Here is a 236,132-nt window from a genome sequence, read left to right on the forward strand (position 1 = left end):
AAGTGGTCTAGGTGTCATTCCATGAATCAGGGTGGATTGACCTAAAAAGATTTTAACAACGTTTTCAGAAGTTGATGATGTTTTCGAAAAAAAGATTCTTAAATAATAGAAAAGATTTAAAAATGTTGTCAACAATTTTAGATGTTTATAACTATGAATTCTAGATAAATAATAGATTTAAATTGCATGTATTTTCTCTCATTTGAAAATGCTACTGAATTTCATGAAATATTATACGTCATTAGAATATTTTTTAAGTTTCAGAAAACTCTTTAGATATAATCTGAAATAAATTACCTTTTCGTCTAATTTTTTTTAGTGTGTGTGTGTGTGTGTTTATTACGGATGGAAGGAACTCTGTTTGGAAGGAACCTTCTGAAAAGGAAACTACTCTTTAAGAATTTTACATTGAAATGATACTGAAAATAATGAAAATGATATCCTTTTATAAACAACTCTTAACTGAAATTTTATGCATATTATTTTACAATACTAATGATTTTGGTTTGTCATATGGTTTTAAACTAAACAATGGTTAAATAAGGAAAGATTGTTTTCGTTGCTATGCAAAAGAAGTATCTCAGGACGAGCAAAAACTCATTTCTTTGTAAGCTTAGAAAAACAATTATTAGTTATGCTTTTAATGTGTAAGTTACAGAAAAAAAACCGTGTTTTAGTTCAAACTTTTTTTTACTTGTAAATCGGTAAATCAAAAATTGAATTGAATCTGCTCAATCTCCATAGCTTCAATGCAACGTTAGCAAGAGACAGTTATAACTGAAGCTGAAATCTTTAAAAAACCTTTAAATGAAGTTAATATAAAAAATCTTTTTAATAATCTAATTGGCCCAACGATAATTAACAATACCGCGTTATGTAAATTATAGTAACAACTTATAATCAATATTTCGAAAATTTGTTTGCGTTTTAGTCTCTATGATCAATTAGTCTTAGATCAGAGCCTCAACTTATAAACGGGGAGCAAAACCGCAGGTTCACCAATGATAAAAACAGGAAACATGAAAAAGCTTTAAGTTAAACATGAACAGGTTCAAGAGAAATTTATTTGTAAAAAAAATTAAAAACAAACATTAACATTAATTTACGCATATTTTTTTAATTTTCTAAAAAAAAATCAGTTTTTTTTTGAAAGATATATTATTAAAAAAAAAAAAGATATATTTACAAAATTCAGAGTACATTTAAGTCATTAAAAAGTATACGAAATTTTCATCACTAGTTTCTCTTTAAAGGTTTTCTGCACACTGGAGAGCACTTCTTTTCTTAAAATAATAAACATTTCGTATGACATCGATCTTGCAATTTTAAACAAATGCAACTGCATGCTATGTGCATATTCATGTATATAATATGTGTATGTCCAGTAACAGATTTTTGCAACAGTTTTTTAGATTTTTTTTTTAAATCTGCGACGCAGATTAAAAAATCAAAAAATTGTTTGTAAGGAAAACCTTAGATTAAAACCTTAAAACGTATTTTAATCAGCACTAAGTATTGCTTTACAATACGTCGTTTAACTTAAAAATCGCATGTATAGTGTAGGATGATATGTTTGGGTTAAAGCACAGGAAAACTGTGGTACGCTTTAATACTGCTTTGTTTGAATCATGGTAAAATGTCATCTAAAATTTTTTCACCTTTTCTGTCTTTACCGCTCTAAATTTTACTTTCCCCACCTTGAATTTGACCTATTCATGAATCCATGCACCATGTATTTTCCAGAATTTAAACCCTCAAAGAAACGCAATTGAGATTTTTCAATTATGACGGTGCGTACTGCGTAATTGATTAAACGATACGATAAACTTTCTTATGAAGTAAAGATATTTAAAAATTAATTTTGTAAGAACCTGGATTAGAGACATCACTAATAATTTACAATGCCTTAAATACTACAATTATTAAGGTGCGTACTGCATTTTATGCACCGCAATTGATTAAGCAAAGCGATAAACTTCCTTAGGAAGTAAATTTATTTAAGAATTTATATTCTAAGAACATCGATTGATGGCATCGCTAGTATTTTACAATGCTTCAAATACTTGCTTTCATGCAAACGAAGACAGTTCATTTTAAATCGCACTTAAGAATTTAAGATCAACATTTTTTTTTCAAAACGGCAAAGGATTTTGAGCTGCCTTCTCATACAAATGGATTAAACTCTTAATTACATCGAATTAAAAAATGAGTCTTTATCGTTTATGGGTCATTCTCACAAAAAAGTGACTTTTACAGTCCCTTAGTAATAAATAATAAAAACTTCAGTATATTCCTTAATATTTTTTCATGTGTTTTAGTTAAGTTTTGATCTAATTAATTTTATGCATGACAATAAAATAAATTTAATATTTCAGTTTTATTTTTTAATAAATGTTGCTTTAAAATCCCCTCCGTGGACGTCCCTAAGTCAGTGAGACAAAGGAATTTATAATTGGTCTCAAACTGTTTAAATTGGTTTTAAATATCTTTGATTGTATTACCTAGCTAAGAGTTCTAAGATGTTTTTAAAATAAAATTTTTAAAAAAATAAATTTTATTTATAAAGAAAATGACTCATAAACTTTGTCCCTAAGATTGAAGTCTCCCTCCGTGGACACTTAAAATAACTTAATAAATACATAATAGAGGGTAGCAAAAGTCAAGTCCATATAAGGTAAATGGTAGGATACATAGCCATTTTGTTTTCTACACTGTAAAAAATCTCGGAAAACTCTGAATATACAAAAAAGCTTTCCGTAATACACAGATTTGTACGCCCTCAGCAGTTTTCTGCTCTTATCAAATACATTTCCCGTTTAACAAGAAAGTAAGAGTCGACGCATGCGCAGCTCACGCTTCAATTTTATAGTCCAGCAGAAAATCCAAACTGAAACTCGTGAAAACACGCAATGACTCATGTGCGAAGTAACACTCATCAAGGCCATTAGTAAAAGTTTTGTTCCTCGCATGAATTCACTGAAGATAATTTTAAAGTCTTTTATTTTCTTGCTAATGTATCGTCATGAGATTGAATTTGAAGCTATGGTCACTTATTTTTAAGTACGAAGTGCAACTTCTCGACGTATGCTCGCGGAAGGAATACAAACTGAAATTAAAAACCAAATAACTGCCGAGAGGACGCCATGAAATTCGTTGCGTTGCATAACTTGTGTAGGTAATTTACTTTTTTCTTGGATACTTTTCTTTCTACCAAATGGGTAATTTCTGTAGGCAGAATTTTATTCTGTCATAAAAATCACCTTTTTGGTGACCAAAGCCTGCAAAAGACCACCACCGACGAATAGGTAAGTCGCTTTGCAACTCTATTACTTTAAAGTGATTTAGTTCATATAAATCTCGTTAAAAAAAACTATTCCTCAGTATCATTTTTTCGTTGTGAACTATTGCAATTTGAAAATATTTTACATTACGTAGAACACATATTTAAAGTGCAAGTGTGTCTAGTTTTATTCTGTAAAATTTATGAATTGAAGATTATAAAAAACTTTAAATAAGTGTTATTGTGTACTTTGTTTTTATGTGTCAATCTCAGTTAATATTTGGCTGAACATTTATGTATCAAGCATTATGAATTAAATGTTATAATATGCAAATGGTCAGGTTTGATAGTTCGTCTTTAAGGTTGCATGTTTTCATTCTCTTGTAAACAGTGTAGCTAGATTGTATGAATTAAAAAAAAAAAAAACTATCTCTTGTAATTAGGAACATAGTGCTTCAGTATTATCTAAATGACGATATCTCTTTAAATATTTGCATTAGCGAAACGCTTTAAGTTAGTTAAATGTGTATTAATTTCTTTAACAAATAGATTCATATATGTATTTAAAAGTGTCTTCATTTTTTTCGTTTTATGAGCCTCAATTTTACCACAAGCAAAAAAAAAAAAAAAAAAAAAAAAGACTTAATAAAATAATTTTGTATTTTTACAACATATTAAAGTATTTGACTTATAATTTATATGATACTTTGATTTATAATGTATATGATACTTTGATTTATAATTTATACTATACATGAAATATTATTTATCTCAGCAGAGCTTCATTAGTACGATTTATTTTAGTTGCAATATACCTGCCCTTAAGGGAAAGAAGCTGCAAATATAACAAACAAGAATTATTTCTCAATAATATATTTTTGTATATATATGAAATACACAAGCAATGAATAGCAATGAGAAAAAGAAAATTAGAAGTAGCAATTATTAGAATAAAGTTGAAAGGTTGAATTCGGAGCTCATCAGCCGTGGAAGATTCGATAAATATGGTCAAAAGACCAAAAGATATTAAACTACTTACTAAATAGAGAGTGTTTAAGCTCTAATATATACATTACATTGGGCCAAACGCACCATATGCTAAACTATATGCAATAAACAAGAGCTTAAACCTAAAATTAAAAATGGGGGTTTTTTACCTCGGCTAAATTAAGAAGCAAGTCCCTATAATTTGTCTTTCTCAGGACAGTAGCTACTGCATGCATACTAGTTTAATGTAGGAGAGTCAGGAGGAATGAGTCAGTGGCAAAAATGGAACAGCTGCATTTACATGCCAAAATAAAAAGTAATATTATTTCATGTCATTGTTTTAAAAGTGATCATTTTAAAAAAACTATGTTATTAATATACAATGTACATATGGGGAGAAGACGAGGGGCGTTCACCACACAGACTGTGCCATTGACATTTTCAGGGGGTTGCTTTTTTAAGGGGGGGGGGTCGCTTTATAGCATTTTATGGGTGCACCATCACTCTTATGGTGGGGGGGGGGATTCTCGTATATATTAAATGGAATAATCATGTAATAGAGTTCAATGTTTTAATAAATAAAATATATATTGCATTTTGCGCACACTGTAAAAATAAAATCAGTAACCTATTTTGAATAAGTATTTATATTTGTGATGAGCTGGAAAAGGGCAAGAACAGAAGAATCAACCCGAATGGTTCCAGCAGGGGGACTTGGTGTCATATTTAAATTCATCAATTTCTCTGTTGGTACTTTTCGGTACACTTCGTTCGTCAAAGAAATTGACTTGAAGTGAACGAATTCCGGAACGCGAAGGGTAGGTAAGTCCTGTCAAATTTTATCCGAAGATAAAAGCTATCAAGTTTGATACAAGATATGTTTTTAAGTTCTGCATTAAAAATACAATATGTTGATAGTTTTGTCTTGAAAATATCGAGAGAAAAACTGAAGTTTAAGATTGTTTAACAAACATTCCCCATTTTTCAGAAGGTCCCCCCCCCCCCTCCAATTCCCCGACGATTTTGTGATTAGGAATGAAACTACTAGATTATTTCATAATTTTTCAAAAATTTATAACTGTGCATATGTTATGCTGTTAACCATGCTATTTGTCATTAGAAATTTAAAAAAAAAAAAAAAAAAAAAAAAAAAAATCCACGAATGATTCTAAAATTGCTTGTATTATTGCTCTTAGATATGAAAGAATTGAAACTGATATGGTATGCAATACTATAATAAAGAATTATATTTTAGAAAAAATCACGGAAAAAGAATTCCGACATTCTCGGAAACGTTTTTGAAAATTGTTTGGAGAATTCCGAAATACTCGGAAACATTTTCGAAACTTTCATGAACCACAGCTGCACAGAATACTCAGAAACATTTCTGGAAATTACGGAAAGAGGATTCCGAAATACTCAGAAACGTTTCTGAAAATTACTGAAAGAGGATTCTGAAATACTCAGACACGTTTCTGAACATTACAGAAAGAGGATTCCGAAATACTCAGACACGTTTCTGGACATTACAGAAAGAGGATTCCGAAATACTCAGAAACGTTTTTGAAACTTTCATGAACCACAGCTGCACGATATACTCAGAAACTTTTCCGGATTTTTTTTACAGTGTAGTGATCAACTTTAGTTCTCTTGTACACGTGTTGGATTGTTGTGTCTTAATCTGGTTTGGCAAAGTTCTTAGTGTATTCTCCGTGGTCATCATACAAAAGGTAAAATAAAACTGTTTTGTATTTGAAACATCATTTTTACATAGAAAAGTAGTATATTTGATAAAAAGAAGATTCCATTTTTTAAACTTTAAAATCAAAACTCTGAAAAATTCTAAAGCTTACTTTTATCTCCTCCATGGACTTCACCTCCGTGGACGTAGAATGTCCACGGAGGAGATGACGTGGTCCACGAAAGAGACAAAGTCTTAGAAAAAATCATAATAAATTTCAGTTTGCTAAACAAAATATAGGGCAATTTTTTTTTGTATTTTTTATAGAAAAAAAATTAAATTCGACTCTTAAAAAAGTTCATTTTGACAGTTTTTCTGTTAAATGATTTCTGCAATGTTTTATATATATATATATATATATATATATATATATATATATATATATATATATATATATATATATATATATATATATATATATATATATATATATATATATATATATATATATATATATATATATATATATATATACTATATATATATAAAGTATATATATATATATATATATATATATATATATATATTCTTTTAATAGTAGAAAAAAATTGCAAAACGAAAAAGTAAAAAGAAGTCAGACGTTCAAATCCAAAAGAGGAGGGAACAAAGGAAACTTAGCATGAGACGTGCTAGACAGAAATTAAAAAAAAATCCTCTTATGTTTGAAGAAAGTAAGAAAAAAGAGAGAGAACGTTACTACCAAAGAAGGGTTAGTGGAAAAATTAAATGTGTTCAAGAAATGAATGAACGAGAAAAAAGAAAAATAAGAAAACTTTGGAAAGAAAAAGCAAGGAAATATCGTAAACAAAGAAAGTTGGAAGGAACTGAAGAATTAATTATAGATACACCTCCAAGCACCTCTTCTCAATTGGATAATAGTAACAGTGCCAAGGATAACAAGAATTCTGGAATTTTTAGAGGAAAAAAAACAATAAGAAAAAACCGTTATAAACTAAAAAAGAAGATAGAGGAATTAGAAGAGAAAAACAAAAAATTAAATACTAGACTTGAAAAATATAAAAAAAGATTCAGCAGATCTCAGAAAAGTGAAGAAAAGAAAAATGAATCACCACGAGAAAAAGTTCGAAGAGAATTGAATAGTAAAGATAGAAAAAGCAAATCCAATGTGTTTAGAAAATTATTGTTTGCTGAAGCTATTGGCAGACAAATATAAACTAACTTTAAAAGCCAAAAATCTCACAAAGTGAAAAAGACAATGCTACAAGTTTTGTCTGGTAAAATTATGAAAAAGTATCGACTACTCAATAAGGTAAAAAAAATAACCTCAATCAAAATGCTTAGCACTTATGGTAATAAAACTTACAAAACTGTGTCAAAAAGAGATTTCACAGAAGAAACACAGCTAAATGTTCAGAAATTTCTAGAATCTGACAAAGCAAGTCGCTTGTGCCCAGGGAAAAAAGAAACGATTACAAGAAGAAAAGAAAAAAACCAAAAGCGTTATTTAAATGATACTATGTATAATTTGAATAAAATGTTTATAAAGGAACATCAAACTCTTAGTTATCAAACTTTTTATCGTCTCCGACCTTTTTGGATCTTATTTCCGAAAGTTTCCGATCGGGAGACATGTTTATGCAAAGTTCACGAAAACATAAAGCTTTTAATAGTAAAACTACAGTCTTGTTATTATAAATGAAAAAAATATATCTCAAGTTCTTAAAGCAACATGTTGCGATCCTCAGAGAGAACTTTGCCTAAATCGTAAATGTGATGCCTAAAAGAAATTAAAATAAATGACTTTCAAAATGAACCTGTGCTACTTTCAAAATGGGTTAACAAAAAAGTTACTATAAAGATTAAAGGTGAAACAAAAATTTGCCATTGAACCATGAAAGTGGATATTGAGAGTACGAAAAAAGAATTAGTGAAATTATTTTTTTCTGATATCATCAAATTTTTTAATCATACATCTAACATTGTACACCAATATCAAATGATTTCAGATATAAAAACAAATTTGAAAAGGAATGAAATCCTAATGCATATTGATTTTTCCGAAAATTACATATGTAAGTTTCACAGAGAAATTCAATCAGCCCACTTTGGTGGTTCAAAGCCACAGGTAACTATACATACTTGTGTTGTATATTGTCATAAAGATATTAAAGAAAGTCCTATTTCATATGGAACAAATAGTGCATGTAATAGGCATGATGCATCAGCTGTTACTGCTCATTTGCTTTCACTCAAAGATAATTGAAAGTCTCTTATACCTGATTTAAAAAAAATTCATTTTCTCAGTGATGGTCCCAGTGCTCAGTACAAAAACAAAACAATAGTTCAGTTAATAGGTGGATATTTATCCTCTCAGTTTATTGTGGAGGAAATTTACTGGCACTATATTGAAAGCTCTCACAGAAAAGGTGCTCCAGATGGAGTTGGAGCAGCAATAAAAAGAACAGTTGACAATTTAGTTGCCCAGAAAACAGATATCCCAGACTGTGAAACTTTAGTTTCTTTACTTCAAAAAACTGTAAGAATGTAATAATAAAAAATGTTGAAGAAAGTTTTATAAGTGATGTAGATAAACAAATTCCAAAGCATATTTCACCGTTTCCAGGAACAATGAAAATTCATGAACTTGTATTTAAAAAAGACCAAATAAATATGGAAGCAAGATACCTCACCTGTCTAAGTTGTGGTGATCAATGTAAACATTACCATTTGGAATTGATTCATCGAGAAAGGATAAGAAGCAAACCAAAAATCAATGATTATGTTGTTGTACAGCAGAGATGCACAACCTATAACCTGCGGGCCAGAAGGGGCCCTCGAAGCTTGTTAAATCGGTCTTTGGCAAGTTCTTCAAAGAAAAAGAATATGAATTTTTTTTTTGAATTAAAAAAAAAATATCTTTTGATTTATTAGGCTTTTTTTTACTCATCAATGAAACTAAGAACATATTTTCGATATTTTCTTTTCCAACTAAATTAGGTTGCACTTTATTTATTTTGTTACAAATGCTAGAATGTTGATTTTTTTCAATAAAATAGGATATTCATAAAGAGCGAAGTCCTGAGTTTTTATTTCAAAAACCTCCACATTTTAATTTGTTAATGTTAAGTAAGAGTCACATAATAGTTCATATAGCTTTAAAACGCATGTTTACTTTCATAACAACCTTTATTGACACTTTCTTACACAAAAAATATCCTCCGTTGACTATTGTATCCCCTCCGTGGACGAGGTGGGATTTAAAATATTTGAAATCTTTTTAAAAATAAAATAGAAAACTTAACCACTACTATAGGGACATAATTTATAAACAAACAAAAACATTTATGTAATTTTTATTATTTTTTTACTTAGTTTTGTTAAAAGAATTTTTTGGGCCTATTTGTACCTTTTCTGTGAGAATGACCCTTATAATAATAAAAACAAAATCTTCATACGTTATTTTAAGCATTTTTTTTATCTGAATACAATAGTTGTTTTGTCAGCTATGCATCACGATAAAGAAGGAAAAAATAAAAAGTTTCATTTAGCAAAAACTTCACCACGACATTTTTTGAAGTGATAACTTCTTATGGGAGGGCAAACCGATTTGTGACATAACGGGTGTAACGAGTTAAATTTAATGATAATAAAGAACGCTAGGAACGCAGGATATGCGTAGCGACGGTGGCTCGACCTGAAGACGCGGGCATCGCGAACCGCATCGCGATCCAGTGGGGGTAGGTTCGAGTAAGCCGTGAGTCAAATCTCGAGGGTACTTTTCGGAGAAAATCCTAAACGTTGCTAAAAATGATTTGTAAAATAACTATTTATATATGTATCATTGTCATATTTTTCTAATAAATTAACCAAAAACACAGGTCTACATTTTTTTCTTCATGAAAAAGTGTTTCAATTTTAATAGGTGCCATATAGTCGGGCGGACTGGCTGACTTTGGCCCAGTCGGCAAAAGAATATTTTGGCCCACTTCTGTAAATTAGTCGAGAAAAGACATTAAACTAGCACTAGTTCCTACTTTTCTTTAAGTTCCTAAATCAAGATTTAAAGTTCTAAAATAGAAAATTGTGAAACGCAAAATATTAGCTAACACTGACACATTTTTATGTGCCTTGAAAGGATACTTATGGTTATAAGCCAGAAAAGGCACATCTTTAGAAAGTTTTCAGGAAACAAAATGTGTCAAATTTTGCATTTTTTTTTTCTCTTTTAAAAATCTTCTCCGTCTTTTTCTGCTTAAAAGGACGTTTGAATCTTGTTTCTGTCTTAATCAGAACGAAAGATATAACTATTTTTGTTGCATTCTTTTAACTAATATTATATTTAACTTAAAAACTTGAAACTCGTTTCTCTCCATGATGCTATTTTTCCCGATATTCCGCATTCAAACTCTTATAAGTCAAGAACTAATAAAAATAAAGTAATGAAATTTGGAGCATATCTTTTTCAAACAGTTTACTTTGATTTTTATGCTGTGAATTTGAAAAAAAAAAAAAAAACCATTACTTCAAAGAATATGATTTTTTTAAAAAAAAAGCATCTTTGAATTTTTCGAAATTTTTCTTCAAATATATTCTATTTTTATTGAATTAATATTTTTTAAATCGTCGAATAAAAATTGAAACTTAGATATTTGTGCACAGTTTTTTGAAAAAAAATTGGAAATTGACCAAGAATATTTTGAGTTTTAGCAATTTAAAGCAACCCCATTTTTTAAGAAAACAGTAATTAAATTTAAATATATATATTTTTAAATATTTATGTTATGATTTTTCGAATCAAACTGATGGTGAATCAGTGCAAAAATTTCAAACCTCTAAATTGTTTAATACCATTTTACTCATGTTGCTCAAAAAAAAAAAAGAAAAAAAAAATCTTGCCCCCCCCCCCCCCCTACCTCCCCTGAAACTCAGGCCTAAATCCGCCTATGTTTAGGAACTCGCCCTGAGTTGAAATTTTGTCCTGTTTCAGGTTCAGTTTATAGTAGTCCAGACTTGCTTTCCCGATGCGATTCTGAGATGAAAATACTCGTATAGCGATAAATTACATTAGACTAATGAAATCGATTGCCGACTGACAGAATTTAGTTGAATCTGCCGCAACCAGTGAATACCAGGCCAGGGGCGTGTACAAAAATTTTTGAGGCCCGTCACAAATGACTTTTACGGGCCCCCCTTCATTTTGTTTACCACTACGTCCCTACTGTATATTTCACCCCCCATTTAAAAAATTTTGAGCCCCCATCAGGCTCGGAACCGGGCCAACAGATGTTCCTTCTCTCCCCCCCCCCCAGCCTTGTGCATGCCGCTGCTTTCGTATCAACACCCCAAAGCATGGCCGAGGCCGCTTTGTCTATTGGTGCACGCCAATTGTTGTTAATAGACGTACTAATATAAGATTTTGAAAGCTCTTTTTTCGTCCCGGGCCCGTTTTCAGGCCGCGTCGGACCCTAATTTCTCTGGCCCCCTCCCGTTTCCTCAATGTGGGAGCCATGGACCCCAGAGCTCTAAAAACTAGAGAGAAAGTCGACAAAGAGAGGAAAGCATTCGCACCTGTGGACTTCGGCTATTTACTTTGACCCCTGGGCTAAGGATGGGAGAAAAAAAAATCCTGCTTTCAAACACTTTTTTCCCATAGAGTGAACAAATTTCATTTTTTCTTCTATTATTACGCTTTAAAAAAATGTTAGATGTGAATTAAATGTATTAAGTTCAATAAAAAATTGCTTAAAGGGGCCCACTTGACGGTTGGCCCAGTCGGGGATCCGTGACTAGCCGACCTGGCCAGTCCGCCCCTGCATATGGTAAATGGGGTGTGCTGATCACAAATCTGAGCTTAGTTTTTTTCCAGCACGTCAGGTTTTCAAGAGAAGTGTGTTTGAAATTTTTCATAGAAAATACCAAAAATACTAAGAGAATATTTATTAAAACTATATTTAATAGAAAATTCCTACAAAATTGAATTTTTCATTAAAAAAGCAATGCAGTTTTATCAACGATAGAAAACCGTTGGGGTTCTTTTAAAAAATAAAATCGAATTTTTCGCGTTTTCTCCATCGGTTTTGCTGTTTGAACTTTCATCTGATGATTGCTGTTGGATGGTTGGAAAAGGTGGAAGAATAAGAATTCTTGGTCTATCAGGTACAGGTCGTGTAGCAGACGGTAAATCAGGATTCTGGGGGGCCAAGAAAACAAAAAATAATAATAGAAAAACCATTTAATTTGTGCATCACAGAATAAAATATAAACTGACTTTAACTTTAAAACAATCACTCGTTAAAAAGTTAGTTATTCGAGGGGGAGGGAAACCAATAAAGTGCGGTTAGGGTTCCTGGTGATTTTTGCAGGGGGGGGGGGGCAAAATTGATGATACTAAAATTATTCCATCTTTTAAACGTATTGTGCAATTAAAGCGTCAAAATATGAGAGGAGGAGGCGTAGCAATTTATCAGAATGATCTTGATTGCATAAATATTGTCACTCCAAGTATAGGATTACACGTTAATAATGATACAAGCTTTAATACGGCACCACAAAACGATATTGGTGAAATGTGTATAGTAGAAATGTCTCAATGAAGCCAAGAAACAAATTATTATTGCCAACATATATATATCTCCAAACAAAAGTATATTTCAAGTATTATTTAATTTATTCATAAACAGCTTTAAAATTATACACAAGAAACTTCTGCTTTAGTTAATGAAGATTATTATACAATTCCTTTAATTTCAACCGGAGATTTCAATATTAATTTTGCTTGTTTGAGCAAAAAATTTACTACCGTTTCTACAATCCAAATTAATTACAAATGATTAATAAGCCAGAAGAAACCACTACAAGTCACGGAACTGTACTTGATGCAGTCTTTGCAAGATTTGTAGATAACATACAATGCAAAAATTTCGTTGCATAATATAGCTACCATAAGCCAATTGTTACTTAAATAATGGGAGGATTAAATAATGATAATAATTTAATCCTATGAAAGCTATCACTTCTGCCGAGCGTCCCGTGACGCAGATTTTTTTAAAAAAATTTAATGCTCGAAAGTATCCACATTCGGATTTTATTTTTCGAAAACATTGTTATTCATCAGTAAAAACACATAGTGTATTCAGAAAAGCAGCAAGGTATCTGTTTTTATTAAATTGATTGGCAGGTCATAAAATGCGTAATAATAAGGCCCATCGTATAATTTGACGGCTTATTTAAAACATTTCGCAGTAGAACCCGTAGCTCTTACTCCTGGAAATGCTGTACAATCTGCATTTGCAGAAATCTACGCGTTTTCGTTTTTGGAGATTTTTAATTTTCTTCTACTTTGCTTTTCTTTCTCTCAGTTAAAACGTAAAGACTCTCTAAAGAACAATTTCTCTTGTATTTTTGACGTTTTAACACTACACCGTTTATCCTCTTTAATCGTGGTAACTTATACAATTTTGGTGAACAATCGCTTAAATGAAATTTTCTTTGAAAAATTTCTTTGATTTTGTTTTACTAAACTAATAGTTTTGTACTAAGTTTCAACAGCTCAGTCTGACGGCTAACAAATTAAATAAATGGGAGTAAGATATACAGATGTTAAGTTACTAGCTTAGGGTAGACCGACAAGTGAATGATAACCATCCCGTCTAATAGTAGATTTTGCACTCGTAAAAAAAATGGGTGCATTTTTCTACATTCAGTAAATTATCGCTGTTAAAAATAATGATAATTATAATAAATAAATTTTTTTGAAGAGACCTGCGGATAATCCGACGGCCGATAATCGGGAGTTTACTGTATTTCTTTCCCACTTTTCCCTATTTGTCCAAAGAGGTAACTGTCATTACCATGCTATAAAAGTTTTTTCTCACTCTTCCTACTGAACAGTGCTTTCACATTAATCGAAATATTAGCAGAACAGGAGCACATGCTCTTACAAGTAGACAAGTCTATTTTGATTAAAACTGTTTCATTTCGTTATTTTTATTCAAAAATTTCAGTCTGCGTACTTATTACGTGTCATTAAAAAATCATGATTGCTGAAATATGAATTGAATAAATTTAAATTTTCTTAATGGCTCATGAAGAGCTTTCAGATTACATTAAGGAGAAACATTTGTATTAGTTTTGAATTGCAGTAATTAAGTATTAAATACCTTTAACATTAAAAGTGTCATTACCATAGTTTTCTGAAAATACGACTATGAAGTCTAAGTACATAATAATGACTTTTAATCATTATTTAATCGTAAAATATCCTTAGTTGAACTGTTTATTGGTTTATAATACGGACGAATTTCAGACAATATTAAGATTTTGATTTGATTTGTTTTAAAACTGCAAACATTAGGAGACAGAGAAAGGCAGAAATCTCAGATTTCAATTACTTTTCTTCTGAGGAATTTTAATACATTATTTGAACATAATTACTCAGCTGTTTATCATTTACATGCTTCTAGACCTCATTACCACGTTCAAAAACATTATTACCACATTTTCTTTTTGTCCCAATTTTCCAACTGTGCCATAAACTGATGAAAACTTAATAAATTAATTAAAGTTATAATTAAAAATAATGATGTCCGCCAGGGGCGGACTGGCCACGTGTGAGATGTGGAAAATTCCACATGGGCCGTCCTTAACTCGGGCCGTTTTCTGTGCATTCAATGTGTTAATGTGTACGTGCCGTTTTCCTCAATTTTATTTAAAAAAAAAGTTCTTAGCTAGGCCGGCCGTTCTTGTGTCGAGGGCTGCAGCCAGAACTGCTCTTTTTTTGGGTGGGAGGGGGAGGGAGAGGAGGACGGCCCCTCCTTTTCCAACGGTCACTCTCAGGACGTTACTCTGTTCTTGCCTAACTATTACCGTATCTTGTTACGTAGGGAAAACGAAACAATGTCTTTGTTGGGTGGTCTTCGTCCGAAGAAGAATAGAATGAATAGGAGCAAAACGTCTGCTAAAAAGCTTTTTTTTTTTCCTTTTCATCCATCGTTTTTTTTAAATGTTTCCCAGCACTTTGCAATAGATAGATCCCCGACTTTCTCAAACAATTAGATAATTTTGAGAACTCCTCAATTTCGTCTCCGAGAAAAAAAAACGAGTCATTTGTTATACACCGTGTTGACTGCTCAATGGGATTGCATGTGTTTTAAATCCAACGGTGACAAGAATTTTTTTTAGGTTTAATATTTTTAATCATCATGTGTTTTTTAATTTTTTTTTCATCAGCACTTTAAATAATAAGAACTTGAACTATCCGTTATAATTATAACAAATTGACGGTGTTACACAAAAATGGGTCAACCCACCAAGCAAGTACTTTTGAGTAAATTGAGTTCTAAACTGAACTTCATAGATGGCATATTAAAATAGAATTTGGCTTAAATCGTCTTTGTATCCCCGTAATGTATCAGTTTATCTGCCAACCTATGTGAATAACTCATTATTTTCTTGAAAATTTTTGTTGGATAACTCATTTTTGTATAACACCGTCCAATTCATCTATTTTCGTTTAGCAAAGATAAAATTTATAAAAGTACAAGCAGTATAAATATTTAAAACAGTGATTTCTAACATTTTTTTTATCCCTCGCCCCCCTTACCTTTTTCCATGGAAAAAAGCAAATTTTAGGGCAACGTAAAATCGATATTAGGTATCTTTTGCATACAGTGAAACCTGTGTAAGTTGACCTCTCGCGGTGCAGTACTTTGGTGGTCAACTTATAAAGGGCAGTAATGATTTTTTGAAATATTTTTTGTCATTTCTCGTACCGTGTATTCATTTTTCGAGGAATTCACCTTTATTATTCTTTCTGTTCAACTAACTTTCATTGTTCAACATTATTGAAAGTGAAACCATAATTAAAAATACTATTCAAATAGTTTTATTATTTTTTCCTTGCTTTAAACTATATTAGACGCCGTAGTTTTAGAAATTCCATATGTGCCAGCTAATTTTCTCTGGCTTTCTCCTTTTTCAATTTATTTTAATATTTCATATTTTTTATTCATTTCAAGTTCAAAACTTTCTTTTTGAAGGCTCTTTATGTAACACTTACAGCCCAAAGAGCAACAAGTTCGACTCTCTCAGTTCATGAAGGCAAAATTAAAATGTCCTATATCTTAATCCCTTGCACCAGAAATAAGCCAGAAGGGCTCTTTAGCAAGCCCATATCTGCGTACCCGCAGTGCGGGGGGCTCACTTTCTCAAGGGGGCTGACGGCCCTAGAAATTGAAGAAAAAAAAAAAAGAAAAAAAAGAAATTTAATTTGAATTCTGAAATTTTGAATTCAAATTATGTATTTCGCAGTCACGAACTGCCACAGGACCCTACTCATTGGAGTTATTGTTTCTAGAAACGGCTCCTGTCCCCCCAAGCCTGCCCCTCCTCTTGGGCGGTTACGTGTGCATAGTTGTGTGTGTGTGTAGGTTTGTGTGTGTAAGTGTTGGCTTGTGTGTGTGTGCGTAGACCTGTGTGTATGCACGTAAGCGTGTGTGAGTGTATGTGTGTGAAGTCGTGTTTTTTGATGTGTGTGTGTGTAGGATATGGATGCCTACCGTGCCTGGACATGGACCAGGAGAAGCTGATAGCTCAGGACCGGGGGACAGCCGCGCCTGCGGAAATCGACGGGCGGTGGTGCTGGTGTCCCAAGCTGAAAAAGGAACTGGACGCCAAAAGAACGGTCAAATGAAAGCAATAAGCAATCGTGATTGCTCAAAAAAAAAAAAAAAAAAAAAAAAATAATAATAATTTCAATTCTGAAATTTTGAATCCAAATTATGTTTTTCGCAATCACGAACTGAGACAGGACCCTACTCATTGGAGTTATTGTTTCTAGAAACGGCTCCTGTCCCCCCCAAGCCTGCCTCTCCTCCTACGTGTGCATAGTTGTGTGTGCGCGTAGACCTGTGTGTATGCACGTAGGCGTGTGTGAATGTATGTGTGCGAAGTCGTGTGTGTGTATGTGTGTGAACGTGCGTGTGTGTAGGACATGGACGCCTCCGACCAGGAGATCGGATAGCTCAAAACCGGAGCAGCCGCGCCGCGCCGCCAGCAGAGGACGGTGGGCGGTGGTGCTGGTGTCCCTGGTCCAAGTTGAAAAAGGCACGGTCACCAAAAACGGTCAAATGAGAACAATAAGCAATCATGATTGCTCATTAAAAAAAAAAAAAACACTAGCATTAAGACTTATTAACTTTACAAAATAGACACTTAGCAACTAGGGAGATGCTCTACCCATTTTGTTGTAGAGGGCCCAAAATGTACAGATCCGGGCCTTAGCGCAATTCCAGTATTGCCACAACCTATTGCAACTGAAAGAAAACTTTTTGTACTTTTCTACTGACACCTATTTTTATTGAACAAAGTACAAAATACTATCTCAAATAGAACAACAAATGAAAAACAAGTTTGGAGAATAAAGAGCAGCATAAACTTTATGCTGCTGTTTAGTTAGTAAAATGCTAGTTCGTCATCAAAGCATTAAAAACATTCTTGGAAAGCTATCAAATAATAATAATAATACAGTAATAATAAATTAATAAATAATAAAATAAAATAATTTACTGAAGAAAGTTTTAAAAAATAAACCAAGTGATAAACTTACAAAGTTTTTTTTTACAATACTCCAAACCAAATTTGGCGTACATTAGTGGTCAAGATAGACAGGTGGTCAAGTTACAGAAGTTTTCCTTCATTATATAAGATAGGACTAATTCCGTTACTGACAAAAGAGGTCAACATAGACAGGTGGTCAACTTACAAGGGTGGTCATTACTGTACTTAATTTTACTGTACTTAATTTTAATTTAAAGCCTAAATACTGTACCAATTTTATCCACTTATTGTTACACACATTTTTTATGTTTTTTTTTTCAAGAGTAATAAATTTTTGAAGGGAGATAATAAACTAAGATTATTAATGTACTTCTCAAAGACAGCAGAGCATTTTTCTCCCCCCCCCCTTTTTTTGGTATAAAATTTAGGATTTGGAAGAATAAAAAACTTTGGCAGTTTAAACTTGAAGAAAAAAAAGAAGAAGAGAGATAAGAGTTTTATTTCGGTATCCAGAACCTGCCCTGAGTACAATTCGTATGCATGTCTAAGATATGAGGATGTGCATGGCCCTCCTGAACTTAATTCATTTCTTTTTTAAACTCATGATTTTTTGTCTAACCGATTCTCAAGAAAATTTAGAAGCTCTCATGTTGATGTCTGTAGAGAAGGACATTTTAAATCGAATAGATTCAAAAGATACCATTGATGTTGTTGCTCAACAAAGTAAACTTTTTGTAAGAAAGATTAATGTTGTAGAAATGTGTTTTTTTCTCCCGATTTCTTTTATTTTTATCTTTAGTACCAAGTAGTCTTTAACGGATATTCATAATATATTACTTTTAAGGAAAAAATTTAAGTTACATGCTTTGAAGGAAATGTTTTGATAAAATTAAAAAGGAATGTTGGAAAATTTAAGTAATTATTATGTCTTAAATACTGTAAAATTTTGTTTCCCTATCTTTTAAAGGGATACACTAAGTTATAGAAGAAAAAAAATATTAGGTTCTTTAAACATATTTTAAGTATTTAATAATATTTCATCAAAAAATCTTTATTTTTGAAGTTTTTTCCTGTTAACTGATTTGTAATGCTTGTTTACAGATTTTTCTTTCTTAGCTAGATTGATAAGTGTGATTGCTTTAAGTGTTTTTGCCCATTTTAATCATAAATATAATTAAAAATATAAGTAATAATATATCTATTTTTACTTATATTTTTAATGTTACAATCTTAAAGGCAAATCTAAACTTTCCGAATCTAAAATGCAGTATTCCCAGAAACATTATTTTTTAATTCATAAGTAGCACCACCATATTGCAACTAGTACGAAAATTACATTTTTAAAAATCTTATCATCATATACTTTTCAATTTTAATGTTATTATTCAGTGTCAAATTGATAAATGCAATGTTTAAATTCGTTAAAAAGCATACTTCCAAATTTCGGATAAAATTTTTCCGAATAAAATGATAAGATTTAGCACTAATTTGAAATTTACAAAGTTATTATTAGATTTTTCAGTTTGACGAAATTAGGGCCTGGTATGAAAACATTTTTACTGGTTCTTGAAGAGTAATATTATTTTTGTCATTTTTAGTTTATTACTCTTGAGTAACTTTTTTTCAAATATTATTTCGTTTTCATTAATTTCGTTTAATTATGTCATTAAAAAGGTTTAAGTCGGACCATTTCTGTGTTGTGCTTTCTTTCGTTACTCGATTATTATTTATTTTCAGCAAGCATGTAAACGCGTACAGTAGAAGTATAAATAGTTATATTTTTGGTTTAAGCGGTTGAGTTTCATTTTGTTGAACATCTTCGTAGGTTAAACTGTAGTTGAACATATTTACTTACGAAAAAGAATACGCACATCTTATTGCTTTTCCCAATACATTTCTTCGTTTTCACTTTAAATCTTGGAAGCTGATAAATAAATTGTTCTTACTTGAAAACGTTGTGAGTCAGTGGAATATTATTATTAAAGGCAAGTTAATATGTATCATAGGCCACACATATACCATAAAGCACAAGCGCTGCCAGAACTTGCCTTCTGTGGAGAGGGGAGATGAGTTTGGTCATAACCATCTTTACATGCATATAAACTACTGTATTAAAATTATTAGCAATCTAAATCTACGTTTCGATTTCGATTCCAAGTCACAACTGACTACAACTGTATTTATGTCGAGAAGGAGACCGCAATCCCCCCACCCCAAGTGTATATCCCATGATTTTCACTTTAGTTCTTAGAACCTGACAAATAAATTCACTAGATAACATTTTGAGAGATACCTTTGAAAATCAGTTTTCTCACTGAGACAAATGGCGACTTTTCGGGCGAAACTCTTTTTTTTTTTTTTTTGTAGATTAATTCGGGCTTATCCGATATTTCCGATCAGTTCTCACTGTCTCATGATCTGTGATGTATTCATTCTAAACGGATTTATTACGTTTGGTTTACATGAAATTTTTCATCAGTTTGAATACGTACAATACAATTTTAAGAAAAGACTTAAAAAAAAGAGTTTTTTCTAAAGGGTAAATAGTACCGCTCATGGCCATATGAGGTAGTGAAAAGCAAGGGATGCAAGAGGAAAAATTGAAAATTTGGAGATAACCAGTACAAATGGTAGGTGGACCCCTCCTCTGTCTTGGGGCAAGAGATAGTACCAGCAGCCCTGGTAGGTGCCGCTGTACAGCATGATTTAGAAAAAATTCAATGAAAGCCTACCTAGGATGTAATCTTTATACGAATTTTACTCAAAACTTGAAAATGTCTACTTACACCCCTTTGCTTCTCACTGCCTCAAATGTATTACGTTTTGTGTTTTAAATAAGATTTTTATTCATTTTTACATAAACGAAATACTCTTAAATGCGGATTTTCAAAGAAGCCACACAGTTTTCACAGTGGTTTTTTATTACGTAGAGAGCAATTTAAGCTTGCAAATATTTTTGAGAAAGTTAAATCCTTGAAATATCATCTGTATATTATGGGCGTTTGCTGTATGCTTAGTTTAAATCAATCTGCCGACTAGTTTGCTTGAAATGAAAAGTTAAATAAGGATTTCTGAAAAAAGAAAAAAAAAATCTTGGTATTTCAGCGGGGGGAGAGAGGTGAGGCTGCTGGAGGAACCTTTTTTTTTTTTTTTTGAAAAAACACACTAGAAACTTTTTAGGTTTGGAAAACTACAGCCAAACTTTTTTGGATGGGGCCGGCATGAATTTTTTTTTTCCACATTAAAAGTTTAGGGCCAGTCCGCCCCTGATGTCCGCTGGAATTTTTCCATAAATTTAGACATACAGGGTGTCCAGGAAAGGACTCCCTGATTTCAAAATTAAATATCTCTAAAACAAAGGCCGATATTAGAATAAAATAAACGGTACTTTTTTTGTGAAACCCATAAAAATCGTGTACAGAAACTTGGAAATTAGTAACAAAATTGCCAACAGGGGGCGCTGCACGCTGTAATTGCAATAGAAGTTCCCATAAATAGTGTTGTGAATGGGTTAGGCGCTTCAGCAGTAGTTTTGCCTCCCAGACGTACTAACATTTACGCTCGATATTATCGTCCCAGCCCTTCGCAGCACTATTTAAGATAACTTATATTGCAATTACAGCGTGCAGCGCCTCTGTTGACAAATTTTGTTACTAATTTCCACGTTTCTGTACATTATTTTTATGGGTTTCACAATAAAAGTACCGTTTATTTTATTCCAATCTTGGCCTTTGTTTTCGAGATATTTAATTTTGAAATCAGGGAATCCTTTCCTGGCACCTTGTAAATAATTTGCATCGGTATAAAAGAAATTGTGAACTAAAACAATATATTTTAAAACAAACATCAACCGTTTTATGGGAATGATCATTCATATTATGAGCGTTTCCATACGCTTCCAATTTAAATACAGTCATCTTCTAATTTTAACTGCAGATATCTTCTAATATTTACTTCTAAACGTGCCAGCATAAATTTCTCAAAACACAAAAACAATACCATAAGCGAAACGTATTGAAGGCACCTATTATGTACAGTGAATGAAAAGTCGGAAAATAAATTCAGTATTTTCTGTTTCAAATACTATATTCAGTATTATGTTTCAAATAATATGAATATAGGTCTAAATACCATCAATGGTAAGATTACTTCGAAAACTTTACTGCTTTTGTGAATACATCAGTGCACTTTTCGCTGCACGTAAAAAATCGTGACACTAGTTGCTATACGGAGTTTAGAATCAGTGAATCAGTGTATGTTCTAGCTACTTGAACAGAAGGCTTTGGATCAAGTTGGCTTTTGTTTATTGGATTGTCATTCTCACAAAAGTCTTTTTAGCTCAAAAGCTGGAATATATATATATATATATATATATATAGGGAACAATTTTTTTGCAGAGTGAAGTATCTTTCATTTTAAAAATTACAGCTACATTAGCTCATTAAGTCATAATCATGGTATAAAAATAGTGGAAACAATAAGAGTGATAATCAGAAGGAATACGGGGGAAAAAAAAGGATGGCACGATTGCTGCATGGACCTAAAGGGCTTGATCAAATACAGTCAGCATTCAGTAATTCCTACTTACACTAATTATGAAAGCAAGAGCAAATTAAGAAAATAATTTGCATAGAACATATAAAAATAAATAAATTTAAGAATAAAAGATTCTTTTTTAAATAGTTAATGCTTCATAATCACCCACTCACTTTGTGCATTAGTGAGGGAATGACAAATTTCCTACAATTTATTTTAGTAGATAAGGAATCGCGCAATATGGAAAAAGAATTCAGCAAGTAGGGTTACGGCCTCTACGGTAGCGGCGTTGAATCAGCTTCAAGACGTCTCGTTATTTCTACGAGCGGCGGTAAACTAAAAGCTTCAGATCGGTGGAGTATTAAGGGACTTTGAAATACAATTTCTATGGGACTGATATATTTCTATGTTTTATCACACACATCTTGAACGAGAAAGCAATTTATGACTATTCAGTTTTCCTACAGTATTGTTTTAATTTATTCAATTTTGAGAAAGAAGTGAGGGACAAATACAACAAATGACAAATATAAAATGCATTTTACCTATTTTAATGTATTCAAATACGATTTCAGAGCCAAATTTTGAGCAACTTGGAAGACAAAAATGTGTTGCAACGTTTTTCTGTGTCGGCAGCTGTACACTACTAAAGGACCATTCCACGAAGAAGTCAACCCTCTGTCCCGCACGTGACGGTTCATGTATTTCATTAAAAAGTAATTATTTTAAACAGTAGTGACGAAATTTTTCTTAAGAAATCACACATAAGTTTGTAATTTGTTAAGCAGTAAAAATTTGTTCATTGATATTTTAAAGTATTATTTTTGAAGAAATATACGAGGCGTCACGTGCGGGACAAAACGGCCGACCGTTTTCCGTGGAATGGCCCGAAACGTTTTTAAACATAGTATTTTTTTCTTTTTTTTAAAATTTCATTGCAACTCTGAAGGGAGAGTTTGCTGTTGTGAGGGAATAACGAAACTCACTGGGGTGGGGACAAACTTAAAAACAGTTGTCAGAAATTATTTTTTTTAATTGTAATTAAATTTAATAGGTGTTTTTAATATAATCATTTGATATTTTGAAATAGAAGCCCAAAAACGTGAACTCATTGTTTATTTTTATTTCTTTTTCTTTTTTTTACTAGCACAGGGGACATGTAAACAAATGACATTTTGGAAGTAGACTCAAATAAAACATAGGAATTTTACATTTATTATCTTGCTAAACTCTATTATGAAAAGTATTTAATCTCTTGTAGGTATAAGTAATATTCCTTCCATAATTATAATGAGGATATGAAAATGAAAGGTTTTTTTAATTGTGTGAGAATTATTCATAAACAGTTGAATGTTATGTATTCTTTGTCTCTCCACAGAAACGTATATGGCGAAATCGGCCAGTGTACGATTTGGCTTCGAGTACACTACGCAACATATTTTCTGTTTTCGACTGAAATTCTTGTTTCGATTAGTGAATGTTACTTTTTTTTTTTGCACAAATAATAATTTCATTTGTAATAATTTTAGTAGCAAAAGCATTCAATAATAAAAAAAACTTTTTTCGAGAAGTTAACAGTTCCATCTGTTGCTTTGGACCCAGAACACAAAGGCTTAACTTTAAGTGCCACGTGTTAGTTTTTTCCACTTTTTTTTCATTGGATGGAAATTATTTGATCCAAAAGAAGCCTCGATGCTATTCTTTTACATGATGAAAACGACTATGCTTCTGTAACTGTTACCCATTAAACCATGAAACTTATATTTACATGTTTTAAATACAACGATCTCAATTGAAGAAATTCTAGACACTTTAAAGTTTTGTGTGTGCTTCTTCGTCTGCAGGAAAGCTAAGCTTTATCATTTTTTAGTTTTAGATGGAGTAGTTGGCTAATGGAGGAATAGTGAGAGAAAGCGTACTCCGTCACAGAAAAATCTTTGAATCTGGAGACAAATAATTTAAAATAAAGGTCTCGTGCGTGGGGTTGGGGGAGACCTGCTACCACCTCTTTACGTAAAATGAGGCCTCAAGAAGCAATTCGTAAAAGCAATCTCCAAAATGTTGAATGTTTTAAAAATTTAATGCGAGACGTTTCCTCGCATATCAGAAGCTATTCTGCCGTGGACAGGTCAATGGCATTATCTACCAAAATGAGTGTTTAAAAATATCTGAAGAAAAGCGTTTTAGATTTCCCACAAACATCAATTACACATTGAAATTTGAAGTTAGGCCAATGGTTTAAAAATGTTTTATTTTCAGCTGAAAACAAATAAGCAAATCTTGCCTTCAGTATTAAAATACTGAAGTCCAGCAGTTGTGTAAAAATCACCATTGCCATCACATTGAATGATTTTCACTTATTTTCGAGTCAATCGTGCAACATTTAGATCTCATTTCTTCCCGTTTTTATGTCATTTTTCTTCAAAAGGTCTCTTTACAAACAGAATAACATTATAATTAATTATTCAAAGCCTCATCATTCTACCCATTTACAGAGAATTCTGGATTTATCAAAAGCTGCAACTCAAATTTGCTTTACATAACCGCGCATAACTTTCTGGGACAAGATTACAACGTTACTTTACATCAAAATACATACTTGCATTGAAATAGATAGAAATTAAAGTGTAAAGTTAAAATTCCTGGAAAAAAGAGCAAATATACATTCTCAAATGTCACACCCGTAAACATTAATTACGCAATAATGGATTACGCTGTATAGATATTAATAAGTGTTTAGCGCAATTATTAAAATCCAAACTATTGGACAATAATTCGAAATATGCTACAAAAATCAAACGCATTCGGATGTTCAATGAATATAAAAAACCATTTCTTACATTCACATCTAGAATGATCCTATTTTGGTGTAGTAACCGCGGATTAGTGAAAACGCTTCTAAAAAGGCATTTAAGAAGGTGAGGGGGGGGGAGAGAGAGAGTCGTTGGAATGTTGACATAATTTCAGATTACTGCTGTATGCCTTTCCAGGAAAATCCAGACGCATCATATAACAGAAAAAGCAACAAAGGCAGCTTAACTGGAAAACATAAAGTGTAATATAAAATTCTGGATTAATAAAAATGTGCGATATGCGCGCAAACAAGTAAAATTGATTGAAGGTGTACAGTCAAATAAAAACAAAAATGATATTTTGTACATTTTGATAATATCATATTGACTAAATGTGTTCTTTTCTTAAATTCATTAATTAAATTTTACATGATACAAATACTGAGATATTTTTTACGCACCTGCAAGCGTTATTCCATGCATTGAAAATCAGAAATATGCCTCAAAAATTTAGTCAAGCGTGTTTTCACGCTTTGAATTTTGAATAAAATGTTAGCACAGTGGGAGGTAAAAAGCCATTTGAGTTGTTTACATATTACAGTAGCGTGTTTTGTTATTTTTTTATATACAAAACGCCAGATACTAGGAATACTAAAGTCAAAACAGTACGCTTCATTCCTGCCATCTTTCATTTCATTCATAGAAGGTTAGGTTTTATGAAATTGATCATTATTATTATTTATATTGCACTCCTCCAAATTGAATTTTCCTCCACTAAAAGTATCAAGAAGTATTTTTAAGATCATAAAATAAAAACAATGGATCGCGGATCGCGTAACTTGCTATCTACTAATTACAAAGAATATAGAATGAGAAACGTCAAATCACTGAAAAGTGAAATCAATAAGAAATATTGATTGCTATACAAAAGAAAAAATTAAAAAAAAGTTATCATTAGGGAATTTTTGTTATTTAAAGGGTTAAAATTTAAAGTAGCAACACATAACATTTTCTTTAATAATTCATATCATACGATCAAACTAAAATATTTCTGATAAAATTTTATGATAATAGAAAATACTTTTAGAGTTTTAAGTGTGTGTGTGTGCGCGCAAGCGCACTTTTGTGGGTGTACAAGTTAAATACCTACAGTAGATCGGCCAGTAAATGAACACTAATGAGGAAATGAGGAATTTCATTTTTAAAATTCATACTATCACAAAAAAAAAAACTACCATTTGGCATGATGTATTGAATTATTTCTAAAAAAAGTGGGAGAACTTTTACCGTTCAATGTCAGATTTTTCTTTTTTTTCCTTTTTTTTTCTTTTTCTTATTCTCTTTTCTTTTTTTTTTTTGCAAGGGGGAAATGAAAAAAAGAAGAAAAAAAAGGACCAACCAAGTGATTGAACACTCCCAACCAGTGACCAACAGAACATTTCATAGTCGTTTTCTCTTTAAAAATATAAGTTACCATACATAATTCATCTAAGAAAATTCTTTCGAAACTCTTTTTTTTTAAAATTATGATTTGTTCATCTACTGGTCGGTTTAACTACACCGCATAAAAAAAAAGATCATATTCATCTTAATGTCGCAAAAAGAAATCGTCTGAATTGGCAGCTTACATTCCGAGAGAAGTATACATACATTGTTTTCTAATTCTTGAAACTCCTATTCTCTTTCTAAAACTCCTCCTCTTCCAATCTTGGCAAAGTTGGCGACGTGTTTGTGTTTGAGAGCCAAGCAACCCTATGACCACATACTGGATCAAATCCTACCGGCATGCCAATATATAAAGCGCGTGTTCCGTTTTCTCTACTTCTTATCGGGAGCCCAAATCACCAACTTTGTTGGATCTATCCCCTCTTCCCTTAGCTGCATATTCTTTCAGTCGCATCAGTTTTTGCAACTGGCTCTCTCTCTAATGACTGCGCTAACAAGTAGGTTATTTTTTTGTTGTTGTTGTTGTTTATTTCGTATTTATTTTTAATACAATTTTAGTAAATAAAAAATTTACACTTTTTTCATTGCACCGATTAGTATAAGTTAAAGTATGGATCTTATATGTAAATCTGTTATGAACTTTTAAAAAAATTGGAATTAAGTGCCAGTGTTTAACATTTTTTCTAGATAAATTAATAGTGACTTTTTATTCTCTACTGACATTTCTGACTTATCCATATTTTAAAATTTTGTGTTACTGCATTTGAATTGAATTTGTTCATATATTATTATTTTTTGATAAGTGACACATCTATGCATTTAAAGCATTAAATTTCTAATGTAAGTTTTTTCAAAACTGAAACTTAAAAAAAAGTTTTGACAGTTTGTTTAATTTGTATTAAATATTTCTTGAGTTCTAAATTAATCGAGTGCTTCCGGTAGTAAAATTTTTTAATTGAATTTTTTTTCTTACATATACACATCTTTTGTATTGATTAAAACTATTCTCTATTTCTTACTTTCACGTTTTAGTTGATAAAATTGAAATAGTTCTTTCTTCTATAAAGATGTATCAAAATTTTTTTGTCTATATTATTTTTGCTACACTCTTAACAATAGTTTTAAAAAAGTGGCATGAAACATTTATATAAAAAAAAAAAGCCATTTTGAGTTTAATGGGTACTTTTTGTAGTGTTATTGCTTTATGATTTAACAAGTTATAGGTTTAAAACATTTTTTTTATGTTTGAAAAGAAAAATACATTTGAAAAATACTTACTTAAGTGGAAAATATTTTTAAAGAAAATAAACGTTTTTGTGATAGTTCCTGTATATAGTATTTTTATCTTCCCTAATGTGTAGAGTAAAAATACATAGTTCATAGGAAATAGAAGTTAGTATAGAAATAAAAATAACACAGTTGCAGAAATACAATAAAATACTCATATACAAGAAAAATTTATTTTTAAAATGTCACTGAGTTCAAAGAAGTGCAAGAAAACGTGACAGGTTTCGAGTGCGAGTTTAAACGAACTTCATTTTAAAGTTTTATTATTTTTTTTAAATTTGAGCATTAATATTTGGTGTCTTATGATAAGATACAAACCGTTAGCAAAAGTGAAATATAAAACGTCTTTTTAAATTTTTGAAAAATAGTTAAAACGGAACAAAATAAAGGAGATGGAGAAGAGGAAAATAAAAGAAAAGTTACGAGGGGGGACACTTTTTTTTTTTTTTTTTGTTGAATATGTGACAATATATTTTTAATGATTTAGTTTTCATTTATTAATGATGTCTTGGTTTAATAAACTGTTACGGGAGTTCGAATTACTGTTATTATTTTATTTACTTCATATATTTTCTCGGTTGTTTTAATTAAATGGACTTCATGGATTTTATTACTTCCGCAAAGAGAGAGAGAAGGAAGGAGAGAGAAAGAGGGAGAGAGAGATAGAGTGAGGAAAACACACGAAGTATCATTTTATATTAACTAATTAAAAAAGTCTTTTTATCTCTTAGTGTGGGAAAGTTTCATGTGTCTAGCAGTTTTTTCTCACATCCTGAGCATGAACAGGGATAATACTTCAAAGTAAAGTATGCCTAATAAACACTATTTAGATTGTTTCAACATACACTACCAGACAAAAGTTTAGATTAAAAAAAAATTGAATCGTCTGAAATAAATATTAAGATTAAAAAAAACAATATCTAGTGACAAAACTGTTTCAAACAATTATGCATTGATATAGAGAAAACCAAAATATAAGGATTTCATACATAAGAATTGTATTTTTAATTCATGCTTTTTTTTAATCTTTAATTTTGAAAATGAAAAGAAACAAATTATTACTAATGGCAACATTAATTCAAGTTATGGCTTGATAGGGACTGATTTGAGTAAAATTTTACTGTAATACAGGGTTTTTTGCTTTTGAGTTTCTACCTTTGTTCAGGTTTTATGCAATGATAAAATATTAAACTTAAAAATTTTTTGAAATTACATCAGTCGTTTCATTTAACGTATAAGATATATTGAATTTAGAAAAACTTTTTCAATTATTCGCAAGTATTTTAACGAAGTGAAATTAAATTGAAATATGATTTAAAAAAAATTAAAATTCTTGAGTCTATAATTTTGTTTAGCAGTGTAGTTATAATTTTTTACAATAACCAAAAGGACAGACTTATGATTCAAAATTTTGTTTAATTTGTATCGTAATTAGTACTGACATTTAATTTTTTATGATGAACTTAACCAAGGGTTGATTAATTTTCATAAAATAGAGAAACATGCCTATATGCTGATTGCTCTCATTAACAAACCCAAAATTGTTTCTGGCACAGAAAATTGAATATGCGAGCTTTAGTTAGTTACGATCTTTAGTGCAAGAATATGGAATTATGCGAAAATCAAATCTGTAATTATCGGTTTATTCTATAATCGTGATATCTATAGATTGTTTTCTCAGCTGTTTGAATTTTAATCTTCTAGCTGCTTATCCCGCAATTTCTACGGGCAACGCAAATGTAGCAAAATCTGCTAATCTCGCAATTTTCACGTACATGAACTTTGTCACGTATGTTTGAAACCTTATCCCGTTATTTTATAGTTTAAATGTCAGTAATGCATTTCTGAAGTATTTTGACTGGTAGCTTGTTCTTTTTCAAGCCATGTAGCAGTGTGTTGTTTTTTGATTTAAAAAGAAAAAACTGAAACTAGCGGTGGGGGGGGGGGGGGATTGTAAAGAAGCTCGAATTTGTTGCGAAAATTTCGAAGAACGATTTTGCCTTTCACCTTGTTTTGAGATTTATCATACTAAGTGCAATCTATCACGCAATTTTGATTTAATTCAGTACATACACTTTACATTGGTTTTGCATTTAAAACATTCATGTTTTGTAACGACTTCGTTAAGAAAATTGATCAGAAAAAAAGGAGCCAAAGTAATGTTTCATTAAATATTTACTTTGGTTACTTTATGGTATTTTTTATTCACGCTTCTGACAAGGATAGTAATTAAAATATGTATATTTTAAATAAATTTTATAATATTTAATTGAAATAGTAACTCAAGTATTGTTTTTTCCTTTTTTTTTTTTTTTTTGAAGAAGAGGATTTTTTTTTGTTCAGTATATTTCTATTGATATCCCTATGTTCACTGTTCCATAATTGTTAAGTAGGAAAAATGCAAGAAAAAAAAATTATGAGCTTTAAACGCAGTTTCAAGTATCAGAAAAATAATTTCATGTTCCTGGCATTTTGCATGTACAATTTTTCTATATCCCCCCACACCCTTTTCTTGTTGCTTTTATTAATCATTAATTTGAATTATTTCAATGCATTGTCTAGATGTAAAAACTACGCTATTCGTTATGTTGCATGGAGTTATCTTATAATAATTCGTCACAAACCTATTAGTACTTTAATTGTGCATTTTAAAAATGCTTTTGAAAATGGTATACAATATCATGCGATATAGCGACGGATCTAATTTTCTATATGCTAAATAATCAGAAGAGCACATTTTTACATGAAGAAGATAAAACAATTTTGAACATAATTTACATTGATTTAGTTTGATTAACAAAATAATTTAAAATCTTATGGAAACTTCAGACTCCTCTGCAATAGATCTCCACTTATCTAGATGCAAAGCAAGTTTTTCCCCGCTCTTGATTTTCAGTTGTTTCAGGTTCTTGTCGACATTATCAATTGAGGAAGTGGGAAGCAAACGGATGTATAAGTGGCAAAATTAAAAATTTGGAGTAATGACATTTTTATCGTTCATAATATAAGAGCACCCTTGTTTATTTTCAGCCATAGTTGAAGTTGTGAGATTTTTGTCGAAAAACAAGAAGATAGATTTTGCTTTAAAAACTTATTGTGGTTATTCTGACTGCTCACCTCTGTGAACTTGAATTTCAGGGATGTAAATTAATGTGAAAAAAAGAAGTGAGTATGTTTTCATATGCTTAACATGTGCTGGTTGTATCAACGAAGAAGAAAAAATTTTCCCTCAAAAATGTATCTATTATACCTATATAAATAGAAAATTCCTCACCTCCGTGACAGTCCTTATCAATATCATTATTTCTCAGGTGAAAATAAATGATGAAGGGGGAATACATCAATAATAGGCATTCTACCAAAATTATAAATTGCCAGTATATCCTCAAATTTACTAAATACTATTTTTAACATACGTTTGACAATACTAATTAACCCGTATTTTAATTAAGAGAGCTGAATATTATGTTCCCACTAATCATTAAAATAGTTGATCGTTTGCACAATTAACAAAACTACTACTTTGATATTAAATTGGTCTCGGTTTTTAAATAATAAAGGATTTTTTCTTTTTTTTTATTTCCGTGAACAAGGCATTTTTTAATTTTTTTTATTTATGAGTAAAATGATTGAAACTTAAGTGGGCCATTGTTCATGGTTACTTCTAGTAGGTAACACTTGAATGTAAAAGTGAAAAAAAAAAAAAAAAAAAAAAAAAGAAAACAAAAGGTTTCGAAATTGAAAAATATTTGCGTTCGAAAGTTACGCTTTCTGGAGAATGTGATGTGTATACAGCTATTTAAAGAAAGTACAAATTTTACACGCTTGAGAGTCGAAAACTATAAAGCGAGGTATCATCCGTAATGTGCCTTAAAATATGAAAATTAAAATTTTAAATTACGCTGAGAGTCCAAGATCAAGAGTAGATACCTTGCGATGAGTCAATCGTTTGCACTAGCTGAAAATTTAAAAAAAAAAAAAAACACACACACACACACACACACACACATTGGGTGAATGATTTTACTTCTGAAAAAAAAACAGAACTTGCATGAAACCTTGATTTTTTGACAAGTCTCGAAGTATCCTGAAAAAATCTCGAATTATCCTAGATTCGTAAAGTAATGAGTAATAATCTAATCTTAATTTTAGAAATTTATTAAGTTTTAACTTCAGTATATTTGAGAAGGTTAAAAATTTATAAAACGCAACCTTAGATTTTCCCACCAATATTTGAGGTAGGCGAAGGAAAAATTAACTTGTAGTTTCAACTCTACAGCATTTATAGAAGGGGGAAAAAATCAAAACGTAAAAATGTAGTGTTTACTTTTTCTGCCAGTGTATTTGAGAATCGTACCAAAAAAAAAAAAAAAAAGAAAGAAAAAATCAAACAGGCCCTCTTAACTTTCTCCGCCGGTATCTTTCGTAACAGACATATACTGCCACGAGAAGGTTTAAGGGTGGTATCTGCAGAGATGAGTTTCTAGGATGCTTTAAGAAACGTGTTTTGGATTCTGTAACAACAACAGGGAAATGTTTTTAACTTGATGTTTTTTTCTTGCTTTATTTTCAGCAGAAACCAAGTAAGCAAGCTTAGTACAATAAAGCTAAAGTAGACAAAAATTCCAGAAAAAAAAATGTAAATGAAAAAAAAAAAAAAAAATGCACATTCAGTCGGATCCCGACTTATGCGAGGGATGCGTTCCAAGACTCTTCGCGTAATTTTCGCGTTGTGGAAAAAGACATTGTATATGATTCTTTATTAACATACCCAATTATTTTAGACATTTTTGAGCACCTTTCAAACTGTTTTAAACCATTTATAAATTATATATTACCTTTTTTTACATAAAGAGCTGAATTTTTACTGTATTTTTTAAAAAGCTGCGTTATTCAACATAGAATGTTGGTGCGATGCACAAAATCAATGCTCAATGGGACGACATAAAACAAAACGATACGGTTCGTACAGTATGTAGCAATAATAAACGCTGCACTATAGTAGTACTGTACAGTAGATACAATTATAGTTACATTTATAACTTAAAAATTTGAAGATGATTTTTTATGCTGCGCAATCAGATCGTTAGTCTAATAAATTTTTAAATAGAGTAGCTTCGCATTTACTTTTATAACGTTTCCGTTCTTTCGTTACACCCCTCTTTCAGGGTCTCTATAATCCACAATGTAAGAGCAGCTTCCCATTTCATACTGTTTGCATTTTGCTTAGACACTACTCTGCGAGTTTCATATTAAAACTAAATTCTGAACATATACGGATTGCCTTTTTCTTGAATTTTAATTGCACGTATGGAAGGTTCACTCATACCTAATTGTTGAGCTACTTTCGATTCACTTTTTAGTTGTTCAAGCGTATCAAAAATCTTTACCTTTTCTTGAATTGTCGCAACCTTTCGCTTCCCCCCCCCCATCTTCACTTACAAACCGATGTTTAGACTAGTGCGGTGTGTGGGAACTTGAGCAGTCAGTGATGCTAAAAGGATGAAAGTGCATTCACGAAGTCAATATTTAGTAATCAATAAGGAAGTAGACAGCACCACGATTACCTTTAAATATTTTCGTGTTGTGAGCGAGAAATTCGCTTTTGCTCTAAAATTCATTGCTCGTGAAAAATTCGCGTTATAGCCATTTCGCGTAAGTCGAATCGCGTTGTAGCGGGAGTCGATTGTACTGTCCTTTACCTTCCTACGGCAGTATAAAGCACAATTTAAAAATTTTCTCCTTTATAAAGAGACAAAGAGATTTGAGAGAGACAAAAAAATAAATAAATGAATAAAATAATATAAAAATAAATAAATAAACGCAAATTCCCCCTTCTATATTTTAGAACTGTAATTTGTTTATTAACTGCAATCCTTTCATCAGTGTCTACTAGTGATGGGCATAATCGAGTTCTCATAATCGAATCACTCGATTATTCAAGATCATTCGAGAACTCGATTATCACTTCTCGAGTTCTCGAGCGATGAACTTCTCGAGTACTCGATTATCACTTTTCGAGTTCTCGAGCGATGAACTTCTCGAGTTCTCGATTATCACTTTCCGAGAACTCGAGCGATCAACTGCTCGAGTTCTCGATTGTCACTTTCCGAGTGCTCGAGCGATCAACTGCTCGAGTTCTCGCTTTGAACTTCTCGAGATGTTGAGTTCTCGAGATGTCAATCACTCGAGCAGTGTTTGATAATCGAATGAACCTCTCAATATAGTTGACTTCTAACAAGGGTGCCCACCTATGGATGGGGGGGGGGGGTCATGGCGCAGATTGTGCTATTGACATTTTTAGGGGGGTGTTTTAAAGGGTATTTTTCTCATTTTTTTTTGGGGGGGGGAGGTCTCTGCGATATTGAGGGTGGGGGGGGGGGCTTGATCTCAGGGCGGGTGGGCACCCCTGCTTCTGAAATGTTTTAGTTGCAGGGGCGGATCCGTCATTTGGGGTTCAAAGGGCTGGCTTTGAAGAGTTAATGATTTTACTTATGAAGAATGAGCATGGTTTTTTTCTGTCTTCCGAATCAATTTGCATTGAAACCTTTTAACCCTTCCCCCAGAAAGACAGGCTGCGCTGAGGAGCCCACAGGGGAGGTGGGTCATTGCGCAGACTGCGCCATTGAAATTCCTAATGGACGTTAGTCTTTTTTATTGAGTGTCCTTCTGGAGGGGGAGAGAGGATCCCTAATTTTAAAAAGTGTGCCAGCACACTTGAGGAATAGATACCCTTGCGATCTAAATGGTATTACAATCAAATAATTGCCTTTCGAATGTTTCATTCGAATAGTGTTATAATTGAATGTATACTGTTGAATGCTTGATTATCAAATGATTGTTTGGGATGCCTTGGTAGTCTAATGATATGTTTTGAGCGAAAGGTGTTAATGAATGAACACATGGACGGGTCTGTGGGAGACATGTGTTGTGTGTCCCGGTGGTGGAAGTAAAGGTTGGAGGCGCTAATAAGGTTCTAACTTGAGAGGCATTGAAATTATAGTTCCGGTAAAAAAGGGGAATACTTAAGTTGAAAACCTGAGGGGACGTCTTCCCCCTTACGTTTACCTTCGACTATACTATTGGGTAATGATACAAGTGTAATGGGCAATAACAAACGTTTTAGAGCCCAAATATACAGATCACTGCAGACACGTGTTTCGGGGTTTCAAGGAACCCTTTTTTCAACGCAAAATAGTGAGATTCTGGATGTAAGGACATTACTGGATGTCTTTACGGACCATTCATCAATTACGTAAGGGTCCCGAGGGGGTGGGGTTGGAAAAATGTCTACATACTTTTTTTTGGGGGGGGGGGGAGGGGTTCAAACGCATTCTTACGCAGTATTTTCCAAGCCGACGTTTCATTTGCGTCTGGAAAATAAAAACGTATTAGGATGACTGTTTTTTATTTGTTTTACGAAGAATTAATAATGTAAAACATAATAAAAGAATTGCACTATTGTATAGCATGTTTTATTTTTAACTACTATCGCATCATATACAAAAAAAATGTCGAAAACACATTCAGTCTAGATTCCAACTTTTTAGTAAATATTTCATCACACAAAAAGGTTTAATTTAATAATAGTGAATGAAATTTCGATTCCAGTGATATTAGATTAGTCATTTCATTATTTCGAAAAACGAAATGGAATCTTACGTAAGAATAGGGGGAGGGGTTTGAAAAACCTTACGTACCCTTACATGGGGGGGGGGGGGTCAAAAATGGCCAAAATCTTCCATACGTAACAAAGGAATGGCACCTTATATGTAAAAGCTTAATATTTTGTTGAAAAAAATGTACCTTAAAACTCCAAAACACGTTTCTGCAGTACTCTGTATACATAAAAAGTAGTCGAAAACTTTGTACTGCATAGTGAATAAAATATGACAACGTATACTAAAATATGACAACGTCAATTTGTACTTTATATACGTTGTCATATTTTATTCAGTACTCTGTATATTTGGGATACAATACGTTTGTTATTTCATGTTACTTCTCGGCACAAAGGTACTTAGTTATTTCTTATAAAACAAGTGGTTAACTTCTCGTGTAATTCATTCCTATGGGTGAAATAAGAGGGGAGGGGAGGGGAAGTTTTGACGTTAACTGCGGGATTGTAATTTTTAGGGGATTTTGTCTCTTTTGGGGGTATTGCTCTTGGGGGAAGAGCTTCATAGGTGGTGCCCTTTGCTCTTGGAATGGATAGATTTGGAATGATTTTTAAAATCGAATGATTGCTTTTCTCTTGCTTTATTCGAATGGGGTAATAGTTGAATGTTTGGCTTCGAATTTTCGATAATTGAGAGATTCCTTAATAATCGAACGATATTTTTAGAATGAAAATTGTTAATTATCATATGAGCGAATATATGAAGGGGCATGTATTGTGTGAGTGGCGGATACAATGGAGGGTCGTGGGGGTCATGACCCCTCCCCCTAAACTCTCGACAATAGTATCCGTACACATTGTGTTCAAACAATTTATGCATAAAATGTAAACGATGACAGTATCTTATCTTTTCAATACATCAATTATTTTTCAAAGAAAATATTTGAACTACTACTTTGTTTTATTGCGTATGATATTAATATGCAACGTTTATCCCCAATTATGTGCCTTAATCCTGACCGATTTGGGGCTTTTTATTGGCCCCCAAAAAAGTTTCAGAATTTTTTCGTACCTAAAACGGGAATTTCGTTCATGGGGGAGGGCTTTCTTCAGCATGACCCCACCCCCCTTCAAATGGCTTTCTGTATCCGCCCCTGGTGTGATCCGGTGGTGAAATCTTGAAACAAAGGATAGAGAAACGCTTTCCATACTGTTTTGAACTTGACTAAGATTAAATACGTACGTATGTACAATTTTTATGAAAAAGTGAGGGATAATGATAATATGGGCAGGTCGTTGGGCGACACTAGCAGGTTTAAACTTGAGAGTTGTTAAACTTAAAAATATATTAAACCGGTATCAAGGGCTTCCATATGGGGGGGGGGGGCAAGTGGGGGCTCAAGCCCCCTCTCCCTTCTTTGAAATTAGTACATCCTTGCTTTTAGTACTTTTTTTTTTTTTGCAAAAATGAAAAATTATTTCTTTTCCAGCAATTAATCAATAAGTTATTAAAAATGTCAAATTTTAATAACTCTAATCTGTACTGAAATCGATTTCCATGGGGAAAATATCCTGCTAAACCATGTGGAAAATATCTGAGCCCCCCCCCCCCTTAAAATTTTGCATATGGGCGCCCTTGACCGGTATGGTACAAAACGTGTAATTGAAAATTTAAGGTAGTCTTAGCCCTTTTTCGGATTATCGTTTCTTTTGGCAGGGGGGATTGTCATAAGAAGCGCGCCATTGCTCACAGGGACGGACGGACACCCCTGTCATTCTATAAGGTTTTAGAATCAAATATTGCTTCTCGAGTGCTTTTTCTCGAATGGGGTTACTCAGAGAGCACACTTCGTTGAGTAAATGTTTTAAAGCGATTGTTAACGCTGTGGCAGCCATGTTAAAACGATTATGAAATGTTTAAACGCAAGGTGTTTACAATGCAGTGGTGTTTCCCCCCCCCCCCCCGGGCGATGACACTCATCCCTCAAATGTGACGTTGAACCTCCTAAAATAAATTAAAGCCGCTTAAGTTACCCTCTCCTCTTCAAAATTTCAATGGCGCCGTCTGCGCCATTTACCCCCTCCCCCGCGCTCTCTCTTGTATAATATATGGTTTGTTGTGGAGTGCTCGGTTATCGAGCATCTCGGATGATTTGAAAACCGAATACGTAATCTGCTTTTCAGAGAAACTTGATAATCAATTTTAACCTTTTTGAGGACCAACGCACGGAAAATGAAACGTAGCTACGGAATCTTAAATTCCGAAATGGACCGTTGCGAGCGTAAGCATTTTCAGCAGTTTTGCCTCAACTTTACAAAAAAAAAAATAATAATAATAAAATAAAATCAGCACATTATTTGACTGAAATTTTTTAAGTTGAGTAAATAATATGCTAATCAACATTTACGAAACTATAAGGAGTATGACATAAACAGAAGCGAGTAAAACAAGCAAAATACTTAAATTTAACTACCCGCGCGGAAATAAATGCTACGCACACAAGAAGTCACAAATATCTTGCGTATGGAATTTCAAAAAAAAAAAAACAATGTGTATAAAATGTAATTTTTATTTAAAAATTGGGCCGAAGTGTGGAAGCTAAAATAAATCCCACACGACAAACTTCAATATTTCTTTTTAATGCACTTAGAAACATTTCAACTTCACTCCCTGCACTTTTACTGTTATTGCATATTCCTAAAGTCGACGAATGAAAAAGAAAAATAAAAAAGAGCGGATGAAGAAAGAAAAAAAAAATCATGAAATTCAATGCACTTCAAGCCACACTTGTACACTTTTCATTGCGCCGGGAATCCCAATCCTCTGGAAAACGCAATCACAAATATTTTACCCTCCCTCCTCATATATTAGTCAGATAAATATACTTAACTACTCTCAACAAGAGCATCAAAAAAAAAAAAAAAAAAAAGCAAAGCTATAAACTAGAAAAGAATGAGTACTTTTGCGCAGAGCAACTATTGTGCGTTCATGAGGAGAAGAGACTTCAGAACGCCTTCCCGAAAGCAAAGCAAAGTTTAGCGCGGGGGTGATCGCTACCGCTTTCAATTGAGACAACCCTAAATTTGGCGGGCATTTAAATGTGTAAAAATGTCTTTGTGTTCCTTCCTTTCGTTTCTAGCTTCGCGTAATTGTCGTCTACGGGGAAATCTATACTTTTTAAACTGAAAATTTCAGAACAAAAATATTGTATTTACAAAAAAAGTAAGGTATTTTGTTTTCCGAATGAAACATTTCTATTAAGGATAGGTTTCTGAATTTTGAACGATATCCTTTTAAACACTAACGTCCTATATTCGAAATTGCAAGTGCGCTGATGAAAAAAAAGGGGGGGGGGACAGGAAAACTTCATTGCCACACAGACTGTGGCATTGAAATGCTTAAGGGTTGCGTTCGTTTTGAAGACTTAATATCTCTCTCCATCTCCCTCTCCCTTTTCTTAAAGGGGGGGGGGGGGGGGTGACTCAGTAGCTCTTACGGGTTGGGTCTTTTTGATGCATCTGTATGGATTGTACAAAATTTCAGATCATATAGAGCAGATATACAGTCAGTAGATCTACAGTAGCAGTTATTTTTGAAAAATGATGAAAACATTATTCGAACAAAAGTTTCCCCCCCTCCCCCCCCCCCAAAAAAAAACTTGGTTGAACCAAAGGCGGGGACTGCGCAATTGTTCCAGAAAGGATTTACATGTGAGAAATAAAAGTAAATGAGAAAACAATAAAAAATCAATCTGAAATATTTAAAGCAATTGACTATTAAAATCAAGGCAATTTCTCCAAGTATTGCATGAATATTAATGTTTAGAAATATGTAATAATTTGCGATGCGTTATAAAAAGTGTCTTTGGTTTGAATACTGTTTTAAAATTATAGGTTCATCGGTTGGGTCCGGCTTAAGAGATGACGACTACCCCCAGGGCGAGTATTTTCAAGGCGGGGGGGGGGGGGAGGTAACCAACTTCGTTTCTGGGGGGGGGGGAGGCAGAAACGAAGTTAGTTATAACACTTCAGTACACAGTAGCCTAACGTAAACACCATAAGGATTGTCCATAAAGGACGTTACACTTCACCTTAGCCTCTCGCCTCGTCACCTTAACCTCTCAGGCAATGTTCGATGAACATATTGCTATAACGAACGCTTTTATTTGGACCAAAATATGTGAAGTCATATTTCTTATAATCCCCTCCTTCCCCCTTGAGACTAACTATCCGAAGTTCATGAACCCCGAACCCTCTCTCCCTACCCCTTTCAAGCGTGACATCATTTGTGAACGACTCCTTAGGTTTGCTCTAAGTCACCAAAATCGCAGTAACAATTGTTTTAAGGGAAAAGACCGGCTCCCCCCCTCCTTCCTGGATAGCTCTAGTCGCAATTTGTTTATGATCATGTATGTTTTTAATAAAGAATCATATCGCACTCCGGCAAGGAAAGTGACACAATTCAAAATCTGGGAAAACCGTACCGGCTATTGATTTAAAATCTAAATTTAGTGCTTTTTCTCGACACAAAAACCGCAAAGTTAGCTCACTTAAATGGTGCGGGGGGGGGGGGGGGGCGTAGAAACGATTTCATCAATAATGACACATCATTAAAATTTCATAATTTGGAAGAATATTTTTCGAGCTTAAAGTATGCATTATGTATCTATACTTCAAAAACTAATTAATAAACATCACATAATAAGTTGACTGCTCATATTGTAATGTTTGAGACTAAATCACTTAAAATTACTATTGCGTCAAACCTTAATTTTCTCCATTGCTGTTTTTTTTTCTTCTGGTTGAGTCAGTTTCCTTGCCAGTGTGGGATATGTTGAACAACTGAATAGGTTGACTATAGCAACGTTTCTCGATAAAAATAACGCATTTTACATTCAGAGCCAAGGACGGATCCAGAAACTATTCAAGGAGGGGGCGATTGATTTCACACCCTTACCCTTTTATAAATTCGCAAACCTCCGCCCCCCCCCCCTTTCCAAACACCATGAAAGATCGTCTCATTTCAGTTATTTTGGGAAGGGGAGGGATTTCCTTTTCTACAAAATTGCGGAGGAGTGTACCAAACCCCAGCCCTTACCTTAACGCCGTCAAAGGTGCCCCATTAAAGTTCCTCTTTTTTTTGGGGGGGGGGAGGGGGGACTTCAATTTTCCAAACTTTCCTGAGAAGAGCCCTTGAATCCTATAACCCTATTTAATATCATCTAAAATCTTCTAAAATTGAGTTTTTGGAACTTTGAAATACTTCCTATACAAAGTTCAGATCTCTATCAGTAATGTGTTAAGAATAAGATATGTGCTACACTTTCATTTTCCAGACAGCAAGAGCTTCGTCAAACTATTGAAGATAGGCTAAAACAATTTTCAACTTCAGTATCAAAGACATGCCGTGGAAGAGTTCTGCATCTCGACTCAAGGAAGTGGGGATCGCCCCCTCCCCTTGTATCCGTCCTTGTTCGGAGCTGTATTAGAATACGGGCAACAAACTTTTGCTTATTTTATGATCCCCACACGTAACGCTCTTCCGTAAAAGTACTGGAAGAACTGAATTACTTTTAGAGTAATCGAAAAAACTTGGAAAAAAAAAACATATATTTTTTCGTATTTACAAAAATAAATAGGTTAAAACAGTAACATAAAACGTTGTGTCAGGCACTTATTCAATTATTCTGTAGATAACCATATTGGCATGTGAAAAGCTTTAATTTTTGTTTTGTTAGTTTTTTCATTTCTGAAGAATAAAAGCCATATTGAAAAAAAAATAGTACAAAAGTATTGAAATGTCTCACACAGAGTGCAACTTACCTACTGAGGCTTCCAAAATTGTTCGTAGGCTTTAAATGTGTATGGTTAAAAATGAAGTGCCTAGGAATCGAAATAGTAGTGCAATACTTTTTCATACTGTCTCTACATGATTACATCAAATTAACATTTTTTTTTACAAAATATTGACTGTTTGAAACGGGCCAAAAATGAGGTGACAGAGAAATATTTTCAGAGAAATTAGAAATTAAAGTTATCGTCTGTCGTTTTCTTTCTTTCTTTTTTTTTTTGTTATTTTTTCAATGCGGTGATAGTTAAAAAATCTTTTGGCATTAATTTTTGCTTGTTCACTTTACAAATCTACGTATTATTTTAAAAATGACGCGTATTCGCAAAGTTACAACAAACACAATTCGAAAACGCATTAATTCTTCATTATATTCGAAGTAAAACAGTTCGAAATATTGCAAAAGTAGTTCATTTATCCCTAAGCACTGTGTAATATTTAATAAACGCTTTAAAGAAGAAAATCGGATCGAAAATAAGGTGAGAAATGGTTGACCAGCAAAGTTAACAATATGCGATTAGAGTTTTATAATTAGAATACCTAAGAAAAACTCACGTTTGAGAGCTGTGAAAGTTTCAGCAGAATAGAAGGAAAAATTTTCCTTCCAATTTCACCTGCAACTGTTCACCGTGTTTTCAGAAAATGTTTACTTAGCGTGAAAGACGGAAAGTTTAGGATTTCCTTCGCAAAATCAATGATAAATTAACCCAAAACGTATAGAAATACACTGCAAATCTTAAAATACTTTTAAGTCGAACAATTGTCTTAGTAGCACACCTTTTTTTCGGGAAAGAAGGTGGGAGGTAATTTCTTAGAAAATTATAGAACACTCGTCTTCTTACAGCGCGATAACGATGACCAATTGCAACCTTTCTCAGTGTTGGTCTGAAGCCTCATCCCCAAAAGACGCATATAGAATCTTCCGATACCACGTGTTGGGGGCGTGGCCAAGTCTCAACTAGTGAAAAACGGACAATATTCCCCTACTTGTTTACATTATTAACTTCGTGTTTGAGAGCCCGAAACCATTCGAAATAATCACGTGATAACTGAAAATCATTAGCTTAAATGCATAACCGTTCGAATAAATTACTCAGTCGCCCAAATGCCGAGCTCCTAGTTTCTGACAAGCTAACAGGGAATCTAGTCGAACCTGCATCCCCCAAGGATTGTGACCCTAAAATGAAGACTAAAATCTATCGAATCGACCCCCTAAAACAAGCTTGCATTTAGAACTTTACCGTAAGGGTAAGGGGACAAAAGGTGTATCTGTTTATCGGAAAACAACAAAAAACTAGACCCAGACTTAAATGTAAAAACTAGAATTTTTCATGGAATTTGGGGGGAGTGGTATTGATTCCCCTTCTAAAAGGGGGGTGTCAATACCCCCCCAACTTAACCTAAAACTTCTAAAAGCCAGGAGGGTGCGCCCCTTATTATACCCCTAAATGGTAGCCTAAATGTCACATTCCTATCTCGAGCGCACCCCTGCCAAAACAACGCGGGAATTCAACTGAAGTCAAGGGAGTCCATCTCCCACCTTTCGCAAGGCGATGGCGCACCCTCTCAAATGTTACGGAGCATCCGTCTAGAAAGAGCCCTCCCCCCCTCCCGAAATGAGATGGAAAAAAAACAGCTTCTAAAAATTTCGGTTTCGCAGGCTGCGCCATGGACCCCCTCCCCCCTTCCGAAAATGAGATTAAAAAAAACCTCTCATAAAACCGGCTCTAAAAATTTTAGTTGCACAGGCTGCGCCATGCTCCACCCCCTTTTAGTGGGCACCCCCGTAGCAGTCAACTCAATTTTGGAAAAGCGCAGAAAATGAACTACTTGAGTACTCGATTCAAACGTCTCGAGATCTCGATTTGAAACATCTCGAGATCTCGATTTGAAACAGATCTCGAGAAGTCAATCGCTCGAGTACTCGATTCAAAAGATCTCGAGAAGGCAATCGCTCGAGTACTCGATTCAAAAGATCTCGAGAAGTCAATCGCTCGAGTACTCGATTCAAAAGATCTCGAGAAGTCAATCGCTCGAGTACTCGATTCGGAAGATCTCGAGAAGTCAATCGCTCGAGTTCTCGATTTCAAAAGATCTCGATTATCAATCACTCGAGTGATCGACTTAAAAAGATCTCGATTATCAATCACTCGATTATCAGAAGTACTCGATTCCCGAGATCTCGATTATCAAAAGATCTCGATTATGCCCATCACTAGTGTCTACCTCGTTTTCTTCAGTATATATCAAGGAGACCAAAAAAAAAAATTAGATCTCCCATTATATTTGAAGACAGAAAAAAACCTGTTGGCACAGTTTAAACTTTTTTTAGTATAGTCGGCGCTCGATATAACGACCATCTCCGTCCCAGAGGAAAAGGTCTTTATAATGAGTGGTCGTTATAAGAGGTAGAAGTTAAAAAACATATATAAATGCATCATGCATGTTACGTTGCTCCAATAAAGTTGGCACTTTTTCAAAGATTCCAGTTAAATGCCAAAAGTATTTTTTATCATAGAGATTTTTAAAAAAATAACGGGTGAAAAATATTATTACAGATTTTAAAGTAGAAAATATGGGAAAAAACTGATTACATACTTGAAAATCATTTACTTAAAAATCATACTTAAAAATCATTTATTTTCTGAAGATAAAATCAAAAACATTTGTTTGCCTTTTTAGCGCACGTGATTTTTGCTAAACACAATTTTCCATTTCAGTTATAGATGATAAGTAGTGTTTTTTTTTTTTTTTTTTGCCTTTGAAAGAACATTTAAAAGTCCCTTGAACATTCGAAACTTTTCACACTAGAAACCTTGGTCTCAATTTCTTCCTCTGATATGATACATCAATTTATTTTTGTGCACAGTATCGAGAAATAGTTCATCTTATGACAAATGCTCGACACATTCTAAATCAGAATCGATGTTAGCATAATTGTTTAAGTTTAACGCTTCATCCAGTTTTATTTTTTTAAAAACATTTTACAGCATTTCATCTTCTTCATCGAAATTTTCATCTTGGATTGCCTGACTTCAGCAAGTTTCATTTGCATTTCAGCAGTAGATTCCATTTTCTTTTGCTTTTCAAAATCAACATGATGAAAGCAATTCTTGATGGTCTTTTCTGAGGATTCATTCCATGCTGCTTCAAAGAGATGCAAAACTGGGAAGATCTTAAAAACCACGTGATCAAACACCAAACTAACATAAAATGTGTCAACCCCTTTTCTTCCGGAATCCGGAAATTTCACTTTATTCCCCCTTTATTTTTTCTGTGCTGTTTTGAGTAATAATCCCCCTCAACTCCCACCCCCTCTCAAAAATGGATTGAACACTGAAGACTACATGCAGCTGTCCGTAAACAATAATAAATGTCATTTCAAGTTACAAATTTGCTTTATTTGAAAAAACACCGGAAATAGTGTCCGCTGAATTCGGTCGTTGTATTGGATTAGAAGATACAGAACGGTCGTTATACCGAAAGCAAATTAACATTAAGTTCATAGGGACAAAGTTCGGGTTTTTACCACTGGTCGTTATAACGGAATGGTCTCTATAATGTGTGGTCGTTATAATGATCGTCGACATATTTTTTTTAAAACTGTAATGCAGTTTTAACTTTTTTTCCGTCAAAGTATTTCAGAAACTTCACGAAAAACTTAAAATACACCTATTACCTTGTTTGCCAATTTATTTGAACGCGTGGAATGAATTTAAATACCACTCCTAACTCCTACCGCCACTTAGTTAAAGAATAGCAAAATATTTAAAGGAAAATGACTGGTTAAAAAAAAAGTTTACTCTCCGTAACCTACTTACAACTTTTGATTCATAATTACCAACATTCATTAGCCATAATGTAGATGTAGAATAAGAAAATAATAGAAACAAATGCACATGTGATCGAATATGCAACACGAAAACACAAGTAAAAGCGAGCGTTAAAAATTGCCAGTACATCTCAACATAGAGCTGAAATACCCTGACAATCATTCAATTTAACTTTGTGCTGTATCGGTCAACTTAACTTTGCGCCACGTCAAATGTTTCAGTGTTTAACTTAAAAAAAAGTAAATTAATTTGAATTCTGAAATTTTGAATTCAAATTATGTGTTTCGCAATCATGAGTTGCGACAGGACCCTACCAAGGGCGCCCATATGCAAAATTTTAAGGGGGGGGGGAGCTCAAAAATCTTCCCCATTTTTTAGCAGAATATTTTCTCCGTGGAAACCGATTTCAGTACAATTTTAATCCTCCCCCCTTGCCATTGTCATGTACTTATGTTTTGTTTTCTAATTAAATAAACACGTACGTCGTTCAATGCAAACCAAACCGAGAAGATCTTGCAATCATTCGGGCCCTGAAGGATGGCGCTTAACCCACCTATATGGGCGCCCTTGGACCCTACTCATTGGAGTTATTGTTTCTAGAAACGGCTCCTGTCCCCCCAAGCCTGCCCCTGTTAGGCTACATGTGTATAGTTGTGTGTGTGCGTAGACCTATGTGTATGTGCGTAGACGTGTGTGTATGTGCGTGCGTGTGTGCAGGACATGAACGTCACCGACCAGAAGAAGCAGATTCAGGGGGACAGTCGGACCACAGGAGTCGCGCCGGCAGAGGACGGTGAACGGGAGTGCTGCAGAGGAAGGCGGGGGGGGGGGGGGGAAATAAAATCAGCGTACCATCAAGGACAGTCAAATGAGAACAATAAGCAATCGTTATTGCTCGAAAAAAGATCAGCGCTGCACTATCCCAAAAAGTTCATAAAATAAGTTAACTATCCCTTCATTTTGCAAAAAACAAAAGTCAATATTGTACACAGCTTAAATATTCAATGGCTCTGAGCTATTGTTTGGAAGCTGTTTTTGAAGGTGTTGAAATTGCAATATTCTGTGCAATATTATAGATAACGGGAATATTGGTGGGATGCTGCAAAGTTCAAAGGGAATGTTTTTAAGCAACTACTAGAAATTTGATTTTGCTGCATTAAAGTTTCACTACTTTTACTAAAATAATTATCTTATAGTCCGCTTCTAGCGTGGCTCGAAGTTACCCTAAGTGGCAGTATAGCTTTGAACCAGGCAAATGATTCATTTTAAATGGATTACATAATTATTATTTAGTAATTTTGGAAAGCTATACAATATTTAAGGAGTGTTTCTTCGGTTTTATACAGAAAAAATACAATAAACCAATTAAAATATGAGTGGAGCACTTTAAAATAGAAATTGCGGATCAAGTTTACCTGGAACAGTTACTATTGCAGCATCGGAAAGTTGAAACTTTATAATGACATTAGGGACTGTTTCTTACCACTTGAATTCATCTTATAGATCAGGGGTTCCTAAACTTTTTTGATATGCGGTATCCTTTGAAAAATTAGAATTTTTTACCCGGCACCATAGTCTATCTCTATTATAAACTTGTGTGTATATACACTCAAACTTGTTTTTGTGCGGTCTGTTTTTGTTCGGTATATGAAAATTTCAATCAAATTGGGACTCAATTGATGAAATTATAAATAAAACAGACGAAGTTATTTGTAAAACGAAGGATTCCTCCCCCCCCTATCCACCGTAGAAAAATACATTAGTGTGTATATATATATATATATATATGTGTGTGTGTGTGTGTGTGTGTATTGAAATCGTAGAAACTTATTGGTACCCCTGGTCTTTACCTGCGTCACTTCAGGGTGCCGTAGCACCCACTTTGGGAACCTCTGTCATAGATAGAAAATTGCAAACTTTTTACTTTTTTACTTCAGAACTAACCATTGACGCGTAGCGTAATGGAATTTTCTTAATAAAAGTCCCAAGAGAATAGAGAAAAAATCATAATGTGACGCCGATTTGGAGCTAAGTCATCTAATCCTGAAGGCAGCTTAGTGACTGAATGAACAAATATGATCCTTACTCACGCTATCGACAGCCTTAGTAAAAGATTCACGAAACTGTAATTTCAAATATTTATCTAGATGACTTTCAGAGATTTACTGTGTTTGGTATGCAGGCGTACATTCCTGCTCCTTTGCCTAATTAACTATAATGGACATTTTGTTCAATGACGAACGCAATGCATGATCAAAAGTAGAATATTATATCTAACACGGCAAGTAGATTGAAAATGAATTTGAGGTTACGTTATCTAGTATTAGAAATATTATAGCAAATGGAACTAGCAAGGAACTGTAAATTGTGAACCGAGCTATGATGACATTCTTAATGATATAACTATCAATAAGATACACCCGTGCCCCACGGGAACTCCTGGGCAAGTCATGAGAGGTGTTCTGCCATGGGCAGGTAAACGGCAGTATCTGCAGAAATGAGTTTTCGAGATTTTGAAGAAACGCGTTTTGAACTTAATACTAACAATATAAAAATGTGGAATTATACTTTTTGTTCTCTTTTTTTTTTTTTTTTTTTTTTTTTTAGTGGAAAGCAAATTAGCCAGCTCGTATAATACAGCAAACGTGCAATAGATGGCAAAAATGCAAAGAAATAAAAAGAGAAAAATTTGTTGTTACTGCCCGTTACCTGCCCACGGTAGTGTTGGTTTCCTCCTGTCCTTAGTACAATATGTTTTTTTTTAAATTTAATCTTGCATTTTAAATTAGAGAAAGATATTTCTGCAGCTAATATAGATCTCACTTGGAAACTGGGATTTGGGGAAACTGCATCTGCTTCATGGATACACTCAGTTGTTCAGTAGACAAACGCAGTACTAACACTTCCACGGGCTATCGCACAAAGTGCATTCGAAAATGTTTGTAAATTTTTCATTAACACTAAAAATCGAAACATTTGTAACCAAAGTTCAAGGAGATGTTCGAGTTCAAAATTCGAGCAGGTATCGTACAGAGAAACAGAAAAACACGGGAATGTTTCGACTTATCAGACGAACAACAGTGATTACGTGGTAGTGAAAAAAAAAAAAAAAATGTGCATTACGGGACGCTCGGCAGAAGTGATATCTTTCATTGGATTAAATTATTGTCATTATTTAATCCTATGAAAGTAACAATTGGCTTATGGTAGCTATGATAAGCAACGAAATTTTTGCATTGTATGTTATCTAAAAATCTTGCAAAGACTGCATCAAGTACAGTTCCGTGACTTGCAGTGTGGCTTCTTCTGGCTTATTAATCATTTGTAAATTGTAATTTGGATTGTAGAAACAATACTAAATTTTTAGCTCGATCAGAAGCAAAAGTAATATTAAAATCTCCGGTTAAAATTAAAGGAATTGTATAATGAATAGAACCGACTTCAAAATTGCTCTAAATGAAAAATAATTTTATTCTTTGATCACCATTCAGACTACTTCTAAACATACGTTTTGATGTCGGCGCAAAAACAAGAGATTAAATGACGAGTAGTTTCTAAATATTTTGTTTATCAGAAAAAACACTCAAACTTACGAAACATTTTAGATTTTACTCTGTGATGAACAAATAAAATGTTTATTTATTATTTTTGTTTTCTCTACCGCCCCCAACCTCGCGTTGCGGAGTCTGCGGGGAAGAAGTTCGTTTAAAATTCAGTTCAAAACCCTAAATAAAGCGAGATATTTTTAGTATAACTAATTGCAAAAATGTTTTTGTTCTGAAAATAAATTTAAAGATTAAATGCTGTTTTGAATATATATATTGTTTACAATATTATTGGTATTATATTGTATTATTTAACTCACCTTTCGTTAGGAGATTGCGTTATGTTGCGACGATCATCCATCTTCTGTTAGTTTCATTATTTTTCTACTATTACTTAACACTTAAAGCTGATCCAAAGAGTAAAGAAACAAAATTTCCCCAACCATAACGAAATTAATGCCAGACGAGAGTTGTGCCGTTACGCGCGTTATGTCACAAATCAGTTTACCCTCTTATAAGAAGTTATCACTTCAAAAACAGTTTATGTTTATCCTTTTAGCAATTTATGTTTTGTTTACTGTTAAAAAAATATATAAATGTTACACTAAGATACGTTAAAACACATGCACAAACTCGTACAATATGGAAAAATGCATTATCCGCACATGTAAATTACACCATTTTTACTCGCTATATGGCCCCGGAAGATATATAAATGACCTCGATTGTTAAATTGGTATATTTTGCAAAACGTAGCGTTTCACAACTTGATGGTGCTAATGAAATTTTTTTGTGCCCGTTTTTATTTTATACGCGTGATTTCCCAAAATACGAATGATGGGACCTTAGGACCGCATACAAATTATTTTGATGGTGCATTTTATATATATATATATATATATATATATATATATATATATATATATATATATATATATATATATATATATATATATATATATATATATATATATATATATATATATAATTTTTTTTTCTTTTTAAACTTCTAATATCGTCACTCTCCTTCTTTGAGCATTTTTGAAATTTTTAAGTATACATTTAAGACTAACTTCTGTGATAACAGAGGTCATTAAGGTTAAACATGTACGAGCGTCATATAAAAGTTTTAAAAAGTGGAATTTTAAACCGCACATTTTTATTTTAAAATTCCCTAAACTTTTTTTCTCAACTAGATTTAACAAAAACGGGTTTCTGCAATTCATTTAACTAAAAACGAATTTTATGCATAATTCTTGTTGAATTCTACCATTTTGACATCCACATTTACATTGCAATGCGTCATGCAAAATTTCATGTAGGCAAAAATTTCGTTTCTATTGACCGCAGAAAATTGTTGGTGAATTTTATTTGCCCTTACTGAGTTTGTCTTTTGATATTGATTTCCAGAGAAAATTCTTGAGTCTCATTGACAAATGTTTGCAAACGGTAAAAGTCAATCACCAACTTATAAACGTTTTCGTTGAATCAAGTTTTGTTCGTAGTAAGTAATTTCAACTCTTTACTGTCTGGTCGTTAGGGGGCATCATATTTTTTCTTCTATGGGTGAAATTTTTCGTTGCAACAGGGCTTGTAATAAAGAGTTTTTAGTGTCTTTGCATCGATTATCTATAAAAGCGCCGACATCGATGGATGTGAATAGGGGTCACTGGGACTATTGATTCCGCTTGAAAATATTAAAGGGTTATATTAGCAATGACAAATATTTAAGCGGTAGTTTTCGGTATTCTATAATTTCAATGAAAATTTCGTTAACTTGAAACATTTTGCAAAAAATGTGCTATATTCTTTATTCTCAGAGGTTCTTTTTAACCATAAATTGCGATGAAAAATACGATTATTATGTAGCAATAAGTTACCGCCCCTAAGCGAGGGCTAAGGAGGACTACATGCAATATACCAGCCAGTCCGGTTGTCACAGTCAGAGACTGCAGTTTCGTTTTTATTAGAACTCATCGGAACTTCAATGATATGACATCCACTTAAAACTCGGTTATTCTTTAATACAGACTGATGAGTTCTAATAAAAACGAAACAGCAGTCTCTGGATTTGATAACCGGGCTGTATGGTATATTGCGCGACTACTATGATTTTAAAAGTGTTTATATAGATACACTCCTGTTTGTAAAAATTGCAACACCATGAAGGAAGCATCATAGTTGAATAAAATTTAATACACAGTTGAGTGGTAATGGTGCAAATAAATGATTACATTTTCAAACCAAACAAACAATAAAAAGAGATAGAAATTAGTATTTTGTGTGGCCACCACGCGCCGCAATAAAAGCTGCTACACGACTCGGCAGGAACAAAGTTTGAATATCTGCCTGCGGAAGAGTATTCCATATTGTTTGTATGCGCAACCAAAGTTCGTCTGTCGAAGCAACAGGACGAGGATCACGAGCGAGACGGCGCCCAACGAAATCCCACACATGTTCAATCGGTGAAATATCCGGGGAATATGCAGGCCAAGGAAGAAGCTGTACCTGCTGCGAATCAAGGTAGGATTTGACAGTCCTGGCGACATGTGGACAGGCGTTATCCTACTGGAACACAGCCCTTGGCAATCCTTGCAAGAAAGGAATATCTTGAGTCAGTAAAACTTCGTTTATGTATCGGGTACTGTTCAAATTGCCCACAATTCGTAGCAATTGGGATCGTCCATGATATGCTATGGCACCTCAGACCATAACTCCGGGTGTTTGCCCACTGTGGTGTTCGATAATGTACTCTGGAATGTGCCGTTTACCGGCATAGCGCCTGACACGAATTTGGCCATCATGGTGCCACATATTGAAACGGGATTCGTCAGAAAAGACGACCTGCTGCCAATCAGCACGCCAACTCCTATGCACATTGGCCCATTGTAGCTGCAGGCGGCGATGGTTTCGCATGAGAGGAATCCTGTATAAAGGAATCCTTGCGCACTGCCCACGCTGCAGCAAATGTCTCCGAAATGATGAAGCACACAATGAAACACCTGTAACTGTTGACCACTTTGCTGCCAATTGTCTAGAAGAAGCTGTGCGGTCCGTCAGCGCCATACGCACCAGGCGTCTGTCATCGCGAACTGACGTCACATTTCGGGATCCACTCCCGGATTTCCAAGCTGTCCGTCCTTGGCTGTCCGTTCCCTCGTCCGTCCACTGCTTTTCCAACCACGCATGATTGTGCTGCTGTTATGCTGCACACGAACGGCTACTTCACGATAAGACAATCCAGCTTCACAAAGGCCGACGATTCTGCTCCGTTCAAACTCCGAAATTTGTTCAAATTTCGCTTTCTTTCGTCGAAGAGGCATAGTAAAGATTCAGTTAACGTTTACATTAGCATATAACCACTGCTAATCATACACGCCTCGCTACAGCCGTCTATTTATATTCGGTTCGATCCGCCGTTCAGAGGGCGCTGCGCAGCATAGGCATGCGCTACCGGTTTGCAATTTTAATCATTTGCACATCATGCCCTACTTTACATTTCCTGCAATTTTCAGCTGACTCGCGTAAGTCCTTCGTGGTGTTGCAATTTTCACAGACAGGAGTATATATATATATATATATTGCATTAACAGACGTGGTTAAGAGTGTGCAAAGAGTACTGAAGTGAGTACAGACCAAAAGCACAGCTCCCAATTTAAGGACAAGAGAAAGTCACATGGTCTACTCGCTTACATCAAATGTGCAAAACTAGTTGCGCCGGCATACAAATTTGACGGTATTCATGCAGGGGCACCCGTTTCACACTGACGATAGTGCACCTCCTCAAAATTCTACGGAGCAACCCTTAGGAACAAGTCCCCCCGAAAAAAGAGATCAAAATCCCTCAAGAATTACCACCTAACTATTTTGAAGGCGCAGTCTGCCTCCTCCTCCCCTGGTAAGCATCCGTGATTCATGTGTGTCAACAAGTGCATTTAGGCGCACGACACAAGATGAAAGAAAGTTCTCGGTACTTCTCCAACCAAGAGACATCTTTTGAACGATCGCGTTTGGGAACGGGGTTGGGCATCGAATTTTTTAGTTTTCTACGTCGCCTCGTGTCGAAGGTTCATATAATGAACTCTCTCTGTACAACACCCTACATTTTACGATAACCTCCCCAGACAACTGAAGTTCAGTTGCACGAAATCTTTCTACAAATTTAATACCAACTTTATTTCTGTTAATCAAAAAAGATCCCATTTCAATCGAACCAACGATTTGACATCTTGACACTTTCGCTTATAAATTAAATTCAAATTACGGTCAATCTCAGAAAATGTGGTTATGGAACTCATATAATTTTCTACGCATCACTTAATCTAAGTTTGCACTTCATCTATAATATGAAAGAGTTGAGTAGAATGCAGTTAATTTTGTGGATTTTCCTTTATTTGATAAATTAAAGAATAAATTTATTTTTAAAATGATAGAAGAATAAGGCGAAATACATGCAGAAAAATGAAAGACATGCTAATTTAGTAAGAAATTACTATAGTTACATTATTTATAAAAAATATTTGCTAAAAATACTAGATTTGTGCGGCAAGTTTGGTTTAGATTCGTGAATTTTTTTTTCTGGGGGGAGGGCGAGGGCAGTCATTTTGAGACATTAACAGGCATTGCATAATTTCCTGTCTCTTTAAGTGAAAAAATATGCATACGTATGAATTCGTAAAAAAACTTAAGCCATTTTTAATGCAATCAAACACATTTTTTACTCTTAATGATTTCTCTGCTGAGTCCCCTTTTTCTCATGTCATAATGCACTGCAAGCTCAAATTTTAGCGTTCCATGAATTAAGGATGTTTTTTATTGCATGTTTCAGAGAAAATGTTGGAAAAATTGATCTTGTCACGGAAAATACAATTCATGGCATTCAAGTGTTTAATGTAACATTAAAAACACTGATTAACGATTAAATTTCTAGATAAATATGTACAAACATTTTCTAGAGTAACAAAAATATACTCTCATTTCTGTTTCTACTAGGGATTACGTAGTAGTGAATGGAAATGCCGCAGCAAATGTAAAAGGTATTCAAATGCATTACCAAATAAAAGATTAGCTTTGTCTTCTCTTTTGATAATTTCTCTTTTCCCTCCCTTGTATATACTTCAAACTCTTTTGATGCTCCCAGAGTACAATTTTTTTTAGAGAATTATCGGTTCCGGATATGAATTATGCTACGAATTCAAACAAGTTTTAATTTTTGAAAAATAAAATTCATTTCACATACCCTCTGATGTTTCTTGAAAGTTTTGACGGCAATCCGTTTTGTTTGTAATCTTCAAAATCTGACTGTTCATTGGCTGGAAATTTCTAGTTTGAAAAGAACTTGAATTGAGTGTAAGATGCCTATAACTTCTGCACGAGTAAATCGAAAAAAAAAAAAAAAACAGTTGAACTACTTGAGGTAAAACCTTTACTATCAAAATAGTTTTAACTTAAATTATGAAAATGATTAATTGCTATTCTACATGTGTAAATAATAGCAATCGGTTTGTCTTTTTAGTGGTATTACAATTAGGTGGTATTAATTTATCGTTAATTCAATAACTACGTAAACGTAATATTTCAGTTCTTTATGAAAAATAGTTAACAGTTTTGTTGAGAACCATTCAAAAGACAGTTATCAAAAGAGTCTTTTGAATGAGTGGTCTTTTCAAAAATGATTTCAAACATTAATCGCGTTATTCTAACAAAGCAAGAGAAAACAGTATTTATCTCTATACGATGATATGCTAATACAGTCGGACCTCCATATATCGAAGTAGCAAATTGCCGGAAAAAAAATCGATATATAGAAAATTCGATGCAAAGAAACGATCTTATTTTATCATAAAAATCTACTAAAACATTAAAATTACAGCTAATTTATACGAGCATCGGATTAAATGAATGTTAATGATTAAAAATTAACAGAAATGACATTTTTGCGCCTACATATATTTTCATTCTTCAATAATTCAACTTTATCCGCAACATTAGGGAATTTTTGTTTTGACAATGTAATCGAGAGAAAAGTAAAAAATCAATCTACTTAACTTGAATGATTTTTACTGAATCTAAAAAAACTAGGAATGATTATCAACTGACAAAAGGGATAACTTGAAACCGATTTTACAGTGTTACTAGTTTCAACTAAGATTTGAAATAAACTTGTGGGAATTTAAGAACTCCAGAATGGAATAACGACCTATCTACACACCCTTCAACTCCAGATTCCTTATAAGTTTCGTAGCAACCTTTAGTGAACATAATTTTCTCCCCTAAATTTCATTTTTCATGAGTCTAAAATGGAAAAAAATATCTACGAATGTCTAGAAAAAAAATTCGATATATAGAAACAATTTTTCTATGTAATGAATATAGAGATTTGTTGGGATTTCGATATAAAGAAAATTTCGATATGTGGAAGTTCGATATATGGAGGTTCAACTGTATTTCATTTTTTTTTTCAAAACTAATTTTGATAATTGCATATTTTCATGCACCTATATGTCGTGTGCTTTATCACCCGGGTTTGGTATTCAGACTCATTCTGTGAGCAGATTTAACGGCTCACAAAATCTAATTTTTCTAATGTTTCAGACCCACTTTATCATTTTTAATAGTTTTCTGTTTTCAGGAAATACTTCGGTTAATGTGCATGATCTAATAAAACATACACTCAAACCTTTTTTTTAAATGTTTTATTATTACCGAGCAAAATAGACTTATTTATTTATTATGACTATTATTTACGGAAAATAGAATTTTTTACTATCCCACGGAATACGATTGGAGTTTTGGATAAATTATTTGTGAACATTTTACTTAAAAAAAAAAAAAAAAAAAAAAAAAAAAAAAAAAAAAAAAAAAAAAAAAAAAACAGCTCTTCTTTTTTGGCGTGAGGAAGAGGTTTTTGGTTTTTATTTTGTTCTAGTTTTCATGAAGGGTGTAAGGACAGTTGTCGTTATTCCAATATGAATTTCCTTAATTTGTGGCGAGAAACGTGGAGCTTTCGTTAAATTATTTGCGCTCACTTTAATAATTAAAGATCAATTACTTGTTCTTCGAAGTGGAAGGGATTTATTTTGATTAGGATTTGCGAGGTGGAATGATAAAGTTACCCTAATGATTTTTTTTTTTAAAAATAGATATATGTCTTTATTCAACTAGTGATTTTTATAAGGGTTTCATACGTTATTATTAAAACGTTATTCCAATTGTTATTGGAGGTTTTAGTTCCTATCTTCTTAACTGTAACATTCTACGAGACCGTTGCCGCTACTTAAGAGTCTATTTTCTCATACTTTTATTTTTTTTTAGGCACAGTTTTTTTTTAATCAATAAGGGTTTTTGAGAACTGTGGTCTTTATTCTAAAGGGGAATTTTCGAAACTGTTGCCAATTATTCTAAAATAGATTTTTAAAATCTTTTGTATTTTACTTTCACTGAGATTTTAGACAGTCATACTCCTAACATTTAGCAGTTTTTTTTTTCATTATGATTTTATTAATTATAGAAAGTATGATTTTTTCCTTACGGGTTCAAATTGTTTAAAAGAAACCTCAGTGATTTTTGCTTTAGATACATTTTTAATTCATGGTATGCTCAATTCATGTATATGAACGCATGATAGCAGATTTATGAAAAATTTCTACTCACTGCAGTAAAATTTATAGACATTAAATAGTTGTGAAATTTTTCATATCCTCAGCACCCCCTCTCTCCTAAATAAAACACTGTATCTATAAAAACACTGTATTCCTTGAATACACAGTGTTTTATAGGTGTAAACACCTATAAAACACTGTATTCTAAGGAATTCAATTTATTAAGCAGTGATTATATTTTGCTGTGATACATTACCAATAAAAAATAAATAAACGGGACAAACGTTTTCATGCAATTACGTCAGTACAAACACTGAAAAAAATTGTATGTGTATAATCCGTTTGCAATAATGAGAGATCCCTTTTTAGCCTACATGCATTTTTTACAAACACTGTTATTGTTGTTAGCAATAGTTTAAACTTATGTGAGTTTCATTGATTTTTTAAGTTTTTTCATACACTAGCATTGTTTTCTTAAAACCTATTTTGCGAATTATCCGCAGAATAAGATGGTACGGTAACCGCGAATAGTCCCAACTTTGCAGATAATTGGGAGTTGACCGTACTACCAAAGAAAATAGTAGACAATCTCTAGGAAACAGTGATTCTATAAATTCTTCTAGTAACTCATATAGCTTCTTTTTAAGTAACATTACAACTTTACTTAAGAAGTGGTATCGTATACTAGAAACATTTATGGAGTTTCTAGTAGCACTACGTTTTCTTTAATATAAACTAAAACTAAAAAATTTTTGAGTAACATTTCTAAACAAATCCCGAAGGAATGCAGTTCAATTTAACACACGGGTGCATTTGTTCAAAAATGTTGGTGAAAGTTTTGCAGATTATTACAGGGTTACCTTACAGCTAAATATACCGTGAAAACCTTGCACACATACATAAGGTGTAATTGAATGTACAGAAAATGTGAGAACTTTCGCGTAAAAATGATAACTTTCCAAGAAAGTGCGATGAAACTTGACTCTTACTAATGTGGAACATCACAGAAAAAAAACAATGTAAGCTTAGAGACAATTGTGGAGTAACTTTACACATAAATTAGTAAGACGTTACAATGTAGTGATATTCCTATGGTGTAAACTTACACAAATGATGTGTTACTTTACACCAGTTATATCAGTCAAATTACTTCAGAAGATTGGACGCAGCATTGCTGCAATTCAACAAAAGTTGAGTAAAGTCACACAAACTTTTAAAATATTCGTTACTTTACTCCATAAAATTGGTGAATGAACACTCAATGTTTGGTTTGTTTGAAGGGAAAAAAAAAAGGTGCAAGCTAGAAGAAAATGAATTTTAAGCAAAATGAAAATGTATCTTTTTTTTTTTTCCAAAACTAGGCAAGGATTGTTTTTTCATCTTATCAATTTTAACGTTTATAGTTGCGAAAACAAAATAAAATAGCGAGAAGAAATAAAACGGGAAAAATGTCGGTATTTTGTATAACTTAACGAAACTAGCATAAAAGTCAAAGGTTCATTTTTCGATTTGACTTAGAAATGAGAAGATGAAGGAATAACGACTTCCATTAGTTTAAACCAGAAAGCTTGAATTCCAGAAAAAAAGAAGGAAAAGAGAAAAAAAAAAATACGAGCGTTGTCGACCGGTTTTTAGCTATTACCAAACACAAATTGAACGAATTGCTGTCGGAAACAATTGTTTTCCCAAATTTGTGGTAAACAAGTCAAAAACACTTGCTGTATGTCTGATTTTTCTAGCTCTGAAAACGGTCCTAAGAGTAATCAAATATCGATTTGTACTATTGAAGATCATTTCTATGTGGAATTTGAAGTTAGAGACTGCGCAAAAGTGCTCGTTCCCCCTTTATCATAATGATGAAAATTCTTTTCGAAAATTACTAAAAGTTTAAAAAGAGTATGTTAATGTGAGCGTTTTTCGTTTCTTTAAATGCCATTACTTAGCTAGACACTTTCGATTCTTAGTCACAAAACGTTTCTCCAAGTCCTAAATGAGCATCCTTTCCCATACACCAACTACGATTTTTTAAGATCAATTAAATATTTCCTTCTGTATGCTTAGGCTGTAAACTTTTAAAACTATTAAAAAACATTAAAAGAAAGTTTAAAAATGCACAAATAGATGGAAAAATTGCTGCACAATTTAGTAGCCATTTTTGCACTTTAAACGTTATTTTTTTTGTTTTTACATTTTTAACACAAAGATTAAAATTTCAGCAAAGATAAACATTTCAGTTGTATTTCAAGCTAATAACATTTTTGAAATTAGAACAATTTTCTTTAAAAACAAAATATATTTTTTTTTACATAAAAGGCAGTTTTTAACCGATACAAATACGATTTGAAATTCATTCCTCAAGTCAACCAAACAGCAGAGAATAGGGTTGATTGAGGCACATTTACGAGGATTTTTTTCAATGAATTTTCTAATTTTTATGTTTGAACCTAGGAAATTTTTCAACACTATGGTTTTATGAAGCAGTTAATGAAGTCCAAATTTGTATATTCAGTTTTTGCTCAGCTTGTGTTTTTTAACTGTAAAAAAAAAATGTTTTGAGTCCAAGTTGGTTGAGTAAACGTGTCCCGAACACGGGGAAAGTTTACGCATCGAGCGGGGCAGGTTTACGCATATTAAAAATGATACCAAGGAGTAAGGGAATTAGATATTTAACCAAATTTAAATATTTTATTTCTCTTAAAACACTTTAAAAATACGAAAATCTCAAATAATTAATTAACGAACATTTTACAGTCCTAAAATCATAGGACTTATTGCTAAGTAAAAACAGAAACTATTTAGTCATCTTCTTCATCACTGTTTAGCTTTTACTAACAAAAATAAAGTATTTATTTTTCGCATACATGTCATGGGAACTGCGTTTTGACATCTAAGACATAGAACCCTGTCTTGTTCTTTTTTTCTTTTGGTTGTGTACTTTCAAACAATAGATGCAAGCAATTTTCCTTTTTTACAGAGTGTACTAACTTTTTTCCCTGTCGCAGGCTTTGGTTTCATACTTTTTTCTTTGATGTCTTCTATTTCTGCTTCAATAGAAATTTTAAAGTAATTTTTCCTTTTTGTTTTGTTCCTTTTTCTTTGAAACTTCTAACTGTTCTTGTCGGAGCGCTTCTTTAATCTGAGTATCAGTTAGGATTCTGAGCATGGTTTTTTTTCCTTTCCTGGTTCTTAAGATTTGGTCCTACTTTTCAAATGGTCTTCGTTGGGGTAGTACATATGTGACAATGTGGAAGGCCTACTGAGAAAAAATACTTTGATTATCGATAAGCCTTTTCATTATTTTGCTATCTAACGTGGTTCTGTTAGTGTTTTGAACTTAATGTCTTACGATTTTCAAAGTAAAGAAAATGTATTACAGGCTGAATAGTGTATAAAGTTAAAGCTGAACAATCATGAAGACAACACTATATGATTGTAAGCTATAAGATAAGAAAATTTAATAACTTTTCTGTCCATACAGATACAATTCTCAAAAAAGGATAAAATTCTGCTAATTTTTATATATTCATTTGTTCTTAACTGTGTATTATTTACTCACAATGAGCTTCAAAACGTTCAACACAAAAATTTACTCAACTTGGTAGAAAACAGATTTTTCTATCTGCATGCTAAACTGAATCTCGGCTGATGCTCAAAAACTTGTGAGAATATTTGCTAGGGAGCAGCATCAATCTGATATGACTGTTGGCTCTCAAGTTATAACTCGGTTTGGAAAAAGGGCACTGCGTAAATGTGCCCAATGCGTAAATGTACCCAAGTCTACCCTACATAAAAACGAATAGTGAATGAAAAAACTCATTTATTGTCAATGTATAACCAGGAGAGCCCCGATGGAGGTCACTTGAAGTCCCTGCGACCTCCGAAAAAATTTAGTTTTCGACAAATTTGTCTGACGATTTGGTTCGGCAAAGTTTTGGCACGATCTTGAATTTTTTAAGTACCAAATGTCTCTTCGCATTAGATGTACGCATGCGTGCATACTTGTATTTCATTGTCCGCGAACATACGGAGATCCAATGAAAAATTGATCTTTTCCCTCCGCCCAAAAATTCAGTTTGGGGGCTCTCCTGCGTATGACCTTCAACCATGCCAGTACAAGAATACGACTCTTATGATGAAATAAACATTCTACAAAAAAAAAAAAAAAAGATCCGTCCTTGTACCAGAAGCCAGGGCCGCTGAGAGCCAAAGCGACCTCTTGTCAGTTAGGTCTCGAGGACCCCCATAAAAACTTGCAAAACATAACTACTCCGATTCCGTGCCGGGCCCTCTCAAGGGACGGGACACGTAATTTCCGTTTAGGCAGACACGGTCTCTTGTCGTCCATTCCAGAAGTTTGAATTAATGCCATTCAGTGGAATTTCCGGTGCATTTTAAGTCGCAAATAGTCACAATTGTATAGTGTTTTTATAGCGTTTGCAAACTGCTGTATAGGTTCGCAACTTATGTGTTGACAAAAATATATATATATTATATATATATATATATATATATATATTTTACATTGCAACAAACATAGTACTGAATCTAGCACGAGAATACAACTTTTATCCAAGGTGCTACTCGTATGATTAAAATTTCAACTTTAACTGTTTGAATATGGTATTTAAAGTATTTTTAGATATATTAAATGTTAATTTTTAAAAATTACTTTTTTGAAGAAAAAATATTTTTGCACATATTAATTTCTATTTTTCAATAAATATTATAAACATTATTTTTACATAGGTGAACCATTCCCAGAATGTTAGCATTTAAACTATACAATGAGAAAAAATAAGGGGGTTCATCGATCGAAAAAAAGTCGATAGTCAAAAGGCTTCCACTTATCAAAGAAATTAAGAAACGCTGCATTATAATGATCATAGTTTAATGACTACAAACTAAATATGCACCATTCACAAACATTTATGCACTGAACATTCAAAGAACGACCATTAAAGGCTCAAAAAATCCTCTCAAACGAAATACAAGGCACAAGGTACTTACTCCTTTGCAGTGAAATTTTGACTATAGCAAGTTACAAAAAATCTTTTAGCAGAAAACCAAAAGTACATGAAACGAAAAAGCAATAAATTTTGCCTTAAAAAACTCACATATTTCTAAAGAGTGTCATAAATTTTGTATCTATAAAATCAAAGTAATTGAAAAAAATAGCACAAAAACGTGGCTCTTGTGAGAGTTGATTTATTTGAAGTATATTTTTATCTTATGAAAAAATGTGTAGCATGTAATCCTCAATATCAATATATATGTTTTTGAAATAAAAGGTTATTATCTCAATGCGGTTAATAATAATAATAATAATAATAATAAAACTGCAGAAAATCCTTCAAAAATAGTTATTGAAAAATACGTTGATGTAGCAAATTGTTTTGATTTTTTAAGATAAAAAATCACTATTTTTACCCATTAATAACTGCAGTTTTATGAAGCACTTGAAAATCACATAAAAAACATTTGGAAACATATCTGTGCATATGTTTTTGCCGATGGCATTATGCTACATAAGTTCTGTACGTGAGTTTCAATTTTTATTTATGCGTATGAAGAGGTCTTTTTGGTTACAATGAGTAAAATTAAAAAGCATTTTATATTTTAATTCTAATAAGGTGCAGCAAACACTAAAAGCTGCAAGTTTATGGGTTATTTTTTCAGAATACGCTGAAATTAAGCACAGGCAAAGTAAGAAAAAAAAATCAAACGTTGTTTTTTTAATTTGGTATTTACACCCTATACTGTAATCACAACAATTTATAAAGTGTACAGCTTTGGGAGAGAAAGAAAGAAACTTTTATACCATGGTATTAACAATAACCTCTTGGGTCCGATTTTGATGGAAAATAAGGAACTGATTTTTTTCTTCTATGTAAATTTCCAGGCATAGCAAAAAATATAGAAAAGAAATAAGCCTGATTAATTGTTGTCTTTGTTTTTAATATTGAAAAAATAACAATAAATCTGCAAATAATAAAGTATCCTGTTTTATAAAAATCATGCTAACGACATATACAACTTGTTATTTATTTGTTTATTTTTTAATATTGAAATAATTATGAGTATTGAAGAAAAAAAAATTATATCTAATTTAGTGCACTGGGTGTATGAGAAGTGTTAATAAAAAATTTTAGACATGCTTGGTTGACTAGCTTTATTAGAATTTTTTCATCCAATGACATAAATTTGGCCCTTCATAAAAGAATGAAATTATATACGTATACGTATATGCACAAGTGAAGAACCGTTTATACATTTCTCTTAAATATTTTAAAATTAGTCCCTACAGGAGTCTGAATACATATTAACATAACGCATACCTTTTAGATGTTTTTTTTTTTTTTTTCATTTTTTATGCTTTTTCATACAGTCCCTTTAAAAAACATATAAAACGGCACTTCACTGTGTATATATATTTATATTTATATATATTTCTCGCTATTGCTCTTTCAAGCAGGGCTTAATTTCGAACGATAGAAGGGGCATGAGCTGTATAGTCCTTCAAACGTATTTCAATGCATAAATAGTCAAATATCTATCAAAAGTGTGAAAAAATCACATGAAATTCAAAATAAGGGCAGGAGCTGAGCTCCCGCGAGCTCCCATGCAACTTAAACTTGGCCAGAAAGTAGCCAGTCTAGCTAAAAATAGCTTTGCATTTTGTGTTTTTATTTATCTTCAATTATTTTGAAAATATTTCCACAAATATGTTTTTTTAAATTACTTAAATCATCAAATTCTAAAATTAAAATGTGTATTGATGACGATTATTTGCATCTTAAAGCCATTATCAGGAATTAAATTTAGAATTTTTTTCTCCTGCCTGAGTGTAACAATAATTCAAATGTGCTAAGTTCTTTTAAATAAAATGACAAAATAAAAGAAAGAAGCTTTTTTAAGAAAACATTTGTAGTTTAAGGTAAGTTTAGTGTTACAAATGCTCTTTTATACTCTTTTACGTAGTTGTTGTACAAAAATCAAGTATTAAAACTATATTTTTTAGAAGAGAAAAGAAACCATCGGATTGGCACATTTCTATCTTTTAAAATAGAGATCAAAAGCATGATATTCACGTCTCCTCCCGTTTTGAATGACTCAGTGGTTTCATCAAGACGGGGAGGTGTTGCACCATTCATTTGTTACAAGATGTAACATGTTAGAATATAACTGCAAAAGCAAGTTTTCTTGGTTTTGCAGCGTTAAACAGACTTAAATGTAAGATTATTGCCAAATGATTGAGAAATGGTTTTATATTTTCATTTTTGCTCTCGTTATCGTTTCATTTTCTCCCTAGCTATTTGATAGTTACTTTGATTTGTTTAAAACTATGTTATTTTTTTCGTAACATACCCTTGGACGACAATGACAAATATAATTGGTCTATCTAAATGATAAGTGTGTTATAAGATGACATGCATAAAATATGCGAAGTTATTGACATTTTTTTTCACATTGTTATAGATTATCATTTTTACCAAATATCTCTCTGTCTTCACTTACTATAAAAATGCTCTTTAAATTTTGCTCCTGTAAAACTTCTCCACTCATCAAATTATTTTCTCTTCTATTTTTTTTTTTTTTTTTTTTGCCCTTAGGGGTTGTCCACAGAGACACGCCGATGGGAGATCACGGGATGTCACGGTGACCTTCCAAAAATGTCCTTATTCGGCAAAATTTTATGCTCCCTTCGGCCAAATTATCATCATTCGTCAACATTTGAGTTCGATTCGGAAAAATTGAGAACTTTTACTCTCCCAAAAATTTAATGTTTGCCCTCCCTCCCCCCCCCCCCCCCCACAAATTATATCGCACTTTGAGTTGAAAGGTATTCGTGAAATGGCGACAGTTTGGGATAAGATGAATGAAGTAATAAGATGGATTTTTAAACAGGATTTTTTACAACATTATGCTTATGTAATACAGGGTGTCTCAAAACGACCACATAAACTCTGCCCAAAGAAGCGTTCCTGTACGATGCACAGTTAACGAGAAAAATACGAAAAACAAAGTACGACTTCACAGCCGGTGCAAGGAAAAAACATTTTATTTGACATATCAACAACAGTATTTGCATATCTTTCCAGACGATAATGTTTAAAACGTCATTTCACGTCTTTTTGTTGTTGGTATGTTCAATAACGTGCATTTTCCATGCACCGGCAGTGACGTCATACTTTGTTTTTCGTATTTTTCTCGTAAACTATGGATCGTACAGGGAAGGTTCTTTGGGTAGTTTTTATGTACTCCCAACGAGAAATCTAGCTGTGCAAAGTTTATGCGGTTACGTTTTGGGGCACCCTGTATAGTGTGACATGTGACTCTTTAGGACAAAGCGAGCATGAGGGGTCAAATATGCTGAAAAGAAATCTTACATCACTTAAGGCCAACTCCCAATGTTAGCAATTCTGTTCCTCCAACAATTAGGCTGCCTTCTTTCTTGGTGGTCCAGGTGTATCTTAATATTGTTAACCCTTTGTTATATTTTCAACAGTTGATACCCTTTCTTGCATTTTTGTTTCTGATCCTATTATATAAATTGTTAATTCACATTTTCTTTAAATTCTGATTTTCTCCGTACTATAAGTCTGGAGGTATTAAAGTTTCGAATTCCTCTTCTGACCATCCTAGCATGCTTTTGAGCATGCCTTCCATTGCTTTTTCATATTTTTCTTTTCTCGCATTCTGTCATTTCAGCTATTGAATTTCTTGGAGCTCTTTTTATTTCTCGATTTTCCTTCTTTTCTTTTTCAAAATTTTCGAGATTGCATTTTAATTTTTTTCTATCGTGCATCTTGTTGTGTTTTAGCATTTGGTTTTCTTTTTTTTAAAGAGTCTTTTCTGTGGTCCATTTTCTTAGTTGAGCCTTACTTTAATAAACATGTCTAACTTTGAAATCAAATTAAAAAAAAGTTTTGCGAAAATAGTTTCTGGTTTTCAGCAAAGATGAAAACTTAAGTAAATTAGGAATTTCGTAGGAGAGCATTTTGGAAGGAATAAATTGATTTTCCAAGAAATTGAAATGCATGTGTCATAATTTAACTTTTCAGCCTACTTTCCTTCAAAATTGAAAAAAAAAGAAAGAGAGAGAGAGAGAGAGATAAGCTTAAATTTTCCTTAACTTCGCAAAAAGTTCTCAGGAAAAGTTTAAAAAAAAAAAGATAATTTAATATTGATGGAAGCTAAAAGCAGGGTTTTGAGATAGAGTAATGTGTGTCTATCTTGCCAATAACACTCTTTGAATGATTAGTCCGATTCGAACAAAATATTTATTCCTCGAAAGATCTTTCGGCCAGAGCATCTCATTCCCATATTACCTTTCTAAACTCAGAAAAAAAATCTATTTTGAACCGTTCAAAAAAGTTAACAGTAGCGCTTACGTAGAAATTTTAGGTATACATTTGCCCCGACGTTAAATGCGGATTCCCTGCGCCCAAACTTTGTTGGAAGAAGCTATGGATCAAGAACCTGAATTTAAAAAAAAATCTTTCGATTTGCTTAGTTTCAGGGTATTTTTGAACAACTTCAAAAATGCCTTGAGACCAAATTTTGAGCCTTACTTGGTCCAGTGGTTTGGGACGCGGTTTTTTCATCAAGATGATCCCAAAAAGATCCCCGGGGTAGATTATGGGAAGAACCTATTCTTTTCCGCGAGCTGTATGCCAATCCTAAGGTTGTGGGCTAAAAGATAGGGAGCTGTTGAAGAAAATAATACCATACTTCGTTTTTTGTTTGAACAAACTGTCTTTCGATTTCGAACAGTTCAAAACAACTCAACCTCCGCGGCAACGTCTAAATCACAGTCTGAAAGTCGGTTATGCATTAGGGTGTGTCGCAAAGAAAAAAACTTTTTTTTTAAATTCAAAAATTGCAAGTTGATACTCCCCCCCCCCCTCCGCCCACATACACCCATATGTCCCTTAACTTTTTTTTTATTCAAATAGAAAAATATTTAAGTATGCCATATGAGGACTAAAGTTAATAATTTTTTTGCAAAAAAAACCCCTTTTTCTATGTTTTTCTTTAAAATAAACAACATTTTTAAAAAAACAAATCAGAAGTTGACTGATGTGAACGATGAAGTCGAACATCATTGTTTAAAAAAATTGTTCTTATGCAATATTTATAGGTCTCAACATAGTATCATATCAATAATACTCAAAAATAAGGATTTTTTTAAAGTTTTCATTGCGAACAAATTAATTACATTGAAAGGAATAGAAAATGATTCTGACACTATTACTGCTCGTTGCTATGCAAAATTGCACCCTGAATCCAAATACTACTTTCGTTTTCCCAGATCACCCTTTGCATTTTGAAAATGGAGCCTCCCTATTTTTTTTTTTTTTTTAGTTTTCGACATTTTCATCGCCTTTATTTTGATTTGGAGGGGAACAGAGCATTCAATTAAATATTGACACTCCTCTGAAGGGATAGAGAAATAAAAAGTTTGAAAACCTAAGCATTAGTAGCAAGGAGGAAGACTTGAGGGGGTGAGTGGTTTCCCTAAAATATTTTTAAAATAATTGAAAACTCGTTTCTTCAGGTGTTTTTTCAATTTTTCTCACTTATTTTTTGGAGCAAAATTATAGCAGCGAAAAATAAACAAAATCACATTTTTGCCGTTATTCAAAAAATTAATTAAAAAACCGTGTTAATTATTTAAAAAAGCAGGATAAGTGATTTGAATTCATTTCCGTCAAGCACGAATGCTTCTTCGCATCGATCAGATGAGTATTCATATACCATTATAGAAAATTTTGGAATTAAATAAACATAAATAACTACCCAATTTAGGAATATGTGCTTAAAAAATAATTCTCTCTGTGCAGCGACATATGTTCACGAAACTTCACTTTCAAAAATGGAATATTTGAAACGAAGAAATATCTCTGCTTTTGGAAATTGAATCCCAGTATATCTAAAATATGCCATTCTAGTAATTAAAAAAAAAAATGTTGCTGACCTCAGCTTTGAGCTTTCAGTTAGTCTCCAGATGTCTTTTTTTTATCCCAGAAGATTTAAAAAATGTGCAAATTATTTTAGAAACTATAAAAACATGTTTATCTAGTGTCAGAAATCGAATGCAAAAATATTTTTCAATCTGAAAAAAAAACCAGATTTTCTCGGAAAACTATCAAGTAAAACTAGTATTGAAATATTTCAATTTAGGAACCTTTCATAATGGAGCGAAAAATAAAAAAACCACCGTGTTTGTGAGTAAAATTAACAAAAAAAAAAAGCGTAAATAGTGCACAAATTTTCAAGTAAATGCAGCAAATAGCTATTACAAGACTACCATTGAGCCATCTTATCATTTATTGTGTTTTTCTAGTAAATCAGTCAATGCTTTTTGGTGCTTAAAATATAGCATTGAATAAAAAGCAAAAGACAACTGCGTACAGTGCAGATTACAAAGTAATGATAAAGATAAACTTTATACATTTTTTCACAACTAAATTATTTTCTTAACGTAAAGGAAAATCTTCAAAATGGAAAGCGTAACTATGGAGAATTTAAAAGAAAAGCTCAGCAGAAGAATTTTAGAATTTCTTCATATATAAAAGTGACTTTTCATCAACAAGCGTTTAACTCCACAAACAACAATTGCGTGGGTGTTTTCAAGCGTGGGTGTTATTTATATGAAAAGTTTGGGCAGATTGCGAACTTTTTGTAGGAATGCATAATACGTTATTAGAAAGCGGCGTTTTGGATATTTGCCACTTACTTTTACTTAAATCTCTCTCTCTTTTTTTTCTTCAATTTTTTGCATTATCATGTTTTAATCGTCCATACCAAAACGCTCATTGATAAATGATTTATGTTTGATCGACTATTTTTCAGTCTTTTCTCTCTAACGCGTTTGTTTTTTAATTTAACACATAGTGTTTGCATATTTGTAAAAAAAAAAAGAAAAAAAAAGACATAAAGTAAATGTATGTATGCAGGAAAGAAATATGCATGGAAAAGCGAAAGCCAAGCAAAATCAGTCATTGAAAGTTGCACGCATGTGTGTGTGTTTTACTTGAAAATGAAAAAAAAAAAAAAAAAAATCCGTGTAAAGTTTCGTAATGTTCAAAATTAGAAGGAATAAGGGATTCTAGAAGCATTTTTAGTTTGAGAAAATAGAGTTATGTAAAAATATGCGATTCAAGTTTTAAATGAAGTGATTTTACTATGCCTTCTAAGTTTGATCGACAATTTTCAGGCTTTCTCTCTAACGTATTTTGTTTTTAATTCAAAACAAAGTAATTGCATAGTTCAAGGGGAGAAGGAAATACAGTAAATATCCTCACGCAAGAAAAATATGAATGAAAGAATCAAAAGACAAGCAAAAACAATGATTGAAAGTTGGGAATATGCGTATGAGTAGTTTGCTTCAAGTTTGAGAAAATAATCTGCGTCAAAAGTTTCATAATATTAAAAAATTAGGACTTTAGCACTCTAGAAGAATTTTTAGAGAGCTGAAAGCAATGTATCTTTTCTAAAACTTAAAATGGTGTAACACAAATAACGAAAAATGACTAGAACAAACAAGGTTGAAAGTATAAAAAAAAGATGGATACATCAGCAATTTGATGGTAGAAATCGGGAGCAATTTATTGCAATATTGGTGAAATTAAACTGGCACACTAAAAAAAACTTAATAAAACAGTAAATAATTTATTGACTTTATTTACATATTTTTCGAGAAGATAAAGAGTAGGGTCTGGTGGGGTAAAGTGGTCATAAAATCGTAGGTTTTCAACTTAGGTGGATAATAAATACAATTAATTCTATAAACACTTCAACTTTTTTTGTTGTTATTTTACATTGCATTGTTAAAGAACACGGTACATTGAATTTCAGGGAAAAAAAAGGGTTTAAGTAGTTTTATAACAATTTTATTTCCCTATGTATTTATGACCACTTTACCCCATGGGGTGGGGGAAAGTGGTCATAGCATGGGGTAAAGTGGTCATAGTTAAAAATGGATGCAAAACCATTATAAATAACCTTAATATTTGTATATTTCAGTGATTTTTATAGTTACCAGTGCATGCACAAGTATATGTGTGTATACACGAGTATATACGTGTCGTGTAAACATGAGTAAACACATTCATATATGAGGGGATACATGTTTTAGATACATATATGCGCGTGCCTACTCAAGTATATACGTGTATACATGAGTATATAAGCATGAATACGTGATTACCTACAGGAGTGTATACGTGTCTACACGAGTATATACGTGTCACGTGTATATATGAGTATATACGCATAAACGAACGTCATATGCGCGTATGCACTTGTATCTCGGGTATATACGTGCATACCTGAGTATATACGTGTATAGTAGACGTATATACGCAAATATAAGTATACATGCCTTCATTAACGGGTATACACGAGTTAATTCGTGGATGCATGCACTGCGTCTTTGTACGTGTCTACTCTCGCATATAAATATGGGAGCACGAGTACATACGTATGTATACGTGTAAACATGATTATATACCTGTATAGAAGTATATACGTACTATTACGAGCATACACCAGTAAATATATGTATACACGAGTATATGCCCTTACATACATGTATGCCTACAGAGTGCATTCAAGCTCTTGGGCAAAAATCTAAGGGCTGTGAAAGTGGAGGATAAGAAGCAAAGAATCATAAGGAACTTATGGTCGCTGACGCGCTACATGCACAAAAAGTCAAAAACCGATGGATGCAATACAGATCACACATTTGTTGCTCAAAAAAGATTTACCCAAAGTTTTATCTTTTAAGAAATATTTAGAGCTGTTGTTAAATGTTACGGTCTGTAGTAGCTCTAATACAAGCATCGCAACAAAGACGCAGAGACTGATGAAAGCTTTTCATAAGTATTATTATTGCAACAGAGAGTAATTTGTGATTGCGACGGATGTAAAAAACAGCTGGGGGCCGCAAATTTTCATCAATCGCTTTAAAACTTTCTTAAGACTTGAAATGTTGCGTAAAATTGTCTTTGCGTAGTAAATTTCTGACTTGTTTTGCATCCATCAGTTCCTGGCTTTGCGTGCATGTAGCGCGTCAGCATTGCGTTTGTGGCCATAGGTTCCTTACGATTCTTACTTCTTATCCTCCCCTCTAACACCTTTTAATAATTTGCTCAAGAATGTAATCTCATCCTGTATACTTTTATATCATATGCTTGTATGTAAGTGTCTACTCTAGTACGTACGCGTATATACGTGTCTTCCTGAGTATATAAGTGTTCGTGTGTAAGCGAGGATATACGTGTATATATGTATAGAATGTATAGATAAAAATACTTGCAGATGCTCTTCTAGGTATTTATTGGTGCATTTATGTGAATACGTTTATATACGCGCCTACACGAGTATATATACGTATGCATACACATATACTCGTATATTTAACCCTGTTTACTGTGAAAACAATGCACATTAAGTGAAATTAATTATTAATTTATATCTGCCTTATATATAAAGATTAAGTGACATTAGAAGAACAATATTCGTTAAGCCTAATATTATGACCACTTTACCCCATCTTACTTAAACTGGTCTAAAAAATTATCTAAAATGGATTCAGATAACTGCTAATGAGTAAGAGTTCTTGAGACATGTAGGAAGCGACCTGTGCAGTTAATCTGTTCTTAATTCCAGCAAACAAAATTTCCCAAGCAAGTTAAAAAAGGTGTTTAGATTTTTAAATTTTTCAAACTTACACATAATATTTTTTCTTACCAAATAAAGTTTTGCCAGCTGTAAAATTTTGTGTTCAAAATGTATTTTCTAACTGCCCTACTCTAAAATAAAATTTTCACATTCATTCGAACATTTATTTCCAAGCTATAGCCATTTATTTGACGAATGACCACTTTACCCCATTGAGCACTTTCCCCCACCAGACCCTATAATTTGAATAAAGAAGAACGTAAAGCAAACGTATAAACATTTTTTTAAGTTATTAATTTGGAAAAAAATGTACGCATATGTTTCGAGATTACAGGGATAATATATTTCAGCGCAAAAAATGTGCTTATGATGAAAATCAAGCTAATTTTCTTGCAGTGAAAAAAGGGTTCCTTCTAACTCTTAGACAAGTGTCTAATTTTTTTTTCTGCAAATTTTGCTCGTTCTACGTTTTTTTCGAATGCTAAAAATCCAGTCAATAGTTTCATTACTCTTGCAAGTTGAAATAAAAAAAGTGATGAATCTAATGACTGGATGTTTAAGTTACAATTTGTAGCTCATATAAGGCAATGCATAATCACATTGATTCTATTGCATTAACTTTCGACGCATGGAAATAAACTACTACTTATCTATTACTTTAGGAGAGACCAACACATAATCTCAGTTACAACGAATTATAAAATTTTATTTAACCTTACTCAAAAAATCTGCTGGTTATCTTTATCTCAACTTAATAGTTTTCAACCAATAAAAATAAATTTGGTTTACTGATTTATTGAATAAACCTTCTAAAATAGCGAAACAACGCAATAGTAAATGTAAAACTTTTTCAGAACTAAAAATATAGCAAAAAATAAGGCATCTGAAGTTAAACTTATTAAAAAAGTAACCCTAAGAGACTTCAATACAAAAGTTGTTTTATAAATCAGTTGGGAAATATACATAGTGAAATGTTTAGACATCATTTTTCCGACAAACTGTCAAAATTCTTTTTTACATTGTATTACATATTTTCTTACTTTAATCAGGTTAAAAAAAATTAAAGCCTAATTTCGAATCTGTCAATAGCATATTTTTGAAATGGCGTTAAATCGTTTTGATCGTTGCCCACGCTTTCAAAAAACAAATTATGACCCAAGGAATTATGTGTTGCCCCTAAAGGTGTTAGTTCTAAAAAATAACACAAAATAAAGCAAACGAACGACGAAGGAGATAAAACTGCCCGATTTAGGCAAAATTTCCCGAGTGTTGTGAAATTTTCTGCGAAATGTTCAGAAAATGTGAAACGTCGCTTACAAATGTTTCTATTTAGGGACTAAAGTATACTTACGCAATAAGATTAAAACAAAGATATCTCAACCAGCTGTCAAAGAAGTATTCTAAAATGTATTTCTTAAATTAATTCTTAAAACAAGTGTAATCTATAATCTCTTCACTAATTTTGTATTTGAAAGATATCAAGGAAAGTTAAAGCATAATCTTGGCAGATTGGAATGGTATTTTTAGTATTTCAATCAATTTTCAGTATTTTTAGTATTTTTAAGCAAATTTTCCTGATTAAATTTGTTTTCTTAACTTCTAAAATGACTCTTGCAATAAACAACCACGTAAATTTGCTGTCAAGTAATTTTAGCGAAATTAAATTATTGAAACAAAAAGATGAAGAACAATGACGAAGGTAATTGTGAAGTTTTTTGGTTTTCTCCCCCCCCCCCCCCCCTCCCTTTCCTTCTCCATTTGTTTCTTTCCTTCTTTTTCATCTCTATTTAATTTGCCATTTTCCATTTTTTGTCTTCAGCATATTTTTTTTTTTAATTTCCTTTATCTGTATATTTGGGAAAACTCTTAACTTTTTCTTTTTCTTTTCGGTACCATTTTATTCACGAAGAATAAGTCAGACATAGTTTGAGGTGTTGCAATTCTTCCTAATGCTTGAGTTTTATGAAACTCTCTCCCTTCTTTCGGCTTTAAAAATATAATTAAAATCTTTACTGTGCCTGCATATTCCAACATGTGATTAACTTTGTTTTAAAAACAAGTATCATTTTCAATTATAATTTCTACTATTTACAATTACTGTGTGATATTTCGCTAATAATCTGCAACTTATGTTTCTTTAAATCCATGTGATACATTCTTACCTCTGACTTCCATAAAAGCTTGGTTATATTCCAATTTGGTATCAAAAGTATTTAAAAAGTGAAATCAGAACCAAGCAATGCTCTGATTATAACTTATTTTACAGCCAGTGATTTATGAAGAATCTTTTGAGCGCTAAGAAAGAGAACTAATAAGAATGATATAAGCAATGATCAATTGCGTTTTTATTGTCATATTTTATTTATTTCGCTATAATAAATATAACAATATAAGTAGAATAAATATACAGATATAGGACAGAATTAAAATACAGTCAAGCCCGCTTATTAGAATATCGTTTAAAAGAATATCCCTTTTAATGTAATACATTGTCAATGAACCAAACCGTTGATCTGCATTATTTTAATCCCGTTTAATGGAATATTCCGCTTATTAGAAAAAAGTTTCGTGGAACATTGGCTATTCCATTAAGCGGGCTCGAGTATATGTTATTTGCAATAATGGTAATTTAAACGAACTTGTGAGAAAAATATACAACCCTTGTTGGGCATATTTGCTTGGCAAATCATTTGGCAAATCATCGCTTGGCGTCGGGGGTAATCCTTTGGCGATTTTCGCTTGCGCCCGGCTAGCGAAAAAGTACCAAAATATCTTAATCACAATTGATAAAAATGCTATCCACTTTACATAAAAATTATAGATGCTAAAAGCATAGGTGAAATGTAAACTGATATTTGTCAGTAAAAATCATCAGTATAATTAGTAATTTCTCATTACCTTTGTTCGATTAGACTACTCTGATCGTGATCATCCAAACTAATCTATTTCTAAAATATAAATGAGGGAAGTACTAATTACTTGCTGCACACCATTACACTATTTTCCGTAAAAGAAAAATGGTTTTTAAAGTATATAATTACGAAAGTATTAGGGAATGTTATTAGTATTTTCATATTCTTCAAACGCAAAATGATCGCCAGATCCTTCGTCACAGGGCCAAGGTTATTCTCTGAAATGTTGCTATAAAAAGGTCTTGTATGTCAATGCCGGTCAATGTAAATTCCGACTCCATTACCATCTTAACAATTTGAATAAGTTTAATAAAATAATTAGATCTAAACTCAGAAACAGCAATCAGAAAATAAAGCATCAATTAGTCTTTGACATTGTACAAGAGAGGCAGTCACTGACCTAGTATTTGACTAACAAACTTTGACTTAGCAAACGTAGAAAAAAAAAAAAGATGCAACGAGTAATCGATCAGAAAGAATTGTCACTACCTCCTTAGTTCCTTAACCCTACGCGGGGCTGAATAAATAGTTTTGTGGTCAACCGATAATACCAAGCGAATATTGGTTTATCCCGAAAGCATTATTGCATTTTTTAATATTTTTGCAGAGCTTTTTTTTTTCATCCTCTCTTCGAGGAGTTTTATGTCCGAAGAGCGGGCTCCGATTTCCTGGACGATAATACCTTAGTCCAGGACTGATTCTTTTCGGTTGTCTCCCCCTCTGTCGATCAAGTCTTCCTTTTGCAGGAAAGGAAAGCCATAATCGGGTAATGATTCTTGCGCTTTATGACGAGATGGATAGATGTTGCTTCGATTAGGAGATTGGGATATTTATATTACCACAATCATCTGAATCAAGCAAAATTAATAACTCCGCCTAATTGCTCTCTTAATGACTGTGCCAAGAATTGAAAGGATTTTTTGGGTTAACACTCCATTTGCAGAATTCATTGTACGTAAAATAACACGTAATCTCATGAATAAAATATGACTCAAGCCAAAGTGCCACGCACGAGAAATATTACCCTAGAAATACAAATATATATGCCCATGGAAGATATTGTAGATTTCTATATTAATGGCTTGAATCTTAAGAACCATTATTCACATAAATCAGTCATGGACGAAAGAACAAGGATTGCTCTTTTTTTCTTGAAGAAGGCTTTTCCTCACATCATCAATAATTATCCTATAATGGTAAAAGTTTGGAACATAATGCGAACAAAACGAACAAGAGAACTAACTACGTAAAGGAATTTATTGTAGTTGGTTGATTTTTTTGCTCAATTTTATTTGCTTTATTTTTCCCCTGAAATCATTTCAGTTAGTCTTCTGAGGCACACTTAATTTTAAATGGAGCAAAGAGATTTAAATTGTACTAATAGCACTGAAATGTTTTGAAAGATGGCAACGATTTCTAAATTGATATGCCCCATCATTCTTGTTTTTTATTCTATGCAGAACTTCGAGTACTTTCATTTTCTCTTAAACAAGATCTTAACAAATAAATTTGAAAAGATTAGAAAATGACTTATCTAAGCTGTTGTGATATTTTTCAGTCTTATAATTTTTTATGCAGTAATTCAAAAGAGCATGATTACTCTTTCCGTTCGTTTAAACAATTTTTAGATGCAAATAAAATGGATTTTAAGTTCTTAATTTTGAGATGATTTTTTTTAGTAGACATAGTATAGTTTTATTTTAAACTTTCACAAAAATCGTTTCAAACTCCGAACAGCTTGTATATTCGTTATTCAAACAATACTGACTAAAGAATTTTCATTGAACTTAATTAATAATGCTTGGTAAAAATGAGACTAACTTCAAGGGTTTGTTTGGAAAACTTATAATAATTGCAGCCGAATCCTATTTTAACGAAGACTAAGAGACCAGCGAAATTATTTAGCACTACCGATTTTTCATTATATGGATATTATACGAATGTTGACATTATTTCTATGTATATGAGTAGGTGGCTACCAAACTCTTCGCATAAACAGAATTTTTGCTGTAACGGACCTCGCTAAAACAGGATTTGACTGTACAGGCGTCCCTCGTATAACACGGTACTTCTACAACAAGGTTTCGATATTACTCGGTACTAAATTTACGATTATTATAACACGGTTTCGATATTACATGGTACAAAACTTTAATTCATAACAACACGATTTTGATGCAACACGAATTTTAAAAGAAAGAATTTGATTGTTGTTCAATACACTGTTAAAAAATGTATGATAACAACTGTAATAAGTTTTTACTTTGTTTTTATGAAATTTTTACGAAAAATTGTCTATCTTGAGCTCAAAAGTTTAGCTTCCTCGTATAACACTAACTTTCAACTTTTAAAAACATATACTTGATTTTTCTCATCAGTGCTCTAAAAGCAAAAAGGTGAATATTATTTTGTTTCCAATGTATTGTAAGAAAATAACAATAGGATTAAACATAAGCTAAATTTGGTAAACGATGAATGAAAAACGTAGTTGAAACAAAATATGAAACAAAATAAATGGAATGACTCTATTTATTTTATTTTAAATTTTGTTTTGTTGTTGTTGCTCAGACGAACTTTATTGCTACAGAAAAGCGCAGACATTTTTTTCTTATAGAATGCGTTTTGTCCTTAGTACAGAAAGAAAAGTTTCTTCTTGTTGTGCATAACAGTTTTAATTTAAGGTATGTAAAATGATTAAGGTCTATCGTTTATAACAACTCTTATTTTTAAATCAGAGGGTCTTAGTATGTTCTGGTTGCCAGTTTTCGTTTTTATGTTTTATTGAGCCGAAATTTCATCTATTATAAAATTTGCACCTTATGAATTGGTTTCGATATAACACGGTACACATTCCTTGATTTACATTATTTCAAGGTCTCGTATAACACGATTTCGATATAACACGGTAACATGGACATGATTTATGATATGTACGTGATTAATTAGGTTAAAAAATGACTAAATAAACCATTCATAAAAATGTCTCATATAACACGGTTTCGATGCTACACGGAGCGAATTAACCGTGTTATACGAGGAATACCTGTACTTGCTTCTATGAAGCAAATAAGCAAATGTGTAACACAAATTTGTTATCTAACGCATTAAGGTTGTTAACCTTAATTTTATATTATGACAATATTGTGTTTTCGTTTCTTTTCTTTTCTTTCTTTTTTTTTTCAATAGATAAATATATTTCGTCCCTATTCTCTAGATAACGCATAGAAAATAACGGAAAAGGAATCTATAAATACTAACAAAAGAAATAACGGAATGTGGGGCAAAGTGAAATGGCGAAATATTCGCTCTGCTTTTAGCGCCACCTATCTGGTAATATTTTAACTATGTAGTAACACACATAGTCGATTCCAGTTAAGAAACAACTGTGTCGGAAAATCAAAGAATATGATAATACAAGCAATTTTCAAAAATGGTTATTCATATTGTAATATTTTGTTCTAAGTAAAAAATTATTTTTGTTATTATTAAATGATAAAGTTATTGCACTTAACTTTTTAAATATTAATTGAGACCTACTAATATTCGGTGTAATATTTATTTCTTTTGTATTAAGCCTTTTTGTATTTTATATGATCTGTACCGTTAGTTAGGTGCATGCAGGGCAAGTGAAACACTTCATCTTATTTATCTATTCAATCTTTTATGAAATCACTTATTAGTTATTTCATTTACATTCCGTCATTCACTTATTTCCTTATTCATTCACTATTTCCTTAACTGATTTATTTTTTCTCATTCATTACCTTATTTATTTATTTATTCGTTTATTGTTTCATTTCCTTTTCATTACTTCATTCTTTCTTTTACTTATTATTTTATTTCGTCAAAAAAATCTTTAATAAATGAATGGAAAATATTTCATTAAAAAATATTTTATTTTCCCTTTGCCCCATGAAAAAAAGAAGTGAACATTTTCCACTCTTTTGGAGGTACAAATTTACTGCCACAAAAGATAAAAAATGTTTTAATGCGTTTTATCATAAAATATATTGTTCTTTCTTTATATACCGTAATTTGCAGAAGAAAATTCCAACTTGTTCATTTTGAAAAAAGTAACTTATTTTAACTACTTCACTTTGCCAAAAAATTCCCCTACTTAAATATATTAAAAAAAAAAAAACTACGCAGAAATCTTAGGCTGGGAATGATTTGGGTTCTCTAAGAAAAGAAATAATGAGCAAAACGTAATCAATTTTCCCGAAATTTGATTTTTTATGAATAAAATTAGGGGTTCTTAACAGCTCTGTGTTTTTGGGAACATATATAGGGTTAAGCATTAAGAAATATATGCTATCCACACATCTGCTTGACAGGAATACACATAAAGGTAAGATTAATTAGAACAAAAAAAAAAAACCTTTTTGTTTTATAACTGAGAGCTTTCATGATCAAACACCAGAAATAAGTCAAGTCGTCATTCAACTAATAATATTGGGTAATGTGTGTCTAATCGTAACAATTAAATTTTCTATTTTAGATTGCCTTTGAAACTTGAAGTATTAATTGAAATTTTCGACTTTCAAACATGACTGATATTTTTTTTTTTTTTTTTTTTTTTGAGCAATCACGATTGCTTATTGTTCTCATTTGACCGTTTTTGAGATCCGTGCCTTTTTCAGCTTGGACCAGAAGCCTCTGCAGCACCAACGCCCACCGTCTTTTGCAGGCGGCGCGGCGCGGCTGCTCCGGTCCTGAGCTATCCGCTTCTCCTGATCGGAGGTGTCCATGTCCTACACACACACGCACGCTCACACACATACACACACACACGCCTACGTGCATACACACAGGTCTACTCACACACACAAGCCTACACACTTACACACACAACTATGCACACGTAACCGCACAGGATGAGAGGCAGGCTTGGGGGGGAGGGGGTACAGGAGCCATTTCTAGAAACGATAACTCCAATAAGTAGGGTCCTGTCTCAGTTCGTGATTGCAAAAAACATAATTTGAATTCAAAATTTCAGAATTCAAATTAATTTTCTTTTTTTTTTTAAATTTTTTTTATTTGTTTTTTTTTTTTTTTTTTTGTGAAAGAAAAATAATACAATGTAACTTTACTGTCTGAAAATGAAAGCTATTGAGTTTTTATTTTTTCCAATCCAGTCTCAGACCAAATCAAAACTAAATTGGTGTTTCTTAAGCTGAACCAAAACTTAAACTACAGTTTCAATTTATTCATACAGCCGTGCTAAGCACAGTAGTAAAAGTAGTCATACCAGTACTTTTGAACAAATTTGAGTTATTATAACCAAGTTGTTCTCTGTTTCGTATTTTACTTAATAAATTAAATGGTTTTGGGTCATTTGATCAAGAACTATTGTTTTGAAAAATTCTTCAATGAAAATAAGACATCTGAATCAAATATATGGAAGAGAGCCACACTTTAAAATACAATCTCTCAGCATGAGCCCAGCTGCAAATTCCCCTTCTTTGCTTAGCACGGCAGTATACAGGGTGCGGCAAAAAAAAATATTGGACAAAAATTGTTATAGTCGAATGGAAGAAAAGTAATTTCATCTTAATGAGTGCCTAAATTATTTTTGTCTCTCACTTTATTAGAAAATAATTTACAATACTTACCTAGTTTATGTATTGTTTTTCGGTTTTCTTACAATTTTAAGCAAAATAGCTGCTATTTTAAGTTGTTTAACCAAGTAGAACGACAGTTCGTTTGCTTGTTGTTCCTCGACAAACAGTATTTGAAATGGCATGCCGTTTCAAGTGGCTTCTAAATGATAGTCGGGAATGTGTATGAAAACAAACAGTGAACATTTCAGTTAATCGTTAGGTCATCCAAAAGTGAGTTCAATGAAATCCTTGCGTTTTCACGAGAGCAGTCATTTGTGGGAATTTGTGACCGATAAGTGGGACTAAGGGAAAAAACAGCTCAAACAGAAGGTTTACGAGTTCCAAAATATTCAGGCATTCGTATGCCTCCAAAGATGCCAGAAACGTTTGAGACGTGCCGCAAGTCCACGCTGGACGAGGGCTCACATCCCCCAGAACCAAAGGATTTGGTCTGTAGACAGTCCAAGCACCTTAAAAAGTTAGATATCGCCAAAACCCGAAGTCAGGCTTGATCTGAGATGGAATCAGCACAAGCGACAAAAAATCTCTAATTTTTTGTGGATGAGGGCCGTTAAATGAATAAAAAGTGAACCAGAAGGACATTTTAGAAGTTATTGTACTTCTGCGGGCCTAAGAGCACTTCATCATTGTAAAAACTGGGCATTTTCCTTTAACTCCACACCGATTCATATGGCCAAAAAGACAAAGAGTGGTGCAAGGCGCATTGTTTTTGACATGATATCATCTTTAGAGTGGCAGTGGATGCTCTACTCGCTCGACCTCAATCCCATTTATTACAGTATGACCTGTTTCAGAGTCAAAGGTCTACCCTAAACTACACATAAGTTTGTAATTTCTAAACCAATTGCTTTATAGGGAATAGGATTGATTAAAGGACTTGCTGCCCTTGAATAAAAATTTCAATAAGCAGTTGCATCTCTGTATTACTGCAAAAGGCTGCTAGTTTGAAACCAATTAAATTTATTGATTGCTAAAAGTCTTCTCATATTATTATTTTTTGTGTTTGTTAATTTATTTGTTTTTAATAGAGTTTTTTGGGAAATTGCTTGCACGTTAATTTTTTTTTTTTTTTTTTTGCCACACCCTGTAGGGAAGCGATCGGCTTGTTGTAACAATTTTTACAAATGGTGTCATATCTTGAGATGTATTGGTTAAATTATCACTAACTAAATTTTGATTGGTACTCTGACTATTCTTCTATGAAGTCTAATTGAAAAAACATCACATCTACAGGTATATCTTTCAGGAAAAAAAATTTCTAAAAAAAGGGAAGTGTTACAACTTACCCCGTACTTGGGGTTTGTTGTAACATCTATTGGGGCATATAGTAACAGCAATAAAAAAACATGAATTTTACACCATTAATCATTTATTCTCTTCACATTTTGCTTTGTTTTCAACAAATAATTAGGTATTTAACGAAAATAATAAGAAACTTCTATTAAATGCATCTACTATTAAATAATTAACTGAAATACACATTTTTTTAAGTAATCAACAACTTAAATAGTTTAGTTTTAAACTATTAATCCTTTTTTGTATTAAAATTCTACCATAGGTACTTATATACAAAGTAGGTACTTCAAAATCACAGTAAGTTAAATTAAAAACCTCCAAATTAAGTATTTTACTTATATCTCAGTTCTTACATCTTATAATAATCAGTCTATTCATAAGTCTCTTTATCAATGAATTTAGTCTTCATCTGAGTTACAGTTAGTACAAACAAAAGAAATAGTATCTCCTCCGACACATCCTACATGTGTCCACATCTTACATACAATACATTCAACCCAATCACCTTTTGAATGACGGTACCCTTCGCTGCAAACTGCTTCCGAGATTCAACGATAAATTTTCAATCACATTTAGAGAATTTTCTGATTGTTCAGTGGGATCTGGACGATCAGTGACAAAAGAGGGCATAAAGTCACTGTCTTGGAAAATATTTACATTTAAAGGCCAAACACCGGAAACTTTAAATCCCTTATTACACTACAAATAACATACAGCAATATGGGGCAAGTTATAACATGTTACAACATACCCCGAGATTTTGTTACAATTAACCCCAAATCATACTTTTTCATATTTAGCATGTTAACTATTCAAACAACTTTGTAACCTTGAAAACTATGATAATACATCATACATAGATAAATGTTAATACGAAATAAAATATTGAAAGCTCTATTTCGTCAAAAATAATAAAGCTAACCAAAAATATACGTAGGTCAAAAAATACGTTACCTGCCAACAACGGAGGGCTCGCACACACCCACTCACTGCGTCGCCTGGCGGGACATTGGCGGTGATGACGTGACGTGGTACATTATAACAGTAAGAATGAGTCAAAAAAATAGTTTAATAAAGTTCAAATTCTTAGTGAAAAAGCACTGTTACTACTTACCCCTGTTACATCAAGCCCCTAGCTCCCCTACATTTGGTTCGCACAGTCAGCAGAAATATAGTTTTGTGATTAAAGTTATGCTTGTTTGTTTTATGAAGAAGAAAAATAAATTCTTCACTATGGTTATTGGTATAAGCTTTTTTGCAAAAAGTATTACTAAACATTTTTTGATCTATATGCAAATTATATTGTCGTACAACACTTGCATTAATGTTAGAAAATATTTTAACATAAAACGGGGGGGGGGGGGGAGGAAATTGCATCAGAATTTAAGCGTGAAAAATTTCTCATCACTTTTTGCTTAAAATTTCAATTAAAACCCTGAAATTTGAAAAAATTCTTTTTTTTTTTTTGTTTTTTCAATTTTTCCAAAGTGGAAATTTACTCCTTCGAAAAAAAACGGTTTTTTTCCGTTTTTTTCTGAAATTTTCCGGGTTTTTTTCCGACTGTTTTCATCTCTAGTTATGGAAGATCCTTTCCCAGCATTTTCAACATTAACTTTTGTTTTCTTTTTTAGGAATAGGTAGATAGATTAGATAATAGATAGAGTTTAACGCTTACTGTTTAGATAAAACTAATGACTAATTATTAGTGCTACATAAAAAACCTTTGTAGCAAATAAATTTTATTGAGATACTTAAAACAGGAAGTTCCGTCCAGAACTAAACGAGCCTATTTTCGCCTATACCAATACCGACTTTCTAGTACTAGTATCTGGTTCCAGTACCTAGTACTCTCAAAACTAACTAAAGTCACAAATCATTTTAAACATACCTTTTTAACATTTTAAGCTAATTTCTAGAAATAAAATATAATTTGCTTAGTTAAAGAAATGATGCGTAAAAAATAAATAAAGTAGTAGCACTTTTAAAACAAAGCAGCTATACATTTTTTCCATTAAAAAAATATTTAGTCTCATTCAAAAAGAAAAATCATAAAAAAATGATTATTATTATTTTGATATTAAAAAATCGTTTGTTTTTCCCCTGTTGCCCAAACATAATTTAAAAAATAAATAAATATACTTTCAAAAATTTATAAAACAATAAAATGTCAACTTAAAGAAACAATTTTTATTATTTAAAAAAAAAAAATGTCTGCGCATTTCTTTATGTAGAAACATAAGAGGCTCCGAATTTCTCCGCCAAAAACGGAATACATAAATTAAAACTTTAGAGTGAAAATAGAATAAGATCTTAACAACAATGATTATTTCACTGCAAAAAACGTAGCTGCGGAGTCAGAGTCGATCTCATTTCGTAGTAAAAGAGTCAAAGTCGGGAGTCGAAGGTTCAACAAAGGTTCAATTCAAAAACTCGGAGTCGGAATCGGCCATTTTCCCTCTAAGTCCTTAACTCTGCCAATACTTGCGGACTTGAATTGTACATATTTTGGGATAAAGGAGTCGCAGTTGAAGACTTTAAAATTCCATTCAGTCATTTTCCCTCTGTGTCTAAATTTTTGCCAAAGCTATGGGGCCAAAGTAGGAGTCGTGGAGTCGGAGTCCGATTAATTTTTGGGTACAGAAGTCGGAGCCAACTGCCCTAAACCCTAAACTTCTAAGAGTCAGAGTCATGAGGGTGTCATGAAGAGCTATTTCCAACAAAATGATTTCCTCGTAGACTCTAATGTCAAAGGATTTGAATTGTTCGAAATTGAAAGGAAAATTGTTCAAATCAAAAAATGAAATATCGGAATGAGGTGTTTTCGCCGAAATCTTTCGAACAAAGAAAAAAAAAAGTTCGAATTGGACAATTCACTCAAAAGTTATTACGGGGTGGGGAGACTGACAGCTCGGCAGATTGACCTACAGACCGGCAGACGGATTTTTTCCATCTCAATACCCTACTTTCCAGTTTTTAATTTTTCGATATTTATTTAATTATTTTACTTATTTTTGACTTTTTTTTGTTTTGTTTTTCGCGGTATTTTAAAGATGCATTAATCCTTCTTTCATGCTCTTTTCTTCTTTATCTGACTTTTACTGGGAAAGTAGGTTTTCAAGGGAAGTTATATTTGACAGCTTTTATTTTCTTTTTTCGCATCTTAAAACGTCATTAAGTTTGTAAACCCAATGTGATCGATCCACGTTTTTGTAATTTTCCAGGTACTGTAGTAAAACATTTGCAAAATCTGATACTTGCTGATTAGCACAAGAGATGGTAAAGATTCTTCTTTATTGTCTTCATCAGAATCTGCACATGCACTATCCGCCGACAATGTACACAATCGTTTCGCAGAACAAGGATTCACACGTAGTTACATTTTCCTCGTTATTCAAGTAATCTTCCATTTCCGCAAGGTCCACATTAAGAAAGATTTCAAAATTATCTCATTCTTCGGTCACTTTGGCATCGCTACCATTATTAGTCATGAAACCACATTTCTTAGCAATTTTTACTGCTGTTTCTGTCGTAAGCAAAATTTATTTTCTCTTGACTTCAGTTCGCTTTACTTTTTAACTGTTTTTGTCTTAAAAGCACGATTATTTGAGTCATCCAAAAAATAAAAGCTACTTTTTCCCAATTTTGACAACATTTTAGGTCTTTCAAAGACTAGCCAGCAATGAAATTTTAGGTCGTCAACCACGGCAAAAGTTAGCCCAATCGGCTACTTTTCTCACAATCTTTCAACACAGCGCATTATGAGCACTTTTGTAAATTAATTTTCTCTTTTATACAAGCTGATATGAAAATCCTTTTTTTTTCTTATTTTGAATGCATTTATATGCATGAATGAAAACAAAACTTTCGTAAAAAACTTCGACTGAAAAGGAGTACATTTGAGACATAGAGTCAACTTTGTATTGAAAAATTTAATTTATTTTGGGACCGCATGAAAACTTCGAGTTAAAAAATATTTGAGTTATAAGACTTCTAGATGTCAAGACTCGACTGTATTGCTAAATTTAAAATGCAAAGTAAAATGTGTCTCAGAATCACATGTATTCAGCATATTTCACGATCATAAGCTAATTTTTAAAAACCATCCTTGACTCGAGGTTATAGATAATCTGAAAGTTTCCAAATACGGATAATGATAACGTGTAGAAAATGGTCATAGAATATTTATCGTCATTTTAACTGCCTTATTTTTAAGACAAAGACTATGTCCTTTATTTTTCAAAAAAAAAAAATTCTTTGAGTTACTTTATCTTGTTAGAGTTCAAATATTTTACTTATCTCGTTTTTTCACAATTATTTGCAAATTTATTTTCAATACCGTTACTAGTTTGAAATTCTTTCCAAACGCGTATTGGAATCCAGGTTTAAACTTAGTGTGATCTTGAACTGGCTACTAGTGCTGATATATCGCTGCTACATCAGTCAATAACCTATTATTTGAGGTAGCTCATAACTTCAAACTGGCAGCAAAATCGTGCTTGGAACAAATTAGTTCTTATATCCTGCTTTAACCGAAAATTTCTTTCAACATTATAATTAAGTACACATTTAACAATTGAAGCACCTAGAAACAAAAGGGCGAAAGTGCCAAAATTAAAATTCGGTAAATTACCGGATATCTTTCCACCCAAAAGCTCACATTTTTGAAATAAAAAAAGGGTTTCTGGAAACCCTGAAACACGTGTTTTCAGTAATTTATATTTGTGTTACAAAACGTCGGTTTTTTCCTGTTACCAACATTATATATGTAAAAAAAAAATTGATTATATTTATAAATATATACTTTTTACTCCCAAAATTTAAAACTTTGGCTTTTACTTTGATTTGAACATAAGGAATTATTATGTATGTAAGTATTAACTGTTTAAAAAAAACTTTTTTTACTTGAAAAATAATTATACGTGTTGAGGTTCGGTCACACCACAGGGAATTTTTAAAGGAATTTTCACTTGGCGACACAATTTAACATGAAGGCTGTAACCTTCCCAAAAAATTTTCTCTTTTCTTAACAAATGTGTGCATATATTGTCGCCTCCAAGTGGTATTTCTGCAATCAGCACTGTTTGTTCTGAGGCCATTTCATAGAACTGCTGGTATAAGAGGACGCGGATATGAACCTAACCGTAAGTATAATATTAACTCCGAAGGTAAGAGGGTGGTTGGTTCTTCCCCCGTAAAATTTTCGAATTTGAAGTCTTAAAAACGCATTTTAGACTATCTTTGGCAATGTTACGGGAGAAGTGGTTTGGTGGCGCTCCCCTGTTTATTTTTCGAAAAAAAAAAAACAATCGTTCTTGCGTCTAAAAACAAGAATACCAATTTTGTATTAGTAGCCTACTTCCCTATTAAAATTGAAAGTAAAAAATAATAATTTAAGCTAAATAAAATGATAAAAATGAACCTAAAAAAGCATTATATCGAGTAAGACTAACAAATGTACCTCAATCTAAAATCTGCTTAAAAAATCAAATTAAAAATGAAACTAGGGTTTTGCGAAGAAGGCAGAGTCATCGTGAAATTTCCAAAACTGGAGTTGTCGGAATATCCGGATTTGACAAAAAATCTGAATATGACAGATAATTAGGACAGAATATTAGAGAAAGAAATTTAACTACAATGATTAAGTTGTGAGTGTAATGCACTTAAACATGTTGAGATGGGAGGGGGAGGTCTAGGGGGTCCACCCGCGGAAGATTTTCGGAATTGTATCTTTGAAAACGCAATTTTAGACGATATTCGGTGATTGTTACTGGGATAAGGGTTCGGGTGCTCACCCACAAAGAATGTTAAGAAACTAAAACCCTAAAAAAGAGAGTTTGGTCGATTGCTTATGGTACTTGGGAGAGGGGAGAGGTTCTGTGCGCTCTACCGGAGAAGTTTCAAAATCAAACCTTACAAACAGAAATGGTGTAAACCTTGTGAAAAGTATGCCAAAAAGACTTAAAATGCTCATCAAAAACAAGGGAATGCATACTAAATATTAGATAATTATTTCACTGTTCGTTAATGTGTCTATAGTTATGTAATCAAGAATGAATTTGCTTTTAAAACAGTCTTAGTCTAATAATTTGGCCAGCACTGTAATTCTGATGTGAAGGAGGGAAAAAAACAGAAAGAAAGTTTTTCAATGGTTTGAAATCCGTTTACAAAAACGAGGAGTGAACCAATGTTGAATTTTCCAATCTCGCCCAGGGGTTTGATTTTGCATCTTCGAGGCGACAAATTTTTTCACTACGCGACATTGGAGTCGTATAGTCCCTATGTTAAAAAATGCTCTGTCACACCGGTAATACAGGAAAAGATTAAAGAAAGTTGATGTTTCATATTATGATACGCAATGGTTCCTTATTTTCGGAAATACAAAAATTAAAATCCAATATTTAAAGTTCTAGGATCAAACGCCAAACATATGTACGGAAAAAGTCTCATTTGTGTAAATGTATTGAGCAATATACAAGAATTAATGATTGCACGATTGAAGGAAAGAAACTGAGACTAATCCAAAATATAAGACTGCTAAATCACTTTAAAAAGTAGTGTGAACATCTCAAAAGCGCTTATTTCTGACTTGCATAAGATATAGATAAAATAAAAGAAGCGATCGAAATTGACATCAACCTCTTTTCTAAGTTCATAGCAATCAATATCAATAGAAAAAAAAATGTAATGATGCTCACCGCTGGAGCTCAGGCTATCGTTATCCTACATTTTTAACTCTGCTTAAAAATTCAGGAGGCAAAAACGGCTAATTTACAAGAAAAAATGATTGTAGACTTCAAGTAAGAGTGCCAACATTTAGATCAATGAAAAATAATCAAAGGGAAAGAGAATGAATTGTCAGGAAACTTTGCCGTAGGTTTTAGTCGTTCTAATGGTTGAAATGACCTTCTTTAAGAAAGTATCTTATTTATAAACCTTTATAGATAATCGAAAAATCAGACATTACGTCTGCAGATAAGCCTGAGTGAAATACCGAAAGAGACATCTGAAAACCATTTTTCTAAATGATTTTGATTTTTGCATTAAAACTAGTCTGTAATTCCCGATTCAATTCATCTTTGGAGTGTCGCAAACATTTTATAGTCGTCGTTTAAGTAAACGTCTCTTAGTTTAGATAAAAGAAAAAGAGAGAAAATTGACGGACTGTTGCTGTGAGTTAGAATTTAGTCAGTCAAGTCCGCTTATTAGAATATCGGTTAAAAGAATATCCCGCTTATTGTAATACATTTACAAAGTACCAAACCGTTATAATTTGCTATTTTTATCCCGTATAATGGAAATCCCGATTTTTAGACTAATTTTTCATGGCAAATTGGTTATTCCATTTACCGGGTTCGACTGCATTTGTTTAGTGATGTAACCAATTTATAGAGGTTGAAAGGCACGTCAGCAAACTTACTGTAGGCGTTAAGAGGTCTAAAACTTTTTTACTCCTTTTTATAATGGTTTGAAAGTTTAAATTGACAATGTTTCAATTTTTTTCTCCCTTAATGCTGACGATATTGTTAAATAAATAAAGGCCAGGTACATATCATTGCCATTCAACTTAAAAAAAAAAAGTTTGTTACGTGACTTTTTGGCTCTTTGGTGAGGCAAAAAAAATTCTTTTCTCCCTTTTTTATTACTGATAGTGAAAAGGAGAAGTTTAAAAGTATTTTATAAATTCTGGGGCATTTTTTTTTCTCTTTTTCTTGCTTGGAAAAGTTGAACAGAAAAATTACCTTTGACCCTGACCTTCAAGCAAACCAATCACACATTCCTTCGTAAATTAGAAATTCTTCTAGAACTGAAGTAGCCAATTTTCTTGTAAACCAGCATTGATTTTGCGAGATTGGTTATTCCGAATCTGAGGCTCCATTTCACGCTATGTGTACTTCTCACTGAATTAAACAACAGAAAAATTGTGTAAAAAAATAACAATAAATTTATCCAGTGAAAACTATGGATCATTAAGTACTTTAATTTGCTCGTCTTTTTAGTATTTCCAACTATCAAGAGTATTTTGAATGGGATTTATGTTATTCAAAGAAAACTAAACACGCATGCACAAACGTGACGCTTACAAGCTTAAGAGCAGCATAAGTAAAACAAAGAAACATGCAATAAATAAATAAATAAAATAGAATAAAATAAAAACGTAACAAACATTTTGAATTACATCAAAAATCTCCCGTTACAAAAAGTCAAAATTAAAAAAATTCAATGGAAGAAAATAATACAATTAAGCATAACATGCCTTGAGTGAAGACAATTGTTAGCGAGGGGACTTCTGGGTGTCATGTCATGAAGACAACTGCTATGGTTTAAAGGTAGTAAATAAAAAGAAAAGTGTTATGCGATTGAAATGATTTTACCTTTGAATCATTTCATTGATAAATATAAAAGTATTAAGTATAATGTAAAAAGAAAAGAAAAAATATATAGTAAAGCTTCTTATCCCCATATTCATTCATATAGAAAAATGAAATCTATTGTTTGCTTATTTTTAGTACAAGTGTAGGTTGAATCAGACATTTAACTCAATGATCTAAAGTAAACGGAGTACTTCAATAAATACACAAAATTTCAGTTAAATAAACTTGCATTTAGTTAACAAAACTTGCACATAAAAACAGAAATTTTTCTAAGTACGTAATGTATCGACCTCCGTGATCGAAGGTGTGAAAAAAAGCTTTTACATCTCAAAGTGTAAAAGAAGATTAGCAACTTTGATTCGCCAGTATTCTAATAATTTGCTTCAGATTATAAGAAGCCTTTTATTTTTCTTTTGGAGCAGTGAGAAAATTAATAGAGGACAAATAAAATCATCTCCGGTCGGTGATCTCCAGAAATAGTTCACGATCATCGATTAGAAGAAATTGCATCGTTCTGTTATCGATAATGCATCTCGCTCTTCTGCAAATATTTTATTTTATTTGCTGGGATGTGTTGGTAAGCTTTTTGTTGGGTAGATGATGCATTTTAAAAAGTATTTTCATCGTTACATGGTGAATTCATTTTTCATATATATATATATATATATATATATATATATATATATATATATATATATATATATATATATATATATATATATATATATATATATATATAGGGAATGATTTCTTAACCCGAGAAATTTTAAATATGCCGGGAGTATTCCAGACCGTTCGGAGTTCCACGCGCTAAAGATGTGAGGTGTGCATTGTAGCCGGTGGGAAAAACATCGAGCGTTTACTTTGACACATGTACCTTTTACTTTTTGACATGTATTATTAAAAAGATTAATAAACAATAGATAAATAAAGAAACTTCAAAGAGCTATGAACTAAAAGAACTTTTTTAAAGAAAATAGTTCAATTTATTATTTCATTCTCCTTGCAGACTATGTTAAAAAATAAAGTTACAGACTTATAAAAATTACTCAGCATTGAAAAAAAAAGAAAAAAGAAAAAACTTGTTTCTGAAGTAAAATTTTGTTCAATATAACTGTACCACTTTTTTTAAAAAATAGGGTTTGTAGGACTATAGGGTTTTTTTTTTGGTCATAAATTAAAATAAAAAATATTAATAGCATTAAAATTATTGAGTCCGGTTAAACATGTCCCGCGGTCCAACAAGTCCAATCTCCTGCTAAATATCAAGATTAATGTATGCTTAATTCTGAAATATTAAGAGGGACCATATTAGCTCAAACAATGATACATCACGTGATTTAGATTGCCCGCATGAAAAGATCCTTTATTAATGTGGAATGCTTCTTATAACTCGAAAAAAGCGATATCTATCAGTTATTTAGTCGTTTTGATGCCATTGAACACAAAATTATTACTAATCCTGCTGTAAGTTAATTCATCGAAATGCTAAATAAGTAATCAGAAAATTCCAGAAGAATAAAAATAAGCTTAGTGAAAAAATTGAAGGAGAAATATGAGTTATAAAATTAAATAGAACGTTGATAAAAAGCCAATAGAAGTTGAAAGTAGAAATAGAAGTTCAGAAAGAAGTGCTTATTATGGGATTTATACTTTTAAGATACTTAGAATGCTTGCCCAGTAGACTAAGAGTGCTCTTTCTTTTTTATTTTATTGAAAGAAATTTTAGAAATTTCGAAATAGATAAATGTAACTATTTTATCCCCACCCCCACCAGCATTTTTTTTATTAATAATGCGAAATTTACTAACATTTGTTCTTTTTTTCAGCTCTGCCTGCAAGCCAAGGCACTAACCATAGCTTGACTGCCTTGCCACCTAATTCTGCACATGTGCAACAGATACTTCTTCTACTTCTTGTCGGAATTCTTGGTACGTCCATAACTGAGTCATAATTTCCGATTTCAAATATCGTCGCCTCAGAGCAACAGCAATATATCCTAGTGTTATTTCTGGGATTAGATAGCTTACTGTTGCTCTGAGGCGACGATATGGTGCACTAGTAGCTTCATTTTAACCCAAACGCAATTTTCAAAAACTATTTTTAAAAAAAATAAGTTTGATTTTTCGATGAAAATTTTTTTAAAGCTTATTTCAAGGCGAAATAACTAAGCTATAGTTTAACAGCATTTGCAATTTTAACAACATGGGGTATAAGGAAAAAACTCTGTTGCCAGACTTGTCGTAATTTTCGAAACTAAACTGCTGATGAGTGAAGACTAGGTAATATACAAGACAATCTGGGAACTCCGCGTGTTTCCAGACAATTTAACAGGTGTCATCATTGTTTGAAGATGAAACCGTGAGAAAAGTTGCCTTGTTGAGTTTAATGGTTTTACATTTTTATCAGTAATGGTTCTGCAAATGCGAAGTAACTTTTCAACTAGTTTTACTTGCTGGACGGTTATCAAACATGTTTGCTTATGAATTTCACCCTCTCAGCTATTTTGGATGTGCAATTTAGATGTGTCCATTTACCTCATAAACACTGTACTCTGGGGTAAACAGAACAAGTAAATTCTTCATTCTTGCTGTTTTTCAGAAGATTAAATTTTGATGTAAATTGCACGATTGTATGTATTTTACATAAATTTAGTGCATAATTTGATATTCTCTATGGCTTTGAATTCAAATGATTTCAGCTTACATTTGAAGTATTCAGCGGTCAACATGCGGACTGCTGGCCACAGATCTTTAGCTTCTAACTAGATTGACATTACGATTTTCTACCTGCATCAACCTCGTGGAGAAATTAATGGGATATTTAAATTTAGCACCTGGTCTCAAGGGTGAAAGTAAACATGATTTCATTTACCAATGAAGTCATAACGGCAGTTTTTCATATTCAGTTATTCTCGGAGTCTTGAACACAATGCATAAAATTTTATGTCTCAATATCAAAAAAGAAAGGGCAGGATCTAAAGTTAAAACATTTAAACTCCGTTTCCGTTTACCTGAACTGACATTACTTTATTTTCTCTGACTTCTCCATAATGCGATACGTATTTGTTCAAAGTAATATAAGTTTTTCAGAAAGAAAGGACAGGATCTAAAGTTGAAACATTTAAATTCTGTTTCCTTTTACCTCAATCAACCTCACTTTATTTTCTCTGACTTCTTCATAATGTGATAAGTATTGGTTGAGAGTGACGTAAATTGTTCGTCACATTGCAATAAGGTAAGTTGGGGTAAGTACGTCCGCCGATGTAAAAACGTCCCCTGAGCATTATATGAATGATGAAAGGAAGAAACTTTTGCCATACGTCGTGTTGGGTAAATTTCGAGTGATAATTTTTATAATTGGAGATCAGCACTATCTCACATTGATAAAACATGATAAATTATGTCTTGTAAAGAGCTCTCTTGTAATGCTTGATTATAGTTTTGTTTCTTTTTTTGTGGTATTAAGCAACTGAAGTCAGTTAAGGTCTCTATTTCGTAATACTCACTAATAACATAGGTTTTTTTTTTTTTTTGATTAAATATTGTAACCAGATTTCTTTTATACGAGGAGCCACACTTGTTCCGTCTTAAAAGTAAGATAAAGCAAGTACTTTCTATATTGCAAGCCAATTGCCAGTCATGTAATTTGTTAGTTTTGTTTGTAATTTGAACTTGCAGCTAACTTTTTATTTACTTTTTTTAAATAAACGTCAAATAAAATTTAGTAATGTATTTCTTACCGAAAACGGTGTGAGTCAATATGTTTTAAAGGGGTGGAACAATGGAAAGCGTATTTGGAAAATCGCCTGGAAGCAGCACTGATTTTTGCAACAAGGTGATTCAGCATTCTAATCTAAAAAGAATTATTGTAGACCATTTAAAAGCAGACGAGGTTAGAAATATTTTAGATTTGGTAGAATTACTGCGGTTCTTCATTTGTTGTAAAGAGCACAATAAGGAGAGTAAAAATATTTAGATGAAAGGGATGATGATATAATAGAAATTAACTTAATATATATTGAAGATACAGCTTTACTGGCTGAAGAGTTCAAAACAGATGAAAAATTAAGAATTTGGAAAATCAAGAAAGGAGATTTGGATTTTAGCTTCTGTGAAATAAAAAGAAATAATTAAAACGCATACAAACAAAGTAAAAGAAATGAATTCAATCTGTAATAGAGAGCTATAAATTTAAATGTTTGCAAATATAGTAGTGTACAATATTTCTGCTACTACTTTTATTCATAGAAAAAATTAGAGTAAATTAGAAAGGAATATTGAAATAGATATTTTTATAGTCCTCTACATTCTGCCATAACTCCCTGTGGGCCGAAGAAAACTCGCTCCTTTTTCTTTCACATTCGAAGTGTCAAAGTTTTCATCATATATTTTTTCTCTTTTTTAGCGCAACAACGCTTTCTTTTCTTTTTAAATTAATTAAGTGTTTTTCTTAACATTAGTGTTTTAGTCCATCTCCTTATTTTATTTGTTATTCTCATTAAAATTAAGTAATGCGAAATCCCAGTTTTTCGTTAAAAAGTATAGCTAATAGTTTCTAAATGAAAGCATAACTTAAAGTTCATTACTGTAGTGCACCATTCAATGCAAATATAAATGCTGGACGAAACCAAGGATGAATACGCACTAACCCTGCCAAGTGGGGCAAGTACAATCCTGAAGAGATTCCAAAAAAAAAAAAAAAAAAAAACACTATCAAACTTCTGTTTGTGTGTGTGTGTGTGTGTGTGTAAGTGTTTTTTTTTTTTTTTTTTTTGATAAATTAATTACTGTAAAACCTCGATAAAGGGCTGGAAAATTTAGTTAATGTGCAAGATTGTCTACATCCTTATAGGTATCTTTGAAGTTTGAAGATTCGGGTGCGTACTTGTCCTAACTTACCATTATACGAAAACGATAAAAAAAATACCTCGATTTAGTACTGATATTATCCAATATTGAAGCAAACGTAATGGTATTTTGATTGAAATTTTCGCGAACTATACTTAAGTAAACGACTATAAAGCCAATAAAGAAAGTTGTGGATGCTCCAATTTCTTTCCGTTGTTAAAGAAAACAAATACTGAAGAACATCAAATTGCATCGACGATTTATGAAAACACAAATTAAAGACGGCCAACCCTATGAGATAAGCATTTTGTGTGTGTGTGTGTGTGTCACTCCAACTTCTTCCTTCAATACTCTTTTGTGGCCACATATGGGGTGTTCTTATTTTGTGTTTAGTTGTGAACATTCATTTTATTGTATCTAGTATTATTGCATTCTCTTTGAAATTTAAATAATGTATTTCTCAAAAATGTGCATACAATAACTTATTAGCCTTATACATAAACGTGTAAAACTGCTCCTCATCGCAGACATATTACGTTTTTAATAAAATGAAAAAAGGATTTCCAAATGTATGAAAAAGATGACGTAATCAAGGATTGTTACATTTTATGATGGATGTACTGCTTATACTACCGTGCTGAGCACAAAAGTCGTATATGCAAAGCGATTAACATGAGAAATTACTTTTTCAAGTTTTAAGCTTCCATATGCTACGTGATTCAGATGTCACTTTAAAAAAAAATCCTTATTTCTAATTTATAAATGACTGTAAATCTTTATACTAAAACAACCGAATGGTGATTATAAATCAATTTCCAAAAATAAAGTGCAGATTCGACTGCTGTGCCAAGCATGGCAGTATTATTCAAAAATTATCGTTTCATCAACTGATACTGGTCACTATTTGCGGTTTTAGGTTTTTATGATAAAACGTACTACGGGCATACATGTGCTTTGGGGGGACAATTTGGAAAAAATCACCCAAAAACATTTTGTAGAATACCTATAGCATGAGACGCCAGCACTCAGAATACTTAACTTTTCCAGAGTGCTTGTGCAGTTATTAGGTAGAATGAGTAGGCACTATGTAAGTTCATATTTGCTGGTAAACACATTTCTGTTTTGGTGCTAAATATCAGAAAACTCCACGCGCTATACGAAAGGGTTAATCAGCTATAAGGTGAGATCGCCGAAAAGACAATGTAGATCAGTAAAGCCACCTGCCCCCTCCCTTTTTTTTTTAAATGAAGGATAGCAAAAACCTGCTAGATGGTGATTTTAGCGCCATCTGGAGGCCTAGCTGATGATAAATTGTTATATTGTTATGAACAAGCAATTTGTTATCAACCGGCAAAATTTTATCAAAAGTTATTACAGAAGAGTTTTGCAAAATGTCCTGTTCATATTTTACAGTAAACTTTGTTTCATCATGGTTAAATGTAATTAGAGTAAAAAATGTTGTTCATTGTTTCCGAAAGCCTAATTTATGTGGTTGACGAATTGAAGAAAAAAATATTTTTCCGTCCTTTCTCCCCTGATTTGATAGCCCTAGAAAAATAGACTGTAGTCCAGTAAAGCCATGATTAGTCTTATTTGAACTCCATTGTCTTTATTAAGACACTGATGGATCGGGTGAATGATATAATCTGTTGCTGCATATAGTGCATGAACTGTGGGTTGGAGTGACCAAAATAAGAGAAAAAAATCTCAAAACAACGACTTATCAGTGCTCCGAATGTGACATTAATCTTTCTATTTTCCATTAAATTAAATGAAAATTTTGATAATGATTTTGAGTATATCAAATGCAAATTAATATGTTTCTTAACAACAAAGATTTTTTCAATTTTTCGTAGTTTGATACGTTTTCGACGTTTTTTTTTTTTTTTTTTTTTCAGAGTGTGTGTTATTGGCGATTTGTCATCCTAATAAGACCAAATAGCTTTTTGTTTTGTCGTTAAAACTGCTTTAAAATATTTAAAACTTGAATTTTCACATGGAACTATTTCTTTTCATATTTTTTACGATTCCTGTGATGAATGCCCAACTTTGGATTCAATTGAATCATAAATGAGCGAGATACTAGACCATGAACTTTTCGGCGGCCTTACTTGGCGTACTTATGGTATAGATTGAGTATGGTATTGTGTGTGAAGGGGGATGGCAAGTAGAGGAAGAGTGTGAATGATTCCATTTGTTCTGTATACGTAAATAGGGAATAGGTGTTTGCTTGTGGTGCGCGTACAAAGACAGTTTTAACTTCGGCACCTAACATTTGGCATACAGGTGTATTTTCGCCGAGATTGAGCACCTCGGGCACGTATACTTCATGAAATAATTTTTAGAAATGTTATTTAATGTTTTATGCGATATTGAGCATATTTCATCCTTTAGGATTAAACTAGTTGCGTCAGAAAAATATTTTTCGGCTCTATTGTAGAAAATCGAATATTGTACGTGATGAGCTAAACATTTTTAAAAATGAAAATTTTTTTATGTATTTTATTAATTTCTAATTTAAAACGGGAGTTTTAACGAAATTCTGACTACATTTGGTGCCAAATTTGGCAAGGTATCTTCAAATGTCAAGTAGTATTTCGTTCAAGAAAAAAAAACACTTGCTACCAAATATCCATCACATAAAATCACAAAAGCTCTACTCCCCGTCCTGAAAGTTAAGCTGTCTAGTAGCACACGTTCCGAGAAAAAAGACTTTTCAAGACAGGCCTAGGTATTTCTGGTGGTGATGTATAGCTTCTTTGCAGCTGTTCTACTTTGACAATCCAGAGGGTGCAACCAACCCTCTGTTGACGCCATACTGCAAACTGAGATGCACAAGCATTTCCTGTTTTGAAGGAAATGAAAATTCCGAGGGATTAAGACGATCCCCACTATAGGCATTCTAACCCCGAGGTCAGTGGTACTCACCGAAGTTTTCAGAAAAAAATTCTGGTAAAGTGAGCTGGAGGATCATACTTAGATATTTATTCAGCCATAATATCCATAATGCTGACATAATACTATTGTGCATTAATTTTTCATATATAGTTATTACTTTCAACTGAAAATATGAGAACTAAATACTAATTATGGCCAATTAGCTACTCTAAGAACATAATAATTTGTAGGTTTATTGTTCTATATATATATATATATATATATATATATATATATATATATATATATATATATATATATATATATATATATATATATATATATATATATATATATATATATATATATATATATATATAAAATTAAGCAAACAGAATTACAAATATTAAACAAATTATAAATAACAAATGATGATAAAAAGGAAAAATGCAAACAGCTATTAACTAGGAATAGAAAAAGAGCGAATCCAGAGCTCATCAGCCGTGGAGGATTCATTAATTATGGTCAAAAGACCAAAATTTTAACTATAAACTAGAAGAGAATGCTTAAGCTCCAGTACATGTAATATAGAGTAACAATGGGCAAATGCACCACTTGTTAAGCTAAAAACAATAAACTAGAGCTCAAACCTAAAACTAAAAGCAGGGGGTTTCGCCTCGACTAATTAGGAAAACAAGTTCCGATAATTAGCCTTCCACGGGACAGTACCTGCCAATAACAAAATTGTCTTACCTTGAAATCCAAGTAAACATATCCAGTCCGTTGTTCAGCATGATAAAAAAGCCTATCCATTCGTCAACAAAACATTAAAAATATAAAAACCATGTCCAAAAATGGACATGGTTTTTATATTTTTATATTTATATTTTTAATGTTTGTAATATTTTTATATTTTTAATGTTTTGTTGACGAATGGATAGGCTTTTTTATCATGCTGAACAACGGACTGGATATGTTTACTTGGATTTCAAGGTAAGACAATTTTGTTATTGGCAGGTACTGTCCCGTGGAAGGCTAATTATCGGAACTTGTTTTCCTAATTAGTCGAGGCGAAACCCCCTGCTTTTAGTTTTAGGTTTGAGCTCTAGTTTATTGTTTTTAGCTTAACAAGTGGTGCGTTTGCCCATTGTTACTCTATATTACATGTACTGGAGCTTAAGCATTCTCTTCTAGTTTATAGTTAAAAAATTTTGGTCTTTTGACCATAATTAATGAATCCTCCACGGCTGATGAGCTCTGGATTCACTCTTTTTCTATTCCTACTTAATAGCTGTTTGCATTTTTCCTTTTTATCATCATTTGTTATTTATAATTTGTTTAATATTTGTAATTCTGTTTGCTTAATTTTATATTTACTTGGCTTTTTAGTTTTGCTGCGATGCGCATCTATGGGCTCTTGGTGTGGTCTTTTCAATATTTTTCACTTTTATTATTATTTTATATATATATATATATATATATATATATATATATATATATATATATATATATATATATATATATATATATATATATATATATATATATATATATAGTAATCGCAAAATTAAATCATACATTTAACTCAATTTTGAAATTTTGAAATGGGTTGTTTGAGACTTAGATTTTTATTCAGATATGTGTCTAATGTCTATATGGCCAACATATTGCTAGTCTGCATTAATCGTACATATGTAATAATTATATTCAAATATAATTATATTATAGTTATATTCAATATTTATATTCTATTAAAAATGCGAGAATCCGATTTGAAGAGTGATCATCAATTAGTAACTTTACTATCATAAATATTGACGCATTCATTGTTCTTGATATATATAGTGGAAAGGGTGACAAAACAAGTGAACAAGCCTGGGACACATATGAACAGGATTAAAAAATGCAGGACAAGCTTCAAATTTCAATGAAAAACTCTTTAATATGAAACATATACGTATTTACCAATTACATTGAAGGGTTTGTAACCTATACTGCGTCAGGGTTTTTTTTTTTTTTCTTGTACAGTAACTGTGTCATTAAGAAAATATTTTTTCCCCAACTACATAAATTTGCCCAATTTAAAACTAATCTTTACCCGTTTGAACGTAAACGTGTTCTCATTCATAAGATTTAACAAGGTCAAACATTCAAGTGCTAGATTTCTTATAGTGAATCATTGCATAAAATACTTATAAAACTAAATGAATGTCAATTGAAAGAACAATTGTTAAAATGGTGGAATTAAAATCAATGCAATATATAAAAGATGGGAGAAATATCTATTCAAACAGAGAATTATATCGAAATGTATTGCACCGAAAATTTTTAGGAAGAATTTGCAATATGTGTGAAATTAGAAAATGAAGAGAAGTAGCTTTAAAAGCACTTTATATTAGATTCAATAGAGTTATTATACTCTACAGGATTGAACCTATATCACATTTCAGCTGTATTGGAATCAAGTCTCATTTTATTCTTATCAAATGCTTTTAGCAGATCAATTCTATCGTCGATTCATAAATTAACGCTTAATAAATTACAAATATTTAATTTAACTCCTACATTTGCTCCAGTATTAAATCAACTATTATGTAGTAACACTGCTAAAGAAGCATGTATCAGCAAAAGTCATCCGTAAATGCTTTGACCACATTTGCGCAGCACAGTATTGAAAAACGAGATTTTTTTTATTTTTCAGTAAAATAATATTTTTCAAAAGATGAATTTCCGCTCTTAAAAAAATCAATGCTGTAGAGCGTGTATAATTCAAACTTTTACTAAGAATTTTCATTGCTTCCTCACGAAGTGAAGTCAGTACGTGTGATTGTGTAACCAGGCAAAGTTTTAATATGTTATGTTGCAAGGAACAAGAGCTTTCAATTAAAACTCGCTGAAGAGAAAACAGAACTTTCGGTATGTGTTCTTAAGTTCTCGAGATAGAAACAGAATTATTCAACCCTTTTATCTTGAGTTAATAATCCTTTTTATCAATTCCTAATGTTGAAATCATAAACAGTGCAACCCTGTGGCGAGATCAGTGTGCTTGGCCAAACTCAGAGTTTTTTGTGAGTCCAGGGCTTTCCCAAGTTTTATCTGTAAAGGGAACAGCAAGTGGGCCTCCCTTAAATGCCATTTATCACAATAATTACCGACACACCCCCACCTCTTCCTTGTCTGTTTCTAAAGCTAAACCAATGGCTATCCATCTCGAAGTATGTGTGGACACCATTAATTCTTATCACTAACAGTCCAACTGTCATTGATAAATAATGATATCGCTTGGTACCCCCAAAAGTTGCACAAAACTTTTAGAAGATTAAGTACTTATCGTTTCACAGACATTTAAATACAACTATCGACTTCCGGATTCTAAGTCAGTTTTTCTTTTTCTTACTCAAACTGAGTGTGTGAAGCCTGTGAATGGGTTCCGATTGCCAAATTTCTTTTTTACTTGCTCGGAGTGGAGCTTGCGCAGTGATATTATCGATATCTTGTAGTTTTCACGTATTAAGGAGTTCATCTCATTTTTTTTTAGATATTTTATTAAAATTGCAGAGTTAGTGTGGTATTTTAAAGAATTTTGTTTACATGCCAGAGGTATTTAATTATTGCTGTCGTCATTCATCTCGTCACTGAGTTTTCTTTTTCTTCCACAAACTAAATGTTTGGATTTTGAAAGTTTGGACAGATTTTCTCTTCTCTTTCTCTTTGTCTCTCTCTATTAGTCTCTCTCTTGTTCGTATCCCCCTCTCTCTCTCACTTTAGAACTTATACTTGTAGCTGTTTTCTTTCCTCTAAATACAAATGCACAAATACATACAGAAAATGCATGATTTTGCCTGGAGATTAAAGTTAAGGATTAATTGATAACGTATTATAATAATTCCATGAATTAAAAATTTTGAAATTTGATTTAGGTACTGATGATTTTTTTTTCAAAGTATAACCAAACATTTCTCTTTTGAACGCTTCTGTTTATGTGATCTCATATTCAAAAGTCTTCTTGACATATGCGTTAAATTTGACGTATCGAATCTTTATTCTCTTAAAAAGTCTAAAAAATGGTTATCGAGAATCAAAGTGAGTAATGCGTTTCAGAACGTATCATGGTTCATTTTAATCAATTAACAATAAATTTGAGTCAGCTAAGTTTCATTGTCTGTTATTTAATTTATGATAAAAAATAAGAAATATAATAACTAAATGGGTAAACATTTCAGTCAGTCAATGTGTTAGTATTGAAATTTCCATAAAACGAGAAATTAAACTTTACTTTCCATTACAATACTTTTAAAAATTTTCGGTAACTTTTTAAGAAAATTCCTTCTGTTCGTTTATGTTTAATGAATGTTTTTTACGTTTTTTTAGTTTTATTACTTGTCTTGGTAATAAGTGCTACAAAAATGCTTAAGAAAATTTGTTTTCTGCTTACAGCATCATTAGGTGCTCCACCTCCAACACTGAACCCTAGCGGTAGTGGAAGATTGCACTGTTCTATGGCTGGCCAGGAGTACGAAATTAATCAGACATGGTATAAACATCTGAAAACTCCTGCACTTACTATATGCGTTCATTGTCTATGTAAGCCTGTAAGTAGTCTTAAACTGGATTTTTCAAATTAAGTAAATTAACATATTATTACTATTGATCATTGGCATATCTTTATCAGAAACTAGATGCCTTGAAAAAGTTATAATAAGTTATGAAGTTATTTTTGCACATACAGTATGTAGTGTTCAAAATTGCAATTCTTGATTGCAAAAACTTTATAATTAATCGGAAACAAACTCCATGCTTTTTTCTTTTTTCTTTGACATTTGTTAAAAGTAAAATAAATTCTAAAGGTTTTTCTTTTTTTTTTCTTCTTGACGTCTGATTAAAATTAGATTTCTTGCAAAGTACTGTGCAGAAATAACTCTACTTTCATTTGATATTTTTTTATTTATTCCAACTGGGAAATTTATTTTTTACGAATATTATGATGTATTCATTTGTACTATTTTTTCTTCTGTTTTAGTCAGCTTGCGTATGCACAAAAAAAAAACTTGAATTTGAAATATTCTTGTCTTAAAAAAAGTTCCTGTTGAATTTTCTTGAAATATGACGCCTAACAGTTTCCGTGTATGAATTTGATATCATTTAATGTAACTAACTTGGGTTATTCTCATGTCTGTAGTATTTTGTTTTTGAAAATTGCTTTAGCTCTTGGTAAAGCAAAAATGTTCATGTCTAAGACAATTGAAAAAGGGATACGACTGAAGTAAGAAAACAGATATTGACATAAGAGGAGAGTAAGCTCGAGTAATTTTCAGAACACTTCTAGTTAATAATATCACTTAGCTTTACTTAGATTTAAAATCTTTAAGATAATTTTAAAAAGTAAGAATTAGCTAGTACTTTTACTATGTTATTTTTAAGTACTTTTTAAGGGCAGTGGCAGTTGCTGCTACAGAGCATGGTTTTGAAAAATATTTCAACGGAAGTCTACCTGTGGCTTGAATTTTGCACGCGCTTTGCTGAAAGGAAGCTTTAAAAAGTCCACTCAAATACATTTTCCTCTCATCGCCTTATTTGAAAAATATATATATGTATAATTTTCTTGAAAGTGTTATATAGATGTACTATCTTAAGCTGAAATAGTCATATTCGGTGGGAAAAAAAGATGCAAGGGTGAGAACTCTAATTAGTAAGAACAGAACAAGAAAATTAAAGAAATATACTTTAGTAACGGACGCATTTAAGGGACATTTAAAGAGAAAAATAGTGTTCTTTTTAAATAGAAAAAAACCCAGGGATAGGATTGTTACTTTATATAGTGGTTGACACGAGACAATATTTCAATCAATATGAAAACTTTATTTTTAATTATGCTAGTAGTGGTGTTGTGTTCAGGTTGTACGGTGCGCAGTCATTTTAAAGAGTATCAGGCTATACAACGGTTTTTGATTTAATGATATGCTATAGCTTTAGAACAAGGCCATTTGAGACCCAGAGTATTGAAGTCGGAGTAATTTTGGAATAAAAGAGTTGGAGACGGAAGCTTCAAAATTACAGGAGTCGGAATCGATCAATTGTCCCTCCAATTCCTATCTCAGGCTAAAACAGCATTTGCAAAATGATGAATAACAAGTAAAATTTAATTGTCTACTTTCTTTGTAATACAATATGAGATTTAACGAAATATTTTTACGTTTTACGATACTGATAACATATATATATTTCTTTTAAAGTTAACTGATGGTTTTTTTCAAAAAAAACATCTCGCTAAATGCTTAGTGCTGTATTATTGCATAGAAAACTGTCAAATCGTCATGTTTACTTGCTATTTGGATCAATGACCTTCCCAACATTGTAACAAAAGAGCTTTTAACACTCCCTGCGTAGGAAGCACTCCACTCAAATTCAAGCATTTCCTGCGACATCTTAGTCCCTGATGTAGCATTCAGATTAAAGAATTATCCGGGAACTAGCAGGATATCCTTGACACAGAGGGGAAAAAATGAAGAATACGAATCAAAAGACAATGTTCAATTCTTAAGGAAACATTTTAGGGATACCAAAGACCAATCTATTAGCAAATCTATGAGAAGATACATTGTATCAATTGAAAGGGAAGATCTGGAATATAATTCGTTACAATGTAACTATGTGTAAAGGACTTTGTATGTACTGTAAAAAAATTCCGAATCGTTACTGGGTATTTCCGTGTAACGTTTCGGGAGTTCAATGGTTTTTATCCACTTCCAGGAAATATCAAGTATTGCTCTCAAAAAAATTCCTGAATTGCTACAAGTTGTTTAAATGTAGTTTCTCTGTGATGCAAAAAATATTTTTAGCTCCCAGTTTAATGGTTAAATGAGAGTATTTATAAGAGGTATCGGCTTTAGTTCGATTACGGCTCGTCTGTACTGATTAATCTCCCAAAGGGATGCAATAAATGGAATAATGGATAAGTATGGACTACGTAGCTATGCAAGAATTGCAATGAAGTGAGATGCTTGGTACTTGCTTGCAATTCTAGCTTAGCTTTGGCCATGATTGCCGAACTGCTTTTTAACTGTCTTGATAGATCAGGAAGGTAACAAGCTGTTATATTATTCCTACTTAAGATGACTCTGAAGTTCCAGATACACGACTGGCTTTAAACGAGAACATTTCAGGAATTTTCAGGAAGGTTACTGAATTTTAGCAGAAAACGTTCCTGGATTTTGCTAGATATGTTACTGGCAGAATTTGGGCACATCAGCGGCCTATATTATTTTCCAGGAACGTTTCTGAATCGTTTTTACAGTGTGTGCTGCAATCACGGTGAAGTATTTTTTAATTTCTAAATTAGATCCCGTGTGCTTAAAGTTTTGTTCAGTCTTTGTCTTCAGAGCTGATATTGATTGTTATTGATACATTTCTTAGTTTTACATCTCATAGCGTAAATTGTAAGCCACTGAACTCCTTACGATATTTTGAACTTTGTATCTTTTGAGGGCTTATATTTCAAAAAGGTAAACTTCACGCTTTTTGAGTAAGAAATAGTCGATTTATTAATACGTTATGACTAGTCATAATTTATAAAAGGAACATACAATATCCCATTACAAGGATTTTTCCTCTCTTTATGTATCCCGGTGTAAGAGCTTGCATACGGTATAAATTATAAGGTTTTAATTTTTAAAATCGTCCTTAGACATAAAAATTAGTCTCGTTTGTAACGCTTATTTTCAGAAAATGAAATTTTGCATAAAACGAAGATTGGACGGTTACTCTTTTTTTTTTCGTCAAGCTATTCCAAGGCAATTTCAAAACTCGAGACTTCGCGAACTATCCAAGTATGCTGGGTAGGTGTCAAACGTGAATAAAGTTACCCAAAAACTAAATTAATTTGTATCCTAGTCGTTACATGAAGGATTACTTTTTAAACATTAGGCGTATTTATCAAGACTTATTCGCACTTTCTAATGCGTCTCACTGAAAAAGTAGTTTTTTTTTTTTTTCGCTCAAGTTTGTTTACATTTAAATGAAAAAAAAAATGCAATTGTTACTAAAGGAATAGGTCATTGGTTTTTAGAGTAAAGTTTTCTTACCTGGACCCCTGCCCCCACCCTTTTTTTTTTTTTTTGCTCAAATTATATTATATAATACAATGACTTTTCCCACATCTGAATCGAGTAACTTATCGAGTTATGTTATACGATAAAAAAAAAACACTCTGTAAAATCATGCGTAGAAGTTCATTTCAGAAAGTATCCTTAAGCAATGACAAAATTCAACAACTGCGAAAATTTACAACACAACTTTATAACAAATGAAAAATCGGAAACAAATGCTTTTAAAATTGATAAAATTTTCCATTAACATCACGCAAACAATTATCTTACTTATTCTAATAGAAAATTTTCGGTTGCAATTTTTAAAGGAGACAACATTGTTTAATACACCCAAACCTGTTTTTATGCGGTGGATAGGGACCGCATAAAAATCGCATTAAAAATGTTCGATACTTCACGAGTAGATATAAAAAGCTGTTTTCGCAACACAGTTAAAAAATATTTTTTTTTTATGCGGTGGATAAAGAAAGTCTCACCTAGAAAATAACCCAAAATGTTATATTTAAACGAAATCAAAGCAAACCAAGTGATGAAAATTTTGCCGACTCGCGAAAAAGTTCCCGAATAAGGAAAATTTTTGGGAGGTCACAGTGACTCCCCATCGGGATGCCCCTGTCGTCACTTGTAGATACTACCTCGCACTCGTTTTATAAATAATTTCCGCTCATTTCATAAGTAATTTTCATATACCTCTCAAAGAAAATTTGTACAAAAAAAAAAAAAAAAAATCGCACAAAAACAGGTTTGGGTGTACTAATAATTTCCTTAAAAAAATAAATAAAACATTAATTTGCCCTAAAAATTAGCATTAGTTCGTTAATGTAAAAGCTAAGTATTCAAAAATAGTTTGCTCGGTCCGGACTTCGAAAATTAATTTGTTTTCAAATTAGAAAGTTAAAGGAGGTGAGGGATGAATGGAACAAGGAATGGATGCGTGTGGGGGTACACAACTTTTAAATGTTTCTTTCAATTACTTTTTTTTTCGCTAATAAGTGGCTTTCGAGTGGCTGAAACTATTTAGAATACGCAGGCACGCGTCTGCTGAATTTATTAATGTAGCTAAAAAACTGAAGATCAATATAAAAAGTAAATGCTTGCACAGTTCTTATTTCTTTAAATATTTCTTAAAATTACCCACGATGTTTTCCAGAAGTGCATATAAAAATAAATAAAAATCAATCGTTGGTTTTTTTAGCATCGACAAAATTGAAACTGTTGATTTTATCATTAAGTTTATAAAAAACTAAAAGAAAAATCACGATTTTTCCAAACCATTCACGAATTTGGCCAAATAAATAAAAAAGTTATTTTTAATCGCTGTTTTTCTTAAAGCCCTTTATACTATTTATAGTTATTCCCTGTACACTGTTTATTTATATTTATTCACTGTACACTACTTATTTATATTTATTTGTTGTGTAAAACGCTTATTCAACATCCAAAACAATTAAAAGTGCAGACTTACCTGGTGTAATAAAAAAAGTACGAAAACGAGAGCTACATTTTATAAGTCATTGAACTGTGTATACATTGTATACATTTTCGAAACCGGAGAAGAAAAATTAAATATATCAGAATTCTCGTACTGTAAGGAAAGGACAATCATTTCCAGCACGGACAAGTAGACATACTATTACTGGCATTATTCCCACCATTCCTTTTCAAATGTTATACTTTCACTTATAGTAGTTCCAATTTTTCCACCCATTACATTGAAGCGTTTCCTCTTCTTGAGCAAAATAAAGATTTGCCATGTCAGCTTCATCATCGGTCAAATCCAAGTGTAATTTCCTATAATGAGCAGCAATTTCCAGCTCCCATTTAAGGTCTTCATCCCAGATCCATGAGACAGGGATGCACTAGATAAGAAATCACAATTAAGAAAAAGCATCTACGGTAAAGATGAGCTTTTCGAGGCTTCTATTGAGAAAAATGTATCTTGAGGTCTGTTTCCACGCAATAAATGTCAACAAATTGCTGAGCCAGCGAAGAAACTCCATTGGCAGTAATTAACATCTCGCGATGAATTGAAAAGTGATTGTATCTTCATTTGAGATTTAATTACGCACTTCATTTTAACCGTAATTTTTATGTTGATTTTTATATAAATCAAGAAATGATACATGAATTAAGTTTGTAACAAAAATACAATCGTTTCTCAACTCCTCGCGAGATGTTAATTGCAGCCACTGGAGTTAATTCTCAGGCTATGCGACTTTTAAAACACGTGAGACGTATATGCAACATTTTCCTTTTTCAATTTTACATCACTACACTTTTCTATTACATTGACTGCAGTACTCTTTTATTCATAAAAATCCGTAAAATGTCGGAAATTTAAAAAATATCTATGACTGCCAATCAATTAAAAGAATGCATTTGATAAGTTAATAAAATGATTAACATAAACATCAATACAAACAGTTACGGATAAAATCAAAGAAATACTGAGTTGTTCAATTAAATTAAAAATGAGTTAAAAGTGAGTTTTTTTATTTATGATTATAAAAAACAAGATAAAATACAAGATAATTTGAGCATCTACGGTAAGATGAACTTTTCGAGGCTTTTTTTGAGAAAAATATATCTTGAGATCTGCAATAAATGTCAACAAATCGCTGAGCCTGTGAAGAAATTTCAGTGGCAGTAATTACCGTTTCGAGATAAATTGAAAAGCGATTGTATATTCATTTCGGCTTTAACTGCCTACTTCACTTTCCACAAAAATTTTATATTGATTTTTATATTAATCATATATTTAATTTATTAATATAAAAATCAACTTAACAAATTATGCATCTAACTAAATTAATACGGTAAAGGTGAGCTTTTTGAAGTTTCTATTCTGAAAAATGTATCTTGAGCTCTGTTTCTATGCAATAAATACCAAAAAATTGCCAAGTCTGCAAAGAAATTCCAGTGGCAGTAGTGAATATCTTGCAATGTATTGAAAAATTATGTAATATTCGTTTCAGATTTAATTGCGTACCTCATTTTTTCCGTTATTTTTTAGATTAGTTTTTAAGGTAACCATTCTCTAATTTAAAAAATTAATTCTTTAAAATCGCTCTCCAAAGTGTTCCGAAGAAATCCAGTAATTAATATCTCTTGATGAAAAGAAAAGCAATTGTATTTTCATTTCAGATATAATTCATTTTTTCCGCAACTGTTTATGTTGACTTTTATGTTAATTAGTTAATTAACTCATCAAATGCATTCTTGAAATTGATTTGCAATCATATACTTTTCAAGTTTCGAAATTTAACAGAATATTTCTGAATAAAAAAGTACTACAAAATATTCATTCATTCAATGTAAAAGAAAAATACTGATGTAAAATTGAAAAAAGAAAAATTGTGGGTATACGTCGCACGTGTTTACGTGTTACAAATCGCAGAGCCTGAGTGGTAGTAATTAACATCTTGCGAAGAACTTAAAAGCGATTATATTTCCGTTAGACTTAACTGCGTAGATAATTTTCAGCGTAGTTTTTGTTGATCAATTGTTAATTAATTTTAAATGAATTCTTGAAACTAATATATATATCTATATATATATATCTATATATATATATGTATATATATATATATATATATATATATATATATATATATATATATATATATATATATATATATATATATATATATAAATATATATATATATCTATATATATATATGTATATATATATATATATATATATATATATATATATAATATATATATATATATATATAAATATATATATATATATATATATATATATATATATATATATATATATATATAAATATATATATATATATATATATATATATATATATATATATATATATATATATATATATATATATATATATATATATATCCGATAAATATGGACGAACAGTAGTGACGAAAGTGCAAAACTCATTTCAAACACATGTTTGGAATTATTGCTTACAAATGTATTTGCTGATGCGTTGTCCTTTGCAGGATGGTGGTATGAACTGCAGCAATGTTACTTGTTCTTCATCAATGTGCAGTGGACTAAAAAAAAATGCATGTTGTGAAGTTTGTCAAGGTACGTTTTGTGTTCCAGTTTCAATGTTTACTCAAAAATACATCTTTAACATAAAAATACTTCATTGGTTCTTCTATATAGTGAAAGAGATCTTGAGAATAGATTGTAAAAGTTTGCTTTGAGCCGACGGGGCACATACGAACGTGAAATGTTTTGTTAAGATAATTTAAAAGTACATGAAAAATTCTCAATAGATAACAGTATTAGTCCCTCTTCTCTGCTGAACTTTCAGAGAAATGAATCTTTTTTTTTTTTTGAGTGACAATTTCTTTGTCTTAGCAGGTGCCGTATATACTTTTATCGCTGACTTCTTCAAGTGGGAACATTATAAGTTAGTTAATAAGCTGAAATTAAAAAGTTAAGAGCATTGTACTGCCCAAAAGCGTAGTGGCAACAGTTGGAAATGACGCAATGTATATAAGGCAGTACGAAAGAGCTAAAGTTTCCCTATTTACGCATATCATCTCGCCTTGCGTGCGTGGCTGAAACAGCCTCTCGAGTTTCGTTAAAATGAATAAATTTATCTGTTGGGTTCATTATCAGGACCGGAATTCCATCTTTTTGCGCTCCCTTACTTATAGATCGGGCAATTAAGAAGTTCTTTTCCTGTTGATTACATGGTTCTATCATTATAACCTCCGAACCTAATGTATCTTTCAAGTTAAACAGACTGTGAAAAAGGGGGCAAGGTGATTTTTCTGCATATATGACCTATTTGGCCCTGACTCCCGTTTCCAATATTAAACATAGCGTCTGTTTGCTCCGAATTTTCCCATGAAATCATTTCATTGTTTATTTTTACCGTTTTTTTATTATAATTGATGATACATCCGTTTTCAACCAAGAACATCTGACCCAAAATAACTTTAAAATTTTTTGAAATATCTTTTGAAATTACATAAAAATCCGAATTTATAACTTTGTCATTTATGGTCACGTCAAGATGGACTTTTTTAAGGATTTTTATAGCCTCTTTCGCAACGGTATTTATCCACAACGAGCATGGTTGACAGTCTGACTCCAATGGTATACAACCCTCCTCAATTAAATTCAACGTCGCCCCCGAGTCGCATAAAGCCCCCATCTTGTTCTGGCCAATCTTAACTTTTATAACAGGAAGCTTTCCCTTTTGCCCATTATTTATACGCATCCCAGGGATTAATGTCTGCGTTTGTGCCGACTAGACCCCCTGGTCTAGTTTTCCGGAATTTGATTTTTTTGTGTGCTCGTATCCTGGATTCGTTCTACAATATCGAGCTATATGTCCTATTCACCCACATTTAAAACAAGTTACACTTACTTTTCTTTCATTACCCCGGCATCTATGCCCCTCCAACAGCTCAACCCTTTTTGTTAGATAATCCATTTTCTCTAACAAGGTATTAAACCTGTCGCTTACTTTATTATTTTCTGTATTCGTTTGATTTATCCCAAACACTGACTCAGAATTTGCCTCGAAATGTTCAGATTGATTTAAAAATGGATTACCGGCGGATTGTGCTGCCCTCCACGCAATTTCTTCACGACCTGCATAATCTTTGAGTTCTTCCAAATTTTTAGGATTTCTGACAATTACTCCCCTCAAGATTTCAGGTCGCAAATTTGCAAGAAGCATGTTCATTAACATGTGTTTACGCTGACTTTCCACTATTTCCTTAGATTCATTTCCGAAATCTAGCATTTTGCTTTTCGCATTAGCCCTTGCGATAAACCTCTCCACTGGCATATTTGGTGGCTGCCGGAATGTCATAAACTCGAAAAGGGCCACGCTTGGGGGCGGCTTGCTAACAAATTCTCTGAAAAGGACCAGTTTCAATGTTTTAAAATCACTAATTTCGTCGCGAAACTCATTGAAACATTCCCTAGCGTTTCCAAACAGCCTATCTCGCGCCACGAAATATTTCTCCGAATCAGACCAATTCCACTGTAAAGCCGAATCCTCTATCCTTTCAAAAAACTCAGGAAGAGGAGTTTCACTATTAATACCTTTAAACACAGGTATCATTGATAGATTCATTACAGATAAGCCGTGAGGTACAAAAACTCCTGATGCCTGGTCCTTGGCCATCCCTTCCTTATACAATAAGCAAAAACACACAAAATTACAAATTTAAAACTTGTAAAAACCACCACATATTATACACCGCTAATATGTTCTTTTTTTTTTTAAATAAAGCTGCAAGAAAAGAAAGCCACGGCACCATTTTTGTACTGTTGAAACGTACAGTACGCGAAACACCAAAACACATACCCAAGATCACATTAATTATAATTCTTTAAAGAAAGAAACAGCTTTATTCTTACTAGGTGGCATGGTTAAGATGCAGCATTATAACACAAATTCAATTGCAAGAATAGTGCTTTTAAAAGAATTTAAAACTACTCCTTGATCAAATACTAACTCTAAAATTAACCCCCAATAAAAGTTAAAATACATTAGTTATCACACGGCCAGAGTTTCCGCCTATATATATTTACAAAAGCACCAAGCCCAAATAACTCCCCGCTTAAAATTAACTAATATGAAATTTGCATTTTACACACATTAAAATAACATTAGCCTATAACAACATAATACCACAATTTGCACAAATTAAAAGTTCTTATGTAATACATTAAAACATTACTTCACAGGGGTTGAATTCTATTACGAGGCATCAAACACTAAAAATCTCACACGCTGTACAAAAGGCATCAATTCGACCTTGCTTCAAAGATCTAGCGTAGGCTGAATGATTTGAGGATTCGCCCGCTGCCGGTAGCTCCGAACTCCAATTCCTGCTATCATTTTCACGGGCCACAAGACTTAGAATTTCCAACCATCCGATGCGTTCATTAGCTCCCAGGTCTGGTCCATGGGGCCTCCACTTCCGACACAGCGATGAAGTTTCAGCCCCGCACGCAAGGCGAGATGATATGCGTAAATAGGGAAACTTTAGCTCTTTCGTACTGCCTTATATCCATTGCGTCATTTCCAACTGTTGCCACTACGCTTTTGGGCAGTACAGCATTATATAAACTTTCTTGTAAGTTCATGATCCTTTCTTTACATAAATATTCTCTTTTTTGGCCGACTAAGCTTACAAAAACTACGGGACACTTGTGAAAAAAATATTTGAGCCAGATGAGGGCACTTCTTACGTGCCCTTTAATTTTGTTAGAACTAATATCTTTAGGATAATATATGTTTAAAAAAATGCCTACGTACTTAAAATTACTTCTTGTAAATAACTCGAAAATTGGTATTCTCCCCCCCCCCGTTTGAGAAATAAATTTGTGTATCTGCAAATACTTTCCTCTGTTAAACATCCAAAAGTTGCACTATACTATCCCCCCCCCCCTCTCTCTCTCTCTCTCTCTCTCTCTCTCTCTATATATATATATATATATATATATATATATATATATATATATATATATATATATATATATATATATATATATATATATATATATATATATATATATATATATATATATATATATATATATATATATATATATATATATATATATATATATATATATATATATATCTGTATAGGGAAAGTTTGCCGTCAATGAATCATATAAAAGTTTTCGATTTTTTTATAAAGCAAATCCAACTCAAATTCCACGTTAATTATAAGAACAATTTCTCAGTATATTTCTCTTTTAAAAATAATATTCACTTTTATGATAAATATACACAATAAAAAATGAAAATTAAAAATAAATATTTTAGCATGTGGTCCATTCATGGCTACCGGTTGCCATGGATGGACTACCGCGTTGTTTTTCATAGGAGTCAGTAGGCCCTCGTGTTACATTTTCTGCCATCACATGGTCAAAAATATACTAAACCAAAATTTTAATATAAATTCACATGCTAAGCAATGATAAAGCACTATTAAAGCAGAAATGAGGATTTTTTTAAAAAGTGGAATTAATCGATTTGGCAATTGAGGCATCAATATTTTACTAATTTTTGCACTGTTTTGGAACAGCAGAAGTATTTAAAACTGTATTATTATGTTTAAAATTTTTAATCAATTTTATAAAAAAAAATTGCCTTGAAATTATAATAAAGTATAAGAGTTTTCATCAATTACTGAGATTATTTTTTCCATTTTCTTATTTATTTTAAAATAACTGAGCAATTTTCAAAGGTAATTGAGCTTTGAGATTTTTCATGAATGAAACACTTTGTCAGGTGGTACATTCATGGAAACACCTAGTGGTCCAATGATAACAACTGCGTAATTTTGAATATTCTTATAGGTGTTACTGCTGTAATGAATCATGATGAAGCATGAAGTATGGGGAAATTGTACTTAAAAAGGCACTCTTTTGAGTCAACTTCACTACTCAGTTCAAGAGGCGCCATAGGCAGCTCTATGATACTAGTAGACAACAAATTTGATAGCAATATCAGGATTGAACGAGAAAGAAAAAAAAATAAAAAAAGATTAGGCTTGAAAAGATGTTGGCATGTTTTGTGAGATGTCGGGGCCTAGTGCTGCTTTTTTAGGGAATTTCGCCAGCAGCACTCACGAAACATCTCATGGTTTTTTCCCTACTCTTGGAGAGTATCCCCTGATGAGGCCCCAGGGTATTTTGGGATTTTTTTTTATTTTTTTTTGTGCTTCAAAAAGAAAAATCTTTTTTTCAATCCTTATAGTGCTATCAAATATATATATATATATATATATATATATATATATATATATATATATATATATATATATACAGTGAAGCACCGTTTATACGTGTTTGAAGGGACTGTATGAAAAAAGCGTACAAACGAAAAAACGTATAAAAGAGAAACGTATAAACGGTGCTTCACTGTATATATATATATATATATATATATATATATATATATATATATATATATATATATATATATATATATATATATATATATATATATATATATATATATATATATAATTCAATGAAGGGAATAAGCTATCTCTTCATTTAATTTCAGGTACAATAATCCAATACAGAGTACTTTATGTACTCTGTTATATTAATTGATGGTATTTTAATTCAACAGTACTCTAATAGGAGAGCTGCACTGATTAATGATCCTCTAGTATTACAGCACTCATGAGATGCTTAATAGCTGTTGAAAGTATCAACATCGCATCACCAAAAACTGTCGATTTTCAATGTGGGCGGCTTCTTTATGATACCGACCACTCAAGTTATGGCTGATTAAAAAAGACTCAATAAACATTACAGCAATGGAAAAAACCCCAGCAAAAATCAATATTACTGCTGCTAACGTCTCTACAAAATGAATTACTTTATTTATGACGCTTTCGATAGCTCTTTAAAACTGTTTTCTCGTACCATTTTGAACCACATTAAGATTAAAGTAAAGCAGATATTGTCACAGCGAGCGACGAAATGATCGGCAGTTTTTCCCATTAATGCCCATCAAAATCTGATAAGATGAAAACGAAGACTAGCTTTTCGTTCTGTAACAAATATGCTGTGGTGGGAGCTTAGCAAAGGGAGTAGCATAACTTTATTTTCCTTGTGTAGCAAACGAGGGATCTTGATGAAAACCTCAAATCGCAACATTGACAAAGAAAAAAAAATTGCAACATCAAATTTAAATGTTTGTTAAGGCATAAAGCCTTTTGCCCAATCCTATTTTTTGTTTATCATCTTCAGCAACACGCACTTTTCCTTTTTTTATGGAAGAAAAATAATGATGATACACCTCTGATAAAACGTGGTTGGAGAACGATAAATTTCAGGGGTTTAGTTTGAGTATCGAAAATGTATTTGTATGTGATTAAACAAAATGAGCAGAATAAGAGAATTGCTTTTAGAGTATAGCTAAAAGGAAAAAGAAATAACATGTTATATTTTGAGTTGCTGGTTTTATATTTTTATCCGGAATAAATATTTTAAAATTCATTTATTTCATATGTTATATACGTTTTCAAAATCTATTCTGAATAAGTTAACTAAATACCTTTGTGTATAAAAAGTAAAATAAGAAGTAGCAAAGTCAAAAAGCACACATTTTAGATTGCTGAAGACACATGTTTTGGCTTTACAAGGAACGCCTTTTCCAATGCAAAATAATTGAGCTTATGGATGAAAAGACATACGAGAAAAGCCAAGAGCCGGATAAGCAAACAGCTTGGGAAAAAAAAGTAAAAATAGTGAATTATCCAAACTCCAATGAGAAAATTATAAACCAATACAGAACCAATAGGAACGTAAACAAAGAGCAAGAGCTTTAGTTTAATTATTTTACTGGTATTTTTTATCAGTTACTTTTTATTTATTTATTTATTTATTGAACACTGGTTCATTTCTTTTGCTTTCCCTGATGTTCCTTTTTAATTTTAATAGATAAACTTTAACTTGAACTTTTTCAATCATGATTTAAAGATAGATTACGTATACATCTTTTGATAGTAAACAAACTTTTCATTCAAAATTTTAAACACTGGGTATCGAAATTTAATCTACACCTACTAAAATTCATCACAAATTCAAATTACGTACTAATGAATTCATATCAATATAATTTCACATATGTTGACATGGGCTGTAAAAACGGATGAAAAGTAGCCTTGTCAAAATTACTGGCTAAAAGGGGCGTTTGTAAAACTCACTTTCGAAAAGGTTGTACGGTTATGGAATTGGAACTATCTTAAAACAATCACTGTACCAATAAAAATTTTAGATTTTAACAGCAAAATGAAAATTAAATAAGGATCGACGGTAATATTCTTCGAAAAATCTTTGTTATTTATATAAACAGGGATATGACTATTTTGTACAGCGACATTTGATGTTGACAGCCGTATAGTTAACCGCACATTGCCTTTAAACAATTTGAGAGAAAGTGACATTCAATTAAAATTTTCAACAAAAACACTCAGCTGCCAAAAAAGACTTAAGCAACTTATGTTGTTAAAATCTAAAGAATCTCAAACGAAATAGCAATTCTGAACCGTTATTGAAAAATAACACCCAAAGTTGGATGTCAACAGTTCAATAGTAACCTGCAGATAATTAAGGATCAGTTGGGTGCTAATGATGGCACGTGTCTTACCTGACAAATGGAGTTCAGTGAAATGTTTACGAAAAAAATCCTCTGATATTAGATGGTTTTTATAAATCTCGATGATTTCAAAATTAATTACATTTTAAGGATCTTATTTCTTTAACACTAGGAGGGGAAAATGCATTTCTTTGATCCTGTTTGATGTTTTAAATGTAACCACATAAAACTTCCAATTTTATAACCTCTTCTATTCTCGTATTTTTAACTCCTCTTCTGGAAATTTTGGAAATTTGTAATTTAAAATGAGAATATTTGAATACGATATGTTTACATTCGACTTCATTAAGATGATAAAAACATTTTGACATGATCCACAGAAGGAGTTTATTTTCTTCGAAAACTCGAACTTCGTTCCTTTAATTTTACTTGAAAATGCAATGGCGACATTTTCATCAAAAATTTACATTTTCTTGCTATGTTCTGTGATTCGATTCATTTCTTTCCTTGTGTTTAAGAATCTAATTTGTATGCACCCTTTAGATCCAGCTCATTTAATGGGCGTTCTTCAAAAAATATATATTTTTATTTCTTTAAAGTGGAGTCAAAGCTAAAGATGCATTCTAGTAAGTCACTAACAATTTTTTCTTTCTTCAATACTTGCTATTAGTCAGTCTAGTTTCATGATTCCTATCGAACCGAGTATTTCGTTCGGGTGGTAAGTAATAAACTCGACAAGCATTCGTATTCCATTTTTCAAGCAATGGAGATTCAAATTTTATTTACATACAGGAATTTAATGACAAAAATTTCGGTTCTTTGATTGTAGTTCAACATGATGAAGAAGTTATTTCTACTATATATAAAAATAATTCATAAAAGTTTCGTTCAATTTAACTGAAAACTCTTGAAATTTTAAGTAAAAAGCGTTTCAATATAAGTGATATTTCTGTGAAAATACATGCATAAGTTAAACTCAGCAAAACAAATATTGAAGAAAAAACATTTTAAAAAATCCACGTTCAAATATCCATTCTAACAAACAGGGTGACCCACTAGCGCAGCCAGAAATACCTCCTGGGGGAAGTTTTTTGATCGAAAAAACCTTCTGGAAGGGATTTTTTGATGAAAAATACCTTCTGTAGGGATTTTTTGATCACATATACCTTCTGAGCGGGTTTTTTGAGGAAAAATATCTTCTGAAGAGGGGTTTTTTGATCAAAAATACTTTCTGAAGGGGATCTTTTGGTCAAAATTACTTTTTTAATGTTTTTTTTTTGGATCAAAACAGCCCTTTCAATGCATTAAATACTATATTAGAATTTGCATTTATGTTAAAACCAATGGCCCTGGGGGGGGGGGGGGTTATAACCCCCCTTCGCTGCGCCACTGGGGTGGCACTTAAAGGGAATACCGAGAATCTCCTTCTGGGTGACTCCTAACTTTACATGCAATATTTTTTTTATAAATAATTATGATTTTTTACCTGTTTTTTGTGTTAAAAGTATAAAAACTATTCTCTGAGTAGTTTTTAAGTTTTACCATATTTTTCTTTACTGTAAAGTAAAGTGTTCATATTATTTAGAACCTTCTGTTTAAATACCGACACCCGTATAATTACTAGCAAATGCTACCAAATTTTTCTGTAGATGATATTAAATATATTTTTTTTCAAAAGTATTTCAGCAAATTTTAAATTGTAATTTTAACAGTTTTTATTTAAATGTGCCAATAATCTAGTGGGAAACGCCATTCCCTCTCAACTACACTCTTGATAAGTCTTTTTCAGACCAAACTTTTCTATTAAACACTTGGACAAAATAGCTTCATTTCCTTGGTTCATTGCTAAATTTGATCATTTGTTTTTGTTGAATTTTGAGCAATTCTAGCCCCTTCTCCCAAAACGTAGCCTTGGAGTCGATGGAAAATTTTTCCTCCTACATAAATCCGTCTGCCATCCTACTTTGGAATCAATACAAAGAAGAAATTTTGTAAAATTCGTTTCTCAGCTAGTACAGTGTCAATGAGCGAAAAACAATATCTGCGCGCTGTACTAAGTTGGAAACATTTGTATCTCAGTCCATATGAATAACCTTCCTACGTTTTTATTTCATTACTCGCTTTAAACACAACCATTGATTATCAGAAAAATGTTCGTTTCGCGAAAAAACATGATTTTTCTTTAGTTCTGGTTTAAGAAGTCCGAACTATTAATATACTTTTATCAACGGAGTCAACGGATTTTTTTTTTTTTTTTTTTTTTTATCTTACATAAAACCTTCTGCCAGCCAGCTCCCGTGGAATCAATAGAAATAATGAATTCAGTAAACGCTGTTTCTTCCCCGAGTACAGCGTGAATGAGCGAAAAAGAATCACTGCGTTCGGCCGTGACAAGTAGCCAAAGTGTGAATCACCGATTTGAATAAAACTTTGCACATCGACAGAACAGTTAAAAATATTGAACGCGTATTTTTTTTATCGGCAATAAACATTTAGCGGGGTGAAATTCATCCCTAACTATTGGATACCTGGGATATTAGAGGGTACAATATATTATTTTATTTAAAATTTTAACTATGAAAATTCAAATAATGATTGAAAATTTGAAAAAACTTAACAAAATAAAAACTTAACAAAACTTAAAGTTGACGTATTTTCAGGGTTTTTCTGAAAATAATAATAATTCTCGTAATCTTACCCGTCATAATGAATGACCTCGAAAATTAAATCTATCATAAGAAAGCTATGTAATATACTAATAAAGAGCTCTAGATTTTAACTTTACAATGGTTTTTCAATTTTCATTCTATTATAATTAGAATAAAAGTTACAATCATTTAAAAGAACACACTCTTTTCATTTTTTTCTCACATTTTGAGTTTTTTTACAGGCCTATATTTGGAACAATTTTCAAAATGGAAATCTGAAAATTGGCAGGATTACTTATCTTGTCATATGTGTCATTCCTGCCAAATTGCACTAAATTCGGAAATGGTGAGGTCAAGAAGGTGATTTATCTCGTATGGAATTGCTCACAGGCAACTAGCCCCGCGATGGGGTAAGATTGCGAGGGATGGTTTAACCCTATAAATAGTATTTTTGGAAAAATCCCGAAACATCAACTTTAGTTTTTTAGTTCTTCCAAATTTTCGTTCATTATTGGAATTTTTGTAATTAAAATTTAAAATAAAAGAATATATTGCACTCTCTATTCCAACTATCCAATATTCGGGGGTAAATTTCACCCCGTTAAATGTGTTTATTGCCAAAAAAAAAAAAATACAGGTCCAATATTTTTAAAGAATCCATCGATGTGCAAGTTTTATTCTCATCGGTGATTCACACTTGGGTAGGGTTACTTGTGAGTTGAAAACATTTGTATCTCATTTCATATAAGGTTCATTCTTCAAAAAGTGTAACTTTTCTGTCACACGCTTTTTACTGCAAAAACGTTAAGGAACAAATTCATTTAACAATGATTTTTAATTTCATCAAAAATATATCGACTTAACCCTGCCAACAATTGTTTTAAAATAATTTTTATTTTAGTATATTTTTTGTTCACAACATGTGAATTATCACCACCGTGGCATATCACACACCTTGTGTGACTGTTAATGTGGCTTAATACCTTGTTTAATTAAAATTATATACTCATTTATTCATTATTCCTTCCACAAGTGCCTCAAATACTAATTGTTTAAGCATATTTAATGTTTTAATATTTTGTTTTTGTTCGTTTTAGTAGGACAAGGAGTCATGTCACGCAATAAATTCTCACCTCCGTTACCTAAACACAAAATGTCATTCCTCATTAACACGTGACAGTAACGACATCAGATTTTTTCCATGATTCAAGGGAGCCTTGTTTATTTTCAGCCATAGTTGAAGTTGGGAGATTTTTGTCGAAGAACAGGAAGATAGATTTTGCTTTAAAAACTTCTCACCTCCGTGAACTTGAATTTCAGGGACGTTAAAGAAGTGAACGTGTTTTCATTTGCTTAACATGTGCAGATTGTAGCAACGAAGAAAAAAAAAAACTTCCCTGAAAAATGGTATCTATTAGGCCTATATTAATGGAAAATTCCTCAGCTCCGTAAATCTCACCTCCGTGACAGACCTTATCAATGTCATTATTTATGAGGTGAAAATAAATGATGAAGGGCAAATACATCAATAATAGCCATTCTTCCAAAATTATAAATTGCCAGTATATCCTCAAATTTACTAAATACTATTTTTAACGTACATTTGAAACTACTAATTAAGCCGTACTTTAATTAAGATAGCTTAATATTATATTCACACTAACCATTAAAATAGCTGTCTGTGTGCTCATTTGACAAAATTTCTACTCTGATATTAAATAGGCCTCGATTTTTAAATATTTAAAGTTTTTTTCTCTTTTTTTTTATTTCCATGAACAAGACATTTTTTATTTTTTTTTTATTTATGAGTAAAATAATTGGAATTTAGTTGGGCCATTGTTTATGAGACCTTCTAGTAGGTAACACTTTCATGTAAGAATGAAAAAAAAAAAAGGTTTCGAAATTGAAAAATATTTGCGTTGAAAAGTTACGTTTTCAGGAGAATTTGACCCAGAAATACCTGTACTAAGTTTTTATATCATTACCCCCTTTAAATACAACCATTGATTTCCAGAGCTTTTTTTTTTTTGTTTTATAGGGAAAAAGCATGACTTTTCTTTAGTTTTGGTTTAACGAGTCGACAACGAAACCGACAGCAACGTTGATGTACATTTAACTACGAACCGCTAATGCACATTTATCACGCTTCCTTTACACTTTTATCCGCGTTTTAAGCTGTTACAGGCTTTATTTAATCTAGCATATGAGTTCCACCTTTTCTTTTTCTAGTTAAGTCAAACTTTTAATTTTTGCCCCGGAATGTTATATATAATCAGGCACGATGAAACTTTAGAGAGGAATGCTAAAAAAGTTGTATGATATTTTTTTTCAAACGTTTTTATAATATTAATTTCAGATAATTAAAAGATAAGTTCAATTCCGAGGACATTTTTGACGAGACGTATGACATTTCTGCAGGTAGTACAAGTAGTTTTTTTCCAAACTAATTTTTAGTTTCGGATCCATAAAAAATATGTTTCATTGATAGTAGAAATCATTCGAAGAGCAATGGAAATAACACTTTAACTGATGTAAAATATACATTTTTTTTTATTGTGAGTAAAATCTATTTAAAATCCCATTTCTTTATTATTATTATTTTTTAATTTATTTATTTATTTATTTATTTTTTTGTCCAAATTGCATTTCTGTTGACACTCATTAAAGAGCCACCAGAACTGCTCTTGGTTTGAGGGATTTAGAAATGACCGATCGCAGATAGATCTTAAACTTCTCAACTTCATTCTTTTATGCGCAGTCATCTACAAATCACTCACAGCAAATATATCTGCAGCATTAATGAAAATATTCTCACATAACTTCCAAAAATATCACCTCAGTTAGAGCAATAAAAGTAACTCTTAAAATTTAATTCGTATGAAAAACAGGAATATAAAAGTTTTAAATGTGAATATAATGAATTTAAAATCACATTTCGTTAACATAAACTGTAAATTGGTCAGTCAACACTCATTAAAGAATCCCCGGAACTGCTCCCAGTTCGGGTATTTTCTTATCCCAGATAGATATCAAACTTCTCAACTTCACTCTTTCATGCATAATCATCAACAAATCACTCACAGTAAATATATTTGCCGCATTAATAGAAATATTTTCACACATCCTCCAAAAATATCACCGCAATTTTAGCAAATGAATTTTCTCGCTTCAGCTGTAGCACGAATATTGGTGATGAAATAGAAACGTAATAAATTTTTCCTTCCATTCAAGTCGGACAATTTTAGCATTCCGCTGCTGCCGAATCATCCTTTCGAATTTCACGCTCAGTTCCGGGGAACGAAAATCCATCTTGGAACCATTAGTCCGGGGGTACCTCTTCAAACTGCTCGGTTTTGTAATGAAACAGCTTGCAGCACAAAGAAAAAAGTTTCGAAGCCATAAATCAGAAGAATGAGAAAACCCTGTCACATAAAGTGGATAGTTTTCACCATCTTACTGTGAGCAGTGATTTATGGGGAGACAACAGTGCGTATACAACTGGACATAGGGGGAGAGATCTATTTGTTTTATTTTTTTTATGAAACATTCATTATTACAATTATCTTAAACAGTTGCTGACCGGACCCTGTTAAGTAGGAGGGGAGTAATGGAATCTGGATGAGATTTGTATTGTCATGAATCAGTTTTAACTCTAGCTTATGTTGACGTTTGAGTCATCACTTGATGGACTACTTTTGCTATTGGAAACACCCCTAAGTCTTGCCTTTCCAATGACACTCCAACTCTTTGTACTGAGCTTTTTCTTTTTTTGAAAAATAAATAGATAAATCAATAAAATAATTTTTTTAAAGTAACGACATTTTTCGTCATTTGCAATAAAATATTATTTTGTTTTTATTTTTACGATCATTGAAAAAAGAGAGTGAAGATCAAATTGAAAAATTCGACGTAAAGTCGTGGGGAAGTTTTACTGAAATGAATAAGTTTGTAAGAATACTCAATACCCCATAGTATTTTCTTTTAAAGAGAATCAGTATTAAAAATTCACAAGCAGTGTCTCAAAATTTTTCGACAAGAAAACATTTTTTTTCTTTCAATTAGCACGATTTATTGTTTACAATTGAAAGTGGAAAAATAATACTATTACTGAAGGTAAATCTTACCAAATCTAATATGCCAATTGAAAAGGCATACTTTATTGCTTACAATTAAAGTAAATAAATGAATAAAATGCAAATTAAACGTACAAAGCTATCAGGGAAGATGCAAACGTAAACATTCAATAGAAACTTAACATGCATTATTAAATACAATCAAAACATTGCACTATTCAAAGCTTCAATATAATAATGCAGGAAATTCTGTAAGTCCGAAACTTGTTCAAGTTATTATATAATTTAAATGCAAATTTATAACGTAGTACACAGGTTTTTTTTTTACTATCTACATCTAAAAAATAGGTACGTTTCCTAACTGAAGGCATCAGAGGTGAAGGCACTTCTGTTCATAATTTAATGAAACTGAATTAATGTTACTACAACATTTTGTGCCTGCGTCGTCGTTTAAAGAAATAAAATGCGGAAATCTTCTCATAGTAAATTGAAAAAAAAAAAGAGTTTACAGTCTATGGAGATTAACTTAAATGATGGTGTTATAATTGACGAAGCTCTTCCTGTAGACAACTTTTTTAACCTGCTGAACGACAAAAGATTTTTTTAATACTTCGCGGACAGTTGATGTGTTTTATCTTTAAAAAAAGAAGAAGAAAAAAAAATGAATAAATCTAAAATGAACTTCGACTTACGACCATTAAAAAGTTTTTAATTATTTATTTATTTGGATCGATATTTTTTTTCCTATTTATTTAATTATTTATTTGTTTTAATTTAAAAAAAAATCTACTCCGGGACCACTAAGAACTTGTGAAAATGTTCTTCTTTTTATTTTTCTTACTTACAAAACAATAATAATAGATAATTAATTTGAATTAACCTTTACTTAGTATTAAAAAATGTCGCAAAAATATTTAAATGAAAATATAAAAATTAAAATAATAGTTGTTATACTTATTCGTAAGTAAATATACATTGGAAAAACTCATACGAAATGAGGAAAATTAATCACAAATTCAAGCAAAAGAGGCGCATCTTTTTTTTTTTTTTCTTAAATTATTATTTTGAATGACGAAAATGAAACTTGGACTTTTAAAAAATCTTGGAGGACCGACCAAATTTTTCTGCGGACCGGTGCCGTTCCGCCGGACCACCGGTTGAGAGTCGCTGCTCTAGATTTTTGGTGCCCTTAGTAATTAATGAAAGAAATTTTGATGATGTACCTCTTTTTTGAGCTCATTAATAAATATTTTTTTAGATTCCAGCTTTGGGATGGAAGAGAAATCCTCAAAAAATTCTGCCGAAGGAGGAGGAGGCTCTAAATTACCTTGTTTACATCATGGCAAAATGTTTCAAGACGGAGAAGAATTCACATCAAACGCCACTGGTCTGCAAACACAAAAGCCAAATCAATGTATTCATTGCGTGTGCCAAGTAGGTCTCGTATTGATATTGTTACTTTTTTTTGAATAACTTATGTTATTAAAATAATCATTCATTCATATTCTGGCTAGAGCTGCGTATAATTCAAACGAGAGGTAAGAAATTTCAAGTAGAGAGTGGAACATATGAAAACTGGTGTATTTCCAAATGAAACTTACAGCAATCAAAGGCTTGGAAATTCGCTACCTATTATGTAGGGTATAACTTTAACATGTAGTCTTTTAAATTCAGCTTTTCTATCTGAGTTCTTTTGAAAAGTTTAAATCCATAATATTACAATTTATGTAAGTAAAACAATTCTGCTGTGTGCAGGTAAAGGGCAGTAACTGAAAATATTTCATTTTCCAATCTTTCGTATTTTTGTCATCTAGTGTACGTTAGCTTTATTGTACAAGCTTGCTTACTTGGCTTCCATTGGAGGAAAAAAAGCGCGAAAATACCGTCTGATTCCAAAATTTCCCTCTTGTTAGTATTGAATCCAATACACGTTTCTTCAAATATCTCGAAAGCTCATTTTGCAGATACTGCCGTTTACATGCCCTCGGCAGAGATACACAATATTGGAGATACTTCAACTGTTCAAAACGGTTAACATATATTCACCTTTTCACTCATTTAATTTCGCGTAAAGTTGCTGCTTTGTACAGCGATATATATTTTTACTACCTCCTCTTTCACCGATTGGCCCGCTTTCACATAAAGAAAAAAAAATGTATTGAAAAGATAAAAAATAAACAAAAGGATGAAAGAAGGTTTAGTATCCTGTAGAGAAATGACTTAAAATGTCAGAGCTAAATGTAATCATTCAATATATATTGAAACAAAAAAGTTTAACGTAGGCTTTTAAGACAAAGCAAATGCGTTTATGTCGATCTTTCGGCATCCCCTTAATTGTTTTTGAGGAAATAATTCGATTTAAATAAACCTTTTTCGTTGCTGACGGGAAAATGTGTATGCATTAAATCATAATGCTGTTAACTGCAAGGAAACTAAGCGCAGTTAGGGGTAAAAAATAATCCAGTTGGAAGACAAAAGACTTTGTTCATTTGAAACGCATGTGGCCTATTTTTTTATATCATAAATATAATATCAGGTTCTCTAGTTATATCTATATATTAGCATACCTCCCAGAACAGTATGTGTAGTCCCATGCAGGATTTAAAGAGTTTTTTAACTTCCGGGAAGCTAAATGTAATTGAACAACATTGTTAGGCACAAATTTACAAATAAATTGCATATTAGTGTTTTGGAGTTACGAGAATTCTTAAGGTAAGAAAACTCAGCTAGGCAATAAAACTTCTTTTCAAACAAAGCTCTAATGCTCTAAGAATGTAGATTAGGGTGAAGCAAAAAAATAAAGAAAGAAAAATAATTTCGAGTAGCTGTACCGCGGAAAAAAAGCGATTGGTGAAGATTTAAAAAAAAAAAAAAAAAGAAAGAAAGAAATTGGATATCATCTTCTGATCGCGCAGCGAGCCCAAAAACTTAAAAATGGAGAATTTCATCTTTAGGTTACATTTTTTTTCTTTTGTTCAGTGTCTTTTTTAATGCTATAGAATTGAAAGCTGCGATTGGTGAAGACTTAGAAAAAAAAAATTGAAACTGGATAATAATATCTTCAGATTCCACAACGAGTCTATAAGTTTGTAAAAATGGCTAATTTCATCGTTAATTTGATTTTTTAAAAAGTTTGCTTCAATAGCTTTTTTTTTTTTTTTCTTTCCTTTTTTTTTTTTTTTTTTGAGCAATCACGATTGCTTTTGCTTTCATTTGACTGTTTTGATGAGCTATCATTTTATTTTCCCGCCAGCACCATCGTCGACCGGCTATTCACGATGTTGCTCCTCTAGCGAAAGCCGTCTCCAGGCTGCGTCAATATCCTACACTTAAACGCATACATACACGCACGTACAAACAAACACATACACACACATACATACACCTACACACAAACACATACACACACACGCATACATACAGGCATCTACACCTACACACACACGCATACATACAGGCATCTACACCTACACACACACCTACACACAACTACCCACACACTCATGCCTGCACACAGACACAAATACACACGCCTACATATACACACACACACACACACACACACACACACACACACTCGTGATTGCGAAAAACATAATTTGAATTCCAGATGTCAAAAATTCAAAGTAATTTTTATTTATTTATTTATTTATTTATTTATTATTATTTTATTTATTTATTTTTTTTTTTTGAATGACATAAGACAAAATTTGTTTCTTTTACTTCTACATAAGGAGAAAAAAAATAATTTCTAAGTTTTGAAATTGCTATTTTATCTTTTTTTTTTATTATTTTTTTAAGCCATATTTCAGGAGTAGGTGTGAAAGAAAAATAAATATTAGTTTTTTTGGCCTGTCTTACTACATTTTAAGAAATTGATTTGAAATTTATTAATTAAATAATTTGATTAATTTAATTGTGACTACTGGTTTTTTTCTCGTAATTATGTAATAGTGTATGAGAAATCTTGTCTGTTATATAGATTCTTGATACATCGAACTAACTACCCTTAATGACAAAAATATATTTGGCATAAAATTCTTCAATTTTTAATTTATAAAGATAAAGATTGATAGTATTTACTAAGGAAAATGCTGTTTAGAATTAAATTTAATTTATTATAATTTTGACTAGTTTCTTAGTAGTGTATTACATAGTCCAAACCATAATTCTAGCTCATACATAGGGGAAGGTTGCCGTCAATGAACCGGTTCAATGACTAAACCGCGAAGATATTTCCCGTACCAGAGTTTGTGCAGACTCGTAATCAGTTTTAGTACTTTTCTTTTTCTGAAAACAATCTACTGCAGAGTCGTCAAGTAGCTAAAATATTTTATCGTATTGTTTATCGTTCAGTAAAGATTTCTACCACTATCATACTAATTATTTAGATTTTCATTTAGTTATAAGAGTTTGTGCAGACTCGTAATCAGTTTTAGTACTTTTCTTTGTCTGAAAACAATCTACTGCAGAGTCGTCAAGTAGCTAAAATATTTTATCGTATTGTTTATCGTTCAGTAAAGATTTCTACCACTATCATACTAATTATTTAGATTTTCATTTAGTTATAAGAGTTTGTGCAGACTCGTAATCAGTTTTAGTACTTTTCTTTGTCTGAAAACAATCTACTGCAGAGTCGTCAAGTAGCTAAAATATTTTATCGTATTGTTTATCGTTCAGTAAAGATTTCTACCACTATCATACTAATTATTTAGATTTTCATTTAGTTATAAGATGCTTTGAATATCACTGATCATCTAAATGTGAACATTGACTTAAAAGAGTGCTTTTTCAAGTACAATTTCCCCATACTTCATGTTTCATCATGATTTGTCACATCGGTGACAACTATAAGAATATTCGAAACAACGCAGTTGCTGTCATTGGACCACTAAGTGTTTCCATGAATGGACCACCAGACAGAGTTTATTATTTATGGAAATTCTCAAAAATTGCTGTAACTTCAGCTCAATTACCTTTGAAAATTTCTCAATTGTTTTAAAATAAATATGACAATGAAAAAACCCTTCTCAGTAATTTATGAAAACTCTTATACTTTATTATAATTTCCAGGCACATTTTTTTATGAAATTCATTAAAAATTTAAAACATAATAATACAGTTTCAAATACTTTTGCTGTTCCAAAAAAAAGGCAAAAATTTGTAAAATATGGCCAGTGGACAAGTGATAGCATGTAACGTGCTACAAAAGCTTACAGAAATGGTGACATGGACCTTAATGAAGTCTGTCGACAATATAGGGTCCTGAAAGCAACTTTAAACAGTCGCATGAAAGATAAAAACCGGTTTGTTGTTACCTTAGTCACTTATTAAAAATTTAGGAGATAAGGCCTCCAAAATATGAATATGATTAGTGAATCATATTTTGAAACTAGAAAAGAAGATTTTGGAATTACATCCGAAAAATTGGGGGAATTGGCCTTTCAAGTGGCTGAGAAAAATAACATGTCCCACAGATTTAATTAAGATAAAAAGTCTGTTAGTACTATAGTCTCTGGTAGTTTGAGACTTAAGCTTCTGGTTTCAGTAATAAAATGGTCAAAAATGTTCTCTGGCATTTTAGAGAGCAAGTACAATCTTGTGTCAAACGAAACTTTTCTAAAATCGATTTAACAAAAGTCTCAACAGTTCAAAAGTGGTTGAAAAGATATTAGCTAAGAACAGTGCTGCACAGGTTGGGAAAATATCAAGTGGTGAACGAAGTTTGACTACAACAGCTGTGTGTTGTGTGAGTGCTGGGGTTTTTTTTATGTTCCTCTTATCCGAAAATAAAACATTTTAGGATATAAATCTATTTTTCTATAACTTATTGTTATTTATAGTGTTTATCGATCACCTGTTATAAATATTTGTAAGTTATTATTATTTTTTTTTTTTCAATTTGAGAATGTGGTACATCGATGGAAACTCGATGGTCCATCCATAGCAACCGGTAGCCATGCATGGATCAAATGCTAAAATATTTATTTTTAATTTTTATTCTTTATTGTATATATTTATCATGAAAGTGAATATTATTATTAAAAAAGAAACATACTGAGAAATTGTTCCTATAATTAACGTGAAATTTGAGTTGGATTTCCTTTCTAAAAAAATCGAAAACTCTTATGTGGTTCATTGACGACAACCTTCCCTTACGAGCCCAACCATCTGACAGGCTAGTGTAGACAAAAATAAATTTCTAAAAATGAATCATTAAAAAATTGCATTTCAAAATAATTTAATTGATAAACCAAATTAAAGAGGGAAAATACACCCTTTTGTTCCTCTTTATTTTAATACTTGCAATTTGAATTGTTTTGTCACTGTCGTTAAGATTTTATGAGATGTTAAATATTCAATATTCATATCCTTTTCTGTGATTCAATTGTGCTCCTTTTTCAGGCAGGACTAGTACTATGCCGTTTACGGACTTGTGAACCAGTCACGTGTTCTAACCCAGATACAAAAACTTGCTGCCCGACATGTAAAGGTAACACTAGTAGCAATAAATTTTTTAAAGCGGGGAGGGGGGACTATGATACTTTATTTTAGTATTAATAAAATGTCATGTTTTTTTATTCCCGTATTTGTATAATTAGCGTAAACATATTCATATTTCATAACTCTGAAAACACAATGACAGTTAAAAATTAGCGTTGCAAATGCATTCTTGACAATTTAAAAACTACTTGAAAGTCGATGGAAATGTGAATAATAAAATAAATGAATGGTATTGTGTTTAATTTTTGCTTACCGAATAAGTATAATTTGTTTTTGTTTTTTATCCTACAATCGTAACAAATAAACTACCTAGAAAATATACCAAAGAGAACAGTCGTACAATATTTATAAGTAATATCATGACACAACTGTAGTTAATAAAAGAAAAAAATTCTGACCCACCATTGTCAAATCGTACACAGTTGACGCGAAAGTAATCATGTACGAGTTATTTTCTAATTAAAAATAAAAACTCTCCAAATCTAAAAATTAAAATGAGTTGATGTGTGCATCTCCTAACTTCCTTTAGCGCCAAATTAAAACTTAATTTAAAATAAAAACACCAAATTTATCGCCAAGTTGGTGACGAAACTTAGCGACCAAAAACTTGGTGATATATCGCCAAATGTCCGCCAAATTATAACATCACTTGAGTTTGAATTGAAATTGCCACTGATTTTCCCCCAAAAAAGTGTAAAAGACCCCCTTTGGAACATTCGAACGCAACCAAAAAGAGTGGTGCACAACTAGACTTCACTAGGACTCTACATACCAAATTTCAACTTTCTACTGCCTACCGTTTTTGAGTTATGTGAGATACATACGCACATACACACGTACATACTACAAACGTACATACGGATGTCACGAGGAAACTCGTTGTAATTAACTCGGGGATCATCAAATGGATATTTCGGGCTTCCATACATACGTAGGTATACGTAGTTGGCTGATTCATACGTAGGTATGTATGCACGTGTGGTCAGGTCGAAAAAACAACTCAACATTCTCTCCGGGGTGAGCAAAATAGAAAGTAACGCCGATATTTGAGTGACTTTTTTATAAACGAATAACAATACTTCCTTTACTATGTAAAAGGAAATAAAAACGAAAAAACTTGACTAAGTAAACCGTATAATTCAATATTCCATTACTTCATGCATTGGCAATTATGATTCTTGTTATCTTACGCTTAGAAAATTCATTTGTGGCATTAAAAGGGCTTAATTAAAATCCATATCAAAGTAATCAGATTAGATTTTAACTCCATAACAAATGTACCTCACTTTGCAAAATATTTCAGCGCATAGGTTTACAGATTTAAAAGGGTTAGTTCAAGGAACTTCGCGTGCTAGAAAAATGGTCTAAATTATGTCCATCTTACACCACACTTATTTCAGCGTTGAAATATTAGCATTTGATTAGAATTCTTATTTTTAGCAACTAATGACACAATGTTTTGAAATCAGTAAATGGCATTTAGAAGTTTTGAAAGACTTCCTGTTTCCTAGTATACGTGCCTGAAAATAAGTGTAATAAGGAACATATTTTTTAGAAAAGCACGCAAGTGCAACTCAATGAAAATTATCATAAATTATGCCGGTAATTTAGACAGAAAGGGTGTCCAGTACTCTACATAAAAGAGTGGGAGTTACAAGACAAAAAATACATTAATTGCCTAATCAACTATTTTTTTACTGGAATAAATAAAAAGCTGTGGTTTCAGAAAAAATGCTAAGAATTTGTCAAATATATTAGGAATAAAATTTTGTACTAACTTAATCTTATATTGAATTTAAGCTCAGTTGTATTTAATCTCGTTTACCTAAAAACAGTAGATTCTCAGCAAAATAATACATATTTAACTAATATCTGCCTGCTAAAATGAGGATAACAAAATGACTTTTTTCACAAAATCAAATATTTCCAGTAGAAAATTTTTGAATTTAAAACATAAATCCTGCTTGTCAAAATTTAAAATAAAAAATGTACCCCAAGTCCTCTATTTATTTCAATGATGTGGTCTTTTATTTGATGTAAGACCTATTTACCCCACCAGACCCTACCGAATGAGAATTTGAAAAGGACCGAATAAGAATTTGTGAATAGAATATATATATATATATATATATATATATATATATATATATATATATATATATATATATATATACGTATAATATAATATTTTTAAATGATAAAAATAATTTATGATTGATAGACGGCCATCATTGTATGCAGGATACTTTGGAAGCTCCAGGATTTGCTATGACTAGCACAAAATATTGTAAGAGTATTGCTTCTGCAAGTTGGCTGATTGAATAATCATTGAGTTTCCGTATTTTGAAAAAAATATATATGAAAGATAACAGAAATTGGTTCATCATCATTTAGATTGCGTGCCGGTGTAAATGATTATAATGGGAAATCATGAATAATGTTTAGAATATCTCGTATTTCAAGTCAAGTTTTTTTTAATTAATTTTTGCTGTTTTAATTATTTTTGATTTTTTTCTCATTCAGTATGTAGAAAGTTCAGTTTTAATGTGAGAAGTGCGTAAATACGCTACTTTACATGGTCATTAATATGATATTTTTTGTGTTTCTTTTTGTACCTAAAAAAATAATTCTCGATAACTTTACCTTTCTTCGAATGTGCCATTGCTTGAAATATACTGCAGTTAAGTTTCTCTAGTGCTACGTATATTGCACCGATTCTTATCATATTACATTGCAAAAAAAAAAAAAAATAGATAGCAATCGGAAGAGCAGTCTCCCCATTACCGAGGTGTAAGGAAAATCTGCAAGTCTACCGACATTTTAAGAAAAATCACCAAATTTCAAGAATTGGCGTGAGTTTACCACGCGATTTCACCATCTGCTTGTGGCAGCACATCCATCTGCAAAGTGTATGAAAAATGTCTTCCGTTTGTCACCAAAATTCGCTAAACTTGGTTACTTTTCGTGAAAATTTGGCAGACTTTAAAGCCTCCTATTTCTATAACGGGGAGACGAGAGCAAATAATTTGTTCATCCATAAACATGGTTCACTATGCTCTTTCGATCGCTACTTGTTTAGATTTTCTCATTATTGCACTATCGTATTGTCTCCTGGTCAGAAATATTCAGGACGTATTGAAGGCAATTAAACATATATGTATGAAATGCATCATTTTTTTGTACTAGAATATGAATAAAATGAAATACATTGATGTAAGTGAAACGTTAGTTCGCAAGAAAAAAAATCTACAAAAGGCACACACACTCTTTGTATAGAAAGTTTTTGCTCGGGTGAAACGGCTGTGTACCATAATATTTGCGTACTTTTTTTCCCTCACTACTTTTTTTTTTCTTTTAGTAATTACTACCTTATTTATTTGGATCTTTCATCTTATTCATAGATATACATTACATCGAAAGATTATAATAATAACTTTTAAGCATTAAGTATTAAACATGTGCCGGAGTAAATTAAACTAAAAAGCATTTAATTTTATGCCACTTTTTTAAACAAATGACATAAATGATGGCGTGTCCAATATAATCAAACGATTCACAAGCAAGTAAACTTTCTCCTTTTTACCAAGCTTCCTATTTATTTCTATGGCAACCAAGCGCAATTTCTTGCGCTTTCGTTTTTCATTTTTTCCGTTTTGTGATATCCGACGGAGATAAAGAACTGAAAGGAGGGAAGCATTGTAGGAAGTAAGGTAGTTAAAAGCTTCGTTATATAAATTTTTCTTTGTTTTAAAAAAGACAGAAATCGAAAATTATTTTTTCTAACCATCATAAAAAAAGGGCTTTCAAAGTTCGGAGTAGTTTGTTTAAATCAACTTGAAACAGTCAGGAGACATAACAAACCAACGAAAGTCAAGGTCATGTATATGGGGGAAAAGGGGGTAATAAAAGACAGGGGTACTATGAGATAAGTTTTCTAAAACTTGAGAACTATTTTGCTATTGTTATTGTTACCGCCATGGACACTGACCGAGGAGGGTAGGGAGAGGCAGTTGCACGTTGCACCTCTGTAAAAGGGAATTCCTGACTTCCATGCTCTTTCCAAATGTTTCCGAAGATAATTTAAAATAGCAATTTTAGGACTTCAATTTCGAAACATTTCAAAAAGAGAGCCATGTAGTCGCTTTTTCTGCCCTTATCTGGCAAACAAATAGCATAACATGTTATTTTTAGGGGAGAGAAAAACTATAATTTCAAACAATTTCCGAGGTTTGCACTAGGGGATGGGAGGACAACTAAAAACCACTATCTTGTTGCGCCTATGCTTGACCCTCTCTAACGGGAATCCTGGATACTCCCTTGGCTACCAAAGCACATTAAAAAATTGCTACTTGCATTAACAAGTAGTATTGAATTATGTATTACTACATAATTCAATAGTATTCATGATTATGTTGTTCAATTACGCTCTTTGAAAATAATCCCCCTTTTCCGAAGGATTCTTCATTAGTAAGACAAATTTCGTCGTTTGCTATGATTCTTTTTTCACTGGGCCAGAAACTCATGCTTAAATATCACAAAATTTTCGCCAATTTGACTTGGATAATTTTTACGAAGCCAATTCGTCAAATATGATGAAAGTTTCGTGATCTTTGAACATATATGAGAGTGCATTCAATTGATACCAGTCATTAAACTAAAAGAATAATTCTTACCTGTATATGCTTGATTTTGAAAAAAACAAATTTAAAATTTTAATGTTAGGAAAACACGTGTAAAAATTGAAAGTCATATGCATTGAATGCATGCAAAGACTGAAAATTACTGATTCTATTAAAAGCGTTCTTTTCAACATCAAGTTTTTGTAAAGGTAAAAAGAGGCCCTGGTCGTAATGGAAGTGCTGAACAGTCACTGTTCAATAGATCTACCGTTTGATTGTCCAACAAAAAATACTTTGTATGAGGGGAATGCAGGAACTCTGGAATTATCCTTTAGTCTACCCAGCGGCCCCAACCTACGGCCCCTCGGGCCACATTCAGTCCGCGACCAAGGCGGTCATTCCAAGCTCGTCAGCTTGCGAGATCGAGATTTTCGCTTACGTGATCGGTTGTGACGTAGAAATGTCTCAAAGTAGCATTTTAATCTACTCGAACGTAGCTTGCGGCTAGGTTCGATCAGATTAGAAGACTACTTTGCGACATTTCTACGTCACAAACGATCACGTGAGCGAAAATCTCGATCTCGCAAGCTGACGAGCTTGGAATGACGCCCAGGTTTTGTCCGGTCCGCGAGAAGCTAACAAATTAAAAAAACAAAAAACAAACTCCTTTGTTAGATAATTCAGCAAAATCTAACTACATCGATTACCAATACAACGAAATATCCGTTTCGACAAAAAAAAAATGTTCAGTCCGGTTTGATCGCCATTACCTTGCAGTGAAATTTCCGTTACAACGAACAAAATTTGCCTTTCCATGAACTTAACTGCAACGGAATTTAACTGTGTATTTCCTTTTAAGTAAGTATTTTTTAAAGAAAATTAAGACCAGAAAATCTCAAAAACCACTACTAAGCGCTTAGTTTAGAAAGAAATCGTGGGTGCAATTTGGGGAGCTTTCGCTAACTCTCAATCTTCTGAACTGAAAAATTGTTGAATTGTTGACCCTCTTTGCTTCCTAAAATGTACAACGTGGCTGGCTCATGAGTGCAACAGGTTGGAGACCCATGATCTACACTGCAGATTGAAATCAAAGTAGTTACGTGTGACTACTTTGATGTACACTTATGAAAATAGAATAATTTTCTTCGAAATATGGTTTTGTACAAATTTTGTTACTTTTTCACACAGATGAACCAGTAAATGAGCAAGCAAAGCAAGCGAATCCAGTTGTGACAATTATGGTATCCGATGGTCAGTCATCTAGTGGAGGTATACAATAACACTGCTAAGCATTCCAGTCTGTATTTCATTGTGATTTGGCATTGCTTGTTTCCGGTTTTTATGGTTTTGCATGTTACTTTCATAGAGCATGATATTTTTCTGCATGATGAGTAATGGTTTGGTAAGTCTAATTTTTTAGTCATAGTAAATTATAGCTGTGTACTTAATGCAGAACCCAATGCTTAAATGAATATAATACTGCCAATGTCGCGTTTGTTTTTTAATTTATTTTATTTTTACTGTCACGCACCGTTGTGATGAACGAAATTGTGCTTTGAATTATTCACAGTTACTGATTCCGGTTAATAAAAAATCTGACAGACACAGACAAAACTTCTTCCTAATTAATTGCTGACTTAAATATGTCTTGTTGAAAATCTCTAATATGATCAGATCATTTTTGCAGGTACTAAAAACCAAGTATTTCTGTAAATAACTCACAATTAGCATGAGTGTAACTGTTCCCTTTTCAATATGATTTTTTCTATAATAATATATTTAACAACTATGCTTTCTGTCTTGAAACGTATCATTATGCTTTAGTGATTTGCAAATATTTTAAGGTAATTGAAATTAAAAGATTTTCTTTTTTTTTTTCAACCAGACTGTACAGCAGCAGGCATTACGTATAGCCATGGATCATCTTGGCATCCAGTTATTGGACCATTTGGACCAATGGATTGTGTCTATTGCAAATGTCTTGTATGTACCAACTTCCGTAACTACTTAGATATCTTTTTTTTTTTTTTTTTTTTTTTTTTTTTGCGTGTAAAAGAAAACTACCTTCTGTTAGCGAAAAGAAATAAAACAATCAGAGCATATATTTTTAATTAGAATCAAGGGGTAATTGTAGCTTATAACCATAAAATTACGATCTACCACTGTCAAATGATGTATAGTTGACGCGAAAGTAATCATTTACCCGAATTATTTTCTGAAAAACAATAAAAACTCCTCAAATAAATAAATTTTAAAAAAATGGAAAAATCTGGACTAAATACGTCAATATTTAACTGCCTCATACATTAGCATTCATGATTCTTTTATCTTATACTCAAAAAATATATTTATACCATTAAAAAGGTCTTAATTTTAAGCCATATCAAAGTAATCAATTTTGATCTCGGCTCCACCTCACTTTTCATAATACTATTTTAGCATATAGATTTAGAGATTCAAAATTCCCAATGCTTTCCTAATACATTTCATCAACATTTGTATGAATGAATTTCTTGAATCATTTAAAGTTCAAGATTTCACACTAAAATATTATATAAGTATTGAGAGCTTACAAATGCTTTAAAAGTACATTTCTTATGCATGTAAAAATAACAAAAAATACATTGACGAAATTATTTGAATATACTTTCATTTTAAAATGTTTTGTTTCAAGAAAAGTTAAAACTTGGTTATTTTATCAGGTGTATAATGTAACTTTCACTCACAAAGTATTATTTCAATAATTATTATTTCATTAGCATTAAATATTATTTTTTCAATGAAGATTACTGACTCTGAAATTTGTTTCCAGAATGGTAAAATCGAATGCAGTCGCTTGAACTGTCCACCAGTACATAAACTGCCATGTTCAAAACCTATTCAAGTACCTGGTCACTGTTGCCTTCAATGTACAAATGATGGTGAGTATACGTGCGTCAAAACTGTGCTCATTAGCTGGTAAACCTAACAACAAATGATCTAACAAAAATTTAAATAGATTAGAAACTATCTATATAAATTAATAAATAAAAATCATTCAGTTAAAGTTAAAGAGATTATTTTTAATTGCAACTCAACTTTACTAACATCATTTTTTAAAACTAGAGTGACATAACATAAAAGTTATATTTCAAAATTCAAGAATAAGAAAATTTTCTGATGTGAAACATTTTCTGCAAACGTACAGAAGAGAGAAAGTGTTAATGTGTGCAGCCCTTTTTACTTTTGACTGAAATTATTATAATTTCGAAAAATTCTGGATTTTGAACTTCTTTATTTATATACGGCAAGTTAATTAAATAAGAGAAGACAAAAACAGAATTGTAGAGGAGAGTGGGACAGTTTATCCTCATCTTTTTTTTTTTTTTGGCTGGAGCTTATTAATTTCCTTTGAATCAATGGAACTAAATGATTTCACGTTGCACATTTACAACATTCTTTAGTCCATCAAAATGCTATGTCATTTTTTAAATTTATCAATTAAAATAAAAAATATATAGGTGAAAAATTAAGTGCACTTCATTCAAAGAGACTTAATCCTATTGGAACAAGTGTCCTTATAAGGGTTTCGAGTACAAGTTAAACATTAGTTTTTTTTCACCTGTTAATTATTAATTTCAGGAGAAAAATTTAAAAATTTCAGATTATATTTAAAAATAAATTCAGTTCTTTCAGTCCCGGTAATCTAAATGTACTCACATTTTGCACACAACACATAAACCAAACATTTTCCTCTTGTTATCTTTATATATTTTTCCGTCACAAAATATGCATGTTACATCATCCAAATCTGGTTTAACCCTTTCTCGCTGATATTCAGGTTCCCTATTATCATCACTGTCCACAAGAAGAGGGTCACAGATGAGTGTGGTGAAGAATCATGAGCATGAAATATTCCTCATTTGACTTCCTTTTATCTTCCCACCCTTGCCTTCTAGACGCAATCTTAATTCTAGAAGACTCAAGGATGCCTACTTAAAAACACTTTTGCCAAGCGACTTGGTCAGCTAGTCCTTGAATGGTAATCCGATGATGAAACTGGATCTTGCAGCTTTGCGTCCTACACAACTTTAATACTCTTTCTTACCTCAAAGTATTTGTTAGGTTAAAAATTAGGTACATTAGGTAGTTAAAGCATACACCAATATTTACACCAAGAAAAAGTTCCCACAATTACACCAACCCCACACAGGAAAGATGGCAACTATCACATGTAACCTATGGGCGTGCCGGACTAAAAGCGCTAAGTTTACTAAAACTTAATTAAAAAACGGCTTTTTAAAGTAGTTTAGGATCTCCACTTTCTAAATATCACAGAAATCATTTTAAATTAGCCATAAGGACATAAAACTGAAACGATTTTAGATACCTGTCAAAAGTTTGCAGCTCAAAAAAACACCAATGTGCATTATAACTCACGTTGCATTCTTAGTATTAAAAACAATATTTTCAGCAGTTCTCTGACGTCTGATGCCTTACAGCAACAAGTGGAACTGTCTAGAATCTTGACCACTAGTCTTTATCACCTCCCATAGTCACTTTGTAATGGGCATCCATATTCACACCTATGTTCGTTTATACAACTTTTGTCTACTTTCTAAATATCACAGAAATCATTTTAAATTAGCCATAAGGACATAAAATTGAAACTATTTTAGATACCTGTCAAAAGTTTGCAGCTCAGAAAAACACCAATGTGCATTATAACTCGTGTTGCATTCTTAGTATTAAAAACAATATTTTCAGCAGTTCTCTGACGTCTGAAGCCTTACAGCAACAAGTAAAACTGTCTAGAATCTTGACTACTAGTCTTCATCACCACCCATTATCACTTTGTAATGGGCATCCATATTCACACCTCTAACATTAATTTTCTTCAAACTATTAAATTATTAAGACCAAGTTAGCAAAAAAAAAAAAAAAAAAATGCTTACAGAAAAATATTTTGCCCTTTAAAAAGCACATAATATGAATTTATGTTAAATTCTATGTATTTTAAGCATACAAAATGATCGTATGAGTTCTTGAAAGCAAAATATAAAATGTATTCAAGTATTACTTCAATTCACGGGAAGTAATATTTTTTGTACCTGCAGTAAAAAGACACATGCGTTTCATTAAAATATTTTATCGGTTTTGTGAGTAATGGTTTCAAATGTATTTAACATTGATGCAGTAGTTTAGTGTATTTCTTACAAATTGTCACATCAAAGTAGTTAATTCGAATATTTTTTACGCAGCTCATGGCTCTTCAGTTTGGGCCGAGAACAATCAACCAATTTTACATCAGCCATCCATTTCTGTAACCATGGAAGAACAGGGTAATCACCAAATACAAGAAAATCCTAGAACGACTCCATCTCATTGCTTACCACCAGAAACAAACACACTGGTTTATCGCAGCCATGCATCAAGTAGTGCGAGTGCGTACTACCAGTATGCTTTTCAATCAGTAGGGGGAGACCAGAGCACAAGATTATTAACTTGGACTGTTAAAGAAGGTGATTTTTCTTCCTTTTTTTCTTTCTGAAGCTAGCTCATTTTACCGGTATGACCAGAACGAACACAAACTACTTTGAGTAGTTATTCTCAAAAGAGTTATTCTGCTTTAAAATACATTTGTCAATATAACTTATTGCCTTCTGTCAGAAACATTCCTGTTTGTCACCCAAAAATTTTCTTCATGTTATCCCCAAAAGCTCTGCTCTGAATAGTTTTCTTCGTGTTAAACTGCATCCTGAAGTATGTAAAAGCAAAGGGTGTCAGTATCAAACATTTGAACGGGTAAAAATGGAAAGCGAAACTCTCATGTGTTTAGGGGCAAGATATCGTAATGGTATCCATTTTATATACTGCTATACAGCTTACAGCAAGGTTTAGAAAAAATTTCTATGAAAGCCTTCCTACGGTTTGAACTTGCAAGACTTTTACTCAGAACTTAAACTGGCCACTTACATCCCTTAGTTTTTCTACACCTCAATTTTTACAAACAGAAAAACTTGCATGATTACGAGTAGTGCTTTTAAGACACACATGATTTTGCATGGCAGCTTTAAGAGTAATTAGTTATGCATGCAGTGAATGCTGCTCTGATTAGCACATGCAAAGCGATCATGCAACTCTTGTTCATTTTAGTAAATCAATTTATTTGCTTCTCAAATAGTTGCCATTTGGTTAGATCATGAAACATTTTTCATTTCATTAATGTTAAGTAATGAACCTTTTAAAATTGAATTTAAGAAAATTGGGAGAGAGAGGGGGGGGGGAGTGAACCTGAGAGCGTGAAAGCTTCTCTTTTAATAAGTCCAAATCAATGATCCTAATCCTTCAATTATATCTTATCCATTTATTTAACCTTTTTGAAAATATTCCTTTGTTTTAAAATTAATGATTTAACTGTGTAAAATGCTATAAATTATTTTTTTAATTGCTAAAAAGAGTGGCAATTATGTTTTTAAAGCTAATTGCTAAGCATAACACAAATCAACTTTTAAGCACTTAATTGAAATTATATAAACTGAAGTAATTAATATAAATATATCTTGCTACATATTAACAGGGCATACTGGTGACTTTTCTGAGCAATATCTTTCAAAAGAAGAGTTCAAGACATTGATGGGTACTTTTAAGTTCAAACTACAAGGAGCCACAAGAACTAGTGAGTATACTGGTTTGCTGTGTTCATGAAATTAACCGTGGTTGTAAAACGATATGTTAAGCGTGTGAGATGAACTTCTATTAGCGATTCGAAATAAATTAATCATGATGTAAAATAATATGCAAGTATCTACAAGGAGTTCCGTTTTAACCTGCAAGACCTTTATTTTCGCAACCGTTAATCCTAGATATACAGGGTGAGTTCGATCGAATCTACCATACGAAAGCGGGTAATAGAAGAGCCCAAGCAGAGCATAGAACCACCCATTATCGTGTTCAATCCTTAACCATAACCGAGTTTTGGTAAATTTAAGGAAAATCAGTAAAAAAACAGAATTCTGAAAAAACGACCGATTTCTAAAATTCTTGTAGGACCTACAAGGAAAATAAGTACATATTTGGAAAGACCAGACTAAATCCTACAAAATGATACCTTTCGCATTACGATAGTCGCATGTTACCGAGAGCTACAAGCTTTGAAATATTGGACACACTCAGAATTAAAATGGTGCCAACGTTTTTAATCGACATTTTCAAAAACAACCGTAAGAGCTACAATCGGGCAAATCTACCAAAAACTGGCCCATTTTATTAGCTTTCAGATGATACAACAACAAATCATATTGGGCTTCAAGTTCAGCTGAAAGTCAGGCTTTTGTTTGAAACAGTGTAAAAATCTGCATTCGTTAAAAAAGGAAAACCAGCAAAGAGTCGCTCTTTTCTGTTTTGAATTTTCTGTTTCACGATAGCATGTTGCTTTCTTTGTTTAAGAAAATGATATTTTTATATAAAAATAATAGTTTTAATATTTAATTTAGAGAAAAAACACATGAGATAACGATTCGTAGAAATAAAATAAGCATTACTTTCCCGAGCTTTTCACAAAGGGAAAATCAATAACAAAAAATGTTACACCAACATCGATTAGTACATTTAATAATCCTTCAAAATTTACAATAGCTGCTGAAATTGGTCGCGGCCACATCTAATACACGCTCTTGCCCTTTTGCGAAGGGAAACAACCGTTGCTCTTAGAGAAATTTCATTCCTTAGTCTCCCTACTGCTTCATCAAGCCGGTCACTCAATTCTTGCAAACTTGCTACTTCTGCTTTGTAAACTTCTTGTTTCAAGAATCCCCAAACAAAGAAGTCCATTGGCGTCAAGTCTGGGGATCTAGGGGGCCAAGGGATGGGGCCCGTACGACCAATCCATTGGGGATACTGCTCAGTTAAAAATTCCCGAACGGCATTTGAAGAATGTGCAGGGGCTCCATCGTGTTGGAAAATGATTTCTGTCCTCTCCTGAACAGGAATAGCATCAAGAAGGTCAGGCTGAAGGTCATGATGTTCAATGAACTCTAAATATGTGTTTCCTTTTAGGTTACCTCGATACACATACGGACCAATTAAATGATCTCCTATTACGCCAAGCCAAACATTTATGCTGAATCGAGTTTGGAATGATGAGTTTCGGGTTAAGAAAGTATTATGTTCAGCATAATGATGCCAGTTATGCAAATTTATGATGCCCCCTCTAGTGAACAACGACTCATCTGTCCACAATATCTTTCTTAGAAAATGGTGATCTTCAGTGTCTCAGGCTAGTAGCCATCTGCAAAATGTTACCCGCTTTTCTAAATCTGAATCGCGCAGTTCTTGTACTAGAGTAAAATGATACGGGTGATACTTGTTTTGGTGCAATGGTTTCATCACTTAACGTTGTGATAGTCCGCCTTCTATAGCAATCGAGCGTGAACTCACACTTGGGTTTTCCACTACTCGGTCCAGCACATACTCCTCAACATCGGCAGAAGGGTGATCCTGGCCCCTCTCGAACAACATACCAAATGAACCTGTATCCCTGAGCTTTCGATGTATAGAGGCAAACACAGTTCGATTAGGTGCAGAACGATTGGATAACGGAGACAGTATTTTTTCTCGGCTCTGCGAGCATTACCATCACCAAATCCGTACACGAAATGCATATCAGCATACTCTTCGTTAGAAAATCGAGACATACCCAAAAATCGAGAAAAGAATATAGCAACTTATCTTTAGAAACTTTAACAAAAACTTTCAAAAACTAAAAACACTCTCTACTAACTTACTGTAAAAACAATCATAATTCTAGCATTTTCCAAAACACATTTACAAAATATCAGAAGATTAAAAAAGAAGCAAACGATACATAAAATATTATGACAAATGAATAATTCTGTTTAGTTTTTATTATTAATTGTTTTGTCAAACAAATGCTTTTTATTTTCAGACGATATTTTTCACAATCATAAATCGTAATCGGAAATCATTTGATGGGTCTGTATACGTTTTAAGGTCTTATAATGCAGGAAGCTCATGTATAGAGTTCATTGAACATCATTTGCCTGACCTTCTTGATACTATTCCTGTTCAGAAGAGGGCAGAAATCATTTTCCAACGCGATGGAGCCCATGCACATTCTTCAAATGCCGTTCGGGAATTTCTAACTGAACAGTATCCCCAATGGATTGGTCGTACGGGCCCCATCCCTTGGCCCTCTAGATCCCCAGACCTGACGCCAATGGACTTCTTTGTTTGGGGATTCTTGAAACAAGAAGTTTACAAAGCAGAAGTAGCAAGTTTGCAAGAATTGAGTGACCGGCTTGATGAAGCAGTAGAGAAACTAAGGAATGAAATTTCTCTAAAAGCAACGGTTGTTTCCGTTCGCAAAAGGGCAAGAGCGTGTATCAGGTGTGGCAGCGACCAGTTTCAGCAGCTATTGTAAATTTTGAGATTTATTAAATGTACTAATCGATGTTGGTGTAACATTTTTTGTTATTGATTTTCCCTTTGTGAAAAGAACGGGAAAGTAATGCTTCTTTTATTTCTACGAATCGTTATCTCATGTGTTTTTTTCTCTAAATTAAATATTAAAACTATTATTTTTATATAAAAATATCATTTTCTTAAACAAAGAAAGCAACATGCTATCGTGAAACAGAAAATTCAAAACAGAAAAGTGCGACTCTTTGCTGGTTTTCCTTTTTAACGAATGAAGATTTTTACACTGTTTCAAACAAAAGCCTGACTTTCAACTGAACTTGAAGCCCAATATGATTTGTTGTTGTATCATCTGAAAGCTAATAAAATGAGCCAGTTTTTGGTAGATTTGCCTGATTGTAGCTCTTACGGTTGTTTTTGAAAATATCGATTAAAAACGTTGGCACCATTTTAATTCTGACTGTGTCCAATGTTTCAAATTTGTAGCTCTCGGTAAAATGCGACTATCTTAATGCGAAAGGTATCATTTTGTAGGATTGAGTCTACTCTTTCCAAATATGTACTTATTTTCCTTGTAGGTCCTACAGGAATTTCAGAAATCGGTCGTTTTCTCAGAATTTTGTTTTTTACTCATTTTCCTTAAATTTACCAAAATTCGGTTACGGTTAAGGATTGGACAGGAAAATGGGTGGTTCTATGCTCCGCTTGGGCTCTTCTATCACCCCCTTTCGTATGGCAGATTCGATCGAACTCACCCTGTATACTTCCACTAGCAAAAATGTTCAAAATCAGATGCAGAGTTAAGATATTGAAAGTTTGAAGCAAAATTAAAATTGAGTCAAAAAGTAGGATCTGGTGGGGTAAAGTGGTCATAAAATCGTAGGTTTTCAACTTAAGTGGATATTAAATAAAATAAATTCTTTAAACACTTAAACTTCTTTCGTCTTAATTTTACATTGCATTATTAAAGAACACAATACATAGAATTTCAGGGGAAAAAATATTGATTTAAGTAGTTTTATAACAGTTTCATTTCCCTATGTATTTATGACCACTTTACCCCATGGGGTGGGGGAAAGTGGTCATAGCATGGGGTAAAGTGGTCATAGTTAAAAATAGATGAAAAACCATTACAAATTACCGTAATATTTGTATATTTCGGTTATTTTTATAGTTACAAGTATATGCACGAGTATATGCGGGTATACATAAGAATGTATACGTGATTACCTACAGTATACGTGTCTACAAGAGTATATACGCGTATAAACGAACATCATATGCGTGTATGCACTTGTATCTCGAGTATATACATGTATATCTGAGTATATGCGTGTATAGTAGACATATATACATACATATATGGGTATACACAAGTTATTTCGAGGATACATCCAGTGCGTGTTTGTACATGTCTACTCACGCACATACATATGGAAGCAACGAGTATACACGTATGTTTACGTGTAAACACGATTATGTACCAGTATAGACGTATATACGTACATTTACGTGTATATCAGTACATGTATGTATACACGAGTATATCCCCTAATACACATGTATGCTTACAGAGTGAATCCAAGCTCTGGGGCAAAGATAAAAGGGGTGTGAGAAGGGAAGATACGAAGCAAAGAATCATAATGAACTTATGGTCACTGACGCGCTACATGCACACTAAGCCAGAAACTGATGGATGCAAAACAGGTCACAAATTTGTTACACAAAGATGATTTTACTTGACCAGCTGGTGGCGTGATGGTTAGACGCTGGCCTTGTACGTCTGTGGAATCGGGTTCTGACCTGGGGATGCCGGTCGGTGAATTTTCGAGATGCAGAAACTCATCAGCGCCCATGTCGTATGATTATGCGGCATGTAAAAGATCTCTATGGTATTCGTTTTGATTAGAATTTCTTAGGCAAAATCAAATTCCTACTGCAATTTCGCATCAAAGAGAGCCCAGGTGCCTCCCCCTGGGGGAAACTGGGCGTCAAAAAACTGTGTCATACATCAGCGCCTTAATGGTGACACATGAAAGACTGATGCATTGTAGGGGAGCGCACTAGGTCTGGTTATGGCCCAGACGCCTCTTCAGATAGGACTCTTATACAGCCCCATTGGGGAAAAAAGATGATTTTAACCAACATTCTAGTTTTTAAGAATTATTTAGAGCAGATGTTAAAGTTACGGCCTGTAGTAGCTCTAATACACGCATCGCAACAAAGACACAGCGACTGTTGAAAGTTTTTCAAAAGTCTCATTATTGCAACAGAGAGTGCTTTGTGATTGCGACGCATGTATTACAGCAGCCGGCCACAAATTTCATCAATCACTTTAACACTTTCTTAAGACCTAAAATGTTGTGTAAAATTGCCTTTGTGTAACAAATTTGTGACCTGTTTTGCATCCTTTAGGTTCTGATTTTGCGTGCATGTAGCGCGTCAGCGTTGTGTTTGTGAATATATGTTTCTTATAATTCTTGCTTCTTCTACTCCCCTCTTACATCTTTTAAGAATTTGCCCAAGAGTTTAAATTCACCCTATATACATGTATATCATGTGCTTGTGTGTAAGTGTCTTCTCGAGTTTCGAGTACGTACGCGTATATACGTGTCTACCTGAGTATATAAGTGTTCGTATATGTACGAGTAATAAGCGGGTATATACGTGTATCGATAGTCGAATGTATATCTTTATAGACAAAAAATGCTTGCAGTTACCCATATACTACGCGTTTATTGGTGCATTTATGTTAATACGTATATATACGTGCCTACACGAGTATATGAGTATGCATACGCATATACTCGTATATTTAACCCTATTTACTGTAAAAACAATACATATTAAGTGAAATTAATATTTCATTTATGTCTGCCTCATATTTAAAGTTTAAGTGACGTTAAAAGGACAATATTCGTTAAGCCTAATATTATGACCACTTTACCCCATCTTACTTAAATTGTTCTAAAAAATTAACCAAAATAGATTCAGCTAACTGCTAATGAGTAAGAGTTCTTGAGACATATAGGAAGCTTCCTGTGCAGTCAATCTGTTCATAATTCTAACAAACAAAATTTTCCAAGAAAGTTAAAAGAGGTGTTTAGATTTTGAAATTTTTCATATTCACACAAAATATTTTATTTTACCAAATAAAATTTTGCCAGTTGTGAAATTTTGTATTCAAAATGTAGTTTTTAACTGCCCTATCGTAGAATAAAATTTTCACATTCATTCGAACATTTATTTCCAAGCTATAGCCATTTATTTGACGTATGACCACTTTACCCCATTGACCACTTTACCCCACCAGACCCTACTAAATATAACTTTCTATGCGGGTCCTAGGTCCCCTAACTCATATTTAGAGAATTAATCTCTATTGAAAACGAATACTTACACAAAAAACTTGACATTTGTGCGACCAAACTCAAGGAGATATTCCAGTTAAAAGTTTTAAGGGATCATACAGAAGATGAGATTGGAACTTATCGCCCTTTCAGAAGAATGACAGGTTGTCGAAGTAAAAAAAAGTATTTATATTTTTCATTTTCATTCAAAACTAAATGCAAATGTTATGCCGTGATACCCAAAAACATTCTACAAAACTTCGAACAATTTGAAAAACTGTATGCACACATATTATTTTAACCTCTTTTAACCGCTGTATTTTCACCCAAAAGGTGTTATTGACGGTGAGTGAAAAGTGGTGTAAGTCACATAACGCTGCGTTTCATATCTCGGTGAATATTTCGTACTAATTTCAAAATTTTTATGTTGGAATTGTTTTTCAATGAACATTATTTCCATAAATATAGATTAGGGAACTTGGGGTCCGTATAAAAAGTTAAATTTTGTATGTTTTGACTCATATTTATTTTTGCTTCAAACTTTCGATATCTTAACTCTGATTTTGAACATTTTTGCAATTGGAAGTATACATATAGAACTAATGGTTGCGAAAATAAAGGTCTTGCAGGTTAAAACGGAACACCCTGTATACTAATAATGTAAAGCAGTAGAGTTTGTTTGTTTGAACGCGCTAATCTCAGGAACCACTGGTTCGAATTGAAAAATTCTTTTTGTGTTAAATAGTCCATTAATTGAGGAAGGCTATAGGCACTGTAACATCACGCTATGACTAATAGGAGTGGAACAGCAAATAAAAAATGTTATGAAAACTGGAAAATTTATATTATTATATAAAATGCTTGGAACGCAGCATATGAGTAGCCATGGTGTCTCGAACCGAAGATGCGGGCTTCACAATCCAATAGGCATAGATTCGAGCCAGCCATGAGGCAAATTTCAAGGGAACTTTTCAGGGAAAATCCCAAACGATGCTAAAGATGATTTGTAATATATATATATATATATATATATATATATATATATATATATATATATATATATATATATATATATATATATATATATATATATATATATATATATATATATATATAATATATATATATATATATATATATATATATATATATATATATATATATATATATATATATATATATATATATATACTATTTTTTTCTTATTAATTATTAACTAATAATATATAGCTGAAGAGTTTGTTTGTTTGAACGCACTAATCTCAGGAACTACTGGTTCGAATTGAAAACTTCTTTTTGTATTGATTAGTTCATTCATTGAGGAAGGCTATAGGCTATATGACATCACGCTACGATTAATAACACTGTTATAACCAGAGGTGCCAGCTGGGAGCGATTTTCCGCCGTAGGGTGCAAAGACGGAGCCACAGGGTGCCACAGAGGCTAGGAAATATTGTTCCGATATCTTTTAGCACCTCAGTGGATGAAAGAAGGTAATGAAGGGCCATCAACTCACGCATTAGCCAATAGCGACTCTTTTCCTCCGCAAAGGTGCCTCGCTCGCACATGCGCTGTGCGCTCCGGCATAAGTTCAATAGGGAAGTATCAACCTATCAAATATTCCAATTTTAACTATTGCACAATGTTGACAGGCTTACAAAACACAAAAATTCACCATGGCCGGATTTTTAAAACCAACGATTGATTTTTTATGAATTTTTTAAAGAGCGATGCGCAAAAAAGAGGTGTGGCCTAAAACGTCAGCAGCTGACGTCATTTCCCTGTTCCGATCAGAGCTCCATTTCCATGCCGTGTTGCGCCTACCAGGAGGTGAATAGCACTGTCTTTTTCAGCCTTTTTAAAGCATTTAACCAGCATTTTTTCCATCATGGGGCTAGGATTCACGAAAGGTCAATCTAATAACCTTCCTCAAGTAAAGTCATTCATGGTGTTTGACTTTTTTCGAAAGGACGAGAGATTTAATGTCCTAGAAGTACGGGGAGTGAGACAACAAAGTTTCACCATTGTTATTCTTTAAAATTGTACGTACATATCCGTCTATGTTTGCAGTTCATATTATTCGCATTAGTTTCCCTTATCAAGATTGATCATTTCCATTTGTGTGTCGATGGTTTTTTTACCTGAATATATAAATTACAATGTAAGAGCGCTATTCCAGTTCTTACTTGGCGGCTTTTAATGAGGCGCGCATTTTGTAACAACCCTACTGCAAGTGATTCCAGTACTAAGTTTTAGAGCAATTTTTGCATGAAAATTTTTCGCTTTGTTGGCAATAAAAGTTGATCTGCTTTTTTTTTTGTGGAAAATTGTTTTAAATCCACTAATACATGTTAATTATCCTTGAGTTTTTGTGCAACTTAGCAAAAAAAGGAAAAATATATTTTTTTGCTCTTTTGATAAAAATAATGAATTTGAAAATGGTGTTCATTTCATAAAATAAGTACCTTTTTGCAGGTGAGAAAGGTCTTGTATATATAGAAACGCTTCTGGTGATAAACTGAAAATGTATTTTTAAATTATCAATTTGTAATAGTTAAAATTTGAAGATAGTTTGAATGTTAAAAAGAAAGTATTAATAGTTTTTGCATTGTTATTAAAATGGAAATAGTAATGCATCTATTACTTTCTATTTAAGTTTATTGTGCAGGGTTTAAATTCCTTTGTTTACTTGCATTTTTTTAAAAAATATCTCATATGCTTATTAAACATTTATTTATGAACAGTTGTGAACATATATTTCAAACTGTATTTCTCACTTGACATAGTTTTTAATTAAAATGAAGTGCAAATTTTCATTTTCAAATTTTAATTAATAAACACACTTGAAAACACTTCTTACGAAGAACCTGCTGGGACGGAACAATAACAAATCGCTTGTGAGGAGTTTTTTTAGATGTAGATACGCATCCAGGAACGAAGCAATACTTGTTATTGATTCTACTAGCCATGACAAAGAAAATCAAATTAAAAACAATCGCAGAATGCATTAAACCCTACAGACAGCAAAGGATTTTCACTAGCCTTTTATGCGCGCTGCTGTTAGAAGGCTCTTGTTTTCCCGCGCCTTCCCCCAAAGATCGCCAAGCACTTCTTTGTCCTAGCCAACCCCGCCGCCTCGCAGCGCGGCAGTGACGTCAGTCAAAGGACTTACAAGCAAATGACGTCACTCGCGCGTGAACTTTAAAAAATTATTTAAAAAAAAAAAGTATTAGTCGTATCGTAAAAATTTCTTCGCAGATGATGTTCATGTATGTTACTCTATCAAATAAAAATAAAATTAGAAAATCGAATACTTCCCTATTCAGCCACTTTAATAGCGGACGACGATGTTGCAATGTAGTTGTTGGTACATTAGATTTTCACATTGAATAGACAATTATACTGGATTGAAATTGAACATTTCGGGGACAAACCTTCAAAACCTTGCGTAAGTACAGGCATTTAATCATGGTATAACATTAAAGCTTTCCAACAGGCTTTTAGTGTTTTCAGAGTTGTGTTTCAACAAAGTAAACTGAGTACTGCTTATCGTTTATAGTTAACCGTTTTAACATAGTGATGTATGGCTTTTTTTTATCTATATAATCTATAACTAATACATGGTGTTCATTGCTTGTCACGTGTGCGGTCTCACGGATTTTCCCCAAAATTGTTTATTGTTAGCAATACGAAATAATTACTAATTAACCGGGATGAAAATTCAATGATGTAACAAACTGCCACAGCAGATACATTAAATGTCTTTATCTTCTCAATAAAATATATGCGTAGACGTAGCAAAGAAAACAAAAAGCTTTGAAAAGAAATCTCTCTGTGTGTTTCATGCCATGACTCATTACGTGAAAATATTTCGTTGGTGTTATTTCAAAAACCGAATGCAGGGTGTAGACGCGTTAATTTTTTTTTTCTCTCTCTCTAATTTCTGTTTCCAATGCTTTTCATTATGTAGGATGCTAAAAATTTGTTTTGATTTTTAATGTCGAAAAAGTTTTTATTTAACAAAGAAAAAAAGTGCTTTTTTAGATTGCTTATGTTCAAATAGGATATTCAAATGTCGAACTATATAATACGTATCAATATGTTACTCTTGATTAAAATATTTTGAACATCTATGAAACGCCTGCATTTTATGAAACGATTTGATTTTTCCGTGATTGTAATATAACTGAATATTTTTGGTTGTTCTTGTAAATTATCCATAAATGCCTACACTCTTATTTTTTAGTATCATGCTATAGTAAATGTCAATATCATTAAAAACTACCGAGCAATCCAAGGGTTTTTATGAGAGTTAGAACTCAGATAGAGGAATTAAAGTCATAAACACTTCTATATTATGTTGGAAAGTCTGAAATGTGGTCAAATGCCTTAAATGACAAGTTTTAATCCAAAATGAATTCAATGTGAAAAAAAGTACCAAGACTTTGTCAATCATAAACCCAAACAATAAATAAAACACAATAATATTCAAAAACGCACACAATAGGGGGAGGGGGAAGAGGATCTACTGTAGAAATCAGTGAGGGTGCCATTTTTCTCTCCGAAGGTTCCTTCTTTTCCCCCGTGCTGCCTGTCTTTCAAAAGGTGCCCATTTTTCGCCCTAGTAAGAGGTGCCATTCCGTCTCCGTATTGAGTTTCGCTGGTGAACAAGCGTTTCACCCCTGAAAGGTGCCAAACGCAACCTGTAGTTTTAACAGTGAAGAGTACAGCAGCAATACAAAATGTTCTGAAAACGGGAAAATTTATATCTATACTAATATTATAAAGCTGATGAGTTTGTTTGTTTGAACGCGCTCTAATCTCAGGAACTACTGGTTCAAATTGAAAAATTATTTTTGTGTTGAATTAGTCCATTTATTGAGGAAGACTATAGGCTATTTTTATAAATCAAATTGACCGAAATGTTTGTAATTGCAAATTAAATGTTTAATTAATTGTTTAGTTCTATGAATTCCTAATAGATGGCGGGATAAGTTAACTGTCCGAGAGGGCGCTGGTCGACAGTGTCGATAGCTGTGAGGAACCGTGCCCATGCTACACTGTTGTGATTAGCGAACAGATTTTTGAATGCGTTCTTTTTTCGATGTTCAGATGCATTATTTGATTTTGTAAGATTTTTCTATTGGGTTTTATTTTCCTTATTTCTTCAACCTTTGTTTTTGTTCTTATAGTTGGAGATGGTTACTTATCTAAGTAAATTAATTTGTCGTATTATTCAATTGTGATTGTTCTTTATAACGTTTTTATTATAGCATTGTTTATTTGGCGAAACACTTTAAATTGCAGGGGCAAAAAATGCTTCACTCGCTAAAGGGCAGGTTTACGGTAGCGTGGTTGCTTGGCGCGTTAAGTGATGAACTATGTAGTTGAAGGATTATTTTGAGTTTTAAAGATACCGTTAATATTTTTATGTGTTTCGGCGAATAGTTTTAAATTCCAAAGAGACTTTAATAGGTCTTTTAAAAAGGTGTGTACGCATTTTAGTTGAAGAAAAATGATCATTTCACATCAGAAGGGGGCGGGGCCGCCGTGGATTTATTTTGTTCAACGGACTTTCTTTAACTTCTTAACACTGGCATCGCCGTGCGGGTACTGCTAGTAGTAAGTACAATAGTATCATTCAGAAATTGCAAGAAAAAATAACATTTAATGACGGGTAGATATGGTCGCTTCAGAACAACAGTAAGATATCTAATCCCAAGAATAACCGTAAGAAATCTTGCTGCTGCTTTGAGGCGACGATATATCTCAGAGCCACAGGGATGTCTAATCCTAGGAATAACAGTAAAATATCTTACTATTGCTTTGAGGCGACGATATAGAAGTTTGTAAAATATCTTTAACTTTTGTTACTTATAATTTAAAAATTCCACTGATATTAAATTTGAAAAAAAAAAAAAAAAAAATGTCAAGACACTGAAGCAGAGCTGAGAAATAGTATGAGCCTTGCAAGTAATGCCTGAAATTTGAAGAGAATTAAGCAACAAAATGCAGCAATGTGTTATAAACGTTAGTTTCTATTAAACGAGGATTACAATGCTCTTTGGTTGAGAACGAGATCAATACATATGAATACAAAAAATGAAATGATTCCAGCACGCATTGCCAGTTATAGCAAAAGCATTTGTCTGATGAAAATCTTTTCCATGTAATCGTACATAAGTCCTGTTCAAATAAATATCCGATCATAATGTAAAAATGAATTATAATTCACAAAAGTTTGAATAGTTTTATTGCTACTAAATAAGTTCGAAATTTCCACATATTTCATATTTTAAAATTATCTGTACTTTTCCACCACCTCCTTACCAGTTAAATTTACGTCAAACTCATGTCAATTGTACGTATAAGTAAGTTTTGGCCTGTTGAATATTATCCCATTTTTGATTTTATGACTTAGTTCGTATAATACTTTATTTCGCAATGAGTGTTCCTTATTTTGTGATTTCTTACCTGTGGTGAAACCACTTACATGTGAAAGATTTTCTGCTAAAAATTGTATCTTTCCTTGTACTGAAATGATAATATTCTTGTTTTAGTATTTCCTTAGAATAAATCTACCGATCTTTTGATATAATATAGCATTCAGCTTCACGTTTTGAGCAGTGTCTTAAGGATTATTGAACCTCACAAAACAAAAGTCATTTACCAGACTTAAATGCTGTGTGATCAGTCTTTCATTTATTTTTTAATGCATATATATCTAATGTGGTTTAATGTTGAATCTACAAAGGTTACACAACCAACGCCTCTGAATGCTTATTACTCGAAATCATGACTCCTCCTCAACTTTTCTTATTTGTAAGCACAAGGTTCTGCTTCTAAAAAGCGTCATCTAGTTTTCTGTACACCAGCTTAGACACTTAAGTGTCAAATACAGAGATCTTGATCTTGTCAGAGAAAAGACCTTTTCTCCAAAACTATGGAGGTTTAATAACAATGCGAAATCGAAACTCTTTTGCTTCTTGGTCAGTGACATAAGTGGCGTTCTAAGACTTACACGATCATAATAATCATCCTATTTCAAAATTTTGGTCTTTATGATGATGGCTGTCTAATCCCTACTTGCAATTGCAGTCTCCGTAATCCTAAGATGTTGACATATGGACTTATAAATGCAACTTTTCTCAAACAAACAGAATTACTGCGACATGTTCATGTGCTGAATTGTAATTATCAACAATTCTAAGAATAGAAGAGTTAGTTCGTCCAACTATATTGTCAATTATTTCTAAGAGTTGTGCCCAGGGCTGTGTGAGTCGGAAGGAAAATGCCTGACTCCGACCCCGACTCCGACTCTTGGATTTTGAAATGCCCGACTCCGACTCCAAAACCGGATATTTTTAATTGTATTTTTTTCAATTCCTTCTCCCTCTTCAGGAGAAGGGGGAAAACCACTAAACAGAGATTGAAATATTAATTCCGTTTTATGAAAATTTCGTATTTTGTATTTTATTAAGTTGTTATACCCAAGACGCATACAACGTTAGAAATTCAATTTAAAAATCAAATTTTCTAATAGTTACGAGTAGAGGTGGGCAATGTCGTTCTTTTTAATGATCCGTTCATCGTGGCATCGTTCATTCTTTTGATCCATCCATTTAACTCCTTCATTTAAACGACTTCGTTCATTTCAAAAAGTTGCAGGTGATCTCTCTGCACGATATACTCACGTACATTCGAAATGCTTCATTGGTTGAGTAAGATTTCTTGAAGGAAGAATAACTAAAATCATCTAAAAGCAAGAAATTATGCTTATAAAAAATAAATTTAAAAAAAAACTCGACTCAGGTTTAGATGTATAAAGCAATTATAGTTCATTTTGTAAGATATTTCTGAGTTTCTGAATGGTAAGATATGTTTTCCCTTCCAAAAATCTCAAGTTCGATTTCAAAATACCACACAGTCAAGTTATTAAATTTTGCTATACAAATAACAGAATTTAAAAAAAACTGAGCACTTTTCATAATGCACTCAAAAGGACAAAATAACTTTTCTGGGTCAGAAAGGGCAATATTTAAGTATTTTGCGGCTCAAGTCAGGTAGAGAATTTTTTTTTCATTATCTAACTTTCTGTCATAAATTTGAGTGTTGAAACATGCATATTTTTCTGGGAAAGTTCGTTTGAAAAAACTTGAGCCGCACTTTTCCTCGTTTGCAGAGAAATTTTCTTGGAATAATTGAAAACTACAGGAATACTTAAATATTGTCCTTTCTGACCCAGAAAAGTTATTTTGTTCTTCTGAGTGCATTATGAAAAGTGTTTAGTATTTTTTTAAAAAATTCTGTTATTTTATTATTTTTAGTGTAAATGCATTTCAGAAATAGAATAATGTTTCCATCACGAAATTTTACCTTTTTTTCCCATATAAATGCTTTATACTAAAAGGGGAAAAAACTATATACGTGTCTAAAACTTAAAGTATTTGGCACTAAACATTAATCCTTGTACCCCTCTAGGATTTGTTTGTGTGCCAATTTAATTAGAACCATTTAAATATTAAAGGTCTGCAAAACTAATTCATATTTCACAACATACAAGTCACTCGTGATTAGAGATGTAAAATTTCCGGAAATTTTGAAGTGGTGGAAAAAAAAACCGGTTTTTTACGGGTTTTTTCGGGAAAAATTGGAAAAAATCGAAAATTTGATTTTTTTATGAATAAAAATAGGATTTCTTAATTGCTCTGTGTTTCTGGGAACATATACAGGGTTAAGCATGAAAAAATATATACGCAATCCAAACATCTTCTTTTTCTGCTTGACACAAGTACACATAAAGGTAACTTTAATTAGGAAAAAAAAACATTTTGTTTTATAACTGAGAGCTTTCTTGGCCAAACACTAGAAATAAATCAAGTCGTCATTCAACCAATAATATTGGGTAAGTTGCGCCCTATCATAACAATTACATGTTCTTTTTTAGATTGCCTTTGAAACTTGAAATAATAATTGTAATTTTCGACTTTCAAACATGATTGATCTTCGTGAAATACACCGCCAGCTCAGTCAATTCCAGCCGAGGACTGCAGTTTCGTGCTTATTAGCACTCATCAGCCCGGCATAGGAAGTGAATGAGCTGGAGGTGGAAAACCTTGGCGTTGTATTTCATGTATTTCTGCCTTAGCCCTGGATATAGGGCGATAACTTACTGAATGATTGATATTGTTTGAAAGAAAAATAATACAATGTAACTTTACTGTCTGAAAATGAAAGCTATTGAGTTTTGATTTTTTCCAATCCAGTCTAAGTCCAAATCAAAAGTTAATTGATTTTTCTTTTTCTTTCCAACAGAAACCCCAAACCAAAACTGCGCAATGGTTTCTAAAGCGGAACCAAAACAAACTGGAGTTTCAGTTTATTCATACAGCCGTGCTAAGCACAATAGTAAAAGTAGTCATACCTGCACTTTTGAACAAAACTGAGTTATTATAACCAAATTTTTCCCTATTTCGTATTTTACTTCATAAATGAAATGTTTTAGGGTCATTTGATCAGGAATTTTTTTTTTTTTTTTGAAAAATTCTTAAAAGAAAGACATTTGAATCAAATATATGGAAGAGGCAAACTTTAAAACACAATATCTCAGCTTGAGCCCAACTGCAGATTCCACTTTTTTGCTTAGCACGGCAGTATACAGGGTAAAAAAACATCGAAAAAAAATTGTATCATCGAATGGAAGAAAAAAAATTTCATTTTAAAGAGTGCCTTATTTATTTTTTATTCATAATTTATTAGAAAATAATTTGCAATATATCCCCTAGTTTATGTATTGCTTTTCGGTTTTCTTACAATTATAAGCAAAATACCTGCTATTTTAAGTTGTTTAACCAGGTAGAACGACAGTTCGTTAGCTTGTTGTGCCTCGGCAAACAGTATCTGAAACGGTATGCCGTTTCAAGTGGCTTGGAAATGATATTTGATGTCCGGAGAGAGTTCGAACAGTGAACATTTCAGTTAATTGTCAGGTCATCCAAAAGTGAGTTCAATGAAATTCTTGGGTTTCCACTAGAGCAGTCGTTCGTAAGATGGGAATTTGTGACTGATAAGTGCGACTAAGGGAAAAAACAGCTCAAACAGAAGTTTTACGAGTTCCAAATATTTCAGGCATTCGTATGACTCCAAAGATGCCAGAAACGTTTGAGACGGGTCGCAAGTCCATGCTGGAAGAGATACCTTTCACTAATTTCACAACCAGCTCATATCCCCCAGAACAATAGGATTCGGTCTGTAGACACGTCAAGTACCTTAGAAAATATTAAATATCGCCAAAATCCGAAGTCAGGCTTGGTCTGTGATGGAATCAGCATTAGCGATAAACAATCTCTAGTTTTTTGTGGATGAGGGCCGTAAAATGAATCAAAAAGTGAACCAGAAGGACACTTTAGAAGTTATTGTTCTTCTATGGGCTTAAGAGCACTTCAGCAATGTAGACTAGACGTTTTCCTTAATCTCCACACCGATTCATATGGCATAAAAGACAAGAGTAGTGTAAGCGCGTTGTTTTTGGCATGATATCATCTTTTGAGTGGACGCTCTACTCGCTAGACCTCAATCCCATATATTACACTGTATGGCCTATTTTAGAGTCAAAGGTCTACCCTAAACTACACATAAGTTTGAACTCTCTAAACCAATTGCTTTATAGGGAATAGGATTGATTAAAGGACTAGCGGGGCCCTTGAATGAAAATATCAATAAGCAGTTGCACCTCTGTATTACTTCAAAAGGCGGCTAGTTTGAAACCAATTAATTCATTGATTGCCAAAGTTCTTCTCATATATTATTATTTGTGTTTTGTCAATTTATTTATTTTTGATAAAGTTACAAGGAAAATTTTTTGCCGGTTTATTTTGCCGCATCCTGTGCATTTGGTTCGCACAGTCAGCAGAAATATAGTTCTGTGATTAAAGTTATGAAGTTTTATTAGGAAGGAAAATAAATTTTTCAAGAAGGACATTGGCTTAATTTTTTTTTTTTTTTTGCAAAAAGTATTAAATGTTTTTTGATGTATATGCAATCGATATTATACAACAACTTGCATTATCAAAGTTAAACAGTATTTTAACATACAAGGAGGGGGGGGGGATTGCATCAGAATTTAAGTATGAGAAGTTTCTAATCACTTTTTGCTGAAAATTTCAATTAAAACTTTCAGTAAAGTTTGAAAAAAAAAAACAATTTTTCAATTTTTCCGGAGTAGAAATTAAACTCTTCGAAAAAAAAACGGTTTTTTACCGTTTTTTTTCCGAAATTTTCCAGTTTTTCCGACCGTTTTCATCTCTACTCGTGATAAAGATCCTAATATGTGTCTTTACTTAGCCCCGTTTCCGATTATTGGCATAGATGAGGATAAAAATCTTAAGACAGTAATGATAGTGGATAAATTTCGTGCTTGCTCCAGAGAAGCCTTGATCCAAATTTTTTATTATGATTACTATTAATATTGCTGTCGTAAGGCAACAAAATTTGTAACAATGGGTTTTATATTTAAACATTTAGTGGGGTTTTGCTGTTTTCTATCCTAACCGAAATAATAATTTTATTTTAGAATTGATTTTGTTTTTACGTTAAATTGTATCTTAAGATTAAGCAAATCATTTAGTGAAATCTCGAAGTCTCTAAGTGGTGTAGTTGCTGAGATATAAGCAAAAGCAAGCCTCGGATTGTTCTGTGACAATCAGGCCAAGTAAAATAAAAGTTCTTAAAAAGTAAATAAACTGTTTGTGACGTCAGAAAATTTGCTAAATTGAATTTGTGTGAAATAGTGCACTAATTCTAAATAGGAATATCATATCTCCAAGTATAGTATAATAGTCACAGGTGAAAAAAGAAAAAACAAAAAATAATTTTAAAAGTGTACTTTAGGCAGTAGCATACCTAGCATGGGTGAAACTCGGGGCGGTAATTTGTGGTGTCACCCCCCCCCCTATAGACGCAAAAGAAGCATAGGAAATATGGACACATAAAAACATGATATTCATGCAATTTTTAGAAACACCTACATTTGTGTTATGACGGAATTTTTCTGGGCTACTGTACAAAAAAAAATAAAAGTGGGGGATGCGTGGGTTTACCCTCGGGAAAACTTTAAATTTGTAGTCTTAAAAATGCGTTTTAGGCTCATTTTTTTTTTCAAAAACTTGCAATTCCACTTAGGGTGTCACCCACAGACTGCTGACAACAGGGGTGAACTGCCCCCCCCCCCCGTAGTGACGCCACTGCTTAAGGTTATATTTTAAAAAATGTAAATAACGAAATAAATAAAAGAGAAAAAAAAATATATGAATCAGACTATAATAAAACAAGAGAGAAAAGAAATATTTAATAAAACTATGTACGTTAAATGTATGTTAACAAAAATATTATTATCATAAAACGTCTGCTTTTTAAATAAAAACTGGCGTAAATTGTCGAAACTGACCTTTTTTGACCTCAAAACAAACATCAATCATGACATCTACCCAAAAGAAAAATGTGCGTTCCTTCAAATATTTTTTTTTCCAACTACAGCACTGTGTACATACATGGTATTACCAATAGACCATGTATAACGAAAAAAGTACCAATTGAAATATTGGTAGCTCAGTCAGAGTACCGGATATTTTAGTTTAAAGAAAAAGACTTACCTAAATATTAGGTAGCTTCAAAATTATTTCACAGTACCAATAAGAACAGAAAATAATAATAATAATAATAACAATAACAATAATAATAATAATAATAATAATAATAATAATAATAATAATAATAAACGCAACACTTTTCTTTAAATGGGGGAAAATATTAAACAGTAATAATCCTTATAAAAATTCTCTGGATACTAAATGTAAAATAAGCGACTTGTGTAAGTCGCAAGTTAAAAATAAAACCAAATCGCTATAGATGACAGTTCATAGGAAGGATGTTACAGAAGAAAAAATGATAGCCAGAAAAATGATAAAAGTTGTTTTTATAAATAATTTTGGTGACAGAAAGCGTGAGAAGGATTTTTGCAGGTGCGTGGGACTTTAAATGGAAGGTCCAAACATTTCGTTGATTGTCCAAACAAGTTACACAAAACATTACTAATAGATACATTGGAAAATTGCAAATGAGCTGCAACAGTTAAAGAAAAATCATGAATAAAGTAGAAAATAAAAAAGGTTCGAAATGAATATACGAATTGTACTGCACTGAGAAAAGGGAAATTTGAGATTGATTAAATGTTAAAAATTTGAAGATTAATGTAATTTTTTTAAAAAAGTGATTTTATCACATGTATATCAATACAATATTCCAAACTGCTCACCGTTCAAAAGAACGATCGTTCATTTTTTAGGTGAGCGAACGGCTCCGTTCATTTCAAGGATTCGTTCTTTTTGACCCGTTCGTTCATGAACGACACATCCCTAGTTACGAGTTTAAAAGTGAGATGAATTAAAAAACCCATAAAAAACTGAAAAAGATTACTTGTAATTTGCCCCCCCCCCTTTTATGTTTAACAACTAGATATTGATCAAAACTTAAGAGAAAAAAATCTTTTTTTCTAAGCCTAAGTTCTTGAGAGGGGGTGGTTTGTCTCGGGTGACACCCATCTGGTAGGTGACACCCAAAGTTAATTTCAGAGTTTATAAAAAATATAAATACTTTAATTCTGAAAATTTTCCCGAATACATTTTAAATTATATTTCATCAATAAAATTTCAAGGAAAATAGGGCACAAATACGTCAGGAGCAAAATTTTACACAAAATGCGATGGTGTAAAAATTTGTACGAATAGCTTTTACTATACCTATATTTCTTCTTCGCTAAATTTTTAATTTAAATTTTACTGGCTGCTTTAGAATTAACCTTAGTATGAAGATTTTAAGATTAACTACAATTATTGAGTGTTGTAACCATTTACACTTATTTTGTTCCACACTTTTAGTGAGAACCAAGCTTATAGAAATAGTCTTAATAAAGAAGAAAAAACATTAGATTATTTTATCGGATCTTTTGGATTTATGCTTTCGCACCAGAACTTATTTGAATTTGCCGATCACCCTCAAAAATCTCCACCTGAGCTACGAGCCTCGGCTTACTAAATGGACAACAACAGCGTCTCGTAAATTTTAAAAATTTTTATGCTAATTTTTCAAAAATGATCTCCTAAATCCGAAAATCTAATTCTTTCTCCGCACAAAAAATTCATTTATTACATATTAAGCATTGTAATTGCCCCAGAAGCGCCGCGAGAAGAAACGACCCCTGATTGGCCTGACGTCAGTCGTGCCCTCGTACACCACGACCCTCGCCCTCGCAATTCGTTTTTCAATGGGAGTAGAACGCTAACGCTCCTCTACATTTCCTTATTTAATATGTACATTTGATATTTTGAATACATTCTCGATTTGCAAAGATTATTGTACAATGGAACAAGGATTCTAGAAAACTGACATCTATGATTTGCAGAAAATAACGTTATAAACCAGCTTTTTTTTTTTTTTTTTGGCTGAAATCAGAGATGTATGTGAAAGCTGATATTTTGGTTTATTTTTTAAGTTAATGCTTAATAAGTCGTGATAACTAATATAACTAATATAAATGAGAAAATAGAGGCTGATGAGCTGTAGAGTTAATAAGTTCGTAATTTAACTGCAATCAATGGATAATGCCGTGTGCATGCGATTTTAATCTTCCCTTTAAAGTACAATGTTTTTAAAATTAAATTTGAAAATTTATGGTATTGATTAACTGCAAAATCCCTTTCAATATTGCTGCTAAATAAGAAAAAAAATGTATGCAAATTAAGAAAAACGAAACACACTATTTTAATGTTAAAAACATGTATGCGAAACAAAAACTAATAGATAAAAAAAACTACATTAGAATGTCCGAGATGTTGTTTGATGCAAAATGTAATATTTCAATCAGTTCTAGTTCAATTTCTCTTTCAAATATTCAACTTCTTCAAAAAGAAGAGCTACAGATGGTGGACAAAGGTTGTAAGAACGAAAATTAATACAAAACTGTTTCATTTTGAAAACCTTTATTGTAAAAATATGCATTATGATAAATAGTAAATATTTTGGTATTCTTACAGAGTCTATATTTCCAAGCTTACATAAAATTTAAGTAGTTTTTTTTTTTTTTCTTTTCAAATTTAATTTACCCTAAGAGCATTTGTTGGCCATATCAATTTAAAAATAATACTAAAAATAACAATTTTAAACAAAAAGTTAAATTGAATGAAAATATAACTTTAAGCTTAGGTAATTTTCGGTATTGTATTTTTTTAAAACAATTTTAGTACATTTTTTCTGTTCTTAATATTAATGCAAATAATAATAATAATAATAATAATAATTTTTATAAAAATGTAATAAAAGGCCTAAAAAAAGTTATTGTTGAAGTTGTGAGAACTTTGAAAAATAAGTAACTTTAATAGAACTTAGAACAGATAAACTATTAAAACAATTTTTCATATAAATCAATGTTTAAGCGAAATTTAGCATGGAAAAGTCATATATTAGTTACCAAAAGAGCGATAGTTCTTTTCTTGTGTTTGAGCATTAAAAAAAGAAAAACGTTGGTAAATTACTTTTCATACCTCTTGAAATAACTTCTGTATTTGGTGTATGAAGTTAATTGAAATTCTACCCACATTAATATGTTTTCAAACCAAGATCAATTCCTTGATTATCAAGTGTATTATGCTTCATGTTTATGAGATGTCTTCTGTTCATCTAAAACAAATGTCTCAGGTGACCATTGACTACCTGCAGGTGTGCGATCTCTCAAAATTCCTGGAAAGTGCCATTCCCCTTCAATCTGTAAATTCTTCGCTTCCCTAGGGTAAATTGGGAGAATTGTCGAAAATTTGAACAATAGCGCAAGCAAGCGCAGGGAAAAAATAGAACAGTTCCTTCTGAATATACAGTGGATATATATATTTTTTTTGAAGGAAAGATGTGGTTTGGAAACTGGTAATATTCAACCATGTAATGATCACAAAAAACCATATTTTCGCAGATAAATAAATTCACGAAATACCTAAATAAATACCCTAACTAAACGCAGAAGTACCTGAAGCACCCTACATAAAGCCCGCGGACATCGAAGAAAGACATTAAGCAACTGCGAAGCGAGGCACATCCCACACTGTTAAAACTACAGGATGCATTCGGCACCTTTCAGGGGAGAAACGCTTGTTCACCAGCGGCACCCAATATGAAGCCGAAATCGCACCTCTAAATAGGGTGAAAAACAGGCACCTTTTAAAAATTAGACAGCCGGAGTGAAAAAAAGGAACCTTCGGAGAGAGAAATGGCACCCTTACTATAGATCCTCCTCCCCCCTCCCCCGTATTGTGTGCGTTTTTGAATACAGTTGTGTATTTTTTTTCTTTTTTTAAGTTTTGTTTTGATTTATGATATTCTAAGTTTTGGACATTTTCACATTGAACTCGGTATTGGGAATGATTAAAACATGTAATAGGGAAGTATCAACCTATCAAATATTCCAATTTTAACTATTGCACAATGTTGACAGGCTTACAAAACACAAAAATTCACCATGACCGGATTTTTAAAACCAACGATTGATTTTTTATGAATTTTTTAAAGAGCGATGCGCAAAAAAGAGGTGTGGCCTAAAACGTCAGCAGCTGACGTCATTTCCCTGTTCCGATCAGAGCTCCATTTCCATGCCGTGTTGCGCCTACCAAGAGGTGAATAGCACTGTCTTTTTCAGCCTTTTTAAAGACTTTAACCAGGCTCGGGCTGGCCAGGTCGGCTAGTCGGTGATCTCCGAGGGCCCCCAAGCTAGGGAGGGCCCCCAAATGAAGCGAAAAAAAAATCTGTAGCAAAAAATGATTTTATAATTCTTTGATTTCCTTGTAACTATTTCAATCTGTTTCCTTATACGTTTTGCCAGGATCAGGGCCTGAATACTGAATAGACCAACTAGGCTGTGGTATAGGGCCCTTGCCTTTTAGGGGCCCTCCCAGTGGCTAAAGTTGTCTTAGCTAATGACTAAAAGTAAGATTTGACTGCATAGTGGCCCAAAAAATCTTTGCTTAGAACCTTCCTATATCTTAATCAGGTCCTGTCCGGGATGCTTTTGATCACTCTTTCTAGTTTTATACAAATAGCACATTGGGCCTAATTAAAGCCAGGTAGGGCCCCGGGATAAACATTACTTTTAGGTTAAGGACCCCTAGGGCTTTAATTTAGGAATCGCCTTCGGGCTCCAACAGAAATGTTCAACCTCCCTGCAAAAAATCATCAGGGCCCCTAACCGCCCACTGAATTGCCCTCCCTTCCCCCGCCCCCTCTCAAAAAAAAGTTAAACGAGTGGTTGTTGTTTGTTTTTGTATGCTTCAATATTTCTACCTAAATTTTGAACTCATTTATTTAAATATTTTTACAAGTTTATTATTATTTTAAGGTTTTGAATAGTTATGTGGGACTTTAAATCCTGATTTTTTGGATGATCATTTTATTTATAAGTTATATAAGCAAGTAAACAAGTTTCTTATGACTTAATAGTATTCTAGTAATAACTGTTCTCCTCTGTAAATCTTGGTTTTGAAAAAAGTACTCACGTTGTATGGAATTCATATTGGTTTGGTAAATGATTTCGCTTTTCGTTCTGTATTTCTTAAAAGTTTGAGACATGTTTTTTCGATTTGAGGGTTTTCTTTCAAATATTTTATTTTCTATTGTCTGCTTGAAATTTTCGTTGAATTCATTTTTGTCTCATTAATTAGTTTTATTTCATTTATGTTGATGTTGGCGGTATTTAAAGTTATGTTCTGTAGTGAACCGAAATTCACAGAATTTTTGTTAACCTAAACTGGTCAAAACATTTTTTCGTGAAAATACTTCGACCAGTTTTCAAGGCATTTTCAGTTAATTTTTGAATGCTTTGAAGCCGTTGAGCATTTCTTCGTTTTTTCAGTATCACTTATTCACGGTTGTTACGAATAACGGTTAATACGAACAAATTCGTGAATTTTTGACATTTCGTATTAACCGAGTTCAACTGTATTAACAAAGATCTATTTTAAAGTGTGGAATTTCAGAAGGAATACATAAAGGTATTTTTGAATTTCATTTTATTCCTCTATTAACCGGGATTAGAGATGTTATGTGCCTTTTATATTAGTTGAGACACAAAACATTAACATCAATCTTTTGATCAAGTTAAATTTTTGTTTTCACCCCTATAGAGCTGATGAGACTATCATTAAGAGATTCAGGGGTGCCCAACCCCCCTAAGAGCAAGGGCGCACCTCCCTAAATATCACGAAGACCCTCCCCCCCAAAGCAAGACCCACTCCCAGAACAGTGAAAAATACCTCTCAACCCCCCCCCCCCAAACTTTTAGTGGCGCAGTCTGTGCCATGACCCCCCCCCCCCAGGTGGGCACCCCTGAAGAGAAATTTTAAAACTTTGCGGATGTTTCATGCTTTCCGTACATATATTTTTTTTATATTACAGACTGAATAGTGTATAAAGTAAAAACTGAACGGGCATGAAGACAGCACTACATGATTGTAAGCTATAAGATACGAATTTGTAACTCAATTAAAAATTAAAATAGTTATTTACAAAACTAAATAGCCTGATGATGCTAAAAAGTTTTGAGACAGTTTGGAGCGAAAGAAGCATCAGGGCACGTTTAGAAGCAAGCCACAGTTTAAGAACGTGCGTAAAGGTGCTCAGACGTCAACGCGTAAACTTGCTCCGTTGCCAAGCTTGGATTTATTTTTAACGTGCAAAAAAAGTTAAGAACATTTCAGTTCGTACAAATACAATTCTCAAAAAAGGATAAAATTCTGCTAATTTTTATATATTTTTTCTTTCTTAACTAAGTATTATTTATTCAATAAGTTTCAAAAAGTTCAACTCAAAATTTTCTCGACTTGGTAGAAAACCAATAATTCTTTCTGCATGCTAGACCGAAGCTCGACTGATGCACAAAACCTTGTGAGGATATTTGCTAGGGAGCAGCATCAATCTGTTATGAATGTTGGCCCTCCAGTTATATCAGGGCCGGATTACTAAATAGGCGAAGTAGGCAGCTGCCTATTGGCCCCGAGGTTCTGAAGGGCCCCGGAGAAATCTTAAAATTGAAAATATGTAAGAAAAAAGTTCTCTTTTCGTCAAAACAATTAAAGTTACAAAAAGCAATTTAAGGATGCCTTATAGTCACCTTTTTAAAACTTCAATAGTTGAAAAAAGTTCTCTTTTCGAGATTCCAACAAATAAAATTTTAACCAACAATCAGGCCGCTAAGTGCGTTTCTCCAAGTTTTTGTAGAATCAATAAGATGAGATAAGACAAGAACTGTGGAATATGGGTATAAATGGCCGTGTGAAAAAAACTGGAACACAAGAGAAATGCAGGTGTAATAAAAATTGGAGTAATCAAACTTAATGACTTGTTCAAGACCCAATGAATTCATGTAGATTGCTTTAGTACCCCATCTCCTTTGGCTTAAATCAGTAAATAAATGGGAAAATACATAAATTTAACTTTAGTTTTATTACTTAACGTATCCAAAAAGAAAAAGCAAAAAGCAGTTTTTGAAACAATAATTTTCTTACATTTTCGGGGGAAGGGCCCCCAGAACCCCCACATCAGGCGGCCCCTTTCCAGTACCTAGCCGACCACCCCAAAGGGAGCCAGTCCGGGCCTGACTTTAACCAGCATTTTTTCCATCATGGAGCTAGGATTCACGAAAGGTCAATCCAATAACCTTCCTCAAGTAAAATCATTCATGGTGTTTGACTTTTTTCGAAAGGACGAGAGATTTAATGTCCTAGAAGTACGGGGAGTGAAACAACAAAGTTTCACCATTGTTATTCTTTAAAATTGTACGTACATATCCGTCTATGTTTGCAGTTCATATTATTCGCATTAGTTTCCCTTATCAAGATTGATCATTTCCATTTGTGTGTCGATGGTTTTTTTATCTGAATATATAAATTACAATGTAAGAGCGCTATTCCAGTTCTTACTTGGCGGCTTTTAATGAGGCGCGCATTTTGTAACAACCCTACTGCAAGTGATTCCAGTACTAAGTTTTAGAGCAGTTTTTGCATGAAAATTTTTCGCTTTGTTAGCAATAAAAGTTGATCTGCTTTTTTTTGTGGAAAATTGTTTTAAATCCATTAATACATGTTAATTATCCTTGAGTTTTTGTGCAACTTAGCAAAAAAAGGAAAAATATATTTTTTTGCTCTTTTGATAAAAATAATAAATTTGAAAATGGTGTTCATTTCATAAAATAAGTACCTTTTTGCATGTGAGAAAGGTCTTGTATATATAGAAACGTTTCTGGTGATAAACTGAAAATGTATTTTTAAATTATCAATTTGTAATAGTTAAAATTTGAAGATAGTTTGAATGTTAAAAAGAAAGTATTAATAGTTTTTGCATTGTTATTAAAATGGTAATAGTAATGCATCTATTACTTTCTATTTAAGTTTATTGTGCAGGGTTTAAATTCCTTTGTTTACTTGCATTTTTTTAAAAATATCTCATATGCTTATTAAACATTTATTTATGAACAGTTGTGAACATATATTTCAAACTGTATTTCTCACTTGACATAGTTTTTAATTAAAATGCAGTGCAAATTTTCATTTTCAAATTTTAATTAATAAACACACTTGAAAACACTTCTTTCGAAGATCCTGCTGGAACGGAACAATAACAAATCGCTTGTGAGGAGTTTTTTTAGATGTAGATACGCATCCAGGAACGAAGCAATACTTGTAATTGATTCTACTAGCCATGACAAAGAAAATCAAATTAAAAACAATCGCAGAATGCATTAAACCCTACAGACAGCAAAGGATTTTCACTAGCTTTTTATGCGCGCTGCTGTTAGAAGGCTCTTGTTTTCCCGCGCCTTCCCCAAAGATCGCCAAGCACTTCTTTGCCCTAGCCAACAACGCCGCCTCGCTGCGCGGCAGTGACGTCAGTCAAAGGACTTACAAGCAAATGACGTCGCTCGCGCGTGAACTTTAAAAAATTATTTTAAAAAAAAGTATTAGTCGTATCGTAAAATTTTTTTCGCAGATGATGTTCATGTATGTTACTCTATCATACAAAAATAAAATTAGAAAATCGAATACTTCCCTATTACAGCATTTGATCATATTTCAGAGCTTTCAACATAGTTAAGAAGTGCTCATAGCTTTAATTCATCTGATCGTGCTCTAACTCAGTGTTTCTCAACCTCTTTTGACCCACGGGAGCGGTAAAAGCAAATGAAAAACTTTGCGGACCTGTGAAATCGTCATCGTTTTCTTAAAAATTCATAAAATAAATAATATGAATAATAACTCTGGGGCCGTTAAAAAACATGTGAAAAAATTCAGGGTTCTGATGGTTTTTTTAACAAAAATTAATGTTAAAAATTAAGAAAACAATAAATATCTACCCCTCCACTTGGTATCAAAGATCTGTCACAAATAAGTTATAATTTAAAAACGAGTAATTATTTAAAACATGTGAGAAATTATACATTTACTAAAACATGACGTATTCCGAAAATGAAGCATAGCTGTACTTATGGATTATTTACATGATGAGCCAAAAATATTCAGGGATATTACAATTACGGAAGAACAAAATCGTTTCATAAACGTTAATCAAGAGTAACAAAATAAAATGCACATAAAGTTTTTCAACCAGTTAAATAAAAAACCAAAAGGAATTTCTAACGCTATCAAGCATCAACCGCTAACAGGAAATGATTCTAACACTTGAATGAGAAAGCAAAAAAAAAAAAAAAAAAAGAGCTAGTCTGAGAGAGATTTTTTTTTCTCGCTAGCTTTCTGTTATAATTACGAAGCACAAGAAACATTTTTATTAAGGTTCTTTTGGTGATTAATAAAAGCTGCTTATCGAGTATTCAAGAAAGTAATGACAGATATTTTTAGTAGCGTTTTGAATGATGGAAATTTCATGATAGTAACGGTAAACGGGAACTAGAAGACTAACGGTTACTGAAAAGCAATAAATGCACTTTTAAACACTTAACTATGTTTGAAAGCCCTAAAAGCTACAAAGTGATCAAAAGCTGTACTTACTTGTAATTTCGGATAATTAATCCTAGAAAAGTTGTGTTTTAATCCAATAGTGTACTTCATTCAATGTGAGAGACACACAAACGCAATCATTATTTCTCCGCCATATTGAGGTGGTTGAATGCATGTCTAAGGCAAAAAGCGCATGCGCAATGAGTCTTTCTGCGATTGCATGCTGTTTTGGCTCCTCTGCTCTATTTTCTGGCCTGCATTGCTCCTTCAGGCACTATGCTTTCACCTTAGAGGGAATATTTTCACTCGTCTGGAATCCCTGGTTATAACAGTGCACTCACTTCTCAGAGAGTCACGTGACTCCCCGTTTCAGCGGAAAACGAAACTAATAAATTTTTAGATGTAAATAACTTTTTAAATATCGCACTGAGATGGGACAAAAAATGTTTTCTGACGTTTTTAGGTCATGCTGAGTGTAAGATGAAGATTTTAAGAATGCTGCAGTTCTTGAGTATTGTGACTAAGAAATCATTTACACTTATTTAGTTCCATACTGTTAAAGAGAATCAAGCTAATAGAATTAGTCTTAATGAAAAAACATCAGACATATTTACGCGGATATTTTGTATTCGTGCTTTCGCGTCAAAACGTATTTTAATTTGTCGAACACCCTCAGAAGTTTTCACCCGAGCTACGGGACTCGACTTGCTAAAGAGTTAAATTCTTTTACTATTTTATAACTGAGAGAGATCGAACAAAACACTATATTTTTATTTTTAGTTGAAAGTGATAACTTGAAAGTGTTAGGCAACAAAACCGTTTGCTGACAGTTGCTATTAGTTAAGTTGAAAAACAAGCAAACTAGGGGACGGCTACAAAAAGTTCGGTAAGCACTCAAGCTAGCTGATTGCCATAATGGCAGTTTTTTTCTCATTAGTAGCTTTCTATACATGTAATCGAACTAATTGATAGTCAGTTTTAAAAAAAATCCAAGGAGAGTCAGTGAAAATGAAAAAAAAAAAAAAGCCCGGAGTCGGAGTCCGCATGTTTTCTAACGACTCCGACTCCTTTACCCCGAAATCAGTCCGACTCCGACTCTTCGACTCCGATTCCACAGCCCTGGTTGTGCCTTCATTCCAACGTTTTAAGATAATCTTCCTTTTCTTGTGAGTACTATTTTTCTTCCAAACCCATTTTAACCAAAGACTTTCAAAACACTTAAAAATACAATATTTTAAGTTCACATTTCTGAACTAAATAAGTGTTTGATTTACGAATATTCTTTTATTGTATTTTGTACGAATGCCTTTTCTGGTAAGTATTCTTGTCATTAAGTTTAAATATTTTTCTTAAGAAACATATTTGATTGATATCGCTATAATTTTTTATTCTTGAATACCTGCTGTATGTTTGTGCCTTGTGCGCAGCTTTTTCCTCAGAAATTTTACCTAACGTCGAAGTCAGACATCAGTGTTAAGCATCTAGTTGAGTTTCGTTTCACAGAAGGAGTCAAGAGTAAACGTTTTTAATCGGTCTTAACCATTTTATGTAAACAAGAGTTAATTTACTAGGAAAAAATCGTTGACTTTTCAATAAAGCACACAAAATCATAGATATTTATTTTCTGACTTTCAACTTTGTCCATACAACTAAGATGTTGTCACAGGTGAAACCACCCACAAAGTCATTTCTTTATCTGCTTCAACTTTTTTAAATGTTTGGTAATCACATTGAGTGCTTCAGCTTAGAAATTTTTACAGGTGAAACACACAAATAAAAAACAATGTTTTTCAATTTACCTTTTTCGTGTTTGCCGGAATATTCGACACTCGGTCAGGCACCCAAACCGAAGATTGAAGCCTTCTTATTGGTTGAAGAAGGCTTCGACCCGCGGTTTGGCTGTCTGACCGAGGGTCGAATCCATAAATGGTCGTATCGTCTGGTGAATGCTGGCGCTTGAGCATTTCATTTGTAATCCTACGAAATGAAATTTAAGATTTAACAACTTCTTAAGTTTTGTTTCATCATCTTGCCATTTTTATAAAAGTACTATTCTGTCGGGGAAAGGTAAATGGCAGTACCTGCAGTTTTTCATTTTTCATTTTGTGGCATTTTTATCATGCATTGTACTTGAGCTTTTGTACAAGCTTGCTCATTTGGTTTTCGCAATACTACTATTTGCCTTCCCATGGCAGAATAACAAAATGAAAACATATTTTTACATCATAGCAATTAATACTTACGAAACGAGCAATGTTTAAACTTACAATTTTTTTTTCTTCACAGAGTTCATGGACAAGTTTATCAGAAAAGCAAAAAGACTGCCAGATCAATGTGGGAATCGTTGCTCAACAAAAATCCAGCGCTTAGAGCAAGTTCTTCATTTGAAAGAAGTTGTCAGAAGACAGCAATGTCAAGCACAAGAAACGTCCTTTCATTAATCAACTCAACTCATTTCTATTTAAAAAAAAAAAAAAAACAAAGCATCGTGAAATTTGTTTACCTTTCAGGAAGTATCATTAGAAGCAGTATCCATTTTTGACCACCATAGCAGCATTTTTTATGTGATTGTCTTCAGCTCTGCTCTAGCACTTCAAGTTCTCTAGCGTTATTCTTTTTCTATATTCACAATTACTGTTTTCAATAACTGCGAACTTTATAAAACTTGCGTATTTCTTTTTCTAGTTATGTACACGCGCGAAACTAGGGAGCACAAAACTCAAGTGATGTGATTTAAAGCCCTTTTACGTAAAGTACAAGTACGAACTGTAAGTTCAAGCTTTATAAGAATCTTCAAAAAGGCAAAATATCTTCATCTCACTTTAAACTAAGAATGACTTAAGTTCCAGCTTTAAGAAATCTAAACTGAGATTATACTTTTTCATTAGATCTACTCAAAGTAATAGTGATACTAAAACATTAAGAACAAAAAACGAATTTATTTTAAAATATTACATACTTAATTTGCTAAACCAATATAAAATGCTTCCAAATTCAATTCAGTTTTACTGCAGCGTCATTGCTTAATTAATTAAGATATGATATTGCTTTCAAGCAAAATATGTTCAATATTCGTTTGCTCTTTCCTGTATATTAACTTGGATTTAGATACTTTGCCATTTTTTCCTAAATTGACACTATTGAATGAACTCCGAAGCTCTTGTAACTGTCAAAACTTCTCTAAACATAATCTTGATATAAATTTCATTTTTTTACAACATTTGCTGAATGAAACCTTAAACCTGCCATTTTTTTCAGACTTCAAGCACAATGTATTTTCAATCACTGTGAACGGTTATATATACATACAAATATATAACGTGGTATATGTTCAGTACAAAATAAAAGAGAACGTAAGAAGTTCTGTATGTGAAGTGTTCTTTATTGTAGCATGAAAACTGTGTTCGTTAACACTCGTAAAGCAAATTTGAAAAAAAAAAAAAAGTTCCGCCCAGAACTAAAGGAGCTGACTTTCCAGTATACCAAGATCAACTTTCTAGTATCTAATCAATGTTCTCTAAATTAGCTGAGACTGAAAATTGTGTCAAAGGTACCTTTTTAACATTTTAAGTTTATTTTTAGAAACAAAATATACCAAGTTCGTCTGAAGAAATAGATACGTACACAATAATAAATGAACAAAAAAAGTAGTATCACTATTTAAACAAAGCAGCTAATATATTTTTTTCCAGTAAATAAAAATCTTTAACCACTTTCAAAAAGAAAAGAAAAAGAATAAAAATAAAAAATAATAATAAGCTCATTAAAATAAATACATCATATCGAAAAAAAAAAATTTGTTTTAACCCCGTTGCCAAAAAAATTTAAAAAATAAATGAATATACTTTAAAAAATAAATAATAAACAATTCTATGTAAACTAAATCATCAAAAAAAGAAAAAGAAGAAGAAAATCTTCTTCAATGCTTTACATGTTAAAACATAAATAGCTCCGAATTTCGCTTCATTAGCCCCCGGCTGACAAAAATAGAATACATAAATTAAAACTTAGGAGTGAAAATAAAAACAAATCTTATCAATCATAATTATTTCACAGTAAAAAGCAGGCCGTCGGAGTCGGAGTCGATCTGATTTTGGGGTAAATGAGTCAGAGTCGGGAGTCGGAGGTTTTAAATTCAAGTACTCGGAGTCGGTAATTTTCCCTCAAAGTTTGTAACTCTATCGGCGAGAATAGTAGAGGGGCTATGGCAGAAAATATAGCCGGAAACTGCATGTGTGATAAAATCATGAAACTTGGCATACATGTGGACAATGTACTAACAAACATTTTCGAAAGGGGAGACATTTCGAAACCCCCCCCCCTCTGGTGGTCGTCTTTGGTCAAAAATCCAACACTACGTTTCTTTTATATTTTACCCACTGTATCTTCTTTTGGGAGTTCTATTATGCTTACTAAAGCGTAAAAAGCTATCAAAATGTCTCTGAACCTCCTAATTTTAATAAGTATTTTAAAAACTTTGATTTTTTTAAACATAACTTTAACTAATCAAAGTCTTTAACATTTCTTGAGGGGTTGTTTGAGAATTGTTTTTTTACGTATTTTAAAGACCTATATTAAAGAAAATCAATTCATGTACAGAAGAACCCAGTAATCCGAACCCCAGAAATCCAAAACATTATGCAATTCGAACATATGTTTTAAAATTTACAGATAAAAACTGATTCCAAAACTGAGAATAAATCTAAAAACTAAAAATCATAAGCAAAGCTAGTAATTTTTCAAAACTTGAAACAAATCCTTGAATTGCTATTTAAGAATGAATGCAACACCTTGATTTGTTAAAACAAAATCAATTTTCATTATCGGCAAAAAAAAAAAAAAAAAAAAAAAAAAAAGAAGAAGACTTCAAACATTTTAAAATGAAATTGAAATTCGCTTTTTTTTTTTTTGGAAGTTTCATTCACATTCTGTAGTTCTATAAGTCCTATTTGCACTTGCAAAATGAAAAGGAGGGTGGGGGACGGGTATTTTTTAATAGAACTCCAAAATTTATATAATTAAAAGCTTTAAAACAAATATCAAGTTTTTCTCATTAGACGGTTTGAGACGTTTGCTCTATGTTTCAACCGATGTAAGAGAAAGAAATAACCAATTACTGCAATAAAAAGTTAAGTGCTATGTTAATAAAGTTAATAAAATTGTTATTTATTAAAATATAACTCACTATTATAGAAACTACAACTAAATTGAATTACAAATCTGAGAAGACATACATATACAATGATTGTATAGAAGGTAACTTAAAACGTTTGAATTTGCAAGTAATTTACACAGTTACATAGAAATTTCCATTGCAGCATTTACACATCGGTGTAAAGATAAATCCATTTTTGACTCACTCACAAGTTATTTAAGAGCAGTTTTTTTTACTCTTGCATGAAGTAAATTCGCTTTAAGCACTTGAAACTTCGGGCAAACTCAAACAAATTAGAACGTGCTTCTGATCGATTACTGTAAAACCCTAATCATGAATTGAAGTTAAGGCTAAATTTTTAGACATACTGAGTACTGACCCACTGATGTCCACCTTGATAAGAACTAAATAAGTCGCCTAAGTACAGCTCATGGAAGCATGATATGCTTAAAATGAGAGCGTCATTGTCAACAGATCTTACACACATATATGCTCCTCTGTCCTCTTTCTGCAGCATCTAAAACATGTACGAAGATCCCGCAATCAGTTTCCTCGTGATTTGATGGTGCTATGATGTCTATGTCGTGATTCAGTGAAAATCACCGTCACATTATTAAGAGGTCGCATCAGACAGATTCCCGGTTTTCGAATCCCTATGTTAACCTACGGGGCAGAATGTCTTCTCATTCTTGCGATAGCTCATCGGGAAATTGAGATTTTCAAACTTTTCTTTTTTTGACTTAATCTGTGACGACTATAGAGTGCTTCTATTTTTGCGGTTTTTCATTAAAATAATTCAAAATTTTTTTATACAAACTTGAAGTTGAACTTTGAGAAAAGGTGAATTTTTGACGAACCAGGAGGAGTATTCGGATTTTTAAAAAAATAGAAGCATAGCGTATAATCTCAGCTTTCTAAAGATGTTAAAATATTTTCGATAGCTTTAATAGAACAACAGTAATCAAATAAATGGTGAGCCTATTCCATTTCACAAACTAAAAATTTCCATCCCCCTTTACGAAGGTACGAGATTCGCCTCGACGCAAGTGATTTATGGCCTTTTCGGGGAAACGGTCAGCACCCCACTTGTGGGCGTGTTTCTTCTCCACCTGCTTCTCCACAGATCGACTGTCCTAAAGAGCTGTCTGGAAAGATTTTTTTCCTTCGCTTGAGAATTGCGAGGAAAAAACCTGGCAAAAATGACGCTCTTACATAAATTTAATTTTGCTTATTTTTTAATAAATAATTGCGGGGGTTTTTTTTTTTTTTGTAAAATTATGTATATAAACACAAAATTTAAGCTTTAAAAGTATTTACATCACGATTTAAATGCAGTTGCAAATCTTCGGGGGGGGGGGAGATTGAGAGTTTACGTGCTTCTCTCGAAGGGATAAAATTAATTGAACTCACCCATTAAATAATTTTCAATTAATTTTGTCACAATGTAACTATATATTTTTTTAAATTATTACATTATATAAAAAGGAAAGAATATTTGAATATACCTAGAAGAAAATTACGTGAACTTACCCTTATCACTTTTGTTTGCTTTTCGAGTATTATTGGAATTTAAGGATAGTAAGAAAAAAGATATGTAACTCAATGGTTTTAAACCCAAGGGTTATATATCATCGCGATTTGTCTATTACTTCTTTTTTCATTGAATTAGTAATTAACATTAAAAAAAATACATATATATATGCTTACCTAGAAGAGTTATGGCGGGTTAGAAAGCAAATCATAAGTTTATGATCAGTAGCGGATTTTAGGGGTGCCCCCCCCCCAAAGGAATGAATTAATTTAACTATTTTATTAATTATTTTTAATTGAATTCTTTTTTGCATTTTTTATATAGGTTATTGACACAAAACACACACAGCATATTTCGAATAAAAGCATTCTTGTTTGCTGAAGAAGTAATACTAGAGTCAGAGGTCCAGAGTGGCAGAATACATTTAACTCACTGGTTTCGAATTCTAGGGAATGTTTATCACCATTCATCTACTAATTCTTCTTTTATGGAATCAATAATTAACATTAAAAAAAAAAAATGTGCAGGTTCGCCTAAAAAAGTCATTTTGATCCAGGCAGTTATTTGCCAAATAATAGATTTCATTTTCAGCTCATAAAAAATGCAAAATGATAGAAATCACATGATGGTAGTTTCTTGAAAAAATCATGATTATTAATGGAAACGGCATGTAGAATACAATATGTTATCTCAACTGTGTCATGACTTTAAAAACAATCAGTAACTGCTTTGAAATTCACACAGAAATAGTTTCTGAATTCTTCAATAAAACTTATGTTTTATGAAGTTATGATTTTCTTACTAAAATAATATTTTGTAATTAAAATATAAATTAATTTATAAAACTCAAATGAGAGATGGGTTTATTTAATAACATTTCCCTCAATGTTCCTAATTAAAACCGCTCATTGTATAGCATCTCGGTGATATTAAATTGGGTTTAGTATTTAATTGGCTTGAAACGTTGAAGATGTTTTCCGTCCACATTCAAAATATATTAGTGCATAATATTCCTATATTTAGAAGTAGATTCATTGACCGCAAAACCATTAAAAATAAAGTCATCAAAACTCTGTTGTTAAACATCGAAAAGGCTCGTTGAGGGGATTCAATTTTCGGGTCTCCTCCAAAAGATTTTTCTGTATCCGCCCCTGTTTATGATGGCATCTTTTTCAGTTTATACGAAACAGCATGGTAAATTAGAGTGGTCCAAAATAAGCCTTTTTATTATTTTTTATTTTATTGGTTTTACTCTCCCACAGGCACGTAGCTAGAACTTTGTTAAGGGGGGGGTCCAAGGTTGCACGAACTTCAAAAGAGGAAGCATGCTAAAGCAGAATTAGTAGGTGATAGTTACACAAGATAAGATAAATCCAATTAAAACAGATTATTAAAATATGATAATTATCTAAAATTAATTAAATAATTGAAATTAATAGAGCCATTAGTTAAAATTAGTTAACAAAAATTTTATATTAAGTGGTAAATTATTGAAAGTTTGTAAATTAACATTAAACTGAAAGTTATCAAATACAAAGTTTCCAAATATGGATGAACCTCTGTCCTCCTGAAAATGAGTGATATATTTTCTATTAATAAAAAGGGCACAATAAAAGAAAAACGGAAAACGAAAACTGTTCTAGGAATTACTTGGAAAATGCATGCGATAATTTAATCAAATATTAAAGTTTTGTAATATATTTCAACAAAACACGTACATTTGTACTTATGCCATTTTATTTGAAAACTATAGAAAGTCACCCGTCAAGGTATGACGGGTGTAAATTGCTTCAACTCTTCTACATTTGAACGAAGCAATTCCCTGTTTGGTGATATTTTGATAGTTGAAATTTTAACTCTAACACCAGTCGATTAACCTTAAACTCCAGTAGATAGCTCTCATTGTTTTCGTTTCTTCATTCCTCTGAGATGACACAGTCTTACCAATAAAACTGTTAAGTTACCGGATCGAGTGCAGCCTTGTCACAATAAAGCCGTTCCCTGCATGTTAAACATTACCAAAACATATTGTCAAAATACATATTATGCCGTGGCGCAAATTCATTGTTGAAACACGCGGGTTACTCGATCATCGGCATTATTTATTATGAGGATAAATAAATCTATATCTATGGAGTCGAATGTATAACTATATGCATGTTATATAAGGTAACCCTGTCCGATTTGAACAACATTTCAGGCAAAATCCCACAACTCTCTCAACGAAAATATTAACAAGGTTTCATTTAGAAAGCTTGAATAAGTTTTATTTATTTACATTTATAATATTCTTTTGATAATACGAAATAGAATGATATTTCCAATCTTATCCGTTTTCTAATTATCATTCCTAATCATCAATTAAAAGCTTGAACAAACTATTAACTCTTTGAGGGACGGAGGCTTCCTTTGATGCAACCATTTTATATATATATATATATATATATATATATATATATATATATATATATATATATATATATATATATATATATATATATATATATATATATATATATATATATATATATATATATATATATATATATATATATATATATATATATTCTTTCTTCAGCCAACTGACACAGTGATTTCAGTTAGCTGAAAAAAAAAGAGAAGCAAGAAATGAATGGGGTTCTCAAGTGAAGTCACTTTTCCTCAAAGGGTGAAAGCTGTTCGAAAAAACTTTAAATATTGGAAAAGGCGTATTGCCGTTTTTTATCATTATTTTTTTTCTTTCTAATGAGGCTGTGTTAGAAGCTTTGACCTTTTGCGAAACAAGTTTGAACCAACGATATGGCATCCAGTCATTCATATGCCACCATTAAGGCGTGGATGTGAATGTCAGAGAAAAATTTGATGCCCAGTTTCCACCAGATAGAGACACCTAAACACTTTTCGAAGTGAAACTGCAAAATGAATTTAATTTTGTCAAGAGTATTCACAGTCAAACGACCTAAGGGATATTTTACATGCCGATTAATGGAATGTATACCTAATGAAATAAATTAAGCATCTGTGTAATTTTATTTTAACAACATGTTGTTAATTTTAACAACAATACATATCAAATTTTACGACGCAGGTAATGATTTTTTTCTTCTTCAATACGATGTTAGCAAAACACTCTATTGCAAGAAATAGTAAATATCTTTAGCTTGAAGAAAATAAGTGTTTAAAAAAAGGCAATATATAAAAGAAAAGCTCAAAAGCATTTACCTCGTATTCCCCTTTTTTGTTTCTTTGCTTGTAACGCAGTAAATAGCGGTAATTTTCACCTAGTAATTTATAGTTAAATGCACATGCCTGTTTTTTGTTACGTTTAATGCTACCTTCACAATTTACTAAAGATGGATGCATAGATGCTAATTAAATAACTCCTTAGTACAAAGCCAGTGAATAACAACCAGAAAATGTATTCCAATGATGCAAATACAAATATGTTTTATGGAACAACATCGAATAAGATTTTTTTTTCGTCAATTAAAAACTAACTGTTGGGATCATAGAATCACAATTCAGTAAGATTTAAAAGTAATAATTTCTAATAAATTACTTATTACATGCGTTAATATGGCCGAACTTGTAATTTCATAAACTAATCACAGTAAAATACTCAAGTAATTTTCAATTTAATTTTTCTATAAAATTTTGATACCGTAAAAAGTTTGTTACATCAACTTCAAGTTTTATTTATTCATTTATTTTATTTATTTTACCTTCAAACACGAATTTATTTATGGGCATTTAATATGTTCCATGATCATGCTTAAATATTGGGGGGAAAACATCAGTAAAAAATCTACGTAATTTGTTACTCAAAAAGGAGAGAGATGTTAAAAGTAATCTAAAAGTTCAAATAAAATTTTTATCAAAATATGAAATGAATCTGAAATGAACCATGCCAAAAATATAGAGTTAAAATGGAAAAAAAAAAAAATCAATAATTATTTTTCTCATCCTCAAACACACGAAATGTGTAGAATTTCTTTTTTCGCTGCTGGCTTAGAATCTAAAATTAGTTTTTAAATGGAAAAACACATTAACACGTAAAATTGCTTGTATTATCAAGAAAACTTTAAAAGGGAGCACTGCGACTTACCTAGTTTGGGTAAACTTAATTTTCTTTTGCATACAATTTTGTTCAAGATATGTTTCCTATAAGTATGACGTAGATAAAAACTGCGTGTTAAAACAGAAAAGAATCGGAATTCAATTACTGATTCACCAGGAACGCACCTCACTTTGGCTGTCTTTCGTACAACATGCGTCTACGAAATCCACGAAAATCCAAAAAGAAAAGAGAAAGAAATAAAGAAAACCACGCCAATGAGACTGTGGGATACGACGGAAGTGGCAATAAATGCTTGTTTTTACTTTGCCAATGGCAATTTGATGGACCAAGGAGAGGGGCTGAATTTCAAGGTCACAGGACCCAGCTGGTTTGAAAGTCGAAAAGGAATATTTCCCCCGTTTCGGACGGAGAAGGTGACACAGCAAAAAGCAGACGAAAATTGGGAACCTGCAGTTGTTGCACGAGGTTCTCGTGTTCTGAATTGACTCAAGCGCTGAGAAAATTGCCGATTACTGGGAATATTTAAAGGGAGAGAATGCTTTTATAAAATCATTATCTTTCGGAAAAATTTTGTTGATGCGGGATGCAACAACTGAGAAAAAAGGAGAGGGGTCTTTCGGGAAGGGGGGGTCCGGACCCCATGGACCCACCCCTTGGCTGCGTCCTTGTCTCCCATTTGGTTTCACCTATGTAAAAAATAATGATTGTGAAGTTTGAGCACATAATTTTAACATTTAGAGAGAGGTTTCTTAACAGCCTCGAAGTTCTGCGTTTTCCCATCTTATGCTACGAATGTAGGTAGAAATAAAACGGATGCTAGGAAAGGTATGTAATTTCATTTCATGCAAATACACAAAACTTTCCAATCTTTAAAAATCCAAACTTCAGATAAAACGTAATAAACTGGAGTTATAATAAGCGAGCTTGGGCCACAGGGGACATTTTTTTGCAATTGTTTTCAGAAGTGTTTCCAGAAATAAAGTTATTAAACTCATACTTCATACTGAAATAAAAAATATTTTTGATGATTTTTTGATCTCTTATGGCAGTGGTGCCAAACATTTTTCTACTTGAGACCACACCTCATATTAAAATGATTCTAGCGGTTCAGAAAATAACTAAAATTTGAAAATGTTCAACATTTTTTTTAATTACATGTGAAAACGAGAAAAAAGGAATGAAAATTAAAAACCAATGATTGATGTAATCATTACTTGATGCATCTTTTTTTTTAATTGCATCAGTTTATCAGAAACCAATTCTGAATATTTAGCTCAATTTTTGACGTTCTCATTAAACGTGCTTTTCGATTTGTTGAGTTTAAAGAAGACCACGGGCCACACGTATCAACTTCACAGATCGTATGTGTCCCTCGAGCCGCAGGTTGGGTGCCACTGTTCTTATGGTATAACTTTTACACTGTTTCGATTCATTAGTATTCTTTTCGTGAAACATTTAGCGTAAACAAAAAATCTGAAAAGAAAACCTGAAAGTTATTCAAAACTCTTGCTTTTAAAAACATACATAAATCAACTACTACGCACAAATTCGAAAAGAGAAAAAAAGGACATTGAAAAAAAAAGGTAAGTAATGATTCAAGATTGCAATCTTTGATTAAAAAACTTCAGAAACAAATTTGATTTTCTTTTTCGAACGCGTTACTAATTCTAAAATTTACCCTATGAATTAAAACAGTATGTTTCAAGTCTGAAAAATACGTTCCCTGATAATTCGATAAGTGGCGTGTGTGTGGGGGGGGGGGGGTAAGGATTCTGTCATTCCCATACAGCTTGACAAGTATGGAAATTAATGCGGAAAAATTTTCATAATCATTCTTTTTCCGTTACTTTTATTTCAATTCACGTTTCTACAAATGAATTTATAATTTATCATACCAGTGTGTTTAATTAAATCAGGATAAATTTAATTGATTATTAAATTTACTGACTTCTGGTTAGAAAGTTAACGATGGTGTCGCAGCGGCCAATGAAGTTCTTAAACGTAATTTTCATAATCGACTTTTAAAATGCGAAGCAGAGGCTGAAATAGATCAAATGCTACAGAATATAGATTGCAAAAGATTAAAATAATCTTACTACTATTATATATGCGAAAGTTTGTCTGTATGGATGTATGGATGTTTGTTACTCTTTCACGCAAAAACTACTAAATGGATTTTGATGAAACTTCACAATAATATAGCTTATGCATCAGAATAACACATAGGGTAGTTTTCGTCCCATTATGGGGGGCAAAACCCCCTTTGGGAGGCAATAAAACACAATTTTAGTATAAATTCTCTAATATGGGGATGAAAAAATACTTGCACATATTAACATTATATGTCCATCGAAAGCTCCGATTTTTCTGCTGAAGATGGCACCTTTTCGAAATTTCTAAGTAGAATAAAAAACGAGTTATGAGCTTTTTAGTTCCATGTTCGAAGGCTTTCCTTAACTCAATACAATATTTAGTGTATCATCTCAACTCCCTGTCGATAGCGACTATTGTATTGTTGACTATGTTTGCTTTTCGTGACTGTTCAAGGCTTTTCTCAAGTCAAATCTTGAAGTAAGATTTTTGCACAAGATTGGCAAATAATACATGGATTTGGCTGATTTTTTTTCCCATTTTAATGCAACTTTGAGGCAATTAATGGTTTTTTTTTTATTTATTTGTATTGACTGGGTATATTTAATCGATCAGCTGGAATCTAGCCAAACTTTTTTTGTGGAATCATTTCAATAGCTAAGGCATTTGGCATTTTTTTCAACTGTCGCTGTTTTTGAAGCTAAAGACTATGCAGTACTGTTTTCTCGGTTTTCACCATGTAACCGAATATCGCCATTTCTTTAATATTTCTTTAAATTTGTTAACACGTAAAATAATTCGCCAACTAATTCGCAAATTCATAAACAGCGCAAAAACTTCCATTACATTATCTTTGCACACAATTTCATACAATTGCCAAATTTTTACTGTTTATTGGAAACATTTCGGGTAGCATCATTGTTGATCCCATTTTGGGACGATTTCTACAGTAAGAAGTTATACATTATACAATAATTTAGATTGCCGGTGTAGCGCTGGATATTATGCATTTGATGGAGATCGGAATTATAAGGGAACTGTTTCACTTTATTTAAGAATAGTTGACCTCACTCGAATAGGTTTTGTTTTGGGAATTACCCATGACTTCTTTGCAACTCCTGAACGTTTTCGTGATTTATTTTTTGTGATTTTTGGGTGTCTTCTCAGTTTTGCCGACATTTCATTTACTCCCCTTCCCCCTAATTTTCAGTTTTAATCATACCTTTTGATACATTTAAGGGGACAGATAATTTGAAATGTCGACGAAACTAGAGACAAACAATTTTTTGGTAACTATTTGACCTCTGCCTGTAATGACCATTAACTTAAATCAATTGAAAAAAACTACATCAACGTGAGCGAAGCCGCGGGTAAGAGCTAGTACTGGAATATAACTGTTTTCAAAAGTAACAGTTTTGCTTTTATTCGAAAATATCATTTCAAGTCTAAGTCGTTTCTTTAAAATTGGGAGGGTGGTGGGGGCCTTGTTTTGGCACATTCCTCAAATTTTGAATAATTGTTTCATTTTGGTGAGTTCAGCCAGACTGCAGGAATTTCGCGCCCATTTGCCTGGTGCTGGCGGTAATGATGCGGTAATATTTGATGAACAAGAGCGCCAAATTCGAATCGCAACGTGATCCATAATTTGTTTTATCAATCCTGCAAATGCTTTTGATTTGCAGATTGATAATGCTGCGTTTCGAAGGAAAACGAAATGTTAATGATCCTACTGCATATCCTTCTTGTGCATAAAAAGTTGCATGTGAAAGCATTTTAATAAATCAAATTTAGAAAACAAATAACGAATATAAAATTAACAAAATTTCGAGTTTCAGTGCATAAGGAAAGGAAATTTAGGCACAAAACACCGATTGTGTAGAAGATTTCGGTCGAAACTAAAATGCGCTAAAAGAGTCAACGCAAAAATTGTATGTGGTCATCCAATACTATACACGGACCCTCTTCCCCTGCCAATAAATTTTGAGCGGTGACAGCATAGAGGGGAAGACGTCCCCCAAAACCTGTCAGCCGCTCCACGTAGAGGGGAAGGAAAACGCTACAGCTTTCTCTCTCTCTCTTCCGAAAGCTAGAAATTTTCTGTCTGACGAGTCCTCTTAAGAGCAAAACAAGATGATATAGCTAGTGCAATCATGGAAAACAATTCTGTCTTCTTTTCTGCATTCCGGAGGAAACTAATCCTGTTCTGAGGAAGAAAACCATTTTCATTAAAATGATATATCTCTACTAATTTTTTTATATGTCTTGCATCTGTAATCTGTATCCTCAAAAGGATTCAGATACTCCACCAAAAATTTTTGGGACTAGGTTGTTTTATGTGAACGATGAAAGAAGCATCATAGACAATGGCGTTACAATATATCTCCATTGTACTTATTTTAAAATTAGCATTCATCATTTTCATTTTCATCATCCCTTCTGAACTCGTTAATATCTTCTCTCGAGTAGTTATTCATCAATAGGAATATTATTACTTAACCAATTGAACAGAGTTGTTACTGGATAGACTTATTTCCCGTTCAAAGAGCTCCATTTTTTGAAATCGATGGAGGGTGAGATTCAGTTTCATAGAGGAGAAATTCATCTAGGTTTAAATTCACAGTATTGCAAATACTGAAAAACTTTGAAAACGAATCTCCATCGGATTTTAAACTTTTCAGTAAGAGAGAAGACTTACTGATTTTTCGGGAAGAATGAAAGACCAAGTTTTTTTTTTCTTGCCCGTGAATATAAAGTGACTTCTGAGTAACAATTCTTTTCTCTCAGTGGCGTACCGAAGGGGGGGGGGGCGGTCCGCCCCAGGCCTCGCTTTGGGCACGGGACATCTCCGCCGCAAAGTTTATCTCTACCATTCCCCCATAAGACATCTCCGCCGCGTATTTTCCCGCCGTTTTCGTAGGACAGAACAACTCCGCCGATTGAGCAGGTAGGGTGCAATATTTGGCGAAAAAAGATTGGCGAAGTTTAAATTGATTTATGCTCCATTCTGTGTTTTTCTAACTTCGTTTTTTTAGGTTCTAAAAGAATTTGAATTCCACGTTTAAGGCAAGAATTTGCGTTTCATGCAAAAAAAAACCCTCCAGAGTTTTTTTTATTTATTATTAGAATAAGGAATCTTTTATGCATTTGTAGTTTGTGAGGAGAAATCAACGTATGTCACTTTCCCAGCAATGATTCTTTTGTTCAATTAAAATATTGATAAAAATGTTGTGTAAAAGCCTCCCCCCATTATTCATTTCTAAAACCATTTGAGGGCTTTTATGTTTTTCATAATAAAATTTTCAATTACCAATGTTGTAGGCTCCAGTAAGAAAAAAAAAATTTGGTTTAATTGGTACTTTTTAATTATACCATAAGTCCTTTTTTTTCCTCCCGCATTTTTTATTGTAAATATTGTGGATTCTGAATCGTAAAACTTTTTATAAAGTTTTGTTTTATATTCGCTGTATGCATTGAAACACGAACAACTTCTGATGTGCCTATACATTACAATACAGTAGACCCTCGTTTTACGCGGGGGTTACGTTCCACGGAAATACCGCGTAAATTAAGACTTAATAGTAGTGTTAAAATAGGGATTAGGTTCCATAGATGCAAAAAAAAATTCATCTTTTTTCGTTTGACAGAAATACACATAAAGGTTAAGTTCAATTTAAAAAAAAAAAACATCCTTTTTTGTTTTATAACTGAGAGGTTTCTTGGTCTAATTCCAGAAATAAGTCAAATCGACGTTCAACCAATAATATTGGGTAAGGTGTCTAATCATAACAATTACATTTTATATCTTAAACTGCCTTTGAAACTTGAAATAATAATAGCAATTATTGACTTTTAAACGTGATTGATATTGTTTGAAAGCAAAATAAGTATGAGTTCCCTTTCTTGCAATGTAACTTTACTGTCTGAAAATGAAAGCTATTGAGTTTTGACAGTGATTGGAAGTAGCGCGCTACAAAGTAGCTGCGCGACTGCAGTAGCTACATTTTTTAGTAGTTTGTAGTCTAGCTCACTACTTTTTGAAAAAAAGTAGTGCAGTGAGTGGTTCGTTGGGAAAAAAATAGTAGTTTCTAGCAATTTCTGGAAACTACTTTTAAATAAGCTGTAAAAAAAAATCACTGAATCGAAATTGGCGGCTCCCATTTCTAAAAAAGAGGGGGGAGGGTAGCCTCCCCCACCCTTTTGGCGACGGGCCTGGCACTTCATTATGAACACTAATTTGCACACACGATTATATTATATATGTGGGAAAATTTGGTTATTATTAATTTAAAAAGTCATTTAAAAAACTGATAATAAATAAAATAGAATAAGTCATATAAGCTAGTTAAAATTTTAAATCAAGATTCGCAGCTTCAATGTAACTAGATTAGAATCAGGTGTATAAATAAGTTTTATATATTATTAAATATGTATACTTGAATGTTTACTTTCAATAACTTCTCAATATAAAAGTTGCTTTATTAGATACTAGCGGTACCCGCACGGTTTTGCCTGTAGTAGAAAATTAAATGGTCATTTGGTTCGCCTGTATATTTATAAATAATGGATGATGAATTTCTCGCCGATTTCCTATGTTAATTTGCTTGCCCATGTTACGGTTTCACTTTATGATAATATCCTCGGTAAAATGTTCTTAAAAATGGAATAGAAAAAGGACAAAATCGAACTTTCGAAAAATCTCTTCGACGTGCTCACCCCAATGCCACAAACTAATTCTGTACCAAATTTCATGAATATCGGTCGAACGGTATAGGCGCAATGCACATAATATAGATATCCAGAGACACAGACTTTCACCTTTATTATTATTATAGTAAAGAAGATTATTCGTGTTTGATATTCTCTTACAAAATACAATTTTACTGAAAATAGTTATCAGGTATAGTGATCACGTGTAATCAATCGCGAATACTCCTTTGACTTTCTCCTACATTTGACCTTCTTGTCCCTAAGCTATTTCCTGGAATCGGTAGGGAAGGGGCGTTTATTCAAGGAATAAAGGGGTTGGGAGCAGTGAATAGTACATGTAGAATGCATAATGACAAGGCCGAGATACTTGCGTTAAATGCAGAAACCCCGCGACTTCGATATGTTTTTTTAAATACTGAACCGTCAGAAAAAATTCCAAATCTTACTAACGCACGATTGTCCATCGTTGGCCCATTCTTGTATTCTTCATTCTCATTCATCCTTGTTTCAAAAATGAAGAGCCGCTTCTTAAATCCAGCATAGATCGCAATTTTTTTGTTTTTTTGCTGAGCATGACTAGATTTGTTTGTTATTGTCATTATTATTATTATCGTTATTATTATTACTGTTATTACTGTATCAATTTAATATCTCATACACCTACAAAAACATCTGAATTCTTTTAATTTGAAAGTACCATACTCATACTGAAAATATTTTATGAGTTTCTAAACAAAATATGCATTTAAAAAAATGACTCCTAATGAGCAAATATGGGTTCATGCACCTAATTCTTTTGAGTTAGTAAAAAGACATCCATTATTTACTAGACGTACAAAGAAATAATATGGAGTTCACAATTTTTTTTTTTTTTTTTTTTGTTTAATACATACGTCATTTGCTGTATTTGCTCGATGAAAAGCAGAAATATATCTCTCTATTTAAATAAACTATTTTTACAAAGAAAAAAAATAATGTGGAAATGAAATCAATTTTGATTGATCTTATAGATTTCTGGAAAATAATAATAATAAAAAAAATAAATAAAAATAAAAATAAATAAATAAATATAATTTAATTATTAAAATAAATAAATTTATTTATTTGTTTATCTTTTGTCAGTGATTTTGCACCAGTATTTATCGGAATTAGTTTGACGTTGACGGACTAGTCCTCGTTCACCAGCATTCAATCGAGACATTCATATGATTTAAATATATTCTTCAGTTGAAATTGAAATATATTTATCTTGGGGACAAAATCAGCTAAATATTCCAATTATTCTATTTAAACTAACTAGCTACAGCAAGTTAAATGTATACAATAAATAAATGTGCTCAAAATATTTTTGAAAACGTTTTATACTGAACTTTGACTTTAAATGAACTGTCAAGCTGACCAACAATTACTTCTGTCAAGGTTTCTAATGCGCTATATTAGGTCTATAACTGCGATCTTTCGCAAAGTAGCCCGTGAATTAATTTCGTGTATTTAGATTCGCTGTTTGTCGCCAAAAGATGATGCGTTGCCAAGAATGAAAATTTTAAGGCTGTTTTTCCAAGTGATTGGCGCCACGGGAAAATCAATCTACTCAAGTAATCAAAATCAACAGCAAATAGCCTCCCAATCCTTGTTGCATACGACGTGATTTTCAGTCTAGAATCGATTGAGATAATATTGTAGAAAATTTTTTAATTATAATTTAAATTAATTTTAAATGAAAATCTCGCTTGGCGACGATTTCAGAATAGCAACCATACACGCACTAAAAACTGAGCAACTTTGCGTCCTACTGCAAATCCCGTAATAATATTGGGGGGAAAAACAGTTATCGTTGATTCATAAGATTTTGAGGGTCTTAATGATAATTTTTAAATTTCATTTTCATCAATTTTTATATTTTAAAGTGTGGATGTTTTATAAAACTTGTTTAATCTACCGACATTTAGTTTCAATTTCCTCATGCAGGTGTCGCTGAAGTAAGAAATCTGAAAAGTGACCGCTCTCTTGCACGTTTCCTAATTTAGTACCATAAATCACTTAAGCTTTTCCCCCCTTTTTTCCCACTTTCCCAACGCGAGCCACTTGCGAGCTCCGCCTTTCTTCAAACTCTGATAACGATGTTTCCCGAGGGTCGTGTCCATGGACGTTTTGGATTTGGACGTTATGTCCGGCATTCCCAGGGAATCGACCCCCCATCGAGAAGTGGTTGAATGCGTTCCTTTTGCTAATTCCAGCTTTTCACTGAGGCATTTCGCAATTTTTAATTTTGTCGGTCTGTATTTTGTTATTGTGAATGCCATTCATTAATAAAATGGAAAAATAAAATAAAAGCGATTTTTTGGCTATTTTAAAACGAAAAGCATTTATGTGTGTTTTTTTATTTATGAGATAAATGATAAATCATAGTGCGTTTGACTATATGTGAGCAAACATTTTAAATGTATCTAAACTTGTCACGTTTGCTGCTTCGGTTTAGTCACTTAATAAAGGGATTTCTTCTCAGGAAAAAGCAGGCGCCATCAAATTATATGTGTTGTTTGATCAACACTCAGAATAATTTCTGAAATTTCAACTTTTTATCACAGTTTTCCTAAACATTCCTGACTTAATATCTCAATGAGAAAAAGAATATGAGCAATAAAAGAGAAAAACGAAAGAGGAAAAAATGTGCAGACCAACTCCAAGAAGCTTTCCTGTTTTGAAAGTTTTAGGGTTGTGACTATTTTTCAAGAAAATGAGGAATCTCATTTCAATAATGGTTTGGAAAAGAATTTGACACTGTTAAATTTATTCTTGTCTTCCTTTTCATTTTCTTTTTGATTTCCCCTCATACAAATTGATCATTAACTTAATTTCATCTAAATATTTAACATTTATGACTCCTTTTTGCTCAGTATTTCCGTAATAAATACCTACACAGCACATAACAGTAAATTTTAGTGTGGGGGGGGGGGGCTTCTCCTATGTAGTCAAAACTTACAAGAGACTAAATAGTCATCTGCAATGGCATTTTTATCTGAAGTTATTACCTTCAAATTAAATCAATCAAATATAGATTACTTTGTTCCAGGAAGGTTTCACACAACTGGAATTGATAATTCCTCAAATGGATGGTACACGAGGAACTCTGCAGTTTATGCAGTCAATATGCATCACAGCTCGTAAGATGAATATATACATATCATACAAAGCGGAAAATGTTTCATTCAACTGGAATTGATTATTAAATAATTCTCGAAATTCATTCTCTTAGAAACGGTTCATTGGATATAAAGTAAATATAAAATCAGAAACATAATTCACTTATTATTGACATTTTTTTACATGCAATTTGATGACTAATGATAAATGAAAAATGTGGCGGTAACTATAAATAAACATTCATACACGAAATAAACGGCTACATTTTGTTGATGAGCGCCTCAGAGGGATTGTACACGAGGAAATCTGCAGTTTATGCAGTCAATATGCATCACAGCTCGCAAGATGAATATATACATATCATACAAAGCGAAAATGTTTTATTCAACTGTAATTGATAATTAAATAATTCTCGAAATTCATTCTCTTAGAAACGGTTCATTGGATATAAAGTAAATATAAAATCAGAAAAATAATTCACTTATTATTGACAATTTTTTACATGCAATTTGATGACTAATGATACAATGAAAAATGTGGCGGTGACTATAAATAAACATTCATACTCGAAATAAACGGCTACATTTAGTTGATGAGCGCCTCAGAAGGCGTATATAAGGGAGGGGCTGAAGGGGCCCGGGCACCCTCCAAAATCTTTAAAAAAAATTTAAATAAAGGTAGTTATTTTTGGTTTTAGTTGCTCACAAACAATTTCCAAACTTTTAGCTACAAAAAAAAAAAAAAAAAAAAAAAAGGAATAAATAAATAAATATGATAGTGATAACTATTATAATACGTTAAATCAGAGATTTCCGAACTGGGTGCCGCAGGAAGAGGTGTCCATAGTAACAATAATATTTATATAAAACTAGATTAGGATGCCTTGAGAAAATTCAAATTCTTCAAAGGCTGCCGCGAATCGTTAAAGTTTGGGAATTCTGCTTTAGATGGCAACAGGCAATGGTGTTCAGAAGGGGTCAGGGGATCCGTACTCCGTACTCAAGAAAAGAATGCGTCTTAGGAAAACGAAGTTATTTTTACAAAAAGAAAAGCAAATAATGTTAGGGAAAAATCTCAATTCTTTCAAAATAAATCTTTAAATTAAAATGCTTTTAACAGATGCAGTTTATAGCTTAGGAAAGTAAGTTCACTTTCTTCGTCCGCCCCCCCCCCCCCCCGCCCCACATTTTTTTTCTTCCTTGTCTTTCTAAAAAGAAGGGTTTTTCAAAATATTTCTCTTCTTAACTCTCGTCCCCAGCTAGAAATTTAAAATAAGTTCGGTTGGACTAATAAATGAAATGAATGTTCTAAAAATGCATTTATTTAGGCGTTTTTCATTCATTTCTGGAGGAATATCCCCGAACCAATCCCTATTCACTAAGGTTACTAGTTACTACCGAAAATAGTCTGAAATTGTGCCACTCCTTACCTCAAGACGTCTCCAAAGATGACCTGAAATTGCGTTTTACCTTTCAGGGGAGGATTCTCGAACTATTCCTTTCCAAAGATTACCTAATGTTGGGGAAAATCTGAATTACTTTTGAAAAGAACCTTAAAATAAAATTTTCAAAAGTGACTGACTGTTGATCAGGTAATTAGGTCCAACGCCTCCTATTTCTTTACCCCTTCCTCCCCATTTTTTTTTTCTTTTTCCTAAGTCTTCAAAGTGCTGCACTTCGTCAGCCCTCTCCACCCACTAAAACCACTAAAGAGCTTCTCAAACCTCGTTTTCCGGGCTTCAATATCGAAAAATTTCCAGCGGACAATTACCAAACGCCTTGTCTGCTAAAAGCATCGAAAATCGTTTAAGATTACTTTTATGGAGCTTCAATATTGAAAAATGGCCGAACCCCAAACATTACCAAATATGGTCCACAGTCGCGCTTTTAAGATTTCAATTACGAAAAAAATTCGGACAAGGGTCCGACTGCTCCCGAAATTTGAAAATGAAAAATTTACAATTGCGAAAAATTTAAAGTAGAGATCATTTAAATCCCTCCACCTAGTATAATTGAATATCTTTTTGTTTTTCAGGACTTTAATTTCAAAAGAGTTTTTGGGGAGAGCTCCAGAACTGCCCTGCCCGTAAAATTATCGGAGTCAGTTTGAAACTGCGTTTTTAGAAATTAAATTTGGAAAAATGGGCTTAGAGGTGATGGATTTTACTCTATATTTAAAAAAAATAAATCCGGGCAACTTCATAAAGTCCTATTCTTCTCATTACACTAACTTTAGCAAATATAGCCTATAATGGCATTTTTAAAATTTCAATTTCTAAAAATTTCCGCAGAAGGGCTCCGAATTCTTCCTCCCCGTAGCATCGCCGGAGACCGTCTAAAACTGCGTTCTTAGGACTGCAATTACAAAAAAATTCTGCGGGAGGACCACCGATCTATTCACCCACCAGAAGCGAGATTTTTTAAGAATGCCCCCCAAAAAATATTTTTTGGTTGCTGCACTGTATGACAGTATAAAGACGACTAACAGTATAAAGTCCTTTCCCCGCATCGAAAAAATGAAAAGATCAGGGCACTGTTACTCCCCCCTCAAAACAATAAAATTACAAAAAAAAAGTGGGAGGGGGAGCTATTCTTGGTTGTTTGGGTCCCCTCCAAAATAAAAACATATATACGCCTCTGCAATATGTATATTCATTTGCAATTATCAATTAATACAGCATGGTTATCTATTTATTTATTTTTTTCCATGGCCCTATAGTTTCATAAAACATGTTTTCTATCATTCTTTGAAGTTTCAAAACATTTCCTTGTAATGTCACGCAGATGAATTACTGAAACATGATCTAGACTTGAGTTAGACCTATAAGGGAAAATATTGTAACGGATTCGGTGCGACTTCCACTTTCCTGAAATGAAGACACAGTTCTTGATAAAACAGGAAATTTATTTACACTATGTACAGGAAAGATCGCCAACAACTGCTAAATTATTCATCAGCAATTAAGCAATTATCACACAACACCGTAAACTCAACGTTTACACACGTATTTACTTCCAAATACGAAAACAACACAGCGAAATGCTTCGCAATAAACAGAGCAAAAATGCTCTCCAGTTCGAAATATCAATCGAAACTCCCCTGTTTATCACGTGGGACGCCTTTATAAACATCGAAAGAAATCTCTCAAATATTCCACACGCTTCTCGAAATGCGTTGACCGTTATCAAATTTTATCAATGAAAAGAAAAGGAAATAGGTGTCGTATACTTTAGCGGAATGAAAAGGGGTTGTATATTCATTACGGGAAACTATTTACAGGTTACGTTACTACAATTATTACTTTTTACAGGATTTGTAACATTGCCCCCTTCCTAAGGACTGCACGTCCCGGGCAGTACAATCCCCAGAAAGGGTGCCAAACTTCTATCACATGTTCACAAATACACACATTAAATAATAACCAGTAATGCATAGGAAACACAATAATAACAAGAAATATTACTAAACATTAAAAGCAAAATTATCTACAACTTTTATGTTATCAACCATGGTTGTTTACGTAATAGTCATGAACTATGGCCATAGTATGGGGCTAACCGATCATAATGTACAACCCTAGGTTTTGCATTAGGTGATTTTTGGATCCTCACTACGACGTCATTCAGTCGGTTAAGGACTTTGTAGGGTCCATCCCAATGCGACTGCAATTTGGGTGAAAGACCTTTCTGTCGGATGGGATTCCATAACCAAACCTTGTCGCCTTCGTTGAATTCATGTCCAGTAGACCTTGTGTCGTATCGGGTCTTCATCTTCTCCGCCGCGATGTTGATTCGCTCTCGTGAGAAGTTATGAACGTCTTCCAACCGGGCCTGGAGATCCTGGATGTACTCCTCAGGCGATGCAGGCGCATCCGGAGGACGACCGAAGACGAGATCACAAGGTAGCCGAAGCTCTCGTCCGAAGAGCATCTGAGATGGGGCATATCCGGTAGTCTCGTGGACAGCACTGCGGTAGGCCAGCAGGAACAAAGGTAGCTTCTTGTCCCAATCCTGTTGATTTCTGGATACCATAAGCGAGAGATTGTTCAGGATTGAGCGGTTAAATCTCTCCACCATGCCGTCCGATTGTGGGTGTAGTGGTGTTGTCCTAGTTTTCTCAATTCCGAAAATTTGACATAGGCCCTTAAACACAGCAGAGATGAAATTCCTCCCTTGATCGGAATGAATCTGCAAAGGTGTTCCATATCTCGAGATCCAATTTTGAACTAGAGTCTCTGCTACGGTGGTAGCTTCTTGATCTGGAATGGGATATGCTTCCGGCCATTTGGTGAAGTAGTCGATGGAAACAAGAATGTATTTGTTCCCATCAGCAGTTCTTGGTAGAGGACCCAGGATGTCGATCCCAATTCGTTCGAAAGGAGCTCCAACGTTGTACAGATGTAGCTTCCCTCTGCTTCTCTTCTTCGGTCCTTTACGAGCAGCACAGGCGTCACAAGAATGGCACCACTTCTCCACGTCATCCTTCGCCTTGCTCCAGAAGAAGCGCTCCCGAACTTTATTGAGGGTTTTCAAGACACCAAAATGTCCTCCAGTCGCACTACTATGTATTTCTTTCAGAACATCTGAAATCCTTGATCGGGGAAGTAGTAACTGCCACCTAGACGTTTTGCCGTCATCAGATTCCCATTTTCGGTGTAGCACGCCGTTCCGTAAATGGAGCGAGTTCCATAAAGCCCAGTATCTTTTTGTTGCAGGACTGAAGATGGAAACGTCCTGCCAGCTAGGTCGCCGACTGTCACTCTCCATGAACTCCAAAATTGGTTTTATGTCGGGGTCTTCAAGTTGATCTTTTCGAACTTGGTCGTCACTCCATGGATCAGGTTCTGATGATATTGGAGTCACTGTCACCTGATAGGCGGTAGGGTTAGTCGTTCCATACTGTTTCTCGATTCGGGAACAATAGTGGCAGTTCTCAGGACAAGGTCTCCTTGATAAAGCGTCAGCATTACCGTGAGACAACCCTTTTCGGTGCTTGATCTCCATGTCATATTCCTGGAGCCGCTGTATCCACCTGGCTATCTGGCCTTCTGGATTCTTGAAGTTCAAAAGCCAAGTTAAGGAGGCATGATCTGTCCGAAGCAGAAATTTTCGGCCGTAGAGGTAATGATGGAAGTGTTCTACAGCTTTCACTATGGCCAGTAACTCCTTTCTGGTGACGCAGTAATTTCGCTCCGACTTTGATAAGCATTTGCTCCAGTAAGCGATGACATGTTCATTGCCGTCAATTTCTTGGGATAAAACAGCTCCAATGCCCTCGTTGCTCGCATCAGTGTCCAGGATGAAGGGTTTTTCAGGCTGAGGATAGGCGAGGATAGGCGTCGATGTTAAAGCCTCCTTCAGTCGTAGAAATGCATCTTCGCATTCTTTGGACCATTCAAACTTTTGCTTGCTCTCCGTCAGCTTATGCAAAGGTCGTGCAATGTTGGAAAAACCCTTCACAAACTTCCTATAGTACGTGCAGAGCCCCAGGAAACTTCGCAGCTGATGGATGTTTTCGGGACGACTCCAACTCTTGACCGCAGATACCTTCTCTGGATCGGTTTGTACACCCTCAGAAGAGATGATGTGACCAAGATAGTTCACTTCCCGGCGGAACAAATTACATTTGGACGGACTTAACTTCAGATTGGCTTCCTTAAGCTTTTGCAGCACCTTCCTCAGATTTGCCAGATGTTCTTCGAAGCTGCGTCCCACGATGATGATATCGTCTAAGTAGACCAGACAGGATTCGTAAGAGAGTCCTCTTAACACCGTCTCCATAAGACGCTCGAACGTAGCTGGTGCATTGCAGAGGCTGAAGGGCATCACTTTAAACTGCCATAAGCCTTGTCCAGTTGTAAACGCTGTCTTCTCTCGGTCCTCAGGGTGTATCTCAACCTGCCAGTAGCCGCTCTTCAAGTCCAGGGTCGAAAACCACTTGTGTCCGGAAAGAGTGTCCAAGGTGTCGTCTATCCGTGGAAGAGGGTAACTGTCTTTCTTGGTGATTTCATTCAGCCGTCGGTAATCGACACAAAATCTGGTGGAGCCATCTTTCTTTCGGACCAAGACGATGGGAGAGGCCCAAGGACTGGATGAAGGTTCGATTACATCATTCTCCTTCATCTCTTTCAGGAGGGTCTCAACCTCTTCCTTCTTGGCGAACGGTAGTCGTCTTGGATGCTGTTTAATAGGGGGGTGTTCTCCAGTGTAAATCCTATGCTGCGTTAAATTCGTACGGCCAACATCCTCCGATGTAGATGAAAACAGATGCTTGAAGTCATCCACCAATTGTTCCGCAGCAGTTCTTTGATCTTTCGATAACGGCGCACTCCCAATTAACTTCGATGTCAAGGACTCGGAAGACACAGTCTCGGGGGAATTGATTCTTCTAATGATGCAGTTTACTGGAGTACAAGTTGCCAACACTTCACCTTTTCGGATATTCCTTGGCCTTTCACTCACGTTGGCGACTCTTACAGGAATTACATCCTTAGAAAGGTCCACAAGCGTAGATGCTACCAGCACTCCTTTTAGGTTATTGCTTAGGTTAGGGTATTCAATGATTCCAAATCGAAAACTATTGCTTTCTGCAAGGGAGCCAGGTATTAATGATTCTGACCTTGAGGGAATCGATATATCTGTTTGGGCTATTATTTGATGAGCGGATTTTACATCACTTTCTGCAGGGAAAACGGCTATGTCTTCTCTCATCGAGAGCAGCTCATTAGTCTTGAAGTCGAGAGTGAAGTCATATTTCTTCAAAAAGTCCAATCCGAGAATGAAGGGGTCCGTGATGTTAGCGACGAATGCCGTATGATGGTAGGTGGCATTCCCAAACACTATTTCCAAGTCCACTTTACCGTCAATCTCGATCTTGTCACCTGTCACAGTCTGGAGACTTAAGCGTGGCGATGTCCACAGCAGTTTCAATCAAAATTCACGAGCCACATCTGTCCTAATGATTGTCACATTGGCTCCAGTGTCAACAATCAGTTTGCAGGGGTTCCCATTTACATGTGCGTAAATGAAAAGTCCATCACTGCCACTACTAGAAGAGGAAATCTGCAGAGCTCTAGTGGTGGTGATTTCCTTCCCTCGCGTAGCTTGGCGAGCCGGACAACTCCTTCGCAGGTGTCCTTCACTACCGCATTTCCAGCACTTCTGCTCTTGTTTCTTTTGGGCTGTTATGCTGCTCAGATGTCTTGTCAAGTCACCGAGTTGTCTCTCAAGTTCAGCGAGGTGGGACGTCCTGGAATCAGACTCATCAGCTTCCTGAGTTCGGATTAGATGGCGATCCACACGGGTTGCTTCTTGGGCGGCCTCGTATCTCATCGCATACACAACGGCAGAATTCAGGTCCATCCGTAGAGCTTTCTGGATTTCCGGATCTCGAACCCCGTCGATGTAGTAGTTGAGTGCCAGGTTGTCTCGAACATCCGCAGGGCAGTCGTAAAAAGCAAGATGAGACAGTCTCTCGATGTCCGCCGCAAGCTCTTGCAGGGTTTCCCCAGTTTTCTGGAAACGGGACTTCAACTGGAGTCGGCTGAAATCTAGGACTCGACCGATGCATCGGTCAGGCCGATGCATCGGCGCCGATGGTTCAACAATTTAGCCATCGGCATCGGCATCGGCGGCCGATGCTAACTTGCAGGAAACATCGGCCCATCGGCCTTAAAAAACATCGAAAAGCCGATGGAATTGGCCGATGTTTTTGAAAAAAAAAAAGGACCTTTGTTGTTTTACTTTTTAATACAAAGTAACGGGAGTTATTGTTTTCATATAAAATTGTTTACTTAAATTTCAGTATAAATTTCTATTTTAGTCACCCCTGAAAGAGTTTTTTATACAGCATTCAGGTACCAAATAAGTTAATTGTTGCGTTGTTTCTTGCGGCTGGATGTACGTATCTCTCATAATTCATAACTCAAAAATGGTAAACTGTAGAAGGCTAAATTTTCGCATGTGGGGTGTGCGTACGTTCCAGTTGTGAACTTCACTTTTTGTTTTCGATCGGGTGTTCTAAAAAGCCTATTTACTCATTTTTTGTGGCTATTAATTACTTATTTCAATGCTAAACTAATACAGCGTCTCAGACTGACGATCATTCGGTGATATATTGCCGAATCAGAGACTATGGAAACAAATATGAGATGGCGAAACCGGTTTTGTTTCATTTTTAACCGACTTCAAAAAGGAGGCAGTTATCAGTTCATACCGTATGTATGTTTTTTTTTTTTTTTTTGTTTGTTTGTCCACTCACAGCGTCTCACCTAGTGAACCGATTTTGATGATTATTTTTTTAATGGATAGGGGATGGCTCAACTTAGGTCCCATTACTTTGTTTGACCATATTTGTCCTTTAGAAAAAAAGTTATGGGCAAAAAACAATAAATTTCATATAATTTCCCTATTAGATTAAAATATGAAACCCATTGTTATGAAAGTTTAGTGCCATACAGCAGTAACATTAATAGTAATCTATATATATAAAAATGGAGTTTGGTAAATTTGTTCCCTAAGATCTCAGAAACTACCCGGCAGATTTGGCTGAAACTTTCACCGTTTGTTCAGTTTGGTATTGGGAAGGTTTATAGATCAGTTCGAAAAAAATCCGATTGATAGTTCCTTTTTTATTCTAATTTGTCCAAATTTTCGCACAAATGCCCCAATATGGGGGTAGAAAAAAACGGGCACATATTAACATTATGTGTCTATCGAAAGCGCTAATTTTTCTGCTGAAGATAGCATCTGTTCGAAGTTTCTAAGTGGTATAAAAAACGAGTAATGAGCTTTTCTGTTCCCTGTTCGAAGACTTTCATCAATCCAATTCATTATTTAGTGTATCATCTCAACTCCCAGTCGATAGCTAGAATTGTTGTATTGTTGAATATTTTTGTGTTTCGTCTGACTTTTTGAGGCTTTTCTCAAGTCAAATCTTAAAGTAACGTTTTTCCACAAGATTGGCTAAAAATAAATAGATTTGGCTGATCATTTTCCATTTAAATGGAACTTAAATGTAATTAACGGTTTTTTTATTATTATTTATGCTGATTGGACACTTACTCACTATCCGATCAATCAGCAGAAATATCGCGAAAGTTTTTGCAGAAAGCTTCAGTAGCTGATGCATTTGGTAGTTTTTCCAACTGTCGCAGTTTTTGAAGCCAAAGGCTACGTAATAATGTTTCTCAGCTTACACCATGAAACAAAATATCGCCAATCGAAGAATCTTTTTTAAAAACTTTTTTTACTGTGTTAATAATCCAGCAACTAAATAAGGCAAATCCATAAAGAGCAAAATAACTTTTATAAATTTTTATTTTTGCACAATTTCAAACAATCGCCAAATATTACTACTTATTTTGGAAACATTTCGGTTGAAACCGTATAGCGCCATTTTATTTTGACCAAAAGTATCTCTGCATCTGGCGACAATATTTGTATAATAAAAATTAGTAAGAGGGGGGAGTATTATCGAAGGTGTTCCAAAATGATTCTCGCAAATTTGGTAACATTTTAAACCGCACCAAGTGCCCACAATAATTGAAAATTCCCAAAAAAACTAAAGCAAGTGTAAGGGGAACACGGGCGGCTACATTTTTTAAAACAGTTCGTACATCAATAGCTATACAGAGAAGGTTTTAGATGTAAAAAAAGTACTAACAGATAAATCTTTTTAAACATGTAAAGTTTAATTTCATATTTCGGAAATTTTTCAAATTTGTATAAGCTTAAACGTCGTGCTTTCGTTTCTAAATGAATACTATTTTGTTCTTTATACTTATTGCTATTTTAGTTTTATGAGTAAGGAAGAAGCTCGATTTTTAATCACGTCAAAAAGGTTTGTTTTAAATTCTTTCGCTTAAAACAGAAAACAAGGGCAAGTAACGATTGTTTCTCATAACTATTACAGACCCGGGCAACGCCGGGTATTTTTGCTAGTTGTAATGATAATTTTGAATGAAGGCTTCTCTGAAGCAAGCATGAAATTTCTTCAAGGAATATTTCGATAATGGGGAATCTGGCGCTGTCGTCTCATTTTTGGCGCAAATAATTTTATTTTAGTAACCCTGCTGATTTATAGTAACCCTATGTGAAATATCAAAATCTTCCTTTCTTCAGTGCTTTTGCTCCATAGTAGGGGTAAACCTAACCTGGAAGCGAGGTGATGCACTGATTAGGATCTGCTTAGCCTTCACAACGCTACCATTAGGTTTGCCTCAACTACTCTGTAGTATTTTTATCGTTATCATCTATGCAGATAACAGATGATCGGGGCTAAGTAAGAAAATACAGGATTGCATCATGAGCAACTTTGATGATGCTGTGAAATGTAAATTAGTTAGGAAAAACGCAATACTTAAATGGTTATAATTAAATTAACTACACATGATTTCCAGAGAGGAACAAAGATAAGTTTTTAGTGTCAATCGCTTAAAGTTTAACGCGTGTCAATAGTTTTTTTTTTTTTTTAGTATGGAGCATTTTTAAGAAAAAAATTTGAAGTTTCGTGATGGTAACTTCTTACTATTTCTGAAATACCTACATTTACACTAAAAAGAATGAAATAAAAAAAATTTGAAAAAAAAAAATAGATCCGACTTCAAAATTGCTCTAAAAAGTGAAAAATAATTTTATTCTTTAAACACCATCGATAATGCTTTTAAACTTAATTTTTGAAGTTGGCGCAAAAACGATAGATAAAATCATTCACAGCCATAACTCAAATACAACTATAAATTTAACCAGGCCCAGTTTCTTCACTATCACATACATTATGCATTGATGACAGCATATTTGAATAACGATATAAATGTTTCGTTCGTAACTTTGGATGTGGGAAAAAAGTGCATTTCTATGTCGATCCGGTGGTTCAGTGATAGGTTCAAATTATCACGACTCGAAGTGAACTTAACATGTTTATTGAAGACTATGTACATATTTACATATTAGTGATTAAACCAAATCATTTATTCTAAACAGCGAATTACTCGCTTCCACGGAGCTTGCGCTCGTGTTACGAATTCTATCCATCTCTTCCACTGTCAAAGTTGCCACTAAATTTTTCCATAATCAACTTACTTAATTCAATAAACGCTTGTAGCGCCCTCTATTGGAATAATAGGAGGGAAGCAGCATAGAACTTAGGTTTCTCTATACACTCCCCACCTAAACTCCTCGAGTTTACATTTTCATTGTAATCAAAATATATTGAAATATAACAATTACAATTTTACACAACAAAAATGAATATAGCAATATAAAAGAAATATTTAGAGAAACAAATAATATCATATTCAAATTATTATGCTTTTCAATAAGTAATGAATATCAAAATGAAATATAATTAGATAAATTCAAAAATCAAAATAACGAAATTAAAGTTCTAAACTATCAAATTGTTTGACTAATATATAGAAAAGAAATAAAATGAAAGTTCCAAAAGTTTTTTTTTTTTCACTGTCCATTGATCATTTCCAAAGGATACACTAGTTGTATCGGCCTCCTGTATTGTCCGTCCTTTGTCTTAACTGTGCAGGCACGAACAAGTCCATCACGTCCTTTAAAGAGTTCTGTAATTATACCTAAAGGCCACAAGAACTTATTTTTGTTACTTCCTTCGAGAAGTACCACGTCCCCTATCTTGAGAGATTTTCCTTCTTTACTGCAATCCAAGCGATGTCCAGTTCTTAAATCTAGAAGATATTGGGTCTTCCATTTCAGCCAAATGTTCTTTAACAGTTTTGTCTGATACTTCTTTCTTCTTCTCAATTGGTCAGGAGAAGTTTTGGCGATGAGATCAGAGAAGTGAACTGGATAGCTGTGGTCATTTTTTGCATAATTAAAAAAATGTAAGGGAGTTAATGCTTCAGGTTCATCTAACTCGTTGTAGGTGTAAGATAGTGGGCGCGAGTTCAAAACTGTTTCCACTTCTGTTAGAAGCGTTGTCATTTCCTCGAACGTCAGAAGGGCTTTTCCTATCACTTTCCGCAAACATTTCTTAACCGATCTAACAAGGCGTTCATAGAATCCTCCCCACCATGCGGCTCTTTCGATGATGTATTTCCATTGTGTTCTTTCTTTAGCTATGAAATTTTTAAATGTATCATCTTCCAATATTTTAGAAAACTTTCTCATGATTTGCTTTTCATCGATGTAGGGGGCGAAATTGTACAACAGGGAATTCTTTTCAACCGAATTACCCTCACTTAAAGATTTAAATTCTTCTCCAAAGTGTTTCTTTTGTTCACATCGTATCAATAAATTTTCTTCTTCTTGTAGCTACATTGGATGCTTTTCTGGAAAAAAAATATGAACGAAGCATGGTTACACTGGATTTTACGTTTTGTTTTTGCGCCAACTTCAAAAATTATGTTTAAAAGCATTATCGATGATGTTTAAAGAATAAAATTATTTTTCACTTTTTAGAGCAATTTTGAAGTTGGTTCTATTTTTTTTTTTTTTTTCAAAATTTTTTTGTTAAATTCCAGTTGAAACGACGGTAATTTTTAATTTTTCGATACAGTCGACTCCCGCTACAACGCGATTCGACTTACGCGAAATGGCTACAACGCGAATTTTTTCATGAGTAACAAATTTTAGAGTTAACGCGAATTTTTTGTCGACAACACGAATTTTTTGGAAGGAAGTATCAGTTTTATATTAGCAACTAAATATTGATTTTGTGAATGTTATTACATTCCTTTAAGCATCACTGACAGCGAAATTTCCCATATCAAACGAGTCTACGTGTCGCGTTAGTGTATCCAATAACCATTCAGCATCTTTCATTTATTTATTTATTTATTTTTTTCATTTTACATATTAAAGTTGATGAAATATAATGGTATCTTCATCTAAAGTTCGTGAAGATGGGAAGAAAAAGAAAGTTTCTGATTAAAAAAAAGCTAAGATTCTCGATATGCTTGAGCAACTACAAAACGTCGACGGTAACGCGACAATAAGTAGAGTGAATCTTCCATACGTATACAATTAAAATTCAAAACAAAAAGATATCCGTAAAAGTTCAGAACTTAGTTTCAATATCGAAGTTGGAAGAGCAGTTTAGCAAAGTAAATGTTATGAAAATGGAAGCTGATCTTGTACTGTGGATTAGAGAAATGAGGAAGAGGGCCTGTGTTGCTACAAATTGAAATGTTATAAAAGAAAAGGCAAAGCAACCGTATTTAAAAATGTATTAGATCTGAACAGCGATCTGATAATGAAGCATAAATCATCATTATCTTTATTTTTTAACTCATATTATTACTGTATCTACTGTTAGAGTACTATTATAGTACAACATTTTATTATTACTAAATACTGTGCGTACTATGTTTTATTTTATGTCTTTCCCTCCCATTGATCATTCATTTTGTGCATCTTACTTATTTCAAGTTGAATAACAGTGTTTTATTTTTTAAATACAGTATAAGTTCAGTTCTTTACGTAAGAAACTGTACCGTACAGTTGAGGAATGCTACAAAGCAGTTTTAGGAGTGTTTATAAATGTCTAAAAGAATTTGATATGCTTCCTAAAAAATTGTATACATATATTTTTTCACAACGCGAAATTTCGACTTACGCGAGGAGTCTTGAAACGCATCCCTCGCGTAAATCGGGACTCGACTGTATTTGTAATATGAATCACAGTAATGCAGTCTTTTCTGTATTGCTTCGGCGGAGCTACAAGTTTGAGGCCCGTCGAAATACATTTTGGGGCCCTATTTCTCTAGCACAGAAGTTGTAAAACATTTATCATAAGCATTTTTGTAACTCCTACGGTTCCCGTATGGTTATGGGGCCTCTCGCGCAATTGCAACATTTGCTATATTTTAAATCCGCCACTGCACGTCAAAACAAACTCGGGTGCAAGTTTTAAAAGGGTTTTCCTGGCTCAATGTTTATGATTATTTTGAACTCTATTTTTTACGATCATTTTTTGTATTTCCGAGAACACTTGCGTGCCCCTCCTCCAAATCGAACAGTTTCTGAAATTAAACTCTAGTTGTACTTCTGAGTTGTTCAAAATTAACACCATTCATAAAAGTAGAGATTTTTTTTCCAAGCTTTATCTATTGTTGTCAGAAATTGATTAAAGACGTTTTGAATGGAAACAATTCGGAAACCAAAGGGACTTTTGAATGTTTTCTTCGAAAGTGCTGAAGTGGATTCAGAAACTCTTCCGAGGCGTTGGTGGTAGCGGTTCTGTACTAAAAACATGAGGCCGAAGTTTAAAGTTGTGAGTCACTCCAAAATCAGACGGTGACCCCCCTAACCCACCCTCGTCGTTTCAAGCACTTCTTAAATATTTAGCGATTATTTATTTTGGTCAAGAAATATCATCTTACGTATTTCTTATACTTGTTTCACCTATATTTCGTAATGCGCCATCTTTTTTGCATCATTAATAGCGATCGTTTTTTTTCTGTTGTGAGTAACTATTTATATATATATATATATATATATATATATATATATATATATATATATATATATATATATATATATATATATATATATATATATATATATATATATATATATATATATATATATATATATATATATATATAAATGAGTAAGTTATTTTCGTTTTCATCATATTTTTAATAATATGTTATAGAAAAGTTTCTTAGGGTTTTCTATTATGCAATTTTTTAAATTTCAGAGAATTATTGTTAAATTTCAAAATTTAATTTGAATTTGTTTGTAGTGCTTCATAAAAGATTAAACAATCAAATTGTTCAATATTACGTGTGAAAACATCAGATCAAGTAGTATATGTATTCAGTTATTAACTTGATGTAAATATTGAGTTTGTTTATTGTGGCTGCGTTTTAAGAACCTCGCTCTTTTCGTGGCTATTTCTTTTTTTTTTCGCAAAATTTATGTCACGGTTATAGCTTTTATGAAAAATGCAAACTTTTCCTTTCATAAATTTTAAATAAGTATAAAAATATTCCTATTATGATTTAATATTGTAATTTATCTGTTCCCTTTTTTGTTTAATTTGATGACTAAAAAATGTCTACGTGCAATCTTTCCACTTTAATTGCGTAATTTGTTGACGGTTTCATAGTTTTATCCTTAATTTTTTTTTTTTTTTGAGTGAATAAACAACATAATTTAATGTTTTTTAACGATGTTTAGTGTACCTAAAAAACAATTGGTTATTAACACCGCCTGTCTCTTAATAATAGCAGTCTCTTTGTTTTTCTTCCTTTATTTTTATTTTATTTATTTATTTATTTTTTTATTTTTATTTTTTGCTGTTGTTCTTTCTCTTCCATCATACAGCAGTCAAAAAAGGAGAAGCATAACTACACCCTATACAGATTGTACATAGTACGATCCAAAAGTTCGGGGGACAAGCTGTATAAAACCTTACCCAAAATAGTTCACATTACCTAAGCACATCCACCTTCAAAAGGGCACCTTGAGAGACTATATACTTCTGCCAGTTTTCATATAACTCTTGGAAACACTCCTGGAAGCCATTTTTTGCTACCTTCTGTGATGCAGCTTTATCTTCTCCTGACGGAAGACAGCGGCGTCCATGCAAATGTTTTTTTTTTTTGCTGGGACCAGGTAAAAGTCACACGGAGCTAAGTCCGACGAAACGTTATGTTATTTCTTTGTCACATCAACGTTGGCAGAAGTGCATAGTCGTTCAAGGTGAGTATTTTGTAGATAGATGTACTTCGGTAATGTGAACTATTCAGGGTAAGGTTTTAAACAACTTGTCCTCGAACGTTTAGATGATACTACGTACGTACGAGTTTTCAACTTACTATTTCATAACGTTTTTGAGTTTACGCGCATGAAGCCATCACAAGAGACTTTGCGGTAATTAACTAAGGAGGCGTTCAAAATAGATATTTCGGTCATCTATATGTTCTTAGGTACATATGCATGTACAGATGTGCCGAAGGGGCCTCAGTGGCCGAGCGGTCTAAGTGACTGCTTGACGTTGGCACACTTGAGGCGGTTGGTTCGACTCCCACCCTCGCTCCGGTTGTACTTTCCCTTCTTTGTGATGTAAATTCTTTCATGTGTTGTTTATATGTGTAATAAAAAATATATCATGCGTATGGGAGGCAAAACACTCAGATTGTAGTCCTCATCAAAAAGAAACCTGTGCAATTAAGCACCAAAAAGAAAAAAAAAAAGATGTGCCGAAAAAACTTGTGAAGTTTAAATTGGGTGATCGTAAAATAAAAATTTAGGTCGAAATCTGATTTTTTTCCTTTTTTTTTTTGTGATTACAATTCCTTATTCGTAGAAGGAAGTAAAGTGAAATGAATCAATGATCCTTTAAATCCCTGACAATCTTATCAATTTATTTCTGTTAGATTTTTTTTTTTTTTTTTTTTTGCCATCGGCCAACGGCATCGGCCATCGGCCATCGGCAATCGGCCATTTGGAGGAAAACAATCGGCCATCGGCCATCGGCCATCTTTGAACAATCGGCCAACAATCGGCATCGGCCCATCGGCCAAAAAATGCCATCGGTCGAGCCCTACTGAAATCTTTCTGGCACTTCTCACCGAATCGAAGCTCCAACGCAGCTGTGAGGGCGGCGAAATCCAGGCGCTGGCTGTCCGGAAGGGTCTGGAGAATGTCCGCTGCGTCACCTCTCAGGGATGCTGCAAGATGACAGGCCTTGGTAGCAGAGTCCCATCCGTTCGCTTCCGCCACTATCATGAACTGAGTTTTGTAAACCTGCCACGAAGTTTTCCCATCAAATGTGGCAAGTTTAATCGACGGTCGAGCAACCGATGTGGGAGCGCCAAACTGTACAGAGCTGCTTTCCGCGGTCGTCAATCTCCTTTCCAGGTCTTTAAAGATGTCTTCTTTAAGTTGATGAAATTTTCTATCTTCTTCTTCCAGTTTATTTTCTACAGCATTGCATCGACCTTCAACGTAACTTAATTTTTCTTCAAATTTCTCTTCGATTTTATTTTTCACTGCGATGAATCGGCCTTCAACTGCCTCAAACTTTCCCTCAATAGCATCAACTCGATGCTCTATCTCATTAAATTTATTTTCCATCACAGTCTTTACCGAAGTAAGATCGTTTTTAATTTCCTCTTGGTTAGAAACTAGGTCATTTTTCAGCACCGTTAAATCACTTTTCAATTGGTTTTGATTAGCCACCATATCATTTTTTAATTGTTCCTGATTAGCTGCCATATCATTTTTTAATAGTTCTTGATTAGCTGTAAAACTTGCAGTCAAATCACTTTTCACAGAGGTGATTGCGTCAAGAAGTTGTTTTAATTGTTCATCCATTGCGCGAGAAATTACCATAAAAACAAAGTCCAAATTTAAAAAGTCTTTATGAAAAAATGTCCAAAGTCACACTTACTCCAAGAAAGTCCAGAAGTAGCCCCACGTTGGGCGCCAAATTGTAACGGATTCGGTGCGACTTCCACTTTCCTGAAATGAAGACACAGTTCTTGATAAAAACACAGGAAATTTATTTACACTATGTACAGGAAAGATAGGGGTCGTATACTTTAGCGGAATGAAAAGGGGTTGTATATTCATTACGGGAAACTATTTACAGGTTACGTTACTACAATTATTACTTTTTACAGGATTTGTAACAATATAATGATGAAAAATGGGGAGATAAAGAGTAACCGAGATTTTTCTCGAATGCTACGCATGTTAGTATGTTTCACATAAGACAACATCTTTATTTTCAGAAGGAAAAAAAAAACTTTTTTGCTGTTTCATTGCTTGCTCAAAAAGACATTTTGAATTTAGAAGGAAAAAAAACACGATTACATTCCGAATGAATTCTGTTATTTTTTGAAAAAAAGTTACGTTTACGTGCTCTTTTGATCAAAACTGTGTTTTGGAATCAAACCTAGCTTGATTCTTTAATATCTATATCGCTGAATCTTTGATGAGCACTGAACTTAATGTCTTGTGCGTTAACCATTTTATCAGTTGTCATCTTTATTTATAGCAGCATCTTTATCTTATTATTTTTTTCATCTACGAATCAACGATTTGAATAATTTACTCTGGTATTACGTTAACTCACTTGTGTTCTTACAACTCCTCACTGTTCAATGGTATTTCATTAGTAAATTGTAACTTTAATACATTGAAAGAGTCTAAAGTTTCCGCTTTTGAAAACTGCATATTTGAAAAAAAAAAAAATATATGCCTTTATTTAAAAGCAATCAGCCTTTTTCGTTCGTCATTCATTTTTATTTATTTTCGAGACTTAATATTAACAGAAAACAATTTTAAATATTAATAATGTAAAAAAAAGAAAATAAACGTCAATCACTCAAGAAACCGGCACTGAATAAACTTAAGTATAACACCAAAATCCTTGTCAAACTCCAATCTTGTTGCGACTTCTGGATAAACGCAACGACACTTTCTGAAATTGACACCCTCTTTTCGTCTTCACTTACTGTTTTACGCTGATCAATTACCATGATTGAAACACATTTGATTTTCATAAGATGTGTGAAAGTAATCATTATTAAATGACAAGAAAAAATTGTAACTTTGAAAAATGGAAAAATGCTAATATTTTTCTTTTAAGAACAAAAAAAAAAAAAAATAAATAAAAATAAAAAAAAAATGTGGTTAAAACAAAATTTGCGGCCCCTGAAAATTTTGGCGTACTTAGGTCTATTGGGAAATTGGGCCCTGGTGTCAATACCTTTCAGAAAAACTAATTCGCACAAATGCATCCATCACAAATCGCGCGGAAGCTAAAATTTGACCATTTATTGCTCTTCAACTACATCCTGAGAAATGTTGAAAGAGCAAACCGGTCTTCGGCTTTGCATTTGCCTGAAGGGAGAGGGGTTCGGTTCCCGTGACAGCTATTAACGCCTAATTACTCCCCTCTGTGTGAAGCTGTTTAGAGAGGGCCCTTTATTTCCCCCCCCCCCTATAAACCGAGTGAAAATCCGCGCCATCTACATTTGAAAGTTGGCAAATGAAGATTTTAGCTAAAGTAAACAAACAGCCTTAAACCAGTAAACCCTTGAAAATGGCACGGCGGATTTATCCTGTGCAAGGCAAAGGGGGGATCAGAGCAGCGGCGGAGAAGTCCTATGCTGGGAAAAGGGCGATAAAACTTGCGGCGGAGAAGTCCTGCTCCGCTCGCTTTGACATAGGCCCCTAAAAATTCAATTTTTGGTTTTCACCAATATTGTCGCATATCTTGGTTTAAATGCTTAAACAAGTTGACTTAATAAATCATAATTTTTTTAAAGAACAAATATTTGTTCACAGTGACTCCTCTTCGGGATCAATGGAGGGTTTATGATACCCAGGCCCCGCTTTGACATAGGCCCCATTATTTTAATTTGTTTTCTTTTTCGCCAGATCTGCCTTATGTCATGGTTTAGATAAATAAAAGTTGTCTTTTTATGTAGAATGAATATTTTCTCAGTGCCTCTTGCATAAACAAAGAGAGGGCAAATTATGTCCCACAGGCCCCGCTTTGATATAGGCCCCGAAATTGTATCTTATTTTTTCCAATAGACTAATCTAATCTAATAATTTCTAATCATGATGTATATGACTTCTAATCATATACATCATGATTAGAAATATTAATCAGTTACCTATATATGCGAGTATATATCATAAATTTTGTTAAATATGACTTTTTTTTTCACAGTGACCCGTCCTAGTGTACAAAGGCACATGAGCGCTTGGGCCACGAATTTAATGGGGGCCCCAAATTTTTAAATTAACCAAACCTGTAAAAATCGTTTGCTTTTATTTCGTCAAGTGCTTTCAGCAAAGTTTTATGCATTTTTTTTTCAAACAATGTATTAAAAAAAAAAAAAAAACGAATGCATAACAGATGCACATTTATAATTTTTGATCATTACAGTATACAGCTAAAGTATCTGTTTTATGTTTTGTTTTGTGTATTAAGACTACGATGGTCTAGTCTTAATTCAGACACTATTTTTGAAACCAAATTCAAACATATAACCAAGAAAATCCATTCCTAAATGAGCAGTTGTCTATCCTTTGCGTTGGAAGAATCAGCCAGATAATTTTTTCTTTTTACCAGCTGCACTTCTGTGGTTTTAAGTTTCGTCTTCTGCCCGAAGCTATAACTTCTAAGAGCAAATCGGACGGCCCCTTCTGACTCAAGCAAAGGGGACTTCCTTTTTGCTATGCCCCTTTCGACAGCATAAAACTGTTTAATTGGTCAATCCTTCGAGACTTTTGACCTTGACTGCATAATACCTCCTCCCGCCTCCTCCCATCCATTCTATACTCGATTGCAAGCTTACTTGACTATGGAGAAATGAGTTGCGGCCAAGCGAGAGAAATAGCGCTTTGTCCGATAATCGGGGGAAATTACGCTCTTCGCTTTAGAAATCGGTTCTATATTTTGAATGCTCTCATTTCTACACATGCATAAAAGGTCAGTAAAATGTAGTTACTAATATTTTTAAAAAATATTTCAATTCATGAGTACTAACTGAATTTTGTAATGAAGAATTGCAACTTCTATACAACTAGATTAGAATTAACTGCTTTAATTTGTTTTATATGTTTTTAAATATATACTTAGATGTTCAGATGCAATAAATTTTTAAGATACAATATAATTTTAAGACTTTTTTCTGTTTTTGATATTTTCTGACAAAGCACAATTTTATTAAAAAATATAGTATTTACTTAATTTCACTTAAAACCATGTGTTTTACTGTGGTATTTACAATAGTATCCGAAATCAAACCAACACTACCTGAAATATGTAAAAATGTACCACTTAAAGTAATTACTGTAATATATGGTACTTACACATAGTTTGAGAAACTTAAGCTACAATACCAGATAGGCCCCCATTTCGAGTAGCGCCCCAGGCCCCATCCGTCTTGGTACGCCACTGTTTCTCTATAAATTTGTTGCAATGTTATTTTCCCAATTTGCCTAATCTTCATCAGTTGCTCCCCAAATTCATCATCTATTACTATATTCGTATCCAATAAGAACAATTTTTTCGTTTTTTTTTAAAATTGAATTTCCATGTTCGGCTATTTCTCTTCAAGGCCTGACCTTTCTTGAAAACATGCTTTGGAAACTCAACATTTCTTCATTGCAAATAAACAGCGTTTCTTTAAACGAGCAGAGGTAACTTTTTCAAACTGTGTAATTAAATCCGTAATTTCAAGCCAGCATCCATTTTCTTAACACAATGGGATCTCTGATAGATCAGTAGCATGATTGTCTATTTTCGCCACCGCATTGTTTTGCTCATGCCAATTACAGGGAGAAAAGGAGAGTTCACCGACAAGAGGGGGATTGGGGATCATGCATCATGCAATTCGGCTGCGCCTCCCAATCCCCCTCTGACCTTGGGTTGATCCCCCTCTGATCTCATGGCTGCGCCTCCTTGTAATCTTTGTAGAAGATTACGGGGGTATTTTCGCGATTTTTTCCCCCGCGTTTTTGGACTTTGTCGTTTTTAGCCGTGAAAGAAGACTGGGAGTAGTTTACGTGCGCTTTTTCTTTTCTTTTTTTTTCCCGCGTTTTCGGACTTCGTCACCTTTTTCTCATAATCTTTTACGAGGATATTTTCACGCGTTTTTAGATATTTTCCTGTAAATTTTATTTATTTACGGTCATACTGGACTTAGTCGTTTTTTCTCACAAACTTTTACGAGGATATATTCACGCGTTTTGATTTATTTTCAAGAATTTTAGAGTTCGAGGATTATTTTACCGTTTTAGTCTTAGACGATTCTAAAGTCTTTTAATCTTTGATTATTTTCTCACATTTTTAGTCTTTCACTATTTTTAATCATTTCAGACTTTGAATATTTTTCACAAGTTAGATTTTTTTTTTTTTTTTCATGCATTTTTGGACAAGAAATTTTTTTCACATCCATACATTTAGGATTTCGATTTTCTTTTTCTAGTTAGGTCTCAGACTATTTTAAAGCTCTTTTGTATATTTTTAGCAATTTGTAGACTTAGTTTATTTTTTATACCTTTTGATTTTTAATTATTTTTGCATCTTTTATTTATTTACAAGTGTACTCGACTTTATCATTTTTCCAACTTTAACTATTTTCGTTCATTTAGGAGTTCAATTGTATTTTCATACATATTTACACTTAAAATATTTTTCGAATTTTGATTTTTTTTCTTCATACATTTCATACTTTATCATTTTCACAACTTAGATTATTTGCATTCCTTTCGAACTTTACAGTTTTTCTTACTAACTTTATTTTCAATTATTTTCTCACATTTCTAGTCTTTAACTAATTTTAACCATTTCAGACTTAGATCATGTTTTCGCGATTTCGATTTTTTTAGTATATTTTAGAGTTTGATAATTTTCTCGCTTGTTTTAACTTTATCGTTTTTTTTTTCCCGATATTTTTAAACTTAGAAATTTTTCACAATTAGTGACAGGAATCGAACCCACACATTTTTCGAAACATTATCATACATACCATGTCTTCAATTTTCATCTAACCAAATCAATTTAAAAACTTGCAATCAATTTACCCTTGGTAGTAATTAAAGCATATCATTAACAAACTTTCATTGAATTTAAAAAATATCTAATATAATTTTTTCCAGTAAGTAAAGCTTTTCACGCGTGTTGGAACAGATCATAATTTACAATTTTCATGAATCAGATTCATTTAATGTAAATTACTTAGACTATTTCAGTATTCAAATACTTTCATGATATTTTATTTTCTATCCTATTTTAACGCTTTCAACGTATAAGATTTTCGAGAATCCCCATCTTTAGTTCTTAAAATGTTACTGTTTAGTATTTTTGAACTTCAATTGCATTTTTTCAGCACTTGCAAATTAGTTTTTTTTTTACATAGTTACAAATTAATTTTAATGCTTTCATTCAATTTGCCAATGGTATTAATTAGTACACATTATTAACTAAATTTCAAAATGTAATTGAACTTACACTACTTGACCAAATGTAACACAAGACGTGTAATTAATTCAGATTTTTTTTTTATCACGCATTTTATTATTTTTATTAATAATGTTTTTAGTAACATTGCAGTATTGTTTTTTACTTTATACATATAACTTTTCGCGAGCTAGATTTAAATTTTTTGCACATTTTTTAACTCACAAAATTTTTGTACTTTTATACATTCAGCATAATTACAATTCTTTAGACGATTCTATATTTTTACATTATCATCATTTACCGAATTTCGATCAGTAATCTTTATTATATTTTCCCGAACTCATATTTTTTACATTATTTTTCAAAGTTACACAACATTAATTTCAATCAAGTTCGTTTCAATTTATTCCACTAATTAACTTAAATTAATGCATTTCAGGAGTATTTTAAAGTTTTTATCACAAGAGAATTTTAAGGAAGATAGTATATGTTTCATCCATGTCCATTTTCAAATCGCTATATCTAACATAGTTTCTCAAAACGCACAATTTGCAAATTTCACAATTGAACTAAGACTTAGAAAGATGTTTTTTTACAAAATTCAATTAATTTTACGCGTCTCAAATTCATTTTCACATCATATTCAAAGTTAAGAAAATCCTCACAAAATGAAATTATAGTTTGCTTAACACAATATTCAATTTAACACAATTATTTACCTTTTAAGAATTTTCATTGAACTTGGAATTAATTTAATGCTAGTTAATGATCAACATAAAACTTAAAAATAGACACATATAATCTTCAAGAAAAAAAAAAAAACCTCAATCAATATTAAATTTATAATACGAAGAAAAAAAAGTTTTTTATAGTCCAAAATCTAACCTTTATAGGAAAAGACTCCTCCAGTATTTATCCATTGGTGCATTATTAAAGATAATGAATGATATTACAAATTATGCGTTGATTTTAAATTTAACAACGGCATAAAAAGTAAAGTTATTCAAACTTCATTTCCATATCTTCATCGAATGTTCTAACTGCAACCAACACTCTCTTCACAAAGCGTCCATACACATCGAAAGCCCAGTGGATAATGAATGATACAACATAGCCTTATCACTGATTCATCTTATCTATTAGTGATTCATACCACTGCATATCACATTCGACCCACATGACCTCGCAACCGTCAGCATTGATAACGCCTTACATGTAATCAAGATAAAAAATTAACTCTTTTGAATCCAGTCCAGGTTTAATTAATTAATTTAATCAGTACAAATTACACAAATGGAAATGTAAAACTAACTAATAATCAAATAATCCATTCGAAAAACTTTATAGTTTTCAAACTTATAATTATTCTACATATCTTATATACAATGTTTAACACATGATTTTTCCATTCCCATACATTTTCATTGCTTTTATGCATTACATTTATTTATTTTTCCAAAAAATATAAATTCAATTATCATTATATGTTTTTTCTCTCTACCGATTTGATACAAATTATAATAAGTCTCATAAACAGTTATTATGTACAATTTCAATCAGTGATATGCTATTAAGGTATGTAATTTAATACATGTAACACCGATTCGTTCATGTTTTTTCAACGCTTCGTCACATGAAAAATTCAGACTTTTTACGACATGCGTTATCATTTAATGATCTCATTAATATTTTAATTTCTCAAACACGCAAAAATAGAAACAAACGAGTTTTTGTTTATACATATATTTAATTTTTCCAACTTATAATTATTATTTTTTTTATATATAAAAATGAAATCAAATATTTTTTTTTCAATTTATAAAAAGTTTTTGAAAAAATAATTTTTTTCTCAACTTGTAATTTTTTTTTCCATCACACTTTTAAAAATGAAATTGAGCATTTTTTTTCTTTCAATCATACAAAAAATTTTGAAAAAGTAAATTTTTTTTCACAACTTGTAATTTTTTTCTAATACTTATGAAAAAAATGAAATTAAATAAAAATATATTTATTTTCCAATCATGTAAAATATCCCCTTAAGCTTTACTCCACAATCAAAACAACATGTAAAATTATCATCCATTTTAGCACTTAATATAACCATGCAATTCACAAACTGATTTAAGTTAAGTTAAGAAAATTAAAATCTATTACACACTCAGTAACACATCAATCGAAATGGTTTACGAACAGGTGAGTGTCTTTTATCAATTGAGAGAAAAACTTAGTTGAGAAAGAATGCTCACATTTCATATTAGAATTTATAAGTCTTTCAGATTTTTCTCAGTTATTGAATTCAGTATTATTACATACGAATTTCAGCATGTGAATGTAACTGTATATTATTTTCATTTCATTAACTTGTTTAAGGTTCACTGTCATAATTTTCATCTTTCTCTTAGCAAATGTCAAAATATTTTTTATGTGTCAGGTAATAAAGTTTGAGAGAGAATATGATTTTTGTGATATTTCAATAGACTGACATAAATTTGTATAAAAGTACAAAAATTTTGTGAGTTAAAAAATGTGCAAAAAATTTAAATCTAGCTCGCGAAAAGTTATATGTATAAAGTAAAAAACAATACTGCAATGTTACTAAAAGCATTATTAATAAAAATAATAAAATGCGTGATAAAAAAAAAATCTGAATTAATTACACGTCTTGTGTTACATTTGGTCAAGTAGTGTAAGTTCAATTACGTTTTGAAATTTAGTTAATAATGTGTACTAATTAATACCATTGGCAAATTGAATGAAAGCATTAAAATTAATTTGTAACTATGTAAAAAAAAAACTAATTTGCAAGTGCTGAAAAAATGCAATTGAAGTTCAAAAATACTAAACAGTAACATTTTAAGAACTAAAGATGGGGATTCTCGAAAATCTTATACGTTGAAAGCGTTAAAATAGGATAGAAAATAAAATATCATGAAAGTATTTGAATACTGAAATAGTCTAAGTAATTTACATTAAATGAATCTGATTCATGAAAATTGTAAATTATGATCTGTTCCAACACGCGTGAAAAGCTTTACTTACTGGAAAAAATTATATTAGATATTTTTTAAATTCAATGAAAGTTTGTTAATGATATGCTTTAATTACTACCAAGGGTAAATTGATTGCAAGTTTTTAAATTGATTTGGTTAGATGAAAATTGAAGACATGGTATGTATGATAATGTTTCGAAAAATGTGTGGGTTCGATTCCTGTCACTAATTGTGAAAAATTTCTAAGTTTAAAAATATCGGGAAAAAAAAAACGATAAAGTTAAAACAAGCGAGAAAATTATCAAACTCTAAAATATACTAAAAAAATCGAAATCGCGAAAACATGATCTAAGTCTGAAATGGTTAAAATTAGTTAAAGACTAGAAATGTGAGAAAATAATTGAAAATAAAGTTAGTAAGAAAAACTGTAAAGTTCGAAAGGAATGCAAATAATCTAAGTTGTGAAAATGATAAAGTATGAAATGTATGAAAAAAAAAATCAAAATTCGAAAAATATTTTAAGTGTAAATATGTATGCAAATACAATTGAACTCCTAAATGAACGAAAATAGTTAAAGTTGGAAAAATGATAAAGTCGAGTACACTTGTAAATAAATAAAAGATGCAAAAATAATTAAAAATCAAAAGGTATAAAAAATAAACTAAGTCTACAAATTGCTAAAAATATACAAAAGAGCTTTAAAATAGTCTGAGACCTAACTAGAAAAAGAAAATCGAAATCCTAAATGTATGGATGTAAAAAAAATTTCTTGTCCAAAAATGCATGAAAAAAAAAAAAAAAAAAATCTAACTTGTGAAAAATATTCAAAGTCTGAAATGATTAAAAATAGTGAAAGACTAAAAATGTGAGAAAATAATCAAAGATTAAAAGACTTTAGAATCGTCTAAGACTAAAACGGTAAAATAATCCTCGAACTCTAAAATTCTTGAAAATAAATCAAAACGCGTGAATATATCCTCGTAAAAGTTTGTGAGAAAAAACGACTAAGTCCAGTATGACCGTAAATAAATAAAATTTACAGGAAAATATCTAAAAACGCGTGAAAATATCCTCGTAAAAGATTATGAGAAAAAGGTGACGAAGTCCGAAAACGCGGGAAAAAAAAAAGAAAAGAAAAAGCGCACGTAAACTACTCCTAGTCTTCTTTCACGGCTAAAAACGACAAAGTCCAAAAACGCGGGGGAAAAAATCGCGAAAATACCCCCGTAATCTTCTACAAAGATTACAAGGAGGCGCAGCCATGAGATCAGAGGGGGATCAACCCAAGGTCAGAGGGGGATTGGGAGGCGCAGCCGAATTGCATGATGCATGATCCCCAATCCCCCTCTTGTCGGTGAACTCTCCTTTTCTCCCTACTCATGTTCACTATCTTTTTTACAACAAACATTCCTTCTTCAAAGGATTTGTGTTCGTCTAAAAGGTTTGTGTGTTTAAGAGGAATATCTTTTATATAAACTGGTAACCATCGAGCATAGTTACAAAAGTTTATATACTATATCGTTTAGTATAGCGATAAAATGGGAAAAAACACAGAATCAACTCCTTCAAAATTTCAGTAAAGATATTTAAGTTGATTAAAAGCTGTGATCTAATAAACATTAACATTAAAAGCCCCAGCTTTAATATGGTGCTTCAATATTTGAAAATTGGGATGGTGCTTTCTTTCTCGGATTTGCAAGTAATAAAAACTTCTCTGTCAAAAGTGTCTTCATTGCTTTGATGTGAATCTTTTTTATTAGAAGTTTTTATACACTTATTATAAAATACACTTTAGATATACATTTTTGAACCATCCTAGTTAAGCTATTTACTTATTCACTAGAAACTAAACATACAATCCTCCTCAACTCACAGTAAGTCAAAACAGTGAGAAAAAAAAAATATGCATGCGTTTTATAAGATAAAAATTCTAAAAAACAGTCTTCTTTTCAGTCCTTGATGAGTTTTATTAAAGTACTAGGGAAAGTTAAGGAATGTTGTCCAAATTCTTTTGAGGATTTAGGAAGTCTGTTGACTCTATTTTGGGATTCTGGCATTTACTATAGTACCTTTTTCGCTGCATTTCATCTTATTTATTCGTGTTTTGGCACTTAAAGAGGGGCGTTTTAAATTTATTCATGAAGTTCTCATTTAAATGGGAATTTTCAGAAACTAAAGTCCAAATTTTAATGGGCAATTCAGGAACGATACTCATCATCCTGACAGGAAATTTCACATGATTCTTTTTTTTTTAAACCTCACTATTGAACATGCATTACCTGTTTTTCATTTTTGAGGTGGCCCGGATCAAGTCGAGCGACGCAACTAGTTTTATAATAAATAGTTGAAAATAAAACTGCAAATTATTTACGTAGAAATAATTATATTAATGCTATCTTCATGACAGTACCAATTGTAAGTTTTCAATTCTAATCTCTTTAGAGGTATTTGGGTGAGCTGGAGTACCATCCGAAAAAAATAAATTGTTACTTTCAAAAAATCAAATTGATCAAGAAATAAACAAAACTTTGTCAAATGTTATTTGAAAAGTAACAAGGATTTCAGTTTTTTTCCCCTTCTGCATAAAACTATTTCAAAATATCTTATAGAAACTTAATTATTCCTAGACATCAGTCATTTAAAAAGTTCAAAATTTAGTTCAGTAGTTTTAGTAATTATATAATTGAAATAATTCTGTTGTTTTTGTTAAGTATACGTGTTTCAAAAAAAAAAAAAAAAAACAAGTTAAAAAAAGAATACGTTTATTAGGATTTTTCAGCTGAAAGAGAATCTCATTACAATCTAAAAAGAAAGGAATACTGCTCTTGACTTAAAGAAAAAAGGAATAATCAAATAGATTATTCTGAAACATTTTTTTCTCTAGTTTTACTCCTGTTGTAATTTTAAAACTAAATTAAAAGCGTAGATCCTTAATGAAACTAACAATTTCGCCTTTAAACTACCAGTTTTTAAAAAAGTTTAAACAGATAAGCTAGAAGACTTTTGATTAAAAATTCCGTAACGTAAAGAATACCTAAACTCATGAAACAAATATAATAATTAAAAGTAATTCTGCAATTTTAATGAGAACTAGTTTAAAATCTTTTTTTTTTCTTTTTGTCTGTTTATAGAAAAAAATATTTATGCTATTTTACCTACAAATTTTAGCGTTTGATAAAAATTTTGAGATACCACAAGGGTCATTCAATAACATACTCTTAAAAAATAATGCTTGTTGTTCAAATCAATTTTTCTCTTACAATGTGACATTAAAATTTAAAAGAAAAAAGCATTGTCACAGAAAAACGTGCGGAATAGGCTTCTTTTAGTATGCAACTTAAAATTTAAAAGCTACCATCAAAAAAAGGGGGGGGGGCGTCTCCTGTATTCTGGCTGAAAAAAAGGTTTTTTGAACCACCCTAGTATGCATAGTAGAAAAAGTATTAGACAAACATGAAACAAAAGAGTTAGATTGCCAAATTTCGCGGTTTTAAGGATCATTTTCTTTAAGTGGTCCATCGATAGCAACCTTCCGTGAAGTTTGTTATGAGAGTTTTGTCATAAAGCAGTTATGTGAGAAAAGGTCCATTTTGATTGCGTCAAATTCTATTCGCCATTCTCATTCTTAATTATGACTATTTGATTCAAATTTTTTTAATATTTTGAAATTCAAAACATGCACGCAATTAAATCGTTTACACTTCGTTTGCAGAATATTTTTAAAAACTTTAGTCTACCCCTCCTCCTTTACCTTCCAGTTCTGTCAAAAATAAAACCTTCGATCAGTTTTTACCAGTTTTTCCGAAAAATACTCGTGTGTTTAAGAAGTTAATATAATACAATTCCTTACAAAATGATCGGGAAAAAGCCAAATTGCCTCGATTCGATTCTAAACCAAAATACTATGACAACTTGCTAATTGTGTATCGTTTCATGTTATTTATATCCCTTTCTATTTTAAATATGTTAAACACAAATAATATTTTTTTACTAGCCTGCGTGCCCGACGTTGCACGGGCTACTTAAAAAATGAAAGAGCTGTTCAATTGATGTTTTTGTATTATTCTGACATCAGTTTCTAAAGCGCTAAGGAGTAAATAATTACGCGTAATGCAAGGTTTGCAAAACACCAGTAGAGCATATTTTTGGCAAAAACCTCTTTAACGTTAATCATATTTATCAACAATACAAGTTATGAATATTTTCAATTAGCACAAAAGATGAAAATATATGCATTCTCAACTATAATATGTGCTCACTTTAAACTGAATTAAATCTGATAGAATATATCTGAAATATTTATGTACAATTACAATCAGCTTTTTACATAAAATGACACACACTTTTTTGTTGATTACGTGAAACTAAAGCACCAAGACTTATTAAATACCAATAAGCATTAATTTAATATCAAGCCATCAGATTCCAATTAAGCTTTAGTTATCCTTAAAACAATCTTTTTTGTTCAACTCTGTTTCACTTAAAGAAATCCAAACAATCTTAATTTAACGTGTTCTTTTAACGATACAAACTGTATTGCAAAAATCGAAACAGGAAGGAAAAAGAGATTTATTACAATTCGAAAACTCACCCATGTGACGGAAAAAAGTCCAATAAAATAAACATAATTAGTCGCACATCCTAAATGTACCCAAATATGAGGCCGGTGAATGATAAACTTACACTTCAATCAATAAACATTACCAAAGAAACATTTTTCATATGCTGAAAAGAGTTAAGAACGTTGAATGTGAAAAAATAAGAAAGGACAGACGATAAATGTCCGAATAGAGTAACCAATTTTAAACTAATTAAAAATGAAATTCTAGATTTAAACGTTGTTTTAAGATTTGGACAGCAGCCAAAAAAATCTCTTTTGACACAATTATTAGAATTTTATTTGCTCACCCATATGCAAAATGGCAACAGGAAAGAAATAAAAATTCCTGAATAGCGTTATGTTAATTAACGTTTTAATTAATATCTCCGCTAATTAAAGTCGTACAATTATGAGATTGGTCCTATTGTTTTCTTTGGAAAATTTCGAATTGATCGGTATCTCGTTTAACTCCCGATTCGCAGTGGTTCTCGAGAAGATCGATCTTCAGACAGACAGACAGACAGACGGACGCGAACAGATTTTAATATTATAGTGGATTTAAAATATTTAAAATACAAGAAGCATATGGTTTCCTTTTTTTTCTTCGTGCATTTTATTTCAGGTGTTATTTTTCTAAAAGAAAAAAAGGAAAATAATTTAATGTTCTACGCTATTTTTATTCTTTCTCAGTTTATGTACTTCCATATTATTTCCTTTTTTTTTTCCCTTAGAAAAAAGAAAGGTGTTATTTATTTTGACTGTTAAAAAATATCTGGGAAATACACTTATATGGATATGGGACTTTATATTGTAGCAAGATTTCATCAAGCTCAGATGCGTAATTATTTTTTACAGATTTCTGAATTACTAAAACTTAGATTTTATGAATTTTTAACCATATATAGGAAAAGAATTATCTAATTTAATATCTAGCTTGAGCATTTTAATTTGTTAGTATCAAATAATATATTTAAAATAAATTTAAATTTCAAAAATTATATTTAAATAAAAAAATCCGAGTTTTTATATATATTTTTTAAAATCTTGATTTTTATCAACCCTGTTATGAAGTAAGATCCAACAATTTAAACACAATTTTATAATCTGTTTAATAAAATATGTAGAGTTTTTTGTTGTTCTTGAGTACTGATTAAAAATTTCTCGATTTATCTGTTGAAAATCACTGTATTCTGTCAGTGCATTATGTTTTTATACATCATTCATTAAAACTTTTTAAACAGTTTAACCTCAAATTATTTGAAAAAAATTCCTAGGTGATTCCATCGTTATTTTCATTTGAAATTGCATTTGAAGAAAAATATCAGCAATTTGACGCAGTAAAAAAATATTTATCGCCGCTTGAATTGCATTACGTTTCAAACGAAACTACCGTTCTTGCCACTCTAATCTCTCTTAGAGTCCCCAAATCGGTCTCCGCCATTGAGAAGGAATAGATGGAGAGAGTGCAACCCTACTATCCCGATACGGCAACCATACCATGTGACGGGGAGCAATTTCTAGTTGACCGTAACCGCTGAAGAAGTTTTCATTAGCTGAAGCCGTGAATGATAAAAATATTTAACTGTAGAAGGGAAAAATTAGATTTATAGTAATAGTGCAGTATTGTAGCATTATAAACTGAAGAAAAAGCCATACCAGGAAATCCAGTAACTTTTCTTAGGTATGTACAAATGTTTTTTACTTCTAAATAAAGAAAAAATAACATATATATGCATTCAACAAGGACATTTCCCACAGTTGCCTATAATTTTTAAATTTTTGTACTGATTCTACCTATAAAAGTAATAAAACATTGTATATCATGAGTGCAAATAATATTTTAGTTCCATAAAAACACTTTTTACTTAACTTGTAATTATTTTAACGGCTTTCGAGTAATTTGTGTACGTTTGCTTTGTTGGCGAGTAGCTTCTCGCCACGCTCCTGTGAACAGCATATGCGTTTAGAATAAGTTTTAGGTTTGAAAATAAATATTTGTTACTTTTATGCTTTAATTTAAATACTAGTGTGCCTGCGTATGAAATAATTTCAAAACATTGATTACAAGACACAGGAATCCATAAATTTTCAGTCAATGAGAGAACTCTTTAAACATATATTTGTACATGGCCGTCATTACAAGGAATAAACATCAAAATACATGAAAAATGCAGTTACATCATATTTTAAAATCCGGGAAGAAGTGGGGAGGAGGAGTTTGAATAACAGGCCTGTATTTGTATCCGTTACTTATTTAAAACTGGCAAAAGGTTCGCAGCGTTGCCTTTGCTAGTAACAATAATCAGTAACGATACCTTTTAGAACTGATCTTTCAACATTGCTGAAAACTCTATTAATCTTCTAATAACAATCATAGAGATAGTTTCAATACTATTTTTCAAAAAGCACACACACGCGCTCAATTTAACTACACTGATGCACAACATTAAAACTTATCACAATAATTCAGGCGGAAAACTTTCGCTTACTCACAACACACTTGGTCGATCTAATATTCTCAGAAAAAATAACAACTCTTAATTGTTTCCAAAATATACTAAAAATAAATTTATGCAGACGATAAATTAAAAAATTGGGCGGTTGAATTATTCTACTTTGTTTTCTTCTTTCTTGGTTTGGCTTTGATCTTCTGTTTTAATAATACTGTTTTTCGAAAGCATACGGTATTTTTTCAGAATACATATTCATTTGAATTGAACAGAGATGGGCAGACTTTAAGAAAAAAAGAGGTACTTTTAATTTTCACGAATTGTCTCGATCTACCAGAAATGTGTGCAAAAATTTTACATAAATTAGTAATGTTAATAACTGTCGAATAGTTATTTACGTAGATAGTTAAAACAGGAAGAAAGACCTTCATTCCAAAAACCTGGTAAACAATCAATGTTTAAGAGTTGAAATTCAAAATAAGAATATCAACAAATCAAATAAATGTTTACATTATGTGCTGAAATAATTCAAAATCTAATTCACACGAAATCAATCCTTATTAAAAGATTTGCACTGTATGTTATCTGCTACTTTTGTAAGCTTGGTGTATAATTACTGATTGCTAGTCTTGCGAGTTCGGAATCAGAGTCTTAGGCTCTAAAATTCCCGGAGTCGGAGTCTGCCTTTTTTCTCCCGACTTTGCAATCCTAAATTGTTGCAGGGTTGCAGAGTTGGAGTTGGAGTAAAAGGGTCGGAGTCGGAGTTCGAAGGTTTTGAAACTCCCAGTCAAAATCGGAGTCTGACTGCTTTTGGGGTAAAAAAGTCGGAGTAGGAGTCAAAGGCTCTAAAATTCCCTGTGAGTTGGAGTCGGTTCTTTTTCTTCCGACTCCGCAACCCAAATTTGGTGCAGTGCTGCGGAGTCGGAGCTGGACTGATTTTGAAGTTCAAGAGTTGGATTCAAAGGTCAAAGTTTTTGAAACTCCAAAAATTTAACTCGGACTGCTTTTGGGGTAAAGGAGTCGGAGTCGGAAGCTCTAAAATTCCCTGAGTCGGAGTCGGCCAGTTTCTTCCGACTCCACAACCCTAATTTGTGGCAGGGCAGCAGAGTCGGAGGATTTTTAAGTAAAATAATCGGAGGTCAAAGGTTTTGAAACTCCGAGTCGAAATCGGAGTCAGATTAATTTTGGGGTAAATGAGTCGGAGTCGAAGGCTCTAAAATTCCCCGTTTTACACAGGGATTCAAGTGAAACACGGCCGATCGCAATGCACCGATGCGATCGCTATTTCCCCAATTTGAATTCAAGTGTAACATTGCGATTGTCTTCAGTCCCGATTCCCTCGCGAAATTTGCAATTGTTCTCGAGCTGTCATAAGTCTGGAAAATCCCTCGCAAGTGCAGAAAAACATCAATGGCGTCTGTTTTGAATGCAAAGTTGATTTTAGAATTAATGGAATGTTATTGTAAAAAATTTTCAATTCTGAATTGGCAACTCAATGCAAGACTCGTTTTTTGTTTACAGTAGCAATTTTGCAGTAGCCTTCATTTTAAATTGGAAGTATAATTGGTTTTATTTCCTTAAAATATGCGATACTTTCTCAATTTAACTTTGTTTTCATCTACAAATGCAGTACCTATTTTAATTAATGACTTAATACTTGATGGCATAATAATATTCTGCACAGTCATTATACTACCAGGGCCGGACTGGGAGGTCAAAAGGGCGCGGGAAGGCTGAGTCGAAGGGCGCCGATTTGGCTTCCATGACACCTTAAGAACTTGAGATTCAAGACGGACTTTTAAGAGCATAAAAATCAGTGTCCCCCCCCCCCCCAGTTTCTCCGACACGAATTCCCACCCCTCTTCCTCCCTTGTTTTTTAGTTTAAATCATACCTTCGATAGATTAAAGGGGGGTGGAAATTTGAAATGTCGGCGAAACCGGGGATCAGTATAAAAATCATTGAGAAGTAAATAAGCGCTTTTTTGCTACAGAAGATATCCAAAAGAGAAAGTCATATTTTTTTGCAAGTTTAACAACAGCATTAGAGTACCCAACTCCCACAGAGGTGGGCACCTCCTTAAATACTACTGAGCAACCCCTAGAAAGAACTCCTCCCCCCCCCCGCCAAAAAAGAGAAAAGGCCCCTAAAATAACCCTCAAATGTTCAATAACGCAGTAAACGCCATGCCCCTAACCTCCCTTGTGGGAACCTTGACAATGTCAACGGTACAAAATACTCTAACATTATAAGTAGCAATAGCAATTTGTCGCTGCATGAAAGAGCAAATACTATGAGAAGTAGAAAATAAAGAACTTCTTAAAGAAAATAAAACCGTACTTGTTTTTTTCGTAATGCTCGAACCTGTTACATTAAATCAGAAATACTTGCTTGAATATAAAAACTAAGTATTTTAGCTCTTAAGGATAAGTGGTGTTTTGTGAGATAAAAGTATTTTTTAAATACCGCATTTAGCAACATTTGGATAACTCGAACTTTCGTGTATTAAAGGTTTATATATAAAAAAAAAAAAAATATGAATATGCATTTTAAAACTTTGAAAAAAAGAAAAAAAACACACAATTGGTTGAAAAATGAAGTACTGTCCACTTCACGATTTTTGACATTCGATAGACTACAAGAATCAATTTTGTTAAACATAGACCGTTTGCAAAATTCATGCTTCACGAAGAAAACTTATTTCGACAGTGCTTGATACAGCAACCCTGGTTTCTCTTGTTTTTATTTGGTTTTGTAGAAGTCTTGTTCGAAAAGAAATGCCAACAATCGTGAGTTGGACTTTTTTAGTGGAAGTAATATTTTCCCAAAAATCAGACTTTAATGGGGTACGCCACAGTGCTAGACTGTGTATCATTTTGATTTCTTCTCCGTTTGATTTCTTATGTTTTTGATTTCTTGTCTGTTAAGAGATTGTATATACAACTCTATATCTATTTAATTAATGTACATGGAAAACACAAATTGATATCAGAATTTTATAAATCTAACACGCTATAAAAGGATTTAAATGCATATAATCCCTATGCTTTTTTTAAATAAAAATCTGCACTCTCATGACTTTGAAATTGAGTAAATATTGATGAATGACATAAAGGGAACTAAAACATTCGTAAAATATGCTTTTAAAATGCATAGTATAAAAAACATCCGCGTATAATTAATGTTTCTGACTGTTACAGCTCTGCCGAATTTCTCGTATTATATGAGCTAAATATTATTTATTAATATTTTGAAACCTAAATGTGCATTATTTTGACCATTACATTTTTTTTTTTTTTTTCACGCAAACATTAAGATTGTAAAATCTTACCTGTATTTCCATGGAATGGAAGTTGGAGCTCTCAACTGGATCTTGCACTTCATACGGCTTTCACTAGAAGCTGTCAGTTAGCGCCGAAATAAATATTTAAATACACTGGAAATAATGGTATCGAAACTAGCAAATCCAATCTGATATGAAAATCTTGATTTTGAGACCGGCAGATACTGCGCTTCTTTTTAGGAACATTTATGATTCGATGTTTAAAAATGAATATTAATGCATTTTTTCCTCCGATACTTGTTTCTTCTTCAATGTTTGATTCTGCGCAGGATCACATCCTGTGCATGATCACAGGATTCAAGATGCAGGATCACAGGATTTTTGCGCACATCTCAATTCGTATCTCTGATATGTTGTGGAACAGATTCTGAAGGAATAAAAAATACCCTGATACTAATTTAAAATTTTAATTTCACAGATTTGTATATAAATCATTACTACGTATGTGAAAAAAGAATTTTTTTAAACTTTTTAACTGGCAATAAATTTAGATCTACAACACAAATTGGCACTTTTCTAAATGTTCTCTTGAAAAACAGTAATAAAAGGTATGAAAAAAATATCCAAGGGCAAAAAATAAAAGCATGATTAATAGTTCAGAAACCTTTTTAGTTCTGAACTTTTTTCACATAGCCTTTCAATTATTTCTTCTTCATCAATATTTACTAAAATATCTTTCTCACACTGCATTAGAAAAAATGATTCCAGGTTTGAGTTACTCAAATTTGATCGAAGTCTTGTCTTTATCATTTTGAGTTTGGAAAAAGCTCTTTCACAGCTTACTTGAGTCAGGGGGATTGTTAAAAGATATTTATACACTTTATGCAGTTCTCTATATTGCATCGAATACATATTGTGTTCATGAATTAATTTAAATGCGCATTTTACGCAAGACCGACATAATTTGTTCTCATTTCCACAATTTTCCCATTCTATTTCTTCTTCACTTTCTATCGAGGAGTCCGCATCTGTACCGATTAATTTATCGTTCGATTTTAAGGGTACCGAAATTTGAGGCCAAAGTGAAGCAAATGAAAAAAGTTCTTCTTTAAGTCTGCTTGAGTCCAAATTTTGAACTAGATTCGTAATATAGGTAAAATCGTAAAACTGTATATTATTAATGTCAGCAAATGTACGAGGATCAAACACATTTAATGATTGGTAAAGGTGTTTATGATCTATAAAACGATAGTCTAAATTTTCTATCACGGTATCCATTACGGTCAAAAATATTTTAGTGCGAAATAACTCTTTTTCGTTCACAAGTTTAACATCATATTCTTTATTTTCGCCGGGCATCAACTTTTTCTTTTTTATTCTTTTTTGTGGAAGTTTCGTTTCTATTTCAATATCTTCCAGTTCACACATTTCCTCAGATCTTTTGTCAAGCTCTTCCTGCATTAATGTTACGAAATTTTCAGCTAAGGAATGTACTTTCTCAAAAGAATCTCTGCAATCTTTTAAAAATTTTGTGACCATTTCTACATGGCGCCATGCTTGAGCATAATCAAGATTTTTAGCTTGCAAGTAGTCCGATAAGGGAGTTGTCACTTTAAAAATTTGGAGGAAAGTCATTGCAACAAGTATTGTTTCAAATGATGTTAATTTTTTTAACAGTCCACTTGCAGTGCCACGAATTGCAGAGCTAAAATCTTTAGAATTGCTTACCAGATACAATGCAGAAATCAATTCTAAATAAACATTCCTTGAGGAATATGAATCACTAGTCCAGTCATCGACTCGTCCAAATATTTTTGTCGTTGCATCACTTCTGCTTCTCCATCTGGTGGCACCAATGGCTGAGAGATGCAAACAAGGTTTCTGCTCTTCAAAAATTTTTAATCTTTTGTACGATTCCTTAAAAAAAACTTGTAGCTCTTGGAGCAAATTAAAAAAAGAAACACATTCAGTTACGCATTGGGCTGTATCAGTGAGTACAAGGTTAAGAACATGGGCGTAGCACCATGTGTAAATATTCCGGGGGATTTTTTCTCTCAATTTAGCAGCAACACCTTTATATGGTCCTCTCATGTTTGAGGCTCCATCAAAAGAATTAGCTACGCAATTTGATATGGGAATATCTATTTCTTGCATTACTTCTTCTAGGGTTTCATAAAGGCTGTCTCCTGTTGTGGATACAACTCTTTTTAATGCAATTACCCTTTCAAAAATTTCATCTTTCAAAATGTATCTTAAAACAATGGCACATTGATCAAAACTTGATATATCCATTGTTGTATCCATCATTACTGAATACATGTTGGTAGAATTAACTTGATTTGCTATTGTTTCTTTAATATATTTGCCTATTTCTACAATGACTTTAGTTACTGTTGTTTTGCTAATTAATGTATTTGAGTTTCCTCTACCTAAAGTTTTCTTTTTAAACTTCTGCGTTGGATTTCTAGCCTGATTAATCTTTGAGCTTTTATTTTTGTTTTTTTTCCCTTGAACTTGTTTTGCTTTGCGCTTCTTACTCTCATCAATGACCCTTTGCAAATGAGAGTCCAAATTTGGATCGTATTGTGCCAACAGCAGTAAAATTTCCAAAAAGTTTCCCTTGTTTAAGGATTGCTCCTGTAGCATGTAAGCAGCTTCAGAATCTCCTCGAAAAGCTAAACCTTGCTTTCCAATCAGCTTAACTACTTTTATCACTGATTTAAGGGCATTTCTCCTTCTCATGAATTCATCCCTTTTCTTTTCTGTGTTGTTTTTGAAAAGAAGGCTTGACACATTTTTTCCATTTTTGAAAAGCAAAAATGCTTTTGTTGCTTCCAAATGTGAAATTGAGGATTCATGCTCCTCGATTCGAAGATGAACATGCTTCCAGTTTTGAAAACCTTTACAAAATGTAGATGTCCCATTACTAAAAGCAAGGCATACTGAACAATACAGCTTTTTGTTTCTTTGATTATAGCTTAGCCATAATCTCTGAAACGTAGTTTCGTCCTTATTAGTGAAATATACTTTTTCATTAAAAGGCAAAGGTTTCTGGAATTCTGCTCGTGGCTGTACAGGATGAAAAGAAAAAAAAATTTCCAGGTTTCCCTCCATCGGTTTTTGGAAAAAGCTATTATTCTCAACATTATTGCTAAAACTTGCAATATTGTGTTCTATTATAGAGTCATTAATTGATTCATCGTCTAATTTTGACATATCTCCAATTTTCAAAGTTGAGCCAGTTGGAACGGGATTTTGGGGTGAAATATTTTTTAATTTCGAAGAATGAGAATTTTCGTTACCTGTTTCTTCAATTGGAACTTCTTCCGAAAGTTCATTGTTTGTTTGCCTTTCTTCTGGAAATGCCTCATTCACCAGTTCAACAGAATTAGGAGATAACACCTCTTTCAGTGATGCACTATGTTCTGTGTTATCGGTTAAACTTTTTTCATTTGTATCTCCTGTTGCCTTAAAACAATATGCTGTCATTTTGTTGCACGAATTTGCCGATTCTTTAAGCTGACGAGCTTTTTTCTCCATGCGATATTCATGCCCGTTTTTTTTTCTTTTTTTTCCTACATAGCCTGGTCTATCCATTTCGACCAAATGCCTCTGAAAATCAAAATTAAAAAGAGATGTACATGACGTTTAAAGTTGTTGTCCGTTTTAAAGACGGTTTTATAATATTTTTTTGCATTTTTTTAAATTCGCTAAAGTTTGAAACTTTAAAAGAATTAATTGAAAATATCATTTCAAATATATATTTCTTTGCATTGTTAAAAATCTTTGAATCTCTGCATTGTTGCATTTTAATGCACTTTAGTTATGCATTTATTTGGCGAGTAGGAGAGAGTGGTAATGAATAGGATATGACATTAAGTAGGTCATTACTAGTAGTCATAAATTCACTTCGAAAAAGTTTTTGGATGGCAGTTGTGATTCAAGTGATTAGACAAAATGATTGTTCTTCTGTGTTGAGCAATTTCCTTCTGAGGGAGCAGCTAGCAAAATTTTGCTTGAAGAGTAAGTTTTCACTTTCTTTCTGAATCAGTTACTAAAACTATTCGTAAATCTTGAGTTGAACGAAGTATAATATATAATTTGATTATTCCTCCGCTCATTTTGAGAGACATCTTGACTTAATCCTCGGGCTATCATTTTAATAAAAGTTTAATTACGTTTAAAAGCATCGTCGAGTTGAATGGGACGAGAGACATTGTAATAAATGGCACATAATGTTTTTCCCTTTTATGCATGGAAATGTCAAAATTTCTATTTTATTTTAGTTATCTCATATAAAATAAACTTTAGTAGTTCTTTGTGAAAGATTGGGTAATTAACTGAAGTCATTTGTCCTAAAATGCTTACATATGTTAAGCAATAAGCATTTTAAACCCATAATGACATTCATAATAATTCTACTTATGGATCCGAGTTCTTTTATGAGTCCTTGTAACTTTAAAGGGGAATAAATACAAACAAATGTTCACTGTAAAAAAACTCCGAAACGTTACTGGTTATTTCTGTGGAACGTTTCGGGATTTCAGAGGTTTTTACCTATTTCCCCGCAAAATCAAGTATCTTCGCAAAAAAAGTTTCCTGAATTGTTGAAAGATGCACGAATGCAGACTTTTCACTGGTGTGAAAAATATTTTTGCTACCAGTTTAAAGATTGAATGAGCGTGTTTATTACGTGTATCGGCTTTTTTTAATTACGCCCTGTCTGGATTGACTAAGTTCCCAATGGGAGCAAATAAGTCGCTGGATAGCTGCAGGAATTGCAGGCAAGGAATATAATGTTTGGATCTTGCTTGCAATTACTCTCGTAGCTTTGGCCATGATTGTGCTAATGTTTCTGGAGCCTTCTTGGTAAATCAGGAAGGTTCTAATCAAATACGTTAAACCTATTCAATTCTTCTAGAAGGTTCACGAGTGGCTTTAACAGGGGAGATTTCCCAGTATTTCAGGAAGGTTACTGACTTTTATCGTAAAACATTCCTGGTTTTTGTAAGATATGTTACTGGTTGAAATTGGGCACATCAGCTGTCTATTATTTTCCAGGAACGTTTCTGAATCGTTTTTACAGTGTTGGTTACCTATGAAAGTTAGTTCGAGAATCATGTAAAAGTTTTTGCAGGTAAATATTTGATAAAATCGTCTAAAGAATCAAAAGTTAAATTCGCTCGAAAAACTGCTAATTATATCTGATGAAAATGCAGTGTTGTTGATGACATTGCAAGCATTGATGAATGCCAAGTGAACAAAAGTTCTCTCTGAATGATAATTTTTAAAATGAGGGTTACAAGTTTTATCTTTTCTTTTACTCAACAAGTTTTATTTTAACGGTTTTTATCGACCGGTGCTTATGTTTTCTTTTTCATTAAGTTACCAGCAAAATACTCTTCTGTCATTTATTCATGTTAATATTCATCATATAAATTTAAAAATTATATATATTTTCTAAATATTTTTTCCACTTGAAATGGTATCTTATTCATACTACCAGTGACCTATTCTATTCAACTATATAGATGGGGATAAATGGAACAAGTAGATATCTTTACTTTTATCATTAATGTTCATTTAAAGTGATTTTGTTTCAAGTTTTCAAAGTGTTGATAATATGCGGAATGTGTAATAAACTTATTCTGAGAAATAATCTAATCGATAGAGAAAATTATAAAACTAATCATTGCTACTCATCCCATTCATTACTACTCTACTACTACTTAGAGTGCAAATAAAAACTTACAATTTGCAATAGAGGGCCTTTAACACTATTTGTAAACTTTTTACCTTCATCCTGTCGAAGATTTTTAGGGACTGGTGCCCCTAGTATCATGCAATTTCATTGGAATAATTAAAATCAGTATTTTTACTAAAATTTTGCCTACTTAAAAATAAAGGCATTTTTTCTAGTTTTTTTTTTTTTTTTTTTTTTTGACTGTATTCTATTTATTTCGAATTACAATGAATGGCATCTTTTTAAGTTTATATAAACACTCTGAATTGCAAGGGTACCCACGAAAGAGGAGAGAGGAGATCATGGCACAGACTAAGCCATTGAAATTTTAAGGGGGTTATTTTAGGATGTCTATGTTTTTGAGGGACGTGGGCACCCTTATGGATTGTAGAGTAAGTTCTGAATTGCAAATTCAGTGGTATTCATTCCATAGATTTTAAATACTTTTAGCATTAACATTAAGGAAAAAAAAATCATGATTAGTATAATGATTTAAAGTTTTCAATATTATCAGTTTCTATAGAATTAGAAAGTATAGAGTGAATCCAATTGAATGTTCAAAAAATGCTATTACAGTTGGTTATCAAAAGCTCTGGAAAGAGTTTGAAAGGTATAGACAAAAGGAATTTGGAAAACATCCTAAAAAAGCAATCTAAATGAATTTAACCATGTAATCTGTAGTTTACTATAAGAACAAAAATATTTTCTCGAAATATTTCACTAATGTTAAGGTTCATAAATATCACGTTATAATCTGTGGTGAGTTATAAAAAGTGGTTTCGTTTTAAATGTTCAGTGCACGATGACTTTTGTGACCTGTTTATCTCTGTCTTTTCGGTTTTTGACTTATTTCAAAGAGAAAATCAGTCTAAATTTGGAAAAAACTACCGGGTAATATGCAGAATGACATAGAGATAGTGTGAAAAAATATTGGACTTCACATTCGAAACCAGTTCTGCGTCAGTTTGGTTTTTATACAAAATTTTAAAGTGTACGAACACTTTTGGGAGCCACTGTATGTGAAAAACTGAAAGAATTTTTTCAACAATTGGCTTTAATTACTGTAAACGTAAAGCTATAGAAACTAATATTACTCGAAAACTTGCGTCAAAAAAAAAAAAAAAAAAAAAAAAAAATATATATATATATATATATATATATATATATATATATATGCTAAAAAGCAGCACAAACGAATTCTATCAACTGCTTTTATATAATAATTCATAATATATTTTCAATAATTGTATACAAGATTATTAAGTGAGTGATACATAATGTGCAAGCGCAAACTAGAGTTTCGCATACAATCCAGAATGATAGTGTTTTCAACAACGTTGTACACATTTTGAGTACAGATCTTTAACGCAAATGTTTCATTCAAATTCTATAATTTTTTTTTTTTTTTTTTGAATTTTTAATGCATTTGGTTAGTATAAAAGTGGCCTTTATTCATGAAGTGGAAACGTAGATTTTATGAAATGAGTAAGTTAAGAAATATTATAATTAATTAAAATAGAAAATTAATAAAGAGTGCTTAAGGAAAGTTAAGACTTTAGTGCGGATTATAACATGGAGGCATGACACAAGTGATTAATTCATTTCAACCCTCAAAATTAAAAAAAGAGAATTGAAACTACGTTTGTTTATTTTTCTGTACTTAGAGTATAATTACTCTCTGTATCTCAAACGTCAAATTTGATATGAATTACGCATTTGCATAATGTTTAAAATATGCATTTTTATAAATACTAAAACATAAGTAATGTCAACAATCCTTAAAGTAAATATTTTAAAGTCTGACTTGTTTTTCTCAAACCCAATATTTATTTATTTATTATTAGTATTATTATTAACATGATAATGTCGTGGCAAATATATTGAATCAAAGCGCATTTAAACGTTTCTATTCATTTTCACGGCATCGTTGTCCTAAAGTTTCGAAAACCTTCTGAGCGTAAAATTTCATTTTAGAAACTAAAGTGACCCCGAAAGAGTAGCAATAAATATATATATATATATATAGATATAAACAATTATAGGAAATTGAGAGAAAGAGAGAGAAAGTTAACGAACGGTATTAGATCTTAATCCTTTCTACTTTTTAAAGTAATAGTGATAAGACAAGGCACTTTCATATTACAGCTAATTACAAATCATAGATCGTACTTCTATAATTAAAAATTATACATGAAGGGAAATGTTTTCTTCATAAAAAGAAAATGAAAACTGAAATGAGTAACTTACCTTTGAAAATATCCTTTACTTGCTGTCCTATTTTTCTGTTGATTGAAAATCACTTGTTCACTATAGCTAAACTCTAATCCAAATGACTCAGATTCATGTAACAGCAATCGGACCTCTGTCGTCTAACTGAAGGATAAAATTTATGACACTTGTCCTCCCTTGTCCAACAGAAGTCCGTTGCCGCGAATCCCCAAGCATCGTAGATCCTTATCTGTAAAAATCGTCTTAAAAGGCGTCATTTGAAGCCATAAAACAAGTGTGTGGTCTACATGTATGCTCCTGTTTTTTCTGCTTACCATAATAGTCAAAAGTTCTTGTACAGTACAAGGATGCTTCGAAAGACCCTCATAAAATGTTTGAATGGTTAGAACATTTAGCTTTCACCAAAGAAAATAGTATTTCCCCGAAAAAAAAAAGGGATCTTTATTTTTTAGGATGAAGATATAAAATTTAAGCATAAAGTCCTTCTAGACACGGAGATATGAATAAATTACTCTCTTCGTTTCATTCATATTGATTTTTATTGCTTTATAAATGCGAAATTTAGCAATTACCTTCACATACCAGTGGAGCAACAAGGGAGAGGTAAGCGGGATCTATTGTCATCTGAGAGGAAAGGGGTAATAAGTTCCAAAATCAAAATTATCCAGGAGATGAGTTTAAAGCTTTTTTTTTTTTTTTTTTTGTAATGAATTGTATTACTGGTTTGTCATTTATGGACGTAATAACTAGAACCTTTGTTCAACATTTTAGAGCAAAATCCCTATGAATAAAGTTAGAAAAGTTGAATAAGGTAAGGCTAAAAAAAAATAAATAAATAAATAAAAGGACATAGTGTCCTTTACTTCTCAAGTACTTAATATAAAAATGTGTACAGCACACGCACTCATATATGTGTGTATGCATATAAGCATTTATGTTTCCTGTGTTGTGTTGTGTAAATCAATGAAGACTCAGCTTAAAACAACGTTTTGCAACTTTTAAGCATATTTTTTAGTTTATCTCACGTTTTTTGCAAAAAAAAAAAAAAGAGAGAGAGAAAAGAAAAAGATGGAGGCAAACTTCTCTTGGCTCTGCTGTCCTCGAAGGGCCACTTCGAAATATATGTGGATATATAATATGATCTTTTCTTTCACAAATAATTAGACTTATTATTTATGAAACTTTTACCATTCTTTTCGGAGCCTCTGCAGGATAAATAAGGACCGTGCAATGTAGATGCACGAGTCTTATTTATTTTTGCCTGTCAGTTATAACTATAAAATTGGGGCAAACCTAACCTGGAAGAATTGTGAAGGCTAGAAGATCTTAATTATAACATTACAAAGCTGCCAGGTTAGGTTTGCCCCAACTGTCGTTATATTTTATTTAAGGAAGGGTGCCATGCAACTATCTTAATTCCAAAAAGGGCGGCTTGACTCAAAAAGTTTGAAATCACCGATATAGTCCAGTCATGATTTCTCTGTCACGACTAAAAATGCAACTTTTGTCATTATGTTCATCCATCAACTAAAATATTGATTTTATGCGGATTTCTTTCCAGATTACACTATTTTTATTGCGCATATTTCAAAACTCATATCATTTGTTATCTTACTCGCTTCTATTACACTCATTATAGTTTTTCATTAATTTATTTGCTGACAGATATTAATTTCCGGTTAGGAATATGTCGGTCGTTACCATTTTGCTAAATAATTCATAGCCACAAAATCAAAGATCTTTTTTTTTTTTTGTCTTCGACAAAATTCTTCTTGTAATTTCTTATCTTCAGAAGTCTAAATTGCTGAGCAGAACAAGCAGAGGGTCATGGAACCATGCTATCCGCTCTGACAGCAACCTAAGTACCGTCAATAAATAACACCATTCTTGTACTCTTGACCACCCCCAGGGTTGTCACTTTCACTCTCACATCCCCTTTTTATTGAGGAAGCATAGTGGACCCGCTTTTGTTCTTAGAACTGAAGCATGACCGGAGGGAGCGAAGCAGCAGGGGCTTAGGCGAAGCAGTGTGGAGAGAGGAGTAGACTGTTTACGAAACGAAAGTTGCCTTTATGAGAGGAAAAGTGGAAAAGATAACGTTTTACGTAACAAAATAACATTTACATTCAAAAGCACTTGTTACTTCCACATAATTTATTTTCACATTGAAAAATTGTTTTAGAAATTAGGTAAACAACAGAAGGGCGCCTTTTGAGAGGGCGCACCGGGAAAAGTCCCGGTCAAGTCTATGGCCAGTCCGGGCCTGCACAAGCCTAGCCTACATGCAAGCACGCTTACCTACACACACACACACAACTATACACACGTAACCGCCCAGGAGGAAGGGCAGGCTTGAGGGGACCGAAGCCGTTTCTAGAAACAATAACTCAAATGAGTAGGGTCCTGCCGAAACTCGTGATTGCGAAAAACATAACTTGAATTCAAAATTTCAGAATTCAAATTAGTTTTTTTTTTCGAAGTGAAATTGTAAAGTGACCACTATAGCTTTCTTTCCGTCCAATGTAATTACCGTTTTCATTGAGTTAACTTTTTGAGGGCAAATATTTCTTGTACTTTTTCGGTTTATGTTAATTTAATGAGTTTTTTTTTTTTTTTTTTTTTGCATTAATAAGATAAATTACATTAAAACACTCACACACAAATAAAGAACAACGGCATAATTTTCTCGGCTGAAAATCCCAGTTTTCCTTCGTTTGTCAGCCTTATTAGAAGCC

At 32.6% G+C, this 236,132-nt stretch overlaps 1 protein-coding gene across 1 annotated transcript; it reads left to right on the plus strand.

Moving 5' to 3' along the window:
* The first annotated feature begins 26,670 nt into the window (after positions 1-26,670).
* Positions 26,671-171,806, plus strand: LOC129218631 (chordin-like protein 1). Its single transcript, XM_054852951.1, has 12 exons — positions 26,671-26,796; positions 90,750-90,851; positions 101,085-101,239; positions 108,729-108,816; positions 123,814-123,989; positions 128,961-129,048; positions 134,867-134,947; positions 135,564-135,661; positions 136,491-136,599; positions 138,919-139,179; positions 140,238-140,336; positions 170,775-171,806. Exons 1-12 carry the CDS (start codon positions 26,781-26,783, stop codon positions 170,927-170,929), a joined length of 1,428 nt encoding a protein of 475 aa, XP_054708926.1. The 5' UTR covers positions 26,671-26,780; the 3' UTR covers positions 170,930-171,806.
* The last annotated feature ends 64,326 nt before the right edge of the window (positions 171,807-236,132 follow it).

Source organism: Uloborus diversus, chromosome 3 (assembly GCF_026930045.1).
Source record: "Uloborus diversus isolate 005 chromosome 3, Udiv.v.3.1, whole genome shotgun sequence".
Classification (NCBI taxonomy): Eukaryota; Metazoa; Arthropoda; class Arachnida; order Araneae; family Uloboridae; genus Uloborus; species Uloborus diversus.

What these genes read in the sequence shown, in the direction of transcription:
- LOC129218631 (XM_054852951.1), top strand. An exon ending in ACTTCTTGTCGGAATTCTTG is followed by an intron (nt 90,852 to 101,084) that starts GTACGTCCATAA and finishes TTCTGCTTACAG; the next exon opens with CATCATTAGGTGCTCCACCT. An exon ending in CCTTCAATGTACAAATGATG is followed by an intron (nt 136,600 to 138,918) that starts GTGAGTATACGT and finishes TTTTTTACGCAG; the next exon opens with CTCATGGCTCTTCAGTTTGG.